The following is a 246,546-nucleotide window of genomic DNA, read 5'->3' as shown; positions in this document are numbered from 1 at the left end:
AGCTGACGGATATTGATCAGTTAACTAAAGGACAAACAGTAGCTTTAAACTAAGGGATACATGGAATAAACAGTTTGACAGAAGATCCCAAATCCCAAAGATAATGGATACTTGGTTTAAACAGCTCTCTTAAAGAAGCCCATCATTTAAATAATTAATTAAAATGTATGGATAGCAAAAGGGTAAATTTTGCTATGTACAGCTAAAACCAATACGAAAACTGCTTTAATTGTTTGCTTTGAGAACTAGACAATGTAAATCAGCTCAAAGTAATGGATTGATGTTAGAAATAAATAAATATAGGTTTATCTGACACAACTGTAGGGATACATCTGATAAAGGATATAGGGAATCACTGCCCTTTCCCATCCAGCTATGGACAGTCCCATCGTATATTCCATCAGAGGCCAAGGTGGACCGATCTGCACAGTCACACAGCGTCTCTGTTTGTCTCAGGTGGAGGACTGTTGGGACAAAGTCAAGGACTCATTCGTTGTGTGTTGACACGTGAGCAGGACCCTCTCCACTCCCCCACCCCATGTATCCACAGCCAGATCCCTCCAGGCCGTGCTGTCCTGCTTAATTCTCTTTTCATTGCACATTCCAGCAGGCTGATGTCATCCTGAGACCTCACCAAGTGGTTCATCGGGGTAGTGGAGCCCAGTGGGCGGTTGTTCAGCCACCGCAGAGGTGAGTGACTGCTGCCAAGTTTAAGCGGAGAGCTGAATAAGGCATTTGGAGAAGGAGTGGATAATGCAATCCGGCAAAGTGCACAGGGGAAAATAGGCCGAGGACAGTTAGTGTGATGATGGTTTGTCTGATGCTCGTAGGAGAGGCTCCCTGAAAGGTTCCAGTAAAACACTGCAGCTGGAGTGGGGTTGACAAGTAGGGTTTCATTCATTCGTCAATTAGTCTTGCAAACAAAACAAAAAAAACATATGTTTGGCATTTTCCCTTGATTATCAAGATGATTCTCTTCCAATCAACTCACAAATTAAAAGACAATCTCTAATTTAACTCATCAGTTTTAATTACACCAACGGCCACGTTTTACTTTCAGTTTTGCGATCTCGTTTGTAACTTTAGAAGTTGTTCGACCCCGACCGCAAAGCCGCAGAGCTCAGAGGGCATATTTCACTATTTGCACCTGCCTGAGCACTGTCATCACGGAGCGGTGGCCGCGAGATGTTGGAGTTTTCCAGCTGAAGTGCACACTCACACTCCCTTGGGTTGATGGAAACCAGACCTCCATGCTGTCACCGGGGGCGTGAATGGAAAAGAGGCTGATTCTTCAATTCAGGGCCCAGTCGTTGGCGACATTCAATCCCGACACAGTCATCACTCTGTGGCCCTTGATTATTGGCAAGTGTCCCTTGTGCAGGCTGTAAACCCATGCCTTATATGACCTGCACGCCACGTAACTGGACACCCTTCAAACAAAGCAGCAGTGAAAGAGTAGACAGTGATTATTTCAGCCCACATGTCCCCTCCCCTGCACCAGGGGATCGTGAATCAACTAGTCACGAGCACCGGGTCTGCGTGCACCTCTGAATAGGTGGCCCTGGTGCAAACAAAACACACAAATAAGGCACCAGTTGTACAGCTGGCACCTTGTTCCCTGGGTGTGACATACAACATAGCACCCCCCCCCCCCCCAGTTAGGCTGCAATACCAGAGGGAGATTGACAGACCCCTGAGTGTTCCTCCTGGTAAACCTGCCCTGCTTTTGAACTTGTTTGCTTGAAATTCCCCACCAGAGTGCAACAAGGGGCTGGGACTGCCGGCTCTCAGGCTCGCAACAGTGGCTCCTCTGTGTGCACCCCCCCCTCAATGAGGGCCCAGTGCTGCAGCAGCTGGAATCCTTTAGTGACAGCTGAAGGGCCAGAGGCTGGAGGGGTTGGGGGGGATCCAGGCAGCTGTCTCTCTCTACCTGCAAAGGAGAAAAACCCTCGAAAAACTCCATCTGAATTCCCTATGCAGCCCACAGACACCGACACCTGGGTGTGGCTGGCGTTGCATGAATCAATACAGGTTCCCAGTGTATTATTGGCAGCGGGACATGTGTGCATGTGGGAGGAGGGGGGGTGGGGAGAAGAGGAATGACAGCCACCGGGGTTCAGCCTCTGGAGAGCATGCCTGTTGGGGGGTGAAAATGGGTGAATCCTGGCCTCACACAGTGGTCTGCACCGAGGTGTTCTCGCCACTCGTGTAATGTAGGTTAATAGAGCAGGCTGCTGTAATCCTGCAGGAGGTGAGCAGCCGGAAACAGGAGACGTGACATTAACACACTGATGCATGCACTCACCTGAGCAGCCTCTGGAAACCACACTCTCACACACATATATATATTTATAAATATTTTGGTTTTAAATGCACGTTTCCTGACGACATTAAAGGTTTTTCTTCCCCCCCTCAGCCACCGCAGAGTGAGATCAATCATGTGCAATACAAGGACACACAGGACACTTACTTACTGCACAATGTGGATGTGTCCTCCACACACACACTCACACACACCGGGTGATAGTTGTTTCCTCCTCCTTCGAAATCCACAGGATCACAAGAAACAACAGGGCAAAGATACTCCCGGGACTTATCCCTAATCTCCTCAAACAAGTTGAATCACTTCCTCTGCAGGAGAACCCGAGCAGGAGCAGGAGAGAGAGAGAGAGAGAGGAGGCGATCCTTCAACACTCTTCTCCTCAAATGCCTTTTAACCTCTTTTTATATCCACGCGTTTGTGCGTCCGAGCTCCGGGAAGAAGTCACATCCACGTCCGGAGAGGAGAAGAGGAGGAATGAAGGATCCCGGAGGAGGTTTTCAGATGGTGCAGGAGAGGAGGAGGAGGAGGCTTTCTGCGGTCGCCATGGCGGACGACTGAGCGTGTGAGCCGTGCAGAGAGACGGGATTAGAGAGAGGCGAGCGGCGGATCCACTCCCGGTGCCTCCGCTCAGACAGTGAAGGAGGTGCAGCACCTCCACCTCCTGCTCAGCTGCACCGGGGAGACACGTGGAGCAGCAGCACCATCTAGCGGCGGCTGCAGGAACAGCTCTAGTCCCAATAATAATTCATAATAATAATGAGATTACCAATTATAATAACAAGTAAAAATGTGGAATATGCCCAAAATGGCCACTAAATGCAAAATAGCAGGCTTCTTGTAGCGTTTTTCAAATTGCACTTAAATACTTTTATGTTTGTCTGGTCACCTTTGTATCGATTTTTGTTAAGATCGGTCAATGTAAATACGTTCTGGAGGTCTCGGGGGCAACGTTGAGCCATTTTGCGACGTCCATTGAAAATTCCTCCAGAATACGTAAAATTTCACCGTTTTAAATTTTTTTGCAAATTTTGGTAAGATTTTGAGCATGTTAAAGCCCTCAATAAGCCTGAATAATAATATTAATAATAATAATCCTTACAATTCCAATAGGGCCTCACGTCTGTCAGTGCCTGTCACTGCTCAGGCCCTAATAACAATAAAAACTAATATTGTAGGTGTAATGACTCTTAATTTATATAACACGTACTGTATGTGGGCCTTGTTATTTACTGTAAATAGTCCCGATGTGTAACATTTCATGCAAATACAAGAGGACAAATCTGACTGAAGGTGTTCTGTATGCAGCAGTTTTATGTGACTTGAAGGTTAACTTGCCAAAATGAATGATGTAGGAGAGGATTAACCAAATTAGTGATGAAGTTTCACCATTTTATTTTGAGCTGTGATCAACATGTAATTTTCACACAATCTGCTGTCATGAAAAGCTGCTTTCAACATTCAATAACAGTCTTAAACGATTTATTTCCTGTCTGCTCCTCACATATTCAAATTGTAGACACAACCTTGTAAAAGGAGCAACGTCGACTTAAGATCTTCGAGCCAAATCCTTATGTCCTGCTCAAAATCTTTTCAGCTGGTTTAAAAGGCCGACTGCTGAGGGGACAATGATCTTAAAGGTGACAGAAATTGAAGCATGACCACACATTACAATAATAAAACTAGAAAAATGGATCCACGATCTCTGATTCACAATCCACCGTCATATGGTCCATGATCACATTATAGAATCATTAGTGTAATAAATGGTGCATCTGTCTCCCCACATGTGAACTACTTTGTTGTCAGTGATGAGCAAATCATTTCTCCTTCAAATGTCTTGTTTTATTTGATCAAACCATCCACAGCCCAGAGATATTCAGTTAATCATAGTTTAACATTTTTGAAACTGGTACCTTTACGTTTTTTGGCTCTTTTTCCAGAGTGTTTCGATCAATTGTTCAATCAGAAATGTTCTGTCAACCAAATTATTGACTACTGTTGTAGCTCTTAGATATTACCTATGAAATCAAATATATACTAAAACCAGGATTGCTAAACCCTGGAAAGTACCAACTATAAAATACAATTTCTAAAATATGACTGCAAAGCAGCACTGAGTGAACCCGAATTCATGCATTTTGAAGCGTTGCATGCGTTTTGCCTTTTGCCTGAAAAAAAAAAAAAAAAATTACAACAACTTCATTTTCACACTGATCAGTAGGTGGCGCTGGCACTGGTTTAATCTTCAACAATATGTTGTGTTTTATTAGAGATACAAATGTATTTGTGTAAAAGAAATTCTAAAAACAAATACTATCACGTTAAAAGGTGCCAAGTAAACATGGTGCTGTAAAAAAAAAGCATTTCCACTGATATGTTTTGGAGTTGAATAGAATGAAAACACTCAAGTAATGTACAAGTATTTCAAATCTTTACAGTTCTTAAGTGAATGTACTAAGCTATATTCCAGGGAGGCGAACAGATTTTGGGGGATGGGTCAGAGCTGGCCATCCCCCTGCAGGCACCAATCCTGGATTGATCAATTGATATTTGAACTGATTTAGTCAGAATTATGAAACCATACAGATGTACAGCTTATCTCCTCCTGTGGCTCAGTTGCTATTCCCTGGTTGTGCCGTTTCATGGCTGGTGCCCTGGGGCTCTGGCTGTGCCTGGCGCCTCCACATCGCCCACTCCTCCATGTAAGTAGCTGCATGAAGGGACAAGGATGAAAGACGAGCTGTGTGCTGGAAAGCTGGAGTTTTTCTTTTTTCCCCTTGTCTCTATTTCATGTCTTCTGCCTGCCCACCGTCTTTCTCACCGACAGGAAGAGAAGTCTCCTCCACCTTCGTGATGTGGGACTGGAGGAGCAGAACTCACACTCTGTGGCCTGGCAGCTTCGGAGGCCTGCGGGGGGGCGCTAACTTGGGACTGAGGCAAAGAGAGAAAGAGGAAACAAGCAAGAGACAATTCTATTTTTGATTAATTATGTAAGTATTTAAGGTGTTGTGCCACGTTCCTCAGTGACCCCTCACCCAGTTATTTAACAAAGTCAGTGTGAAGAGTCACCTTTCATTTACACTACATCTTTTAGATTTTTTACATTTATCTCTTTCATTCAATAATCAGAAAGTATTATGTGAAATGAAAGGTTGGACATATACAGTCTTGAGTGAAGTTCTTTTAAATTTAGGTGTCCAGGACGGATACTTGACAGTGTTTGGCAGCAGAGGTGAACTCATCCCTGGAAACATGCAGTAACTGACATGGGTGGGTGGATGTTCTATTTGATCAAACAGAGGGAGGGAAGCTGTTTCTCTACAAAGAGAACCACAAAGATTAAGGAAGGAAACGTCCTCCGCTCTGACATGAGCGCTGTGGAGCTCCTGCCGAGACCCCCTTCTCAACTAGAGGAGGAAACCAGCAGGGGGGAGACTCATCACATGCTCCATTAAAAAAAGACAGAAAGAAAAAGAGAACCGGAAAATATATACTGTTCTCATCCAAGGAAAGATGTATAGGTTTGTATAAGCTGGAATAGATATGGTTTCCTCCAGGGAAACACACAGTGGGGATTCCTTGTAATCAAACATGTACACGACTGTATATTTGGTTGTGCTTCTTCTTCAAAAACTACTGTATCTCTTATTTTGATGTATAAATAGCTCAGTCACATGTTTTTTCCCCTTGTTGTCAGCGTGTGAGTATTTTTTCTGATCCCATGTACAGGAATACACAAAATCCTTTCGCTGTGGTCTAGATCCATCTGATTAGTATTTCACTTCATAGCTTCAGATGAATTGGTAATAGACACAGATGGAAAGCTTGGGGCCTCGAGTATGTGAGAACAATTCCACCACAATTATCAAGATGTAAGTGCAACAAACAAATACCCATCAGAGACGTTTTTACACAAAACTGTGAATTACTCCCTCACAGCTTCTCTGCCTCCCTGAGGGCTGTTAGTAAAATGTGTTTTTCTCTCTTCAAGAAATTCAGGTTGGAGCACAGAACAAAGGCAACAAGGGAGTGGAGATTTTTAATTAAACTGTACAACTTTACAAAAGAAGAAGTTTGACCACTAAACATTTTACAATAAGCACAAGGGATGTAGGAGTCATCGATGAACACACAATAACATGAGCGGTCCTTGAAGGTTCAGTGTGTAAGATTTAGGTGAAAGGGTGAAAATTGGCATAAAAATGAATATAAAATAATCCTAGAGTTGTTTTCTCTAGTGTGTTTCATCTAAATTGTATGAATTGTTGTTTTCTTTACACCTGAATGGGCCCTTTATATTTAAATACTTTATATTAACATCAGGAGTGGGTCCTCTCTATGGAGGCCGCTATGTTTTTTACAGTAGCCCAAACTAAACACCTTTTGAGTTTTATGACAACTGAAGGTTACCACAGGTTCTTCTTCATGTTCTGAAAGGGAGAGTGAGGTGAGGGGTATTGAGCTGCAATATGCAACTTCACCACTAGATGTCACTAAATTCCACACATTGAACCTTTAAAATTGGACTTCAAGCAAAGATGAACTACATTATCACCTCTACAGAGAAGGTTATGTTTTGATTGATGTTTGTCTGTTTATTTACAGTCTGATTTTTAGCAGGATTTTAGCAGGAACACAAACACTAGCGAATTGATTTTCTTGAAACTTGATGGAGTGGTGGGGGACGGGCAAAGAAATAACCCACCTGATTTTGAGGCAGATCCAGATTAACAGACTGATTAACAATGAATGAATTCAAGGGGACTGTTGGACCTAGGCGAAGGTATGTCCTTTACTTCCATTCTAATTTGTATGGGCTGTTTCCTGTTCCCTTCATACCTTATGCATTCCCTTTGTAGCTTGTGATTTCTCTAAAACCTTGAGCAGAGATTTCAGTTTTATAACCTTAATGTGGGTACAACACATTTACAAGAACTAAAGGGTCAGTAAAAAAATACGACTATATTTTCGGCTTACTTAAAAAACAACAACACACACACTGAGTTACTCTGTTTCGGCTGCAAATTGGACTGTGAGATTGACAACTCATGTTGCCATCAGGTTGCCATGACACCCAGTTATTAGGCTTTCTGACGGTCGTCCTGTTTGTTCAATCTCCAGAGGGGGGTTGAGCGTGTGGGCTGATAACAGTTTGGATTTCTTCAGTGTTGGTGACTTCCAGGGAAGGTCTGCGTTCTGCCACGAGCACGTTGTCTGGTGTTGCCAACTCCTATAGGCAGACATATGAACATTCACAGTGACAATACCTTTAAACATGACGATATAATGTGTGAAAACATTCCCTCTTAATGCTAAACTTCTCCTCTTCACATTCCACTCTATCGATTTCCACATTATCTCTCTGCTGCAAAGGTACAAAGGCCTTTGTCCTCCACCTTTCAGCCTCCGTCTGGACCATTGAGACTTTAATGCTCCACTGATCAATGAGAGGATTTAAGTAATTTAAAGGCTCCTTTGTTTGGTTTGTGCACTGGAATCCCCTTCATCCCTGAACACCCTGGGACGCCAGGTTCCTCCAGTCCTCAGGACGAGGGCCTCGTGGTCTTTGTCTCCTGGAGTAAAAGTGCACAAGGTTTTTTGTCATGGGCTCCCTCATGGACACCCCCAGGCAGGGCCGGGTCTAGGCAGGGGCAAGAGGGGGCCTGGCCCCCTCAAATAAATGTTGTGCCCCCTCAAACTAAATCCCAATTTATAATAATAATAATATAATAAAGCACAATGCCCCCTCAAGATTTGTGGCTGCCCCCTCATACATGCCTGTCTAGACCCGGCCCTGCCCCCAGGCTGCAGTCTGTAGCACTGTGGGTGAGGGTGTTGTTGTGATTCATGCTGCTCCCACTTTCCTCTTGACATTTGACATATTGAAGTAGAGGATCTCGGCTGGAACCAACACGATGTGTTGTGTCACAGCTGCAACGTCTGCCGCTGAGTCGAGAACAGGTAACTGTGAGTCAGCCCCTATTTTATTCATATTCTGGCACTGTGGAACCCCCAGGGGTTGTTTTCAAGCTGACTTTATTTCTATTTTACAGCCTGTTCCCTGCTGAGGATTCAGAAACTCACGATGCTACCTAGCGTGGCACTCTTTGGAAGTTGTTCTTGATATGACTTTGCAAGGACTTCAGGAAAGAGGGGAAGTGAAGAACACATAAAAAAAAGGAGAAACAGCCCAGGAGATAAGGCTGCAGAGCTATGAGCTGATTCCTGCAAGGCATCTGGTAATCCATTCTCATTAAATCTCTCTCACTGGTCAACAAGGTGCCACATTTACCACAAACACATTATGCAGAAGACTGAGTGATGCCACAGGGATGCTGGCTCCTAATGAACCCCACTGAGACCCCTCACCATCGGGCTCTGTCTCATCAGGGTGGATAAAGCACCTCAGCGAGCAGGAGAGCATAAACACACCACCCACACACACACACACACACACACACACACACACACACACACACACACACACACACACACACACACACACACACACACACGCTCTTCACCAGTCGGCTCTCATCAGGTGGCTGGAGGTTGATGTTGACAGGCGCCTCAGAGGAGAAGCTGGCACACACATCTCCGGATCTATTAACTGACTTGTTTTTTACCCCCAATCAGGCCATTTCCACTCTGCATCAGCGATTCAAAACTATCTCTAAAACTAGTCCAAAGGCAAACCAGAGAAAAAGAAACTAAACATAGAGCCTCCAACTTTGTTCTTAGGTAATCTCTGAAAATAATTTTGTCTTTGAAACTAATTTCTGGTTCCTCACCCTCACTGACATGAGGGATTAACTCCAAATCCATTATATATTCACTTAATATGCTTTATGTTTCTCCCATTTCTGGATAGCACAGAGTTAGTGTGTTCTGTGTTTCATCAGATTCAGCAATCTGACTTTAAATTACAGGCTGAGAGTTAAAAGATTGGTAAAAAATAATTATTTCTTTAAAAAAAAGCTTGTAGGGTGAGGTTGATAAAAAATACACTTTTGCAAATGCAGTTTTCACGTCACTTAAAATGCATCAATAAATGATAAGCTTGAGTTGATTTAGAGTTATTTTATGAGTCTTTAAGCCCCTTCTTTATGTTTAATGTTTGTGACATCGCCTGCACTTTACCAGCACTTGATTGAATTATTGTGTTTATAACATTTAAAAATAGCTCAAAACCATTTACCAAATTCAAGTAAACAGCTCAAAGGATTTCTGTCTCTCCTCAAAAAATCTGTATCTACAACATCCATTATATAAACATTTAGACTATTGCGATAATTCGTGATATATTGATGAATTTGTTTCTATCCTGGTCTCAATAGTTTTCATTCATTATTGTATTCAGGTGCATCACCAAAACCTATCTATACAACATTCAGCCCTTTGAAACATAAGTTTAAAAGCCCGGTGCTAAGAAACAAGATACAAGGCTGCACTGGACCTAAATTAACAAACTCTCAAGGACAACATTTTGTTTTATGCCATTATGTCTTATGACATTGATAAGTAGCATATACATATTTGAGAGATGGTTTATAACACACTACAATGTAGTTGTAAACAGATGGGACAGTGCGCAGGAATGTAAATAATCACAGTATTATAACAACCCTAAACTGGAGTCATATGTATAAACATCTATTGAATGATAAAATAGTAAAATACAGTTGTATTAATATAAAATATGGATTCAAAGGAGAAATTATAACTGCTGATAATTTATTTATATATTACATATAAGTGTTTCTTTATAACTATTTGCAATTAAATGATGTGTTTTATAACATGTATTATGTCTTTGTTTAGTGCTTCTAAACAGGAGCCTCAAAGTCAAGTGTTTGCCATACCATATTCCTGCTCTATTATATTAATGGGTTTAAACAGTGAATACACAAAGCAACAGACAAACCTGTCCAATCGAACTGGACACAGTGCAGTTCATTTAAAAGTCCATTGATGAAGCGTTTGTTCATATTCATGTTACTGTGTAAAAGTTTTCCCATCCCCCTTTCCAAGCTGTTCCTGTGAGGTCCACAATCTATTTCCTGAGAGGATTTTTGTCTTTAAGTGTCTTTTCTAAAAAAGGAGAAAAGAACCAGGATGTTTGTTCATATTCTAGTGGACAGTAAATCTGGATTTTCATGGCCTCTCCCATGAGTTTTAGTCACTTTAAAGAGACCCACAGGAGCTGTGGTCTATTAGCTGAAAACAGAGGAGTTATCTTTAGCACAGATGATTAATCGTTTCCTGAGACATTTGTAACATCTGGGTGCAAAATCTGAAAAGCAAGAATAGAAACCCCTCTGGATTATCACTGTAATAAAAACCTAATAGAACAGACAACCATAGGAACTTCCTTTTTTATTTTACTCTTACTTTTTTTAATTGTTGTTGCTGTTGTCCTTTTCCCTCGGCAGATATATATTTTGTCCAAATGTAAATTTCTTTTCACTGAAAAAGCTACAAACAAATCTGGTAAAGCCTCTGTGACACAAAGGAAATGTCCACATAATCAGGGTGACGTGTAGAGAAAGAGCAGCGGAAAATAATCATATGGAGTCATAGAACACAGAGATGAACATGTCAATCCTTCACTTTAAGCCTGGCAGCCTTGGTTGAGTGTTGAACGCACTTTTATTGTTTAGGTGTCAAATGTAACAGTGTCACCATTCAGAGAGGGAATAAAGAGTAAATGGTCACATAAAAAAATATAAAATCAACAATGAAAATGGTCACACGGGAGAGTCAGGTTCCCGCGGCAACGTGGATGTACAGTTGAGACAATGTCCGGATCCAGACGTGTATGTGTTTGGTTTGCACATTTCCACAGCCTATGTTAATCTCAAACGATTAGAGTCCTTTTTTGTTTTTGTTTACTAGCCATGCATACAGTTGACAATTCCACGTGTTGAGTCAGTGTCTTCACAGGAGCTGGCACTTTCAATACAAAATATTTACACTACCATTTATTATTCTCAGGAATACGGCCTCCGTCGTCACTAGTTCTTACTATGGATTTGAACAACTTGAGCATCTCAGTTTAGACTGACAATGGAGGAAAAAATAAAAAGAAACATGTTACGTATGGCAAGTGTTGGCAGCTTCACTTTAAATGCTGTGAAAGGAGTTTGGAGAGTTCGTCCGTAGAGAGAATCAAACACTGACAAGATGACCTCTTTGTTGCAATCTGCTGTAAGAGACGTCCTAGAGTCCTAATATTAAATCTCAAAAGTGAGAAGAAAAAGGAAAGAATTTAATGTTTCAAGAAAGACACTGACCCATCTACCTTTTTCTCTCCATTCCTTTTTTTTTAAACGGCTGAGGAAGAAAAAATATATATAAGACAGTGGAGGTGCTTTCATTTCACCTCTTTGGTTCAGCCCTATGTTGAATAGAAACTTAAATTTTACATACTGCAAATTAAAAACACTCCTCCGTGTTTGAAAAACATCCCAGAAATCTGTTATGGGGTCTGTTTACAGTAGCTACTCATGGTAACAAAAAAAAAAATGCATGTTGGTGTTTTGTGCGAAACAGACGAAACCTTGGGAAAAAAACAAAAACCAAATCATTCTTATCACATTGTTTAAGTGTAGAGATCCTGACAGGAGATTCTTTGCTGATGAAAGGGTAAAAACCGACAACTAAAGAGAGTCAAATAAGGCGAGGGCATCTTCCTTTTTGTTGCTTGTCAATTTCTCTTGCAGCATTCCTCATTCAAAACATATTCATTACTCACATGTCGTCATTATTAATCATGTCACAGCAGTTTGTTTGCTCCGTAGAGTTAACATCCATTGCGTTCAACCATGGATTCAACTTCCGTTTAATTGGCATGTGCATGTCTGAGCGTGTGTGTCTCTCTGCTGCGTTGTCGCGGTAGCTTCCTCTAAGTAGACTTCTTTTCCCTGGCCCTTTTTTCCTCGAGGCCCCCGGGGCTATTGTATATTGCAAGAGGAGCAGCAGGGGTCATCCTTGTCCGGCTGGGCGGCAAAGTCCATCTGCCGAACAATCTCAGCGAACAGTTCGTCCACCATGGTTTTGCTCTTGGCCGACGTCTCCAGGAACGGGCAGCCCCACTCCTCGGCCAGCGCCTGGCCCTCGCTGGCCGAGACCTCCCTCTCGCTCTCCAGGTCCACCTTGTTCCCCACCAGGATGACGGGGACCTTCTCGTACCTGAGGGCAGAAACAGAAGCGTGAATACGACCGAACTAAAGCTGGTGCCGAGGAGCAGCGATGGAATCAATCAGCGCGTTTTTTCTTTTTGTGCCTTCACAGTTAAACAAGCAATTACTCTTTCAGAACTTGGCAACAATGACACTTGCTACACGCTTCAGAAGGTTTTAATTGCACTGCTGCACGAACATTTACTTGCATGAGGAAACCCTTCAGTTAATGATATTATTTTATTATCCGTAATTTTCACTTTGTATTAAAACCTACTGAAAAAGGACGACACTGCACATAACCTTGTTTCAGAATTTTCTTGACCTGCTTTCCTTTGTTTAGGTGAGCCGGGCATTTTGGGACAAGAAGGCAGGGAGGAAACTTAATTCTTAATTCCCATAAAATGTGTGTAGCACATTGTATATCCATCAAGTGCATGTCACCCTGGATAACAACAGTTTAACAACCTGATTTCGGACCTGAAACAGTTTGGTTACACTTCACTCTAACTCCCCTGTTAAGTGTTTATTAATTGTTAATATACGTGTTTAATGAAAGGTTAAACAAGTATATTATGGATCCACCCACAGGGAGCACAATGTGGGCTCCCTGTGGGTGGATCCATGGCTAAAACGGAAAGGAATGTTTCTATTTTGACTGGTCTCTGACTGTGGGAGGCAGTTGTCTAACCGTTAGACATTAATTCCCCTAATCTGAGCATCCATCCATCATCTACTGAGTACAGCTTATTCTCTGAGGATCGCAGAGGCGCTAGAGCCAATCCCAGCTGACATTGGGTGAGAGACGGGACCCTGGACAGGTCGCCAGCGTATTACAGGACCAACAAACAATTATGCTCAGTTTAGAATCACCAACTAACCCAAACTCAATCTAAATGTCTTTGGACTGCAGAAGGAAGCCCCCCCCCTCCCTCTTCTTTTTGCGAAAACTCAAAGTGTTGAGAATAAAAAAGTAAGCCGCCACAGAGAGACTTGGCAGTTAAATTGCTGTTCTAAGCAAAGGTTGACAATCACATCTCAGTGTCGTTTCCTCTGCTATTTCAAACCCTGAAATCAGCCCTGGCTGTTTCAAAAATCACACGCTCGGCAAAGTATTTCCAAAAAGCTCAGCTGGGTGCAAAATGTGGGCTGCCTGTGGGTGGATCAATGGCCAAAACGGAAATAAATGTTTCTATTTTGACTGGTCTCTGACTGTGGGAGGCAGCTTTCCACATAAAGAACCAGGATGGCACCTTCTTACTGCGAGGCACTTAGTGCTGAGCCTTCAAGCCACCCACCCTGCCTCATGTATACACCAGAGCTGTTTTTAGATATGCACTGAAGTCCTGAAATCTTCTGGAGGAGCAGTATGTGAGATCGTATATGTTCAAGTCAGTTTCCTCTGGACATTTCCCAGACCCTTTCCTGCCAGCCCCCTTAGTAAAACTGAGTGAGCTCACAGTGAGAATACAGCGGGACAATGTCGGATTCGAGACTGGAAGAATATTAAATATGTCAGTTATACACGTAGAAGACGCAGACAAAGATGTCAACTTGTACAAAGATTCAAGAGATTTTGGTGACAAAGTACCAACAAGTTGCAGGGACGACAAAAGACTCGGTCTGAGTGGTCTGAAGATTTTCCTGCTGTGCAGAACCTCCTGCTGAGTTCTTCATCAGTGAAAGGCAAATGCCCGGACCCAATTCTCCTGACATTTTCCTGAGTCTTCGTCTGAAAACAGCTTAAGTCTAAACTTTGACCTCGAAGACAACAGGAAATGAGTAGTATAATATAACTTTGAGCCCCTGGAGGGTCAGAGTGCAGGAAGTGACCATAATCTTTTGAGCTTTGAGCTCCGTGCTGTGGAGCTGGGTCACAACATATCACTGAGGAACTACAGCCACAGCGGACGGTCAGTTGATCTAAATAGACTTCTGCACTCAATTATTTTAGAGGAACAAATGTGATGTTGTTTCACTGATATAATCGCGACATCGGTTTTGATACCAGGGAACATGGTTAGCCTCGGAGGCCGTTTGTACATATCGGAGGAGATACAAAGATCAAACACATCGCAGAGATAACACATTGTGCGTCTTCACATCCTTTGGTGAACAACAGGTTATTTCTTTCATCCTTTTCTGAATGAGGCGAGCGAGGGAGCGTGTTCCATCTGCTGGAGCCATCGTTTGAGTCTAAATGTCTCTGACCAAGACACCGAGCCACGTTGTCACATCTAACCAGTTATTACCACCGAACACCCACCAACATAATCAGGGGTTTTAAAAACCTGTTCTTACTCTTTGCTATATATATATATACATGCTTCTAAATTATATATAGAAGGGGGAAAAAACATCATCCTCATCCTTGATCGCTATGGTAACAGGTATACATGGGGAAGAAGACGCAAGCGTCATACTTCTTCCAGGTCGGGCCGCCTGAGCCCTGCTTACAGGCCAGGGGCTGCAGGTTTCAGCATTAAATAAGCTTAAACTTGCCGAGAATAGGAAGCCAACTTTGATCTAGTCATGAATAAATTATACAGAGGGAACTTTAATCACAATCCCGTCCTGCTCCCAGGATTGGCTCACCAGCCGAGAAGGAGCAACCAGGGTTTAGGAGATGATCTCAGAGGTTCCTCTGTGTGTTGCCCTTGAGCTTCAAAGATAACTCGTATGAGAAACTACAGCAGCCAAGTCTCATTCACTGCATTCCTGGGGTCAATGAAAAACAGTAAGGACGTGATTTTCCCGACTATTTTTGGACCACTTCTAGCCGGTGGTGGGCAGCTCTCGCCCAGAACTTTATATTCCCTTTCCTGTGTCACTGAGAAAAGAACTTGAACATAGATGTAGGTAAGCAGATTGCAAGCCAGAACCTTCACTTTTATAGCTGTGCCCATTTAGAAGACGCCACAGGGGGCTCTGGGTTTAGGTGAGGTAATGGTACCATTTGGTTTCTGTCTTTCCTGCCCCACAAAGTGGTTGCAACTCAAATCTCCCACTTTAAATCTCTTGCTGAGGCCGGTGGTCACCTAACAAACTCATGTGTTATCTACCATCACCTGCTGTTTCATAGCAGATTTCACTTTCCTGCTCCAAATGTCTCTTCTTATAGAAAAAAAACAAACAGTTCAAGATGTTAAACCTGAACTCTGTGTATGGAGCTAGGGCTAAAAAATTAATCATCATAATTATCAGAAATTTAACAAGGGGCTGACCCAAATATGATTTTCTTTATTAATGAATCTTCCATCTTCTTCTCTATTATTAGTTTGGTCTGTAGAATTTGTAGAACCAATTCGTTTAGTACAAAGTTAGTCAAAAAATCCAAATACATTCAGTTTGCAAAGCTCCAAACAGCAATTTTTTGAAATTTTTAACTAGAAAAATCCTCCTAATGATTGACTAGTGATCAAAATACCTGAAGGTGATAATATTTTGCCTATTGACTAACCACAACATTTTCCACTAAGGAGATTATGCCCCCCCCTTGTCAATTTGTGTTTTGGATAGTTGGGTTTTTGTTTGTGAGCAAGATTACGCAGAAAAAAAGATTTTCACAAAACATTTAGATTATTTGCCTAGGGAATAATTCATAGATGTTAAAGCCAAATACATTCCATTTTTTAAGCTAGAACGTGAATTTGTTTAATCATTCCAATAATTAACCAATCATCAAAATACTTACTAATTGTCTCTCTAATAATCGATTAATTGACAAATTTTCTCATAGCAGGAGGAATTCCAGTAGTCAGTCCAGACACCCATGTGGTTAAGTCTGCCCTAGTTAAGTTAAGCTGCTCATTTAGGCGTCATCATAGCAGGAGCAGAGGCACAAAGACATCTGGTAGCAAAGGAGAGGATCTATATATAGTCATAATAACAGAGGAGGAGCGCGGCAGTCCCACAAGGTGTGAGATGGTGGCTGCCACAGATACCGAGGCTGCCCTGGCCTCGGTGATAGAGGGTGTCGGCCACACTGTGTCTGGACCCAACAGTGGCTGATGCAAGCGGGCCGGGCTCGTCCGTAACACAGAACACACACAGAGCAGGTTCTGCGGTTGTGGACACCAGCCGCAAAACGACAAAATGAATAACCGAGTCGGGTCGTGTTTGTGCCGTGACACAAACAGCTCAAGCAGCGTGTCACGCTTTAGCCCTCGGCTCGGCGCTGGAGCACTCTGAGTGCAAACACACATCTGAGCTCACCCAGATACGCCTTATCTATAATGCATGATGCATCAACTCACAGAGGTCTTGCTGACGGACGGCCGAGCCCAGCGGCCCTCGAGTCTCTGAATTTGACTCCAGCCATCGTCGTCAGGACAAGAGAGAGAGAGCGATGGGCCTTTTCCCAACGGCCCCCATTTTAAGGGAGGTCTTCAGTTCAGCCAGAGGAAAGAATTCAGCTGAGTCAGAGAACAGAGAAAAAACTCAGAAAGATCAGAAAGGGACTTCTGGGTAGTCTTTTATGAACATGCTACGACAACCACAGAAAGATGTCTGCTATTTAGAATTAAATTTTAAGTGTCTTTTAGATTCTCTGAAGGTTATAAGAACTAATTCCTTACTTCACGTTACCCTCAAACCGCGAGGCTATCCACAGAGACACCGGCCATGAAATGTCAAAATGGACGAGATAGATGAGAACTGAACCCGACACACTGTACAGTCATCCTTGGATCAAATGTATTACAGCAACAATACAGCCGGCTACCATCTCCCTGGGGGTAATTATGCCGTGTGAAACAAATTCCTCCCCTTACTGAAAAAAGTCCAAGGCTGAAAATCTGAAATTCAAAGTGCCCACTGCATCAAAAATGTGTTCAGATCCCTTTCCATAAGACGGGGGTGAGAAAGGAGCGGAACAAGCTTTGAACAGTTCACAGACTCATTCACACGTTCAATAGAGACATGTGGCCCGAGTGACTCGTTCCACATCCTCCACTGAAAATACAACTTTACACTGAGGATCTTATTCCAGTATTGACACGAGTCTTACCACCAGCCTAATATCAGAGAGACAAAGATTTCAATTTAAATGAGACCACCATTCAGTTTGTTGTCTACAGCATTTACACTAGGGATGCACCGATTCGATATTTGTATCGGTATCAGTACCGATATGGAAGAAATTTCTAGATCGGGTATTGGTGACAATGGGCCGATCCATATTGGCTGATCTATTCAGTGTAATTCTATGCTGTGCGCTGTGAGTGACGTCATACGCAAGCAACACGCCGTGCGGAGCCTACAGTGTATAAAAATGGATCGAGCGAAAGGATCGGCTATCTGGAGCTATTACACATTACCTCAGCCAACAAGCTCCACTGCTAGGTGCAACATCTGTAAAGTGAATGTTCCGAGGGGCAACCGCTGTCGGTTGTTGGAGACAAGGGATTTCTGCTGCTAATTAGCCACCTTGAGCCACGGTATGACATGGTAAGCCGAAAATATTTGTCCGATATGGCTCTACCTGAACTGCATGTTAAAGTGTCCAAACACATATTGGAGAGGATAAAAGACGTCAAAGCTCTGAGTTTCAAGACAGATATCTGGAGCTCTGACGTTTCCCCCGTGTCACTTTTGAGTTTAACAGCACACTGGCTGGATGAGAGTTTCGTGCCACACAGTGCAATGTTAAATGCAAAAAACTTCCGTGGGTCACACACCAGTGACGCGATTGCAGCTACCCTAAAAGAAATGCTTATATCGGTATCGGATCGGTATCGGCCGATACTAAACCTCAGATATCGGTATCGGAGGTGAAAAAGCGGATCAGTGCATCCCTAATTTACACCCCGTGAGCACTTTATTAGGAACACCACATTTCCACTGGGTAGCCCCCCCCCCCCCCTTTGCTGTCTAAACAGCCTCAGTTATTCCTGTCATGGATTCGCACAAGATGTTTGAGTCATTCTTTTGTCAGCTGCACATTCATACTGGGAATCTCCCATTCTACCACATCTCCCTTTTTCTTTTTTTAATGGACTCAGACCTGGTGACTGGGGAGGACACTAAAGTTCACTGAACTCTTGCTTTGTGGCTTTAACAAGCTGAAAGTAGCCACTTTGCACTTAAGGAATAGTTCAAATTTTTTTTATTTTCAAACTTGTCAAGAAAGCACTCGAGAGCACAAACGAGAAATTTAAATTGTCATTATTAAAACAAATGAGCAAAAGTTTCTGAAAACATCGGCAACTCGTGAATTGTGAGGCCGTAAGTTTGTAATTACCACTATAAGGGGGAGTTCATATGGACACTTCTCATAAACAGGCTAAAAACGGCTCAATTTGAAATCAGCACGAGAACACACCATCAAAATTCACACACTTCTCCAATGAGTAGACTCAGTACACAGTGAACTACAAGTAAATGTAGTATCTGAAGAGGGATTTGAGACAAAGCTTCAGCCAAACTTCTTGCTATAAGAAGCTGGAAGTTATGAAGCTAGAGACGCACAGGGCTAAATCCACACACTACATCAGTGGGAACACTGTGTACATGCTATAACACAGTGTAATAACTGAGGTATCTGATTTGAGTCGCAGCATCAACAGCAGTCACTGAACTTCAGCTCAGTTCTTCTGTTTTCACAATAGACAAAGAAGCCGATGAAAGAGGATCTGTTTGGGTGAATTGCTGCTCCTCCAGTTAGTGATCTTAATCTTTTCAGCCATTTGGCTCATGAAAAAGCCCTGAATGAAATCTCCGCAGTTTGGCACAACATTGACATTAGCACATAAGAGATGCCTACAAAATCAGCGCAAAATCAATTGTAAAATCTTGGTATTATTTCACCTCCTTCTTCGTCTCTAACCTCCCTGCTTGTATGGAAAAGGCTTCTGAATTCACCAATCCCAACGTATCCCTGTCGTACAGTTACCGGCAGCTGAACTGAGCGGTGACGAGGTCGCCGGCAGACAACAGGCAGGGCCAGGGTGTAACCATGTGCACCCCCGGCCTCTGTGCTGAAGCCTGTCTCTGCCACTCACAGCCGGCACTGATAGATGCTGACAGGAGTCGGAGTGAGAGTGACGCACCGCAGTGCCTCTGACCGGACACATGCCGATACGGATGTGATGGGTCACCAGTGTTTTTGACGCGAGGACAGACGATCAGGCAAGACAAGCAATAACAGTGGATGAAGGTAAACGGACACTCTGACTGCAGAGGGTTCACATGGAAAAATCCCATTTTAAAAATAAAGTGACTGAACTCAGTCATTTGTAGCTACCAGAGCTGCAGTTCAAACATATTAAAGGACAATTCCACCCCGTTTCAAGGGTCTTTACAAGTCTGTGATGTTCAGTGGTTACAAGTGATCGTGTGTGTGAGATTTTGTGGCTATTTTTACCTTTAGCAATAAATTAAATGATGGATTGTCATAGTAAAGGTCTGTCAAATGTATTGTCTCCTGTGTTGATCTCTGATTGTTATAGAAAGTAGAGAATAGATTTACAATACGTGGTCTGTAAATTGTCCTTTTGACCTAAAATCTTTCCCTCCGTGTCAGATTTGTTGTCCCATTTTCAGCCTCCTACTTCTTTGTCGTGTGAGGGAATTTTTCCTATTTCTAGTCAGTCCTTGTCTGCATTGTTGTCGCTGTGGGAGTTGAGTTTCCTACGTACAGCCTCTCAGTCCCCTGCTGTCAACAGAAGCTTTTAGTGACTGACAAATGACATGTATGTATGAAGAGGCTAAAACAAACAACAGAATACAGCAAACTACTTCCTTTCTTGAAACAAAAAGGATCAAAGACATGTTTTTGATGCCAGGCTGGTAGGTCCACTGATGTACGATGGAGGATTCTGGGGTATTTTACACATCAGCTCTTAGCAACACTTTGATTTGTCTCCTCTTTGAAAATGTAATACAGCAGCAGGAGACACAATGTTCAGTGTGAAATTACATAACAGCCTGGCTGCATCTGCTGTGTGAGCACACATGTCCACATGTACATATAAAAACATGTCAACTTTGACACACACTAACCCCAGGGGGGCGCTCTATATGAGGCAGTCCCTTGTCCCCTGACCCGAACCATCACATCCGACTCAATTCAACCCTACATCGTACGAAAACTAAATCTTTATCGTCAAAAAACTCTTCCCAGTTGGGGCTTCAATTTTCATCCCTACGGGTTTGTGTGTTTTCAGGTTGAAGGCCCCATTGGGACTTCAACACACACACACACACACACACACGCACACACAGACACACACAGTAGACTGGAAGTACCACTCCACATTCTCAACCCATACGGGGGAAACATGTTGACCTCATTCTTTCATCCGCAGATTTATAGGATTGTTTGTAAGGTGCATGTGGAAAAGAGAAAAACTGAAATTGTATTTTTAGACGACAGAAAGAGGCGAAAACAGCAAAACGTGTTACAACTTGATCACACTCCGTCTGCTGGGCTTCACCTGAAGTCGTTACCTGCGCCTGTAAACAGTGTGTGTGTGTGTGTAAACTGACTAGAATATGCTTTATCATCACATTGTTTTATTAGTCTCCGGAGCCCACTGGACTCCCTGAATTGACCGCAACACATCGACCGACACCTACCATGACTGACGAACCCACACAGTCACAGCTCAGTGCACGCTGCCTGCACATTATAAACAGGAACCAACCGATCGCCGATGATTATCCAACCACCATGACACTGTGTATTTAGGCTTTTATACAATCATGTCGGGTCATCAGGTGAAAATACAGTACATTGGCCCCGAGCTACAGGAACACCAATATCATGACGGCACAAGCCCTGTGATATTCGGCTAACCTCCTGTATCAATCAGCCGCTCGCTCCGGTGACCCCACATCGGGATCATCCGTGGAGCAGACATCAGACCATCTCACACTTTCAGTTGGGAAGCTTGTTAATTAAAAACATGGCCTCTCGTTCAGCAGAACCCAGGCTCATGGAAGTGAGCTGCCTCTCTCCCTGCCTCCAGCCTCTACAGTGCTTCTGAGCTGTGCCTCCTTGAAGCTCTAGCTGCAGTGAACCCCGGGTATCCCCCTGGTCGGGTGTTTCACTGAGGTTGCAGCATCCGGCTATAGGAAGACACTGACAGATCACAGGCTGTGTCCAGCACGCTGTGGATGGGGGACACACTGGTGCCGGCGGGTCAGCACTGCTGGTGTCTGTCCTGTCTAGACTGGGACATCTGAAAGTCTGTAGGAGACTTGAGGACGCTCTGGAGATCACGCATGACTTCTAATGATGCCGGGGCTGCAGATTTGCCTACCAACAACCACTGAGGCTGAGACCTGGCACACCAAAATAGAACAGGCGTGTGGTGTTGCCCTGAAGACACACAGCATCTCCATCCAAGCACAGTCCTCCCAGCAGGGCCCAGGCCCATCTCTCCACTACAGGGCCCGGAGAACCAGCTCCAGCATCCTACACACTACACTACACTACTTGGCCACAATAGGATTTCCCTGCTGTTTTTTTTTTAAACAAACCTTTTCACTCTTATGATCTGATCCCTCATCGGCTTTATGTCCTGGAAGCTCTGCTGGTTGACCAGGCTGTAGACCAGGATGAACCCCTGGCCGTTCTTGATGTAGAGGTCCCGCATGGAGGCGAACTGCTCGGTGCCGGCGGTGTCCAGGATCTCCAGCACCGACGGCGAGGAGTCCACCTCGATCTCCTTGCGGTAGAAATCCTCGATGGTGGGGTCGTACTTCTCGATGAACGTCCCGGTGACGAACTGCACGGTGAGGGCGGACTTCCCGACCCCGCCGCTGCCCAGGACCACCACCTTGTACTCGCGCATCGTGGGTTTGAAATCGAGTCGTGAAGGTGCCAAGAGTCGCCTTGCTGCTGGGCTACGGCAGAGCACAAAGACTCGGTGCCCCCAGCACGGTTCTCATGGTAGAATTTACCCCTCGCAGGCCGGACACTGACCGCTGTACGAGCGTCCGAGTCCCGCGATCGTCCCTGACGTGCACCGGGGGAGGCGGAGGAGAAGATCGGCCGAGGATGTGGACCGGCCCGGTTCTCATCTGCTTGGCCTCACTCCTCTCTGTGCATCAGGAGAGAAAATATATCACCAACTTGCTCCATCGAGGGGGAGAGAAAGGACGCTGGGGCTTCGACCTGACAATGAACCGCAGCCGCTGAGGCCTCCGCGGGAACAACAAGTCAAAGTGTCCGGACACCTGCTCGGAGCAACTCGCGGTTCTCTTTGTTTTCTCCGGTCACCATGGCGGGCATGTCTCCGTCTCTCCCCCGCTCTCCTGCGCGATCCCAGCCGCCATACTCTCGGGCGGAGACCCACGGCCGCTGCGTAACCAGCCGGTCCCCACTCGGCTCCCGTACTGAGGCTGGAGGAAAAAAGAAAACACCACCACCCTCCCTCCCTGGGCGGACGGATGTGCGAGCTGACCAATGGCAGCAGAGACGCTGACGTTCAGCGGCTGCGTTTCCGTTCATGTGTTAACATTCCCATCATTCGGTTGCCCCAGTGACATCCAGAGAGAGCTCGTCCAATCACAGCGGCGCCTCCAGGATGCACATCCAAGAAGAGGATAATGCGCCGGATGATGTTGCCATGGTAACGCAGCATTTTCTGTGTGTGTTGTTGCTGATGCTGCTTTTCAGATGAGTCCAAAAGATCTGTCTGGGGTATTATTTATTGATGACACAGACAGTACGTTGTGTGTTTGTCGTCTGGATAATGTTTAAAAATACCTTCACTTATAATTAGTCACACAGGACCTGAATGTGATTGCTTATCTAAATTTATGAAGCAATTTATAAAAGATAAATATGATCTGCCAGCGTTTTTCTTTGTTTTCTTCTCCTTATATTATTTCCCGAACTTTACAATAGCCAAGATCAAAAGAATATTTCTTATGACTTTTATGGGTTTCATTTTTCTCTACAAATAAGTGTTAAAGTTATACCAAGCTAAATAGAGTTTAGTTGTACAACGATTGACTCAGATTGAATTTTGTAGCCCCTATTTTATGATTTTTTTTCAAACAAAAAAAATCATAAAATATGCAAATCCTATTTTTGGGTTCTGAGAATGAGTCTGGCATTAAATGTATTCAAAATAAATACACAACACAAAAATCAAAGAACGTAACTGACAGCACTGAATGTACATGACATTTATTTATTTATTTGTTTGCAATATTAGATTTGACACAATTTTGAATTTACATGAACCAAACTATCCACATGAAATGCTTAATGCTTAATTATGCACAAATAAAATTATTTTCACAATAATTTTCAAAAGCATAAAAAAAGAGTGAAGGTTTATATTCAGGCCAGAATGTATTCAAATAGCACTGGCTTCATCAGAAATCTGTTAAATTTGAAAATAACCTTAAGGAAATGTAGTCTTATTAGCATCAAGCTTCAGGCTAGTGTTAACGTTTGTTTTTACAATCTTTCATTGTGGTCTTAAATAAAAAATAAAAAAAACACGTAGCGACAATTTCACAAATTGGTTTTAGTTACTCAACAATATTGAACTCACAATTACTGAACAAATGCAAACTTAGGAATAGGTTCTAAGATAAGGCAAAGTTCACAAAAAGCATGTCTTCTCAGTCGTCTGACTGTCAACAAAGTGCTTAAGACAAATGTTTCCGTCAGTCAGTCAGACCAAACATTCTTACTGTCCATTTAATTTAGACTAGGTGATCAAAATATCATAACATCCTCCATATGCAGGTGTATAGTGACATTCAAGCTTTTTGCCAAAACATGAAACAAACATTCAGAAATATGCCTTTTATATAATAAATTAGGGAAACTAATCTGTCTAATGACAACCTAAACTTTGAAAGTAATCATATATATATATATATATGTTTATAGAAAAAAAGTTTAAAACAATGTAGGTCAATCTGCGGTGGATTATTTTTTTAAGATGTTCACATACAGAGGAAACTATGTCAAACAAATAAATTCTGATTATTTCTTTATGCACTGGCTCACTTACAGTGTTTCACCATGGCTTAATAAAGTCAAACACCTGACAGTACAATCTAATGTGTTATTGTGAGAAGTGAACAAACAGAGAACAAGTTTGTCAAATGTGGTACGAACGATACACTCTTGTACATAAAAACTATTCCATTGCCTCGATCGTACACAGGTTTGTTTTCCCTCACAGGTGACAAGGCAGTGACAAGGATGAAACGTCTGAAGCTACTCTTTGCTCCAACATCTCATCCCTCAACAGAGACGACTTTTCAAAGGCTAAAACAACAGATCATGGCCCTTTGAGGAACCTGCGGCAGAGCTAACGTCACTTTAATAAATTACATTCATCGTAAAATAGAAGTGAATACATTTTAAATGTGTTCTTAGCTAAGGTTAAACTAGTAAAATACTGTATGCAAGTATACTCCATATATTCATATCCAATAATGTGTACATTTTCACAATGAAAATACATAATGAAAAGTGTCAACAAATGCAGTTTCTCTCGGTGGATTGTCTGAGTTAATCACACGTGTACACACACATTTAAACTTGAAAATACGTCGGATAGCATTAAAATAAAGGTTGATATTTTCACACACGGCAAAAGAGGAAACTAAAACTTATATAAAAGATGTTCAAGGGAACATACATATGTGAGTGAAAACTATTTTTAACATCAGTTTTGTTTTTCACTTAACCAGACATGACGCCACCTGTTCGCTCTGCGTTTTAAACAAAGACAGCCAATTGCATATTGTGGTTCCTCTCATACACAACTACGCGTCACCAAAATGTCTACTCACTTAAATTCTACTTTACTACATAAAGTATTTCACTGTGTGCATTTAACTAGTTCAACAGTAGTTTATCATCTTAAATGTGAAACAAAATAAAAGGTAAGCTAAATATTCATTCGTATACATTGTACATACAGTACATACACATTGAAGTGAATTTCACAAGAGTGAAAATGATTTGAAAGACTAAATCTAAACAGGTGCACACACAACATACTAATGCACTGACATGGCATCGCTAAATATTTCTTCCTAACTGTGAGTTACGTTGAGTAGATTTAATTGAGCAGTTTTTCCACACAAACCCTTTTTAAATATGCTTTGATGTCATTGCATGCAGAATTCATTAGGCACTTGTAAATTTCAAATAATACAGTACTGACAGCTGACTGTCGTATTAAGACTAACAGCTCACACACCATTCAACTCAAACGTTATAGGATCACAGGAGTCACACAGTACTCACACACCCCGTTACTGAGTTAACTATAATGGCTGTGGAGGCTCGTCTTCAAGCCAGGGGCTGGTTTCACAAAGAACTTTCAGACTGGGTTGTAGCATAAAGCCAATGAGTTCTATTTTGTGTCACGCACACACAAGGTCCCAGCCCACATGAGCTTAATGACACTGAAACCTTTGTCAGGACTAAGGGGGGGTTAAGGTTAGGGTTAGGGTTGAGGTTTTCTTGTAATGTTGTGGATAATAAGAAGGGTTTTGCTCATGGAAGTTTCTAAACCCGAGTGATAAGTTAACAGAGGTTCTGAGTCCGTTAAGGAGCCATAGTAGCTCATCTCTGCTGCACTGCATTGACATGTTATACTTTTATACGTGTCTTTGTACACTTAGTGTCACAGTCTTCACTGAACACTCCCGCTAAAATGTCCCGTAACTGAGAGTCTTTCACAAAACAAAAGATTTTCAAGTTGAACAGAACAATACAGGAACCTCATGAAAGATCTTAATTTGCCCAATTAGTCCCACTTCCTACAGCAAACAACTAAACAGCTTTGTACAACAAAGAATCAAAGATCAATCTGAAGTGTGAATATATTAAGTTATAAGTTTGACCTAGTTAAGACTTTGTGAGACCTGCCCCAGAAGAGAAAACCACCACCCGGGTACATCAAGGAGTCGACCATCACGTTGCCCAATAACCCACAAAGTTTTTTCTTTTTTTGGGGATAACAAAGGTGGGGGAAATTAACAGTTTGAAATACTGCTGCTTTACTTCCTACCAACAAATATTATGTACAGTATATGCAATGCAAAGGCACACCAGGAGGTGGAGCACTGATCCTGCTTTCTGGGGATAACAAGAGAAAAAACACAGACCGACTACCCCCACAGCCTGCTGTCCAATGAAATTTGAACATTTGAGTTTAAAGTTAAAATAAGTGCTTTTTATGAGTAAGCTTAGAATAATGAAATCTGGCACTAGATAAACAATCATTTATGTGAAAAAACTTAGGTTATATGAGACATTCAAATAAGAAATATATGCTGATAGAATTTAAACAAGCTCCAATATAGGTCCCAATTACACCCGGCATTAACATGTTCTGTGGACACACTGAGAACTGATCTCAGATTGGATGTGCAATGCTCAACTCGTACACTCTTAGTGTAACTTACACTTGTGAGTGAAATCAATTTTGGTCTGGTTTCGATTTGTTTCCTGTTTGACTTTGTCAAGAAAAGCAAATTTTTATTCATGAGGCTGTGATAAGAGAATTTGAGACCCGGTGGATTTCAGCTCATTAAGAGGCTGAACGCCCTCTGACCATGTCAGAATTGGTTTGGGAAATAGGGACCAGGATGTTCTGCACATTACTGAGGATGCATGTTAATTCAGGTGCAAAGGCATGCACATACAATAATCTTCTGTGACATTTATCTAGCAGAGTATAATCCTAGTAATCCTTACGTCATTTATTACCATAGATTAAATTTGAGTCTACAAGTTCTCCACCAGTGATGTTTATCAGCATGCAGCTTGTTGTGTGTGGTGTGTGGCGTTCACAGAGTATTTACAGATCGGCTGTTTGGAACCTTTAACAGCAGCAACATGGCACTGACTCCTGTTTCTGGTGGTTACTTGAGGATGATCTATTTCAAGGGAAGAAGACAAACATTAGCAGTTTCACAAAATAAACACAGACCTGGGCCAAATGGCTGCATGGTTACATGACAAGGATCATAAAGTTTTCATCATGATTTACTGTCAGAATGGATAGAAAAGAAAAGATTAGATGAAATTAAAACCTAAACACCTTAAACGTGTGGTATTTGTCCTAAACCCCTTAACTTTACTTTAAATTGAAACAATTTTTTACTTTGTTTCTTTTATGGCTGCATTATTAATTCAAAACAAAATATTTGTACCATTGTCACTATATAGTTTTTTTCTTCTTGAGTTACGCTAAGCTCCTCGACACAAATGTGTATTAATGGACCAACAATTGGTCAGACATACTTAAAACATTGAGTTTTGTACATGTTGTCATGAAACTACAGTTGAGGAAGCAAGGTGATCCTCTTTCTAAATAACCTCTTATTTACTATTTACTTAATATAATCACAGCAATGAAAAAGACACCAATATCCAACAAAGCAAAAAACATGCAGTAAAGAAGATGTGCAAAAAACAGTATTTGCAGATGAAAGACCTTTATATAAGAGCTGTTTGTCGTGAGGGGAGAGGGTGAGATGCAGCCTAGTAGTTCTACTGAAGGTCAACAGGTAAATGAAGCTTAATGATAGGCGATGCAAGCAGGGCAGCGCTATGGCGACGAAGCAACTCCCTTGATTCAAAGATGAAGCGCTTATTCAGAGCTCAAGGTTTTGTGAAAGAAAGCTTTAAAAAGGAGCAAACCTGATTGGCTGTTGCTGTTGCTGCGTAGGGGACACTTGTGGCGGGAGTAGTTGCTGCAGAGACAGTAGCAGGCGTAGCACTGTACATCATGGGGACTTTTTCAGGAAGGGAACCATGAAAGCAATGAAAAGGGAGGTGGAGCATTATGGTAACCATAGCAATGTTTTTCACTCTCTCTTGCCAAGCATATATAAAATGAAATTAGCAGCAAGCCATCATTGGGTTAGACCAGCAGATGGCATACGATCAAACAGAAAAAGCGAGACAGCAGGGGAGAACACAAAAGGAGGGCCGATAAAAGATACAATTAGGGAATCTGTCCATACTAAGACATCCCGAAAGAAAGCGTGTACTGCTATGCCACCAAACAGGATCGAAGTGGGTTTTATAAACATTTAGAAGGTTTAAATGATGAAAAACATTATAGAGTATGAAAAAATCATTAAATTGAATCTCGGATGCTGATCAAATTTCCTAATCCATAGTGAGTGGAAATTCTCCCCCAAAAAATCCACTGAAATGCTTAAATTTGCAAGCTGCTTTCAAAATTTTGAATAACTGGGATTCATTATACAAGCAAACATTTATTAGAAATATTTACAGAGAGAAAGTCCAATTTTTAAATGTGGGCTCATGAGAATTGAATCCTGATTTAATCTTTTTCTTTTCCTATAATATAACAAGAACATCTTTCACAAACAGTAACTTCGCTTGTTTCCCATTGACTGTGAGACATAGTTTATTGAAAAGAGGGACGGCACCTACCCATGCTGTTATGTGGACCCATGCAAAAGACAGACCCTGTGTGAGAATGAAATGGAGAGAGAAGATTTACTTTAGTGAGATAAACACATATCAATATGATAGAAACCTATGGAGAACCATACATGACTTAAGTATAAATAAATAAATACAGAAATAAATAAATAAATACAGAAATAAATAAATAAATACAGAAATAAAAAAGGATATAAATTAATTAATACAGAAATAAATAAATAAATACGTTAATAACAACAGAAATGTCTAAATAAATGTCTTAAATATATTTGCACATTTATTTATTCCCTGATTTATATTTTTCACGTTTTCAATCACCTTATGCTAATGAGAAAGGCGGGCCTAACCGCAGTCTAATGCAGGATTGGTCACAGGAGTATAATGATCCAGCCTTTCAATGCTGACTGGTGTCCAGTAGCTGTTTGCAGTGTTGAGCCAGTTCACACTTAAAATGAACTAGTTCAAGTTCAGAGGGTTAGTTCAGCTTATTTTTTATTGGGATGATTAAGGTGTCAGTCATCCTGACTGTGAGCGTCACGTCTCGTGTTCTACTGAGCACAAGGAGCGAGCAGAGAGGAGGAGGAAGCAGAAACTCCTGCTCGGTACAAACCACCTTCAGCTTCTGCTCTGCCCATGAAGCAGCTGATCTCTGAGCAGATGTGACCAGAGAAACTCGGTGTTTTCACTGTTTCCACTGTTTTACAAAGTCACTCAGCAGCTGCTTCGCGGTGACGAGCTCAAGTCTCAGTCACTTCTGTCTCTGTGCGAGTGTGTGGCACTGAGGGGGCGGAGCCACGGGGCCTGTATGTGCGTGTGTGTGTATAGCTCAGTTGACCAATCCTGCTCGAGACTGGGGTTAGGCCCGCCTTTCTCATTAGCATAAGGTGATTGAAAACGTGAAAAATATAAATCAGGGAATAAATAGATGTGCAAATATATTTAAGACATTTATTTAGACATTTCTGTTGTTATTAACGTATTTATTTATTTATTTCTGTATTAATTAATTTATTTCCTTTTTTATTTCTGTATTTATTTATTTATTTCTGTATTTATTTATTTATTTCTGTATTTATTTATTTATACTTAAGTCATGTATGGTCCTCCATAGAAACCAACATAGTCCACCTACAGTAAATACATCTTAGTTTAGTGAAGGACAATAATGTTTTCAGAAATTCGGATAAGTCAAACACACAGTATTTGCATCACAAACTCTACATTTAAGCTGAAACTACATTAAAAATTATGTCAACCTACTTCAAGAATAGTAGAATTTTTTTTCTAGAAATCTAATTGATTACTTCTTTTTATAGTATAAGAAATATTTCAGCAAGAGCCTTTTTACAGGAGACATTTGTAATTGTCATAGCAATATGGCTGAATTTACTTTTCAGGTTCCTGGTTTTGTGTGTGGTGATTCACTGTATGCGCCTGGATACACTAGGATTTAAACCCAATTTATGCAAAATCTAATTCTGCCAAAAGAGTTTGATGGGCGGAAATTAATCCTCAGGAACATTTGGTGATCTTTGACATGCAAATTTGTGTCATCGATCAATGGCAAGCTATCTTGACAGTGCTGACCTAAAGCGGGCTGAGGGTCCAAAATAGAGTAAGCCATCATATCTTATTGGCGGTGTTGCACCAGTGACATTTACCTTTTCCCCAGTGGAGAAATTATTTGGAGAAGATTGAAGTCAATGGTTAAACTTTGTGTTTGAAGTTATCGACATGTTTGCAATAATCTAATGAGCGACATATCAACTAACCGACTGCTTGTTCAGAGAGCTTTTATAACCCTCTTCAATCAAATTTTAGTAATGACATAGGTGTACAGTGGTGAACAAAGTGGAGGAGGAAAATTAAACAACCTGAGAGAGAAATATTAAAGAACTTCTCTCAGACTAGCTGGGCTAGCGTGTTAATAGTTGGCCCTTCAGCCACAGCAGTTCACCAGTACCTTACAAGTACTCGCAAAATCACCAAGCATCTGGTCTCAACTATTTCACATGGACAAGTGACTTTCTGGTGTGACTGCTGCATGAACTGTTAAAGCTTGCTGGGAGAGAGCCATTTCTAAATGTAAGTTACACCTCTTCTTTTTATGCTATGACAAGCCAAAATGTCTGTTGTGAAAAAGTTCTATAGCATTAGGCTGACGTTAATTTATTTTTGGATATGGCTTTGGTTTATTTATTTGATAGATAAAGTGCCGGTTGATCAACAGATGAAATACTGTAATATATACTGTACATTTAGCTTTATAAGCTAATTTTGATCTGTTGTCCCTTGCCAGTTTTTACAAGGCAACCTGAAGGGAAATACATAAAATGACCCGTCTTATAAAATTACAAATATCTATGGATAATGATGTGTTCCACCTCTTTATGAGCAGTGTCCCTCTGCAGCATGGATATAGATGTAAATCAAAATGGAAGGTTGTATGAATCCATGACCTGTGTAACAATTACCTGTGGGGTAAAATGCTGTTTGCTGCTGCATCTGCGCATTGGCCAGAGCCTGATGGTAGTGCAAAAAACTGGGGCTAAGGAGAGAGCTGACCCAGCCGCTCTTCTCTAGGGCTTGTCTCTTTGGTAGGGATTGTAGGACACTGTGGGGAAAGGCCTGAAAGGGGACAAGAGAAGACTTCAAACACTAAAACCTCCCACAATTCCAGTCTCTCTCTATTCAGCTACATTTAAAACACCCTTAATATTTAGTATTCACAAATACAACTACATGAATAAACAATAAAGGTGGCTGTTATTACAAGATGGAAAAAATAATAAGGCATAGTTGTAGAATACAGAATATGAATGGAATAATGTATTCACCAAGATTTAACAACTTAAGCACTTAAAGATACTGATGTTGACTGTCTACACAAAGACTACATGAAACTTGAAGAGGCCACAGTGACAAAAATTAAAAGTTTTTTACAGTACAATTAACAGCTACATGCAAAGCAAAAGGTGAAAATACCAGGTCTACAGTTGCCTCGAGGGGTCGCTTCATTGCTTTGGCAGTCGACTGAGTCTTTTAATAGCAGGCAGCGAGCACATGATGGCAGTGGGCCAATGGGATTCAAGCGTATTAACATACAGGTAACAGCAAGCAGAGGTGCATCATGGGGGACAGCATTGTGGATAGGTGAGAAGGGGAAAACAAAACAAAATAATCTGAATGTAGTATACCACATAAAACACAATATGCATGCACAGTAAACAAAATAACCAATTAAAGGAAACACTAACTTAAGATTTCTGAATTAGTAGTTGAGCAGAATTGGCAGCTATGGCAACCAACACTTACAATGATATGGTACAGTCCTGTACACTGTTTACATTGTATATTGATTAACTTGTTAAACCCTGATCAGGACTTAATATTATAATCAAAACACTACCATTACTATGATGCAATTAAAGCCTGACTGATTTATCGGTTGGATGTTGAAATCTAAAATCTAAATATAACAATAATGCTATATATTTTCTTAATTCAAGTTTTATATATTTTGTTGAATTTGGGTTTTCTTTCTTTTTGTATTTGATTAAACTGTGAGATATCAAGTCTCAATAAAAATATCTTTCATAAAAATCCATATCGGTCAGGCTCTAGATGCAATCAGGTAAACAATGCACACAATCATGATTTCAAAATGCACAAATTGTTTTTTAAACCTAATAGGAATAATGAAATACAATTGTATTTGTTGTTAAATGAAAAATAGCCTGGTTTTATGACAGTTAGTCACAAGGATCAATAATCTGACTGGCAGATGCTTCCTCTATGTCTATACAAAAAAAGGCCTGATAATAAAGTGAAATTTGACAAAACATATGTTTAGAAATTTATATTTACTGAAGTAAATTTAGTGTTGCAATGTAAACTGAACACTGAAACCCTCCAGTCGTCACAAAGCGTATTATACATACTGTATAGTACAGTATAGAAATGTTCATCAATACTTTTCTCTATTAACTACAATGAACTGCATTCAATGGGCCTGTTTAAAGACACAATCATTGAAATGTAAATCAAAATGACGACTCCACTACAAAAACTAAACAATGCAAGCCTGCTACTGGTTTCAATTTGATTGACTGGTCTTTTAATAAAGGGACAAAGCCCTTCATTAATCTGAATTTTAACTAATCCCATCCTTAATAATAATGTGTTATGATTAAATTTGTAGCTTTGTAAACACCGGATTAAAACAGCCATATGTTCTTAAATATTCAATGAGAGAGAGATGAAGTGAATGTTTTCCATTTATTACTAAAATATATAAATATACCCTAAAACTGATCTGGTCTTCAGATTTCTTCAGTATTAAATTAATTCAGTAGTAGATGTTCATCTAACTGCTGATAGCAAATTGAGTTAACATTTTGACAAAGAAAACACTTTATCACAGTAGGAAAGGCACAATACTAATGTTATCACTGTGGCAAGAGATAATGTCTGCTATGAAAAATGGTCATTGTATTTCTTTCAAATGAAAATACTTTTCAGAGGGATAATTTAGTGTCTTACCGCTGCTGCTGCAGCCTGGGCTGCGACGGCTGACTGACCGACTTGTTGTTGTTGACTGGACTTGATTTTGGCCTGCAAGTGTGCAGGCGGGTGAAAATACTTGCACTTCTCCCGGGAGCAGCGGCTCTTGATATAGTCCATGCAAACAGTGACAGTATTGTCAGTGGTGTCAATCATGGGACTGTCGCTGGGGTGAGCAAAGCGGCAATCTGTCTCCCCTCTCGCACAGTTCCCCCGCTGAAACTCGCGACAGACCTGAGAGGAGCAGTTATAAAGAGAGAGAGAGGAATTCAACTCTCAAGATTAGGCCAGATAAGGTTATTACCTGGATAAGTACTGATATCTTTAATTAGTAATTTCTTATGGTGCTTAATTTTACCTCTAGTTTGTCTGAACGCTGCAGCTTCTGTGAGGGAGAGGAAGAGGAGGAAGAAGAGGAACTGTGGACTGTCAAAGGTTGACTCCCGGGAAGAAGAACTGAGGTGTTTTGGAGGATGTCTGAGGGAACCAAGCTCATTCCATGGCTCATTCCATGGCTCATTCCATGGCTCATTCCATGGCTCATTCCATGGCTCATTGGTGTCATGTATGAACCATAACCAGTATTTGTGCCAAGTCCCTGTGTAACAGGAAAAGAAAACAGGCTTTCAGGGAAGATTTAATATATTACAATTGAGATGTGCATTGACCTTCGGGTTGTTAAGGCTTAAAAAGCCATGATCTTTGTGTTCTTATTGTTTTTTACATCTTGGGAACGAGCAATTTTTCTTCATATCCTGCAAGATGCCACAGATGTGATAAAAAACAAAAAGAAAAACTCCTCTACTACCAATGGGAGAATAGTCAATTGCCCTTTTTTAGGGGTTTTAACCATGTTCAAACATTTGCATATACCTGGCAAAATTGGTGCATTAGGACCTTACCATAGACTGCAGACTAGGTCCGGGCATCACAAGCTGCATCTGTTGGGCGAGTACAGCTGCTGCAGTCTTCTGCTGGATTAAATTGTTGCGCCCATTTATCTCTAACTGGGTTTTTAAGTGCGAAGGTGGATGAAGGTACTTGCAGTTTTCTCTTGAGCATCGGCCCTGGATTCAGAGCAAATACAAAAGCATAGGAAGACTCAAGACCGAGATGGACATAATGTTACAGTGACTCCTTGAAACAGAGGGGAAAAAAACCTGGCATCAACTTAACCCAAAAGGTCACAGAGTCATATTAAAAGTGTCTTGTTACATGGTTCAAAAGGATTTTTTTTATGTGACAAAATAACTGTTGGAAGCTTAAGGTTACTCCAGCACCAGGAACACAGCGAAGAGCTTCAAGGTGAAATTTCTCCTGCAGTATTAATCATCATGGTCTTTTTCTCCTGCACTCCACTCCCACTCAGATTCCTCGCACACATTTACAGTGTCAGTGGAGTCATCAATGTGCTTATCTACATGATGCAATAGCGCTAGAATAAAATCCTTCCGCACAACACTGAATGCCGCGGCTAAAAAAGCTGCATCAAGCATGCACACAACTTTGCTTACAGTGTGGCCTGTCCAAAAACACCTCCAGTGGATTACTTTTCAGCTTTTATACATGTTATTATCTTATAAATTTACTTTTAAATAAATTAAATCACATTTTCTACTTTTCATAAGCCTTATTGACAAAGCAAAGAGACATTTCAAAAAATGTTTTAACTATTTAATGGAAATCAAGAACCGGAATCTTTCATTAACAGAAGACCATTAAATCAATACTCTTTGGCTGCACTGACAGCTTTAAATCTTCTTGGTAAGTCTCTACAAGCTTTGCACACCTGGATTTGAGCAGTTTATCTCTCATTCTTTCTGGCAGATCGTCTCAAGCTCTGTCAGATTGGATGCGAAGAGTCTCTGAGCTGCCATAATCAGGTCCCTCCTCAGATGTTCTGTGGGGCTTAAGCCTTTGGCACTGTTGTTCAAGGACAGTCGGAGATTTGTCCCCAAGCCACTCCAGCTCTGTCTTGGCTGTAAGTGTCACGATTTTTTGGTGCTAAAATGTGAACTATTGCACAGATCTAAGGTTGTGTGCACTTTATAGCAGGTTTCCTACATGGACTTGTTACAGTTAGTCAATATTCATATGTTTGTTTATATTTAGCAGGATTAAACACAAACTAATAGGTGATTTTGTGTAAAATGGCAGAAAAAGGCAGATTCAGGAATTTGTTTTCACTTTAAAGATGCGATATGGAGATATGTGCTCTCCCAGCCCCTCTAGTTTCTATTTGGCTTCATTAATCTTGCCCTCAGTTTACCTGTTCCTGCCACCAAGAAGCCCCCCCCCCGCAGCATAATGCTACCACCACAATGTTTCACTGCAGGGATGGTATTAGCCCGCACATAAACAGTGCCAAATGTTTTCAGAAGGTGCTTTTGAGTTCTGCATGTCAAGTCATGGTGGTTCCAAACATCTACTAATTTGATTATTTGGGTCACTGAGCTCCTCAAAGCTGAAGGGATGGTTTTATACCCTCACCCTGACCTGTGTCATACCACAATTCTATTGCAGAGGTCTGCGGAGAGTTTCTGTGACTTCATTGCTTGATTTTTGGTGCTTTTCTAAACTGTCCAATGCAATTGATGTGCCATAGGAGGACTCAAGTTTAGTATACATCTTTAGGAGAATTATTATTGCATATGACCACATATTGGAGTGCCCCAGCAATATCTGCACAAATTGAAAAATATTTTGTTAATGGAAATTTAGAGTACAGGTAACGTGGGTTAAAGTATCTTTAGGGTGTTATTTTAGTGTGGTTATATACTATATGGTTGTATACTGTATATTGGCAGCAAATGTTTTGGTCTTTAAAGAGCATGACTGAGATGAGGACCAGTCACTTATCGATTTCCTGCTATCTTTATGATTACACTGTGGCTGTTAAGAGAGAAGTTAAGGACTGGCTAGATAAGACATCCCTGAGGTTTTCAGCTGGGAGAATCCATTGTTGGTTTGTTTGATATTTCAATAATCTGATGATTAAACCCAACTCTTTCCAACACTTTTTATACTTTAAAGTGATGATACTAACGTTATAAACCTAATGAGTGGTCAATTTCCTTCAGCCTACATATTCAAATCCTTTAAGTCATTCATTTCATTTGATCTCATTTGCATTTGTCCCAAGAGATTCATGTTAATTATCTTCATTCAATGTGGCTTTGACTGTTATCAATATCTAATTACTCTATATGAGAAAATACACTGTCGACAGAAACTTTTTCTAATGTACATACTGGCAATGGCGTCATATGTCACATGGTATGGAGACTGTGTTTTGTCAGTATTTAATATAGTTAGTTTTGTGAAGTGGAGCTAAAAGGGCAATGTGTCCAGAGTGTAACCCCTTTAAAAAAAAAAGCAGAGGAAACAGCTCCACTTAAAAAAAAAGAAGAGCTGTCAACAAACTTCACGTGTGCCTTCTCAGCTGATTTTTTCTTAAGTCATGAGATACTTGTTACAACAGCATGTGCACATAATTTGGTATAATAAAGTTAACTCTAAAGCTAATGTCATCAATGGAGAAGCCAAAACAGCGAAGTAAGAGGAAAACAACAATTGTTTAGAATGCACAATTTGGTCAGTGAGCTCAATTTGTCTTTTAATACAAAAAGAATAATGCTGAGTTAGAAGCTGACAGGATAAAAGTTGATTTGACAAAAACATCTTCGTAAAGAAGACCTGGGACACAACAGCTACTCATTAGGTTGCTGACCTACTTGTTCCACTCCCAGTGTGTGATTCTAGGTAGTTGTTTAATTGTTTAGTCAGTCAACATAAAATAATCCAAAACTATTTTGTTAATCAATTTATCATCAGTGACTTTAAGAGTTAAAATGGCTAGTCGTATGCAGATCTGCTGCTATTTTTGTTGTATGTGGCAAATCATTTAATAATTTAATTGTTTTGGTCCAATGGTTAAACAGAACAGACTATTTGATAATTGCCTTGGCCTTTATGAAACTGTGACACACAGTTTACACTGCTTTCTTGCATTTTATGGACTAAACAATACGATAATTAATCAAATACTGGACAAATTGATCAAAATAAACAATTAAATAGCAGTCAGCAAAGAATGATTCAGTCAAGTAGTTCAACAAAATTCAACATGATAACTGATCCAACACCCAATAAATTGAACCATCTTGAACAGTAGGAGATTAATTTATGACCAAAGCAATGCAGTGCATGGTACCACCATGGATTAAAATACGGTCGATGTCAGAAGTAAAAATGTCTGTAGTGAAACACTGTTTCCCTTTCTTTAACATGGAGAGTCAGAGTGTTAGCCTTTGGTAGAGGTTTGTGATCTCCAGGTCTAGTTCATTTCTTTAGGGACCTGCAGACAGGTGACAAACTAAAGGAAAAACCAGCATGAAGTGTCTTAGAAAGGTTTTGGACCATCACATGCTACCAGCTCGAGTGCACCCTGAAATAGATTCTCTGGATTCTGGATGCTAAATTAACTTGGGATCTGGTGACTGCACAAGATACAGCACGTATTTATATTTTCATACAGCAGTTGGTACTAACACTTTAGCCTTAAACTTATTGGTTATTCTCAATAATCTACTGAACAACATGCAAGATGAATAATAAATGTTGTTTTTTGATAACAGAATAGGGATGCTCTTCGTGTTGATACTTCCAGGCTCTTGACCACTGGGGCACAGACAAGCTGTGTTTTAACTGCCAACAGTGAGGAGACAAGACAATGACTCAGCATGACAACAATCCTGGGGGCAAAGCTGTATTGTGTTGTGATGTTGAATGTGTGAGAGTGGATTAAGTCAACCCTGGCCTCACACAGGACGACTGAGCAAACAGGCTAATAAACTGGCTGAAATCCAGCTGGAAGCCGGATCTACTTTTACCAGCTAGTTAAAAATGTGCCTGTCCGTGCGAACAGATCGCTTACTGGTTTCTTAAGTATCTCCATAAAACGTTGTGCTTGACACTGGACTAGAATTGGTCCTGAGCAATACATCTGAAGTGACATACTTCAGTTCCACCTTTCTTAAAACACTGGTTTGTGTGTGCTGTAAATTGTCTGGGTGAAGTGTCTGCCTTTTCCTTTTCTAAAGTTTCCTACGCCTTTATATATGGGCAACATTTTCATACATTCAGCAAAGGATCATTAAGCTGTCACAGATAATCACATGTTAAATATTTCTTACCTTCAGCGAGTCAAAGCAGGCAATAATTCGACCATTTTCAACTTGGCAGCTCTTCGGTGGGTGAGCAAATTTGCATTCGTCATCCCTACGAGAACAGTTTCCCCGCTGAAACTGCCGACACACCTCCAGGGTTAGCCATTTTGTGTCTCTTACTGAAGAGAGGTTCAACGCCATGTCCAAAGATTTTACTAGTGCATTCAATTTTTAAAGTCAATCTTGTTGTCGTGCGCCTCATGCACTGAAAGCTGTAGGTTGACCGTATGAACAAAGTCCTGTTTTAAGACAACCTGGTGAGTCCTCCATCAGCTGGAACAGAAAGATGAGATAGCCGACAAATCACCCATCAATGGGAAAAAATGGTAGTTGTGTTTTCTTTTTTTTTATGTCTACTTCAAGTGTATACTGCCCATAAATATCAGTCAAGTGAGTACAATTTAATGTAGACTTGTTCCTTTAGTCATTATCAGGTCATAATTCACAATTATGGCTCTATCTATTTTAGCTTAATATCAGGTGCTAAACCTGTGCAAAGTGGTGAAGTGCTTGCAGCTGAGAAATCCTGTGCTGGTGCTTGAGTCTGGTCTTAAGAACAGCATAGACACAGACCAATGTACACAGATCAACTTCAAGTTGGGGATATCTTCTCAAAGGCACTTTCTATTGGTGATCTGAAAGACAAAAAAAGATGTATATTACAAAGATTGTACCAAAATCAAAAGTATAATTTACGTATTATGAGTCTGCTGTTGGACTTTTCATTCTTTAACACAAGTGACTGTGGAATTAGTCAAGTTATACGTAGTCATTTCAGACTCTCAAGAGACAATCGCATAACCATTTAGAGAGCAACAGTAATACAGCTATAGTAGTTTGATTCAGCCTGTCCCTGGAAATTATAATTGCCTTTATAAAATCAGTAATTTACCAACTCACTGGACTTAAGTTGCAACAAATCATCTAACATCTCAGTAAAGACATTTTCTTTTCCTTGAAATCTCTTCTTCTTCGCTACTTTCAAAATAGCAGTTGTGCTGTACTGCCACTAGCAAGTGTCATACTGTTTTTTAAGAGGCAAAGAAGAAGGGATTTCTGGTGGTGTCGCGATAGCCAGAGCTAGCTAATGTCAGCCGATATTTCATGCTAATTAAAAGCCTAACGATAAATTTAACACTAGTTTGCATCAAAACAAAAAATATTCGTTTTTTTCCAAGCCTTGCCTCAATCAAAATGCCTGATACAACAAAGCAACTGTGCTGCTGGTTGGGGAGGTGTGGCTGGGGGGTGTCACGGTAATCAATAAAATCTATAAGAGGAAATTAACATTTCCACAGCTCAAATCCATAGAACAATTAGATGTGGGTTATGCCAACAACATTGGCTGATCAGTATTCACTAAAATAGACTGCCAGGCAAAACTATATTCAATCTTAATATTTTATTCTATTAATTATGTACTTCCTCTCACCACTATCATTTATCTAATACACTGCGACCCTCAGTTTGCAAACAGCAACAGACATGAACACTTGGTGGTGAAATGCTACGGTAACACACACACACACAAAAGGTTGTGTGAAGCACAGCCAAGCTTAAACACACAGTGTTGGGAGTTTACCACAGGACAGGATACTCAGACATGTATACTAAGTGGGAAAATACACAGGAAGTTGCTGAGCAGGCAGAAAAGGTAGTAAACCCATGAGCTGAATACACTTGTGTGTGTGTCTGTGTGTGAGTTGAAAAGTGTCCCAAATGAGAGCAATAAGCAAAGCCTACGAATGTACAAATAGTCAAATGGCACAGATTTAGAATAAACTCTGCTTTTGATGACCCAGATCGCCTACTGTAGCAGCCTCAGAGCCGTGCTGCATGCTATCCCGTGGCATTACTGCAGCAAATTCCTTTAGGCACTAGCAAGGAAACGGAGCAGGAAAACCTACCTCTCCCACGAAATGCAGCACTAAAGAAGTTCTGTTCCAAACCGAGGTTCTACGACAGAGCTACAACTTTAAGGAAGCTCGTTTGGGAAGACGTTGACAGCAAGAACAGCCTGTATCCTCCTATCTGTCCCGAGGATTCAGTTAGCAAAGATCTTCTCTTCACAACAGTGAAAAACAGTCTGTCCAACTGTGGCTGAAACATTTCCAGCCACCCCCCCTTCCTGCCTGGGCGCCGGCCTCCGGGAAGGGCCTCCCTGTCAGAAACTGGCCAATAGGAAACCAGAGGCTGTTGTGCTCAGTGAATGCTGGCTGCACTGCTTGGAGAAAGTCATGGCTGGTGTGAACAGAAAGGGATAGTGTGATGGAGAAATATGTTGTAGTGACATGTAATACAGTTTTCTAAATTCAGCTCAGACGATAGCATCCTGTTGCAGAACTTAGTTTATGTTGCTTGAGGTGGAAAAGATTAACTAGTATTTGAAATATAGTTCAGAGCAGTTTACTTCAATATACTAACAGATGCACATGCTGAAGACTTTAAAAGGAAGATAGGGGATGTGGAAAGGAAAATTTAAATATTGCATGTCTGGTAATAGATACAATATCCACAAAACATTATTGTTGTATTCTATATGTTTCTGAAAAACTACTAATTTAGCACTTTGATTATTTAGGAAAAAAATAAGATACTTTTTCTTTACTTGAGTATTTTTTTTCTCTTTACGACATTTATCTAGATACTTTACTTTAGCATTAAAACCAGATAAAGACTAAATATGAAGCTTGATTACAGATTCAACTACTCAACAGTACATACAAATACAGGAACATTTGTAAAAAATAAACTAATTTTGTTCTTTAATTATTTAGTACAAATCAGGTACTTTCACTTTACTTGAGTATTTTCTTTCAATACCAATTTATATGTATACTCAGATAAAAGTACCCAACAGTACATACAAATACAGAAAGAATGAATTCTTCTGACAGAAAATATGAACAAAATAAAAACAATAAATATAAATTGACAAATGCCTTGATGACATTTTTAAATAACTTTTCACAAACCAGATAATGAATCTAGAAGATAATCCATCCCTTGCATAACCATTAGTTGTAATTACACATAGACTAACAGGGTATAAATCCCCACCTGAATCCATTGCAACAGTAAAATGCTGCTTTAGTGGAAGAGTAGTAATACAATAATGACATTTAAATGTACAAGTCCCAGGAGACTTTTATTTGCTCGGGGTACTTTTACTTCTGACACAGTACTTTCACTTGTAATGGAGCATTTCCCCAGAGCAGCAGGAGATGTGCTAAGTAGCTGCATCATGGATACTTGCTGCACCGATGCTAATGAACTACGACAGTGTGTGTACCTGGCACTTTAGCTTGATGATAGCTGGTGCGGTCGCTCGGGTTTTCACTCCCTCGTTTCGCCTTCTCATCGCGGGGCTACCTCGGCTAGGCTAACCCACGACCACGCAGCTAGCTAGCGCGGCCGCACACACGCAGCTGTCACGGGTTAACACTTGACGGTATTAGGACGGTCAGGTTTGTTAGCTCGGGTTAGCTCGACTGTTAGCCGAGGAGTGCACCTGCTTACCTCATCATCCCGGAGGAGACGGCGACCACGCAGCAGCAGCAGCAGCAGCTCGGGCAGGGACGACACGGCGGCGGCACCCGTCTGGAGCTGGGGACAACGAGGTGTCCAGTGTCCCCGGGACAGACGGACTCAACCGCACTTTAGTTTCCACTCGTTCGCAGATTTAACGCTGGTTGTTTCCTGCGGACTTTATGTCTCTGCACAGATTTAAGCAACAAGCTTCTGACAGCTTACTGTACCTCCGTCAGTCGGATGCGACGAGGGGGTGGACCCGGGTCAACCGAGCCCCGTAAGACTGTCAATAATCAGAAACAGCACAATTATACTGACGTTTATTGATTAGATAAATTAAAATAAATAAATTAAATAAAGAGGAACCTTCCAGTTAATGAAAACGAGGTTTTATAATGGTATCTCCTAACTACCACCCCCCATCCAACAGAGGCAAAGTGGTACGATCCACACGAATGCCAGTAGGCTAAGAGGGCAAGGGTTTGCTTGTTACCAAGGGAACAGCAATAAAAGCATGTGAGATTTTCTGGATTATTTTAATGACAACATGCTTTCGCACACAAATGTAAACATCAGATGAGATAAATCAAATTGTTCAAATAGATTCGACACAGATAAATTCATTTTCAGCCCAGGCATTTGCAGTATAGATAAGAAAATATGCCACAATGGCATAAAAATGCAACAGTTGGAATGAGAAATAACGATCGTGCAAGAATTTGTGAGGGTAAAAATGTTTGATGGGTGTGATATAAGAATCAAATAGACTAACGATGGCCGAGTGTCATCGCTGCTCAAGGTCAAGTAAGAGGGATGCTGCTAACCCAGGTAACGTCAGGCAGAGGACGCAGAGGGAGGAGAGGGAGGAGAGGGAGGAGAGGGAGGAGGAATAAAGGGATATGTTTAATAATCTGAAATAAAGATGATAAATAACACAATATCAAAGCACCTTATATCCTCCTTCAGTTGCATGGCTAGCAGTTTTTTTTCTGGGCCTTTATTTGCCCTAATGGAGAATCTTTTCCCTGTGGCAACAGTATAATTCCATTTCTATGCTATTAACCTTGTATAATTTAATATATTTAGGGCCCTAGCACTGACAGGCACTGACAGACAGTGAAATTGTAAGGATTATTAAAATTCTAACTAAAATTGCAGAAAATTTGAAAGTGTTAAAAATGTATTGTTATTATTTTATTTTTTTAATGTACCTCCTGCGCACACAAATAAGTAAATAAATAATATATATATAATTTTCTTAATTAAATTAAATTAAAGTAATCCTGCGCAGACCGCTTCTACCTTCTGCGCAGGTATGTGCAGTTCGCTTCTGCGCAGGATGTGCGCAGTCCGCTTCTGCACCTTCTGCGCGGAAGCGGACTGCGCAGGATTCATTTATTTAATTTAATTTAATTTAAGATTGTAGTTATAGGTGGTTTAAGTCCTGCCAATTTTAGTGGTTCAGGTGCTTGCCAAGGAAGAGTTGGATATGAACCGACACCTGCTGGTTGGGGTGGGCCACTCTGCCCCCTAGGCCAATACTATATTAACATTAGGATTGGATTACCAGTTCATACCCATGAGAAACTAAGCACAGGAAGAAGATGGACACATTATTGTGTGTCTGTGCCATTCTATGCTGCTTTTGATACACATTTCAGAGAAAACCATTGTATTTTCTACTTTACTACATATATTTGACAGCTTTACTTAGAAGCTATTTAATTTGACATCTTGTTATATAATATTTTTGATAACAATAATATACATCCATGTATCAGTCTACTCTCTTTTATCTACTCTATTCTATTTTGAATATTTGTATCTACTACTACTCTATCTATTTCTACTGTCTTGTTTCACTTTGTGTATAAGCTTGTTTGTGTTTAAAAATGCTATATAAATACAATTACTACTGTCATATTATATGGTATTATAATTTTATATATTTTTGTGCAAAATTGGTACAGGGACATTATGTACATACATATAACACCAAACCACACATCAAAGCAGAGAAAAGGATTAGAAGCCTGTCAATTAATTCTGTTGTTGTGATGGTCATACTCCACCTAAATAGCAAACAAACTTCATTCAAAGATTTATTTGTGCTGAGGATGGTGGCAGCTGCTCTTTCTAGCTCCAGCAGAGGAAAGTGGAAGCTTCCATATACATTCAAAAACGTCAATGCTTTGAGTGCTTTGAAAGTTTATTCAGGAAATGTGCAGTATATTAGTCATTTAGTTGAGGAATCTAGTAAATAAACAACGCTGTGACTGTGTTGAGCAACTGGCGAATAATTAAAATTGTCAATGCAGTTTAAAAAAAATAAACAAACAACACAAACAACACACACACACACACACACACACAGTTTTGACTAATTGATTCAGTGCCTCTTTTAAGTTTCTCGTGGTTTCTTCCAACAACAGACGAGATTCATCTGACCTGTCAGACCGGAGACATGGCATCGAGGGCCACATGGAAAGGTCACCATTTGAATCCCTTTGAGGGAAATGTCACTGTCAGACCGATTCAGATATAAGAACAAAGAGAAGGCTTTCATTCCGTTGACCTTCATGCTGTTTGTTGTTCCCACAGTTTGTTATTTACTGTCCATTTAAGTGGCATCGCTCCCCCACTGAGCATCTTTAGTCAATGTCTGCGTTCTTTATATTACGATGCCACACACTATCATCTAAATCTTCAAAACCGTCTCTTGGACTAAACTGTGAATTTTATATCTGTAAGAAAAGCTTTCAATATTTACTGCTGGGCTTTTCCTTGTCACTTGTTTGGGGAAGTCATTTTAAGTTCAATTTAAAGTTTGTCACTCTATAAATGACAAATAATTATAAACTGAACTTTTCCTATTCATAATTATAAAACAAAAATGTTGAAACTTTTTGGAATTACTTGAATTCTAAAACTGTATCTCGTATTATATACAACACACAGCACCAATAGCACAATTCATTATTATCATGATTAATTATTAATTATTGCGAGCAACATCAAGTGGTGAACAATTACAAAAAATTTGAATGAGATCTGATTTTCTTATACCATCTCAAATATGTAACAGTTTGAATAAGAAACAGCTTAATCAGTTTAACCAGATTAAGCAGGTGAGACGAGAAAAGTAGCAACTCCATTTTACCTCCAGTAGATGTCAGTGTTCTCTAAATTATTCGTTCACAATTTCACAAAAGTCAACATGATGGAGTTGACTGCAACTTTTCTGATTCAAGCACTTTCACGTCCTCACCTCACTGCAGCCGTGCATTGTGGGTAAGTAGACGACCTGCATGAGAATCCATACACTTCATTATTGATTCCACAGTCCTGCTTTAATATTCTCTGATCTGACCTCTGCACTGTGGCAGAGGAGACGTTCGACCGAGCCAGATTCATCCAACGCAGTGAACTTTAGTAGAATCAAAAGCAAACCTACTGTTGCTTTTTTGCAGAACAGAATTGAACAAACATTATTGTGATCCAAAAATAAGTAGATATGATCTAGAGATTGTCTTTATACTTCTTTCATTTTTGGGGGTTATTTTATTGAAGACTAAAAAAAGCATCATTCTTATCCCTTCATATCTGAATAATGCAGACCTGAATCCCTGTTGAAGACGACGTTGGGACTAAATGTTTTAAATCACATTTTCCTTTTGCGTACCAGTGTTTGTTATCAGGCCCCAGATCTTGTGCTGACAATAGAAGCTCAGAAAGTGGAGCACTGTCTTCGAGCAATGCTGCTGTTTTATTTTCTTTAAATCAAGTCATTACACACATCCTGCGGTTAAACATCGCAGATAATAGTCTGAGTACCATCTGGAAATGATTTTCTGCAGCCGCTGACTGAAATGCTGAGCCAGCCATCCATACTGTACAACCTGGGGGGGGAACAGACGGCTCTGTGTGTCAGGAGATACCGAGCTGTAATGTTAACTGTGTCTCACAAAACACCAAATTGTCTTCATGATGAGCACTGAACCCCTTTGGTTTAATGGTGACAGGGTGTTAATGGTATTTTCTGGCACTATTGTGGCACTTATTTAATACCAAATCGATGATCTCATAACGATAACATTTAATTTGCTACATTTCATTGCTTTTCAGGGCGAAAGAACAATACGTGTGATATGAAAAGTTTTGCTAATCGACAGTGAACGTCTGATGTTACTTTCTCTCAAGAAATCGTTGGCGATTAGAGAGAATGTCTTGAATGTCATTACAAAGAAGCGTACCATGGTAATACTAGTGCGGGTAAAGATATCAGACATAGACTTTGTCTCAATAGGGAGGAAACAGTAATTGTGTTTTAGGAATCTGATCCTTTTTAAAACGTTATTTTTATCAGTATGTATTAGGTATCTTAGTAATCATGAGATGTAAGATGATGTGCATGTATTGATTTATTTGCAGATGATCCGTCATGTGACTGTCTGCACTGATCATGTGACTGCTTACGTGTCTACATTGATCATATCAGAGGCCACTAGGCTTCAAAGGTTTTTTAACCAACCACCTTCTTGAGTGCCTCAGATCCCTTCAACTTGTCCATAGTGAATTTGTGTTTATTGATTATAATCGTTTACATGAATTGAAATAAGTGAAAATTTCACAAGATTATCATTTGTATAAAAGCCCCATTTACCATCTAACCTTCCTAGCACGAGAAGAAGTTATAACATTCAGATGAATGTGCACCATAGTAGGCTATTTCTGACTGAACATACGTTGTGTTAATTACTTCTTGACCTTTTACAAGATGAAAAAGTAAAACAAAGTACTGTTATGGACCATTTATTTTCTTTTAATTGGCTGACAGATGAAACAGAAGGTTTATTGCACTGTGCAGGACTATTGATTAAATCTTTCCTTGTATAGATCGCACATGGTCTAGCATTTGGTGAAAGTCAGAATATTACATTTTTTAAATTAAATTAAAAAAAAAAAGTATAAAGTATATATAAAGTATAATAACAAAAAGCCAATTCATTTGCCTGAAAAAAATAAATAATAATCCTTACAATTTCAATAGGGCCTCACTGTCTGTCAGTGCCTGTCAGTGCTTGGGCCCTAATAAATTAAATTATTTATTGCCATGTCAACATAGACAAGAAGAAATTACACACACACTCAAAACACAATATATTATGACACCCACAAATCAGATCTGAGCTCTTAAAAAGAAAGAATAATTAGAATAACTATAAACCAAAATATTTTAAATAAATAAAACAAAGATAAATACAGCATTAATATTCTGACCAATTCAATCTATATACGCCTAGAAGATTTGGGGAAAAAAAATTATATGTTTATATACATATGTATATGTAAGGAGCAATAGAATATGCTGTATATAACCTTAGTGTAATATTTACCAGACGTACTGATAGACTGATGTCATCCCCATTGTTTTTCCCAATGAATGCTGGGATAGATTCCTTCCTCCACCTCCCAGATAAGCGGATAGAACAGATAGATCTATCTTGACTATCTGTCAACAGAATCTAGTCCAGCATGTGAGCATTTGCTTCTTTTTGTAATGGAACTGTCTATATACAGATAATAACTTGACTGAGAAAATAAAAGCAACACACATCAGGATGTCATGACCATTCAATGCTTTTATTTCTGATATCTTAAGCAGAATTCACTCTTTTTTTTATCAGGTCAAACAAGAAAAATGGCAGATTATATATTACAGGCCAAAAGGCCTTTATCATTTCATCACAAGACTTTTAACATGTACATAGAAATTCTTACACCAAGAAAGCTCTCTTCCACTTATTATCACTGAGGTGTTGGTAATACTGGTAGTTTCCATCAGGCAAAGCCATTCTATAGCAACAGTTAAAATCATAGGAATAAAGAAATGAATACAGATAAATCAGCTTCACAGAGAGACACGCTTTCATGGAGTGGCAGTAGATATTTATTAAAATGCTCCTTTGCCACAGTTTTACGGGAATGGCAGTATAAGTACGCGTGAGAATGCATGTTTGTTTTTATTCATTATACTATTTACACCACAATCGGAGAGTTTGTATTTCTCAATCTTCAAAATTTGTAGAAAGCCTTTTAGGTGAAGCAAATATTTTTGAAATCACAGAAATATAAAAGCCAGGATTTTGAAAGAATGCTCTCATTTTTTTTTTGGAACACTTTAAGTTTATTTTCTGTGCTCAGATATGCAAGAAGCAGAAAGGGATGACAGATAAAGCAAAGGTCGGAAATAGATCCTGACCTCTACAAATTAATTATTCACAAGCACCCTTAAAATGTGAGTTTCCCATATGCACATCGTTGTTGATGCAAAGGCAATGAATTAATGCAAAGTCAATGATTTTACTAAACACAATGATCCCACATGCAACATTTTATTCATCCCTTCATTTACACATCATTTACACTTGGTTAGTGCTCACGACACACACACACACACATACACACTACTGTATAACACTAGAAGAAGTGTTTCATTAGTAGCCATACAGCTCTTGTAATGCTCATGTGGTGCTCATGGCATCTGTCACAGAGGAGCTTATCACACAGTTTATTTAAAGAAATGTCCAAAAACAAGTGGCCTTTAGGAGATTACGATTTTTAAATAGAAATCGAATTAGCAGTACATTCAAAACACTGTATATCTCATTATAGAAGCATTCAGATTCTTTGGCTGAAAAAAAATAGCAATGTAACAACAGGCCGACATTTTACTGGTTATTAAATCAAAGTTTTTAGGAATAACATTAATGATGGCTCTGTTCTGCCCCCTTTTGACCAAGACACCAATACCAATTCAATTAAATTACATATATCTAATCACGTAGGTTACGTTCCATTTCGAATCCACTAAATTTACACTTTGGTAAGATTTAACCAGTGGTTCCTAAAAAGTTCAGGCTTGTTATTGATAAAAAAATGGTTTCATATTAGTTGATGGCAATACTTCCTTATCTCTACAGCGGTATTACAGAACATTTACCCATAACAGCATTAGCCTTTATATATTTTTGTCACGATTTGCTCCAATGCTGGACTTCATGTGACTGTCAGGCCTTGTTTTTGCAATTTCATTTTCTTTTCATTTTGCTGGACTTGTTATATCCTTGAGTTTGAGGGTTTGGATCTTTGGATTTAAAGTTCAGTTTGGAGTTGTCAGTTCCTGTTCTACTTTGAAGTTCCTTTCCCTATGTGTTGATCTGTTGGATTACTTCCTGTCCTGTCTGGTTTCCCTCCTGTGTGATTGTCTGCCCAGCCCTCATGTGTTCTACCTGTGTTTAATTATCTCCACCATCATTGAGCATTAAGTGTCTGCGAAGGTCCTAAGTTGTCTTTGTCGGTTTGTATATTTGTTTCTTGTTCAGCTCAGTGGCGCCGTGTAGTTGTTCCCTGGAGTTTCTTTACCTTTCAGTTTATTACACATTCCGGTTATTTGCCCTCTGAGTGTGGATGATTGTTCTTTGGGTTTCCACCTCCCTCCCACCCTGCTATGAAACACTAAAAGTAAGTACATTTAATGACATTTTTTCACTGCTATTATCTGACTCCATTACTACAAACCCCACAGTTGTTGTTCTGGTGCTTTTGCTTAACTAAAGGATCTGAGCACGTTGTGCTCTGATTAAACCACACCCACACTGTCCTGATAATGTGAAGGTTTTTTTAAGGTTAAATTCTTAATTAAGATTCTCAGGAATGTAGTTTAACCAAACTTAAAAGAAGATTGCTGTGTATTAAGCCAGAAACATTTGATACTTTAGAGAAATATTTAATAACTGGGGGACCTGAGCAGAAATTAAAGCTGTATTTTCCAATCATAAAGGTTCTCATTAAACACAACCTTTCAAACGTATTAATGATTAGATTTTTGGATGATACATCTAATTTAATGTTGCATGAATATCATGTGAACCTTACGACAAATCATTAGGGCCATATTGAAGAAACTTTTGGAGATAAAATCTTAATTTAACTAGAGAAAACCTAGAGTATGAGAATACCCTCATGTTTTAATGAGAAAAATCAGGATTTACAAGGATAAAATCTTCACTGAATAAGAAACTCAGTGCAAGGATAAAGTCATAATTTAATTAGAAAAATGTCATAATAATCATAATCTTCCCATTAAGTGGCACTTGTACTCTAGAAACTACTATTGTATAACTGTAGTGAAGTTTAAAATCCCAATTCCATTTGAAATCTATTGAATAGAGAATAATAAAATTGCATAAGCTTAATTTGATTGCAAAAGTTAAATATGATGCTTTCCAGGTAAAATCGCTAATGTACCTATTTGAGATAACAGTAAATCTGACTGCATCACAAACTGCACAACAATGTATTTAGTTCTGATTTCGCCTCCCAGACTGATTCAGTATTCAGAGCTGTAGCTGGCACCTACATGTGAAACACTTGATCGAGTGTCATCGATGTGATGAACACAACTCACCTTCGTTCCGCCCCATCTATCCACACTGAAGTGCACCAATACAGCTCAAACAATCAAACCTGCGCTCATTCAGCTCATTCACTGCATCGGTGCGTAAATCATCCGAACACGACAAAACACGAGTGAGTCCTGAAAATTTAAGAAAAACATGTCATCTGAGGTATTTGAAGAAACATGAGAAATGAACAGCAGCAGGAAAATGACTTCAGTGTTGACATCTAGTGAACATTTAATTTGATAAGCAGGGATTTTGACTGAGATAAGAGGCATCAAACGCATCACTGAGGCCTATTTAACCACATGAAAGCAGGGACCTCTCTCATCCTCGTGTGTTGCTCCGCTGATTGGATTTGAGGGACTGGAAAATGATCGGGCAGGAGAAATGACAGAGTGTTTTATTTCTCCATTGTCTGCTTTGAGGTTGGTCTTTGTAGGCTGGCACTCATGCTGGCATTAGAGCGCCCTGGCTGCCCACGGTGCGGCTGCAGTCAGCTCTACAAACATGTAAAAGCAGACAGTGTGACGGAGAGGGGCATGAGCACTGAATGCTGATCATCTCATTTACAGTCGGGCCACACACCAGCCATGCTGACACATTTCATCACCTGTACTATTTACTAACTTCTCCTCTGCAACCCCCCACTTCAGAAAGCATGTGTGCTCGTCTCATTGCACGGTACTTGTTTCCATTTCTGATATAAAAAACACACAAAGGTTCTTGCGAAGGTACTGGGAGAGACGTCTTTCTCAGCAGGATGTCCCCATTGTGGCAAGCTTTGTGTGCACACGGATGATGTCTTTGGGAGAATTGTTCCCCTGCCAAGCATTGCACTTTGAAAATAATACTGTATATGTTGCACTGCAACCAAAAATATTAACATCAGTATTGTAAAATTTGGTTTAAAAAGTGGGTACTGCATGCATCATGATGCTGGACTCACACGTGTGCGTTGGGAGGCGTCAACCACAATGCTGCTCATTGACTTTGAACGTGGTGACGTCATGAGTTGCCGAAAAATCTACTTTTCATGTAACAGCCAATCAGATTGTGTTTAAAACTTATATTCAAGCAGGACCCAATCAAATGACACAGTGCGGAGGAGGCAGCTGGTGCGTGTTCATCTGATTGTGGATATTATTTCTTCATGTACTTCGCTTTAGCATTGTGTTGATAGCTAGCATGGCACATTAGCACGGAAACCGGCTATGTTGTGTGTCCCAAGCATGAAACATGTGATTGCTGTCGTTATGGCGATTCCTGCCGGCACCAAACGTCGAACACACCCACCGCCAAGCGTAAACACAACGCACACTTGTGAGTCCAGCGTCAGAGAGGGTTTCATTGGCATTAAATTAAAAGCAAATATATTCTGTATATTGTGTTTATTCCCTTTGGTACTGTATATCTTTTGGAAATGATTATCCCCAATTAGAAGTATAACATGTGACATGCAACCATCAGTTCTACAACTACAACTTTCAAATGGAAAATGTTTTCTACCAGTTGCAACAAAGACAATGACTTCAGTGACATTATTTAATTTTGCACTTCATGTCAAAATTGAAAGCATTGCAGTCTATGGCAGGCTCTTTTGATTGTGTTTTTCCTTTCACCTCAGTTTACTGTCTTTTTTTTCCCGACAAATGATAAACAACAAAGGCAAAAATTAATGACAAAAAAATATATAAACGGCATTTAAAGATTTAAGACACCAAAAGGCAGTCCAAGGCAGAGCTGCTGTGAGACTCACAGACTTGGCAGTTTTCGTTAAGAAACAGCAGAGCGCTTGGATCACACTGAAGCTGAGAGACGGACAGATGCGGGAGACAGATTAATGGTGAGAAGGGAAGAGAGAGACATAGGATGTGCAAGAGAGCGTCAAAGGAAATGTTTGATGTAGTCTGTGAGGAATCTCCATCGGCCGCTCTCTCTCTTCTGCCCCTCTCTCTTTATGGGACCAAAGCTTCACCAGCGGGCCACTTGGCTTGTGTAGTCCTCAGTAGTGGTCGGAAAGTTCCCATCAGTCCCTTCCTCCAAACCTCCTCCTGCTCTCTCGCCTCTGTCTCCACCTCCTCTGTACTTGGGTTGCCACGGCCTGCCCTGCTCCCTTTGCTCCCTCAGCCAACGCCTCTCCTTGCGACGCCTCAAGCGCACCTCCTGGTGCTCTCTCTGGCGGGTGAACTGGAATCGCTGGAGGAACAGGTCCTTCGCGTACTCGTACAACTGCACGTCCAAGAAGTTGAGCTCCTCGATGTGTCTGCGCACAGACTCGCTCAGGTCCACGTTGGCGGCTCGCGTGCTGTTGATCTGCGTGAACGCGGAGATGAAACGCAGGCTGAACGTCCGCTCGAACATGTACTGCGTCTTGCGCTGAAACTCCGTCAGGCCGTAGAATGCCATGTTCTTCAGGTTGCTCATGGCGCTGCTCAACAGGATGTGGTTCCGCTGGCTCTCGTTCATGGAGGACAGGTTGTAGCAGCCCACCAGGCTCAGGTCAGCCAGCATGCGGACCTGCCGGTTATTGGCCAGGTTGGACGGGCAGTTCATGAAGTCGGTCAGGGTGACACCGGACCAGTCATCCCCGCTGTAGCAGGTGGGCAGCTCATCCTGGGTGGGGGAGCGTCCATCACACATATGGAGGGCGGTCTTCCATGTGGCGCCACGCTGAACATGCTTCCACTCGCTCAGGTAGCGGGAGACCGGGTCGCGCAGCATGGTGATGTAGTAGAAGTTCCTGCAGCCAAAACAAACAGTTAGAGAGCTGTGAGCACATCATCATCATCATCATCACCACAGAGGGCTGCCCCACAATATACTGACAGATGGTGACTTTTGTCTGTGCATGAAACTTCAAGGTTGAACGCTAACTGGCAAACTAAAGCTCCTCCTAATGATATTGTTATGGGGTTTTATATATTGCCCTTGCATCAGAGCAACTATTTGAAAAAATATTGGGCTACTACAGTTTCCATTCTGCAGATGTCCCACCTGCCATCGTTAAGAATAAATTGGAATTTAGCTACGATAATAACCATCGGACATAGTGAGAGTGAATAAAACTGACGCAACTGAATGTCACTGCTACAAAATAATGAGAAAATACTTTTTGTTCCTCGAATCTGCATCACCTTTAACTGGGTAATATACCCATCCTTTGTCAGCAGAGCATTTTTACATTGAAAAAAACACGGTAAAATGAGCACTATTATTTTTTAAAAACCTGTTTTTCCAGTGAATATGCCAACGGGAGCAGACTGAAACAATAATCCAGGCTGGGTATTTCACATCCATTCTAGGCCACCTATGCAAACCACAGATCACTAATTTTGATGGATAAAAAATTATAAATTTAGCCATTATATGTGTTTTTGAGTAACGTGAGCATTGTACTACAAAGCAGGATTTAAGGTTATTGAGGTGACTTCAGGTTTAGTTCAGGTTTGTCTGTGCGATGAAGCTGGTTCAATTCTTACTTGGGTAAATCACCATGGGAACTTTTGCTGAACCGCTATAACCTGATTTGGAGCAGATTACTTTGGGGGTTAAGTGACGTCAGATAATTAAATGATATCCTGGGTATGATGAACTTGCTACTGGTCTCGTACTGGCGGACATGTTGCTTATTTTTACCTAAATATGCGGCAAGGGCCAGAGAAACCTCAATACAACTGCAAATCGGACTGTTGCTACATGCTGTTAGACATTAACTGAACACTGAAGACAAATGTGGAAGCTTAACTTTGATAAATCAGTTTTCTGCAGAGGAGTCTGATAAAGCCTTTTGGCCTAGACATCCAGGAAAGCCAACAGTTCTGACAATAAAATGATATATAATACATATTTTTTACATCATATACCTGCATGGGTAGGAATAATGGATGATTGATGACATTTTGTTGGAGAGTGAAACTATCTGCCCTTGATGCCAAGGTTGAAGACCTTCAATGACATCTCCTCTGCTGAGACACATCTTCATATGTCAAAGCGCATTCTGATGGAAAACAAAGAACCAGACAGGTGTTGGCCAGGTAAACCTCTCCGAAGATGAAGTCCTGTGAGTGCCGTGTGAATATTTAATGGCACAAACCCCTCTCTGGAGGGCGGTCTGGGCAGATAGAGTGGAATGTGGCACTGAGCTTTCACACAGACGCCAAGGCTGCTCTCAATGCTGCTTCAGTTGATTCCACACAGAAAGCCTTGACTAGGACTCACCCAGAAGTGGAAAATAAAAAATACTCCTGTGTTTATACTTGCTTGTCCTTCAGAGTTGGAGCCATTGCGGATGATAGGCTAAAAGCTAATCTGAAATTGTGCAGTCAGTACAATATTTTGACCAAACCTTATTCAGGCTGTTGATAGCGGTAGATTTACTTTTTGGTCTGTTTTCTTTCTTCTTTTAACAATAACTTGATCAATCATCCAAATGTTCTCGATTATAAAAACTAGATTATATTATGGTATCATTAGATATAAAGGAGATAAGAGATAATTTTTAGACCTAAAAAGTTATTTAAACAACTACTTGATTAAGAGAAATACAATTATTTTGATCACTGATTAATCATTTTGGCCAGTTTCTAAGCAAAACCTATAAGATTCTCTGTCTCAAGCATTTTCAATATGAGGATTTACAGCTTTTGTCTATATCCGTATCCATGTCTGCACATCCATATGTTAGGGTTTTGGATTTGGATGCTAAATAACATATGTATCAATCAATCCTCAGCTGTTGGCTGACCGCAGTTAAGGCCTCCTCTATGTTGATGGATGGAACATGGACCAAAATAAAAAGTCAAAGTACATGTCAAATAAAGTTTTCTCAAAGACGGTGTCAGTCAGTTTAGGTTTTTCTTAGCAGAGCAATGTACATTATGTAGGGATGTTTAGTTTAGTTTAGTTATTTGATGGGTTAAATATGAGTTGAAATGTCATGATTGACAGCGGAGACTGACTTGCGATTGGTCAAGCGGTTATATAATAAGCATTGAACTTGAACCCCAAACTTGGTGTAGTGAGTACAATATGGCTACAGTATGTCTCCGAGCGCCCGCAGGAATCGTATGAGTCAAACATTTTCTTTGATATCCTTCAGACATGTTTTTTAATGAGCACACACACTATCAAACCATTCGGGTGAATTCATGTGCAGTAATAGAAACATTATTTGACATCATTTTGAACGCACCACAAGATTGCCAATAAAACGTCTTGAGAGTATCCGGGAAGTCCTAACTTTGCTGCTAGAATGCCTCCACCGTGACAACGTTACCCGAAATGAGTCACTCAAGAAGCCGTGTGATTAGAGCCCGGGTGACAGCAGCTGTATCCTAGCACTTGCTCCTGCAGTTGGCTGGCTGGCAGATACATCCTCATTAGACTGTCTCTGGGACATAAACACATGCAGCAAGTGATGTTTGAGAGCACTCGACAGCCCAAAGGTCAGTTGTGTGCACCATCAGTGTCACAATGCATCAGGATCAACGGGTGTGTGGAGCTGTCTCGAGGAGGCTTTCCCTGAGTGATGCAGATGGCGGTTGAAGAGGCAGGGGGCGAGCTTTCAGGCTTCTCTTACCTCTGGCCTCTGTTATCATCAATACCACCCCTCCCGTAATTTCACACTCACTATTAAAACCGCTGTGAGAAGTTTACACTGTGCCGCTGCTTTCCAGTAGATGTTTTAGCAAAGAGGAGGCAGCTTTGATGCGACATTTTAAAATCGTACTATTTTGTATGGCAAAGCTGTGACACAGCCGCATCGCTTCAACAGCCCCCTTCGGTGTGTTGAAGTCGAGAACCCAGCTAAACTCTTGGTAATCATGGATCAATAATGGATAGGAGGCGCATCGCAACTCATCCTGCCCCCAAATTCTCATCTCTGCAGTAGCAGTGCCAGCAGCCACTCTTCAGTGGAGCACAAACTAAATAGGGTTCATTAAATAGAGATGGAGGAGGAATTCAAAAGTACGTATAAAATGGAATGATGAGGAGAGCAGATGAAGGAGCCGCTGCAGACAGGAATACTAAAGATTAGTGTAATTTAAATATATGTGGTGAATGGATGTGGAAAGCGTTTGATAAATACATGCATGAAAGCTGTCTGTTCTGTCTCTGGTTCTACTCCTTTTTCAATTATTAGCTCAATGCTGGTAACGAATTATTAAAGAGTTACTTTGAGCATGAAGGAAACAAGATATACTCAGACATATCACAATACACACCTATTCTGCGCAGGTTATAGTGTTATAACACTGGAAAACAGCCAAAAAGGTACATTCAGCATTCACAGCAAAAAGCCCTGAATTCACAAGTGTGCTGTTGATTGACACTTTCCTCCAACAATGCAATGGATGTGTCAAAAGAAAACTGTTCACGTTCTGTCTCTTTGGCAGGTTTAACAGGCAGAAGCTTTCTTCCATCACCTTTGCATGTCCTACAAATTGCACATTTCCTGTTTGCAGTTTAGTAGGTCCATACACTGCGCTACCCTAAAGGAAAGTATAGGGCAGTATATGTATAAGTACTGTATACAATTGTTGCTACTACAATAAACATAGACTGGATGACAAGTCTCCATGTCCTCCATTATCCAGAAATGAAGCCTAAGAATCCGTGATACGAATGCCGCCATCTTTCAGTCTCGGTTCAGTAGCAATTGGGGGATGGAGCCTCGAGTCCCAACTGTCAATAATGACGTCTCACCCCATTTCTAAAACCATCACATAACTAATTAAAACTAAACTTACCACAAGAAGTGGTGTTTGGATAAATAATAACTAACACAAATAACAAACCATCTTTGAGCAAAATATATTTGATGTCTACTTTGACTTAGTTTGGCCCGTGCCCCATCCCCTAACATGGAGGAGGCGGCTTTTATGACGCATACTGCAGCCAGCCACCAGGCGCTTTGGCTTTACTTTTGGGGAGCTGTCATGTCCAGCCATGCAAACAGCTCTGTGAGGCACAGCTGTGGTGCTTGAAATCGGCATCCTAACATGCTAACACGAAGCCCGGGATTATCTGGCTAATTATCTGGTATAATGTTGACCAGGTTCACCATCTTAGTGTGTTAGCATGCAACAGATGTGCTTTGGCGACAAGTCCAGGGTGTATCCTGCGTATCGCCCAATATAAGCTCCCCCAGGACCCTCAAAGGATAAGCATCATAGCTGATGGATGATTGATATTCCGAAACACCCCCTCTGTACGAAATGTCATTGCGACCGAGCATTTCCATCCCTACAAAGCCACGTCAGTTGCCTAATAAAGCTCCATGTGACATTTGCTGTGATTTGATTGGAGAGCGAAGTACATAAATAAGCTCAAGTGAACAGTTGGCGCACCACATTTTTATATCAGTGCAACAGGCAACTGGCTTTTAATTGCCCATTATTAGCCTCACTGACATTCAGCCCACTGCCTCAAACTGATTACAGGCTGCTAAAATAAAGGGGACATCACGCGTTCAGCCTGAGCACACAGTGTTTGGGAGTGGATGAAGTGAATTGTCTCATTAGGACCTTCATGTGGGGGAGTGGGATGTTGCTGCAGGTGCTCGAGGGTGGGAAAGACAACAGGAAAGAGCAAAACAATACGTCTCTGTGAGCGGGGGGGGACGTAGAACGGAGCAAAGGCTGAAACACAAAGAGCCGTATACAAGTAAAGAGAACCTGTGTACGGCAGCGAGATTCACTGATGTTGTTGATGTAACGTGGTCGATTCTGGTTTTCTAGAGACTAAGCAACTTCATGAGACTATAAGTTAGCATCACATTTAACTTGCTCTTTGTTTCTTTCAAATACCATTTTCTGCTGGTGGTAGAACAGTTTGGATAATTTTACATTTTTTTCTGCCTGTGCACTACTGTGAGTTACTCAAATCGGTGAATCTTGTCCATCTCAAATATTTTCGGCAACAGGTCTGAAGTTTTAATATGGATGAGCTGTGCACAATATTGACAGTTTCCACAGGTTGGAGTGAATGAATCCGAATTGAACAGGTGGAAAAAAAGAATGCAGAGATGGTCTTCCTGCACAGCTCCTGCTTTCAGGGATTTAGTTTAGGTTGCCAGAGCTAATTTGAATATTTTACACAGTATTTTTTCACATTGCTCTGAATAAGTGACGAAGCCATAATGCTACAATACATACTACAAACACACACACACCCACACACCTAAATATTTATTTATATTCTGTACAATAAGCATTATTCTGCAGTATAACTCCTGATGTAAACCACACCACATCATTGACAGGATGTTTCCTTGAGCACTTTCCTGGTGACAGGCCAGGTTAGAGTAAACCTCCCCATCGAAAACAGGGCATTCCTGTAACTTTGCAGCTCACTTGACTCCTGCCCTTTTATCCACTCCGCTTCTCCTCCATGTCCTACAGACATTAGCGTTCCCAGCGGATCCATAACCTTTTCTTAAAGGTTGTCACATTAATCACGCCACTGATTTCACCCGTCAGTCTCCCTGTGTATCTCTGGTGTTTATCTCTCGCTATGCCGTGCATCTTCTCTCTTCGCTGCCCTCCACTTGAGGCACTGCATATAAAACAAGCATCCCTCTCCTCTCCTCTCCTCTCCTCTCCTCTCCTCTCCTCTCCTCTCCTCTCCTCTCCTCTCCTCTCCTCTCCTCTCTTCTCCTCTCCTCAAGCTTTGTTTTATCGTCCCTGTCATTCAGGTAAATCATGGTAATGATAAGAGTTGATGAGAGAGGAAGGCAACATGGTGATAGTTAGATACATTCAATCTCAGCAAATGACTTCAGTCTGCCAGTTCATCATTTTATTTTAGGATTTGAAATCAACCTGTGGAACGTACGAACTCTGGCAACCCGCTTCGGAGGAAATGAGATTTTAAGAAAAACCATGGTGACCAGGGAGCGCGTTATAAAACAGGTTTTCTGAGTGCACACAGACTTTTTATATAATGTTATAAACTCTGTTTTAGAGAAACTACATTCATATGCCAAGAAATATCATTCTTGGAAGAAAATTGAAGCCCAGATTAAAGTTTAAATAGAACATGATGACATTTTACATGATGAAAGTCGCAAAAATTCTCATCATTAACTTAATTGCAAAAACTGTCTATTGTTTTATACAAATATTACTTCCAATAATCAGTTTTGAACATTAAAAAAGACCACTAAGACGTCTCAACAGGTCACATCTGGTCGAGTTGTTCCACAGCCCATCTGATCACACTCGGTTGTCAGCAGTCAGCAGCGGCACTGAATGGGATTGTGGGTACGCCTGTGGCACTGCCTTCAGCTGAACAGCCTCAGCTCTCAGTGAGATGGCCCCAGCATTCCCCCTAAAACCAACAAACAGCAGTAGGGTTGCAACAAGAACACTTCCAACACACACAGGTATGCATGGATACACTGGCACTCTCTCAGTATGTGTGACAGTGCGGAGATGATGAAAAGCTTGGCTTCATGCAGAGGCTTTAAAAAAGTGTTTTTGTCCTTAATGCAGTTTGAAATTTGTTCGGCGGCAGGTGTGACTGCGTGATTTTGCAGCATGACTCATCTATAGAACCTTTGTGTTAGAAGTACACAACACAGAAGTAAAGGCTAACAACACGGCTGCACCTGCAGGGCTCTTTTCCTCTCTACCAGGAGTGGATGTGTACATGAGACACTCTCAATATTGGTGATGAATGCATGTTTTACTTGTTTTTCTGCTTCACAAATACGAGATGAATCAAACATGCGGTCTACGTTTTGAAATTCCCACATAAATGCGGTGAAAATCGGATGCATGGATTTTCCAAAAGGATTTACAGTCAACCCAGAATGAATTTGTTGAGAGTGGAGAGGGCGTCAAAACCCCAAAGTCAAATGGAAACCAATTACATGTCAGGAGATTTGTGCACACACCTGAAATCTGTGAAGCTGCAAATTATCCACAAAGCGTGTGACTCACAAAATCACGCCCAATTATAAATCTTTGTATATTTATTCGTAGTTGATAAAAAACAATACCTTGAATAAAAAAAAATAAAAAATACTAAAAAAATGTTGAAACTAATAATTTAGTAGCACTTAAATTGCACTTACTTATAGCCCTTTGTAGTTTTGCTTAATATTTGAAAAAATTGTACTTTCTTGATTCTTGTTGTTCTAGGTTTGTACCCTCGGGGTTGAATGCACTTATTGTAAGTCGCTTTGGATAAAATTGCAGCTAAATGAAATGTCATGTAATGTAATAATACTGAGACAAATATCTCTTAAGATATCCCAGTAAGTGTGCTCTTGAGTTTCGAATGGTAAAACATTATGGTATAGTTTTAGTAAATACACCCCCAATCATACTCAATTATCCTCTGACGCTGATATTTTGACATTTTTATGTAAAAATCCTCATATCCACGGTACTGTGTCTATTAATCTACAGGGAAAACAAGAACAGTGAGAACAGAGAGATCAGATTACAGCCGTCAAAAGAAGTCTGAATTTATCTTAGAAAGAAACAGAGATCGTAAGAAAAGAAAGGGACAAAAGATAGAACCCTTAAAGTGATGTGTCCTTCCAGAATCTGCTCTTCTTTATTGCATTTTATCAGCGTCTTCCCTCTGTAGTGTCAAGGACAAACAATGTCAGACTGAGTCGCTTATCTCTTTTGTTCAGTGTTAAAAAAGGATTTCACTTGGCAAAAAAAGAGACCTTTATTTTACCTGCAAATCCTAATATTCAGTGTTTTGTATAAGCAGGAGCGGTTCCCAGGAGTTTTTTGGGTCCCAGCAAAAGGGCCTTAAGGGGCCCTACATTAACACTTTACCAGAGGAAACACATGATACATGATCCACATTTTGGTCTTCAACCAAACCAAATTATCAAGCTTTTGGCAGAAAGGAGGTTTTCACAAAATTGTTGTTGCTGTTGACATTTTTTGGGGGGCTCCCTTCTCAGCTGAGGCCAGATGTAATTGTCTTATGTACCTATTCTGCTGTGGGACATCCTGACAATTGTCTAATTTAGGCTATTAACACAAAGCGTAAACTAATTGTTTGCCTGTAAATCTGGAAACTAGATTATACTCCTCCTCTTATTTAATGAAGACTTCACAGTGACCGGTGTCTCCTGGATTCCTAGAGCTCCCAATTCATCAGGTAATGAAAAAACTCTCACATCAGGAAGTTTATTATAGTAAATTTGGCAGAATGTAATTGAAAGCTAAAATAAACCTTTTGACAAACTAACCTTGGTTACTTAACAGTTACACATTGACAGAAGTGGCCCCGGCTCACTGGAATTACAGGAAGAGGAGAAAAGAAAACACTTAAGCAGACAAATATTTCTAATCTAGGTAGCAGATCATAATGACAGCCTGTTTAATGAGAAAATGTAGTATTAGGAGCTGTTGTTTTACACGAGTGTGAGACTGAAGGGCCTCGGAAAACTACCAAACAGATAATTTACTCTTAACTACATGTATCTGGTCAAGAGAAATAAAATGTAACCAGTATTATAGGGCTTTATATACACATCAAATTGTAAACGCTCAACATTGGCTCTTTAAATATGTTTGATTTTTAAATTAAGACACGTGCATTATTTCCTGAAGAAATAACAAAAATATTGAAAAATGCTCAATGTGGCAATTTTAAAGAAAGTGACAAATCTGGATGGGCTCATTAATCTGCATCGGTTCCCAGCTTAATGGGTTCTTCCCAGACTCCATCCCTTAACCAAAGTCTAGTGGAAATCGGTTTAGTTGGTTTTTCATCTGATAAAAATAAACCAATAGCTAGAACAAACCATTTTGCCATGTTATTGAAATTGGAAAAACAAACAAAACAGAATTAATCTGGTTTCAAAAAATGTCTTGGGTCATGCCTAAACCTTAACATACTATGCCACAGTATAAAGATTTAATCTCTTAAATGAGGGTGATTATCCATATTCATCACTTTTACTTTTGAAACTTGAAGTGCATTCTGCTGACAAATCACATTCTCATACTCATGTTCAGCGAAATGTCAAATACACGACTTTCACATCTGTGAAAAAGGAGCTCGGACAAGAGACTGAGTGACGCCACCGAGCATGAGCAGCAGCTGCCCGCGAACATCTGTCAGAGCGTCAACTGGGAAAAGGTCAAGAGTCATCAACTGGGAGTCGGAGTGAACGTTCAGAGAAACGTCAAGTGGGACATTTGCATGTTCTCAGTGATGGACAGGAGTTATGATCTCCTCCCACACAGGACCACCAAATTGTCATGTGACCCATTTTCGGCTGGTATAGATCACATGATGATAAGTGAGCCATCTCCATGACAACTGCACTATTCTGCGGACCTTGCTTTAACGTCATTAACACGATAAGGTGAGAACATTTTGTGCTGTTTTTTTCTAAGCTTCAGTGCTGCTGTAGCTGTCAAACCACAGAAAGAGGAAAGGGCGGAGAGGTGCTTCGCTCTTAGGAGAAAAAAGAAAAAGATATTAAAAACGTGATACCCTGCGCTGCTGCTGTCACAGACCTGGCTGTTTCTGAGGATGTTTTAGATATTACTTCCACCAAAGGAATCATCTCCTGCACAATACCAGGGTCTAGTCACTCTCCATCAAAAGGATACAGCGGGTTACGCTGTTGCGTGGGAGCCTGGCAGTTTGTGACATGCACTGTAATGAAACTGTTGTGGCTCTGGAATGAAATCTGCATTTTGTTCATCACTTCTCTGAAACCTTTCCCAGCTGAGAGTAGAGCCCCGCTCGCTCGCTCTCTCGCTCGCCACGTTTCTTCACGTGGTCGTCAGTGTGAATCCTGACGCAGCTGCCCGTGGCCCACGATGTGCCAAGGAACATTTAGCTGTCTGGTTTACATCCTCTGTAAAGCTTTCATTTGCACAAAAATCATAGCGTAAGAAGTCAATTTGGCTCTCTCATTAAAAAGACATAAACGCCTCTGAGCTTAATGGCATCTCACAGTAAATGAGTGAGCCTTTGGAGATACTGAAATGACATTTTTTAAGGATTGTCCCACGAATAGAAAAACGAGTAAAAGGGGCGTTTTACCTTTGGTTATCTGCACCTTTCTTTTTGAGAGCTTTCACACGAGGGATCAAGCAAAGCAGTGCAGTTTAGACTTTTCATGCACGTGTTCCGTTTCCACGGTGCAGAACGAGAATTTAAAAATGCATTTGAGAATGATTCATCTTGATTAGTACTATCTTTTACCACTTTAAAAATGTTACAGTTCGTGATGTGTGCTCAACCTTGTGAGGCAGAAAAAAAAACAGGCACATCGCTGCACTGTGAGCAAAGACGCTTAAAGAGAAATTACTTCTCTAGGTAATGACTTCCTCCGTCCCTGAGGTCTTTAATTTTGGCAGTCATGAATTGATAATAGCAGCAGTGAGGTGATGACAGAGACTGATGGGGACTCCATACTTTATCAGTCCATTTTATGAACTGTACCATTACGAATATTCCCGACTCAGGACAATAAAGATATTCGCAGTCTGCCGTTTGAAGTGAAGGACGCAAATGTGTTTCTGCAGCTTTGTTGCAGTTGTTCATACAGTTGTTAAACGGCTTTCGAGAGGGTTTATATGGAGGGCTGTCTCCCTCACCACTTCTCTGGTGAGGAGATGTCCTTGGTCTGTAAGAGCGCTTGTGCGTTATTCAGCATGCGAGGTCTCTGCGGTGCATCTGTACATCCCCGCGCTGTCCTGTTTTTTCTCTCAGACATGACGAGAATGAGAGCGGAGACATGCATTATTTGTAACCGATACCACTCCTTAATGGCGTCTGCGCCCCCTCCCCCCTGGCAGCCTATAATGGACCGTTTTTGAGGATCTCGGCGCCTTGTGTGGCTTTTTGATGGTGACGGAATGGGGACAGTGGGTGTCACCTGGGGAGGAAACAAGAAGAACGATGGGACCCTTCATTTACTTGTCATGAAACTGGCACTTGACATGGTGTGCATACAGAGGAGTGCTCGTTCGAACGACTGGCAGATAACAACAAGGGGGGGAATTGCCCTTCAAAGGCGAAACATGCCATTCTTTATTGTAAAATAAAGAAACAAAGGACAAATGTGACATTTCTAAAGGAGGAAATCATGGTTCATTCATCAAACAACTGTCGGCACTAATAACTATAACAGACCCTTTGTAATGGTTTGTAAGAAAAAATATTTTTAAGAATTGCAAATTTTTTGCCAGCATTCATAATTTATTTTTGCAGCCAAATACATTTTATTATTACCCCCTTTTCGTGGTTTCCTTTGTTTGGGGCTGTGTCTCTAATTCCTCATGCAAATGCATCTACAAAAGAAGACAATATCCTCTGTAGGCTCCAGGCTGCACACCTCACACTGCAACAACCCGACTGTGGCCTGCTGCCGAGAGGAAAACGTATCCAGCTGTGTGCAGTACGGAATCACAGTCGCAATTATTTTTGACAGACTTTTGAGTGACATTAACACAACGTGAGTTTGTTTGGCGGCGCTATAAACAGAGCTTCCTCTTCTTGTGATTGACAAAATAGCTTCTCTGTTGTATTAAACTTCATTTGCCGTTTCCGCCGGTGACGCTGGGTGTCACTGCGAGGACCGGGGACGGAACACCAGGCTCTAAAACTTTCATCACCTGCTTTTAACCAGCAGATTCCTACATCCGAGTCTCAAACAGTCGGTTTTCCGGCACGGCGGCTCAGAGTCGATGCAGGTGAAATCAGACATGAAATACACTGCAAGCTGGGCAATCACACGCCTCTCTGGCTGTAAGCTCTTTGTGATTCCCATGCACCCCGCAGTCTGACACAAAGGGGCCTGATTCACAGACACAAAACCAAACCTTGCACAGAGGGAAAATCTTTACCAGGGGCAAGACCTAAATTACAAGCTGTATACTCGGCTTTTAAGACGAATGAATAGACCTCTGGAGGGATCACCTGAGGCCACGACTAAGAGATTTAACCATCTTCTGTAAAACCTGAACGGCTGCGGATCTCCACTGAGATCTGTCATTTCAATTTAGCTACCAGGACGACACCCATGTGCTCATCAGGCTGCAGATAACACAGGTTGAAGTGGAATAAAGCACCACTGATACCGGTGTCATTATAGTAGTTCCTGATGACTTCTTGTAATGCGGAAATATAAACATTTACTGCCGTGTAAGGACCTCTAAGTGGGGAACTCTACATGGAAAATGACCTTAAGGGGCTTTCAGACAATTCCAGACACTTGAGTAAATATCTTCAGAAGAAAAAGAGGAGCCATACATGTATAAAGCACCAATGAAGATATCTGTGAAGATTCTCCGCCATCCATGGTATCCACGAGCTGGTGGGGGGTTTCAATGACTGTTCAACATAAGGACTCTCAAAAAGACCCAGAGAGGCTTACTACCTGAAAGCTCCCATTAGTGAGTTACAGCTGAAGAAGCCTTTTGGATGAGAGATGAAACATTTTCAAGAAAACACGTACTCTCACACAACTTCTGTAGACACCAAGGAAGACGTATACTTGGAAAGACAATGAGATTGAGGAGCTTTAGGGGATCAGGTCCGATGCCACTGTCAATGTGCGGCAAACAACCACAGTGGACTTCATGTTCTGTCCTCCTACACACTCTACCCAGTCAACAGCCCTCATATGAATGTGCCGAACATTTTCCTGTTGTTGTGAACACCCCTGACGCCCTCATATGAATAAAGGAAATGTCATAGAGTTCATGTCTGACAATGACAGTAAGAGACAACGAGTCATACATAAAAGACGACACAATAAGGCGACAAGATATGAGATAAAACATAGAGGTTGGACAGGACCTCTGACCGTCCCTTTACATTGGAAAGCTCACTGGCGCTAACTGCTTCACCGTTGTTTGAAACCAATTAGACGCTGTTATATGACGGCTCGGCTTCAATTAACATGATAGTGGAAATCCCTCTGTCTAATTATGCCCTGCTTTTAATCTTTCTCTCTCAAAGATCTCTGGAAGAGACAGCGGGGGAGGAGACGAGGCATGTACTCACATGGTCCCTGAATTAATAATACAGCCGGAGAAGACTGGCTGTCGACTGGCAGTGGGAACCACCACAGGACGTGTCACATCACATAATGCAGCACAGAGGAAACTGAGAGCTGCGCCTGCTGACATGAGAGAGTCTCATGTGAGATACTCACACAACTTCAGCATTTCATCCTCTCAGTGGTTCAACGTACACAGTTTAATGTCCCAAAATATAACACAGACTCAGCAGCAGTGATTAACCTCATCATGGAATTTCATTATCATCTCAGGACCATGCCCATCCTCATCACCGGGATGGTTTGAGTAATAAGGTGAATGCTGAGGCGGCAATCTCTGGGCGTTGAGGAGGGATGGGGAAATATTAATGATATCAGCAACTATCCACAGGCGCTGACATAAAAGTACTGTCTAGTGATACTCCTCTTTGGAAGCTTACTGTTGCTGTATCTCTACACACAGTTCAAGACAAGGATTAGGAGTGGAAATACCCTTCTGTTCTCCACTTTGAGCACAAAAGAAATATCGCAACGACTGTCAGATGTCTAAAGCTACAAGCTCACTGAAGATGAATCCTATCAGAGCACTTCTTCTCCAGCGCCACCATGAGGTTGGCATTTTTCAATTTAAGAGAAATGTTAATAGGTGAAACTTTAGGATCGATTAACATGAAATCCATGTGCACATTTTTTTTGATTTGTGGCCATAGAGCAACACTCAAATGTTATAGCTCTGGTTAATAATACATATTTACACATCTAGCAGACACAGAGCCACATTAGCATTCATTTTTGACCGCTCGATAAAAATCCAACATTGACTCCATTATAGCTCCTTTTCTCAGCTCTTGTTTAAAGACTCTACAGCTGTGAACTACTCAGTTATATTTATATTGCAGTCTCTACTTTGGTCCTTCTGTTGTTTGGTGCTAAGCAGGTTGAATGCAGTGGGTTTAACTAAGGTTTTTCATTGATGATAGCAGCAAACTCAAATCAAATGATTTCACAGTTTTAATTAAAAACACAAGTGCAGCTTCAAAGGAATAGTTTGACATTTTGGGATATTTACTCGTTAGCGTTCTTACCAGGAGTTAGATGAGAAGATGATATGAGCCTAGGGACTGTACACTGGGTGAAACAGCCTGGCTCAGTCCACAGCAAATGGAATCTGCCTGCTGGCAAATGTAAAGCTCACTATGAGTGACATGTCAGGGTCTCACAGCCTCCACCAATTGCCTGGAAACCTCCAGGAAGTCAACCTGCCCCTCCAAGAAATACTCCGAAGACAGGCGTCATTCTATATTTGCACGTATGTATTCTTTTTTGAGGTTGAGAGTCTTTAATCATAAGAGAATAAGAACATTACAAAGTGAATTAACTTTAAGTAACTCAAATACACTCATGCTTCTCTAAGTCAACTGTACTGTGTCCACTACTCAGAGTTAATAATCTTTAAATCCCATAAAGTGGAGAGGGACAGTCTCCAGATAATTCATACAATAACTTCCTGTCTGAAGTGCTTTTATGGTTCCGGCCCATCGAGCCAGACAAAGTAATGATGAATACATTTAATCAAAAACAGTGGAGCTGACGCTTATTTTAGGGCCGTATGATTTTACCGTAACTGACTGGGTGGTCCGCAGCACTTTGGCTTTATTTGAACTGCGTCAGCTGAGAGCTGAAATTAGCTCTGTGAGACGGAGACTGTAATATTTTCATGCTATTGTCAGAACTTACCATGACACTATATGGTCGACATAACTTGTTCTATTAATAGTTACTTCATTTAGCTTTTCCAGAGTGTGTAGTAGTTGTAATCATGATATGTAAGTTTAATTTAAATGGACCTACTCCTCTGCCAATTCAGCTGTCAGCCACATTGGATAAACAGACAGAGGAATTTATACTGAATTACCTTTACTTTAGCGTGTTTGTTACTTTATGCTGCTACTTTTGAACCAGAAATGTGGCTTTTCAGTGTTTGAACTAATTGTCGTCTAACCAGGTGGCAATTGACGATCTAAAGTAAACAAGTGCTTCATAAATATTATTGTTGCTGAGAGAGAGTCATGTAGATGTATGCAGATTATCGCTGTTTGGCACAGAGGGTCAAGCCAGAAGCCTTGGACTATAATCTCTGGCCTGCTGTTCGAGTGTGTGTGTTCATGCAAGATTGAGAAAAAAGCTAGGAGGCTAGAAAAGAAAAAAACGCAAATAGATCCAGCTAGAGAAGATAAAGTAAACATGTATTGTTTAATTTATGCACTTATATGTGGAGCTGAAACAGTCCGTTGGTCAGTCAGTTGGTTAATGGCCCTGATATTAAATTTATTTGAGAATGCATTAAGACATTATTACATTTTTCAAACTAAAATGCTTAAGATTCTTATAAATTGATTTCATTTAATGGGATCAGTAACCAATTGCACATGATGAATGGTAATGAGCTTTGCAATGACCATCCATAGACGGACCTTTATAATACACAAAACTGAAAAGAATTTATACATCAAAGCACAAAACACAAACAAATATTATATGGTCTCAGCTTCTTAAAGCTTCACCTTGTGTTTTCCTATGATAAAAACTGATATGTTAAATAATAATTTTCAAGCAACTTGAACACATCCCCTTCGGTGTCTCAGATGTTGTGATGAGCTTTTTGTTGTTACTGGGATTAGTAACGACTGAATTAATGTATTAACAACACAAGTTGTGTTTAAGAAATTAAATAAGGTTTTATTTAACTTAATAAGGTTTTATTTAATTAGTGTGTAGAGCTTATTCACTTTCCTCAAGATAAACTACTCAAAACACCTCTTCTCAATTATTAGACCATCCATCCATGGAGCCAATCCTAGCTGACACTGAGCAAGAGGTGGGCTGAACCCTGGACCGGTCGCCACATACGTTCAATTTAGAGACAATCAATAATCACACACATTTTTAACACAAAATTATTACAGAGGTGAATTCATACACAATTGTATAGGACACAATAACCCAAAAAATTAAAAGCTCAGTAACACAAACCCAAAACTGACAATAGTTTGAATTTGGCGCGGTGCCCAGCTGCCGTCTTTAATGAGTCTGGCCCTGTGTGAGCAGGATGTGCAAGATGAGACTCTGCTGTGCCAAGCAGCGACCAAACACTTGTATTTACAGATAGCAGACAGAAAAAATAATAAAAATCCCACTGGCTCCGACAGATCAGCAGGTTAATCAAACATCAGACAGTTTTGGGATCTGAGATTTCGACGAATAAATTATTCACAACAGTTACAGACTTTGGGAGACGGGCTGGGGATGGAGTTGGCGATGTTGTGCATGTGTCTGCCTGTGAGATGAAGATGTGAGATGTTTGTCGCTTCAGTGGGTAAAATAGTCTCAGTTTGGAATGTTATATCAGGAACAGTCTATTCTTAGAGAGCAATAAAAGAACAGTAGGAAAAAGTTTATGATAAAGTATTAAATATGATGAGAACACCCCCAGGACCACCAGATCATTGCAATATGCAAAGTAGTGAATAAAATGAAAGTGTAAGAAGATCCCAAGTGGAAACACCTGCCTGTTATCTAATGAAATATTCAACAGGTTGATTTCAGTGAGGTCCAAGAATAATAAAGTTTATTCTATGCACTTGGCCTCTGACTGGGAGTTAAATAACAACAGTACAATTGTGCATGAGGCAGGACTTTGCTTTGGTCGATGATCTGTTTAAGCGATGCTTGTAAAGGCAAAGCGCTCAACTTGTCTGGAAGACAACGTGTTTGTCAGAGGCACGGTTCTGCCACATTAGGCAATTATTCATACAGACTTTGATGTGCGGCATCACATTGACAGCCGGGCAGACGAAAAGACTCCTCTTTGCTCCACTTACTCCATCAGCCCCCAAAAAAGAGAAACCACAGAGCTTCAGTAGGCCACAGCTCTATATGAGTTCACAGCTCAGTCCTGTCAATCTTTCTGCAGACAACAGGCTGAAATCTTGTCCACTTACTGAGCTCTGATGCTTCACTTTCCTCATCACATGGGAAAAAGGCAAATATCCCCACTTTTTAAGTGTCTGTATGCATGTACCCAATGAAGTATACAGGTACATGCCTTACTAACTTCTCCTATAGCGCCACCATGAGGTTGACATTTTGGTTGATTGTCTCAATAACTGTTCAATGTATTTAATTCCATATCCCCCTCAGTATGAACTCTGACCACTTTGGAGATGCGCTGACTTCACTTCTACCAATCAGGTCAACATTTTAATTAACATAGTACTTATTTATGGATAAATACCAGAGGACGACTGAATAGATTTTTGGGGCTGATATCGATATAAGGGAGTCAAAAAGTTTCCAATACTGACAAATCGATTGGTATTTACAGAAATAAATATGGAGATGATTCCAAAGACCTCATTGTCAAACCCTAATGACCAAGAAATGTAATGGAGGCTTGATATTCAACAGTTTAACCCTAAACTTTATTATAGATAACTATAAATAAAGAAAAAACTAAAATACGACCAAAACACAAATTTTTCATAAAATATAAATATTTATGCTTATATTTCTGAATAGTTTATTGTGTAAAATAAAACTTTTCATATCAGCATAGACACAGATACCAATATGTCTGCGCAAAGCTCATATCAACCAATCAATAAATCGTCAGGTTTCACTGACATCAGCCTCGGCTGTACCTTGTGTTTAGTGCTTTTGTGAATGGCAGATCTTTGAATAACTAAATCAAGCTCAAAGCCTTTATTGTCGTATATACAGTCCTGTAAAATGAAATTCTTTCTTTGCATTCCACTATGAATACCGTGTTTTAATTAGAATACTGCGTTTTTACCATGAATACCGTGTTTTTACAACGAATACTGCGTTTTTACTACGAATACTGTGTTTTTGGTGAACATGGTATTCACGCCTACTTCCCATCAACATGTCAGTGTTGCTCTTGTGCACGCTGACATTGAGGCTGCAGAGTGAAAACTACATCAACATGAAAGTACCACGACTCTTGTAGTTTCAGTAATGTTAAAGTGGGCTTCTGCGTTTGTCTTTAAAACTATAGCAAAGGGAAGAATAGTTTGGCCTGGGGACATTTCTGCATCTTTAATGAGTCTTGTCCCCTGCAGTGTAGCTTGCTTCATTTATGGTGGGGAGAGTGTATTGTTAGAAATGAAAAGAACAGTTTCAGACAGTTAAAGCGGCTCTTAAATAAATAACAGCTCCAGCTCCCTGCTAACAGTAATCTGCGACTTTGTACCACGCCCTTCTCCACACTTTCATTCTGCTTCCTTTCTGTTTGCTGGCTTTGGTTTATAATTAATACTGCACGAATCAACACAGTCTCAATGATCTGTGTTACCAACTTGCTAATACTATTTTCAAACAGAGGCATAATTGAGGATTTTTTTTCCGTCGGGGGATTGGATGTGTGATGTGCATGCAAATGTGAATGAAAGTCGATCGAAAGCTCATGTTTTCCTCTTCAGGTATTAGAAGCACACAGGTTGATTTAGTAATGTTGGCTGTCAACTTAAGATGGGATTTTCATGATGAAATTAACTGTGACACCGGTGTCTTGTTTAGTAAATGGAATTCTATTGATTGTATGGAGAGCGTCATCAGGGCTTTAAATGGCTTTGTCTGTTTCTCACTCTCACAGCTTCTGCAAGACACGGCAATTGTGAGACGAAGCCTCTGAAATCAATATCTGCACTGGCACATTGTAGTGGCGTCATTAACACTCAAGATCTATACAAATACGAGCGCCCATCATGGAGACGAGAGTAAATGAAAGAGAATAGAGTAAATCTGTCATGTCGATGTTTCACTTATTCAGAAGACATCCCATAATCTTCAGCTGCAGCCACAGAATTCCTCTATTTCAGATTTGTGAAAAGAGCCGGACCGATAAGGAATTTTGAGGGTTTAAGAGTTTTTTTATCGACAAACAAACTCTGATGCTGAAAAGTCCCTGAAAGGCTGATTGGTCAATCTATTTGTAAATATAAACTTTCTTTTCAAGGAACAATAAAGATGTGAGGAAATAGTTTGACAGACAAACCCCAAATTAGTTCAATCCTATTTTCAAACCTAAAATTGGAAACATAACAAAAAAGAATAATTCAATTTTGAAAATTCAAAAGCAATGTCTTTTCCACAAAGAAGGCCTCTGCTAATGAAAATGCAGAGGCCTTCTCTGCTGTCGACAGTTTTAAAAGGAGACCTTTCTTTAGTGAGAAAATGAGCAATTCTGATTAAAATGAAAATCGACTGAGTGTAATTTTATAACGTTGTGAGCATCACAAACTAATTCTCTCTTGTGTTAAGGCGCAGGCAGTGAAGTCAAGGACAGATTTCTCAAACCTGGACAAATACAATGGGAAGTATCTGCGTGGCCAGACAGACACCAGGAGAGATAAGTGAGAAAATATGTTTTTGTCATTTGGGTGAACAGATGCTTTGAATGCAGATGAGATGCAGCCAGCATGTGTGTGTATGTATGAGACTGTTTCAGCCCATGCACTGTGTGGGGGTATACACACATAGAGGTACACAATCTGTAACCTTGGTAGGTAGCTTTTGACAGACTGCAGATTTTAATGGTCAGGAACCTGAATTAAAAATAGGCCGTGGGAAATAGTTTTGTCCAGATACAGACATTTCTTTGTGCGCCAAATTTACTTATGTTAGTAAAACAATTGCCACTATTGTTGGAATGTTTGTTGCTTAAACACATTTACCATTTGGTAACATTTAAAATGTCCTCAAAAAAATCCACCCCTGATGTAGCTTAAGAAATAACACGAGAAAAAAAAAAAAATTCACCTATCCAGTTTTTTGTTTTGTGTTACAAATGTTTTATTGTGTTGTTGAAGTTGGTCTTTGAATCAGGCTTTAAAACTCTAAACCCCTGTATCGGGGCTTTCTCCTCATCCTTGTGGTGAGTCTGCCGTCATGTCAACAAAGCAAAGCCAAGGTTACGACCCCTTGGTCTCCCTGTTTTTTTTAGTTTTTTTACAAGGCTGCCAGCTCAGGTCAGGATGAAGGGGACAAGGCTGCAGGAGTGGAAAAACCTATCAAACTGCTCCGTCTGTGAGACCTTCAACATCTTGACACAGTGGTCTTGGACCGAAAGCACTACTTTATATGTTATAGGGGAAGCGTTCACAAAAAAAAGCTTTAAGAGATGCTGGCTGCATTGAGAAATATAGATGTGTTTGATGACTTGACAGCAGATGCAATCTAAAGCTCTGTTAAACAGAAAAGCAGAACAGAGAAGAACAACTCCTGCATAAAAGAAAAATCTGTATCCAACACAGTAAATTGTGTTGCATCGCATCAAATTACTTTTAACTTTGAAAACTTTCACGCATTTCGTCCAAATATATCACAGCGGCTGTGGAAAAATAAGACAGAGGGAGCAGCCTTGGTACAAGATTTTCTATTACATCCCTGTATCAAAGTTAATGAGTTCAATAAGCCTTTGAGGACCTGTTTCCAGCCGTATTACTAATGTTACAAATATAGCCCTGCCATGCTGTCAGTTAACAAGAGATGTGAGCTATCTGTCACAGCACATTTCCCAAAGTTGAATTCAGAAAGCAGAAGATTGATACGTATACCCACTGTTTCAATAATGTAGGCTCATCATGGCCAGATGAGGACGGTTCTGTCATTATTGCGTTGCAGTGAGACTGATTAGCTTGGGCGAATGTCAGAATGCATATTTAATGTCTGTAGATAATATTTTCCATTCCAGCTTTTTACCTTAAGTCACATTCAAGGATATGCTCCCCTCTGCTCCCTATAATGGAATACATCATTAAATAAATAGCTGCATTATGGGTAGATTCTTTTACGCTCTTTGGAAACTATTACTCAGCTCATATACTCAACAGGGAATTGTTTACTGGGTGGTAGCTCTTAGAACTTGGCCACCATGAATCGCAAAGTATCCTTGTATATAGGTCACTTTAAACACTATACGTATCTACACACTACAAATATATACAATTTGTCCTGCCAAAGTTTTATAACTAAGGTAAATGTTTTCACACAACATAAAATGTGTGTTACCTAGTGTTTTGCACCACTGCTTCATTGTAGAGGAGTGTGCTGTGTTGCTTTCTCTCTCTCTCTCTCTCTCTCTCTCTCTCTCTCTCTCTCTCTCTCGCACACGCACACGCACACGCACACACACACACAGACACACAAACAATCCGACATAGAATGCACTGGGAACTATATCTCGCCCCTAGACTGTGGTTTTCGAAATATCCATAAAGTTTTTACCATCCTTGGCAGAGAGGCAGGATTCAGCATGAACCCAGTAGCAGGCAAACTTAACAACATAACAGCCCTGCTCTTTAAAAGTGTATTCTGTGTACGTTCTGTGCCCCCCATAAACGATCCCCTCCAAGAACTAAGCATACCAATCAATTATTTATACCCGCCCAAGTAATATCCCACCAAGTTTGGTAAAAATCTGTCATTAACTATTTGAGTTATTTTACGCGCACATAGCACACGCACACGCACACACACACACACACACAAACACACACACACACACACACACACAGTGGCAGTGGTGAAAACAATACCTTGTGCACCACAGTATTGTTGTACATCACACGTTGTTAAAGCCCTATGAGAAAAATGGTGATTTGTGAATATGGGTTATACAAATAAAATTTGATTGATTGATTGATTTAGCCTTGTCAGGAAGTATAGCTTTGCAAGACATTTTACACACCCTAAACACTAGGCCTTTTTTAAACTAAGTGATATGTAGAAAATGCTCTCGAGCTTTAACCAAATGAAAAGAAACAAATACCTCACCTCCTGTGTAAGCTCATCGAAGGTGTTAAAATATACAGAGGTAGCAAACATTTGACTCATGTGAAGTCACACGTGAAGAGACACACCTGTGCAACCTGCGATGTGCCGAAATGGAAGCAAGAAATACCGCTGTGATGTACATGTGTGACTGCAAGGTGGGAAAGCCTGCGAAGGCAACAATAACTAAACTTTGTTCAAGGAGATTTTTCTGTTTTCTCTGTCCTCATGTGTGTTGTTTGGTCTGTATATAAAAAGTCTGCAGTGTTCGGTCTGTGGTGAAGTGAGATCCTGTCTCTTACAGAAAACACTGTAACTAGCAGCTGGTCCTAACAAAGCAACGCAAAGCGAGAGCGGAGGACGAGACATTTTCATACAAGCACTGGAAGTGGTTGACATGTAGATATGACACTACAACTTAATTTGAAAGCTGTTGCCCTCCATCAATTTTTCCAACCTCATATTCACACCTGCCCACACTTCACAGCTGCATCTCCTCTCTCTCTCCGCTTATATTTTATGATACAGCGATGCCAGCCGTGTGTGTCCGTTCACATGTGACTTCATCCTGATTATAGAGTCTCCTGCATATTTTTGCACAGTGAACGAGCAGGAGCAGATTCCTCTTCATTAAGAACAAGAGCAAGAACAGCAGACGAAATCTTCAACTGTCGTACAGTAAATGTTTTCCAAATTAAGTGCAGAAAACCAGAAATCATTAAAAGTGGAGGGAGAGTTTCACTGCTTTGCAGTTTAAAGGACTGTTGCCATGAGAACATATTCAAATTCATTATTAATTTAAAAGCAGTTCTTAATCGAGCTTGACAGTTTAGTCTTGAAAAGTAGTTCCATAGCCACCAGACAACTTTTGTATTTTTGAACTATTGACAGCTCTCCCTTAAGAGAAGCCAAAGCGTGATTTGAGTATTAAAACGGGCAAAATTAAAATGTTTCTGCAGTATGGAATCAATGAGCAGTGAACTCTGGTCGACAGTCATATTTTCAGATGTTAACATGTTGATTTATTCAGTTTGACTTTTTACATGTTGACGTCATAAGAATGGAGGAGAATGAGTTTGTAATGATAGCTCTGGCTTATTGCCACATTCGTCTCTCTCTTCACCTCAGCCCGCCCCTGCCCTGACTATAGGCTCTTCAGCAAATTACTAATTGTGCCGCCGCCATCACTTTTAGGATGTGAGGCCCCAGCCAGCAGCAGGATGACAAGGTTTTCTTGTATAAGCGAACATCCAGCTAATCCATCTCCTCATACCTCATCTTCCGCTGAGACTACGTGCAGGTTCAAAGAGGCGAATGCTCGGTCCTATTAGAGCAATCCTCCAAGGACCCGATGCAAAATGAGACAAATTCAGATGGATCCCTATTTGATGTATGTGCTGCACACTGTATCTCAACACATCTTTCCTGGTGAAAGAAGTTGTCGCCGGATTCATTAAAATGCATGAATTTCTTCACATTAATCTTACACTATCTTGCTTGGTTTTTCTGTGTTCTGCCTCAAAAGCCATCTCAGCATGTGCTTTGAATATGTATATAGAGCAAAATGGGATCTGAGGAGGACTGTGGTGAAGGATGAAATGTCCTCGGCTACTGTAATGTATCACTTATTTCCTCCGTGCTGCAATGGAGACAGATCCAGTGCGGACTGGATGGAGCGTTCAGATAAAAATCAAAAAATGGAGCTCCATTTCACAACACCGTCCCCCCAGGCAATGTTCACGGAGAGCAACAGGAGGGGTTCGCGAAAGGTGCAGAGGCGAGCTGGTTGCTCTGTGAGTGCAGTGTCCTTGGGCTTCACTGGGTTAGTAGCCCTCCATCGCTAATTAACACACAGAGACCATGCTGCTTAGTTTGACACCTCACTCTGCACAATGCTGAGATCTCCACATGAACACTGACACATGAACACCACTATAATCAGAAAATGCTAGAAGAACAAAAAAAAAATATATACTTACAATATTAGTAGTATAGGACCATATTGAAGAAAAAACAACATTTCCAAATCTTGAACCTCATCAATCTCATTGTTTCTTAAGAAACTACGAAAACCCCTTAAATATCATGCAGATGTAACCAACCTCCAACTGTGTGGTTCTTTCTTCAGAACAGACTCAGCCAAAAGATTAGTATTTTGAAAGTATTTTATTGGTGAAAACTTTGCGAAAATATAGCTTAACAAGATTATCAATAGTCCTCATATTAACACTGGCGGACGACTGATCTTGTGATATTGCCCTGTAATATATATTTTTCGTTGTATTACTATGACTTTTCTTGTATTATTTCCTGGCATTATTATAACTTTTTCTTGTTAATTTACAACTTTATTCATGATATTACAACCTTAATCTTGTAAAATCATGACTTTATTCTCGCAGTGTTCTGACTTAATGTTCGTACAGCTACGACTGTTGTTGTAAAGTTATAGTGTTTTTTTTTTAGCTGATCTAACCACAGGAGAATCAGGAAGCAAACCCCCTTTCTCCACTGTCAATGTCGTGTACTTTGTATGCATGTTAACATTAACTAATAATTAGCATACAATATGTAATTAAATAAAACTGAGACTGATGGGAAGGCCACTTTAATTGTATAGATACATAATTTGTAGGAGACAGAGCATCAATTTCACTTTTTTGTGAAGTATTCTGTCTCTTTCACCAACATTTGCTCTATAAAGGGAAACAGTAACACTGTCGAAGTGTGAAACTACTTTTTGCTCTGGCATAGAGTCTAAAACCGCAGAGCCCAGTGGGATGAGTGGCACAGAAGGCTGGATATCTCTGATTCAGTCTCTCTCTGTATCAGCTGAACCCCACAGCTTTCCTAAAGCTCCACTTTGCCACGAATTAAGCCTTAATGCGACTCCTCTGTCTATTGATTTGTTAGCCATGCATTTCCTGTCCTGCTTTGATGTCATTGTGGTGTCAGTGTATGGAAGATCCCAGATAAAATTATGGAGGGTTTTAGCTTTTAAGCTTGTTATTTCAGGGGATTATTCGGCCACAGTTGAATTAACATTTTTTATTCATTTTTCTTTTTTGGCCACAAACTGGATTATTCGACTCTTTTCTGCAGAGGCGATATCGAATGGCCATCACTGATACGCTGCTGCCATGAACCCTCTCCACAGCGGAGGAGGCCAGTGCTGATTGGGTCTGGGGGGAGCGATGTGTAGAGGATTTTTGCAGCTTGGCCTACAAGCTCTGCAGCACAGAACAGAGAGAAACTGGGCCGTAGAGTCAGGGATCTGAGCGAAATAAAACACATTCACCAAATGTAGCACAAAGAGATCATTATGTATTACAGTGGAATAATTCACTGCTGCCGCGCCTTTGTTGTTATGTTATTATTATTTTACCCAAAGTGTCCCGCTGTTTTGGTTCAACCATAGTGAAATTGAAAAAGAAAAACATTCTTGCTTTCTGTTGACCCGCAGGAACCCTATCACAACTATGCTGGGAAAGAGCTGAACTTCTGCAGGCAAAGAACCCCCGCCTGTGTTGGGCAGACTGGATGTGGTCCACTGGTCCCTCCGCAGAGCCCAATGCACTCTGCATGGGAACAGAGCGAGCAACAGTGCAAAGCACCAAAACACAATACAAACAAATGGCAGATTAATGGCCAGGATAATCACAACCCAGAGATTTGTCCCTGTTTGTGATTGTATTTTCTGACTCAACAGTTTCTGCCCAGAATAGAACTGAAAGTCAGAATCGCAGACACAGCTGGGCTTCAGACTCTCGTCCCTGTCCTTATGTGATGCAGCAGATGCAACTAATGTAGCCGTTAAAGCACCACTGAGCTGCAAAAATGACATTCACCACCAATCTTATCAGGAGAAAGTTGCATTCTTTTCTGGCAACACAAAAGGGAGTATATGGACGTTAATAGAGTAAGAGAGGGGATCAGAAGAAAGGGGAAGGGTCCTGTCATTCTTCTCTTGACTGAGATAATCTTTTGTAGAAAATGGAAGTGTCTTTTTTCCCCCTCACCCTAAAATGTAATTTATTTCTTTGCAAGAGAGTTAATAATTACACCGGAAGAGTTTTGTGTCTGTGTTTGGGTTTTATTAACATTTATTAACAAACTATTAAAAACTATTCACTTCACAGATATCCAACAATGCCTGAGAAAAAATATTCAAAGATAAATTCAGCCATGCAAGTAATTAATTAAGTCATGCTCTTAAAGAAAGGTAGTGAAAACGAAAACAAGAACTTATGATCGTCAAAAATCTAATTACTTGAGGAAGAAATTAAATGCTGAAAGATTTATTTGAAATATACACATACAGATGTTCCATTAACATTTAAAGGTTTAATGATACATTATTTAAGAGACAATGACTAAATGTTTTCATTTTTCGGGCCACTGGGGATTAGTGGAAACAAGTCGTGAATTGATTATTGACATGCAGTAACAATATTGATTGCCAGTAACATGTTACCGGCAATCAACCTAAAGAGAGAGAGTCAATATTTAGTCTTTTTACGTTTTTTTGGTCTCTACCAACCCTTAGCTGATAAATGCTCCACTTTCCACCAGCTTGTATCTGTCTGGTGTCCGGACCAGAGCAGGTCTACACTTAGTTTTCCTTATTTTTCACTCCACACTGCTTCCTGCTGCTCCTGAAAGGCTACGAGAGGCACAAGACCAGAATTGAAAACAATGAGCTGACATTCTCAATAACTCTCTGTGTGATATTTTGACTGTTATTCAGATTACATTATTGTTATGGTGAAGGTTTTACTGTTTTGTATTCTTAAGTCAGGAGAAAAAAACCCCAGGGAGTTTGTATGCTTACAGTGCAACAGATGTAATTGTACTAAACCACAGCGCATATTTGATTACTGAGAGAACGAGGAGAGAACACTTTTTATGGCACCCCAATTATGTTTAATTCCATTTCTGACCTTTTATAAATGAACATAATTATTAGCAGTTTCCCCATTATAAGCACAAGGGTTCTTGGCACCATGTCACACCTTTATAACAGCTAATTATCTGCTTTAAATGCCAATTTATAAAACACAGCGTTTTTATATTTTGCTGCTGTTCAGAGGTTTTACCAGATGTGTTTTTATTAACATCATGAGTTATCGGGTTTGGGCCTGTAAAGGGAGGTGAGCAAGAAGCTGGATCAACAAACAGTATAATGGTGTTGGGTCTATATAGCTGGATATCAATAGACCTTTACTCCACTTTAAGGAGTCAATGAGCTGCCATGAATGTGTTATAGCCTTATAAAAAGCTCATTTCCCCTTCATTACAGCAACAGAAAGCACCATTACTGATATAACTCCTTATGGCCTCTGATGCTTAATGGGTTGAGTTATCAAAGTGAAGTACTTGGCAACGTGATATTCAATTATAATTTATGACTTGTGATAAGAGATGAATTATTACTCACATAGACTCAAAGACACACCTGAATGTACACGGCCATGATCTGAACCAAGGTTTATGTCTTTGTTACATTGTTTTTTCATTCGATCCAGTGAGTCTTGGTTCCACTTTGCTATTCAGGGAGCACACTGAACACTGTTTGTTTAACATTCAACTATACGCCTATAGGTGTCTAAAGTAGGTGTTAAAATACCATTAAATAAAGTTTCTTTTACGCTTTGGAACCTAATAAATAATCGATTTTCATTATAATTAAAATTCAATGGATGCTTCTTGTCTGCAGGTCTCCAATTAAATCCATTTTGTCTTAAAGAAGCGTTCAAATAAATGAATACAGTCATACAGCGTGACTGCTGAGTCATCCCCAGCAATCTCCTGAGATCTTTCCATGGAGGGTTTGATTCGGGCTGAAATCACTTTGAATTGGATATTGCTTTTGTGTAGCAGCAATTTTTTTCATTTCTTCATTCTCATCTATGCAAATTAGGTCTTTTTTCTCCACGAGATGAATGAATAAAAGTTTAATAATGAAAAAACACAAAAGGGAGAAAATGAAATGTAATGGAATCAGGGAAATGAAAAGCACTGATGAATAGGAAAATAATTTCCTTGGGGCAGTGAATAGACTTCCTGCCGTCACCTATAAAACAGACTTATACTTCGCAATGAGACAGTAAGATGTGATTTCTTATCACACAGGTAAACTGGTCGTAGGTGACGGCTTTATTCAGAGAAGTCACATGTGGAATTGATAAATGTGCTGTCAAGGCCTTAGAGGCAATCAAATAAAATGAACTATAAAAAACACTTCTCTTAACTCTTCTTCTGAAAATATATAATCCAGTTTCGAACATGGCACTATATGTCCATATGTAATGTAATAATAATGTAATTATATACAGTATATCTACATACATGTCAGTCATATTATTATCTCTGCACATATGATATATACATAGAAATATATATACTTATATATATATATATGTAAAAGGCAGGTTTTATTCATACGAGTGATACTAAATGCAAATGCAATCCAACTAAATTAACCACTAAAGAGAAATGCACATTGTTTCCTGCACCTTTTCTCCAGCACAAAATACCAACTGCCTCTGTCCTGTGAAAAAATCCAGAAACACACGAGGACCCACTTGCAATAAGACAAAAAAAAGGCAAAGGAATCCAGAAAACAGAGGCAGGACAAAAAGGTCAAAAAACATAGATTGGTAATAAACAACCGAGGGATAACACAAGGAAACGGCTGGAACTCTCACACTAACAAGTCGAACTGGCGATGAGGTCAAGGAAACACAAGATTAAAAACACAAGCCAACGAGACAGAGGTGAAACTAATAAGGGCGGAGCAGGTCATCAGCTAAGAAGGGAAACAGGAAACAGGAAATAACAAACTCAAGGTGCAAACAACAAAACAGAGACACAAATCCCCAAAAAAAACAAACGCAAGGAAAACAACAAGGCAAAAGTCCAGAAACAAAAAACAACAATTCAAACAAAAGATCCACAAAGACATCAGACCAAAAAAGTTTGTTAAGTCTCAAAGTTTCACCAAAAGCTGAACAGACCATTTAATGTGTGTCTCTGTGCCGTATTTATCAAAAAATAAAGACAAATGACAAAATATTTACTTGAAGATTTGATGTGCTAACAAAAACAAGTTTTTCAACTTAAGATGAAAGTGAACTCTTTCGATATTCATAAAGGAAAACTAAATTCTTTAGTTTATTTCAAAAAATACATATGGTTTTTTAAGAAATATAGTTCATATTTGCTTTTTTGGAGAGTGATTTAAATCCAGCACATTTTTTATTTTGATTGGAATACAAAGATATGTCAAGAGTAGAACATTTTACAGTGAAACAAAAATGTGTGGATGCCAAGTAGTGGACAATTCATGTATTGTAGCATCACTGATTAGAGACATAGACTGTATATAAAGAGAAGTAAACTTACTCAAACATACTGACGTTTATCTATATTTAAATTTACTTATCTATATTTAAATTTATAATTAAATAATTTACAATAAACTAATGAATCTTCAGTGAGCCATTACTAATACATCAGGACAATCTACAGGTCGCCAGCTATTATGGGACATTTGGATATAGGTTAAACAGAGTTCATTTTGTTGCATGAAAAAGTGTAACAGATCACACCTGGTCTCTAGACACCTGCTGTTTGGTTCCTCATGTCTGTGTTAGAGGTGAATTGACCTTCGCTTCTTTAACACTTTTAATTTTGTGCTTGTTCACACTTCAACCAATAAAAACTGCTGCTTTAACATCTCGTGTTGTTATCACTGCGGCGTCGTCTGATACCCACAACCATCACTTCCTAGCCTCGGACCTGAACGAGATCGTCATTATGTTCTCGCCCTGGCTGCGCGATGATTTGTTCTCCGGCTCGTGCGCCACACTGTGCGAAGGGATTCAGCAAAAATATGAAACTGTCGAAATGACCTTTTCCCAGGACTCACAGGGACGGCTCTAATTGGCACTTTTTAATGTTTTCAACAGAGGCAAACAACCAAAACAACTTCTCTCTGCCATGCTGGGCTGCCGTTTCACAAAAGATGAAAAAGGGAAATTCAGAAACGTCTGGTTTAAAATGAAATATAATATTGTACGAGGGTCTTTATCGATCCATGTAATGTCTCACAGATAAAAATCCTTACGCGGTTTATTTCCCTGCTTTGCCTCAAATGGTACAAGATCAATACCACAGGGGGGAAATAAACGGTGTGCTTCATGGATATAATGTGTATAGCTATAATCGATCTCATCATGCAACACTATAGGAAAGGTCATACCTCAAAAACAGGGAGGCTTCTCCGCAATCGTTCAATCAATACTGACATTTTATCCACAGAAATAGAGTTGGGAGACGTTTGGCTGCGGTGCGACACTGTAGTTAGCCGGGCGTTTAACCTTTAACTGGACACATGCGGAGACACGTACAGAAACCACAACCGTCCAAAGACGCCCACTCACAAATTCGAAGGACACATGATCACAAAGTCGGACTCTGACCTTCCCTCTGTTCATCCCAGAGACTAACTTGCTTCCTCCGCCCTTGGAATGCTTCCTGTCATATTTCCAGTGTGGCAACTCAATCGTGTGCCTCTCTGCGTTATCTCATGTTGGGTCATGTCGTGAGCATAATCTTGATTTTGGGTTCGGCGTCCTCAATTAGACAGCCGCTCTCAGCGCTGCGTTCCCTTCACATCGCACCAGATGGACACACAGATGGACACAGCGACGCTCTATTCCATCGGCTCAGTCGGCAGCCAGTGCGTCATAATTCGGTCTATCATATCTCTGGGTCCAAATCCCTGAATTAGATTTTCATTTGCCTCTAAATCACGGAGACAAACAATGAAAGGGAAAGAGGCAGAATGTGTTGGGTCACTCAGCAGATGTCTGACACCTCCGGCACGGCACCCGCCAGCAACAAATGGATTCCCGTTTTGTTTTGAGGGCAATGCTTCAGATGCTTGTTAGTGTAGTGGAGCTGTGGAGTATGTCAGGGGCTCTGACAAGGTCAGGTGAAACTCCGGCTCGTACTGTTTGGAGAGATGCTGGCGTCAGATCCCGCTCCTGCCTCCCACTCTGCTGTGCACAGTTGGCATCCGCCGAGAACGACTGGAGAGAGAGGAGTTTCTGACCATCATTATCAGACAAATATAGCAAGCGCTCAGTCTTGCATTGCGGGATTTGAGAGCTTCTCTCGCTTGGTGCTCAATAGCAGTAATAGCTATCAGCTTGGGGCATCTCTGAAGAGCAGAGCTATTCAACTTCCCCGATCACCTACAGAGCAAAAGGGCACGAGCGTGGCCCCCGGATCTTAACCTGATAACATCCATGATTTATCTTCTTCATGTCCTGCTGCTGTAACACAGTCTGGTGGGAGACAGCAGCCAGGCCCTGGGCGGAGAGGCCTCACAGCTCCTCGGGCTTTTGTTGCAGCCCGATCAACTCAGATTACAGGATGAGCCTCAAAATGGATCCCAGACATGTAACTTAAACTATTCCTGTCAAAAAGAGAGGATAACATGAAGGGTGATGATCGGGGGCAGTTACATGTAAATCTCATCCAATCTATAGTTAAATCTCAGAGAGAGAGAAAGAAAGAGAAATCACTAGCGTATCGCAGAGCTGACGTAAACCCTTTTGTCTGGAGTGGGAATGGATACTATCAACATTAACTCCCCGGTCAAATGACTCTGCAGTAGAATCTAATTTTAACGTCTGGAAACACCCAGGAGAACAGCGAGGTGAGAGCGCTTCTCGAGTTTTGGTGCATTTGTGACGTCGAGCATGAAGCACATGGGGTAATAACAGAGAGGCAAACTCCTCTAGTGGCAATGAGAAAGGAGTTAATCACCTATTTTAATGCGTTTACCCACATTTGAAAAAACCTGCGTGTACCCATGAACTTTGGTGTAAAAGAAGTTAGACAGAGACAGACATCATCACTCACATTCACAGCTACAGACAATTTAAAGTCTCCAGTGAACCGAACACCAATCTGCATGTTTTTGAGGACGCTGGAGAACCCAGCGAAAACTCACAGAAAGAGAACATGCAAACTCCTCACAGACATTATCAATATTATAAATATTAAAATATTTAGCTGACCATTAGAGTTTTATGCCGATCCGAGACGTAGAAGTGCTTCTAGACTGATGTGCAACAATGTCCTTGCCGCAGGGGTAGCTGAAATAAAAGCCTCATTCTGCACTCTTAACATAAGGACAATGCAAACTTTAAAATGTAGGAGGCATAATACAACCATTAGCTGATGCTGATGGGAAAATGTGGGGTGTCAGTAGGATTCATCCTGTGGGGATGAATGCTATCTGAACCAAATTTAAACAATCCATTGAGTTGAGATATTTCAATCCAAAATAAAGTGGTGGAACACTTTCTCTTTGACGTGTATTTCAGTTCTGCTTATACCCATCGGCCCGCAGTTTAACCTGCAATTTAACTTGATCTTATTCCTTGATATCTGCTTCTTCAGTGCTGCTTCACTTTTTTCTACTTACATCAATATCAGTTATAGTAATAACCAAATCCCTGCTGCATTCCCAGTTCAATAACGCCGCCACAGACGTAAGAAAAAGTACAACTTCATCCGTGAGCATATATTATCTACATGGCTGGTTCAATCAGAGTCCAGGTCAAAATGCACATCCCAAAAATATGTATTGCTCCACCTTCTCAATAGACATCAAATATTTCTCAATGAATTACTCCTGACTTGAAGAGGATCCTGCTGCAGCCTCGCTATTATCAGAAGGCAGAGCGTAACATCTGTGTCTGACAGATGAGTGGGACTCTGAGTGCTTAACTGGTTCGCAGACACAAAGTTTCATTGACAATCCGAGTACGACGGCTCGCTCAGCGAACAAGGCTTCGGCGGGGCTGACAGGCTGATCAAGGGCTGCGGGGAGAAGCGAAAAGACAGGCAGAGGCGGGGGGAGAACAAGACAAAAAGAGGGAGAGAGTGAGGGACAGAAAGAAAGAGGAGACTGACGTGTTTGTGTAATATCTTTGTTGCTCTCTGGCTTCTGATCCCGGCGCCGGCGCTCTGCAGATGATGAAACTTCGTCGGCGTCATCAACACAAGTTACTGCAGCAATCGGAGCAACAGGGGAACACTGACAAGTCTGGTTATATCCCTGTGAGGAAACACCTCCTCTCCATCACGCCAGCGTCTCAACGATGCCGCACGCGCCAAACTTCTGAAAACCTTCAGTTCTCGTGGAGCAGAAGCCGCTCGAAGTCTGCTGTGTGCCGAGTCGTAACGGTTCAAGAGGGCTGAACAAACAGCCGGGCTGAAAGATAGAACGCTGTGAAGGGCGCATGAAATAATCTTTGTGGCTGTTCTCGTGACGCTGCTCACACCAGAAGTGACTCAGAGGTTGAGCTCCTTTGAGAAACTATAAGTCAGGAGCTTTTTCCTCCACATTACTCCTTGTTTATGTCTCCTATAGAGAAATCTCTTTTCCGGAGTTGATTAACTTTGCCCTCCAACTGTAGAAAAGCTATGGAATACACTCACACTTCATCGACTCTGCACCTTTATGGCTCCCATTGGGACGTATGAAGTTGTGTTTTGCAGCTCAGCAGAAACTTTCCTACATTTTAGTGCCCGCTATATGCCTTCAATCCATAGGTAGAGGGGATGTGTCAGCGAAATACTGATACACTCAGATTATACTCGAGCAGCAGTCTTTTTAAAAAGATTATAAAGATTGGTGAAATTGCAATAAATCCACAACTATTTTGCTCATCACATTATTGTATTTTTCCAAGCAAAAACTGCAAACACTCTTCAATTCTGTTATCTCCTACATGAGAATGTACTGCTCTTGTTGTTTCCTATGAACAGAATATCTCTAGGTTTTGGACGGATACCCGTCAATAGTGAAATATGCCCATCACAATTTCTTTAATCCTAAAATGATGTTACCAAACAGCGTAATCTACCTAACCCAAAATGATATGAGATATTCAGTTAACTTTGATGAAAGTAAGATATGATAATACAAATAAGACAACAAACATTTGACAGGCTGGAACAACAGAATCTTTGACTTTTCATTTGCAAAAATTACAAATAAGCAATGGATCACCAAATATGTTTGGATTATTTTGGTGATTTGTAATTCTCTAGTACATTTTTTGACCAATCACACTATAAAAATCTCATAATAGGTTGAGAAACTATTGCACACAGCCTAATCCTGTGTGTGTCCACATATATTAAAATGAATCAGAGAGCTAAGAACCTGCTTCCATGCATGCCATCATCATCATAACATGCTATGGCCACCTTCTCGGTCTAATACTTTGGAGTTCTGTTATATTTCTTTGTCTGGTTTGTGTTTCCTGTGCCAGAGGCTCACCTGCAAAGCTGCAACACCTGCTACACTCCATCTGCCTCTCTCGATTGGAAGCCCTTTAGTTTGGATACCGATCTGCTCCGTCGATTTGAGCCTGGACGTGAAACTCCGACAATCGGAAAACTCTCTTGCCCTGCAACCTGCCCCTCCACTTACTTGTTCACGTTCAATTTGCTTCTGCAAGTTTTATAATCAATCCTCTAAAACTGAGTTTGTGTCTGACCTCGTGCTACGAGCGAAGCAAATTCTCTACCTCTCACAGAACGGTGAAATCTCACAGCTGGCACAAACGGCTGTGTTTCCATGTACTGTATAATTTCATTGTTAATTGTATAAAAGTGAGACTAAGTGAACTGATTTGCTGCATCACTGTTGGCTGACCACGAGGCACCCTACAGGCTATTCTAATCAGAGATATTTATATGCTTGAACCATCCGAATGAAGGAAAAAAAAACTCTGTAATATTGGTGCAACTGCCCTGAAAGCAGCTCATGAGCTCTGCCAACATACAGGAGCCACGCTGCAGGGACAATATGCCAGAATAAAGCAGCGCCAAATTGTTTGTCTAAACTGATTTCAGGGAGAAATTGGAGGTTAACAAAAAAAAAAGAAAAAGGCTGTTACTTTCTGACCTCGAGTCAAAAAAGGGAAAAAGGTCTCGCCAATTAAGTGGCCCTGGCAAATGAGGATTGGAGAACAATGTCTTTACAGTTTCTCCCCCGTTGGCGTATCGCAGGAAACACACTTCCAACCACATTGATCTAGCCTCACAGGGGAGACTTTACAGTACCTGCTTCCCAATTACTTGCATAGGCTTATTCCTCCGACACATTCTCTGGGAAAAAACACAGTGGATTGGCCGCTCGTCATGACAGAAAAGCTTAGTGGAGGTAAATTTGCGGGCAGGGTGGGAGCGCTGCCAGCCTCCGACGCCACGACTGCACCGCTCTGCACTCTGAGAGGCAGATTTACCGACTGCCGGCCTCTGTGTGTTTGTCCTGTCTCCAGTGGCTGACTGAGGACCTTGCCCGCTCAACAAAAACACTGTCAGAGATAGCTCAGCCAGGCATGAAATTGATTTTGTATTAACAAACAAGGGGATCTGTTTCTCCTATGCTGTTAATCAAATCATTTCGAGGAATGAGGGGAAGATGAGAGTAAAATCATTAACTTCCAACAGTAAATCAGGTTCACTGCCAACCTGTTGTCCCATTAACCCTGAAACCTGTTCAATAGCTAATTAAGGCAATTACTTCAGGCATGACACGCCAGTTAATCATGAGCGACTAGCCCATTTATAGTGGTGGCTTCATTACCATTGGCAGCGCTAACTTATGGCCCCCCTCATTCGCCACACACAGAGAAAATACTCAGGATAAACGTGACTGCTGGTCCCTCTGCCACCCATTCCCCATTTGCAGGGCTATTACTAAAATGGATGGAGGATTGAAAGTAGCGTGCTTGGCGAGTTGTGCGCTAAAGATTCAAAAAGCTCCGGCTGCCATCGATATCCATCTTTGATACTGAGCTTCAAGGTTTTTAAATGTCGATTTTTTTTTATGTTTGTGGATATTTTATGTTTTCCGTTGTCAGTAAGAAAGGAAAGGAATGGAGAGAATGATAATGTGAGCAACCAAGGTCTCTGCTTAGGCATGAACTGAGGACACCGAGGTTTATGACTGAAAGAAAATCTTTCTTTCTGAAATTAATAAATTAAAAACATTTTAAACATTTAAATATGTAGCTAAATATAAGTAAATATGTAGACTCGATACTGTAGATGTAGTTTAAACTAAAATCCAATAACTTAAAGTCAAATATTTGCTAATGGTGGTGTTAAAATTAGTAATTGCCTGCCACACACACACACACACACATACAGACAGACACACACACACACACAGGTTTGCGCATCGACATTTGCATCGACTTCCATTCATTGCCAAACCTAAACTTTATCCCCAACTTTAACCATGACCAATTCATGACAAACCCTAACTTTACATAAACCACAATTCACATCTTACTCCAAAGCTTAACCAGGAGCTGAGATTTTACATTTTGCCATTAGGATCCTGCTTCGGTCCCCATGAGGTCTGCTGGTTCTGACAAGCTAAGATTTTATACTGAAAAGGGTCGTAAATGAGTTCACACACACACACACACACACACACACAGATACACACACACTAATTTCATGCTCCTAGAACCCTAATGAGAATGTATATGTGATGCAAAAAAGGGGGCAGAGATAAGCTTTGGGGCGAACAGAGTTCTGTGTCTCCGGTGTTCCGGATCTGTCCGTGAACAAGACTTTACTTGTGTGATCAGTGCGCTCTGACACCTACTGTGTCAGCAGTTCCTTCCCATCTCGCTTGAGGGACTGACTCTGACAGACAGGGCCGCTGAGGGAGGCCCTTGTAGTGAACTGTCCTGAGTGGGAGTATTGATTTTCCTGTTTGTCTCCCCTGACTGGAGGCAAGGTGGAGGCTGGCTGAAATAACTCCCTCAGCTCGGTGGACCGTTCCTCTCAGCCCCCCTGAGCGCCCTGTAAAGACCAGCTGAACACTGGAAGTATCGCCGGTTTTCATAGGGTCATGCACCTTGTATATGTGCGAGGGTGTTTGCTGCATTCAAGCCAGTCAGAGGCTCTTCCTCCCCACCGCTGCACATCAGTGAGTGGTACTGCACGACACCCCTTGTGCTTGCTCCATTTCTATTTGCAGCCATGAATACAAATTTCTGAATGACCTACCGCTCTTGGAGAGACAGTGAGATTTTCCTTTCTTCTGTTCCATTGAGCTGAGGCCTCAAAATGTTGGCGGACATTAAAAAAAAACTATAGAAGAGAAAATCTAAGACAGCCAAAAGCTCACCTCAGCTGCACAGTGCTGGGATGTCTTTGACTTTCTACTTTCACAACACGACACGGCAGACACGTTTATTGCTGTGATTGTGAGTGTGGTGCGTTAATTAAAAACAGCAGTGGTTGAGCCCTCGCTTGGAGGTTGTTTGTCTTCCTAACGTGACAAAACATGGCCGCTCGACAAAGCTGGGGGGCATCTGTTTGCTGGAAGTCATCGAGCATCACTGCGAGGGTCCCACAGGACTGCGCCTTGTGCCTTCACTTTAAAACAATTACACCAGGAGTCGGACAAGTAGCCACGCTCGGTCACTGTAAATGTCAGACTGATACATCTTGTGCTATAAGACTCCCCCCTGAGGACAAACTTGTTGTCTCCGGTGCAGCTTTTTAACACAATAGCAACAGATTACACGCAAAGAGAGTTTGTGAGATGTCATGGTAACTCATAGCCTACAGAGATAATTGATTAACTATCTAATGCAGGGGTGTCCAAACTACGGCACACAGGCCAACTGCGGCCCGCCATCCAGCATCAATGTCTAAAAATATAATGTATAAATGTTTTGTTTTTTTGCATGCGTTCACCAATTTTTGTAACTATACGACAAAGCTACGCAAGCCTCACGCAGCCCGCAAGGCTGTGATTGGTCCGCTAACTACATCCTTTCCAGAGTCATATTTCCGGTTTCATGCCCCATAATACCGGCAGAAACCAAGGAAGATTTAGAAGAACGGATATGGACCAAATAGAAGAGCACTTGGCAAAAGAGATCTGAAAGTATGACCACTTGTATAACCCGTCACTGACTAAATACAAGGACACGCAGATGACCTGCAATACCTGGAAGGAGATTACATGTCATTTTTTATGTCGGCTGACATCGATTTGCAGGTCGACGAGTGTATGAAGCTGTGTAGAAAGATCAGGGACAAATTTGTCTTCCAGAAAAAGTAATAAACAGTCGACAAAGAAGGTGTCTCTAAGGTTGTCTTCGACAAAAAAACGTTACTTCACCTAGTGGTCTGGCGGTGAATTGCTTTGCTGACTTGCTAGCGACCTTGAGTGTCCTGAAAGGCGCCTTATAAATAAAATGTATTATTATTATTATTATTATTATAGCTGTCCCTCAGAACGCCACCACGCCCCCCCGCCCTGAGCGACGCGACTGTCAACAGTCCACTCCACGGCAGGGGGGCGTGGCGGCGTGAGTGGCCCAGTCCTTTGTATTTTTTTCTGTATGTGGCCCTCGGGACAAAAAGTTTGCACACCCCTGATCTAATGGGTCCATCCGAGAAGAGACAGACGCATCAATTACAAATTACACAAAGGTGCAATCAAGGATGAAACTGTAAGTCAATGTCAACCAAAACAAAAAAAATTGTTTAAATGTGTTTTTACTGTTACAGACGAATATAAAAATCTCATAAGCTGCAGGCCATTAAAAAAATGATCATCATAACCTTTTTTATTTATATTCTCTGGTCTTTTTTTAATCAATTTTTTATGTAAAGCACTTTAACTGCCTGTGTGTATGAGATATACAGTATAAATAAACTTGCTTTGCCTTACAACAATAATTATAGACAGAACATGTGTCCCAATGGAGGAGTTAACATCACCTCTGCAGTTGTAGCTTTTAAAGGGATAGTTCCGCGAAAAATGTGAAATTTCACTCATTATCTTCTCCCCACTGCGCCGATGGAGGGGTGGGTGAAGTGTTTGAGTCCTGAAAACACTTTAGGAGTCTCAGGGGTAAAAAGCGTTGCAGCCAAGGTGACCCTCTCTTCAGACATAATAAAACAACAGAAAAGAAAGCCTCCATACTGCTCATGTGGTGTCATCCGAGTGTCCGTGAGAACATGAACGCGCCTCCGAGGAGTATATGGAAATGGTGGAAATGACGCCGTTTCGAGTTGAGGGGGCGTGCTGAAACTTGGATGACACCACACGTGCAGTATGGAGGCATGTTACGTTTATTTTCTGTTGTTTCTTATGTCTGAAGGAGAGGACCCATTTACTTCAATTGTATTTGATTTGGCTGCAACCTCGTTTATCCCCGAGACTCCAAAAGTGATTTGTGGACTCAGACACTTCAGCCACCCCTCCATCGGCAAAGTGGTGAGTAGATAATAAGTGAAATTGAATTTTTCGGTTAACTATCCTCTTAAGGTTGAATAACAGAAGGTTGTTAAGACTCTCCACATTTTTTGTTTGGTTTGATTGTTTGGTCCAATACTGACATGAAAACTTTGTTGTAAAGTGAACTCCACAGGTTTTGCTGTATCATGGTTCTGTTGTCATGTCTTGCTATTCGAGGTTGTGTCATTTGTATTGCGGTTTCAGTCGTGGTTTCAGTCCTAGCTGTTGCAGTTCTTAACATCAAAGCACTTCCTCCGGGGACAACACCACCAGGGAGCCGTGACATTGGTCCAGGTTAAAAAAATAAAAATACTACTGAGGATATTCCAAGGACTTATCCGAAAGTCTCTTTAAACCACTGTTCTTTGCTTCTTACTTTTTCTCTGGAACATCCCCCTCTTACACAGAAAATGAATGTGGTGGCGCTCTGCACGGCTGCTTTTTCGTGGACCTGGATGGATTGCATGCAAGCAATGAGATTGGTTTCAGTGTTCCCCGTGGACTCAAGCCTTTGGTGTTTGGTGATAAATGCCTCCTGTGTGGTAATACAGTGTGATTAACGGACACAGCCCGAAGCCTGATCCCTCCTCTCCCTCCTCGCCGCACCTGAATCAATCATCTACATGGAAAGACCCCGGTCTTGTGCGGGAACAGCTGCTCGGAGCGCCGCTCTCCCCTCTCTCACTTTGGTCGAGCGGGGATGGCTGCAGGACTCACTCCGAGATGGAGTAGATACCAATAGATCAGGCACACGCAGCCGTTTTACGGTGGTGACTGTTTGCTCGTGCTTGTGTTGCATGCATTTTTAAAGACACATTCAATCCATAGTCCGATAATCACGAATAAAGATGTTTATGTTCAGCTGAATGTATTTTTTTTACCAGAACCCTGTTATAATCACATGATTTCCTTGCACCCAAGCCCTGGATAAGTCTTTTAAATCTCTTTTCATTCTGTGAGTCATGAAGAATTCCTATGAAAAACCAGAATAACACCTGTGATATTTAAAAAGAAAAGAATAAAAATTGTCGAAGCGAAACAGCTTGGAAAATTGCATATCTGCTTTACTCTGACCTTTATTTTTTTTTCCTGGCTTTAATCTAAACTAGTGCAGCCCCCAATATAAACCTGATTGTTTGGAATGTGCAGTTTGTTTGGTTTGTGGTGAAGGTTGCTTCTTTCTTTCTCAAACTGTAAAAGTGACCTGCAAGTAAAGACCGGCTGAGGGACTCGGTCCACAGAACCCTGAAGCTGCACCCCCGCTGCTGCACAAAGAGCTGTTCACCTGTTTATTCAAACTTCAGTGAAGCTGGTTCAGTACGCAGAACCCCCGACCTGGAGAATCGTTGCCTTTGTCGTAATCGACCACGTCACTTGCATCGATGAGTCACAGATGCTATAGAGCGCTGGTCACCTGTTTATTCAAAAATGATTTATCGAGAACCTATTGTGTGGTCAAATCGCACCTAATTCGACACAGCGGCTCCTTGGGTTGTTAACAATACGAATACTTCTGAAATTATTAGACAGATGTTTTGCAATATATGACATTTTAAAGCATACTTTGTAAATTGCAACAAAAAAATAATCGTACAACCCTTCATGCCACCTACTCTAAACGTCCACATAATGGATACATCCACATTCTTTTGATGCAGAGGTGACACACGGTGGGTTGAATCGAAGAGAGTTACTCCCCAAATGGCTCCTCTCTGAGCAGCCAGCGTGATCAAATTTGAGATTACAAGTGACATTAAAAAAAAGGCTGCAGCAGCAGTTTTACAAATAGCCATGAAACCACATCATTGGATGGGAGATTATGGCAGTGGCATAAGCAGTCAAATCAATCCCTGAGTATTTCTGTGCGAGTCGATAGGGGATCCAGGTTTGGCCCATTAGTCATGTTGGCACCCTGCATTGCATTCCCAGGCCTGATACAACCCTGCAACTTCTCCGCACAATGGTGCTGCTGAAGGCTCCAATATAATATAACACACTGACTTTTATAGGTGTGTGAAAACTGGAATCAATGCTAATTTATGTCATGTGGCATTAATATGTATGGGTTTGTTCTCCATCTTGAAATATTTAACAAAGGCGTAATCAGCTTCTTTATGGCACTGGGCAGGAACAAGCCATTTGCTGAAAATTCACGTGTATTGCTCAAAATGAGGCACTCAAAGACACTTAATACTGTTCCTCCCTCTGTACGTTATTATTATTCACAGACATGCCTGGCATCACAAGTGGAGCAAATGCCTCCAGTGTTAAGACAATTTCCCTTCACCACACTCGAAGAGAAAGTAAATAAATTCACAGCTCAGTTTCCAAACATGAGAACGGAGGCTCGTGCAGAATGATGAATGAAGCAAAGTTCACCCTCGGTTGCAGAATGAGGCCTGATGAGAAGTGAACTGATCCCCGGATTTGTGAGTGGGATTTACAGCTCTGTTCTGTAGCTGCTCATCCGGCTCCTCGAGAGGACCGCCTCACATTGAGGGACATCCTATCCCTATGATGAGGTTGATGTGCTGTATCACAACATGTGCTGTGACATAATGCTATTTGTTCCACACCAGCACTCTGCGGTGCCGCAAGATGTTCCTCGACTCTCCAGTGCCGTACTGTTGTTAGGCCGGATTTTCAATCCATACTTATTATACTGTGGCCTGGGATCCAATTTAAGCTGCAATATCGTTGGTGGGTGTGAACAGAAATTGATCAAAAAGGTGGAAATTCTGCTCCTTTGGGATATAAACTACTGATTAGTCACCATAACATACAACAAAAAAACACCATATATGAAGCTTCTATATAGAAAAAACTACTCTTTTAATCAGACAATTACAGCTAGTTGGGAATCTCAGCTTATAAAAACCTGTTTTAATATGTGACAAGTAGAGTGCTTACCTCAGCGAGGCCTAATAGACGCCATGAATTTAATCAAGCTGCACCAAACACACTCATGGATATCAGTTCTCTAAACATGACGGAATTTATTCATCTAGATCCATGAAATATTCTCAGAGAATTTTACGAAAATGCTGCAAAACGCCCTCTCTCCTAATGATAAAGAAAGTGGGGGAAAAAATTCTGGATCCACACCAACATTTGAATGGATTCCTGCCACATCCTTCCACCAAGTTTCATGAAATCTGTTAACAAACCAACCCACAAACAAATGGACAGGGGTAAAAACATAACCTAATTGATGAACGTGACTAAAAGGTGCTTTTGCTTTAAATGCTGGCTTTAGACTAAATTCTAAATTGAACATTAATGAAGACAAGTATCTGTCTTTAGCTATGTGCACTGCCGCTCAAATATCACTTAATCACTTTCCAAAAACAAACAAGGAACAAGCACCTATTTATAAATGCAGGAATTTAGGAGGCAATCTGGACTGCAATCTGTTCAGTGAGATTATTCCAATCTCTCTCGTGGCACGGCTGACTGATGCAGCGGCACAAGGAAGACGCAGGAGACATCAGCGGTAAAGATGTTATACAGTCAACATCTTTTATTGATTACTATTTTATTGCATATGTGCCAGAAGAGGTGGTTCGCCAGCACTATGTAAAGGTGACTCTACCTGTGCTCACACTTTGAATGTGCTAGGTGCTCAGTCAACCACTGAATCCAAATTGGGGGAGCAGTCAGTGCGAAGCAGGCTGCCTGAGCTAACCTCCCCACAGTATAACTTACCTGTCACCAGCTTGGCCCACATAAGGACAGATGACTTCTCCCCGGGTTGTTATAATAAATCAACTACAGAGGTGGTTATTCCTGGCACTGCCCCCTCGTCAGCTCTTACATGTATCAGTCAGGAAACAACACCGCTCTACTGGAGTTTTCTCGTGTCACTGTTCACTGGTACGTCAATGTGTCAAGTAAACCACATACACGTCCAGTCGCCCACACACAGGCAAGAAAAAATCCTCTGAATTAAAAAGGAAGCTCACCAGGTCTGCCTTCTTTATGTTATTGCAGAACATTTTTCTTTTCTCTTTTCTTTCTGCTTCTTTTCCGTGATTCTTGGAATTAATCCTACCAAAAATTCAAACCGAGCGCTAATTAAAAACCAAGGTTTCCCTCTTTACTTTGACTCTTGAGTCTAAAAGTGGTGACAGTGGAAGCACGACCGGTGGAAAATACTGAGTCTGAGGCCAAATATTTGTACAACACAGCATAAAGAAAGCACCAGCCAATTGTCTTCAAAGCAATTTTCTTGAACTTGCTGATCAGGCAGCTCCTGATCAACAAACACTTTAGAATTTATGGGAGACAAAATCTTCAAGTTTCTCACAGTTACTTTTTTATGGACTCATTGGACTGTTTAAAGCACAGAAGTAGAATGTTCTTTTCTCAATTAAAGAGAAAACAGAGCCAAAGTTAATTGCCCCTCTGATAACAGGAGCACAGCCACCAACAGGCCTCACGGGGACATTAAACACAGGATCTTTGAATTGCTGCACCAGCTGACTCATTCTCATCACACTGATGACTGCATTTAACTAGATCAGTATGAGGTGCTTTGCTTCTCTTCTTTTTTACTCCAGTCTAGGGGGTGATCACAGCCTGATCACAAGCTGAGCTGGGAAGTGGGAGTTAAGATCCATGACAGCACATCTGAGACCCGAGTGTTGGGATGTCACATGGTATTTATCACGTGTAATGATAAAGATCAAAATGAGAAAACAGCCGAGTCTTCACAGTGTCACTGGTTGAAGAGAGAAAACTGAGGCACAAAGAATGCTTATCCTTATACGACAATGCCAGTTCTTACAAGATCTAAAGGCTCATTTATGCTGCCTTTATGCATGAAAAGATGAAATAATGTAACGTCACTTTCTAACATAAATGAATCCGTTTCTTTGGCATGGTTTAAGAAGCATCCATAAACTAGAGGGTAGCGCACGGTTGAGAGTGTCTGCCATAAAGAGCATGGGAGCATTGGAGGAGGTTATGATAATGTATATCTTAAGAAAGAGGCAAAAGTGGACGCGTTGTAAACAATGATCCAACCACAGTCTCTCTTGAAAGGTCTTTCATTGTGGACATTTATTTCCCATGTCATATGGTCTTCTTGCTTAATCTATCAGCTACACTGCCCCCCAGAGTTTCAGGTGGTACTGCTCCATTTGGTCAGTTTCATCTGCTTCCGGAAGACGTCACAAGATGTGCACAGATACCGCCAAAAGGAACGTTTTGTCCGTATGAATGGACAAAATGAAAGTATAAAAGTGAGTATGGACAGAAAACTCTGTCCATCTCCGTAAACGTATCTCGAGTATAAAACGAGCCTCAAGTCTCCCCAAGTCAGCTTCCAGAAAACTGTGGATCACAAGGGTCGGAGCCAACCTCTTGACCAAATGTCACACTTTAATCACACTATAAAAGCTGAATCAGGCAATTGGAGAGTCATATTTGCCAGACCAGCAAGTATTTGACAGCGGCAGCAAAACTACAAGAATGCTCTGGCGAGCTGCACGGCTTTCATTAACTAGAGTGGTTTTTAGAGGAGGACACTAACTTTCATCCATACTACATCTCAAACAGTCCCGTGGCAAATGGACAAAGACAAATATTCATTATAGCTCATACACATGCAAAGCTTATTCCTCTTTCCCAAATGGTAATACTGCAATGGCCTATAAGGGCTTACAGTTATTCAATCAATGTGCCCTGAGCAGTAATGGGTGAAGACGACTCAGGGCTCCCTGTTTGTTGCATCATCCATCAAGCATAAGATTTCTGTGAAGAAGTGGGGCAGCAACGGAAGACATGGCAAAAAAAAGAAATCTTCCTGATTTAAATTTCTGAAAACTGGGTACACACTCACATAAAGTAATACACATCTTTACTCAGAGAAGAATTGTGAGAGAAAACAAGGATTACCCTGGAGATTCTAGTCAGGGGAGAAGATTATTCTGACTCATAGCTCTAAAAGTTTGTCTCATCATCTGAGCACAATCTCATCCAGTCTTCCTGCAGTATGAAACTATTAGTATTACTTATTTTTAAGTGCTCTGACAATGTTTATTGAAACCTGCACGCGTCAGGATTCATCTGGAGTTGCGCCTGATAATTGTAAATCCAATATTCGCTTTGTTCAAACATTCACTCTGTTTTTGGTCTCTACCACTTCTTCAATTAAATAATCTAGTCGTCCAGCTTCTGAATGCTCCACTGTCTGTACGGCTGCGCTGGGCAGGTCTTGGGTTTTTAGGCCTTTTTTGATTGTGTCTGGAAACAAGGTTAAGAAGCACAGAGTGAAATAAAACAAAAGTATTTCGTGCAGAGCAGAACTGAGGAGAGCTGCAAAGCTAGGTGATAAATCCATTTATTCATTACCACAAGCAGATCCGTTTCCATTATACTTGATCATCGCTTATTGTCAAAAATAATAATTAGAGCAGCTCTACCATACGTTTTTAACATAAATAAATGAATCTGCTCCATTTAACCCAGGCTTTATAGCCTTTCTTGTAAAGTTGACTTTAAATTTGAAACACGTAAGTAGTGTCTGTTTAAACAGCCAATGTGATGGAGGGAAGATGGTTGAAGCAAAGAGATACAGGAACTACTTTAGGAATTTCTTTTCCTTGTTCTTACCCCTGAGAGTCCATCTGTTTGAGATAGTATCAAACCTCTTATCAAATATTAATGTCTGAGCCCAAACCAACAGTCTGACAAGGTTAAGTTAAGCATGAGCTCTTCTTACCCTCCGCTGGAATATCTGCTTCAAATTATTCTCTCTCTGCAAGCAGGTTCTGTTCCTCTTGAAAAATGAAAAGTAGCACTCCACATTGTCTCTGCCATTGTCTAATTTGGACCACACTGACTTTCTTGACAGCTTAATTTTCTGTTTAACAATGGTGAACAAATGACTGGTATATGCTGTCGCTCTCTCTCTGGAGGTAACACTTACAGTAATTATCAAACCAACTGCGACTACCGCTCAGGCCTGCCAGCAATGACGACTTGAATTAATGACACACGAAAAGCAATATCTGCGCCCTGGAAGTTCAAGGCCTGCAAGGGCACTCTCAGCCTCCACACACAATAAACATCCCATCATTGTGGTGAGCACTTTGCCTCCCACATCTAAGAATATGACCAGAACTGTAAATCTGCTCAACTTTCCTCTCCCGGGTTCATCTGCGTCTGTGGGGGCTTCTATTACCCTGCTGCTTCACTCTGTCTCTTTGAGGTCTCTCAGTCTAACCCTCCGACTAAAAAAGAGAAGAAAAGTCCATAAAATGTAACGAGAGAATCTATCAATTTACTGATCTTAATGATTTTAATTAAATGTTCAAATATGTGCTTTGCTTTCCTGCCTTACACATCCAACCGATATTCTCAACCATAGACTGTGTGTGAAGACAGACGACGTGACGTGAAGCCAAATCATCTTGATCAACCCCTGGTGGCTGGCTGCTGTATAGGTCATAAACAACAACTTCTCCATGTTAGTAGATGGTACATGTGCCAAACTTAGTCAAACTCCATGTTAAATAAACATTTCTCAAAGATGGTGTCTGTCATTTTAGGTAGTTGTTTTTACATCGATGTAAATGCTCAGGTGTTAATTTTTTCGGGAATGTCTGGTCTTATGATTAACAGCTGAGATGGACTGCTGGATTGGTTGAGTACGTGTATCCAGGATATTTTCTACTGGAGGAAGGGGAGATGCACCATCCAACTTAATATACAGTCTATTTTCCCAATAGAGGTTGGATACTTTAAGTAAGCTATGAATGAATACTTTTTTAACCTTTATATCTTGAGGAACTCAGAGGAAAATGGAAATATTACACTGTAGAGCTGAATGACAACAAGGCAAACTCCGCCTGATGAGCAGCCCACCATGTAATAAAAGAACAGTCAGAAAATTGTTTTCTGAACTGATATTCCCAAGAGAAGAGATATATAAGTTGTATAAAGTTTAATATAAAAATAATATATTGACTGTGTAGTTACCAAAGAGTCTATTTGGGTGTCGGCAAAATGTAAAATACAACAGCTCTCAGCATTCAAGTTCATTTGGGTCAGCTTGGTAATGAGTCCCTCCCACAAGCTGGTTCAGGGAGAAGCGCAGCAGTGGTACATGTCGTGCACAGGTAGCAGACAGAGTGAGAGGAGCATGGTTTAGTGCTCAGAGCTGTAAGTATTAATGACCCCACAGTAGTTGCAGCTCTCTCTGCATCACTTGTTATGAATAAAATATGATGTGAAGTGTTTTTCAGCCAAGGATCAGGCCGTGTCATCAGTGCGACATGTAAATAATAACAATGTATTACTGCTCCTGCTGGACCGTTGGAGGAAAGATAGAGAATGTGAATAGGTTATTGTGGTGACTGGTGGCGAAAAAGGAAAAAAACCTAACCCTCATAGATTTGCAGTTCTACGAAATAAGTAGATGAGATACACATAGTTTCACGTACTTATAACGCTGCATAATTAAAGCAAAGAAACATGATTAATAAAGCATGATCTCAGCCAAGCAGATAATTCCTTTAAAGTAATGCTATCCATCATTCAAACTCTAAGCTGGAGTAACTATTAACAAGCTGCTTTGAGACATGCACTGAGCTCCGGATATTCTCCTGAAATTATCTTGAGAGGCCGTATATGATAATAAAAATGTCAGAGTCAGCTGCCAAGGAAATTGTATGCAGAATTTTTCCGGCCAGCTCCCCAGTAAAGACTTTGGTGAATGTTACAATACAGCAGGATATAGTCAGGTTTTTCTCACCCGCAGACGTACACAAACACGCACTGACACCAACTCAGCTGACGTCTCTGAGACGCTTCAGTTTAAACATCCATTGGTTTGAAATGACCGCCACAATATCAAAATGGCACCGTCCATCAGCCAAACTACCAATAAAAGCATTTTTTTTAAATCTGGAAAGGAATTGAGATAAGAACAAAACCAGAATCAATGCAATCCTTATAATAAAGAGTGATACTTAAATGTCCTATTTTCCAATCCTTCTCTCTTTTTATTCTGTTTCACACTGCAGACACCCTTGGTAACACCTTTCTCCCAGTCTACGGAACATAAACCTTAGAGGAGACTGTGATGCAAACATCCAGAATCACAGCGGACAACATCTTCCTCTGCCGTTGCTTAATAGGCACATCTCTCGTTCTCTGTCCTTAATCAAAGAGGGGCATTGAGTGTCCGTATTTTACTCGTGTTCTGGCTTGGGTCTCTTTGTACTTCTAAACAGAGCATTCATTATGCATAAGCAACAAGAAAGTTGCTAATGAAGATTTTTTTAATTGATAAATACTGCAACATCAGCATGTGCATGGAATTACCATGAGGCCACAGTTAAAAGGGAGGGAACTAAGATGAACTGAAAAGGGGGACAAAGGCAGACTGTCCAATGAGGGTCGACTCTCAAACGTATGTATATTGATGCAGCTGCAATGGATATTGTCCACATCCTCCGTGTGGATGTTTATGGTCTAAACAAATCATAAATTGATGCACCTGCCAAACAGGTAGGAAATGGATGAAGCAGGATAAAATAAGACAGACCGCTTTGCTTCTGAAAAGCAAACAACTATAAAAACAAATCAATTGTTAATTTGGTGTCTCTACATTTATGGAACTTTCTCTTGATTGTATTTTCAAACCAAACTCACATTATCAACGACACGTAGTGACAGCAATGTCTTTATGAATTGAAATGTAGGCAGGAGATAATTTACTTGTTTGTAATTACCAGCTCGACAATTAAAAGGTGTGCACTGTGAAAACACTGCTGCACAACACTGACTATATTAGTTACTGAAAAAAGACCTCCTCAATATCTTCAATTTCCATGTGAGCCCCTTTTAATCTTACTGGGGGTGATTGGGAGGATGTAGCTGTGTTTGTCTGATACTCATACTAATTTAAAAAAAAATTACAATACATTTATTATAATATAATTATACAGAATGGTTTGATAAGCATCGGATTGTGCATGAAAACACAGAGAGAGAATACTATGGCTTTGCATTCGAATGAGTCATTTACAATGTCTACTTACATTTGTACCTATTATTTGTTTTTGTGTATTTTTATAATTTCTATTAATGTTTTACAATAGTGTCTCTGTTGATTGCGTGCAGCAGGAACAGCGTGAACTGGCGTACAAATGTTTATACGAGCAGGAAAGAGAATCACAGCATAAGCTACCGAAAACAAGTTTATTACATTTCAATATGGTTATGGTCATTCAACAAATGGAGGATAAATATTGAGTATTAAACTGAGAAAATTAATTCCAGGATTTCTGTCTTTTTATGATGGACACAAAGAAATTGCACCGCACCTTTTTTTCTTTTCCTGATGATCTCACTAGTCCTCTACATAGTAAAGTAGGGGTTAGTAGTTAGGACGCGGTTTTCCTGTTACCTTACCTCCTACCTGCTTCAAGGTACCTGTTACTCGTCTGCTTATACACCTGTTCTTCTTCATTTATTTGTATTAGAGTAGCTTCAGTGCATCTGTGAACAACCTGTTTGACAGCGCTGGGCTCCTCCTTGGCTGAGCTCCTACCACCCTCTGGGATTTTTGTATGAATAGTGTTGTCATGCATGAATGTTTTTGTGTTTCAGTCCAATGACCTTGGCACTACGTGGAAGCTGCCTGTTCCCACTGTCTCTGATTCATGTGTCTCTTCCACCATTAATGACATGACTGCTGCAGAAATATCTTAAATTGTTTGTTTTTTCTAAATCATGATCAGATGGGCGCGTTTGACAGAACTGTGAGATAAATCAATTTATTATTATTGCCTATCATCTACAGGGGACATTTAAAATGAATGTGGCTGATATTAGCTCATGTACAATTCTGTGGACATTAAACTTAGATGATAATAAAGATATTTATACATGGAAGATTGGACAGCCTTGAGTCTTATACAGCTGATTTATTCAAGGTGTATATTGTAAGCTTCACTGGAGACTTCCGGCTGTATGTTTGATAATCACATTTCCTCACCTCAGACCTGCAGCTGTAACAATAAAAGTGTGGTGCTGTTGTTTTTCTTCTAATCTCAATGACATATTCTGACGGTACAAAGATGGAGCCGAGGGTAAAATATTGCAGAAACTGAATAAGGTTGCTCTCAATTCAATAGAAGACAACATCAAATGTTTCTCTGATATTGACCTGCAACCTTTAACTACACATGCAAATACTCTTCAGTAGACATGGTTTACTCAGTTCTTGCTTTATGCAGTGGTATATATTGGTAAATAATCCTTGTTTTGTGATCTGGTGTCATACTGAATAAAGTGCATTTGGAAACTATGCAGACTCCTTCACTCTTTTTTTATTCCAGCCTTGAAGCAAAATAGATAGATTTTTAAAACAGTGAAAAAAATCATTTTTATGGACACAATATTCAAATATTAACCCAATCATACAAGAGCGTGGTAAATTACACCGTTTAAAATTTGGGTTTGAAAACTGGCGGATGATATGATTAGTCATAATCAGTCTGTGCTTTGTAACTTGTTAACAGGAACATGAATGGAATATTCCATTACCAAATCATGTAACTACCATGACCAAAATAATGTCATATTCAAAATAAGAACAATGGTTGGATTATTGGTGTGTATGTTATAGTAGTATAGTTGGTATTCAGAACCTATGCTATGACAAGCACTGACTGGAGTCCACCTGTGTTAGGGTCAATTGATTGGGTATGATATAAAAAGTTCCACATGTCTGTCTCACATCTCACAGATGATCATGCATGTCAGGGAAAATTATAATGTTGAATGAACGGCTGCAGAGCTCAGAGACATGATCGCGTCAATGGAGTTATGAATGTGAATTGGTGAGGGATTCTTTTTCGGGCTGCAACAAAACAATATGAAAAAAGTGAATGGATCTGAAAACTTAGAAATGTAAGTACCAGAGTACCTCAAAACCGAGCACTTGGATAATGAACATGAATCAACCAGAAAGGATTTCAGCTCTCAACAATGCCGGCCTCTGAAATGATATGGTAGGAAGACAATCTGCTCAACAAGCCGGCTTCATTCAGCTGAACATGTCTGAAACCATGATTCACTCTCCCCACGCAGAGAGCAACTTCAGACGACATCACTTAGAAGTATGTTTCTCCAAAAAACACCCCTGAAGAAACCCAGCCTGTACCTGCTCCACTTCTGCCGCTCATTGTCTGACAGCGCACTCCAGAAGGAACCACACTGCAGGACACACACACTGATCCGGTCTGACGCGGCTGACCTTTCTGCGCGGCTGGTTCGCTGTGCTGCGCTCCCTGGCCCGGCTGAAAAGGCCATACAGTGCCACGCAGGCAGAGCCATCGCAGCCCGCCACGCCCCACCTCCACCTCCACCTCTCGGTGCCACCTCAGGAGCTGGCAAGGTGAAGGGCTGAGACTGCAGAAAAGACAGCCACTCAATCTGAGAGCCTTTCAACCAGATAACAAGGGCATGCCATCTGAATTTGGCATTGATGTATGATTGGTATTCCCCATTGCACCCTTAGGTGGCATAAAGATTTTTCTAGAAGTGGATTATTTTAGTTTTCATTACAAAGTATGTATTTTGCCGTGCAAAGGAGTTTTATTACTTTGGCCTTATATCATTTAGTATATTTTAATTAAGGCAAGCGCTTATACAGAAAATGATGATGAAGATGAAATTTGCATAATGCTTTTAGTCATCCCTCTTAGGAATGGTGCCGCGTGCAGTGGATGCTTAGCGAGGGGTCCAACGGGTGCGTCTGCCAACAGTCATGGTCGAGGCAGAATCATCTCAGAATAGATGCAGCGGGAGCCCACTAAAGAACAAGGGGCGAGGGGACGGTAAGTGCAGAATAGATGCTGCAGCTGTGAAATGAAGAGCTGTCACATCCAGTGAGCACTTTCCAGAGTAAAGGAAATACTTGGCACAGCAGAAATAAATCATGTGCTGTTGTACTTCAGTGTACGATTGTATTTTTCCAAACAGAGAAGGCAATTGTTCGATGTTCAAAAATGCAGCGTGTGCCTTGTGAGAGAAGCTTTGAGGATTCATAACCGACTGATAGATGTTTAACATTTGGATTCATGGACAGATGTGATGCTATTTAAAGTTAGCGACTCCAAAAACAATCACTGCATTGAAAAGTGCATACATCCACTCTGCTGAGTGAGGACATGCACGAACTGTATACAATGCATGCAATGAAATGTATTTCCATCTGAAATTACTGCGGAAAAACAGCTAATGCATTACACATGAAGTGGTTCTTTGCTTTTCCTCTCAGATAACTTCATCATCTTGCAATAAGTCAAACTCCTGAGATGATGCGGCATCAAATATCGAGTCTGAATGTGGTGCGATGGTAGAGACTAAAAAGTTTTCTGGCCATTTTCAATAGCTGCAATCAGAGCTTTGATCCAGCGACAATGAAATCACCACAGGGTTGTGGAACATTTGAACCGTGTAATTTCTTCCATGAAAGGTGAGTTCTGTAGACGGCTCTGAACTATTGGTAAATGACACAGTCAGGGGGAATAACAGCAGCAGCTGGGAAGGAACAAGTTCACTGTGTGTGAAGGGCTGATGTGAGCACAAAGGACAAACATGGGTGATTTATATGATGGTCGAGCAAAGGAAAAGGTTATCCGGAATGCTGTTTTGGTGTTTTCTAACACTGTGTGATGCACAGTGCAATGCAAATGTAAAGAACCCAATGCTGGGTGTTGTTTTACAGTATCTGTTTGTGGAAACTTACAGTAGTCACTGATATAGACTGCTGATAGAAAGTAACGGCTCTATTATTCCACACTTTATTACTTAACTACAATATAAATCTCTTCCGATGGAGATTGTGAGTGAGCACCCATTGCATCCTGGGCCATATTCCATCGCCGCTCACTTCAGGGCTCAAGATGGAAGTCTGGATTAGAGGTTAAGGATGCATTTTAACACCAGGTGTGAACAGGGTCAAAGTTACATGTGGAATGAATCAAGGGGCCCCCGTGGTTTTGGGGCCACAAATCATGAGTATTACAGATCTGTGACCCTGGGAGTACAGTGTGGGGACCACAGTGACTTTAGAGGAAATTACCATGACTTGCATTGATTTCCTGTAGACTTACTCAAACGTTAACTATAGTTACGGCAGCCTAACCTCAACCAAAACATAATTTTTGCCCGTATAATGTGACTGGGCCACTACTTGGACCACACACACACACACACACACACACACAAACAATTGTGTATCCATTACTTTGGAGGACATTATATTTACTTACATTGATTTCCTGGAGACTTACCTTAACCATAGTTACTACTTGTCTAAACCCTAACCTAACCCTACCAATATCCTTGCTCTTTGCTTTTGAGTAAACTTTGCTCACCCTTAAAACCCTAGCATTTAATGGTTTATGGGGACTCTTTTTTTAACCCAGAGGGAAGACAGGTCCCCACAATGTTGTTTAAACAGATTTACTCAACATGATTCATACCCAGACACCACACACACAGACACACAAACACACACACATACAGACATATCGACTCACCATGACTTTGAAGGACGTTATACTTACTTACAGTGATTTCCTGGACACTTACACTAACCTTAAGTCTTGTTAAAAACTCTTAACCTAACCTTAACTTAGGGTCAATGTGTCTTTGTTTAAATATTTAATAGTTTAAACAGATTTACTCCACATGAATCATACTCGGACACCTCACACAGACACACAAACACACACACATACAGACAGACCGACTCACCATGACTTTGAAGGCGATATATTTACTTACAGTGATTTCCTGGACACCTACTCTAACCTTACGTCTTGTCAAAAACTCTTAACCTAACCTTAACTTAGGGTAAATGTGTCTTTGTTTAAATATTTAATAGTTTAAACAGATTCACTCCACATGAATCATACTCGGACACCACACACAGACACACAAACACACACACATACAGAGATTCCGACTCACCATGACTTTGAAGGACGTTATATTTACTAACAGTGGTTTCCTGGACACCTACTCTAACCTTACGTCTTGTCAAAAACTCTTAACCTAACCTTAACTTAGGGTTAATGTGTCTTTGTTTAAATATTTTATAGTTTAAAAAGATTTACTCAACATGACTAATACCTGGACCACACACACACACACACACTCTCTCACACACACACACACACACACAGAGTTGTGTATCCATTACTTTGGAGGACGTTATATTTACTTACATTGATTTCCTGGAGACTAACCTTAACCATAGTTACTACTTGTCTAAACCCTAACCTAACCCTACCCACATCCTTGCTCTTTGCTTTTGAGTAAACTTAACTCACCCTTAAAACCCTAGCATTTAATGGTTTATGGGGACACTTTTTTTTTGTCCCAGAGGGAAGACAGGTCCCCATAATGTTGTTTAAACAGATTTACTCAACATGAATCATACCCTGACACCACACACACATACACACACACACACTCTGTACCTCTTGTTCCTCTGGGCCTCCTTCTTGTCCATGATGACGGGCACACAGTTGGTCAGCTCGGTCCAGTCTGCGTGCAGCCCGCAGCTCCAGCCTGTGGAGAACCGGGAGAAGAGCCAGGACTCGTCTCTGCCCGGCCGGTGACAGGTGCACTTCTTCTGGCCCGGCTTGCAGTCGCACGGCTGCTCCAGGCGAATATTCCTCACCAGGTGCCTCCCGAAAGTGGTGCCCCCGGTCTTCTGGATGTGCAGGAATGCGATCACGTCGTCCCCCTTTATGTTGAACTCCACGTGTCTGTCCAGGTCCCGCTCTGTGAAGTTGAATTTGGAGGGCAGCCTGGCGGGGCTGTCGTCCTCCAGGTCCTGGTCCCGGTAGAAATCATCTGTGTCCTGGTCCGGGCTGGAGAGCAGGCTCACCCCCTTCAGCTTCTCCCCGGGCTTGAAGTGGCACGAATTGCTGCCTGCGGGACATATGTACTGGTAACCAATCATAACAAACAGCACCGCCAGGATGGGAACCAACATGAGCTTACTGGATCTCTCATCCATTGTATCGAGGAGAGTGTCTTCATTCCATTACTGTGAATCAGAAGCGTGCATTTCTCCTCTGGATCAATACCCCTCCATGCCTCAGGGCACATTAAAGGTGCATTTTATTTAAGTGCATCATGTTCATGAAATATCCAGAGACACATAATCTGCGCATAAAAGCCACGGGTCCGCCTATTTGCTCTGCTCTTCTGCACTGCGCTGTAAATCTTGTCCAAAGTCCACATTCATGCCGCTGACAATATTTGTCTGTCCAACTTCTGCAGCCGGTGTGGACGCGCGTCCGTGCAGACGACTCCCATGCTCCGGTGTCAAGTTGAAAATTGATGCAATAAAGAGGAGTTTTTTTCTCACGAATAGTTTTTTGTTTTAGATCGCAGCGGCAGCAGGATTCGGACTCATTCCTGCAGAGACGTCGCACGGCTCGTCTGGTGACGGGCTGGATCCGGCAGCATCCTGCACATCAGCATCCTCTGGCCGCCGGGGCAGACTGAAGCAGCGACTGGGAGAGGATGCTGCATCCCATCCGACCGACCAGGCTGTGTGCGTTACATGCTCTCATCGTGCTGCTGGTGGTTGTGGGGGGGGGGGGGGGGGGGGGGGTGCGAAAAGCCCCCGCCACACACATCCCATATCCCGTCTAGCCCGTAATCTCGTTTAACACGCAGCAAAGCCAGCAAGTGACACTGAACTGAGACAACACAGAGATTTAAGCACTTATAAATACTAAATCCGGCTGCAACTTTTCTTTTTTTTTTTTCTCGTTGAGGCGCATTCGTTCGAGTGTGACCTCTGGTGATTAAAGAGAAAGCACTGCCCTCTGATTACAGCCGGCACGCCTGCCAGTTTTAAGAGTACAGACTTATTTAATACTCCAATAATGACCAGTTTCTGCTGAAAACGCAGTAGTGTTAGGAAAAGCAATTAAAAGTGAATCAGCCGCTACTTCTGCAGCATGAAGTCATAATAAAAGAATAATCTATCTATCTATCTATCTATCTATCTATCTATCTATCTATCTATCTATCTATCTATCTATCTATCTATCTATCTATCTATCTATCTATCTATCTATCTATCTATCTATCTATCTATCTATCTATCTATCTATCTATCTATCTTTTTTATCTATCTATCTCTCCGTCTATCCACCTACCTATTATCTATCCATCCAACAATCCAAATGTTTTTATTTAAATTTTGTGTAATTTAGTATCCTAATTAGTATTCCTCTTTCATTAAGTCTCCTAATCTTGGATTTAATTAAGCACTATGGCCAATGCTGCATGTGCTATGAGTTCATTAGTATTTAAAATGTCACCAGTGGCCAACTGCCAAAACATGAAATGGAGAAATGTAGCAGAACCTCGAACCTTTGAAATTATGCCAAAATTGGGATTAAATGGACAGCCCACCCATTTTATACAGGAGTGTTAGTTCCCTGGGGGAAGTACAACTCAAGCCACAGAAATGCCATCTGCAGATGGGAGGAACTATGCAGAAAAAGAACCTGAGAATGTCATCAAGGATTATTTCGGTATTGAAACTGTCTTATTTCTTTAACAGAAAAGCTTTAAAAGACAGTTGCTTGCAGTCACAAAGAAGTGAATATTTGCTTTGGTTGCCAGGTAGTCATAAAAAATAGGGTTGTTATCCTTACATCTTCTGCAATAGTTGATTTAGATAATGCTTTTCAAAATGTGTTTTGCAGAAATTCACCAACTTTAAGAAAGTCAAGCCAAATATCACAAATCTTAAAATTTACTATAAGGAACTTTTCTAAGTCTAAAGCACATGACTTCCTTTATACTTGACTGTCACGTTTGAATAAGGACAAAATTCCCCATCATGGTCTACGTCTTGACAAAAGCTCATAGTAAAACTCATGTTACCTTATCTGTGACTTCATGAAACCTGAGAATATGAAAAGAGTGGAGTAAAAATCGTGCAAACATTTTACAAGCTAGTGGAGTGAGTAACTCCATTCAATAATATTAATATTAAATCTTACATAATATTCAAAACAAGCCTACTGGAAGTCTTTAAGGTGAACTGTTTGAGATCAGAAAGATAAAATGATGAATGCAGAGGCTCAAACCAGTTCATTATAGATTCATGGATTCAAATCATGAATGATCAAAGACGGGTCTACGTATGAAATCTCAGCACAAATTCATCACATCAAAACGACCAATCTACACATTAAATCAGATTTTCGTCCTAATAACAAACTAAACAAATTAAATCAGAATGAAAAGGCACCTGATAAAATTGATGCTGAAAGCGTGTAAGATACCCTTTAAAACCACATTTCTATTGTTTGTTGAATAAAAAGAAGCCTTTCCTCCCTGTATATCATCCACAATAGAAGATCAGTCTGTTACTGAGGTTCATTCGAAACATCCATATTTTTAATGTACATGAGATATAAATGTTAGTCTGGAATTGTAATCCCTAACAATATAAGGTGGACCAGTGGAAAAAAAATAAAAAATCTAATCTGTTTTAGTGGCACAACAATTTTTTGAAGGGATTCTGAATTAATCAAAACAACCACAACCATTAGTAATGACACTGATTTATTTTTTTTATACCATGTGTTAGTTATAATAGATACATTTTATGTGTAGATTTAAATCGTTTAAATACTAATTGGCAGTTTGTTACAAAAGTTGAGAAACTAAACATTTCATTCTTTGAGACACAGTCACTACAGATTCTGTCTCTTTAGCCGTCTAACGCTGTGCCTGATTAAAATCCCACTGTAGCATCACGTTTTATTTAATTTGACACACGTTTATTCTAACTCTGAACGCAAAAATTGTGTTAAAAATTCTACATGAAAACAATTACACACAATGCGTTGTTTTTCACTGTGAGTTTCTTTCAGACTTTAGGAGCGGGCAGCCTCAGCCACCCTGATGCCCTGGCAGCTTGCTAGCTGCACCGGTTAGCCAGTTAGCTTTCCCAAAATACCTACTTGGAGCTTTGGCTTTGTATGTAAGCGCCTACCATCAGTTTGTGGTGAGTGATATATATTATTGGAAACTTTCTATGTGCTACTACTCACAATGTTATTCAACACAAGCGGTATGTGCTCGGGTTAAATCCCGCTAGCGTGTCGTAAGGTTTTCATTCAGGGATAAAGTTAACTTTGATCTGAACGCTACTCAACGTTAATCGCGTCCGTCTTGTCTTCTCGACGTGTTTTCCTCCCGCAGCTTCTTTAGCAACGTTGAATTTGTGAGGTTTCTAAATAGTTGCACGTTATTTTTCTTTACACACATGTTGACCTGTGCGACATTGTGCAGCAGTGTTGTGTCTTTCTGACAATAAGTCCCGGTTACTACGTGGCACTGGCTCTTAAAGGGCTCAGAGGAGCCGTGCTGACCCCCCCGGTGCGCTCCTTCTGCCCGCAGGTTCGTGACACGTCGCCCCCCCTGGACATCATGAGGACTGTGATCGTGCTGTCACTGCTGCTGCTGAACATACATCATGTCACCGGGGCACCCAAAGGAGTCACTGCCAGCCTGAGAGCCAAGTGGAGCATGACGCCTTTCCTCCTGGAGACAAGGTAACATCACCTGTTCAATGTAGCTCCGATGGAAACTTGAGATCTATGTAAGGGAATAGCCAGAGAAATAACGATATTGTTTCTGGAAAGAGGTGCTGCTGTTTCATTTAGAAGTTATTATCAGAATCTACTTATCCGTGTTTCTAGTATTATACAATTCAAGTCATCAACAAATGATATGCACAGGGTTTGGCCGGGTCTTAAAAAGTCTAAAATTCAGCAATCTGAATGTTTAAATTGACTGAGATATGTTTAAATCTATTTCACCTAGATTTATTGTGTCTTTGTGTATTTAATCTTGTCTGTTTCTATGTTGATGCAGCACTTTACAAACTTGTTTTTGAAAAGTGCAGTGTAAATACATTTGTATTATTAAATATTTTGTACTAGGTCTTCGATATATTCAGGTATTAATCATGTTAAAGTTCATTTAACATTTCTTCTGTTGTGCTTTGGAGCAAGTTCTCTTTTAACAAGAAATGTTTCTGTGCCGTGCACATTTTGTTATTGTTCTTTCTCAATGGAACAAATATAAGCATACAACAACAAATAAGATCAACATGGAACTGGTAATCTACCACCACCTTGGTCAGAATCTGTCTTGGTACAGTCAGTTTGACTGTGGGAAAGATGGATGCCTGTTGTCTCTGTCTGTAGTGTGTGAGATAATATGGACCTTTCAAGGGTTATTCTTGAGTAGGCTACTTAAGCATAACTTCAATTAAGGGGAAGTGTAGGTGATTCCGGGACTCTGATTTTCCTTCCAATTTGTTGTACTTGGCCCACGTCCGCAATTTCATTCATTATGGTCTTAAAAAAGTCCTAAATTATTCTTGATGGATCCTTCACAAACCCTGTTGAAAGGTCAGTGTGGTACTTCACATAGACACTATGGAGCCGACAACACTGGAGACAAGATGGGCAGAACCTTTGCTAGAGAATCTAAAATGATTATGTGATCGAGCAGTCAGTTAATTTCTTATGCTGACTAATACCATCATTTTCTCAATTGCAGCGAATTTATTGCAGAAGACGGGAATGACAAATTCTGGCAGTTTGTCGACACCGTGAAAGAACTCACCGTCTACAAGCAAGGAGGTATGTTTTTTGAAACCAAGACTTCAGGCGTATGCTTACAAATTATATATAATTTTGCACCACAAGAGGTGTTCTTCTAAAAAGCCTCACTATTACAAATGTTGATGTGCCTTGCAGAGTCTGTGCGCTCCTACTATAACTTGGTCATAAAGAAGGCTGGCCAGTTCCTCACTGATCTTCAGGTGAATCTTCTCAAGTTTGCTGTGGCTCTACGGTCTCACTCACCAGCTGTTCATGCTTCCCAGCAGGTATGTTATGATTAAAATCTTCTTACAAACAGCCTCAGAATACAGGAGAAGATCAATTCTCCATCTCTTGTTACGGATGATTATATTGTCTCAAGCCAGGTTGCTCCGCAGGCCTTACTTTAGGTTTTCTCTCGACCACTTTGGGGCACAGCCGTTAATGACGATAATTATAGTCGGACCGCTGTGTTGAGTACGCCGCATCAATAACTTATTTTCTCACAGCAATGCTTGGGTGTCTCTGTGGTTTCTTTCAGAATGTGTAAAGATAATTATCTATCATTTATTCAGTGACAGGCAGAGTCATCCATGGTTCCCTTTGGATTACTCTCAGATGCCTTCATTTACATGCTCATTATTCAAAACGAATGAATGTGACTTTCAGACTTTTTAGTTTAGCTTACTTCACGTTGTCATATGTAGCTAACAGGTTTCTCAAAATCCTTCATACTGCAGTTTTAGGTACCACAATTCTAGAATATGGATGGACCCTGTAGATATAGGAGAGGGCGACATCCTGCTCATACCAGGGAGAGAGTGGTCTTAAAAACACAGGATGGTTTGGAGGCAGGGAGAGGAGGACAGAGAATCAATGCTTATTTTCAATCCATAACCTCAGGGGCCCACAGTTTCCCACAGTGGACAAATATGAGACGTTAAAATCTGTGTTGTTAGGAAAAGCATGGTTGTGGAAGTTACTTACATTCTGGATTTTTGTAATACTTCCTGATTTACTGTAGATTAATATATTGTGCTGAGACATTTATCTTTAATGTATATTTTATATTACTGTTAAAGACATAATTTAAGAACAATAATACAAGTACATGCTTGGAAACCTGTAAAAATGAATGTAAGCTTTTTATTTGACATGAGATTGTTCTTAGTTTGTCCTTGACTAAATTTGACTTTATGTTTAGTAGCTTCATATAATTTATGTGCTTCCTGTCCACAACTTCTGAGTCTTTTGATTGTGTCGGTTTCAGCAGTGATAAGGAGAAACCTCATTTTTTTGACAGTGATGCACTGCGATGATGAATTTCCCTCATTTGAAAATGTGTTAAATATTTGAGTGAGTAATGGCCTTTTTGCGGGTTGAAATTAAGTTTTGTGCCACACAATGTAAATCGGTGTGATGATTGCTGGAGAGTACTGAGAATAAATCAATCAGGTTTCGGATTTAACTGATTAACTTTGGCCCATGTTAAAGAGTGGGATGGTGGCAGTGCTGGACTTTTGTAATTAAAGACTTGCCATGATGCATTTGTCTTTTATGCAAACTGAATCGCATCTCTGTGGTCACATGCATTTTGATGTGTGTAGCCGTTTATGAGAACAAAACCACCAGATCCTGGCAGCATAAGCATCATGTCTGTAGACAGTGAGTTAGAAAACATTTCTCTCCCTCCTGCCCTTAACAGATAGCCAATGATGAACCTCCACCTGAGGCTTGTCCTGCCTTTGTCTCCATCCATGGACAACTTAGCTGCAGCACCAAGGACATCAAGAAGCTCCTGAAGGCCGCTGCAGGCAGGTAACATATACAGTCTTGCTTTAGTAGACGTCCTAACATTTAGTTTGCATAATAAACTTGTTATAAATCTTATTTCACTGACAGTAATTAACCTGTGGTGATTTTTTTCCTTTCTAAATGTTTTCAGGCCAAAGCCATTTTTGTACAAGAGTGATCACACATATCCTGGACTCAATAAAACCGATGTGCCAGTTGTGATCCTCTATGCTGAGATTGGAACCAAGAAGTTCATGTCTTTTCATAATGCGCTCTCCGAGAAAGCCCGAGAGGGCACACTCATGTATGTGCTGCGGCATTTTGTAGCGGTGAGTAGCAATGATATTACAGCCAATTTGAAGTGATGTCCCAAAGATTACACTGACAGACGTTTCAGTGGATAAGTTATTTATTGATATGACCCGATGATTATTTTTATCCCTCTGAGAAGTAAAGCCTAATAAAAGTTATATTTAAATTTAGACCTCCATGATTTGATCTTTTTATAGATCAGGGTTTTGGAACCTCTGACCTCCAGGTCATGTATGACCCATCAGAAAGTGACCCTCTTTGACAGAGTTAGTCTGCCTGACAAGCAGCTTTTTATAAAACCACATTCCAACAGAGACAATGTTATGTCGGAAGGTTTCATGGTGAGAGAGCTTAATTGAAATTTGTAGGTTGAATTTATGTGTCAACATTTTAGACTCATTGTGATGCACATGGTTGTCAATGAAAACTGTCTGTTTTCATGAGTTCAGCTTGTTAGCAATGGGCGCGGCTGAAACAGTTGAACCCACCAATTTGTAACCTATAATTTTGGCCATGTAGTATATATAGATATTGACTGAAAACGTCTCTTCTTGGGTGGATCTCAGTTGATAATTGTTTGTAATCGACGTCTGGTACATGTAAATAAACCTCTGCTTTGTTTGCATTTAATCAATCACTGTGCTTCTCACTGCTGCAGGTTCCTAAACCTCAAAAGATGCTTTTATCAGGCTACAGTGTTGAGCTGGCTATCAAAAGCACAGAATACAAAGCTGTGGATGACACCAAAGTAAAAGGTCAGTAGTTGACTAATCGAATGTTGGCTGGACCTCACTGTGTCCAAAGAAATGAAACACACATCTTTTGCTTTATAGATCCAAAGACATCTTTAAACACAGAGGAGGAGGAAAACGATGTACAAGGATTTTTTTTTGGATCATTAAAGTAAGCAGCTTAACCATAACAGGCTTATTTCTGCAGTGCATCCTGTCCTGTGTGAGACTTTATTAAGAAATAATTAGCCTTATAATCGAAATGTAATCTCTTATTTAACCTCCTCTAAGGAAATCTCATCCAGAACTGCAGGAAGAACTCGTTGAGCTTCGCAAACATCTTCTGGAGAGCACCAATGACATGGCCCCCCTCAAAGTGTGGGAGATGCAAGGTATCAATTCTTTATTTCATATATTCAGTTATTGTAAGAAAAACTGTTCATCAATATACATGGTTATTATATGATTACCCTATTGTGGCATCTCATTTAATTTAGTTACCTTTGTTGCCTTGTGTAGATTCATGTTGTGTAAACAATATTTATATATGTGTATGCACATATATGCACATTTGATTTTGTCTCATGATCTCTACAGATCTAAGTTTCCAAGCAGCTGACAGAATCTTGTCTGTGCCAAAGCATGAGGCTTTGAAGCTCCTGCGAGACCTCAGTCAGAATTTTCCAAGCAAAGCTAGGTAAGTAAATCCATCTTTTTTTCTCTCGATCTGCCTGAGTGGCGCACACATTCTGTGCTGTTTCAAAAAATTTTTTTAGCCCTACTCTGTGTTTAAATGTGTGAACCATCCCCAGCAAATGCTATTATTTAATTGCACAGGAAATGTGCTTTTTTACTTCCACAATAAATACTTCTATTGCACAGATCTAATCAGCCGTTTTTGATGCCCGCTTATTTTGGCTCAGGCAGCTTGTAATAACACCAAAAAGCGCTGAGTAAGAGTTGTGTGTATACAGGGAATTGACTGCAAATGTACCATCTTGAAGCCCACAGGTTTTTGGAGATTAAAACTGGCATTTTACAGCCGGCTGGGGATATGGTAAAAGCTGATGGTGACTGGACATGTTTTACTGTTCCCACAGATCACTGACAAGAGTGGCCGTAAAGCAGGAAATGAGAAAAGAAATTGAGGAGAACCAAAAGGTAGGATATCATAAGCAGCATTCCCACATGAAAGTGCCGGAGGTTTTCTTTCTCTAACATCCCTTAACCACTGCATACGTTTTGTATTAGAGAATGTGTTTCTAATCTGAAATAAATCCACTAACAACGTCAAACGCAACATTTTATTCTGGCTTTTCTCTTATTCTCTGTGTTTTATGCTTCCTGCTGCAGTCTCCGTGCAAATTCTTTCTTGTAGAGAGATCAGACATAAAAGGGCCTTGGCATTCGATTAACACTTTGAGTTTGTTCTTTCAGCATCTCAGTGAGACCGTTGGTGTTCACCCGGGAGATGGGGAGCTCTTCATCAATGGACTGCACATTGATCTGGACGTCCACAACCCTTTCAGGTAGAAACCCAGCAGGAGGGGCCAGCCGTCTGCCTCCCAGCCCCCCCCCCCCAAAAAACCTTCATCAGCTCAGTAATCCCTTTACAGCAAGATCAGAGGTGGCTGCATTTCAAAGCCACTGCTGCACAGCTAATATTTGTTTAGGAAATAACCTGTGGTCTTAATTTTGCAGCATTTTGGACATCCTCAGAGGAGAGGCCAGGGTTTTGGAGGGGCTTCATAACCTCGGCATAAAGGGAGAACATCAGGGCAAGCTTTTGAAGTTACCTGTGAATGCTGTGGATGACAACTACGCCTTAGATATCAGACATCCAGCCATAATGGTGAGTTATGTCAAGAAGAATTATTCATCTGGCCTAGATCAATACTGAAGATGTTTTTTCTTCATTGTGTACTTGCACCAGGATGTGAATTAGTGGATTAACAGGCTATTGCCACTGTCTCGAGCCTACCAGAAACCCCTATTATTAACTTGGAAGTTAAGCAATCAAATTAAAAACTGGCAAGTTCATTTTAGCCCCTGTGGCCATTTTAAAATTCATGTAATTTCAACTTTCATCTCTCCCTCCAGAGACGATGTACTATCTATAATATGTAAAATATAAGTGTCTGAGAGAGAGAGAGAGACAATGAAGGAGAGAGAAGACAGTATATAATAGCTTTATAACAAGTGAAAATGTTAAATGTATACACATCAGCTTGCAATATATGTCCTTCCATAAAATTGTACAGTGATACAACATCATACTGATGTCTACTGAGCAGGCTGGTTACTCTAGTTAAAATATATTTTAGTTAATTCCATACGCCTTCTACTTTCTTCCATCCATCATTTATACTGCTTATCCTTTGATGCTGGAGAGGTGTACACCCTGAACAGGCCTCCAGCGTAATGCCTACACACAGAGAAATACCATTCAATCTCACATTTCACACCTTCAGTCAATCTAGATGTCTCCAATCAACCTAAGGCTCCAGTCAAGCTGGGTTTCGAACTGGAAACCTTCTTTCTCTGAGGCGACAGCGCTAACTACTGCACCTACAGCTTTTAAAGGCTTCCTCCTCCGCTGACCACAGTTTCATCATGAACCAAATATATTTGTATTCTTCTCAGTGTTTCCCATACATTGATTTATTTGTGGTAGTCCACCACAAAATCAACTTGTACCACCACATATGGATTTTCTTCTTTTTTTAACATTGCAAATGGCAAAAATGTCAATTCTTTGTAGAGCTGTTGACTAACATAGTTTTTCTTTACTTTCCAGTGGATAAATGACATAGAGAATGACCCAATGTACCGCAGCTGGCCAACAGGTATACAGGAACTGCTCAGAGCCACCTTTCCTGGCGTGATCCGGCAGATCCGACGCAATTTCTTCAACCTGGTGAGTTGACAGCAGGAGATATAGGAATTAAGGACGCTGCTCATTGTAGTGGACTTGTTATGTTGAATCAGCGGAGCCCTTTGAAACTCTTTGGATATGCCTGATTCTATTAGATACCTTTTGTCAGGTTTTGGTTCATTTACCATCATAACACCTCTTATACATAACATAAATGAGCATTCAGAATACATTTGGGATGCTTCAGATGGGTTTTGATTATCAAGGCTGTCTGAGACCGGGTGTACTGTTCTGTCGTCTCTCTGATTATACCTTTGTTGTTAGGTGCTGTTCCTGGATCCCGTACAAGAAGAAAGTGTCGAACTGGTGAAACTAGCCGAGCTTTTCTATAAGCATAAGATCCCCCTGAGGTCGGTGCTGTTATTTCTCACATCTCCACAGCTGTTTATGTGATCAACTCTCTGTATTTATATCTTTACCAGGTAGTGATTCTCATTCCACCTGCAAATTGAATACTTGTTTTTGTCCCCCTTTCTTACAGAATTGGATTTGTGTTTGTTGTCAACACCAAGGACGAGATTGATGGCTTCTCAGATGCAGGGGTTGGATTCTACCGACTGCTGAATTACATTGCAGACGAGTATGATTTATCCCAGGCTCTGATGTCCATGGTCTCGGTAAGTAAATCACATATATAAATCTGTTTTTTTTAGCGAGCACTTATTGAAGAATAACGAAAGCTGTTTTCTCATTTTAACTCTTGAGAATCAGGTCCAGATATCGACCGGAGTTGCCCTTTCAAACAGACAGGAGACTGTTTGTGTGGAATACTTGGTTGGTTATAGTGGGGGGGGGGGGGGGGGGGGGGTTGCGGCTGGGTAGAGCATATAGGGGGCAGGAATTGATGAGAAAGGCTGCTGCGTTGACCCTTCTTCTTTACTCTTGAATGCTTGAATTCTTCTGGTTACACTCCAGTGACGTGATGACGTGTAATCGACACAACATACATCTCCTTCACTCAATGTCCAGATAAGATTAGCATTGGAGAACATGTTTGAAAGCATGATGATGCTCACCCCACGTTCGCTCATATCTCCTTGTGCCTCAGAAGTCAGTTGTTAAATTGTACCCTGTGTCATCCTATTATTGGATTACATGAGTCAGTGGGATTTTTCTCCTGGGATCAGCTCTTGGAACAGAACTTATAAATGGTTAAATCTCATTCCACTCTCTGATCTCTTGCAGATGTACAACCAAGTAGATGTCGGGAAGTCGCTATCTGTCGATACTATCTCTTCCTACATGAAGAGAAAATTTCCTAGCGCCAATGCTGAGAGGATTCTAGGTTTAGAATCTGAGTATGATTACAAAAGAAACGTAAGTTATTTAAATTGTTTATTCTTTTGTCTTTGTTTTCATTGGAATTGATAATTAGGACTTAATGGTTGATTTCATGTTTTCTTTGCTTCAGGAAGGTGCCCTCTTCTACAAAAAGAGCGGCCTGGGTGCTCTACCTCTGGGTTTATTTAACGGAGTCCCTCTGAGCTCTGATGAGATGGACCCAGATGAGCTGGAGACTATCCTCCTGCAGCGCATAATGGACACGACCACCGCTTTCCAGAGAGCTGCCTTTATGGTACGACACACCTTTATGCTTAGGGAGGCACTCATCTTCTCCCTTCCAGAGTTTGTTTTTGTACAATGTAGAAACATTTATATAATACACATGCACGAGTCTGGGTAAACAAACTTAGGAACTCTAGCAGTTTGTTTGTTCTTATAGCATGCACACAAGAAATATTTCACATACTAGCCGGGGGTTCCTGTTCGGTGGATCAGAAAGTAGTTACCATTGACGCTCTTTGATAAATACAGAAGCATATGCAGTATATTTCATGGCTGTGTTCTGTGAAGTATCAAATGTAGATTTTGATGAAATTTTAATGATCTCTGGTTCATTGCAGCAGCCGAGTATAGGATATAGGCTCAGCTGATACTGTGTGTGGTAATGTGGTAAATAATTAAAAGCATAATAAGTAATTGATCAATAGCCAACTTTTCTTTCTGCTAGATTTGCAAGATAGCAGGACAGTAAGCACTTTAATATCCCTCCACATTATTGTTTTCATAGATACGTTTACAATGTTAACTGTTCTGATATAAGGCATTTACAAGATCCAATTCATCCCGGTGGATTGATGTCCTAAGCATTGTAACTCTATTCCTTTTTCTCCCTGGCCTACAGGGTCAGCTATCTGAGGGCTCAGATGTGGTGGACTATCTAATGGAGCAGGCCAATGTGGTTCCGAGGATGAACCCTCTCATTCTGAGCACCGACCGAAAGTACCTCGACTTCACTTCCACGCCAGGTGACCTGCAGTAGTCGTCGTACACCATCTAGTGCGGATTTAGTGTATGCCTTGCACGTTTTTAACTTCTCCTCTCTTGCTTTGTAGTTGTGGACGATTGGGAGGACACAACTATGTTTTCATTCCTGGAAGGCAGAGACCAAACAGCTGTGGTGGCTAAGAGAATGAAGTACTTTAGAAATAACGGTAAGCTATTTCCTGAAATTTCATGCCTTGCTTTTCCAATGAACACCATTACAGAGGAGTGCTCACCGTGTCATTTCCAGTTACACGTGACTTGCAACAGTATAAATAACTTGGTCAAGCATTTGCATCCTGTCCTCTAAAGTGGAACAGCTATTGTGCAATTGCTTGTTGGGCTGAATAAAAAACGGAAAATGAATCCTGCATTGCTTTACTGATCTATTAAAGTGTGAAATTGACCTTTGTTAAGGCAGACATGTTCTGCCTCCAACAAGATATTTACTGGGCCTGCTGTCTGGCGTTCAGCCAGCAGTCTAAATGGCCATAAGAGCTGCATTTTAAAGCTCAGACCCAGAGTGTAGGTGTCTCATTGAGGCTGAGGTGGCTGATTGCCATCCCTCCTCTGTGGACTAGCTGGCCAGCAGCTATTCTGACTGTTAAAAGGAAGGTATTATAACAATGACTGGTGGCATAGCTCTCCTGTAATATCCTCATCCCTTTTCTGCCAGATGTCGCATTCTCTTTTACCTCTTACACTCTAATTGAATATTCACTGTAACGTCTGCCCCACATTTTGCTTCCTACTTTCATCTGATTGTCAGTGTGTAACCAGGGTGAGGACTCTCCAAAATCTACATGAGAATTAAAGTTGACATTGGAGCTCAAAAATACATTTGCCCTCCACTCTTGTTTTGATTATATATTCAGTATTGAGTACACCTTAATATCTAGGAAGCTTCAACCATCTGCAGGGTAGCAGCTTTTTTAACCATAGTCCTCCAGTCACTGGTTATAATAGAATGCTTACATTGAGAGCAGTGTGATTTGTACTCTATGTAATTGATGTATTAAATAGTTTTTGCTCTTCTGTCTTAGATGAGGATGGGATGAGTGCTGTGACCATGTGGATAGCTGGAGATTTTGACACGGTCTCAGGAAGAAAGCTGTTACTCAATGCTCTGAAACATGTGGTGAGTATTGTCACCACTTCTCCCCATTCTGTCCTCTCATGACTTAGCTTGTGTAATCTTGTAATTATATAACAAGCCATTTAAATTTGGAAGGATTGGTAAAGTTACCCTGGAAAGGATATTTTTCTCCTCCTCTGTGCTTTCTCAGAAATCATCCATACAGATATCTTTCAAAGTGAATATTCTCTGTAAATACATATTACTTGGTTGTTACACAGAAAGCAAATATTTTCTGCTTGTGATGGAGGAAAACGTTTATTTTTTGGTATATCAAGTGAAATTCGAGAAACTATAACTGTAAAGCACTCAATACTCTTTCCTCTCTGCCTCAGTCAAACCTGCATTTTCTTGAAATATGAGAATATGTGATATATATGTGTGAATTATATCACTGCCGTTTGTGTGTGTGTGTGTGTGTGTGTGTGTGTGTGTGTGTGTGTGTGTGTGTGTGTGTGTGTGCAAGCAGAAGGCCAGCCGTGGAGTGAGAGTGGGGGTGATAGATAACCCCAGCGGAAAGCCCACTGAAGATAACACTGTGCTGTACAGGGCTATCTGGGCCTCCTTCCTCACCCAGAAGAATAAGGCTACAGTCGAGTTTGTGCAAAAGCTCCTGAAAGAGGAAAGCAGCCGGCTCCTCCAGCAGGGGAGCAAGATGAAGGACTTACTGATGCAGGTAAAGAAGGGATTAAGAAATGCTGTTCTGTATTTTTTCTTTTTTTGGTCACGTCAGATTCCAAACATTTCATTTGCATTTCTTTTATGTTTCAATAATAAATGGGACCCTTTTATATCTCTTGCCATCACCTGAAGGAACTGTAGAACTGAGAGTCAGGAACAGCTTGGCAATTATTTGCTGAAGATATTTTGACATGATATTTACATGAAGTAAATTTGTACAAGTGGGGAATTTCTCCTGTCTGCTGAAGTGTGTTTAGATTAGCAGTTAATATATAAATCTTGTGATGCCGTCAGTCGATACTTATTTATTAAAAAGTATTATCTGCTGAATGCATTTGAGCTGAAGTGGCAAAATGTATATTTCTTGCTTCCTTTTGACATGACAAGAATTTGTCAGAAGATCCATGCCCATCAAAGTAAACTAGGAAGCATAGAATCAATGCAAGAATGGTGTTTGTGAGATAATATATCAAAATATATCAATATATATCACAAAATATATCAAATCAGCAAGTGAGACACCATCACAAAAAATACACAATGCATATGTTGTGAAATTTACTGTCTCAGTGAAAGTAAATCATAATAAATAATCAAGATAAAAATATATCATTGAATTTAAATACTAGATTGAGTCTAAATTCAGTCAGTTAATTTAGCGGCCCACCACTGTCATCGTGTTGTTTTCGTTTCTACATTAGAAATGAAATGTTTTTTGGAAAGTTCATCCGATCCCACATATGTCTTGCCCTTGTAGTCTGCTTTGCTTCCGCCATCCGTCCAGTCTATACTGAACCAGCTCTGTGGGATTTAAGTCTGGAGCCTGTGCCGCTCCTCTATCATTTGAAGCCCCCGTCTGGTTCTTCTCTTCTAATGTTTTGGATCGTTATCTTGCTGTAGGATGAACCTCTGACCAACCAGTCTGTCTTCCGTTTGTTACTTTTTCTCACCTTAGGTTTTTCCTTGCCATTCTGATAGTTATATACAGTACTACTTCCTGCAGTGCAGTGTTGTCCTAATAATGCATCAGAGGGTGTAATAACACAGTTTGTTCCAACACTGCCTGAAGACACACAGAGGATTTGAAAGTAATTAACAAAAGTTGGGACAACTTCAGGACTTGTTTGCATTAACTTTTATTTAATTCCATTGTTGCAGGAAAGAAACAAGTTAACCAATTCAATAATTGTCTTATAAAAGTAACATGATTTTGTTTATTACCTTTGTACCATTTAAGGTCATTCACTGGACTCTGAACTGATTGCATTTTTATACAAAATAGGGGATAAAAAGGTGGCGTTCCAAAACTCTGAATCAGTAGTGTATGAAGTCCCTGACAAATAAAGTACTTCATCTTTTTTATGCATAATCTTATAAATTCAAAACTGCCATTAAACAGTCTGGCTGATTGATTTGCACTTCATGCGATAGACTAATACAAGTAGAGATACTAAAGAAATACCTGCATGAATATAAATAGTGTAGCTAAAGCTCCCAGAGCTGATAGATTTATATTGTCTCGTGGTATTGTGTCATATATTCCATACCCTGAAAGTTACACAGGTCTACAGTGGGAGAGTTAGTGCTTAGAAAGTAAGTTAATCATTTTTTGTCTGATTATTTTATTTTAGCTTGGTTTTCTTGATTGAAAGGTGTCTCTTTGAGAAAGGGATAATGAGCACAAAGGTAAAAAGTAGGAAAATGAAGGTTGTCTATAACCACCTGCAGAGATTTGTCTGCCCCTGCTTTCTTGATTTAAGTGCACAGTCGAGTAAAATGGTGATGGATGAGCCCAACTTCTCGTTCCCCTCATGCATGATGCTCCGCACTCTGTGGATACCAAGGCAAGCAGTCTACTCACTTAAGGTTCCACATGATCTGTCACAGCGACCAACACAAAGCAGGCTCCACACTGAATCTTTAAGTTAAAAGGCACTGGGGGAAATCTGGTCTCTAGGACCTGATGAATAGTTCCCGCAGACTATTTGTGATTTTGTGAGCGACGTGTGTTCAGCCAAGCCTGACTATCACTGTGCTGCTGTAAGCAGTATACAACCGCTCGTGTTCTCTGCGCTGCAGCGTCCAGAATCCACCCACGCAGCGTTGCACATAAGAAAACAAATTCACAGGCACTAATCAGCTGACGGGAGAGCTTGTTTCTCCCCTGTCAGGATAGGTCATATAGCACAGGTTACATATGGGACCATCCATAACAAACCGGCCTACAGGTATGCCAGCCTTAACAATGAGGAGACAACGGGTTGGAAATAGCAGTGGAACGAGTGAAAGGATGTGGCTGTGTGAGTTGAGACCCAGAGTCGAGGGATATGAGTTTATTATTGGCTGCCAGACAGACTTGCTGACTGGATTGTGCTGACATTATTGGTATTTCACCTGTTCTCCCGAGGAGTGAAATGTTAGAGAAACTAATAACTTGACTCCGCAAACCTCCAAACTCCCACCCCCTAATTTGTTATAGACAAAAATGACAGAGGCTTAATTAAGAGTTTGTTGTATTAATTACAAATTGATTAATCTCATTTTCACAAATGTGCATTTCTGACAGCTTGCTCCTCTGGTTGAAATATTTTATGCTTGAAAACTGCAGTGATTACACTGATGAAAGGCATCGATGATATTGTGAATAATTGCTTTTGCCTCATATATCATTCCTCATGCCAATATATCACTCAGATTTTGTTTTGGACAGACTGTAAAGGCAGAAAGGTCCTTGAGCTAGTCTACTGGATCATTCAGTACATCAGAATTTTTGGGGCGAATGTTTGTGCTAACAGAGCAATCAATGTATCTAACACCCTGAACAAACTTTTGTTTTTCTGCTATAGGGCATGGACGCAGATGCCTTCGAGAAAAAGTTCAACACACTGGAAGTGGATTTCATCCTCAGTCAGCAGCTGTTCTGTAGAGAGGTCATGAAACTGAGGCCTGGAGAGCGTGCAGTGATAAGCAACGGCAGGGTCAGTGGACTTCATCTGTGTTAGAAGAGACTAATTTGTATAGTAAGCGAGAAAAATAATCAGTCAAATGTTGTCGTTATTGTTTGCTACAGAGAAGCAGGATCCTTTAAGAGGCTGCACTGTGGAAGTTTTTCCCTCCAGTGACTTCAGAGCACTTGACCTTAGTACTGTCAAATCAGCTTGATGTCTATTTCTTAAAGGTCACAGGTGGCACCTACAGCACCACGCATGCGTGTTTGTATGAGCATCTCTGTATCTACTGACCGTAGGTGTGCACTGTCTCAGAATCAGCAGCAGCAACGATGCTGACAGTAATGGATGAATAGGCCAGCCTCTGAGATGGCAGTAACAATTAGTCTCATTTTACATTCCTCTGCTGCAGTGGCAGGGCGCTACTCCAAAAATAGAAAGGAGGCAAACACATCACTGAATACCATGACTTTAAGTGGATAAAACACTATGTTACGATCACATTATATTTAACACGCCCCCGGGTGAGTAGTAAATAATACATGCTGGGATATGAATAAGAAAAGTTTTGTTCTGACCGACTTATTGTCTCCATGTTAGATCCTTGGCCCGTTTGAAGAGCAGGAGGAATTCACTGTGGAAGATTTCCAATTGCTGGAGAAGATTACACTGAGTGGTTCTGCAGAGAAAGTCAAAGCCAAAGTTAAACAGATGCAGATGAAGCCAAAACAGTACGTTTGGGTTTAGTTTCAAACTCGTTATGTGACACAAAAAGTATTTTTTGACCTTTTTATGTCCTTATTATAATTTCTCTATTATTACATTTGCTTGAAATGATCTAAAAACAAGGGGTCCTCTTACTTAAAGTGGTTTTAGAAAGTATTCACACTATGTCACTGTTTCCACACTTCACTTCATTGTAAATTTAGTTTAATTTAATTGTAAATTGATCTAATTACCATTTTCCCCATCAGTCTACTCTGAATAATTCCTACAACAAAGTGAAGAATGCACCTTTAGAAGGTTTTGCATATTTGCTTATATTGAAAAAGTATATTCTCTCAATTATAAAAGTGTTTAGACTGTTTGCTGTGACACTTCAAATTATGATCTTTAATTTTCTTTGAGATGTGTCAAAGAGCACACATTGTTTAAAAAAGACAGAATAGTGTATATAAGGTCCCACACTGCATGTCAACAGAAAAACCAAGCCATAAAGTTCAGAGGAACTCTGTAGACCTCTGATGAAATTGTTGTGAGGCACAGGTCAGGGCGAGAGTGTAAAACCATCTCTGAAGTTTTGAGTGTTTCCAGTAGCTCAGTGACCTCAATAATTGTCAAATAAAAGAAGTTTTGAAGAATTAGTTGTGTGGCCAAACTGAGCAAAAGGGCAAGAGGGGCCTTGGTGAGGGAGGTGACATGAAAACCCAACAATCACTTTAACAGAGCTTCAGAAGTCCACTGCAAATATCAGAGAACCTGCCAAAGAAACAAAACTAGTTTGTTGAGACAGAAATGGAACTCTGGCATGTCTGGCGAAAACCACGTGGCTAAATGCATCTCTATGGAGAAGCATGGGGATGGTAGCATCATGTTATGGGGGGGCTTCTCTGCGATACATGGCAGAGTTGGGAGAAGGAATGAAGCCAAGTACTTCAAAGTACTGAGGGTTCCTTGAAGAAAAACCTGCACCAGAGAGCACTCAACGTCAGACTGACACGCCAGGTCACCTCTCAGTTCAGCAATAGCCCCAAGCAAACAACACTGGAGTGGCTTCAGGACAAGTCTCTGACTGTCCTTGAGTGACCCAACCAGGAGAGACCTAAGTATGGCAGCTCACAGATGCTCTCCATCCAATCTGACAGATGTTGAGATGATATGTCAGGAAGAATGAGATAACCCGCTCAAATTCAGGTGTTTCAAAACTTCTCGAGGGTTTACCCAAGAAGGCTTAGAGCTTTAAGTGCTGCCAAAGAGACTTCTAGCAAAGAGTGCTTATTAAAACGTGTGAATATTTCAATAAACAGCAGATTTCAGTTTTTGGATTTAAAAAAATGTCTTACGAATATCTTGTAACACATTTTTATTGAAGGTAGATATGGCAAAAACTTAAGTTTCATCTATTTAAAATTAAATCTTGCACACAAAATGTGGAAAAAGTGAGTGTGTGTGAATACTTTGCTGTGTAAAAAACAATCATTCTGAAATTTAGACATTATGATGTCCACTGTTTGAAGTTGGGCTTCACTGATTTATGAAGCTACCTTGTTAACAGCTTGACATCACAGTACATGAACTGTGTTTGACATCTCTGCTAACACGTACCATTAATAAATGATGGAGTGACCCTGCAACACCTCTTTTCCCTCAGCGCCAGCGACTTAGTCATGAAAGTTGATGCCCTCCTAAGTGCAGCCCCGAAAGGAGAGGTCAGGAGGGATGTTCACTTTATCAAAGACAGCCACAGGTGGGCAATGTTTTCTTTTCTCCTGTTTACTGTCCTGTTGGCTCTGCAGTTTCCTTCTCTTTTGTTATATTACATCTGAAAGTCGCCACACCATCATTTTAAGCAGCCCAGAAAGGCAAATCTTTTGATTTCCAGTTCTGCTGAATAAGTGTTGTTCAACCTTTTGTTGCTGAATTCACTTTGATGTGCTTTTTCCTCCTCCTCAGTATTCTCAGTCTCTCACCGCGGGAAAACGAGGTGTTCTACGATGTGGTGGCCATCGTTGACCCCCTCACTAGAGAGACACAGAAGATGTCCTCTCTGCTGATGGTAAGCCGCATTCTTCTGCCTTTCGCTTCTCCTCTTTTCTGCATCAATTCCTAACAAAGCAAGGATTCCCTAAAATAACTACAAGTGAGAACAGAGAAGCAAAAAGTTCAGATTTGTTTATCATCATCAAAAGCTTCATTCCTTTCTATGCACTTTATTTCCCTTTGTAGATGGTAGGGCTTTGTGTGCTAAAACAAGTCTGCTTATTTTTTATTTGACCTGATAAGGTTATTTTGAAGCTTATTTCCTTAGTGGCTTAGTTTCACCGAATCCCACTTGCTGTCTGCAGCTGTCTTGCTGGGGGCTTGCTGTGCTGGAGAATTCGACTTGGGGAGGATATAAAAATATGACTCACCATGTCTTTACAAAGCAGCCAGCGAGACTGCCACCTTCAGTAGCCGTTGTTTGCAGTGTACGCTTTTTCAGGAGTCTACTGCTGCATACAGTAGAAAGTATGATGCCGGCATATCAACATCATAGCTGGTCGTGAGGGAGGCAGCTCACTGTGTCTGTTATTATCATTATAACGTGTCATTATTTTTTTGACTGCTGTTATATCATAAAAGATGTAACGTTAGAATGTCTGTTTCAGTGTTTTGAAAACCCTGTTAAACTGAGTATAATAAGAATAATGTGCAGTGAAACTACAAGCTACCTTCCTTCCCTTTGAGTGTGTCCTGTGCTCGTTTCTCATCTATTGGTCTGTTTTCTGCTTTTCTCCTGATTTCTTTCCGGGTCTCGTCTTCTGTCACTCCTGCAGGTGCTCAGTCAAGTGGTCAATGTGAGACTGCAGGTGTTTATGAATTGCAGGGCCAAGTTGTCCGAGATGCCCCTCAAGAGGTAAGCTCGAGCTCCACCAGTAATTAAATGTTCCTGTTTGGCTTGTTTGTGTATCCTCTGTCCGCTGCAGACTTAGCATCTCTGCCTCGCTCCTTCCCTTTGTTAAATTATACTGCACAGATGCAATCTGCTTAATAACACCACCTTATTGCTTTGGGCCTCCCCTCGCATCTCTTGTAAATTGCTTACAGCTTGCACCTTTGCAGCTCAAGTCATGCAGTAAAAACAACCAAATAAAAAAATTTAAAAAACACCAACAACAAATAAAAGGTTAGAATTGTCCGTTACAAACACACCAATTCGCAAATGTTAGTCATTATGTAATTTGAGGTGTTTTCTCTTCTAATTTGTCCCACAACGGGTTGAGTCATGTGTAGTGCAAGTGAAGTGAAAAAGCTAAAATGTTATTGTCTCAACCTGAGATGGCAGGACATGTCCAGGAAGTTTATGCTCACCTTGAATGATCAATATACATCATAACCTTTACTAAACTCTGTAAGAGATCAGCTGGAAGTAAACCTCCCCCTACACATGACTCACATGCACCACCCACCCATCATTCTTCCCGTCCCCCTGAGTGATAATTGCATATAATTAACGCAGATGGCTATATTATATTTTCACATGAGACATAACTCAGCTGGAAGTCTGCAATCAAGCTGCTACTAGTAGCCAGTCCAGTATATCACAGTGCAGACACGTCTGTTATTTGCCTTTGTTAATCAAATGTCTTGTGTTGCTGGGCGATTTCCTGAAGCCCCTTACTCGTCTTCAGTCATCGACAACTTGAGAACCTGAGGATAATGCAGGAAATAGACAGAAATGCTAACACTTTGTCAGCTCTATGAAATTTCTGTTTGAGGAAATTAAAAGGCCCAAAAGTCTGCTTTAATTAAATCAAGCTGCTCAATTCCTCACACTCTTAGATATCAGTTCTTTAAATGTGCCTACTTCTTTTTTTCAAGATCCATGAATTATTCCCTTGGAAATGGAGAATCTCACTATGTAAAAAAAAGTGGAAAAAATATGCCCTGGAATATAATGGGCTCTTGACTGACCTATTCTGCATCCTTCCACTAAGATTTATAGCAATCCGTCCAGTTGTTTTTGTCTATTCTTGCTAACAAACAAACCTACAAATCAACCTACGAACAAACGGATACGGGTGAAAACATAACCTCAATGACGGAGTTCAACATTTTAACTAAAAACAAAGGCAATGGAGCTTTATTCAGTTTTTTGGCTTTCATCATTAAAATCCTGAGAATAATGATGTCTAGTTTAAAACGGCAGAGGAGTTTTGCATTGACAAAGTTTCCTCTGCGTCATGTCCCCTTTCAGAGTCGTATTTTAACCTTGGTAATCTTATAGCCCACCCTTAACGATACGGCTGTCAGCGGGTGCACATGAATCCTGTTCTGAGTCAGTGGGTTCATTTTGTTAACTCTTATACGTCTCATAGTGGAAGTGAGGCCGCAGGGCTGCTCATCTCCTGGCTCTCACTTTTCTTCTCGCGGTGAATTGTATTGCTCCACCTTAACTACACCCTTCCCCTCACCGCTTTCCTGTGTGATGGTAGCAGCTCCCCCACCCCACGGGTCATCAGACACTATTTAAGTGCCCTGCTCTGGCCCTCAGAAACACGTCTGCTGTGGAGGGAAGTTAGTTTTGAGAAATGTCCCTGTGAATAGAGAATGTATTATTTATATATATATTGACGCACATTTGAGGGTAAGACGGCAGTCTAAACAAAACTGATTAGCATTGGTAATGTTTATCATCTTCCATGTTATCTACACTCATTATGGCTCCTCCGTGTCAGAGGGCGCGCTGAGCAAAAGCGATTAGCATAAACATTAGCTCAAAGCTGGCCTCTGTGAAAACTCCAGGTAATAAAGTGGAAAGAGAACAATTCTGTTGCACATATCTCTGCTGCTGGCTGAGCAGGAACACTGGCAGTGATAGTATTAGATCCCTCACTTTGAAGAGATTGTATATACCCGACTGTCACAATAGAGCACATCTCTCCTGTCCTAGAAAGGAGAGTGTTGCACAACATGTCATCATTTTAGTGCTTGCTGAGGAGCACAGAGCATCTGTTTGATGGAATTGTTGTTTGTACCGGTGACAAAACGTCCTGCAATCATACCCACCATGTTCAGGCTCAATTTGCAGTTAATTGTAAAGCACCTAAACTATTGATCACTTCTTTTTGTGTATCTTTGCAGCTTTTACCGCTTTGTCTTGGAGTCCGATGTGGCTTTCTTGGCCAATGACACAGTGTCACCAGGACCCGTGGCCCGCTTCATGGAGCTCCCAGAATCTCCACTCCTCACCCTCAATATGATCACGCCAGAGAGCTGGATGGTGGAGGCAGTGCGCAGCCCCCATGACTTGGATAACATCCACCTGCAGGAGGTATCCCGCACCATAGTCGCTTCTAGCAAGCAATCTTCTCCATCTCACCCTCTTGGTAGGGTTGAGATATTTCCATGAATCACTGCCCCCCTGATTTGTCATCTCTTCTTTGCTCCAGGTTAATGGGATAGTGAGGGCGGAGTATGAACTTGAGCACCTTTTGCTGGAGGGCCACTGCTTTGACCTGTCAACTGGCCAGCCCCCCCGCGGACTCCAGTTTACCCTCGGCACGAATCGGGACCCGCTCATGCATGACACTATTGTCATGGCTAACCTGGTCAGCAGTCTTTCTCTTCATACAAGAGTTACCAAGAGAGTTGTCTTGCACTGTTGATATCATAGTAATCAATTGGCTTGTATTCTTAACATTGATACTTGAGACTCTCCCTTTTTTAAACCACAACAGGGTTATTTCCAGCTGAAAGCCAATCCCGGTGCTTGGATCCTAAGATTACGTAAAGGGAGATCAGAGGATATCTATGAGGTCCTCACGTGAGTATTAACCAGTAGATATAGACTGTTTTTTGGGCCACTGTAGTGTTTCTTATCTAGTCCTGGCCTTCCCTATAACTCCTAACCTTCCATAACCTTTCCTGCCCTGTCATGTCCTTCTTTGTTCTATTCCATCCCACCCCATCCTATCCTATACTATATCCTATCCTATATTCTATCCCATCCCATACCCTGCTGATATTGGGGTAAAAGTTAGATAATGATGCTAATTAGAAGACTTCATCAGTAGCTCAGCATCAAGGTTGTTCACAGCCACCTCTCTATTTCCTACTGGTATCTGTGAAAATCATCACTATGGTAACATGGAGAGCTGCTGACACTAGCAGCTCAAGGTTTTGATGAATGCAGGGAGTTCTGCTCAGCGCAGAGGGCAGAGAGACAGGTAGGAGGAAAGGGATGCTATTATAGAGAAGACAGAGTGTTGGGATGATTCAGCTGGTCACCTTCCATTCCATCCTCCTCAGACTGCAGAATACCAGCAGCAGCATGTGTTTTAGTTAGGATGCCGTATGTGTCAAAGGCTGCGTGTACTAGACTGAGTGAGTTGGTGTTGTTTAATTCCCCTGGATGAATAGAAACAGTGTTGTGCTCTGGTTGGTTTGATGCATTTTCTTAAAAGATGCAATATCCTTTTTTGTGTTTTGGCATTTTGCCTTTATTTGACAGTCAGTACAGAGTCAGACAGGAAACAATTAGAGAGAAAGGGGATATGATATGCAACAGTTTTATTGTGGTTACAATGTACTCTGACACGTTCTACTTGGCTCAAAACAAGTTGTATTCCTATTTTTCAAAGGAACTTTTCCCTATATATTCCCAATAATTTCTATGTGACATAACAGAGAACAAAAATCCCTCACATTCAATTTGCAATAATCCCAACCATGTACGCGAGTCTGCACAGGCAGCTGTACCGCACCATACTAGATGTCCCTACAATCACAGATATTGTCCTCTCTAGCTATCCATAAGATTTAGGACACATACAGCCCTCGGCTCCCCTGAAATCATATCAGACAACCAAGATTTATTCCCCAATCCTCCAGGTGAAGCTAAGAGGTGATGTCATTTTTCACCTTGGCAGTGTCATTATTCTTGTGGTTAGCGGCACTCTGCTCTGGTTAGGTGGCCGATCAGAGCCTAGTGGGAGTGTCTGTGCTCTCCGGTCCCCGAGCCTGCATTTTCCTCACGCACCCTGTGCCACTGCGCCTCGCCCTGACAGCGATGAATGAGATGGCTAGATCTCCTCTCCTCAGAGCAGGGATACAGATTGATCTCTGGCGCTTTCTAACACAAGCCCTACGGGCTGAGTTGCACTAGTGACAGCAGAGCGGACAAAGCACGAGCAACACTTGAGCAAAGGGGGATGCACTTATGGCCAAATGAGGAGGGGGCATTTATCATAGTGATAAGGTTACTTTTTTAGCCTTTAGTAAGCATTGTGGTCGTAATGGCTAGCAGTGCTTCATGGCCTATTGCTCATCCCTGGCTGAAGTTTGCTCTCTGGTGTTTTACCATCAGACCCCTGCAGATCCTGGCTGCCAAAACAAATTTGCAGCCGGACAAATCAGTCCTAAAACAATTACAGTGAAAGGCCAGTGTTATGCAGTCAATACCGTACAGACTTTCTCATTAAATCTACCACTATATACGGCATGCCTGGGAACTAGTGATGGATAAAATAATGGTAAGGTGATTTCTAATGTTGATGGAGGGTAATGAATATGGTCAGAGTGTGACCCTGGCAGCTTTCCCAGCTTCTGCTTTTATGTGTGTGCTCTCACTCTCCGTCAGTGGTCTGTCTATTAGCTGCTGTGGTCTCCCTCAGAGTGCAGACTGTACTGTGTATGCTGTGCTTTTTATTTTTTAGCTCCTCCTATAGCTAAAACATGTCAGCAAGACACAAAAATGTAATTCATTAAAATGTGGACTGAATGACCCTATTAGCATGTAAATCAAAGTCAAATTGATTAGTTGAGTTGTTCTTTGAATGATAATATATACATACATTATACAGATATACATTTAGTGGTTCATGTAAACTTACCTGCAAAAAACAACGTTGTCTTATTAAGATGGTAAATGTTCTGGCCCTTATTCTTCAAATCCACTGATACATTTTAGTTTTAAGACCAAGCTACAGTTACTGGCGTTTGTTTTCATTGAATCTCTGCCCTTGCCTCTTCCTCAACTGCCAAACAAACCTTTACCCTAAAGGAGGCTTTAAAGGAGCATTTCCTGTAAATCACCAGAGATATATTTTTTACAGTGTTTATATTTGCTGCAACGACAATTATTTTAAGAGGACGTTTGGGCATGCGCTCTATCGAGTGACATTAAAGTTTGTTTCCGTTATAAATAAAAAGTATTCATATCAGTAAATGTATTGATTGCAAAATGCGATCATTCTGGGGGTCTCAGTTAGACTTTAAGATCGGCCAAAATACTTATTGATAACCTATAAAATTGAATGTTGTTTGTGTGAAAGTACAGTCAACTGGACTTTTTTCTGGACTACAAAAATTAGGATCCTTATCGGAGCACAAATGCTTACAGATTTCATATATTACTGATTTCTAGTTCAGAACTGTGTGTCTAGGTTATGTATTGATATGGATGTATTATCTATGTATTACTAATGTGTAGATTGCTTAAAAGTATCATATAAATTAGGTTTGCAGGTATATTGAATTGCTGTTATTTTGGGAATGACGTAATTTTTTCATTTTGATACATTTTATCCCCCAGTCGGATAAGTTTCAGTCTCCAGGCGGGGCCTTCCCTGTCTTACTCTAACCAGCTGCTGATCCATGGCTGAGATTTCATAATAATTGATTTTAACTCAGCGATGGTAATCAATGTCTCGCTCTTTATCCACTTTTTCAGGCACGATGGAACCGACTCCCCTGCAGATGCTGGTGATGTTATTGTTATGCTGAACAGTTTCCACAGTAAGATTATCAAAGTCAGAGTGAGTGTGTTTCATATTTACGTTAAACGCTTCACAGCTCTGAACATTATTGAGCTTACAGTAAAATGTTTCAAACAGTTTTTATGACGTGCATGTCTTTCACAGGTCATAAATGAATTATTTCACACAGTCACACATAACATCAGAAAAAAATAGCCTCGCTTTGTGTCTCTTCTGTCGTTGTAGGTGCAGAAAAGGGCTGAGAAAATCCACGAAGATCTTCTTAGTGAAGCAAGTGAAAGCAAAGGCATATGGGACTCCATAGCAAGGTTTGTAATCTATTCTCACCAACAGCTCAAATTTGGTTGTTTTCAGTTGGTTTCAAATCTTCTCGCAGCACTCACAAGTGTTTGCTCATTGACTGGTGGGTTTGTTGACCTGCCTTCTGTTTGTCAATTATACATTGCGGTTCCAGGAGATCTTATTCCTCCCCTGGATCCCGACTGCGATATTATGCTGTAAGATCTAGTCTTGCAAAAAATATGTGCTTCTGTAGGTATGTGTGTGTGTGCGTTTGTGTGTGTTTTTCCCCCAACGCTTCCTAATTGTGTGATCCTGTCTCCTCACTTAATGCTTGCTGTATGAAGTGTTTGGAGCACTTTTGAGAAAAGGTAGGCAGTGTTGCTGCAACCCATTTAACACTTATTACTTCTTCATCATACTCATTAGCATGCAGTGTTTTTATGTATGCTTTCAACTGCTGTACTACTCTTGTATTTTGCAAGGAATCCAAATGACTTATTACTTTCAAACACAATATGGTAACATTGTAAAGCTATGTTTATATAAGATATTCACATTTTCATGTTTTCGTCATCATTTTTTTATTTGTTTATTCATCAATGTGGTCTTTTTAAAACATTACAGGATTTGTCTTAAACATGTTTGTATTCATGCAAAAGTGCATAATCTATAATGCACAGTTACATACAACCATACATCTACAGAGTTTTTTGATGCAATGTGAATTCCTATTCATCATCAACTTAGGTGTCCCTGATCAGATCTGAGTGTGGTTTGTCACCTGTCAGGTGGAGAAAGAGCCTTAAGAAGAGAAGAAGATCAAACATTATCATTAAATTAATCTTAACTCATCTTAATGCAGCGTAGAAGCTCTGGAACCACAATCTTGGGTAGGGGCTGGACTCTCTGTCTTTCTGGAGTTAAATATGCTGCGATGGGCCACATTGATGCAGGGATGCTTTTGAGCCGCTGGCTGAATCAACTGGTGTAGGCGTTATCCCAAGAGAAAAGGATGACCAGTTGTGTGAGGTCTGTGCCTCTGTGCTGAATAAGAATTCAGAGCACTTTGCCTTATTGGAGTCTTTATTTGAGACCCTGGTGAAGGCACAACATAGGAACTCCAACGTTCTGCAGACCTTTTTGCTCATATGGATAACCCCCAGACAGGGTTTGAATGGGAAGCACAGCCGATATATTTACCTGAAATTAGGGAAATCTTAGACCAAATGATTTACTCAGTAGTTTCATTGGCAGCTGTTGCCATATGTCTTGGACACTAAAATGAGTAGAGGACACCAGTAGTGCAGGAAGCCTTGGCATGACTGTCCTGAAACCTAACCCCAATCTGCACTTCTTTGGGAGGAAACTGGGGTACCCAGAGAAAATCTATGCAGAAAGAGAGAACGTGCAGAGTCCACAAAAAAGGGTTTGAACCAGGATTTGAACCGACAACCTTCTTGCTGTGGGGTACCAGTGCTACCCACTACAATTGGAAGGAATGTGCTCATGTAAATTAGGAGTATCTTGCTGTTGCAATGAGTCATCTGGTCCTTGGATAATTGAAGTAAAAGCTGGGTATGTATGATGAAATGAAGACCAAACTCAAAGTTCAATCACTGGCCTTTATGTTGAAAAAAGCTATTCAGGTGGTTGGGCTCCCGGATCTGGACACGTCCTGTAGAAGTATTCTTGTCCTCTCCGACTGGGAGCATACGCCAAGCCCCACCCAGAACAAGCTGAGAAGATTACAAATCCCTGCTGGTCTTGGCATCTGTTAATTAGGTGCCTGTGTTTGTCACTGGGGGAAGCAAAACTTGGGTTTCCCTCTGTAGCCTAATCCTGCCTCGACCAGGAGAAGATTAAAAGCAGAAAGTGGCCGGATAGATGGACCAATACATTTAAAGTTGAATGTAATTTTTAGATCATTTCCCATGGTATGCTTACATTTGAATAATGCAAGGTCTCAACAACATTAAGAGGTTACAAAAAAGAGAGCAAATAAGATTAATAAGCTTTAACACAATTGCTCCGTAAGTGCTAGAGATGAACAGATCTAAAATTAACTTGCATTTGACTGCATTTGGAGAGAGGAGAGTACTTTCATCTGGCAGGATTCCAGTATGTCTTCCTTCCAAAATGAGAGTTCATAAATCTTAAGATGTAGAAGCCACTCATCACATTAAGCAGAACATCTAACCATATATGCTACATTGAGCTTGTAGCTGCTATCCAGAATAAATAATAAAAATTAAACAAACCATTTTTTTTTCAGTAACAAAGGAGACAAAATGGTGAGACAATATTAAATAGTTTGACAGTTAAACCCTCACAAGAAATATGTTCCTCTAAAAGAACGGAATGTCAGTCCCAAAGAAATAAACATTGGAATAAAAGGTTTTCAAATGTGCTGAATATTTCAACAAAGACATTGCGCATAGACCTTGACCCTCAAAATATTCTTGTTTGAAAAGTTAAGACATTTTTCTTTCGTTCCGCACATTGCTTCCTTTTTTGAAACACTGAATGCTTTGAGAGCTTCGTCGTTGGGGGGGCGGGACTGAAGGCCACGCATTGATCTAACACCTCCAAAGAATTAGTGAGGTGGATCCATCCATCAGCAAGCATCAGTAAGTCTAAGTGACAGAGTTGTTACAAGTTCTCTCTCTGTTTAGAGGGAGCTTTAGTTCTATTGAGCCATAATGAGCCTGACTGAAAATAGATGCTTTCTTACATCTTGGCTTCTTACTCCTGCTTTGATTCTCCATTTCTTCCCTTTTGCGCTCTCTCTCTCTTTGTCTCTGTTTGAAGGAGAGTTGTCCTTTCTTGCTACGCTCAGCCTGGGGAACTCTTGATGGTTGAATGTCCTTTATGCTGCTTTTAGAAATCCGAAACATCAGGGCCACACAGAATGTTTGTGGTGAAAGAGTAACTCGGGGGGTGTGGTAGAAGCTTCCTCTTGCTAAGCAGTCGTCAGACCTTCAGTAGAGTGAGGTGGGGTCTTGGCCATTCATGTTCTTTAGTTTCCAAAACCTAATCTGGAGAATAGAAAGAGAAGCGCTCTATCATTTAATTCCAATGTTTTTAATGTTGGAGATTTGTGTAAAGAATCAAGTGGTTTTGTCTGACGCTTAATTATATGTGCTGGGCTTAAGCAAAAAGTGTTTGCAAACCATATAACTCAAAGGATAAACTGAACCGCAGCATTAGTTATTGTGATGAGGATGCTGCCCATGGTTGTGGTTATACGTCGTGGTTGAAATATTTTGCCATCACATTCCATTACTGCTTACTCTCAGTGGAGGGACGCTCATTTATGACCTGTTCTTACAATTTATTTTCGTACCACTTTACAAATTTAATTGGAAGCCACGACCAGACTTTGTTTTCTAATAGTGTTTTCACTCTTCCTTTGTTAGGGATTTTGAAGTTTTTACGGGACTCAATTTTTAGATCAATCATTACTTAGCACGAGAAATAGCTCCTCTCTTTATGACCATGGTGCGTCATGCTTGATGTCACTAATGCACCAATAACTATGGCACAGTCTCGCTAAATAAGGATGTTCACCCAAGTATCTAATTTCCACCACCCCTGATTAGAGTCAGAGCCCATTTAGACCCATGTTTACTCCAGAGTTGTTTGACCTGGGAGTGAATGCCGATGTATCCATTCCCATTGCAGACAAAAGCCAGATGTTAGTGTGGTTTTTGGAACCTTCAGTGTCACAGTTTCTGTTACACACATATATTTACTGCACATTGACAATCTGCCTTTTGGTCTAGTTTTGTCTGGTTAGTGCTGACATCTGTAGCCTTGTGGATCCGTCCAGAGGTCCAGGTTATTATTTTGGCATCAGCCAAGTGGGCTGTCATCTGACCCTCAAAAGCTGCTTTATCTGAGCTGGGCCCCACTGTGGTGCTGGAGGCCCTTTAAAAAGCTGACTTAGTTGTGGCAGAGAGGAGTTATTCGCAGACCCCCTGAAGCAAATTTGTTAAGTGCAGGTAGAAAAATTAATTAAATGTCTTCTAAATGATAATATGATGTTTGATAAGCACGAGAGTTTGTGTTAATGGTTGCGGCTTGCTCGCTACTCAGACCATTGCACGTGTGTGTGTGAGAGTTGGTTTTAGCGGACGTGTTGACAAAAACATTATGCTCCCTCACCTCCCTCTCACTCACTGGTGTCCTCCTGGAGCCTCGGGCCGTGGCAGTGCTTGTGATTGAATGTGGGAGAGAGACTCTTTCCTCATCAGCAGTCCGTTTTAGACAAGGACACACAGTTTGACTGCAGACACATCTACCCCGCAGCACTAGTCCTGATATCTGTCCGCTAAATGTGCCGCGCATCATGAACCACTGCTCTTTAATAGCGGTCGGGGGGGGGGGGGGGTAGCGGTGCGTTCACAAATGAGGGGATTGTCCTTTTATTCTGATACATTTTCTGACTTACTCTATAACTCAGTCTGAAAAGTAAAGGACTGACCTAATGGGCTCTATCTTTGTGCTGAAAGAGATGTTTTGCACCGTTTTTTTTCGAAGGCACAAATGAGTTATTTTGTTGCTTTGTGGTTTGGTAAATATTTAGCTTGGCAGACATCACGTTGGACTTTCATGCATCTGCCACGTACAGGATGGACTCTTCAAAATCCCACCACAGCACAACACTCCAGAAATTATGGGCAACAACTTTCAGCATTTTGTGTCAAAAATATGCTAACTTAAACTTAAAACTTGTAAGACATTGTCTGAAAATATGCTAATCACTTTAATCAATCGCTGCTAACACCACTACTTTATGCAGTGTAAATGAACTGTGTGAACAGGGAGTGTTACTTCTCTCTCTTCTCATCACTAAACTCCATCAGGACCATCCATTTTCACAAGTTCTTTAGCTTCAATCCCATCCCAACTCCATAAGGTCGCCGGGGGAACAGACATGTGTCTCTCTCTATCCGGAGTCTTTTAGAAGAAACATCCGCACCCACAGAATCGGCTGCCGTACATTTATTTTATAAAGCAGGATAATGTGTCTCTTCTCGGGTTCCGCACTACTTTTAAAGGGGAGTTATTGTTGGGCCTGGTTTTTACAGACCATTGAGCCAAGTACATATAACGCATTGTATGTATCTGTCTCCTGCACCAAAATGTAATGGATTCTGTCTTGGGTTAAGTCCCTCCTCTCCACAAAGTTGCATGTGAATCGGTTGAGTTGTGTTTGTGTAATCCTGCTATCAAACAAACAAATGCAAATGAAAACAGAACCTCCTTGGCTGAGGTTTTATATCCTCTTCACTGCTGCAAGGTTATAGGCATCCAATTAGGAATGCACCACAGAAATATATCACATTTTTTCCTGTTGCTTTTACTAAATCATTTAGATCCCATGACATTTGTCTCCAATTTAAAACTTAAAAGACAATATTTGTCTCCTATTCTTTACCTCATGCAGTGAGTTGTTTTAATGTCACAGCTGCCTTCACCGCGTCTGTTAGGATGTGGATTATTTCCGCTCCGAGTGTCGGCACATGAACTGAACCGCTGTCGGATCCATCCGAGTCCTAATCTCTTCCAGAGCGTCGTCATCGCCTATATCACGGCTCCATTTAAATAAAACACCTCCAGTTTGCTGCACAGTGATGCATGGTTTGTTTGAAAGTGTTTTTCTGCTGGGAGGTATAACTATTATTACTCCCCTGCTTTACGATGGCATGGTGGCGACTGGCTTAGTCCTGATTTACTGTCTCTGTGTGAAAAAACAGGCATCAATCACTACACAACAACCTCATGTATTATGGTGTCGTTTACAGCATCACAGGTGGCGGCTCCAAGAAGGATGATGGAGAGAAGAAGAAAGAGGATGTTCTAAACATATTTTCTGTTGCCTCGGGCCACCTGTACGAACGCTTTCTCAGGTCGGTCTTTTATTATTTCACACCAACACACACACACACACACACACACACACAAACACACTCTGAAGTAGTTATTTTCCAGGTCCGACACGGATTACATTCCTTTCAGCCCTGATCCTGAGACTCACCTCTCAATCTTTCTATCTCCATCTCAGAATAATGATGCTGTCCGTCCTTCGGCATACCAAAACACCTGTCAAGTTCTGGTTCCTCAAGAATTACCTCTCTCCGTCTTTCAAGGTACTGCCCTGACTTCATGATTTCTTTATTTGCATTATTTCCACTGCTTTTTTCAAAATAACGTGACCCGCAGTTCTTCAGACGTTCAATTCCTCTCAATGGAGAAAATACCAGTGGATGGCTCCTTCCTCTGTGATGGCATGTGCTTAATCTCAAGGTTTTCGCAAATGAAATTGCCTAAAGGAGTGCATTTTTTATTTTAATGGCATCTTTTGTGAATTCATCTTCATTTATCTAGCATTTTAAAAAGGCTTACATAATATATTATTCAACAGTTAATGAAATAGAGCTCATGATTTGTCTAACCAGCATTTCCTGTGTCAAAAAGAAGGTTGATGACTCAGAATACAGTCGTCTAACTGCATGTCCTCAGTAATCGGATAAAACCTTATCCTCAAAATTGTCTTTGTCATACTATAATTTTCTCAACAGCTAATTTGAGCCCAACTGATAAATTGCTTGGACTTTAATATTGGCCGATATGAGCCTTTTCACAGACATATCCGTAGTCATTTCTGCTGATATAAACCCCCATGATGACAATATTTACTTTACAGAATAAACTTTTTAGAAAGTATGTGCATTTATGATACATTTTACATAACATTTTTTTATCTGTAGTTCATGGTTAAACTGTAAAATATGAATTAGATTTCTTGGTCACAAGGGTTGGTTGGACCATAAATTGTAATGAAAACAAAATATTCCACTGTATGGTTCTCGGTTGCATGTAAATAAATCTATGTGTGGTTTAGTGGAATTGATTTAGTTAAGAAAACATGCTCTTGTACTTGATTGACTTTGACCTTTGGTGTTTTGTTCTCGGTGCGGTTAGGAGACCATCTCTTTCATGGCCGAGTCGTACGGCTTTCAGTATGAGTTAGTGCAGTACAAGTGGCCGCGGTGGCTCCACCAGCAGACTGAGAAGCAGCGCATCATCTGGGGACACAAGATCCTGTTCCTGGATGTTCTGTTCCCCTTGGCGGTAGACAAGATCATCTTTGTGGACGCCGACCAGGTGAGGATCCAATTGCACTGAGAGGAAAGAGAAAAGTGTGCGGCTGAAAGTGAGAGACTCCTTTGGAACTGTTTCGGAGCTGTGTGTGACATTTGGATGAGATTCCGAACACCCCTGCGGAGTCGTCAGTCGTTCTCAGTCCTCAGAGATGTTCTCTCTTTCTCTCTTTCCCTCTCACAGATCGTCCGGGCTGATCTGAAGGACCTGAGGGATTTAGACCTGGAGGGCGCTCCCTATGGTTACACACCGTTCTGTGAAAGCCGCAAAGAGATGGATGGCTATCGCTTCTGGAAAACCGGCTATTGGGCCTCGCATCTGGGACACAGGAAATACCACATCAGGTATATTTCAACAGCAAACTGTTGGAGATTAAAGCCGCAAATATACAACGCCGAAGCAAGAAATTATGACATTTCAAAAATGAAACAATAACACAATAATCACTCCCTGTAACATATGCAGCAGAATTAATCCATGCATTTTTAAATAGTAACATTCAGAACACTGTGTTTCTACAGACACGTTCTTCCCTGTAGGCTATTCAGCCAGTTTATTTAGTCGGGGACATTCGTGATTTGCTTTTGCACTTTGCAGAGCAGAATGAAAAGAGTCCTAAAACATATCTGTCACTATAACATTTATTTTCCTTTACATTAGCTTGGATTCAGTAATTCATCAGGAATCCTTCATTATTCTGCAAAAGTTTTCTTTAGTTCTTTTTAACTCAAAAATAAGATGAAAAGAACTGAATGATAATGTATTTTTATATGTAGAGGCTCAAGATGCTATTGCTGTTTTTGTTGTTCTTCATCTTTCAATTTAATTGTCAAATTTAGGGGAAAGCCAAAACTTTCATTAGGTTTCAAAACATTACTTTACTTAGGTAATTATTTTCATTTAAACAATCCACCAGAGATTGTCTCTATAAGAAATTAGCTTGATTGTTGAGAATTAAAATAATTTCCCCCAGATTTCTTTGCACAAGCTGAAATCAATAAATCCATATTGGATTTAAACTAATTTAAGTTTTCTTTAAAATAAAAAATAAGCATGATACAGATTAAATTAATCCTGATATTAAAAAAACGTAAAATAGTTCAGCTCCCTGCTGGATTTAAGGAGCTGTACTTCTGTCAGTGTGATGACTAATCAGGTGGCAGCTAGTAGCCGAACACAGCTGCCATGATGGTGTCTCTCTTTTCGGCCGATGAAGACTGAAATAGACGAGTCCAAAACTATAGTGATTTGATGGGATGTCAGCGTGCTGCTCACTCTGTGGTACGACCTCCGGGAAGCGGAGAGATGATCCATATCATGAGCCCAGGGAAACATAAGGTGGTGAATTTCCTCTGGCAATCTTACATCTAATAAGTGAGAAGTGAAAATGCAGAGTTCACACCTTCAGGTTATTAATATGCCAAGTTGGGTTCAATTATCCAAATGTGCCTGGGGTATTTATCTTGAGTCATTTTTATTAAGTCCCTCCTCCGGGCTTCTACCTTTAGGTAATGGTTTTGTCACACCTCTCTCTCTCTCTCTCTCTTTCTTTCTCTCCCTTTTCTCTCTCTCCTCTCCCATATTTCACCCAGTGCTCTGTATGTCGTCGATTTAAAGAAGTTTCGTAAGATTGCAGCCGGGGACCGATTACGAGGCCAGTACCAAGCCCTGAGCCAAGACCCTAACAGCCTGTCCAACCTGGACCAGGTACATATATCAGAGAACAACACAATTACTTTATATGATACAGAGTTTCTTCTTGTAGCACTACTACTACTATTACTGTAACTTTGTTGATGTTTCATATTTTGAATACACCTTTAATATTTTGTTTCTAGGACCTTCCTAACAACATGATCCACCAGGTGGCCATCAAGTCTCTTCCTCAGGAGTGGCTGTGGTGTGAGACGTGGTGCGATAACGCCTCCAAAGTCACAGCGAAGACGATAGACCTGGTGAGTCCCGGAGCAGTTAGCTCAGTCCACAGCCGTTTTAAGACATGAACTCTGGAAAACACCCGTTAAATTTGGGCAGGACATTTTCGGAAGTTCGTCCTTCTTATGTAGCAGGAGATTGTGCGGGTTAGACGTGTTCACAGCAACAGGAAAATGTCCAGAACGCTTAGGAGAGAGGTAGTCTGGGTAGAGCAAGCAGGAGGCGGGACATGATGGATAAATTCTGCTCCAGAAATCACGTTATTGTTCACAGCACATCGACACCAGAGTAGGTCCTTATCTCTAAAAGCTCTTTCCAAGATGACACCTTCATCTGTGTCTTCTGCATGAATGACTTTTCCTCTGGAGACACAGTGTGTGTCACCAATGTCATCAACAGGCTTGCTGTGATTTTCTTGAAATTTTCCTGCTGTTTTCTCACATTGACATTTTATTTTCGGGGCTGTAAGGACTTTTTTTTTTTTTTTTTTATCACGTAAAATGTTTGGAGTTGCTGACTGTGTCCTCACATACATCCCCAGTGGTGCAGGTCTAAAAGCAGCTTGCGTAATATGTGGAATTACACCAGAAAACTAACCAGAATTAGTGAATAATTCAGCATCAAATCGAATTATTCTGTTTTGATAGTGAAGTCCTTCCGTATTATTTATTCAGATCATTATTTTGCCTCTGTATACAGGCTGATAAGTGGAATAATATTGTTGCTATGTATTTTTACCAGAGCATATTTCCAGTCACTAATGTCCATGAGACACTCTGCATTTAGGAGACAACTGAGGAGCAATCCCGTAGCCTCCTAAACTAATTTAGAGAATTACAGTGCAGGCTCCATTCCACTGAATTAGGAAGCATTGTCTCATTGTGGTATAGGACACCGCTTGGGAACTCAGACAGTAGACATGGCCTAACATCCTTTTAACGGAATTGGAAATCAAATTAGGTTCAAATGCTGCCACAGACTGTGCTGCCAATGACCATCTGACTTGTGGGGAGAAAGTGGCTCTGGTGGCGTGAGTGATGCTTTGTCTGCTTCTCTGCCGCAGTGTAATAACCCCAAGACCAAGGAGCCCAAGCTGACGGCCGCGGCCCGGATTGTGCCTGAGTGGGTCGAGTATGACAACGAGATAAAAGGGCTGCTGAGACGAGTCGAGGAACAGGGAGACGCGGAGAAAGAAGAACACAGTCCCTCTGCCTCACAGCACAAAAAAGGTTGATAGAGAAAAAAGAATATTCCCTGTGCCTTCAATATGTGCTTATTTTTAGACGACTGAGAATTCAAACTGTAACACCTACCTATTCAACCTTGTGATCCAATTTCTTTTTCCCACCGTGCTCGCTTTCCTGATTTCCGTCATATGTTTCTTCCCCCTGCACAGACGACAACCTGCGCGATGAACTTTAGTGTCTGCCAGCGCCCTGCTGGAGAGGAGGGAGGCAGCACCTTCTGCACGCAGGCCCCCCCCGCTGAAGCCTGAAGACAGACCGGTCCATCTAAACATAGCCATGCAGGACAAGGATGCTGTAGAGATCTCAGAGATGCCATAACTGCTGCTGCTGCAGTCGATACGTCGTGATGTGAGTGTGAGCTGCCAGCTGTGAACTCCTGGTGCACCACCAGCACCAGGCAGGCCTCGGTTGGTACGATGTTACTGGAAAAATGAATTTTCAAATCAGTGTGCGTGAGGGAGAAATAGTTGGCGTTTGTGACACTGCTGATTTATGCAAAGAATCTTAAAAGGCACATCTCTCAGCCTATGTCCACATTGTTATGTTTTAGTTTTATTTTGTTGCTACGTTTACGCCCCCCCCACCCTGTCCATACCACTCCAGTTTATGAGTTCCTCAGGCTGAAGTTTGGAAACGCTGGGGCTGCGTTTTAGCCTGAACAGGCAGAAACTGGGATGTTTGAAAACGATGATGCAGTCATCCGCCTTTACTTCCTCATTCTTACAGTTCCATCTCATTGTTGGTCAAACTAATGAAATCTCATGTCTTACTTTTCATCATCGCTGTTCTTTCATTCATTGTAATTTCTATAACCAAGCAACCAACCACAGAGTAGACAATGTGATTAAACATTATGATGTTCAAATGTTTTCTGCTGTGTGAGTATGGACGGGTATTATATCGTGTGGAGCGATAAAATTAAAATTAAAGTGTACTGGTGTGGATGTAGCCTGAGAACTTAAATCAAATTTGTATGTTCTTTGTTCAAAGCTTTTTCAGAAAGGCATTATATTTACATTATTCTTCATTTGACTTTGCAAACTTTTTGACTGAAATGCCAAAACCAAAGTTGTTACTGACATTAGAACTGTTTTATTTTGAAATTTTACTTAAATGAAATGCAATGCGGTTCCATTAGAGCAGCAGTTAGCGCTATCAGCTTTACAGTTTTCCAAGTCCCGCCCCCATGAGTTGTGTTAACATGCATAATATTTATTTTGTTGTTGTGCAAAACACCAGGAATACTTGAGCAGAGCTTCTCCTTCATTTCAATATGGATCATCCACTGGTGAGAATGCACGTTACATCAGAATACTGTCCCACTGCTCAAAGCCATCATGTCCACACATTAGACACGTTGCTGGTAGAGAAGCCTGCACTGCCTTTTTACAAGCTCAGAAGTGATAAGTTCAGGGGGCGGGGCCTAGCAAACAGTCGCCTGTCTGTTTACCTTTGTTTCAGCAGATCAGGCTGAGCTGCTTTTGTTGCCAAGATGTGGAGGAAGAATCCTCAATTGCACTCTACAGGTCATGGTTTATGTGAAGAATACAGGATTTTAAATTATTTCACTGTTTATTTCTTATGTGCGTTCATCTTTCACATGTTAAGAAAGAACCTTTCAATATTTAAATTCCCTGGTGACCCAGTGTTTTGTCTCAGGAATAAGACGAGTGCTGCTGCTCGATGAAGCCAGGAGCAGTTTTTTTTCTTCTGTATCATAAATAAAAATGGGTGCAGGATGTCTGGGCACCCATCTGTTAATGCGCTGTGTCACAGAAATGTTTATACTATGTGATGGAAAAAATAAATAAACCTTTGATACAAAACTGTACCTACAAAAAGCGGTTTATGGATTTTCTTCACCTGTGGATGTGAAGGGATTCGTTCTTCACTCTGAACCACTTCATCGTGTGAAAATACACATGTGGAAGAAGCTGATAGGATATCTGCCGTCAGGGGGAAGTTTAGATGCAATGATGATGAGTGTCATTTCTCAAACTGTTGCTTCAGTCTGTCAATGTAGTAAATTAATCCACATTTTAACCTTGTTTTAATGTACATAAATAGCTCTTTATTTACACTTCAGAAAAACTCCATATAAAAATAGCACTGTACCTATGTACAAACTGAAAGGATGTGAATTGTACAGCGTACAATACATGGAGAGGATGGAGAATGATCAGTTGGTCTTGTCAGATAAAAGCTGCTTTGCACTCGGCAGTGATTTGTTAGCATAGCAACAGTCCTTCCCCAAACGGAATCTGAAGTTGTATTATTCAACAACGAAGATGTGTCTTAAATTAATGTTGATGAATTTAAGTGACGATTGGCTCCTCATTGGAATGCGCTGGCACGCCTCGTGTCAGCGATCTCCCTTTTAAATAGGGAGGAAAATACAAACAATCCCCTCAAGCAGTGCTGGACCGGAGCCTCCTCAGTTGAAGTTGAATTTAAAGTTAAAGGGTCCTGAACCGAAGGGATTGAAACCGGAGTGACCTCCATGGAAGTTCTGATGGTGACTCTGCTGGCTCTCTGGATCCATGGGGTCCTCTCCGTGGTCGAACTTGGTTCTCATCTCTGCAAAACACAAATTGACATGTTGGTGCAATGCTTTGAAAGAGACTAAAGTGGAAGCCTGTCAACAGTTTACATGGAGGAGTTGTGCACTTTGCTCATACAGGTTGAGTTCTTTTCACCTTATACTAAATTTGATGCATTTTGTCTGGAAAATGTATTTAATATATCAATTCTGTGCACTTTTCTAATCTAGTTTGGTCAGTTAAGTCTATAAATCGCACCAAACTAGAGAAGATTGTGTTGCAATAGTGGAATGCACTAATACAAATTCACTGAGGAAAGGCTTTGTCTACTGCAGACCCTAAAAATTGGTATATCAGTAATGTTTGCTGACATGAAAAATTTAATTTACAAAATAAACAATGCAAAAGAGATTTTTGTTTACATATTTGTAAAAGGTAGACAGGACTCCTCGTTACCTGGGTCAGTGAGAACCTCTTTGGCCTGAGCGATGTCTATGAACCTCTTCTCCGCCTTCTTCTTTTCCTCTGGATTTTGGAAGTTGTCCGGATGCCACTGTTGTGCCATTTTCCTATAGGCTTTGATGATCTCCTTTTTCTGGGCATTTCTGTGACCATGGGGGAGACGATGATCAGCACATTTAGCTGGAGATAAGATCAAGATTCTATTCCCTTGTTCTACACATGAGCCGACTCTAATAATACCAGTGTCAGGGTTAGCAAACTGGCTCCTATAAAAGAAACCATTACTTTTTATAACCACAAGCACTTCTGTTGCCGTACATTTGATTTCCATCTTGTCAGTAGAGCTTTTGAATGCAACAAAATGCTTAAAAAGGGACAAAACTAACATTCAAAAGCATTAGGGCTTAATTTGTGGTTATTCAGCGCTTAAAACTGACATCAAAACATAAATAGAATCCTGATGCAATCATATAAAAGCTCCTCACCTAGTAAAATGTGAGAATCTCCTTTTACCCTGAGTTTTTAAGACATTCCAGTGATCAGTGCTCACCTCTTCACACCCAGGATCTTATAATAATCCCTCCGCAGCGACTGCTTGAGGAGTCGCTGAGCTTTGTCCATGCCTTCTTTAATCTGACGGTCGTTCTCACTGTGTTTTGCGGCCGTCTCGTAGTCACGGATAGCTTCAAAAACAAAAAGCAAATAAGGCAGGTTAGGATCAGCATTGCATATTCATACAAAACAGCCAGTGGGGGTGAATTACAGTATCAACAGTATTCGACTGACACGACAGGCTCTAAAGGCCGGCGCATGCTTCTGCGTCGTCAGGGGCCCGCAGGCACGCAGCTGTAACGCAGGACTCGTTCTCATTCATGGTTCTCCAACCGTTGCGCGTGTTGCCATGCAATTCCCCGCCAGAACACTAGGCGCAGTAATGTTTTTTGTCGAAGTCGGCTCTTCTTCGTGTGTTGCACGAAGAAGAGCGATTTATTTACATCGCCACGGCGGCTCCTCAGAGCCTTTTTCTGGCGGAAAAATCCGCCGGTTAGTGACGGGTTATACTGGTGGACATAGTGTCGGATCTCTTCTGCCAAGTACTCTTCTATCTGGTCCATATTCGTTCTTCTAAATCTTCCGTGGTTTCCGGGCATGAACCGGAAATGCGACTCCGGAAATGATGTAGTCAGCAGACCAATCACAGCCCTCGCGGCCGGGTGACGCTTGCGGGGCTTTGCCGTCTAGTTAGAAAAATTGGCCGACGCACGTAAGGACGTAGGAAGGGCCGTGAGGGGCCCGGAAGGGCTCCTGCGTCTCCGGGCCCGTGAAAACGCAGAAGCATGCGCCGGCCTTAAGAAGTGAAAGTACTAGTCAAATACATTTTCTGCCTTTTTAGGTAGTTCTTGGTTTAAATTAGTTATTTAATGTTTTAAAAACGTCCTGATTGACAGGTGAGACTGACTCATGTTTGGTGGAGTGAGTATCGGCTCGATACCACAGCTCCTCACCACGATCACTACTGCACAGACCCTGGATCCAAATGCGACAATAGCACAAGATGGAGGCACCGGTGAAATTTGCTTCCAGTTTTATACAACAAGAGGAAGTGGAGACATGTTGTCCTTTTTTATTAACGATATTATTCTATTAAATCAGCCTCAGACAGTTATTTAAGTTCAGAAGGTTCATCATCTGAGTGGAGTCTCCCAAACAAAACATTAACCCCACAACATGCTCGTTGCCTTGCTCAAAGAAACTTTATCACTCGATGCTCGAGGACTTAAGGCCGGCGCATGCTTCTGCGTTTTCATGGGCCCGGAGACGCAGGAGCCCTTCCGGGCCCCTCACGGCCCTTCCTACGTCCTTACGTGCGTCGGCCAATTTTTCTAACTAGACGGCAAAGCCCCGCAAGCGTCACCCGGCCGCGAGGGCTGTGATTGGTCTGCTGACTACATCATTTCCGGAGTCGCATTTCCGGTTCATGCCCGGAAAACACGGAAGATTTAGAAGAACGAATATGGACCAGATAGAAGAGCACTTGGCAGAAGAGATCCGACACTATGTCCACCAGTATAACCCGTCACTAACCGACGGATTTTTCCGCCAGAAAAAGGCTCTGAGGAGCCGCCGTGGCGATGTAAATAAATCGCTCTTCTTCGTGCAACACACGAAGAAGAGCCGACTTCGACAAAAAACATTACTGCGCCTAGTGTTCTGGCGGGGAATTGCATGGCAACACGCGCAACGGTTGGAGAACCATGAATGAGAACGAGTCCTGCGTTACAGCTGCGTGCCTGCGGGCTCCTGACGACGCAGAAGCATGCGCCGGCCTTTAGTTTGGACCATGTCCCATCTGGAGGAGGCGGGTTTATGTCCTATACTGCAGCCAGTCACAAGGGAGATTCAAAATAATTTGGCTTCACTTTGTGCTGTCAAAAAAGCTTTGGCTAAAAGTATAACCCACATGAGCAAACATCTGAAAGTGACTGATCTTGTACTTTATCCAGAAACCCCCATCACATCCGGATAATGTTGCAGCAGCTCCAGGCCGTGTGTGTGAGTGAGTGAGTGAGTTCCTGTGTGTGTGTGTGTGTGTGTGTGTGCGCTCAGAGGCTTGTTTACCCTGTGAAACATACTGAGGTGAGTTTAAAACCCATGAGTTCTGACAGTTTAAAAGCCCACATGAGGTCGGCTGTTCCCACCTGCTGATGTGCTCGCGGTCAGACAGCGTCTCCTGCGGTTGCAGAACTGATGAGCTCTTGGTAAACGATGTTATTACTCCGGCTCTGACCTGCCTGCAGGGTCGCCGCTGTTAATTGTGGATTTAATTGGATTTACATGCGTGTGTGCGTTTGAGTGAGAGAGATAGTGAATGTTCTTTTCTCTTTTTGAATTTGACATGACTTGTCTTGTCCTCTGGGCGTAAAATAGAAGTTAAATTGACATTTGTGGAAGTGACACTATAGATGGCAAATATATGAACTGACAGGGCTTTAATCTGACTGATTTCTTTCCTCTATTAAACCACTTGGACGTTTATGATTGTACTTACAGAGGACACGCATCTAATTCTTACCACCCACCCACAGCCTGTACCACCCAGCGCTGTGTCACTACAGCCTCTGTCTGTCCACCTCCCTGAGAGTGTCAGGTGTGAGGAAGGTTGTCTATGATGTAAATGACGTACATTGTCAACAGATCCAATGTAGTTCTGAGTTCGATTCCGGTGTCAACCTACAGCCGACTGTTCTAAAAAATACACTCCTCCTGAATGTATCATCCTGCTCGGTTATGAGTCATTACTTTAGGTTTTATTTTAGTCTATGCAGCTCAAATCAATAGGAGTGTTGGAGACAGACGCACTGGAATCAGCTGTAAACGTCATAAAAATTGTTAAGATAGAAAATGAGAGTGCTGGCTCGGCTTTGGTTTTCAGTTCTGCACCTCAACACTGAATCACTGCCAATACTGATACCAATCCTGTACTTACTTATCGTATAATGCATACTGCACCACTATGTCGAACTTTCAGGGGATATTTGTAATTATGTGCATTGAACTTACAGCGTAATTAAAAAGAACACTTCCAAAATGTTTCTGGCAGACAAACACCGGTAGTGAGAATAAGATAGTTTCAAATTCTTATACAAAGAACAGCCGATGTAAAAATGATTCTATAGGAACCAGGGTTGGGATTTTGCACTGAAAATCTACACAAACCCACTGAAGGGAGACGAATGGTTTAGAATTGATTTCAAACTTAATTGTAAGATAAATGCAAGAGATTCTGACGATCTCGGAGCCAATCGGTTAACTTCTGACAACGAATTAGCCTCTGGGGGCAACGGCCAATATTTTGTCAGCAATTGGAACCCAAACTCTGTTCGGTGAACTTGTTTACATTCTGATGGGTCCACACCAATCGAACTTTTCTCCACACAAACAGCGATCCTTTTTGTTGGTCTATCGCGTATGAATACAGATAAATTAAAACGCTGGTAGCTGATGCATTTCGGTCAATGGGTTCTGACTCTGACCAGCGAACCCTGCTTAAATGTGATCGGCCTAGCTAGAAAACTGAAAGCCTCCTGTGGTCCCCCGCCTACAGATTCAGCATATTCACAAGGAGAAAATGTTCATAAAGAATAGCATGGTAGCGGCAGACCATCAGGTGACAGGTGACACGACGGCTGGGAGGTGATTTAACAACACGTCGAGGAAAGTGTGGCTTCGTGCTAATCCTGCCTCTGCCTCCACGGGCTTAATGAGGACGGTCAAAGCTGCAACTTCTGCATGATGTCAGCTCTTCATCTTCTCGACGACACTTACTTCTAACACACTGATGATGAGGATCTTTGAGTTTATTCGGGCTTTAGAATTAGTGCTCGTTGTGTTTATTGACATTTGGGCTTTGATTTGCTTTTTTCAAATTCACAGTCACAAGAGATTAACTTCAGAGCGACTGTGTTAAATGAGACAGAATTTAATGATCAGGTCAAAGAAGCTGATGAGCCATTACTTTACTTCACTGGGCATAGTGTTACAGGGACCCCTTGTGGTAAGCTATTGCCATGACATCCAATAGTTAGGCCTCTCAAGTGAAGTAGAGGTTATTACAACACACACTCAGTGATATGGATTGCATTAAATTAAAAGTGTGTATCTACTAAAGTGGTCAGAAATTTCAGAGCCACTCAAGCTGCTTTCAGACAATTGCTGAACTCCAGATAATCTCCTGAAATCTGATCGGGCTGTGAACACAAATGTCCGAGTCAGTTACTGAGGACATTCTCCTGAGTTTCTCCTGCCAGCCCCTTAGTAAAAACTGTGGATAGTGTCTGAATGAGCCTATGTGAGAGAACAGCAGGAGATTATCTAGAGTAAGCTTATGACATGTCTAGCATGCAACAGATGCAAAAAATATCTGATTTTGTTGTGAGCGCGTCTGAACAGCACTATCTCCTGCTGTGTTCTTTATTTGTGAAAGGCAAATGCCCGAGAATGTCTGGACCCCAAAAGTCTTTAAAGCCAGATCAAATTGTGTGAGGCGAGTTCATTTAATTTTGTTTGTTGAGTAAAGTTACAACAATCTGCACAACAGCTGCGTCACAGGTGAGTCCTTCTTTAACAAAAAAAACATGTCCAAGGACATTCACTGCTGAAATCAATGAATTCCCAGCGGAGAGTGTGAGACCGACTCCTCTAAACTGCCATCCATCTGACAGTCTTACCTTCCTCATACTGCTCGTCCTGGATAAACGCCTCAGCTCGGTCCTTCAGCACGTTTACATTCTCTGGGTCCGACTCGAGGACTTCACTACACACCGAGATAGCCTTGCTACCATGCTGGCCCTGGTCACAGCACGGAGAAAATGCGATGGTCAGATACAGAGTATCACGGGTGAGTTACTACATCACGTGGCAGCGGGGAGAGGTCTTACCTGTGCCAGCGCATGGCAGATGCGCCCCTTGGCAAGGAGAGAGAACTGGGGAACGTTGGGCTCAGTCTTCATCACCGTCTCATATTTACTCACAGCGTCGTCATATCTAAGAGAACAAGAGGCACACTGTCATTCTCTTGATTTAATCTCGGGAACATATCTTGGGTGTGTCAAGTATAATGTGACATCCATTCACATTCATATGTGTTTTCCATGCCTGTCTGTGAGAGCAGAAAAATGCCGGAGGATAAGGACACAGTCGTTCTACAGCTAACACAATCCATGGAATTCAGAGGGGATGTTATTTTGATTATTTACATACAACACAACTGCCTGAACACATACAGACATTCACCCACACACACCTCTGCTCTTGGATGAGCTCCTCTGCAGATCGGATCTGTTTGTTGAGCTTCTTGACCTGCTTGTAATGGCTGTAACACGGCTTGTGATCAGGATCCAGCTTCAGGCACTCGCGCACTTCACTGCAGATCAGAGGAGGAAGAGAAGTGAGAGTGGTTACAACAGGCGCATGTTTGATGTTACTGCATGTGCTTTAAACACGTACACACAACAGTCCAGCAGTAACAACAGTTTGGGTGAAGCTCAAGCTGATATGATTTTATTTTTGAAGCCACACTTTGCATTGTTTTTTCCTTCTGGCCCTCGTTCTGCTTTGGCTTCTAATCTTAGCTGTTGTTCTCCAGATGTTTTTTCATCTCACATTTTTGCTTCACATTACATATTAAAAAATCGATTTACAAAAACGGTTGAGATGTTATCTATTATTTGAGACAGCTTTATTATAAGGAGGGTCTCTCATAGTGACACTGTTTTACCCTGGTCCTGCAAAAATATTGTAGTCTGCAAGTTATTCTTACTTGAGGGACATCTCATGGTCTCCCAGGTTATAGTAGATGGTGCTGAGTTTGTAGAAAGCCTGGGTGTTGTCATTCTTTAACTTCGACACAGCTTTGAGGTCGCTGATGGCCTTCCCCATCTCTCCCATGTGGATAAAGCACTCGGCTCGCATCTCACGAGAAGTCACATCCCAAACGCAAGTCTGTCACAGGAGGACGGGAACTCTTACAAACTGCAGGACTCATTATAACGACTTCACCAATGCTTGCAGGAAGAAATCAGGCACTGCTGACGAGGTGAGTCGCTCACCTCGATGATTGTGTCGAGCTGGACAGAGGCTGTCATGTAATCCTGGCTGCTGTAGCTGCTGTGTGCCTGAGCCACCAGCCGCTGAATTTCATCCGACTTTGTCAGCTGACTCTGGGCTTCTCTCTCGTCCTTCTCGCTGGGGTGGGACTTCAGCTGGATGATTGCAAGGTAAGACATTATATCAGCTACTTTTAAACAAAATGAAGTGTGTGGAAAAAGAGATGGTATAACTATAGACTCTGTGTGCTTAAAATAATGTTGCCCTCTCCCTCCCCAATGGGTTCCAGTATGAGCTCTTATATATCTGAAAAGATCCCTGTGCCAATTACAGCAGTGCTTACCATACCTGACACCCATTACATTACAATCTTCCCCATCAGGGAAGTCATCATAATCACAAGAGCAATCTCAGCTAATGACACATCCTTTACGAGGAGACCCGACTTTCCCATGAGTGTTTCCTGCTGGCTCAGCTAAAGAAAGAGTTCAGAGCATAAATGTGAAGCATTACACCAGGCCGGGGGGGGGGGTGGACTGCTGAAGCAACAGGACAACATGCAGCTCAGGTCAGATTCTTTGACATTATAATAGCAGAGTATTGTCCATATAAATCTTTACAAGCTCAGATGCCATTAGGCCTCAACAAGGAATCAAAGTCCTTTCTATCTTGAAGCGGGAAGTATTAAAGCTGAATGCCATGTGTCAAACTTTCTAGGCTTTGCACCGTTACTGTTTAACCTCTGACTGTTTAACTTATTGTAGATATAAAAAGGGCATTTGTGTCTTGTGAGGTCCAACATGGTAAATCCAATGAAAAATGCATTAGCGAGTCTTAATCCTTAATAAGCACCTACAAATGGTCCCTGAAGGCCCCAATGAGAGACCACTCAATTTAATCTTGTAAGATGGCTTATGGATGCAGCATGTTTCATATTGTATTATGTGTATTTTGTGTATCACTTAACTCCCAACTCGACTTATGTTAAAGGTTGTGTAAGCAAATCTAATCCAATAATAAATTAATTGCAAATCAGTCGAAGGAGAGGGACCGTTCAACCTTTCCATCACTGAAAGACCATGTGTCTGCAGACAAGAGAGCGCCAGAAGGCAAGTAAATGGAAGGAATGTTTTCCGGTGATGCTGGGATGGCATCTCAGAGAAGTGTGGAGCGTGTAAAAACTTTAAAAAACCATATGGATCCCTGGATGGTCCAGTGTTGGAGCAGCTCACAAGATTTCTTCTTTCTATAAACAATAGACTCGGGCTGTTTTTAACTCCATAGTGTTTGGATGCTGTGTTTGTCTGCATGTCATTTGCTTGGCAAAGTTTAACATTATAAAGTTTGTTTTGCGAACAGCTTTCAGAAAGTATTCAAATCCGCACAGACGTAAGACGCTCTGGATTCCGTCATTGTGTTGTTGTCTTAGCAATGTGCATAGAATTACGTGGGAGATGGAGCACTTCTAAAGGAGCAGTGAAGACATGGGATATTTCTTCTGAATTGCTTCTTCCACTTCCTAAATCTAACTGTACATTTTGAATCATATTGATATCACACTAGTCTAGATTTGAGAAACACTGACATCTCCTGGTGAACTCTGTTTATTATGACCTCTTCTCAGTCACATTAAACTGGATGTTACTCACCACTTTCTTGAAGTCACTCTCTGCTTCGTCGAGTCTCCCCTGCTTCAGAAGGAGGTTTCCTCTCTGAAGTCGTGCCTGTTGGGAGAGGGATCGAGAGGGAGAGAGGGAGAGAGAGAGAGAGCAAGCACAGTCAGGACAGACTGAATGAATGATTGTGCAGCTCTCTTATGAAGAAGGATTTTAACAGTTTAAGTTTCATTATGAAGAGCTCAGGGTTGATATTGTGGTGGTGGCTACAAACAAATCAATGTAAAATCACTGAGAAGCATAAAGATACTTTCGATTCATTGTGAAACTTGCTCAGCTGCCTGCAGCGGTGTAGGTGATCCTTCATATGTGGAACAGGAGTTATTAGTGTTCAGACGGTGAAAAGAGTGAGGCCACATGCATCCCACACCCTCTTCAGATGTCGTCTGAGTGATCAGATCTTAGGACACATCGAGGACGCATTGAGAGTGCATTCAGACAGGTGTTAACACCAGGTCTGAACGGGGTCACAGGTTATATCTCTGGTGAGGGTGCAGTACGACACGTGAAAATAAGATTCAAGACAAATTGGTGAGCAGCAGAAATGTACCGATGTGAAGTCCGGTTTGAGCTCGATCACTCTGCTCAAATCCGGCAGCGCCGACTTGGACTTCCCCATGGCCAGAAACACCGTCGCTCTCCTGTAGAAGGCCAAGTAGTTCTTGGGATCTCCGTCTGACGACACACACAATGGAGACAAATGAGTGCAAAATAAACCCTTTGCACTGCAATTTCTAATGTAACCCAAAAAATTGTAAACACTGCTAACTCTGCATGTTGACGACACTTACCCACAGCAGCGTGGAAATGAGAGAGGGCATCGGCTAACTGTCCAGCAGCCAGCAGCTTCTTCCCCATCTCCATGTGATTGTCCACACTCCCATCCCGACCACAGGTCACCCCTGAAACACACACACACACACACACACACACACACACACACACACACACACACACACACACACACACACACACACACACACACACACACACACACACACACACAGTGAGCACATACTGCAACACTACAGTGACGTGTCCTCGTTTGACAGACAGCACTGACAGACCACTGACACGCGGGACACGACTTTGACATGTAGCTAGCTTGACGTTGTTAAAGTTAACAACTAGTTAGCTTGCACCTCAGGGTGGCTAGCGTTAGCATGGTGGCAGTTGTGGTAGTTTGGAAATCTCCCGTGGTCAAAAAAAAACTGAACACTGTAACCAACAATAAGCAGATAAAGGGCTTCTTCAAAAAAAGTGGTTAGCTAGCTTAGCGTTAGCCGACACTGTAGTGGAGATGTTGACATTAGCATTAAAGCTAAAAACAGGCAGTTTCGACTAGGCTAGCATTGTTGTACCGATAACTCAAGTTACAGTTAGTTAGTCTAGTAAAGTTGGGTTGAAGTTAACTCAGCCTCTTACCTTCGTATCTCATGTCAACCAGGACGAGAACATATGGGATGTAAGTCAGTATTTTGTGAGCTACATGCTCAATGGACACCATGGTGCAGTTCGTGTCCGACGAGTCCTCGTTCTCCCGATGTCCCACAGAAACGAGCCTGCGTGCGTTCAGCTGTGGTTTGTCTCGTTGAGTGTCCACAGTCCCATCACAGGAGAGTCCCGCAGCATGGTCTCTGTGTCTGTCTCTGTCCCACTCAGGACAGCAACCCACCCGATCGTGGGGCACACCGATTGGCTGGATGCGCCGGACAGCCCCGCCCACCTCCGCTGGTTCAACTGAGAGGAGCCACGGCAGCATAACGAGAGAGAGGGAGAGAGGGGGGGAGAGAGGGAGAGAGGGAAGGAGGGAGTAGGAGAGAGAGAGGGAAGGGGGGTGGTAGAGGGCCGGGGCTAGAGAGAGAGAGAGAGATAGAGAGAGAGAGGGAGGGAGGGATAAAGGGGGAAAGGGGGAGAGAGACAGAGAGAGAGAGAGAGAGAGAGAGAGAGAGAGAGAGAGAGAGGGAGGGGGGCAGAGAGAGAGAGGGGGGAGAGAGGGAGGAAGGGAGAGAGAAGGAGAGAGAGAGAGAGAGAGAGAGAGGGAAGGAGGGAGTAGGAGAGAGGGAGAGAGAGAGAGAAAGAGAGGGAGGGAGGGAGGGGGGAAGGGGAGAGAGACAGAGACACAGAGGGAGAGAGAGAGAGAGAGAGGGAGGGGGGGCAGAGAGAGAGAGGGGGGCAGAGAGGGGGAGAGAGAGAGAGAGAGAGAGAGAGAGAGAGAGAGAGAGAGAGAGGGAGATATTTAATATTAAATATTCACATGAAAGGAAATATATTTGACATGTAAGGTAATCAAATTTTAAAAAAGGACCTTTGATCTAATTAGATATGACAGCATTTAATACACATAAAACTTCATTTCAATCGTATAACCTATGGTGAAAAGTAATTGGCTAATATCTCTGCCCTGATTTTGAGTTTAACCCCTTGTTGTAAGGATTTGAACTTCTTTCCCAAACAAAGTTCACCGATCAACCCTCCGGTGAGTTGACACTTTTATGTGTCATTAATAGTTTTATCTTCATATATATATTACTTAGTAGTCTCATTTTGAATTGTGTACACTAGATATGTACGTGTCATAGGAGTAGTATAAGTGATAGAAGTACACACTATTTATTGGTCTGTAATGTATCTTTGATTGAAGCAGTAGTTTTCGTTTTAAAATGACTGAGCTTGATGCAGTGTCTTAATTCCCTCTTTTCTCTTCTCCTGACAGACTATGGAAATCAACAAGAGAATATTTCAGCCACAATGTCTCATTACAGGTGGATGAAAATCCAAAAAGGGGATCTAATCTCCTCCTCCACTACAAAGTACCTGGTGCAGAAGTATCTGGGCTTTGGCTCCTACGGCGTCGTCTTCCGATGCCGGGATGAGAGCACAAATGAGAAGGTGGCTTTAAAAGTTATCGAAAGCTCGGCCTGCACTCAGTGTGAGGAGGAAGAGGTGGTCACCCTTCAAACCCTGCAGGAGCACCACTCAGAGATGTTCAACATCGTCAGATTGATTGACTCCTTCACCTTCAAGGAAAATGTCTGCTTCGTATTTGAGCTCCTGGATATAAATCTGCACAAATTCATGAAGATCAACCCGGGTAGACATCTTGAGCTGAAGCAGATCCGGCCCATTCTGCAGCAGGTTGGTTTCTTACACTAACTGCTTTGTAGGGTGAAGGGCTAACTTTGAAATGTGTCTGTTACTGTTTTTGGCAAAATCCCTGTTCCAATTAAATGCCGTTTATTTGTTTTAGTTACAACTAATAAAAGTTGCTTGCACTTCAGACCTGTTAAGCAGCACCGGCTCACGGGCGGGCCGGTTCTGCCGATAAGCCTCAAAAATTGTTATTTACAGAACTGCCTCGTACCGCTAGATACTGATGCAACATATCATTAGAAAGCTAAGATTCCTCCGATTCGACTGATGTAAACCATTTCAAGATCCGATCACCACAGCCGCTACAATTAACGTCTCAGTCAAGACACTAACACAAAAAAAACAATCACAAAGTCGACGTCACTAACCTAAGAAGCATCATATTAATCCACAGATCGATAACATTCCAACAGAAACAGTCTTGGTACATTGCCAAAGGTCCAGACGATCCAATCCAGTCCAAAACACACTATTACATCAAAGAATAGCCACAGTCAGCTGTTGCGTAATCTCAGCGCAGCCAGCATCAAGATGTAAACAACATGAAAGATGTTTATTTGTATAAATTTTAAACCATATGACCGGTTTTGCCTCCTTTATATAAAAGTATGATTTTGAGTGTAAAAGTAGCCTTTTTAGCCTAGTTGGTTACCATAGTTCCAAATGGCCTTTGTGGAAAACGCCTAGACATGCCCTTAGGTAAAAATCTGTGAAATATTAATTTTCTGTGGTATTGTTATCAAATTTGAACCACGGCTAGTCAAGGCTTCATGCTCGGGTCCCAGTGTGTTTTCCAGCTCATAAGTCCCAGCTAGAGTCATCTGCAGGCATCTGTTTAACAAAAAATATTCAGGCGGAAATAAAAACCTTGTACTTCACTCTGTTCCAACTGCTATTACTCAATGTCAGTAGCACTTAGACTGATTCTGACTCTTGGGGGGGAAAGTTCAGAATGTTACCTTTCAAAGAAACCAAGATCATGCATGTACTCCAAATGGTTCAAGAACAGCTTTCAATTTACTTTCGGTACTCCTCAGACAGGCATTTTAGGCGAATCTCATCCGCTGCTTAAGAGGCTACGTTAAATAATGTCCCCAAAGACTAGAGATGCCTTCAGTTCTTCCAATCATCATATGTAGTACATTCACTAGTGCTCTGTATGTTGGTCTTTCTCCAAACTGTCTTGTTAACCAGTTCCTAAAGTCGACAGTGCGAGTTTGAAATATCTGACTGATACTCAGTTGTTTCAGTTTTTTTCTGCCCTCAATGAGTGTTTTTGTGGATTATTTTTTTCTGATTTCAGCTTGGTACATCCTTGGAATTCTTGAAGGGTGCAGGGATTATCCATGCAGATTTGAAGCCACAAAACATTATGATGGTGGATCACGTCAAAAAGCCACTGAAAGTAAAAGTCATCGACTTTGGCTCAGCCTGCAACAATCCTAAGGAGCAGATAGGTGTCATCCTCCAGAGTTTGTGGTACAGGTAAGTAGCTGAAAGCACATCTGTATGCCTGGGACAGCTGTGTTTGCTGTGATGAATTAAATTAAATTATATATTCGTGTTTACTTCTTCTAAGAGCTCCTGAGATCCTTAAGAAAGCTCCTTTCGACGAGGCCATCGACGTATGGTCTCTAGGCTGCATCTCTGCCGAGCTGTTTATGGGCCAGCCACTGTTCCCCGCCTGGAATGAGACTGACATGGTCATTATCACACGTTCTGCACTGAAAACGCTACAAACATGATTGTATTTGTATTTGTAAATCCAAATTTAAATCTAAGTTCACTGATTTCTGCTGTTGTATTAATGAGACTACAAACTAGAGACACTTCATCCAAATGTCTCAGTAATAGAAATGCACCTGATCGACATATGATGAGTTTGCATACTTGATGTTAACTAACTCTTACTACACAGAAAAGGCAAATTTATTTTGCAACTGGAAAGCCACTGCATGAGGGAGACGATAATCCATATTGGTTCTGGCCAAAATACTGGATGGAAACCAGATTTATGGTGAGAAATTAGTTATCCATCGCATTGATGAGTTTATAGCTCACTTATTATGGTGTCCTTCCTTCAGTCTGTGTTTCTTTCCCCTGTCCCATCCACTGCCTTGGGAGCAAACTATGTGACAATTCTTCATTTCAGTCAAATGTTTCAATTCTTGTTTGTAACATGTCTTTACCAAACCATGTTTTTTTCTCATCTTGTTAAAGATGATTCCTCGGCTCTGGGGAGATGATGACCAAGCTGAAGTATCCGACATGGAGTGCTTTGTCGACCTACTGGAACAGATGCTGATGATGAATCAATTTGAAAGGATTGTCCCCAGAAAAATTCTCCTCCATCCATTCATCACAATGAGCCACTTTAAGGGTCCATTCAAAAACAGCTCCTAGTAAGTGTGTGCCTAGATGGTCTGTGTACATCTGTGCTGATAGATATGGGAACAAACAATATGAGATATAAGGAGATTAAGGTGTTTGGCTCAGCAGTTTCATTTTTCTTCTAGTGTGAAATTGTGCCAGGATCTGATGGAAATCTGCCAGGATCGGAGCTCTCCCGAAGGAGGACAAGGAGACCAGTTGATCCCGCAAGACGAGAACTCCTCCGGCAGCACTGCAGATCACAGCCCCGGCGACTCCCAAGTCAAGATAAGAAGGAGCGAACGACTGGCAGCCACTCGAAAAGACACAGGTGGGCAAACCGGCCCGGTAAAGTCCCAGAGGAATAGAACGAGGGATGATCCCACTTCCGATGGCAGCCCCTCAACAAGTAAGAGAAACGTGAGCCTCAAAAAAGAGCAGACGGACCGTGTCAGAGACAAGGACAAGTCACAAGCCGCCCCGTCCAACTTAAGGAGGCAGTTTAAGTTGAAGGTTCATTCCCTCAGGAGGAGCAAGAGGAATAAAGAGAAGGTGCCAGTGTTGGACAAAACCTCCCGAGGGAAAGGGAAGAGAAGGAGGCCAGCATGAGAATGAAATCTCTCTCTCTCGTTCTCTCTCTCTCTCTCTCTCTCTCTCTCTCTCTCTCTCTCTCTCTCTCTCTCTCTCTCTCTCTCTCTCTCTCTCTCTCTCTCTCTCACCTCTCTCTGGTTTCTTGTCCTCGACCAAAGGTTTCATTAAGTATAATATTTATACTTATGTATAAAAAGTTAAATCAGTACCAAAATAAAAAATGCTAAACTTTTTTTAAAAGTCTATACAGACACAAAACAACCAACAAAGATTCTCTTCATGCTTTATTTCCACTGACTGAAAAATTATAACAAAAATATACATATGCTGTAAAATTTTACAAATCTTGAACCCCAGATGCTGAGGTTCAAATAGTGTTGGACTAGTGAATCTGAATTTCTAGGGACAACAAAGAACAAACACAACAGAATAAAGAAGTTCCTCTTGTGTCTTCCTAAGAAGACTAATAAATTAGGTTTATTTTAATATCAAATGCGGGTTAGGGTTAGACAATATGTTAGTGGTTAGATTTGAAAGATTTCCATAACTATTTGTTTTAAGTCACTGGATTCAGTCATTAAGCAGGATTTCCACTTATGCTATGAATATTCTCATGCTCACGTCAAACAAATCTTATTTATGAATCAGTATCAAAGTTTTGTTTTATTTTACATTTCAAAAATATCTTACTACATCTAACAATGTCTCGTGACAGCATTCTGTGTTCATGCATGGTATTGCAGAGTTTATTTCTACTCCTAAAATAAACACTGAACAATTTAACATAACAATGATGAAACTATATTATATTTGATAAATGTCATCATACTGAACCATTATTCTGAACATTTGCATAACGCATGTGAGAAAACAGATCTTCTTCAAATCACACATTTTATAATACAGTTGAAAAATCACCTGTGAATATTAAAATGTTTAGCACAATTAGTTCACATTATGAAGGCTATCATTAAAGCTCAAGTGTGGACTTACTAATGTTCATTTAAAAGTAAATCCACCCGTTGTTTTTACACGTATGCGTTGCTTGCTGTCGTCTTGGTGATGCTACTGCCCCCGGATGCATTACTCAATGTCGTCTTGGTGACACCGGAGACGCCAGAGAAACTGCTGACTCCGCTTTCACTGGTGTTCCTGGATTTCCTGCTGTCGCTCTTCTCTGTGCGGGCCAATGACGCCGGGGCCCTTTTCGTCGGGACGACTGCGTAGGCGTCAGGTAACTGGTATGGTGGGTAGCGTTCGGAGCTGTGGAGAGGAAACCCAAGAGATGTATGGTTATGTATGTTTGTTTTTCCTCTGGGTGGAACCACACATTGGATCTTGCTGGAACATTTTACCTTGATTGACATCCTTCCCTCCCGGCAAAGATACTGTAAATAAGGCCTCCAACAACAAGTAAGGTGGAGCCTCCCCAGCCGATAAAGACACCAACACCTATTTCAAACCTGGCATTAAATAAAATCAGAATTCATTACGGTGCAGTTTTTCCCCTCATAAATTATTGTGACGGATGTTGGGTTATTTTGTCGTTTTTATTTTCTATTTTACTTACTTCTGAGCTCTGTAATTTGGGTCTTGAAATTCTGAATTTATTTTGTTTCCATAATAAGAGAAAGCGACCATAGAACACATCCCTGAAACAACACACGTTTTATTAATGATTAATCGCACAGACTATAGATATATATTTTTTCAGATCACCCTCAGGGGTAACACTTTACCTCCGATGAAGTAGTTCATCCCCCCAGCAAAGGTTACTCTTGCATTAGCAATCTCCGATCCTCCAATCTTAGTGCACTTCATCCCCACTAAGACCAGGACTGATCCGAAGAAAGACAGAATGATGGAGATGATGATGAGAGCTCTGCACATGTGAATGTCCCCTGTCCAGAAGCAGCACACACAACGTTTAGTACACACACTACAAAATGCCCGTTAGAATGCTGCATTAAATGGATCATTGTTTCACTCACAGTTGAGTGCCAGCATGGATGGAATTCCCTTGCAGTCAGATACTCCAGTCGAATCAGATATACAATCCTTCCACAGGTTGGAGAAGTAGTTGGAAGTGGTCAGGACGATGCTGTCCACCTCAGACCACGTCCAGATTTCTGTTGGCATCGTTGAACACACCAGGATCCAGCCGGACACACAGACGACAAAGCAGCCGATCTCCATGTACATCACCACGGTCCTGTAACCCATTTTTGTATTGAAGTTTAACCAGAGAAAGGACAATTCACTGCCTCGACACCAGCTCCTGAGCACAAACTGTGGGACACGTGTCCGTCACCATCGCCCACACAGGGCAAACGAGGTGTGTGTACATCATCACATGTTTTGCCTTGGACTTCTTTCCAGTCTTTTTGTGAAGGTCACTTTGATGATGTGTTTGTTGTCGGTACCCAAGAGCCTGCCAGCATGGCTTCAGCTGTGTGCACCACCGATGCAAGTCACTTATATGAATGGTAAAAGATTTGAACATCCCACTTATCGAAGATATATGGGAGATGCTAGATCATTCCTGAATATTTAAATAAATACATATCAGATTTCTCCTGTGTTATTATGAAATCAAAGTTGGCTGTTTTTACATTTAAAGCTAAAGGGTATGCGGTGGCTTACTATGGATAACAAAAGATTCCACTTCTCTGGCATCAAAGGTTACTGCGGCAATTCTGTTGATGTATAAGCAGGTGGAGGCAATATCCCACATGCTAGATTTGTTTATTTAGATATTCTTTATTCCTATAAATACTGAGGGTCAAAAAGTTCTCTTTGTATGTTCTCAAAATGAAAGCCTGTTAATGAGAATGTTGGCCTTTGTTATAGCATCACACATCCTCCAAAATAAAAATACACTCATTATCCACTCACCACCATACACATCCATATAAGACTGGTGTGTTCTGGGCTGTTTTATTATTAATACATTCACATTATACTCCTGTTTGGGTACAGCTTCCCTGTCAACAAATATTTCGACTAGATAAAAAAATCTAAATATCAGGTCAGGTCTTCCCTCCCTCCCTCCACGACTCCTGCACAGGGGTGAGCAATAGAGATGTGGAAATTTCTTGATTCTGCAATTAATGTTATTTTTAGTGATGTCCCAACGCTGAATAATTATAACCATCACTGCTCCAGGATCAGGACAGACGCTCTTTAAAGGGCCTGTCTGTGTCAGAGTCTCTGTCCGAGTCTGTTTCCTCCTCGCTCCTCCTCTGGCCTGCGCTCACCTTCAACTTTACCAACAAACCCCATCACTCGTCACAAGTTATTATGAAAAATACAGGACTGACGTTTACCTTGTTTGTTTTATTCTCTAGAGTTTAGGAGAAATGTTTAAACCTGCTACACAACATGAGACGTAACGTAACACACATTAATATTCTGTTTGAATCGTTGTTTTTAGCCATAACAGATAAGAAAGTTAAGCTGGACATTATTTACTACACACCTTTTTAAACACAAAGACAAGATGCAGCAAGTGTTTTTTAACTTTACTTATTACAAAATGGCAGTTGATGGTCAAATTATTACAGACAAGAAATCTGTGTCCGACACAGTTTACAGATTTTTTACAGTTAAAGCTACAAGTAACATTACAATTGTTGCAATTTACAGATGATACAATAGAATCAATTTAAATGTATTCAAGACCGAAACCACCAATATTCATTTATCTTTCTGTGTATTACGGAAGTAGTGCATCTTCTAGGACCTGTCAGTGGCTTCAACTAAAAGTCTTTTACATCCACATTCCTCAAAAGTATAAGGCATATTCTTATCAAAGTGCTGAATCCAGCAGGTTTGCAGGTTTACATTGCTTGCCCGCCCTCTTGGGTTCGAGGAGATATGAAAACGTCAGGCTGCATCTTTGTAGATAGAGTTTTCCTGACTGTGACTGTGAAGAGAAAAATAGACAGATTTACAGTTTCTTCACAAATCAGACACCCACAGTGTACGACTCATCAAAATGATAAACACAGCAGGTTATTTGCAACAAGGGTCTTCTATAAAAATGTTAACATAGCAGGTTTTACTCACACAATCTTTTTGGTGAAGGAATTTGTGATTGAGAAACAAAGCATGCTGCCTCCAATGATACAGAGCACTGAGCCTCCGAAGCCAATATATAGAGCAGCTCCCAGTTCATACCTATACAGACAAAGGGCAAAGCAGCAAAGTCACTGAATTATTTTTGTTTTTAATGCATTATGGATATTCTGTATTGTCACAAATGTTCTTACTTTTGTCCAAAAAACTTTGGGTCAAAAAACTCTGATGTGATCTGATTTGCGTAAATGGAGAACGCTGACAGTGAGCAGAGGCCTGAGACCAACAAGAAGAAGTCAAAGTACAAAATGAATCAAATGAATATAAAATGCCATTACATACATAATATCACAGCCCACTTGTACTCACCACTTAGAATGAAATCAACACCAGCAACGCAGGTGATCCTCCCGTTCGTTCTTTCACTTCCTCCGATTTTGGTGCATTTCATTCCAAACAGGGCAAATGCAGAACCAAAGAAACCCAAACAGACGGCAGCAATCATCAGTGCTCTGCATGTGTGGATGTAACCTGCAAACATAAAACAGAGCTCAGTGCACGAGCAGTTCAAAATAGCTGTTTGTGTTTTGTGGTTTTGGCTCCTATCCCACATATCCACACGCAAATGTCAATGAGTTCAAGGGATTTTGACTGATTTACACATCAGGCAAAGAAATACAATTAATGTAAAATATTACCACATGATCCTTTGCTAAGAAACAAACACTGATGAAGTGCACACTTAAATAAAGTCAAGAAATAAGCACGGCAGGAAAACCAAACGTTCAACCAAGCATTCAATCAACATGAAAAAGAGCCGACCATCCAGTGCCAGCAAGGAGGGAAAGCCTTTGCAGTCGGAGACTCCTGTCAAATCGGTGACACAGGTCTTCCACAGATTGGACCAGTAGGTAGCAGTGGCTAAAACTACTCCATCTAGTGAGTAAACCTTCCAGTAGTCCGTCGGCAAGGTGGAGCACACCAGCACCCACCCAGAAATGTTTAATATGAAGGCCACGATCTCCACATAAAGGTTGCTCATGCTGCACAGAAGAGTTCTCCACACAACAGACGCTGGCTCCTATGTTGATCGTTGCACTCAAAATTGATCAATGGTTCCCTGGCCGGTAAAGTTTGTTAAAATTAGGCCCGGCACTGCACGAGCAATGAAAAGCCTATGATTTATAGGTACTGGGCAGTGGACTGTCATATGAACTTGGGAGGAGTTTCTTCCATCGATAACCTCAGCCAATGGTCTATTACTTAAAGTGTCTTCCAACCCCTCACACGGTTCACATCACTGTGAAACACACATAATAATAATAATAATACAACAACAGCAATAATAATAATAACACTGTTATATCATTGTTATAATTTTTTTATCATTGTTATGATAATATATCAAATAATAATACAGATTATTTTATAGCACCTTTCAATACCAGTTTCAAAGTAAAGAACAACATTAAAACGTAAAAAGTACAATATTAGTTCTAGTAATATGTAATTTTTCGAAAGATACTTCAATGCTTATATTAACGGTTAGTTAAGTTAAACCAGCAAATGATCAAGGTGTTATTAATTGGCATACTTGTGTATTGGCCAATGGTAGATTGTATTATTTGTATTATTTTAATATTTACTATTCTAAGAATGGAACCTGCACCTTTTAGACAGTCAATGACGTAGAGTGATTATGTGACAATCTCCCTTTCTCCCTGTCACCCTGCCCTGGTGTGTCTTGTTAATACACAACAGGAGAGCATTACTTTATTCATTATATTACAGAGCTTTGGTATTTTTGTTTTGTAACCATGAGAAACATCCCGCAGCAGATGTTACTGGTGCATTAGAAATCTCTGATCCCTCAACATCCCCACTTAGACCAGAACGGAACAATGGAAAGCCAGGCTGATAGAGATGATGATACGAGTTTGGCACAATTGTCCTGTGTCCAAAAATTTGACTTATTGCAACTATTGATGGGAAGGCACCGGCAGTCACATACTCAATTAACACGTGTCAGGCACTGTTGGCCTGAAAGAGCCTCCTCAGGTGCATGCATGTATGTACCCACAAACAGACAGATACACGCCCACACACACACACGTGCACACACAGGTAAAACAGGGTTTGTGTACATCATCACATGATATGCCGTGTTTGGTGAAGGTCCCTTTGATGAAGTCTTTGTTGTTGGTACTCAGGAGTCTGCCGGGAAGGATTCAGTTTTATGTAACCTTTTATTTTTTAATTACAAATGGAGTGTTCCAATGTAACAATGATGCTGATATCGTTTTTATTTAATACACAATGCAGAGTGATGAGGGTGCTGTCACTCATGAAATAACTTGGATTTTATCGAGAAACTGAGGGTCCACTGGAGCAATATTTTTACGCAATACACTACATTTTAATCAAAGAAATAATTGTGAAGGCTCATTGTTAGGTGCAAAGTTTATTTTTAATTACATATTAATGCAGAGCGATCCCAGTGATGTTCCCAGTTGTACATGCTGTTGATTAAATGACAACAAAGTTAATGAATGCAGCGTAAACACAGTTTATTTACCACAGAATGGCACCAGCTTTATGAAAACAAACATCACAAGTGAATAAAAACAACACAAACTTAAAAATGTACATATGCTGCTCTGAAGAGAAGGCTGAAGGAAATCAATCCACAATATGCTCATTGTCAATCAGAATTGCTGCTTTGTGCTTGTCTCTTGGATAAAAATATACACAACAAAATAGATTGGAGATATTAAACAAATGCATCTCTTTCTGAGATTTTGGTGGTCGGTGTTGTCTGAGAGAGCTGTGAGATCTTGGAGCTGTTGGACCGTCCTGAGCCAAGGTAAGATCCGTACTGCAATGAGGGTCTGTAGTATCCAGTGTACGTTTGTCCTCTGGAGCGAGGGACCATGTATGTGCCTCCTTGATAGGAATAAACCCCTTTACTGTAAAACATCGACAAATGTAGTTAGGCAGTATGATCTTTGCAGGTACAGAAAAAAGCATAAAGGTGAATGGTTTAGATACCTTTTAGGCCATATTGCTCTGCAGACTGTCACAGCATAAAAGATAGCACCCAACAGGATTAAGAAACATCCCGCTAATCCAAGAAATATGGGCGGTCCTAGGTCATACCTGGAGGGCACAACAAAGTCCTCTGAAGTTCAAAGTTAACACTTGGAAAAATATTGCTAAGTGTTGAAAATTACCGTAAGACTCCTGGTCCTATACTGGCAGCAAAGGTTGTTCTGGCAACCCTGTTGATGTATAGGCAGTAGGCAGCAATACTCGCTACACCTGTGTGCAGAGGTTTCGTGGAAATCAAGGAACAATGAGAGTTAAAAGTTTCCGTCATTCACAAAGACAAACTCACACACGCAATGATCTGTACTCACTTCCGACCACATGGAATACTGCACCGGCGAAAACCATTTTGTCCTTGGTTTTTTCAGCTCCACCGATAAAAGTGCACTCCATCCCAAGAAAGCAAAGCAATACAGCAAAGAATCCGAACGTTAACCCGAACATTAGCAATCCTCGAACTCCCTGGACGAAAGCTGAGGGAAACAGGAAGAGTTTGGTTTTGACAAAATGCAGAAATGATTCAGCAGAAAAGGTTAAATTTCCAAAGTTCGCTTTCTGTCAGACTGGATAGAGGCTGATGTTAGACTGAAATCAAATCTCTCCATCCCTCCAGCCATCCTTCCATCAATCCTTTCATGCGTCCATCCTTCTCAAATGTCTGAACGACCTGGATATTGGAAGCCCCTCAACCTACCGCTTAGGCTGTGTCTGGCCAACTGATGGAGGAAAATCATTGTATTTGCAATGTTGCTGTTTCAGTTACAATCCAAAGCCCATGACCGGAGGTAAAGTTTGATCAACCGCCTTTCAGCTTACAGTAGATCCTACTTTCTTCAATAGTCTGGCACAGCACCTGAATGTTCTGCACCTCTCTTCACCCGTGTGAGATCAGATGATACCACCACAAAGTCTTTATCGATCTTAGGCCTATAGGGTGTACTGGGACCAAATATATTTAACAACCTCCTTATGCTCATCATGGTGTGATGAGCATAAGTATCTGTTAAGGTTTGACTGGTGTAAACTAAACGCTGCTGAGGCCCAGTTTAAACCTGGTATGAACATCCCCCCTGAGTGATCCAATCACAATTCAACAGCTCCGGGGACACATTTATTCACTCAGCCCCTGTTGATCCTGATCCCTCCCTCTATCTCCGACACACAAAAATTTTGACCACGGAAACAGTTTGGTCACAGAAATTACATAAATGTGTGTCTACATATAGAGGAGGAAAGTGAGATTCGATAACAAGTCATCACAGGAGTCGTTCGTTCAGGGCACATTTCATTGGGTTGAGCAGAGGAACTTTGAGCTGTTGACTTCTTTGGTCGGATGTTAATACCAGGTCTGACCAGGGTCTAAGAGCACGTTTTTACCTAAAAACGTGTTACAAGGCCAAGTGATTGTAACTTGAGTTATTTTTCTGAAGTTATGAAGTATAATATTTCCATAGATGAATTTACATAGATTCTCTTAAAATTGCATGTTGGATTATCATTATTTAAATTTAAACCAATATCAAAGGTCTACTTTAACAATGTTGAGAAAATGTTAATGTTTTCTTTCCTATTGTGAATTTGTCAAAGAATTAAAAGATAACCACACGTATTACTCTACTATCAAGAAATTGAAAACTTGTCGTGAGGTATATCAAACACACAGAACACTTACGGGTGACGGTCCAGAGCACAGGGAAGTCTCTGCAGTTGGTGACGGCGGTGGAATCAGTGAAACAATCCTTCCACAGGTTGGACCAGTACCAGGCCACTCTGATGATGAAGGAGCCCCCTTGTCCTCCCAACTGTGTGATCCTCCAGTAGTCCATGGCCATAGTGCACAGCACAAACAACCATCCCAGGGACGAAACCAAGAAGCCAAGTATTTGGACCAGTCGTTTCTTCATGTCTGGAGTCGCTCAGTTACAGTCGGTAGCGTCCACTGAGCTGGGTAATTACGCTTTTTCACATAAGTGCAATGCAGAAAGTGCATTAAGGTTTAATCTCCTGCTCAGAGGTCAGCAGAGGCAAGAGGTAAGATGATGCTGGATTGAGGCGTGGAGGGTGTGACGGTCTGCTGTTAGTGTTTATGAGGGCGCTGCACCACTGTGTGAGATGTTTACTGTAAACTCCCTGGAGTGTGCCTCCTCCTTTGGATATCACTTTTCAGGTTTACATCCCTTTTAGACTGTGGTACGGAGCAACAACACATTTAATTTCCACTTATAGTAAAAATAGGCATATAGGCTTGCACCCTACTATATACATGTATGTTTGATAATTCTCATCTACCACCTTTACACATAAAGTAAAGAGACTCTGATGGAGCATCTCAGTATAAAGTGTAAACAATGACGAGCAGGTGAAACATCATCTGTTGACAAAACAAGTGACACACAAAGTCAACTCGGCTGCATTACTCATTTGAATCAGTTTTATTCCTATATCTTTGAGCCTGCTCATTATTCTCTACACGCTTCTGCACTCACAGAAACAATAACTTTACTTGATATAAAATCATACAAAAAACAATTTTGCATGCACAGGTCATTTACAGCTACAAGGTCCAACCACCAAAGGAAATGTCTTACAAAACTACCACAATACAAAAAGGATGCAGGCTTTACAAGTGCTTTGGATTCTTCGCCGTCTATTATAAGACACATCTTTATTTTTTACCTCTGCCAAGGAAGTTGTTTGTTGGTTTGATTTAATGTTACAAGGATTGCGTGAGAACTACTGAACAGATTTACTGTATACCTTTGTGTTTTGGGGCGGATCCAGACAATGGGGTGGATCCAGGGATAGCAAAATAGTAATTTTTAATTAATGTGGCACACAACTTAGTGCCATATTAATTAAAAATGAATTTAATGTACAGCAATATGTAGAACCGGTAAATACAGATATGCAGAAACGTTTTGGAAAATATCAATTCCCAGCAAAGTAAAATGTCATATACCTTTAAACTAATATACACCTGGAAGAAACACAAATGTGTTTAACTTAATTCCTGGTGAATCAAAGATGAATATCAGCAAATGTTGCTGATGGTAGACTAACCTTTAACTTTCGTTCATGTCTCAAAGACTACATATACAGATACATATACATATTAGACTCACCAGTGGCTTCAACTAATAGTGTTTCATATTCATATTCTTTAAACATATGCATTCTTATCAAAGTGCTGACTCCCAGGGGGGCTGCTGTAGTCTGGAGGCAGCCTCTGGTTTGCAGAGGTCGCTTGCCCTCTTGGATGAGACGAGACATGAGAGTGTGAGGGTGCACCTCTGTAGATATATTTCACCTGACTGTGGCTTTGGATAGAGAGAGAGAGAGAGAACACAGGTTCATCTCCATCAGACAGAATATATGACACAAAATACATTCACTCAGGAGGTTATTTATAACATAGATATCATACAAACCTTTTGGTGCAGGAATCTGCGATGGAGAAACAGAGAATGCTGCCTCCAATGATACAGAGGACTGAACCTGCCCAGCCGATAAAAAGAGCAGCTCCCAGTTCGTACCTAGCGACAAAGAGAGATGCAGTAATGTCACTGAGTTGGTTGAGTTACATTTAAACATTATGGATACACAGATTCATGATGGCTTACTTCTGTGCGATATACATTGGGTCGAAAAACTCTGATGTTATCCGATGTGCGTAAAGAGAACACGCCGACAACGAGCAGAGGCCTACAGACGAATATGAAGAAGTGAAATTAGATCGACAGAAAAATGCTATTACACAAATAATTCCACAGGTCTGCTGTACTTACCACTAAGAATGAAATCAACTCCAGCGAAGCAGGCGATCTTGGCTTTGACTTTGTCCGTTCCTCCGATTTTGGTGCACTTCATTCCAACGAGGGCAAATATGGAACCGAAGAAACCCAGACAGATGGCTGCGATCATCAGTCCCCTGCAGGCCTGGATGAAACCTGCACACACAAAACAGAGCTCAGTGTGCGTGCCGCACTCTCTGTGCGTGTGCTCTCTGGTGTCCCTTACTTTCGCCGACAACAAGGTCAATGAGTCATTGACCTTCTGTCAGATTTACACATTAAGCAAGAAACACAATTTGTCACGAGTGACCATAATTATCTTTAAGCACTCCTGCTGGTGTGCTGTCTGCCCTTGTATGAAATGTCCCATTCAGATGTGAAGCTGGGGTAAATATTACCTCGGCGGTTAACCTGCTGAAACCATTCAGCCGTGGAAGAAACTGCCTCAGGTTCCCAGTAAATCTCCTTCACAGCTTTCAGGCTCAGAGAGCTGAGGCTAAACATTGACGCATTTGGAGGTAAATGAGCCGTCCCTCTGGGACTTGAATTCAACTTTAGGATTTATAATTGGCTTGCAATAAGCTTTAACCTGAATTTTTCAAGAAAATTTTAGAGAACCAGGGATAGAACAGAAAAGCATGATAAACGAAAGATGACAACGGATCTTACCATGTGTTCTTCAGCTGGAAATAAACAGAAGCTTAGGTCAACACCATCGATCAAAGTCATTAAAAACTTGAAGAAATTAGCTGATTCACAGGCAGGAAAAATAAGCATTCAACAAACATGAAAAAGAGCTGACCATCCAGAGCCAGCAAGGAGGGAAAGTCTTTGCAGTTGGAGACTCCTGTTGAATCGGTGACACAAGCCTTCCACAGATTGGACCAGTAGGTAGCAGTGGTGATGACTGTTCCATCAAGTGAAGACACCTTCCAGTAGTCCGTCGGCAGGGTGGAGGAAACCAGCACCCAACCTGAGGTGCTGAATATAAAGCCCACGATCTCTTGAAGCATGCTGCTCATACCGCAAAGAGGAGTTTTTCTACACGCTAGTTGCTGGTGAATTTAGAATTGATCAGCGGTTCCCTGGCTGGTAAAGTTTGTTGAAAATGTGGCTTGGCTCCGCACAAGTGAGTTCAATGGGGAGGCTGTGATTGATGGTTAATGTGTTGCGAAAAGTTGAATTCTGCAGGGAGGAGTTTGGCCCGGAACATCAACAAGTAGCCAATAGCGTATAGCGACTTCCACCCCCTCAACCAGTACACGTGACACACAGAAAGATGATTGGGACTGAAGCCAGACGGAAAAGTATTGTTGTGGTGGCATCGTGTCCAGTACTATTATAATAATTTGAGAGATATGTGACAATAATACCATAATGGGAAAGTACTTCAGTAATTTTAGCTTTTGTAATATTTTTTAAACTGTCTATATCGTCTGCTAGTACAACAGGACAAAGGAAATCAACAAGGCATTCAAAATGCATACACAATGTATATTAGAGCTTCACACCTACCTATAATGATAGATAAATAATTAAACTATTTTATATTTCATTTTTCTATATATTTAATTATTTAATGCTACACTTATTTCTGCATAGTTGTGGACACAGTGAAAAAACAGTCAAGATTCTCAGCTGTATCTGATGGGGGCAGTCGTGTGATTACAGGAGCTACAGTGTGTACTGTGGAGGATTTAAACATTAACATATACATGCACTTAAATAGATGATTGTAGAGATGAATACACAACTCAATAATATACAATTCAATACAATGAACCTTACATTATATTTGTCTCCTAATTCATTGATACAGGTGTGTTTAAAAATTAAGAGGAGAACAACAATTACCCTGTCTGGTGAATTTCTAAAACTATTATCAGAGATTTTTGTGGTTATTGTAACTTTTCGTCGAGATTTATCCTCTATACCGCATAGATTCATACACAAAATATTTTAAATTTGCATTTCAATTACTTTAAAATGCAAAGAAAACAAAGTGTAAAAATTGAAACTGAATGGACAACGTAATGTCAAACTGATCAAATTGAACTGATAAACTGCCACATAAAAACGTAAATAAATACAATAACAATAGGAAAATCATGAACAAAAATGGCAAAATAAATATTTAGTGTAAATACTGCAATGACAAAACAAAACAAAACATTTTACAACACATTTCATTAAATATGGTAATCCGTCTTTGAGCTAATACAACTTTGTATCTTGCTGACCCGATACTGTTGTGTACTTCCTGTTTACTTGACCTCTGCTGAACCTTCTGTGACTAAGACACCCTCAGTTGGACATTTTCCGATAGAGATTACACATTTACACAAACTCAAAATGAGGGCAATCATCTGGAACATAGATTACATTAACAAATGCTTTGATTATTTCTTTTTTCAGTTTACTTGTACAGAGTTAGTTATCAGAATATATCTGGAACATTTACCCTTTTTTAGGACAAAGACAATTCAAGTCTGTTACTGACAATGCACTGTCAGACAGACTCCTATAATACAGATATTTATGGAAGAACAATAAGCTTCCTTTGCAAAACAGACATAAATCCGCCAATAATCTTGAAGAGTCATTATAAATGATGCATTAAATCCATATTCAAAGTGGTAATGTGTATTGTAGTGAAAGATGTTTAAAGGTCTTCAACATCAGATTATTATGTGAATTTACCCTTCAAATTTTGCATTTTGAAAGAATTGGCAACAGTTTAATAACTTTACACATCATCAATAAGCTTTTAGAAACAAGTTGATTTATGTCTTTTTGAAGTGAATAGTTTTCAGTGCCTTACACTGAAAACTATTCAAAAACTATTAGGAATATTTCATAAAGCATCTCCCCTGAATGTACACAGTGATACCATAACTGTATATGAATGTTCACACACTAGACACATAACATAATTTACTCATCAAGGTATTTAAGGATGAATGTTTTCTGGAAAGACTGAACAGATTTTGTGTGTGTGTGTGTGGCAGTCGAGACCCTCTGGACTTACCCTCCAGCGCCAAGATGGTGTGATGTGGTCTGCAATGCAGAGCTCCAATTGCATTTCCAGCACAGTTGTTCCACAGACCCTGAAGGATCCAGGTCGCCGTGATGACCGAGGACGCCCGGCTGGTGGCCCTCCATTCATTGGACACTGTGGCCCCAATGGTGGCCCCCAGCCCGGCAAGGCCGCTGAGAAAAGCCACGATCTGCAAACCTGCCATGTGGCGGGTTAAAATGTGTATAACGGTCTTTTAGTAGATTCAAGAAAAAAAGAGTGGAAAAAAAGAGTGGAAATAAAATCGCCCCAGGCAGGGAAATTACACAGTGGACATGTGTTTCACTGAGATGATTTACAGACAACATATCTTGTCTTCATCTCTAGTGGTGAGGGAGAGACACAGGTCTCTGAGAGTGATGAGGCAAAGAACACATGAGCTGGCAGTTAGTCATTACGTTTTGGCGAGAAGTGTTTGAAAGGCTTCCTTTGTGTGCCCGTGTTAAGTGTGAAAGAGAGACCCGGTATCACATTAACATCAAAAATAATAAAGGAGTAATGAGTAATCCTAAAAAAGAGAGGCAATGTGACAAAGTCCGGTTACTAGTTCATCTATTTTGTAAAATGACTAATGATTACCAGATCATACGTGAACATATATGATGTTTTTCATGTTCACTATTCTCATCCACTGGGATTTTCCATCAAAAAAAATAAACAGAGTCACTTATAATGCTACGATAATGAATCAGCCCACTGACCAACTGAGTTTAAAACATTCATGCTCTAAATCTTTCATGGCGTTAATGATGGGAGACACCATCATGTCCGCAATGAGCAGGGACACAGGAAGTCAGTCAGACCTGGGGTTCCTGAGACAAATGGTATTTATTGATGTCATATTAAACGCAGTGACACAGCTGTACAACATTTCTGTATTGACTTGAACAGTTAACAACATTTTATATCAGTTATTTGAACATTTTAAACTACAACAGACAGCAAACTTTAACGGCTTTAGGGCCATTAAAGAAAACCTCTTGGTTCCTACCTAATGTTATCTAAGTCATGTTCTATGTATCATTGTATCAGGGTATACACAAAAGTATTCAAAAACAAAATCTGAATGGCTTCATGTTCGGCCTGATGGTATCCTCATCTGAAAAGGTTTCTCACAGTTCCAGTCTGTCGCCTGTAGAGGGTGCTGCAGCCACCTCAGAACTGCTACTCCCAGGGTCCCTGGCCATTACTCTTACATGCTGAGTCAGGTATTCTTCAGATGAAACCTCTTCCCAAAGGTCGTCACAGATGACTTGGGTGATAATCAATGGAGTTGATTTATATGGGACAGTATCCAGACAGTCATATCCAATGATACATTCTGATCCTACCATCTGCAGCCTAAGCAGAAATCCAGATCATCCGGCCGGGCTACGTTTTATTCAGTCTTCATCTGTTCAGGTTTTGTGAGCCTGTGTCCACGGCAGACTCAGATTTTTGTTTTCGATACTGAAAGCTGCTGTAGCTTGTTCGCCCCAAGCTTCCATGTGTCATTCTTTCCTGCTCACCACAGTTGTAAAAACGTGGTTATCTGAGTTAGCCCTTCTGACTCGAACCGAGTCCGGCCATTCCTCTCCCGATGTTGAGTAACTTGACAGACTCACTGTCTTGTGTGAAAACCAATCATGGTCAAAGTCACTGAGATCCCATCTTCCCACCTAATCTCAGGGGCGTGGCGTTAAAGTTTGATTAGAAGCCATTAATACACGAGGTTCTGTAACGCGGACATACATGGACGTTGAATCCTTTGATGCTGAGCCGCAAGCAAACAACTCCACTCCTGCAGTGGAAAGTAGAAAAGTCTGTTTTCATGCCGCTTTTTAACGGCAGAAAAGTTGTCCTTTTTTTTGCCACTTTTTAACGGCAGAAAAGTTGTCCGTTGTCATGCTACTCTTTAACGGCAGAAAAGCTGTACATTTTCATGCCGCTTTTTAACGGCAGAAAAGTTGACCTTTTTCATGCCGCTTTTTAACGGCAGAAAAGTTGTCTGTTCTCATGTCGCTTTTTAACGGCAGAAATGTTGTCTGTTTTCATGCCTTTTTTTAACGGCAGAAAAGATGTTCGTTTTCATGCCGCTTTTAAACGGCAGAAAAGTTGTCCGTTTTCATTCCGCTTTTTAACGGCAGAAAAGTTGTCCGTTTTCATTCCGCTTTTTAACGGCAAAAAAGTTGTCCGTTTTCATGCCACTTTTTAACGGCAGAAAAGTTGTCGTTTTCATGCCGCTTTTTAACGGCAGAAAACTGGTCCGTTTGCATGCCGCTTTTTAACGGCAGAAAACTGGTCCATTTGCATGCCGCTTTTTAACGGCAGAAAAATTGTCCGTTTTCATGCCGCTTTTTAACGGCAGAAAACTTTTCCGTTTGCATGCCGCTTTTTAACGGCAGAAAAGTTGTCCGTTTTCATGCCGCTCTTTAACGGCAGAAAAGTTGTCCGTTTTCATGCCGATTTTTAACGGCAGAAAAGTTGTCTGTTCTCATGCCGCTTTTTAACGGCAGAAATGTTGTCCGTTTTCATGCAGCTTTTTAACGGCAGAAATGTTGCCAGTTTTCATGCCGCTTTTTAACGGCAGAAAAGTTGTCCCTTTTTTGCCGTTTTTTAATGGCAGAAAAGTTTTCTTTCTTTTGCCGCTTTTTAACGGCAGAAAAGTTGTCCGATTTCATGCCGCTTTTTAACGGCAGAAAAGTTGTCCGTTTTCATGCCGCCTTTTAACGGCAGAAAAGTTGTCCGTTTTCATGCCGCTTTTTAACGGCAGAAAAGATGTACGATTTCATGCCGCTTTTTAATGGCAGAAAAGTTGTCCGTTTTCATGCCGCTTTTTAACGGCAGAAAAGTTGTCCGTTTTCATGCCGCTTTTTAACGGCAGAAAAGTTGTCAGATTTCATGCCGCTTTTTAACGGCAGAAAAGTTGTCCGTTTTCATGCCGCTTTTTAACGGCAGAAAAGTTGTCCGTTTTCATGCCGCTTTTTAACGTCAGAAAAGCTGTACGTTTTAACAACCTTTTTAACGGCTTTTAAATGGCAGAAAACTCATAGGTTTTTATGCCGCTTTTTAAAAAATATTTTAGTTCATAATTTGAGAAAGATAAAATGAAAATAATGATTTGTGATAATCAAAAACAAGATATTTAATGAATACTTTGAATATTAAATGATGAAATAAATTGATTTCCAAAAATATCTCAAAGAAAACACCCAGAAGGGGTTTGCATAGCTTGTGTATCAAAGGGTTAATAAATGTGGCGACGCCGGCGAGCTAGTTCTGGCAGGCAACTCGAGCTGCACTGCGCCAATCATGTTACATACATCACGTGACATACCTCACTCTCCACAACCATCTATAGTACACACCCATCTTATCAGGTGGTCTATTTACCCAGAGAGCCATTTCCCATCAACCCCTCTTGCTTGCACTGCTGTTGCAGTATTTCCACCTGTTTCTTCAGCCCCTCCACCACCCCAGCATCCACCTGTAGGCTCCAATGGGGGGCTTACAAGTATTTGCTCATCACTCCCATTATTCCTGTGTAATCATATGGGGGAGTGATTAAGTTGGAGCCTAGACGCCAAACACTAAATCTGTTGTAATGCTGCAATAAATGTCCGAACGTGTGTTGTCTGACTGAACTGCAGAAATAAATACGTGAACAGGTTTCTAAAAAAGTGCTTGGCAAGTGTATAAGATGTAGACCACAGCAAGTACCAAACACATATATAACTGAAACAACACGAATCATGATTGAGTGAAGGAGGCCACACTTTACTGTTGGGCATAAATCCAGAAAAAAATCTAAAACTACTGAGGTATTTATAATTTTTTTCAGAATCAGGGGAAAGTTGGAAAAAATAATTAAATTTACCAAGTATATGAGTCTTCTTAACTTCTTAATCTACATGATCACCTTTTCATAACTAATATTATTTCACTCTCGTTCACTGAGTCTCACCTGAAACTGTCTGGAGCCACTTTGACAATCATGGATGTGTTATTAGAACATTCTGAGTATATTTATACCTATAGTAGCCTTATATATTATACCCTTTACTACTTTTTTCTTATAAAGTATGTATACCTCAGAATACATTTAATTAGACATGAGACATACATTCATTATTAAATATAATTGTTGTATATTACGTTTGAATATATGATAATTTTATATAAACATAATTGAATTTGGTTTCTAATTTATATTCCTGTTGTCAAAGTTAATATTTTTTTACCACACCTAACCACACCTGTGACCACGCCTTTCTAATTGTAAATAAGGAAGGGTAGAACTTGTGATAGCGCCTCCCTCTGGAGAGGAGGGTGTCTTATTGATCATCTGTTCCAGCAGCAGTGACACCTGCAGGTTTGTTTCTGAACCAACACTGGATCTCAGGCTCTTATCTCCTTCATGACCTCATGATAAGTTCAGTCCTGCACATGCTCAGCTTCTCAGTCTCCTCATCGGACATCTTCTGTGGATTTGTTTGGTTCACTAATGGAGGAAAAGCTGAACTGAAACATTCACAGATCCTGTATTGTTTGGGCCTCACTCAGCGTGAATTCAATATACCGAATGATTGGAAAGGGGACATGTGTATTTTACATAAAACACTATTGTTTGATATTTTATGTTTAACACTTTTTATTGGTTTTCTTTGGGTACTCAATACAATTATACAATCATAAACACAAATCTGATGGATATGCCCCTACCCACAATACTACCCACTCACCCCCGGCCAGCCTAACCCATGCAGCAGAAGTACATAGAATGTATATATATATATATATATATATATATATATATATATATATATATATATATATATATATATATATATATATATATATGTATATAGGGATATTAGATTATTACAATACAATACAATTACATACATTACTGCTGCAAGACAAAGCAGAGAAAAGAAAGAAAGAGGAAAATTAAATTAAAGAAAGAAGAAAAAAAAAAAATAATAATAAATAAATAAATGAGTAAATAAAATAAATCAGTAAATAGGTAAATAAAATGCCATCTAATCTTCTTCTTGTAGTGGGCTTTGTATGCTCTCATAGTACGACAAGAAGGGGGTCCAGGTTCTCTCAAAGCTCTGTATGGGAACTTTCAGAGTATATCTGATTTTCTCCAGTTTCAAGAAAAACATGGTGTCTCTATCCATCTACTGAATTTCAGAGGTGTTTGCTCCTTCCATAAGAGTAGTATCAGACGTCTGGCAAGCAGAGAGGTGAAAGCTATGACAACATGGGCCCTGCCTTTGTTGCGGTTGGAAATCAAAGGCAGGAGTCGTCGTTCTCAAGTTAAAATTAAGCAGGTTTATTCAGAGGTCACAGGTCAGGAAACTGCTGTGTCTAGCAAATGATCATGCCCGGGCCCAGGCATGGGCTTCCAGTCCTACGCAGTAAGCTGCACAGGAAAAAAGGCGCTTACACAAAGTCCGTACATAGCTTATATATTGATATACTGGGCGTGACAGAGGTTCTTGTACGCGCGGCAGTGCCTCGTCGGCTGGTTCACAAGGCAGTCCTGGCGTCGCGGGTTGATGATGCTGAAAACCGCCTGTATGATTAACACCTGTCAAGAGAGGGACCGTTGAGATAACACTAAAACTGTTTCCCTCAATTTGAATGATGTACATCTTCTCGACTCAGACACAAGGTCAGACACAGAGCAAAACCACAGAAAGTGCAACGAGCATAGCAACAAACTGGTAACCATGCACATGAGAGAGGACGTCCCAGAACCAACACAATGAAGCGATTTATGAAAAGAAGATATGAAAGCCTGCTCCGAGTCCAATCTGTCTGCTGTGGCAGACTCCCTTTTTGATAAGGAGTCAAAGGCAGGAGTTGAGAAGAAGAACCACATGTCGTACTGTGTGTGTGTGTGTGTGTGTATGAGGGAGGGAGGGCCGAGGTCCGCTCATTATACTTGTGTGTGTGCGTTTACAAAGTGTTGACTACGCTACAGAGTGTAGTTAATGCTTAAAGGACATGATGTGTAGGTGACCACACGTTAAAGTGTGTGTATGTCAATACCTTTAAGAGGACGAGTTTCATCAGTAAAACCAAAAATGGCACATAATGGGTTTGGAAGGATGACCGCACCAAACATTTTAGAATAGGCATGAAAGATGTCTCCCCAAAATTTTCTGAGGAGAGGACAAGACCAGAACATATGTATGTGATCAGCTGGTTGACTTTTACAGCGGGGGCAAGAGGGGTCAACATCAGGGAAGATCTTGGCAAGTTTAGCCCTGGTCCAGTGGACTCTCAGGATGATTTTAAGTTGAATAAGGCTGTGTCTAGCGCAGGGGCATGATGTGTGTACTAACTTTAGCGCAGCCTGCCACTGATCCTCTCTCATTACCTCCCCTAGGTCCTCTTCCCAAAGTGTTCTAGTTTCTTGAAGTGACTGGGGGGAGATGCTGCAGATTTGATTGTAAAGGACTGAAATTAAGCCTTTACGTTGTGGAGACAAATTAAGAAGATTGTCAGGTGCGGTTATCTGCTGGTAAATTTGGAAATTAAGCAATGTTTTTCTGCACAAAATGTCTTACTTGGAGATATCTAAAAAAATGTGATTTTGGCAGGTTGAACTTTTCAGAGAGTTGTGCGAATGATCCAAATCTGCTGTGAAGAAAGAGGCTACGTGTGGAAGTAATGCCTTTTGCCATCCAGATTTTAAAAGCTGAGTCCAAGGTAGAGGGTGGGAAATTATAATTATTGGCAACTGGGGTGTGAATTGACATTATAGACAGGTTGAAATGTCTTTTAAGCTGCGACCAAATTCTAACTGAGTTAAGAACAATTGGGTTGGGGAAGAATCCAGTATGTGGGGTCGGAGGGGACGGAGGGGCCGCCTGTGCTTTCAAGATGTATCCAGGCCTCGCTGCTGTCAGGTTGATAGTCCTCCATCCAGAACAATATTTTCTGGATATTACAGGCCCAGTAATAATGTATAAAATTGGGAAAAGCCAAGCCATAAAGCCCCTTGGGTCTCTCAAGTGATAGCCTTTTAATCCTGTGTGATTTACCATTCCAAATGAAAGACACTATGCAATGGTCCAAAGTTTTAAAAAACGTTTTCCTGGGGGGTCACGTGATGTACCGAGGAGGATAGACGTGCCGCTGTCGGGCTCCTCACTGGATTTAATTTAAACAAAATTTCTCTGTCTACCCGTTGCTAAACTTGCGCTGAAAGTATCACTAAACCTATAGAGGCGTTGGACATGTCGCTGGACAACTTTTTCACTATGCCCAAAAAGAGAGAAGCTCGGAAAAAGAACAACAAGTCGGCGGCTAACGAAGCGCTAGCTAACCCAGATGACGAATCAGAGCTAGAGCTAGCTACCGAAGAAGAGCCAGAATCCTGCACCGAGCCGGGAAAAGAGTTCTCCAGCCTCACTAACGACAGCGCAGTGGTTCAGCAGGTGACGCGTAATATTAAGGAGATGCTGGACACTACACTCGCTAATATCCTGAAACCAGTCACAGAGATGTCAGAAAAGCTAGACAAAATAGTTGACAGACTGGGGTCGGTGGAACAACGAGTGTCGGACTTGGAGGATAATGCAGCGGCTAACACGCCACGGCTTGAATCGATGGAATCGGCGCTGGGAAGAGCGATGGAGAGACTTGAGAATTATGAGAACCAGAGTCGACGACAAAACGTCAGAATTATTGGACTGAAAGAAGGCACTGAGGGTAAGAATCCATCCGTGTTTTTCGAGAAATGGATTCCGGAAGTCTTGAACATGGACTCGCAAGGGGAACGGATGAAAATTGAACGAGCTCATCGGGTGGGACCTCCAATGGGATCCACCGGCAGACAGGGCCCCCGCGCGGTCCTGGTGAGGCTTCACGACTACACGGACAGACAGAGGATCTTACACGCAGCAAGAAACAAGGGCAGAGTTTCCATGGATGGTCGGGTAGTGTCTTTTTACCAGGACTTTTCTGCGGAGATCGTTAAGCGGAGGCAACAATCTGCAGACGCGCGCAGAAGGCTCCGGGAAGCGGGGATCAAATACGCATTTGCGTATCCAGCTATAATTAAGGTTCTCCCTCCAAATGGAAAACCGATCTCCCTTCCCACAATGAAGGAAATCAACGACTACGTGAAGACACTCCCGACCTAGTGACTCTATCAATCCACCTGTAATCAGGGAAAGTACATCATCTGCCAAATAAGGACTTCTTATACAAATGAACAGAAAATGACTCGCACAATGGATAGTAAGTATTAGGTAAGATTAAGATAACTTCTGTTCATTTTAATTTAAACACACTTATACAAGGATATCTGTTTACTTGAGTTGATGTCTATTGCTATTATTTACATCGTTGACATGCTGGCATTATGGTTAGGACATAATCCAGATGGAGAGACCCGACATGCTCTCTTTTTTTTTTTTTCTCTCTCTCTCACTTTGATTCACTCGCCCCCTCAGCTGTACCAGTATAGCTAGAGTACAACAAGGTTTTTGTTTTTTGTTTTCTAGGCTCCATTTTAGCTATGTTAGGTAGGTATTACCCAAGCCTCGGTTTGTTTTTGCTTGGATTGTTCAGGTGTTTTTTGTTTATGGTCCAGGCAGGATTTCAGATTAAAAGCATATCCAAATTATGTTATAATGTAAATGAGACTATGCAGCATGATATAATATTATATTATTTTGAATATTAAGTTTTGTACCTGGAATATTAAGGGCTCAAATAATGTTGTCAAAAGGAAAGCTGTTCTGAACTATCTTAAAAAGGAAAATGTCCAGGTTGCATTCCTCCAAGAAACCCATTTGAATGAGGAGGAGCACAAAAAATATCTCAGGGAATGGGTCGGACAGGTGTATTTTACATCTTATTCTACAAATAAAAGGGGAGCAATTATATTAGTTCACAGATTGTTACCATTTACAGCTAAAGATAGCTACAAAGATACAGATGGAAGGATAGTTCTAGTAAAAGGAGAACTATATGGAGAATCAGTACTGTTAGGAAATGTTTATGCTCCTAATGTCTATCACAAGGACTTTTTTGCCTTCCTACTCAGTAAAATTGTTGAAATGGACTGTACACATATGATAATTGGAGGCGACTTTAACTGTTATCTTTCCCCCTCTTTAGACAAAGACCCCCCCCATAAAGATCAGTCAAAATCTGGCAGAGAATTACAAAATTTTCTTGAGATATTGAACTTGCTAGACGGTTGGAGATACATGAATCCTAATAACAAGAATTACACTTTTTATTCTCCACCTCATATGTCATTTTCGCGAATTGACTATATATTTATATCTGGACACCTAGCCCATTTGGTGGAAAAGTCTGACATTGGATCCATTGCCCTTTCAGACCATGCTTCTGTCACTTTGGAAATGCAACCTCTTAGGCCCACAGAGCGATCGTTCTCTTGGAAAATTAACTCATCACTGTTTCATGACGATAATTTTATTAAATTCTTGGAAACACAGACAGACCTCTATTTAGATGTAAACGACTGCAATGACTGTGATCCGGGACTGGTGTGGGAAGCTTATAAAGCTTATATGAGAGGCATGATTATATCATACTCTTGTAAGAAGAAAAAAGAGCGCACTCATTAACTAATTTACTAACAAAGAAGGCTGAGTCTGATATTCTGTTTGCTAGACAAAGAATGTTTGAATTTGGAAATAAGCCAAATAAGTTCTTAGCTCGTCTTGCAAGAAACTCTCCCCAAAAAGCTTTTATTTCTGCAATATCTGATGAGGATCAAATTCGCCAGACAAATAATACAAAGATTAATGAATGTTTTCAGAGGTTTTATAAAACACTATACACCTCAGAACTGGACAATGATACACTTGCCGATAGCAATTTCTTAGATGGTTTACAGATACCTCAGCTAACAGATGAACGAGCTAAACTACTAGAAGGACCTGTTACAATAACAGAAATTGATAATGCAATCTCCTCACTCCAGTCGTATAAAAGTCCAGGGGCTGATGGATTTTGTGTTCAGTTTTATAAAAAGATGAAAAGCAAAATTAACAAACTACTACAACGTGTGTTCAACAAATCTTTTGAAGAGGATGAACTTCCAAAATCTATGTACTTAGCTCATATTATAGTTATCCCCAAAAAAGGGAAAGATCCAGAACTATGTGCCTCTTATCGCCCCATTAGCCTACTTGGGGTGGATGTAAAAATACCCTCAAAAATAGTAGCTAATCGACTAGAAAGAGTGGTGACTGATATAGTTAATGCAGACCAAACAGGGTTTGTGAGAGGCCGTATTTCATCGAACAACACAAGACGTTTAATTAATATTATTCACCATCTTAATTTTCATCAAACTCCAAGTGCTATAGTTACGATGGATGCAGAAAAAGCATTTGATCGTATTGAACGAAAATACATGTTTGAGGTGTTGAAAAAATTTGGCTTTCAATCAGATTTTGTTCGATGGGTACGGCTTCTATATAAAATACCCACTGCCTCAGTTTTAACAAATGGTCTAATTTCTGGCCAGTTTCAACTTAACAGAGGTACAGCTCAAGGGTCACCACTATCACCTCTGTTGTTTTCTTTAGCTATAGAGCCATTGGCAATTGCTGTCCGGCAAACCTCCAGTATCAAAGGAACGGTGATAGGAACAACACAGTACAAAATTCTGCTGTACGCGGATGATATCCTCCTGACATTGACAGACCCACAAAATTCAATACCCGCGCTAATCACATGTGTGAAAGAGTTCGGTCGAATTTCTGGATACAAGATTAATTTTACAAAATCTGAAATCATGCCTATTGGTATTTCATATGAACATGAACCTGACTTTGTAAAACCTTTTCGCTGGGCACCAGATGGATTCACATATCTGGGGGTTAAAATAACACCAAAAATGTGTCAACTCTATACTAAAAATGTTAACCCCATGGTAAAACACATTAAAGACAAGATGCTGAGCTGGAAGAAGCTTCCTATATCCTTTCTTGGCAGAATCAATCTTATTAAGATGACAATTCTGCCCAAAATTATGTACCCTCTATCTATGCTCTTCATATCTTTGAAGAGAAACAACATTAAAGATATAAATAAAGCTATCTCTGACTTTATATGGGCTGGCAGGAAGCCTAAAATTAAATTAGATATTTTACAATTGCCAAAAGAACAAGGGGGATGGGGCCTCCCCAACATTACATACTATACAACTTCAATGCAAGCCAGAATTATCTCAATATGGTCGACTGCTAAACCGAAGCCGCCATGGTTTGATATTGAAGCAACTTTCTCCAAACCGTACTCTCCTGTCAACTTACTTGACAAACGCAGGAGTGAATTACCAATTATGGCGAAAGACAATTATCTAATTAATAATGTGTGTAGTACTTGGAATTCTTTACGGAAATTATTCGGGACTAAACATAAATTGAGTTGTTTAACAACACTGACTGATAACCCTGAATTAACCAGGGGAGGCACTGGACCTAACTTTCAGAACTGGTATGAAGCAGGAATTTACCATATTTATGACCTTTGGGATAGGGGAAAATTTAAAACATTTGAATCATTACAGGCTACATATAAATTACAAACAAAAGAATTTTACAAATACCTCCAGGTCAGACACTATGTGTATACTAAAATGTATACTCTCAGTCTTCCAGGTGACTTTAACTCACTAGAAAAGACTCTCTTAGATAGTCTTAAACAGGGTCATTTTGTCTCCAAATTTTACTCCAAATTGCAATATCTAAAAACAGACAGACTATCATCCCTACGGAAACTATGGGAGACCCTGACGAAAACAACGATAGACAGTGAAATATGGGAGGAAATCTTACTTTTACCATCAAAAATATCCATATGTAACAGATTCAGAGAAATGCAATATAATATCCTAAATCCTATCCAAAATGTCTATATATCTCCTTATATGCATAGTAAATACACAGCAGGGGCCTCTCCAAACTGCCTAAAATGTAAAACTATTTTAGGGACAAGATTTCACTGCCTCTGGGAATGTGAAAAGATTCAACGGTTTTGGCAAAATGTATGCGATGAGGTTGGTGAGATAATTAAACAGAAAATACAGCCTAATCCAATATTATGTTTATTGGGTTGTATCCCTGAATCACTAAGACCACATAAGAACACTGTACATTTTCTGCTTATGTTGGGCCGGAAGGCTGTTATGACCAAATGGGTAGGAGATGAACCTCCTTCAATATATCTATGGAAGTCTCTGATGTTAGATTATATTTCTCTGGAAAGACTAAGATTTCGTATCAACGATCAGAATGACCTTTTTACAGCTAAGTTTGATAAAGTGGTGAGGTACCTAGGAGCTCAGACTGCAACTGCCTGAAATGTAAGACCTAATTAGGACTTTTGAGATCATTGCTGTAGATGTATTTTGGATTTGCTATATATTTCATATAATCTGTATGTACTGTGCTGGACTGTTATAATTTCTGAAAATGTTCAATAAAAAGAATGTTCAAAAAAAAAAAAAAAAAACGTTTTCCTTATCAAAATGTGAATGTTTTGGTAGAGGTAAAGAAATTTTGGTAATACAATCATTTTAATTAGGTTAACTCGACCGACCAAGGAGAGCGGCAGGCTGGACCATCTCAACATATCTTGTTTACACTTTTCAAGGAGCACTCCGAAGTTCTTTATAAATAGCAGTGTGATTTCTATTCCAAGGTATTTGAATCCCTTCTTAACTACTTTGAGTGGGAAATGTGATGGGGAAATTTGAGAGGCAGCCTGATTGAGAGGGAACATTTCACTCTTCTGGAGATTAATTTTGTAGCCAGATATTTTCCTGAAATGATGTATTGACAATTGAGGGAACTGCAGTTATAGGGTTAGATGCAGTGTTGCCACAGTTACTTTGAAAAAGTAACTTAGTTACTTTACAGACTACTTGATTTTAAAAGTAGTTTAGTTACTTTACAGACTACTTGATTTTAAAAGTAACTAAGTTAGATTACTAGTTACTTTCTTAGTTACATTCCGCAGCTGCCGACAACACCCCCGCCGGCTCAACATAAAAATGACAACCGGTTTTGCCAACAGTCACTTTATTAGTGGATTTTTAACAGTAATGTACACAACAACAATGTACAATGTAACTTAAAAACTAATTCTTGAAAAAATACATGTTTTTATAAAAACAAAAGTCTTCCTTGAATTAACTTAACTTAAATACTTCTTTTTTTTATAAAACAATAAAAAATAAAATAAAGACAGTCTTTCTTGACTTCACTTGACATAAATACTTGTTTTTCTAAAATAAAATTAAGACAGTCTTTCTTGACCTGACATATTTAACTGTTAACACTGTATTGGCAAAACTTACTATTTATAAATTGGTTATAAATGTAACTGGAAGCCGAGTGCCTGGATGTCGTGGGCGATGTCCGAGATTTTGAGACGCCCATTGAAAATTCCTTCAGAATACGTACATTTTCACCACTTTCTAACTTTCTGCAAATTTTGATAAGAAGTTGAGCATGTTAAAGCCCTCATAATATAATAAATGACTGCTGTATGAAGTCCATTTTACAATCTCCCAATACTGATACTCAATTTACCCTGGGCTCCGGGCTGGCTCACCAATTATGTAACCGTTGGTTACACTAGAATGAGTGTTAATGTGGACCAGGATAGGAGATTCTAGGTAAGTAGGAGCCATGGACTTGAGAATCAATAATGAGAATAACACAACACAATTTCTTTAAATTAACTTATATTAAAAAAATATCAGCAGTTCAACTTTGATTGACAAAAGAATACAGCATAAATTTCCCCCAAAATAATAAACAGAAATAAATAAAAGTACAAGTACATCAAAGTAAAAATGTGGAATATGGCCAAAATGGCCACTAAATGCAAGATAGCAGGCTTCCTGTTGTGTTTTTCCAATTGCACCAAAATACTTTTTTGTTTGTCTGGTCATGATACACCTGTATATCGATTTTTGTGAAGACCGGTCAATGTGAACACGTTCCAGGGGTCTCGGGGGGCACCGTTGAGCCATTTTGCGACGCCCATTGAAAATTCCTTCAGAATACGTAAATTTTCACCACTTTCTAACTTTCTGCAAATTTTGGTAAGAAGTTGAGCATGTTAAAGCCCTCAAAAAGCCAATTCATTTGCCTGAATAATAACAATAATAATAATAAAATTTCTAGGGCTGCAAAGCAGCACTGAGTGGGCCCGAGCACATGCATTTTGAAGCGTTGCATGCTTTTTGCCTAGCGTTGCATGCGTTTTGCCTGAAAATAATAATAAAAACAGAAATTCCTTTAATATTTGACCGGCTCAGCATCAAAGGATTCATGGTCTCAGAACATGTCAATTTGACGTTGATCCGATGAAAACCCTGGTACAAGTACATCAAAGTAAAAATGTGGAATATGGCCAAAATGGCCACTAAATGCAAGATAGCAGGCTTCCTGTTGTGTTTTTCCAATTGCACCTAAACACTTTTTTGTTTGTCTGGTCATGATACACCTGTATATCGATTTTTGTGAAGACCGGTCAATGAGAACACGTTCCAGGGGTCTCGGGGGGCACCGTTGAGCCATTTGCGACTCCCATTGAAAATTCCTTCAGAATACGTAAATTTTCACCACTTTCTAACCTCCTGCAAATTTTGGTAAGAAGTTGAGCATGTTAAAGCCCTCAAAAAGCCAATTCATTTGCCTGAAGAAGAAGAAGAAGAAGAAGAAGAAGAAGAAGAAGAAGAAGAAGAAGAAGAAGAAGAAGAAGAAGAAGAAGAAGAAGAAGAAGACTTTTAAATAACTTTATTTAAGAGACATTGTCAAATAGCTCTTAAATACTCAAAACATGTCAATGTGAACACGTTCCAGGGGTCTCGGGGGGCACTGTTGAGCCATTTTGCGACGCCCATTGAAAATTCCTTCAGAATACGTAAATTTTCACCACTTTCTAACTTTCTGAAAATTTTGGTAAGAAGTTGAGCATGGTAAAGCCCTCAAAAAGCCAATTTATTTGCCTGAATAATAATAATAAATACAGATACAGATAATGCTGTACTCGCTCATCCCTATATGTAACATACTCTCGCATTTCATCTTCCAAAAGGGCCAGTCTTGGACCCTTTCCACTTGTTTGTAAACAAGGCGTTGGCATCAGCTGCTGTGGCTCCTGTGTTTCTGAATAATCGCTTTAATCAGCAGACGCCTCTTAAGAGAAACAAGTCTCACAAGTTTCTTCCAAGGAAACTGAAAATTAGGTAAACAATAATAACAATAGGGTCCTCCCTGACCTTTGATCAGTGCTCGGGCCCTAATAATAATCATTACAATTTCAATAGGGTCTCACCAGACACCTTTGATGTCTGTGCTCGGGCCCTAACTATTAAATTCTTTTCAACATGTTTTATGAACATTGTACCTGTTGTTCACAGCATTAGAGAAGCAAGGAGTGGTTTTACAAAACAAAACAAGAGTATAACACCACATGTAGGCTGATATCATGTCTAAATGTGTAACTTTGGACTAATCTTATGTTGTTATCGCATGTAATGAGTGAAACAGTGGAGTGGGGCGAGTGGTCCGCACCAGGTCTCAGTCAGCTGCAAGGCGCCGGCCGAGGTGCACCGCCGGGGGGGCGAACGGAGCGGGCGACGTAGCTGAGGTGATCCGCGAGAAGGGCCCGGCACGAGGCCAGAGTCGCCGCCGCCGACCGGTCCCCTCCGACGGCCCGCCTTCCGCACCGGCGACGGACACAACCCCTCGGTCCAAGAGAAAGGAAGCCCCGGCACCAGAGACGCCGTGAGGCGCGGCGGACGAGGACCCCCCCCCCCAAAATACGACGCAGCGGGCTGCACACCGAGCCTCCGGCTGCGCGGAGCCAATAAAACCTGTCTGATCAGTGGATATTATTTGTGGTAGTAATTTCTCCAGTCTAGCAGCCAGGATTTTAGACAAAATTTTATAATCGCCATTCAGTAAAGAGATAGGGCGATAAGAAGCGCACTGTAGCGGGTCTTTATCTTTTTTAGGGATAAGAGTAAATGCAGCTTGTCGTAGGGTTGGTGGAAGCTCTTCAGACGACAAGGATTCATTAAACACGGCTTGAAGCAGTGGAGATAATTCAGGTGCAAATTTTTTATAGAAGTCTGAGGTAAAGCCATCTGGCCCAGGTGTTTTATTGCATTTTAACGATTTAATAGCTTCTAGGATTTCTGTGTTTGAGATCTCTCCCCCAAGTGGAGAGTTGTGCTCTGGAGGGATAGAGGGAAATGTGAGTTCGTCGAAGAAGCTCTCAATTTTTGGGGAGTTTTCATCCTGTTCAGAACTCTATAGGTCACTGTAGTATTGTTTAAAAACCTTGTTAATCTCCGAATGGTTGGTCACAATCTCACCATTTTCACCATGAACCTTAGGTATGAGGCGAGAGGAGGTGGATTGGCGGGCTTGCTGGGCTAACAGTTTGCTAGCCTTATCACCAGATTCATAAATATTATAACGGGCCCTGGTGAGTAAATAAGAGGCTTTGTCTGTGGTCAGTGTATCATATTCTGTCTGCAAGCGCAGTCTTTCTTTATAAAGATTTGGAGAGGGGGATGAGGCGCGTTGTTTGTCAATATCTGTTAGGGCTTGGGAAATGGTCTCAAGTTTGGCCATTCTTGCTTTTTTTATTCTGGAGGCGCACTCAATTATCTGCCCTCTAAGGAACGCCTTAAGTGCCTCCCATATGGTTGAGTGTGTAACATCTGGGGTAATGTTGGTTTCTGTAACGAAATTAATCTGAGAGGTGATTTACAAACTCCTCATCAGCCAATAGCAGGAGGGTCTGAAGCAATTTGGTAAACTCAGCTGGAAGGATAGAGCGCCATGGTCTGAGACAGAAATGGTGTGATATTGGCAGGAGCCTGCACTCCCTACTAACCTGTTATCTATCAGAAAATAGTCAATGCGGGTGTAAGTATGATGGACACTCGAGAAGAAGGAGAAGCCTTTTTTATTGGGATAATTAAATCTCCAAATGTCTGAAAGACCAGATCGTGCACAGAAACCATTGATAACCTTGGCTGATTTGGTGAGAGCCTGTGGTCTAGCTGAGGATCTGTCTAGTGTGGGGTTGAGCACACAGTTAAAATCGCCTCCTATTATCAAGTTATAGTTGTTAAGAGCAGGTATGGCAGAGAAGAGTTTGGTAAAAAAGTTGTGGTCATCAAAATTTGGGGCATAAACATTGACAAGAATTACAGGAAGATGGAATAACTGCCCAATGACAATGACATATCTCCCGTTGGTGTCGGCTATCACCTCTTCTGCTTGAAATACGATATCTTTGTGTATAAGGATTGCAGTTCCTCTGGCTCTGACGTTAAACTGTGGGTGGTAAAGTTGTCCAACCCATCTCCTCTTAAGGTAACTGACCGCGTCAGTTTTTAAGTGAGTTTCCTGTATAAATGCAATATCTACCTTTAGTTGTTAGAGATAGGATATTATTTTCTGTCTTTTCACTGGGTTATTGAGTTCTTTTGCATTAAGTGAGACACACTGTATGGAACGACACTCTGTGAGTGTTAACTCTAGATGTAATTTTGTCTAGCACAGGAAATTAGGTTTGAGGTCGATTGAGAGCGGTGGGAAGCCATTGTGAAATGAGTTGATGGCGAGGGGTGGGGGGGGGGGGAATAAAAATACAAATAAAAATGAAAATGAAAAATAAAAATGAAAAAATAAAGATAGAGAGAAAAAAAAAAAGGCTGGGCTGAAAAACTTGCTTCAGCAAATAGCACAAAGAGCATGTGCTACCTATGCTTAAGCTCTACACTCTGTACTCTGTTATAACAGAAAATATGTTTTTCAATAAAAGGATATGTGCACAACGCAAAGTCATTAGGAATAACACCTTTAAAGAGTTGCTAGCTGGTTTAATTCTGTCGGCTATTTTTGTCTCTTGGACTTGTTGGTCTGCCGTTTGGCCTGCTTTTCTATTTGTCTTCCTCATCTTCTCTGTTGAGATAAGCGTTAGTGCCGATAGTTGGATGTAACTGGACGGATTTAAGGAGGAATTTGACCGAATGTCAACAGAGTACTTCCGGCTTGCGACCTACTCCGCCATGCCGCTCGAGCTCGACTATTCCCCATATTGTTTGATATTTTAAGATCTGGATTCTGGTTGATAAATGTAATATGTTAATGTCAAAATCAACTAAAATGTTATCTGTGGCATCCTTAAAGGTAATGAATGAATCAGTGTAGATCCAGGGAGATAAAATTAAATGATGATAATCTTGTGTTTATTCATTGAATAAAATGACATCCTGTCTCCCATGTGTTTATTCTGCCGGTGTGACTCAGATGTTGCCTGATTCAGACCGGCCACTAAATTGTGGTTTACATACGCTGATAAATGAAGGATTTATTGGTTCTATCGATTACAGTGAAAGATTTAAGAAGAGTCACTCTCTTCTTAGGTGTTTTGACTTTGAGTCTAAATCAGTAACTGTATAAAATCAAATAAGACCTCCAGCCTCTTTTACTTTTATTTTTGAAGATTTTATTAATATTATTACTACGTTACGGATACAGTTTCTGGATTTCCTTGCCCAACTATCCTCTCTCCGGTCTGATAAAGGAACAAGTCTTTTAATTTGAATTATAAAAGTATTTTCAGGGTGTGGACTTCCTTTTCATTTAAGCATCTTTCTACTTTCCCCACGGGTCCAAAGGTCTTTCTAGTTTGTGTGCAAATCCCAAACAAATCCACCAGTGTTTCCCTGAAAGTAGTAAAGCTAAATACGATTGGATGAAGACGGGATGGAGTCCATGGGGAGGGAAATGATGGACACTCGTGTCGGCCAATCCAGAGGCGGTGGGCGGGATTAACGCAGCGCCGCGCTCACTGCTGGAATAATCCCTGAGTCCTGAGAGGTGAAGTATTGACAGACGGCTGGAGTTTACAGACGCTGTTCTATCACTGTTTTCTTCTCTTGAGTCTTGAGTCGATCTCCCTCCTGCCACACAGCCTGCAGACTGACTCCTCAGGCTGTGTGTTTGAGCTCCTGGTGCGCATGGAACCTCCGCGGAAGGAGGCGAAGGATAATCCGTCGGCCTCAGCTAATCTTCTCTCCAAGATTTTCTTCTGGTAAGAAAAGGTGTCAGCCGTGTTTGACACGAGTTGAATGGAGAGAGCTCTCCTGTGTGACGGGCTGTGGAGAGGCTGTCCCCTGGGTGTGAAGTGGCAGGTAGCTGCGGAGCATCCGTCCATGCGTTAAAAACATCATGACCCACACTGGGGAGGAGAGAGCTCATGCTGCACTGGCATGGCTTGAATTAAGTCCAGCAGTTTTACAGCAGGAAAAACTGTGTGCACATCGGTCACAAAGAGCTGGAAGAAGAAGGGTCTTTCTTAAAGCATTTGTCTTTATTCATCACATGCACAATGAAACATGCATTATAATGTTGAGTGTTGTTTCTGTACAGGAAAACCAAAATTAGTGAATCCTTTCAAATACCTTTGTCTAACACATGGGTACAAAAAGGTTTTAAACCCCAAAAATCTCACTAAGTTAACTAAGCTGTGTCAATACATTTCATGGTATTTTAATGTGGCAGCTTGTTCAGGTGATTCCAAAGCCGCATTGTTGTCTCAGGGTGAAAGTTGATTTAAATTTTCTCTGGTCGAACAATGTTTAGAAAGTTTCTGATATTTTATTTATACTGTATATCCATTAATGTAATGAGGGTATATAATATGCAGAACTAAGTAAGCAGGAAAACAAAAGTGGCCCTCAGGATTTACATCTGAATTAGGGCTGGGGACACATGGCACAAGAATTCTGTTGATAAGAATTTTGATTGACAAACACTTTAAAACATTTGACAGCTTAACTAATTATGCCTCTTCACCGTGGTTGCAGATGAATAAGCATTTTATCATTATATGTCATATTGTCGATTGTTGTTGATTCAAATTTGATTGTGACAAGAATTGATATTGTTTTACTGCCCAGCCCTAATCTGAGTCATTCTGCAGTAAAAAATACTTCAATACATGTACTTACTACCCATGAATGTCTGTCATTTCAGTAATTATTTTCACTACTATATGTTTTTTATCTCCAGTTGGCTGAATCCCTTGCTCAGAATCGGCTACAAGAGGAAATTGGAGGAAGATGACATGTATAAAGTCCTACCCGAGGACGCGTCCCATAGACTTGGGGAGGAACTACAGTGGTATGACATTATATACTTTAGTTTTTTTTCTATTTGCATGTATTTCAGTGTCATCTAAATTTATTGATATGCATGTTTCCAACTTTCTTCTTTGACAGGATAGACACCACAGTAATCTGCATTTTACAGAAAGTCGACCTTTGATATCAAGCATCATAATCTAGTGTTCAAACACGGTCAGGAGCTATAATGCTCTTCCTCTCTATCCAACTCCCACAATGAGAATATGGGCTTTGTAAAACCCTGCACAAGCAGGTTTGCGGCCTGCAAGTACCAGCCAAGCCCTTAAGACCTGGTTACCATGACAGCAGCTCTCCCCCCACTTCACAGGTTTTCAGAAGGACATGCCAAAATACCGACTGACCTTTCTCAGTATCGACTTTCACGATGGAGGCTCTAGTTCAGTACATTTTATGCTCCCAGAAACTGAATCAACCATCTCCATAGTAACACCTTCTTTACTATTACCCACATAATAGTGCTAGGGCTGAATTCTTCTGTCAGAACTCGCCTGAACCCGAGACAAAGAATATTTTTTCGTTAAAGGTGGATCACAGTAACTTAAGGTCTCACATTGCTTTACCTTCAGTCGCACAGAATTAACCGACCCTGACTGGACCGGCATGTTTTTGTGTCAGAACCGAACCAGAGCCTGATGCAGTTAATATGAGCTCCACTGTGTAAACCTGTCCCTGACACATATGGTTATTGCTTGTTTTCATAGATTATTGACCTGTGCAATGTAAAAAAGAGCGATCAACGTGACCGACCCATACTCAAGTATAATTTCAAATGTTTTGTCCAAACCCGTCGAGGCCGGGTCGGGTAGCCACACTCTATTGTGGATGTCGACTTACAACACAGGACTCAGGTTTAGATGAGAGAGGCCTCTCATGACATCCAGCCCACATCAAGGTTTCTAGTCATAGAACGATAACGTAAAGTGCCTCTGAAAGATAATAGAAAGAGGAAAGCTCTGGCACTCTCACCCATATGTAAACCACTCAAATAATTTATGAATATTAAAATGACCACTTCTCCTTAAGGACACTATAGCCAGAATTGTAGCCAACCAGAGACTCTAGTGACTCCACCACTTCCTGACTCTCCTCAGCCTAGACCCTCCCTAAATAGCAGAGTGACCACGACCTTTGACATCGGAATTGCTGTTCTGTGTGGAGAGGAACCTACTTACTGTATATATAAATAGTACTTTCCGACCTGTCACATGAGAGGGGACTCTTCCCCCACACTGACCTTGACTCAGGAGAAGCCATATGCCACTTTAAATCTGTGTGTGAACACAACGTGAGTCCAGCAGGAGCCTTTCGAGTGCAAATTGCATCTTGGCTCGTAGCAGATACAGTTTTCTTACTGAAATGTAACCATTATTGAACACTGCAGCAATTTACAACTTGGTGTGTCTTCACTAAAATGTAGGAACACAGACCTTATGATGGATGATTGCATTTGCCAAAAATAAATATGTTGGCTACACTAATATACATCTTGTATTAATTAGATTAAATTAAAAAAAATAACTCATTAATGAATTAACCAAGTGAATGGAATTAACTTTTTTTTATTAAATGACATTATTTAAAATAACCAATTAATCTGATCAACTTCATCGATCAATCAAACTTTATTTGTATAGCTCATATTCAAAAATTACAGTGTCTCATAGGGCTTAACAAAGTGCGACTCCCTCTGTTCTAAACCCTCAACAAAGGACATTTAAACAAATTAATTACTTTAAGATTCTAAATAGAGTTTTGATAATATTCTCTTATTCTGTTGGTCACAGAAAAATTTAACTACATGAGTAAATACTTAATTACGTAGCAGCCTGTATGTGAACAACCACATATTCAATTTTGAAGTTGTACAAGAATTGCACCTATGCAGGTAACATCCTCACAAGCTGTATATTGACGATTATGCTACTTAAAATACGTACAAGCGATTCCTTACGAGAAGCTTTCAGTAGCATTGTTTTCTTGGGAATAACCTGCATTGTGTTAATTTGTCTAAGTTTGCTTCGTTAAAGAATAGTGACTAAATGTAACTGTGGCTTTTCCTGTCACTTCTTTTCAAAGGTACTGGAATCACGAAGTTCAACAGGCGGCGAAAGAAATGCGGCCGCCGAAACTTTCCAAAGTTCTTGTTCGGTGCTACTGGAAATCATATTCGCTAATCGGAATATTCATCTTCATAGAGGTACAGTGTTGTCACAAAGTGAAACCAAACATTGAGATGTGTTTTAATGCAGCACAATAATGTCTGGCTTGCCTCCCACTCTCTATCAGGAAGTGATCAAAGTGATTCAGCCGATGCTCCTCGGGAAGCTGATCGAATACTTTGAGAGGAATGAGCCAATCGACACAGCTGCAGTCCATGAGGCCTACATGTGTGCTGCAGGCATCTCACTGACAGCCATGGTCCTGGCTGTGCTTCATCATCTCTATTTCTACCATGTCCAGCGAGCAGGCATGAAGATCCGTGTGGCCATGTGTCACATGATCTATCGGAAGGTCCGTCACTGTGTATAAATAATTCCCGTTGTTTTTACAACTTGATATAACTCTTTTGTTCTGTACAGGCTCTGCATCTTAACAACAAGGCATTTGCCAAAACTACCACCGGACAAATTGTCAACCTTGTTTCCAATGACGTCAACAAATTTGATGAGGTGATTATCTGAAATTTTACATTTGACCTAATAGTTCAGTATTCCCGATCTTACTTTCACATTTACACATGATTTTTATTTTTTTTTATTTTACAGGTAACCTTGTACTTGCATTTTTTGTGGGTTGCCCCCCTACAAGCAGCTACTGTGGTATGGCTGTTGATGTATACGATCGGCCCATCATGCCTTGCGGGAATGGCCGTCTTCATCTTCCTGATGCCGGTACAAACCATGTTCGGACGTCTGTTCTCTCGACTAAGGTCTGTAGTCATGCCCCCGATTAATCAAAGATCTTCCTGCTTTCTAAAGTTGTATTCATTTAATTGGGTAAATTCAAATAAATGAACCACATTTAATTGACAATCTAATTTTATTGTTTTATTTAAAGAAAAATATTTAATTAAAATAAAAACCCAATTAAATTGAATTAATTCACTTTTTTCAATTGTTCCTGCTATCGTAAGTTGCTGTTGCACCGGCGCCATCACTGCTATTGTCCTCTGTTGCCGTTGCAGGGCTGAAACAGCAGTGTTAACAGACGAGAGAATACGCACGATGAATGAGGTCGTCACTGGGATCCGTGTGATAAAGATGTACGGGTGGGAGAAGCCTTTCGTTGCATTGGTGGATGAGATCAGAAGGTAATCAATGATATTTTCTGTCGTTTATTCAGGGAGTAGTTAATCTCTCTTATTAACAACATAACTTACACTACATTTTAATTTGATGTCACTGATACCTTTTGCTTTCATGTATATCACCATGTGTTTACACTGTTATGACCATATTGTCTTTACCCCCACCCTTCCTTTAATTTTTAACATTATAAATATATGTTGTCGAAAAATAAACAATACCAATATACATAAAAGAGCACTCTCTGATGGACGTGTCTTGTCATTGTACAGAATGGAAATCTCCAAGATCATGAAAAGCTCCTACCTGCGTGGCCTGAACATGGCGTCTTTCTTCGTCGCCAGCAAGATCATCATCTTCAACACCGTGTGCGTGTACGTGCTCACAGGGAACACGTTGTCCTCGAGCAGAGTGTTCATGGCTGTCTCGCTCTACGGGGCCGTCAGACTCACCATCACACTCTTCTTCCCCTTCGCCATAGAGAAGGTCTCGGAGTCTCTCATCAGCATCCGAAGGATTCAGGTAAATGCACCACGTCAGAATACATATTTACATGTGTTAATTATCATCTGTGAAAACTGAAGCTCAGAATGTGACTCTTCCTCAAAGACTTTTCTGCTTCTGGATGAAGTAGCTCCTCAACACCTTGGACTTCCTGGGGTAGAGAAGAAGGACTGTGTGGTGAAGATTCAGGATTTAATATGCTACTGGGATAAAGTAAGTCACAATGTGGAAAATGGGTCTCACTCTTTTATCTTAAATATGTATCACATGAAGTAATCCTTAGATGCCTCAATTGTCTAAGCTTAGAGGGTGTCACATGCTACACAGATTGTTAAATCCATGGGAAAACCAGACTTTACCGTATTGTAAAGTCAGGACATGGCCGTGTTTAAGTTCATTTGTTTTTCTTTTTACAGATGATAGAGAATCCAACTTTACAGAATGTGTCTTTCACTGTGAGGCCCGAGCAACTCTTGGCAGTAATTGGACCTGTCGGTGCTGGAAAGGTCAGGTCTGTTCCCTAGTCACAGGTTTATTCTCATGCACATACGTGATTTAAACCTGAGAAGGATTGTCTGAACAGTTCATATTGTAAAAGCAACTTCAATTACCATGAATGACATAAGCGTTCTCGGCTTAGATGCCTTATCAAATGCAAATGAGGCAAAGTTGACTGATACAAAGAGACATCCAATATTTTTTGTGAATTCAAATTACATAACACATTGTTTACCTGACGCTTTTATTCAAAGGGACTTACAAAAAGTGCATTGAAAAGTTTATTAACTGAGCAAGAAATTATACTAGTACTTATACTAATTATACTGGGAGACGATGCTTGGTGAGCAGTCATTAATTTTCTGTTATGTGTGTGTTTGATGGGAGAAGTTTCAGGAAAACCCAGTTGTCTAAAATCTGCAGTGCTTTAGTCTCCCCCTTCTGTCCGTGAGAGTAATAACATCATTTCATCATGACCCTACCTCATACTTCTATTATAGTCTATAATCTTTACTTGTTGAGTTTATTTGATCTTTTAGCATCAGAAACCCTTCTTGGACCTTTTCCTAGCTTTTATTCCATCATCGCCACCACCATGCTGCCATTTGCTGTCGCTTACTCCACCTCCGTCGCTATGGTTACTCCCCACTTCTCTACTACCAGTGCATCGACGCAGACATATCGCCACAGAAACCAAATTTAAAACATCTGTGTATTCCTGAATAAAAAGAGAATTACCGGGTGATGTCCGCTTCACCAGAGTTGTGTGAACCAGATCCTGTTTGGAGCAGCACTGTGTCACCTATTGACCCTGGGACCATTTGTTATGGCTGTTTACCTCCTCCACTGGACACTCTATTGTAACTGTGGTTGTTATGGCAACTGCCAGCAGATATTGGACAGCTGAAGGTGAGCATAGCTTTAGTCCAGGCCGGTCACGACTTCAAGCTCAGCCCCGATCCAGCACATCAGCTGACGGCAGCAGATCCTTGTGCCTGCTCACATCAGCTGACGGCTCAGCTGATCCCCTCCTATTTCATTACGTTGGTAAAGCTCACATTGCGCCCTGTATTTAAGCTGCTTTAGCTTCCTTCTCTTCGTGGAAGTGTGCTCGCCCTAACTTGGGATTTTCATGGAAGAGCAGGGGGATCCCAGAACTTAAATCCAATACATTGGTAGATATAAAATTGTTTCTGACTGAAGGGCAGTTTTTAGAAAGTGATATCGGCGTCGACCTGTCCTGAAACATTGCTTCAATAACGTCAAAGACACTAATGATGTGCGTTTGTGTGTTGGTACATGTCAGTCCTCACTTCTCAGTGCCATCCTGGGAGAACTGAGTCAGGAGAGCGGTGTGGTCAAAGTCAAAGGAGAGCTCAGCTACACTTCTCAGCAGCCCTGGATTTTACCCGGAACGATTCGAAGCAACATCCTTTTTGGAAAAGAGTTCAACCCCAAGAAGTATGATCGAGTTCTGAGAGCCTGCGCCCTCAAGAGAGTGAGAATCACTTTGAGTCATGTTCCCAAATAATCCCATTTCCCGTTGTACTTTCACGCTGTGCCGGCCAGTTATCTGCACAGTTTTAGCACGTGTAACCTGCAGTGACCTCGTGTGAATGTGACTAACTGGTAAAGTTGCACTTGGACCCTGCTCAGGACATAGACCTGTTGCCAGGTGGTGACCTGGCGATGGTCGGGGACAGAGGTGGCAACCTCAGCGGAGGACAGAAAGCAAGGATTAGTTTAGCCAGGTGTGTTGAATAACTTTACAGTAATTTTTGATCTGTGGTGTGACTAACAAAGCTAACCTTCATATATATATATATATGTGGGTGTGTGTGTGTGTGTTTGTTTGTGTTCCAGAGCAGTGTATCAGGATGCAGATATCTACCTGCTGGACGACCCACTCAGTGCTGTGGATGCTGAGGTGGGCCGGCACCTCTTTGAAGAGTAAGTCTGGTTCATCGAGTTTCCCCCATTGTTTTTCATCCACCGTTTGTCATATCTTCTCAAAATGACTTGCTTTACTCAGGTGCATCTGTGGACTTTTGAGGCAGAAGCCTCGCATCTTGGTGACGCACCAACTGCAGTATCTGAAGGCTGCAGATCACATAGTGGTCTTAAAGGAGGTATGTTCTTAATTGTGTTTGTATCAAGTAAAGTTTTCATGTCCAAGAGAATTGTTCACAATGACATTAGGGATAAAACGGTTACTAAGACACAGGTGCAATAAGCAATGTGCAGTTGTAGCAAAAAACGCAGTGTCAGAGCTACAGATTTATTTTAGTTGTATAAGCAGACAACTTCTGAAGTGTTCAATCATTTTCTGTCTTAAGCATTATCACGATTTTCTAAAATTACCACTTTTCCTCCTTCAATTTTGCACAATTTATATAGTACTTCACACATGTTATTTTTTGTTATTTCAAATGAATTCTTCAGCTTGTGTTTTGAGCATTTATTACAGTTTAAAAATACCATATAAATACTGATAACTGTACGCTTTAAATACTCAAAGCACAGCACACGTTAGTATTGTTTGATTCCACTTTACAGTCTCTGCCTCAAAGCATAATTTTTAGTAATTCGACACCCAAAGTCTGCCTCGTGAGAATCACACATTCTCTCTCGAAGACTCAAAGTTTTTTTAAAAGGTCGGTAGTTACCTGAGTTCTGCAGCTGCAGTCAGAATAGAAAATAATAACTATAGCAGATTTTACAGATCTGGTCAATCCACGTCCACATCACCCGATTATCAGTAAATAATAAAAGGAAAAACTCCACTATTTTACAGGGACGCTAAAATTCTGTGATGGATTATACCCTCGTACTTAATTAATATATATAAATTATCTATAAAGATTACATCAATTTGTAATTTTAATTACTAATAGAAGAGCCTCTATTAGGACATCAGATTATGAGATGAGTGTAAATCGATAGCATCAATCCTGGCAGCGATACATGTTCTTCAGATTGAATATCACGTCAGGTTCTCTTCTCTGTCGGTGTCAGGGCCAGATGGTTTCACAAGGGACCTACAGAGAGCTGCAGAGCTCTGGACTGGACTTCACCTCCCTGCTTAAGGAGGAGGAGGAGAACCAGGAGGAGGAGAGACAAGGAACAACTCCCATCCCGGGGACTGTCTCCCGCTTCTCCCATACACTGTCTAACTCCATGACCTCCATGTCATCCCTCTCCTCCTCTCGTCACTCCCTGATCGAAGGAGGAGAGCCACCTTCAGCGGTAGGTCAATTTAAAACCTGTGAGTAATTCATTTAATTGCGTAGTTTTGAGTTTGAGCAGCTCAAATCACATGTCATCTATATTTTTAAGCATCTCGTGGTGGAGGGAAAAAGGCCAGTTGTGCATCCGTTCGACCACTAGAGAGCAGAATATACACACATTTCCCTGTCGGTTGTATCGTGATGTTGTGCGGTGCTGAGTGATGGTTGACACGAGCGTCTCTCTGCAGGTCGTGCGACCGACAGAGGAGGAGGCGCGCTCAGAGGGAAACGTCGGCCTGCGTCTGTATGTGCAGTATTTCATAGCAGGTGCTAACATCCTGGTCCTCTTGGTGCTGGTTTTACTCAATGCCTTAGCACATGTGAGTTTTTCTTTATTTGATTTCGGTCTGTATTTGATGTATAACGAAAATAATTGCCAAGATAAGAAGTTTAATGTGATTTTATTTTTGTTTTTCTCTGCTGTGAATTTTTTTTGTCATTTTTGTGTAGATCACATTCGTGCTGCAGGACTGGTGGCTTGCTTGCTGGTGAGATTTTGTTTCTTGTACACCCTGTGCCAAAATAAATAAAAGAAATCGTGAAGAAAAAAAAAAGATGGATAACAGGTCCTGTGAGCTGAACTGACATATTTCCACAGACTGGAAGTGGTTGATATTTTGATTGAAGACAACTGAACAAAAACTGTTTTTCTTGGCATTATCTTGTCACTTGTTGAAACTGACCTTGTACTTTAGGATGGGAGAAATGTGTTTTGTCTCTTTTGCCTTCAAGTTGCAGCTTTATTTTGTTCCTTGTGTTTACTTGTCCTTGTGGATTTTTTGTTGTTGTTTCTTTTGTGTGGCCGACTCGCAGGGCCTCTGAACAGAAGCACATCAATGTGACGGAGCACATCAATGGCAGCTTCCCTCGGCAGCTGGACCTTGACCTGTACCTAGGTGTTTACGCAGGTGAAGCCCACGAAGCGCACATACCTTTTTATGTACTGTGAGGCTCTCAATTCGCCGCCATTCAATGAACAGACCCACAGTTCTTTGGCTGTGGCCCAAGGCCTTCAAGGCCCAGTGTATGTGTACATGGGCCTCAGCTGTACAGGGAGATAGCGGCGCCTTTCTTGTTTGCTGCTGTTGGATTGCTCCGTTTATCTTCCTGTGTGACTCCCACCCTTTTCCCTCGTTCAGCCTTTGTATCCACGGTGATGGATCAGCATTCAAGTCAAAAATCATGATTGAGAGACCCCCGAAGTGGAATTCATATGTTTTTGCTTAATAATGTCATCTTAAAAGCTAATATTATATGAACAGGCGCATGTGTGGCATTGTGGTGTGCTGATGCATTCTCTCCCTCTGCTTTCCTCAGGTTTAACAGCCTCTTCGGTTGTTTTCGGCTTCCTCCGCAGCTTGCTTTTCTTTAATGTCCTGGTGAGCTCGTCCCAAACCCTGCACAACAGCATGTTCACCGCCATCTTGCGGACCCCGGTGCACTTCTTCGACATCAATCCAATCGGTAAGCCGCTCTCCACCTCATCAGCTATTCATCTGAATAACTGATAACCGTTTTCCAGCATTTGTCAGGGTTGTATGAGCGATGAGAAGATTGTGACGTCTAGTTTGCACTTGTTGTGGAAGTTATTGTTTTGACGTCTCACCACTAGAGAGCAGACTGTTCCTTGATTTTGTGGCGTCGTGATCCACTTAACAAACATCCGTGTGCCTGCCCTTAAACTCTAGTGTTTGTCATTTCTATCAAGTTGTGTATCTAACAACAAGAAATGACCCATTAAAATGTAAAATTCACATAAAATGATAGATATTTTTTTATATTATGCACATTTAAAAATTGTATAAATATAATAAAATGTTGTTGATTTTAATTGAATTATCTAATATATAATGATATTTAATATTTTTATTTGGCTTAATGCTTATCTCTGGTTTTAGATCTAATTGTTAAGGAACTAGCATCATATAAGTTGCATTTGGGAAGTAAAGCATTGTTTGTCAAAAACAAAAACACTTGTAGCGTGACTTTATATTATCCATAATGTGTTCTAAAATGAGCAGAGGGAGTGTTATCGTCCTTATTAAGAGCCCATACAAATAAAGCAAACAGTCATGCAGAATAATTTTCTGTTTGCAGTAGATCTTGGACAATGTTGTGTTTGGATAAGAGAGCCGTGCAAATACAAACCTATTTGTCTTGTGCACTGTATCAGAAATCTTTGATTATTTCATTAGCTTTTCAGGCCGTAGCCGCCCGCTCAATGGAGTGGACAGATGGACACGATATTAAAAGTGAGCAAACACTTCAAATATTTCTGTCTTTACTCAGGGAGGACTGCTGTTTCTTTTTTCTTTTTTTTTCTGCAGGTGTGTTTTCACGTCACCTTCAATAACAAGCGATTATAACTGCGAGAATAATTCAAGTTATGTTTGAATCCTTTGTGAAGCCTTCTGCTCCTCTTGATTTAACACGATTTTCTTGGTATTAATTAAAAAACGCTCTTTTAATCAGGTGAAATCATGTCAACGCTGTCTGTCGTTCGTATCCACAGTCAACTGTCGAGTGGCCCACTTTGATAACTAAAATTTTTCTGCAGCATTGTTCACCTGTCAACAGATAATTACTCAGCCTAATCTTTTCATAGTGGAGGTGCATGTACGACACAATCAGCTCGGGTGGGAATTCTCAGCAGGTAGGGAACCTGAGTCTGTATAATGACTCATAATAAGCTGGTAACACAAGTCTAAATATGATTTGTGGGTGTTGAGGAGCTTGCGGTTTCCACTGGCATTAGCAGTGGGTGTAGCAACAAAGCTTTCCTTTGCGAAGCAGTGTTTGGTGCAAACACCACAGGTCTTAATCTTTGGGCTTTTGTTTTTACTGCCGCCGTTGTGTTGCCTATTTGACTACCTGGCAGCTTATCTGGGTGTGCCCCTGCCCGGTGATCTACACACAGGAGGAGAACAAACACTTTAAATAATGTAATAATCTGTTTAATAGTGCAGCAAAGGAGAGGCTTAACAGACACTGCTATCTGATTGCTGTTGTGCCGCTATCAGTAACTATTGTATGACCAGTCCAGTCATTACAGCTCGGCCTCTAGGCTGGCAAACAGCACGGTGTGTCTGACTGGATTTATAGACAAGTGCCCCACACACCGTTTCTTTTATCCTGTCAACTGTAGATTAAGAATGAACCTGACCTCTTCCTTTTAAGGACTTTCACTGAATTGTGTCCCTTTATTCTCTCGATCTGTATTTTTGGCTGATTCATTCACATTATCAAACCTCCAGACAGAGACAGCTGTTGTCAACTCTGCCGTTTTCTCTTCTTTCCTCATCGTATTTTTTTCTCCCTTCTGTCTAAAGTACTTTTATTCTCCCTTTTTTTTTAAATAACTGTCACCACCTTGTCACTGCTGCTTCCACGTCCACTCTTGTGTTGCCGTGAGTGCGAGTAATTCCTACTGTGTGCCGATGTGTTGTTAAGGATTTGACAAATGTTTACATGTGTCAGTGATGTGTGTGCTGCCGCTGAATGGGGCCCCAGTGTGTGTGTGTGCGTGTGTGTGTGTGTGATAGCTGTCCTCAGAGTTAAAGGTTACCATTTCAGGCCTCGCTGCACAAAGGTCTTATTTGTTATTCTGTGAATGTGGTTTGTAACAATAGAGTACAGCAGTGGTGAATTATGATTGACGGAGAGCCACTGTAGCTCCTCTGTATCAGCCGCTGAAAGCCTCTGTGCCGTTTGAATCGTGTTTCTGTGTTATCTTTTGTGCTGTGTGGAGATAGTTGATTTCCAAGTTGGGGCTTTTTGGTGATTAAAACCTTTATATGTTGCAACAATACTATTCGATAAGTTGTATGATAGCGGGAAGCCTGTCGATCCCAATGCGAGACTGAAATTGCCTCCATTATGTGGATTTGCCCAACTTAATATATTCGCGTTGCTCAATTTTGCTAATAAGTGCAGTCTTATTACAGCTGTTCATCCAAATTTGATCCAGTTAGAGCAGCACAGACAGCGGCGGATGTGTTGAGCTGATGTTGATCCCTGTAATTTAGTGTCATTGAGTGGGCTAATCCCCTCAGAGACTGCAGGCCAGGGCTTCAGCTCATCAGCACAGTGAAGGAGTGGAGTTTCAGACAACACACACACACACACACACACGCCTCTACCATCCCCTCTGTTCACGTCGGCATAGTGGGGCCGTCTCAGCGCCCGGTGTCACTCAGCTGCCGTCGACTCAGGGAACTTTAGATTTTCTGTCGCCGCTGATGTGAGATTCTAATTGTGTTTACAGAGGCAGTGTTTTTAATGTCTGTATTTCAGCTCCGGCTGGTTGTCGAGAGCAAAGTGGAGGGAGTAGTGCAGAGAGGATGATGATATCGAAGTGTGTAAATTGAATGTGGAGATGGAGCCGTGTGTGTGTGTGCAGTGTGGCTGATAGGGCTCCCCCTCGCTCGGCACTTCCACTATTTAATTGCATGAAAGGGAAGGAGAGGAGATTGCAGGAGCCTGGCGGTGGGAGCGGAGAGAATGGATTTAGAATGTATTAGTATTGGCAGCAAGGTGCCGGCGGTGGGAGGCTGCCCCGGGCTGCTGCGGGCCCTTCATGGAAGTGCAGGTGAGCTGTGCCACCTCCAGCCTTGGCAGCCCCCTCCCCTGTCTTCCTTCATTATCGTGCTCGCTTCACTGAAAGGCCCCTCCAACTGCACCGGGGCCCACACATGGAGCGGCTCTGAGTTGTCCCCTTATCTTGATGTTTACAGGGAACAGCGATTTGCCACACGCCCCGCTCAAGCCGGACCCCACTGTTCCACTTCTTTAGGTGTGATTGGGGGTCCTGCTCAACTAATATCTCCACCTGAAGGGGCCACCTTAGTTGGGAGGGCTTGATATTTTTCCAATCTGGAAAAAGTGGTGCAAATCACCCCTGGAGTCTTAAACCATGAGAAATTGTTTGATACTAATGCTGCTGATATCCTGAAACGTCTATACCCCTCTCTGCATAATAGGTGATATTGTTGACAACCACCCATAGTGATTGAAGCCATTGTCCCACACCGATCTTACCTCATAGGCATTGCCATGCAGTGAATGTCTTTGTGTAACTGCATCAGTGTAATGTATCCCCTCTATAGTCTGTGCAGGATGGAGAAAGGCCTTTACTTCATCCCCTCTGATACTCTCTGTTAACTGAGCCGCTTGTCAAACAGCTGATAGCTGAGTGATGTGCTCTGCTCCAACACCCTCCAACCATGGTATGATGTAACCCGCAGAAACCTAGCCTTTTCTCATTGGCATTGTTTGCCAAATATGCATGGATTTGGGTCATCTATGGCTTAGACAGTGAAATTACATACAAATATTATTGGATCTTGCACAAACACAGTTTGACAAGCACTCCTCCTATTCCCCAGACTAAAGAAGAGATATTCTTCTCTCGTACAGCAGCAGCTCTGCCCCCTTGCTTGAACCTTCCCCTCAGGATGTCTGTATGCTAAAGGGGCACTCACACTGTGAATAAGATTAGTCTGCCTCCGAGTGTACAACATGCTTATGCCACTTGACTTTGAATCAGCGCTGATTTGGAGCATTGCTAGGTTGTTGTGGGGAATAATGCTCTGGCTGGGTTTATGCAATGGATGTTATGGGGAGCCCGGCCTCGTCTGCATGCATGTTTTTAGGCGGGTGCAACATTTTGGATAAAGCTGTAAGCTGCTTACGGCCGTGGAGAGAGGTGATTAGAGGGCCCACCTCCGTAGGACCGAGCAGGAGGCTGGGAGGCAACTTTTAGGTCAGTGATGCTATGGCTGCACAACGCCTCGAGTGTGCAATACCGTCACGTTGTGCCAACGTGCCTCTCCGCCATCCCGCCCTGTTTCACGGCCTTTTCTGTGAGCCTGGATAAACTCGTTGACATGCTCGTTTGGTTTCACTTAATCGAGGCTGTACCCTAAATATGCTGCTTTATTTACACTATCCTCCGACAGATATTATTGTCTGCTTGGCGAAATGGCGCTGTGAGAAACAATTGGTTTATTTAGTAAATTATGGAACGTGACGCCATTTTGTAGGAAGTTGTCACAGAATAAACACCTAACACAAGCAGCTTCTTGTCTTTTAACTGAAGCTGTATCACTGCTGCCACGGCTCTGGTGCTTGTGTGACTCCGAGAGTCTGGAGGCTTCCTCCACGGACCGAGATAGAAAAATCCTTTCTTACTTCCCTCTCCCTTGCTCGTTGTCTTGTAAGTGGATTGGCTATCACTGACCCTGCAGTTAATAGTGTGTGAACCCAGCCAGGATGTAATCTTATGTGCTGTGGGATCCAAAATAGAGGGGGGGTGGGGCAAAGTTACTGAAGGAGTGACAATAGAGGGCCGCCACAGCACCTGCCGAGCCACCACCCAAAATAATGAACACCTGAGCAGATTGGAGGCAACTCAATTAACGTCACTGACACTGGCGGTCGGAAAATAAAGGCACGTACGCGGCTTCTGTTGCCCTTTTGTTCCGGCACAAAAGGTTCCCTTACGTATTCAGCCGAGCAGGGCAGTCTCTATGAAACGCTAGATAAATAATGATTCATTGTTTAATCTAGATTGGCCTGTGTTTTTCATCTGTTATCACTCTCTGTGTATAAGCACTGTTCTAATAAGTCGAAAGGAACTCCGGTAACACTTGCTCAATTGTAAATTAAAGCAGATAAAATTGTTTTTATAGGGTGTGGAGCAGCTAAAGAATATAAAGCTTCTTTATTTGATTTAGATTTATATCATATAATAAATACCTCATGTGTTCTCTCACACTGAACAATTATACTTCACCTTTTTCAGCAGATTTTCCTGCATCAATTCTGATAGAACACTTGGTATCCAATAGAAAATCTGCTGTGTAATATTTCCCTCTATCCTGCACAGATCCACTCTGATCTCATCTGATCTGCTCATTTGTGCCTGTGTTGTTTCCCAGGAAGAATCCTCAACAGGTTTTCAAAGGACATCGGTTACCTGGACTCTCTGCTCCCGTGGACGTTTGTGGACTTTATCCAGGTGAGTCTCACCTCGGCAGGTTTGGTCGCTGGCGCTGCGGCATGGGGAGGCCATTTCATGCCTGGCTAAACCTGCTTTGTGGTCTGGGCCCCCTAATCTGGAAACAATTACTGTAGGATTACCCGGCAGCGCGGCCCAGCGCCTGCACAGATTTAATAAAAGTGTGCACATAGGCTGAGGGCGTGGCTCCCTCAATGTGACACAACAGAAACGGCATCTTCTGAGAACACGTAGGGAGACTACGGAGCAAGTGATTGGGAAGAGAAAAGGAGCCATAGAGAAAATGAAGGCCACGGGATGATGGGTCAGATGTGGAGGAAAACAGTGGGGAGGAGGAGCAGCGGGCGGGGGGGTGACAAGGATGATGTGTTGAGTGTCAAAGAGAAAAAGTGTGATCAGCAGGCGTACAGCAGTGGAGCTCAGTGCGTGGTGGTGGTGGTGGAGGGGGAAGGGGACGGGTCAGGTGGATCACATCCAGAGTGGGACTTGCCTACTCCCAGCGCAATTCACCTCTAAGGTTCTACGGTCTTACAGGCCCGGTAGCCAAGGGCCACCCTGGTGCGTAACCAGGTTAGGTTACCGAATGCCACCCTGCCACTGTGACAGCCATCTCCCACGAAAGCCTGCGGAGATGAGCCAGCTCATGCACCTATAGCGCCACAAAGAAGGGAATGTTCGCTGCACAATTCGAGGTAGAGGAGCAGGCGTGGCTCCTTGGTTCGGGCCAAAGAATAGAACAAAGGCGCGCTGAAAAAGAATCCCCCCCTCACAATGCCTGAGTGATGTTTGTGGCAGATACCCATCTCACGCTAGACAAAAGCCATCTTAAATGCTGAAAGCACAAAAGATCATTCGAACAAAAGCTTTTTGTCTGCTATAGTTCCCCTCATTTTGATAATAAGGTGAATAATGGCTGGAGTAAAATAATAACTTTGTAGACGGCCCATAAGGTCCAACAAAACACAGTGAAAGTAGAATAGGTCATGACTGAAAACAGACTTGTGTTGCACATACTGTACTTCATACATGACGTACAATTCGACATTAATACATACTGGGTCTTTTATTTACTGATTACAAAGGTAATGATAAAGTCCATATATTAAGCAGTCAGTGTTAAAATAAGACTAAATGTTTCCTGTGGATGTTGTTTCTGGGTGTTTCGCTGCACTAGAGAGTGGGAGGTGATTGTGATGGTGGACAAAGGTGGCATCTTTTTGGACAAAACACTTTTGTTTGCGCTCTTTTCTTGCTCTTGTTTGCAGGTGTCTTTCACAGGGCAGCCTTTTAATGCTTTCAGGAAGGAAGATTTTCCCCCTTTTTATTCTATCCAAGTATCATAAAGGCAGAAAAGCCACTGATCCCGACTATTGTTGCTCACTCGCGGAGGGACATTTTCCTATAGTCATTGTTTAAATGGTTGTCAGTGGGGGAATAAAGTGAAACTTCATAAACAATTGCCCCTAACTGGTTTATCTCTCCCTATGGGGAGAGGCTGCTTCTGTGCGGGGATTTGCACCGGAGCTTCCTCCTTTATGGTGGAGTAAGCACTTCACAGCCTCTCAGCACTGCCCCCATACCCGCCTAACAAGGGGATTCCCTCAAGCTGGGTGAACCTGGTTAAACCCCAGAGCCTGATTTCTTCCACAGGTCTCATTTAGTAGTAATTTAGTATATTGGGAAAAAGGGGCTCTTTCTCTCTGCTCTTTATGGATGGGGGACAAAGACAGAAATGTCAATTAAAAACACCTCAGGCTTTCGGGACCGTCGGCTTTTGTGCGGACTTGACCTTTAAATCCCGGGTTGCCTCTATTTTCACAGAGGGCGTCGAGGAGGAGGGCAAGACAATGAGGGGTGAGCACGGGGGTCTGTCAGCGGAGGATTTTGTGTGAAGGCTCTTGACCAAGTCACACCACTAACTGTGGGGTCCCTGGCCACATTCGCAGGTCTTCTTAACCACCCATACAAATTCAGATTGTCAGGATGTTTATGCTTAGACTCCACCTGCTCTCACCCGTGTTAATGTCATTTAAACACACATAAACATTTGCTCGTCAATCATTACTGCAGTTAAACCCATAAAAACATCTGGAGGGGATACATATTTCCGTGTGTGGGTGTGCAGGTCTATGCAGACACCCACCCAGCACAGGAGCGCACACACACACACACTTAGCAATGATGGCTATTATCTAAGAACAGTGGCGGGTGGATTGTGTGAGTCTGTATATTGTAGCACATTGTGTGTCCGGCCTCTTCAGTGGCTTTGTGGGATATGAGAAGTGCTGACGTAACTGTGAGCGCTGTGGGATGGGATTTCACCGGCTTTCTCTGCTCCTTTACCGCGCTGGTGACAGAGGAGGTGAAGAATGCACTGGCTCCAGGCGTTACACAGGTTCACCTGAGAAACACAGGGGATGGTCCTCTGTGGAAATATATGGGCTGTGCCATGAATTCCCCTCTGACCATTGTTTCATGACAGTGCCATTGTTTCCTCCAACAAGGTGGAAAAACACAAGTGACACTCAAAGGTGAGAAGCCAAAAGACGGATTTATACGAATACTTATCGACACTTGTTCAGCGAATCAGTGCAAATTTAAACCAGAACACAAAAATGATGGTCCGTCCGTCCGTCCAGGTATATCTCATGTTGCAGGGACCTAAATCCGGGGGACAAAAAAATTGTCCCCTATAATGTAAATCGTCAAATTCTAAGGTTTGGCGAATAGTAACCCTGGTTTAAAGATTCAACATGTAAGATTTAGGTAAAAGGGGATCTTTTCGCAGAAATTGAAAATATAATAATCCTAGTGATGTTTTCACCAGTGTATAATCATCTAAATTGTACAAATTGTTGGTTTCTTCACTCTAGAATGGGCCCTTTTATATTTACACACTTTATATTTACATCAGGAGCAGGTCCTCTCTACGGAGGCCGCCATGTTTTTTACAGTAGCCCAGACTGGACAAACTAAACACCTTTTGAGTTTTTATGACAACTGGAGGCTACCACAAGTTCTCCTTCATTTTTGGAAAGGGAGGGTGAAGTGAGGGGTATTCAGCTGCAATGCGAAAATACACCTAGATGTCGCTAAATTCTACACACTGAACCTTTAAGTTAGAGTTGGTCTCCAGGAAATTGATGTAAGAAAATGTAATGTCCTCAGAAGTTATGGAGACACGTGTTTGTGTATGTCTGTGTGTGGTTGTCTTAACTGGCCACTCAGCAATACCAGTCATGGTCATTTGATGGCGAGCACTGGCCAGCAAAAGCTTCCTCTGTGTGGGTTTGTGTGTGTGGTCTTCCTTGATGCTGATGCGGTCCAGCACCTCAGCTGCCGCCCTGACTCAGACTACAGGCCGGGTCTGGGGTCGTTTTTAGGGAACTTACGTAACAAAGTCGCAATCTCATCTCCAATCTCTCCTCATGTCACTATGATGAGGATAATGAGTTCTGTGCTTTCTGAAAGTTACTTTTGTTTGTGTTGAATGGCTGTTTTTTGTGTATTTGAAAAGTTTTTGTTGTTATCACAAGGAAGAGAAAGGAGCAATGATTGAATGAATGAATTTGCCGGACACTAGTGATTTATAGTGAGGGAGGGAGAGTGTTTGTGAGAGCGAGACTGCATTTCAAAGCCTTTCTCTTATTTCCAAAATGGGGTTGGAAATCAGCAGCTTGACTGAGCCCAAATAAGTGACTTCTTTTACCTTTTCACTCCACACAAAGGCCTAATCCTAGGACTACTTGAGCCACCAATGTAGACAGCGACTGAGACCACCGCAGTATGTGTCAGACCCTCCTCACCGCACACAAAACACATTGACTGCAGCTTTATGAAGTGAAAATGGCCAAGAAAGGGGAAAATGTGAAGGAGGTGTCCACAGTCATTTCTCACAAAGAAAAGCCACAGCATCTTGGCATTTAATGCTAAAATAAAGCGGAGAATGGTTTGGGTCACTCCCATTGTTCCAGGGCCCGAGTGGAACGGCCCTGTTTTTGTTTCAATACCACTGACCCTTGCAACTTATTGTGTGGCTCTGTCACGGAAAGTGTGGAATAAGAGGAAAAAAAAAGAAAATTCCAGCAGTGACAGAGGACTTCTTTTGAGGAATTTCCTTTACCATACATTTTTTCCTCATTTCCTGTTATGTTTGCACGTCTTTCCCCGTGGCAAAATACTGCACAGTGACAGTAAATAAAGGGAGGATGAAAAAGAGGCTTGTTAAAAACAACACAAAAGCGTACTGCTTCCTCATGTCCAGAGGGATGTTTAATTAAAGGGAAGTGTTTATGTTCTGCTGCGGAACAACAGTCGCTATCATCGCCGAACACAAATATGGCAATTAACTTCAATTTTCTACGTTTATTTGGACATCAAAGAGAGGATAGGATCATTGAGAAAATAAAACAATTAGGGTCAGCAGAGATCTGAATGGTCTTTGGACACAGCAGCGCGCCCAGTTTGCTTGAGCGATTGAATCACATGCGTGCGGTAGCTTTCTTTTCTAGCTAAAGAGCAATTAGCGGTAATTCTTTATTTAAACTGTTTGTATACAGAACCTTTCATCCTTTTCTCCACTTTTATGTGCAGTGGGATGTGGCTGTGGGAGTTTTCGGTTCCTGTGTGGTTTCAGAGGAGATATGGATGTGGTCCGGGGCAGGGCGAAGAGTAAGCTTGTAGGACGGGTTTATCGGAGTCATCTTGTGTGTAGTGTGGGTGGGGGGCCACGGTGTTCCCGATGCTGACATGATAAGCGCCAAATGGATCACATCAAACGGGGGCCATGGCGACAGAGGCCCTTGGGAGCAGGAGGAGGCAAGACTCCTATCTAATGGTTCCTGCTCCTCCTCCGTCCCCTCAGACGACCCCGCCGTCAGATAAGCCGGCCTCGGCCCCGGACCTGCTCGGCCCCCACTGAAATGGGCCCAATTACAATTCAAATTAACCAACCAGCAAACATGAATGGGCAGTGTCACTGTGTCACCAACCAGCAGCGGCAGAGTGAAAGAAGAACAGCACGATAAGACATTTGTTCAGTTAATATTTGCTCCCCTCAAGGGAAGGCTGGATAACACGCTGTAATGGACCATGTGCCACCATCTCACTTTGCAGTCTGGTAGCCTTCCATCAAGACTAAGATTGAAACTTATGTACTGTGAAATTCTCGGGATCAGTTGTGCTCAGCAGCTCCCACTTACTGTTTGATTGTGGTGGCTCCTCTATGGCAATGGTTAGACTCGTAATACCCTCTTATCTGAACGGCAAATGGGATTGAGTGGCTTTTCATCGTAAAACTACGACTGAAAGTGATCAAGCTTAAATGTGTGCTTAAGTGGCAGATAGCATCTGTAATTAAGGTGCCAAATTAAATTTTCATCTCTCTGGGCTAGTGTGAGACCACTGAAGGTAACCTCACGATCCTAATCTCCACGTCTTATGCGATTCGTCTCTTAGGATGTGTCTAATTTCAGGGTGCGAGGCTTCAATTTTATCATGTGCCAATCGAACATGAAATGTGTAACACAGTTAAGCTTTCAGTTTCGAACGATTGCCCTCAAGCGTAGTACTTAATGAATTTATTTGGTTACTTTAATTTCAGCTATTGGTCAGAGCAAGGTAGTTTGTATATTTAGGCATGGCTGCAGACACAACTTGTCATTTTGTATCTGTGTTTGTTTGTCTCTTAGTTAGCACTTAGCAGCATTACCAAAACATAACTGGACAGATTACCACAGATTGGTGGAAGGATGCATTATGGGTCAGGGAAGAAGCTGATATATTTTGATCTGGATCAGGGGGCAGATCCAGGATATCTTTCCTCCACTTTCTTTAATATTGTGAGTGAATGTTTTTGGTCATTTTTGTGAATTTCTCAAGTAATAATGCAGATTTCTTTATGAGAAAAATCTGTAAATAGGTGAAATTTGGTGCAGATCTGGATCATGTTCTAGATTTTGTGAATCAAAATGAGTATTTTTAGGGGAATGATCATTACTCAGTTGGCGTACAGAAACAAATATTCATTTTGACTGTATCAGAGAATGGATATATTTGCCTGCGTTTATGTTTGCAGAAAAACCTTTGTACAATATGGTATATATCTGATCTCAATACATGTATGCGATATGAATATGTGATGAAGTGGCCTATCAACCTTGGCAGAGATGTCCCCTTTCTTGTTATTGTATTTAATTACCAGATATGGATATCAAGTTTAAATGTACTCTTCTACATGTAAAAGTCCTGCGTTCACAATGTTCCTTGAATCAAACAACCAAATGAAATAATGTTAGAAAAATGTAGAAATTGTGCAGAAATTGGTTTTAATATTGTGATTATTAAATCATCATTACATTAATCTTTAATGTTGCAGTTTAGTCTATAAGGAGTCATCATAACTTTTATCGTATATTTTGAAAATAGAAATCTTAATCCGCAAAGTCACCAGTCAGATAACTGTGCTGGAATAAAAAGTGTGTTTCCTTCTTAAATGTAATGAAGAAGAAGTACAACATTGTGTACCTCAAACTTATCTGTCATTACATTCTTTACTATCAATAGGCTTTGTGTAAAATCATTCAATCTTTAATATTAATGGCCATGACGATCCTTTATCGGATGCTTATTGTTCTAAACTCGGTGCATGTGTGGGTGCTTGGCTGTCGTCACACTCGCTGCCTCCAATCCTGTTTAGGCAGCTCTGGTATCCTGGTCTGTGTGTGTGTGTGTGTGTGTCACAGAGCCACTAAGACAGGTGATGAGTCACCGTGTTGTTGAGGGCTGTGCGGTTTCAGTGTGATGTATCAGACACCCACAGTGTGGTTCCCAGCGCTCTCTGCCAGTCACTGTGGCCATGCCCGTTGGCTGGCTGCTCTGCCAGGGAGGCTTACCGGGCCAGAAGTGTTGAAGGGAAAGCCCAGGGGAGCCGGGGCTATGAGCTGCAATGGCCAAGTGGTAAATTCTCACCTGTTACTAAGTGAGAATTAGGGCCGTGATCGTTTTCCTTTCACACTGTGAGTCACATAAGCTCAGTCCCACAACCTGCTGTTACCTTTCTCTCTGTCCATTTGGGTCTCGCACAAACAGAGCTGAAAGAGTTTCTCTTGTTCCCACACAGCAGCAGCGGAGCTTTCGATTCTGCTTTTTAATTAATATTGTGCTCACATCCTCTCCCTCCGTCCCAGGTTTTTCTCCAAGTCATCGGAGTGATCGTGGTAGCCGCAGTCGTCATCCCCTGGATCCTCATTCCTATCGTCCCTCTTCTCACCGTTTTCCTGTTTCTGAGATGCTACTTCCTGCGAACCTCCAGGGACATCAAGCGCCTCGAGTCTACCAGTAAATGTTTCTTTTCCGTGTGGGTTGGGGGGGGGCGTGGACATGTCCATTTGAGCCAAAAGACAAAAAGGGACCACAGGAATGCTAATAGACCATTGAAGAAAGTCGTGGTCATTAGCATAGAGGCCAAAGGTGGCGGCGGCCTATGGCTCGGCCACACGCAGTTTCCTCTAGAGACGGGAGTTCATGACATCACATACAATGGAGGGAAAAATGCCAAGTGTGTATGACTAGGCCAGTGCAGGCTTTAGTTTATCTTTTTAATTCTGGGCCGAGCGCTCAGATGCACTTTGATAGAAGTGTTGTACTTTATCACGATGGAACTGGTCTGCCAAAAAGCTCAGAGGAAACACTTAGGTTTGTATTTGTTTTTATTAAAATGAACAAATAGAAATTTAAGACCAGTTAAAAAGAACCTTAAAGCTAAAGTGCATGCACTGTTGATTACCAAATAAGCCATTTCAGGCAGAAAAACTCAAAACATTAGTCTTGAATAGTTTATTATGATTTCTTGCTCACTTAAATAGACAGCTGACTTTACAGTTGTATGTGATCAGATGGTTGACGCTGGTCTGTATCCGTGTCTTTCAGCTCGGAGTCCCGTCTTCTCCCACCTCTCCTCCTCTCTCCAGGGCCTGAGCACCATCCGAGCCTTCAAGGTTCAGCAGAGGTTTCAGCAATTGTTTGATGAATATCAAGATCTTCACTCAGGTGACAATAAATAAAAAAAATTAACATACACATGATACACTTTTTAATTTTATGTAATTAATATTATGTGTGTTATTTAAAACTCTGTTTGTTTACAGAGGCCTGGTTCTTGTTCCTGACTACTTCTCGTTGGTTAGCTGTGCGCCTCGATGGAATCTGCTCCATTTTTGTCACCATCACAGCTTTTGGCTGCATTTACCTCAGGGATGGTACTGTATGGTTTTTGTTGTTATTTGGGGGAAAACATATGACACTTTATTGACATGTGTTTCTGATATTGCAGGGTTGGAGCCAGGTGCAGTGGGCCTGACTCTGTCTTATGCTGTTACGCTCACCGGCATGTTTCAGTGGGGGGTCAGACAGAGCGCAGAGATCGAGAACATGGTGGGAATATCCACCTTCGAACACTTACCTCATATTGACCAAACCTATAATTTGTGAAAATCATTTCACGATTTCCTCTCTGAAATGTTTCAACAAATGTTAAATATATTTCAGTCTCACCAAGATGCACCACAGGAAGTCATTCCCTCCTGTCGTCATCAATTCCTCTCTGGGAATGTTAGACACTCTGAGTTATAATATGTTATCTGCTGTTATGTATAGACTGTCTTATTGTATATAGTGCATATTTTCTTGTTTTGTCTTCTGTTTATCTGTTGTAATTTAATGCACATATGTTTTCACAATCTCTTAATTTTATACTCTTACCTATATTGTGTATTTCTATTTATTGTTATGGTATCTACATATTTCTATTCCGATCCCCCTGGGGATGCAGTATTTGTTATTCTAGTTTTCCAGTAAATCGTTGTATTTTCTGTAGATGACGTCGGTGGAGAGAGTGGTTGAGTATGCAGAGCTGGAGAGTGAAGCACCATGGGAGACGGACAAACAGCTTCCACATGACTGGCCGAGGAGAGGCTCCATCACCTTCGACAGAGTCGCCTTCTCTTACAGTGCCACTGAGCCTTTGGTCCTGAAGAACCTGACTGTTGTCTTCACATCCAGAGAAAAGGTTCTTGTCTTTATTCCCACCTGTGCATGCTCACTGGTGTGCACAGCCCATGACCCGGGTTGATATGCAGCCAGTGTAGAAGGTGTGGTGCGATTCTTTTTTTTTTTTATGTGGCATTATTTTTCAAATCAATTATTAAAGGGACAGGATATTGTGCTGCTGAATCTTGAGGACTATACCATTTGTGATTCATGGAATACATATCATGTAATTAAGACTGTTCAAGTGGATCCATTTGTTCCCAATTTGCATTTTGAGCTACCTGATGGTGACAACAGTTTATTCACTCCTGAGGGAGAAGAGGCCAAGGTAGAGGGGCGAGGAAAGAGAGAGTGGAAGGCAGAGGGAGATGGTTGAGGATGATTGAAATTGTGTTTAATGCTGGGGGTGTATTTTGCATGGCTATGGTTGGCCAGGGCGGCTGATTTCACAATGGATGGGTTGATAAGTGTAGAGCCCCTGGCTCTGACAGCCCCTGGGAGGGATCTCTGCCGGATGCCATGGGGGTGAAAGGCTTTGTGCATCCTGACAGTTCCCCTGACACCCTCTCACAAGGAAAACTGCACCTACCACCTACAGTACAAGACGCATTCACTGTGTCCCTCACTCTACAGTCATATGCTTCACATAATCACATAAAGCCACTCGACTGTCCACAACATCTCAGCTGACCTTCTGTTGTTTGGAGAGAGATATCTCGCTAAAGGATTAATATTTATCTCCAGACTCAAGATCAACAGTCATCATGCTACACATGAACTTTGTGTTTTTTATGTTCATTGTTTGTCAGAAATAATAGGAAAAGGTAGCATATTTTCATCTTTGAATAAAGATCACCAATGAAAGTGAGACTCATCCACACTGACAACTGTTTAAAAGGTTCGTTCTTTTTTATGGCTGAGAGTGACCCTGTTCGCATTCACTGCCAATCGGAAAAATACAGCGGCATTGAGGTGAATAGACTATATCTATGCAAAGGCTCTGGGTTCACATCATTTATCCTGCGCACAGTCCGTGCTCAGTCCTTTTCCTGTGAAGATGAGATCAGAAATCACTAAAAGGGATAGTTCACCCAAAAATGAAGATTCACTCGTTATCTACTCACCACTATGCCGATGGATGGTTGGGTGAAGTGTATGAGTCCACAAAACATTTTGGGAGTTTCAGGGGTAAACAGCTATGCAGCTAAATCCAATACAATTGAAGTAAATGGTGATCACATCTTTAATCATAAAAAAATAAAAATGAAACCCCTCAAAGATTGTTTCTATCATTTTAGACAGATAAATGTCCAAGTGCACATTTTTCCGATAGGTTTGTTAGTTCTTTCACTCTTTATGAACAGGGGTGAAATATCATGAGTGACAGCAGGGACTGACGTGTGATTGGTCAAGTGGATGTATCGGTTGGATCTCGCTCTGTGCAGACTCTGGCTCCAAATGCAATTCTCGTATACACTCCTATAGCCTTTGCCCTTAGGTCCCACATGAGAGGGTGATGTGATGTGGGTTAGTAACTGTATTTTTACCACAGGTAGTCAACCTGTTAGACATTCCTCCTTTCGGGATTGGTTTTTCCAGAGTTGGCGTTGTGGCCAGGCCAGGACAGGTGGGACCTAACTCAAGCCTAGTTTATGGTGTGATTTAAAGGACCCCACGTTTTCTGCCCTTGGGCTTCAGGTTGTGGAGAGCAAGGTGCTTACTTGCAACTGAGGTCATTTTCTTCTAAAGCACTTTTCCTAACAAAGATGCTTTACAGTCAGAAAGCATTCAAGACTGAACACTGTACATATTCTGAATAGGGAAAGTCTACCACTTGTTGTCTAGCATAGGTCAGAGTGATGTTTGCTGGAGAGGGATAACCCTTTGTCTGTAATAACTGTTCAATAGCGCTTTTAGTGTGAGGATCTGTTTATAAGTAACATGTAAACTCTCTCAACTTTGCTCCCACCTGAGTGGGATGTCTATAGATCAGTCCTGAGAGGAGCAGCTTGAGTCATAGCTGTGCACTCACACAGCAGCTTATGTAGAACGAGACTAGTCACATTTCATTGTTGGTATTTCTCGTCTTGGCTTTGGGACAAGATTGTTTCTCACTAGAACTAGATGGAGACACCCAGTGGTTTGTCATTGTTGCCTTTTTGAAGAGGAAATGATTTGATCCCAGTCTATAAGTTTCATTTTGAATAACTAACTCAGAAACAAACCCAGTCCTAAACATCTTGATCCTTTCCACTCTAAAGGTCAGTGGGCAGAAGGGGACAAAGCTGTGTGCGAGAGGTGTGTTGCACCTTCTGTTTGTGTTGGCATGTTATGAGCACATTGGGTCTTTGTACTGCAAGCAATGTGGTTGGTAATCCACTGTCTAAACAAAGGTTTTCCCGTTGGCTGTGTCGTGGCATATAACAGGCCTATATCTTGGCACGCAGCAGTGTGTGGCATCAGCAGCTCTATTGAACAAGTGACAATTATCGAGACCTTTCCTATTCACTGGGTTCAACCAACAGAGTTTTGCTTATTGTCAGTACTCTGGACTGGTCATAGTTTCTAATACATGAAATTAAATATAAATTGTCATCTTTCAAGTAGCCTGACTTTCAAGTGTTCCCATTTAGCCACATGACACTGTCCCTTAGTGTCAGGACCATGAACTGTATATAAAGATGAATGGCTCGTCTCCACCTCGTCCCACTATCCAGACATGAAGACAGAATGTCCCATATATATATATATATATATATCTTGTGCCGATGACTTCATTAGAAGCCCAAATCTGCGCAGTAGCCAACAGGGGATGAAAGTCCTGTGTCAAACACTTGAACAAACATCAGTGTGATTAAAAACATCTTAAAGTGACAGAAACTATCATTAAAAAAACATATTTAACTGCTAGAATGGTGGATGCAGGGTTTATGGCCTATACTGCAGCCAGCCACCAGGGGGCAAACGAGACGCTTTGGCTTCACTTTTAGGGAACTGTTATGTCGTCTGTCTTTATATACAGGCTGTGATCATGCCTAAGATGGCAGCGTTCATTTACAAGATATGTTTGGCTTCATTTCTGGATAGTGGGAGGAAGCAGAGACAATGCAACCATCTTTATTGACAGTCTATGTTCATGACACTTAATAAGCACTAGTGTCATTAATAATCTGAAAGAGCTCAACAATAATATTTCCTCTTTATGTACCCTGATGTATTTTTTAAGAGATTTTAAAATAACTCATCTCCCCACTGCAGGTTGGCATCGTCGGACGCACTGGTGCCGGTAAAAGCTCCCTGATCTCTGCCTTGTTCCGGCTGGCAGAACCTGAGGGAAGAATAAGGATTGACGGCGTTCTGACTTCCACAATCGGTCTGCACACTCTGCGCCAGAAAATGTCCATAATACCACAGGTGACTCTTAAAATGCCACTGTCTCAGCTGATAGATATCCTCATTTATTCAGAAAGGAAGCTCTGCCATCACCCTTTTGTACCTTTTCTGAAACGACTGGACTTTTCCCTTGACATCTGTGAGCTTCTGTTATGTCTCACGCTTGAGAAATGTCGGCGATGTCAGATGAACACTGGTGACAGAAACCTTCATGCTCCGGCTCTCTTTTTATACGCCTGGCTTTTAAAAAGCTAAAACAAGTGAGGAGAATTACAGTCATCACTCAGGGGATTTCGGAAAGTGAGACAAACGGATGCCTTGAGACAGTTTAACTTTATTTCCGCTTGTTGAAACTGATACGGCATTAAGAAAATGCCAGCCTGCGGGTGAGTGTCAGCCGAGTGGAGGGAAGGGAGAAGACTCCCACGGCCTGTAATGTGAAGAGAGCAGTTCCCCCATCCCTGACAGAGGATTAGCCCTCTACCCCCCAAACATGGGAAAGCTGCTTAGACGAAGTCTCCCCCATCCTCACAGTCAGAGTCCCCTTGTACGCCGTCACTTAGTCCAAGTCTCAAACATTTCTAGGGTGACGCCAAGATGCCCCAAAAACGGTTTCATTAAGGCTGCGGCTGTGGATTTGATGGGTTTCTGGCATTGCTACTACTTAAGATAAACTTTAACTTCCTGGTCCAAACTAGTTCGAGATGGATGTGATGTGTGTTTGATGTGATTTTGTTTACTCCCACTGTGTCTCCTTGAGGGGGAGACTCGCACAAAGTGGCAGGTTACAAGTCAGAGCTTCAGCTGCGTGCCAATCTCTATCACAGACCGGATTTCCTTGACACAGTCTCACAGCATTCAGAAGAGTCAAGTTTCTCTGCACTGTGTTCTTAGTTTTTACAAACTTATATAGAGAGAAGTCTCTTGCATTCATTCACATTCACCTGAAAGCCTTTTATTCTTCTGCCAGACGTCAGAGATAAAGCGATATTCATTCAGCCTTTCACTCTGAGAAAAAAAAATCTCTATAAATTGCCGGTTGCTTTACTATTTCACGAGGAGTGTGATATGTATGCTATACATCGCCAGTGAGGAGTTCCATTATGTGCCACCCACAGATTTGATTATGATAAGCTTTTATTAACATATGGCATTAAAAAAGGATCCATTTCATTTTCTATTGAATCCTCAGGAATGACTTACTAAAAAATGAATTCTGCGGCAAACAGAGGGCTTAGAATTGCTGGAGCACATAATCGGTCTATGGAAAGCTGTGCTTGAAAGCAGTTTTTTTCCCCCGACCTAACATTGAATCCTCAATTAAAGTGTGTCACAAAACTAGTTTGAATTGGGACTTCAGCTGGCTTAATGACAAGGCGGTATTTCTGTGACAGAGGGAAAAGCTCATTGGAAGTAAGGAGGCGGAACATTTTCACAGACACAGGTAGAAGGGATGAAGTCCTGAAAGCTGAATGCACTTTTTCTAGGAGGAAACAGAGCAGCTAGTCCTGAGTCCTCTGACCTACATGAAGGTCTGTTGAGACATGATGTTTTTGTATTTGAGGTGTGTATTATAAATTCGTGTGCTCCACACTTCCGGTGAATTGCCGTCACAGACCTGGCTTTCAGCTGAGCTGTGCAAATGCTTTCAGAAATGCGCTGAACTCTCCGGACATTCTCTGGACATTCTCCAGATAGGCTGTATGTGAGCCTGCTGACTTTTTCCAGAGTTTCTTAGGCTACCTAGAAAAAACAAAAGACAATGTCTGAATGAGACGATGTGAGAACATAGAAGGAAGATCCCTCTAGGATTCGCCGCGAGCGGGTGAGTGTGTTTCTAACACGCGTCAGACAAAATTACCAATTCTGCGGACATTCTCCGAAGTTCATGTCTGAAACTCTCCCAACAAGCAGAGACAAAGGTGTCTGCTCAGCGTCCCTGATCGACAACCGGTGGCTTGGTGCGGTACAGATCATGAATCCTGCCTCCTCCATGTTAGCGGGTGGGACCAAACTGGACTTAAGTCAATTGGACAAAAGTCAAACTTTTCTCAAGGACGGTTTCTGACATTTTAGGAAGTTGTTATCCAACTGATGTTTGTTCATTTTCCCTGGCAAGTTTGGTATTTTTATTTGATGCTATAAAAAGATGGTTTATTGAGACATGATTTTTCTATTGGAGGTGTTTGTATTATAAATGTGTGTCTGTATTTGTAAAGCACTTTTCTAGTGTTTATGACTACTCAGTGTTTTACAGTACAGTTTTGCCAATCACCCATACAAACACACATTCATACAGTGCACCTATGCGGAGCACTTTCTCCATCACACATTACTCAGACACAGACGGCACATTTGTCAGGGGTTTCAGTGTCTTTCCCAAAGACACTTTGGCATGTTGACTGAGGGGAAGCGGGGCATCTAACCACCGACCTTCTGGTTAGTGGACGACCCGCTCCACCTCCTGAGTCAAGCCATAACACAAATGCAGTCTTCCACTGTAGCGCTGTCACAACCCTGGCTTCGAGTTGACCTGTACGAGAGCAGAGATGAAGGTGCGGATAGTGAGTCACACTCAGACTAGTAGCTCCGTAATCTTAATGCAGGACGCTGAACCTTTTAGAGCCATTGTACACTTTACTCTTTTACTGCTGGTCTAATCTCACAGGTGCCAGGTGAACATTTACTATCATGATTATGAGGTCAGATTCATATCTTGGGTAAGCTGGAATTATCACATTGCCTTGGCTGTGATGAGGATACAATAGAACCCTATCGCTTTTTGTTCAGGCAAAGCTGCTTGCTGCCTTGAGTCACCTCCATTGCTTTGATATACGCTGTCACACATCATAAAAGTTTTTATTCAAGTGGTCATTACAACCATTTAGCAGTTGTAAATGTTTCAAAGGTAGGTCCAGCTGTATTTGTTCGCAGATAAAACAATGTGAAAACGATTCCTCGTGAGAACCTTATCTGCCGCAGCTCTGTACAATAAGACAACACGCGAAGGTTTCTTTAGAATGATCTGCAGTAAATGCTCAGTAAATCAACATCGGAACAGGATTAACAAATAAAAATCCCGACATGATAATCACGTGTACCACAAACAAGAGTGGGCTGTTGGAACGGTGCCTGTCAACTCCTCTGCACTGTAATAAAGAGCTTTACGCGCTCGCTTAAAGATGGCTGTGTGGCTGAAACCTGATGCAGGTTTGTGGCTCACCGTAAATACATATCTGTAAAAGTCCAAGCTGTCTCGGAACTGAGGCTGGCCTTTCATGAGGTTAAATCGAATGGTGTGGTTACTAGAGATGAAATGGTGTGAAGATTTGGTGTCACGGTTGTAGTTACCACGATGTAAAGTATTATTGCGGTATTGTATTATTGTGGTATTATTAAACCAATACACAAACTGGTGCTGTACTTAAACTTGGTGAAATTACTTTAATTTGTCTACCATGTAAAAGCACAAAGTTTGTTTTGTTGCTGCAATGTTTTATATCCAGTTAAAGAAAATGTGGACTTGGGTCTGAAGATTGTGTCGATTGCGTAGCAGGCCTCTGAAATAGCTGACAGGGAGTGAATGACAACACTAGTTGAATCAATCATTTATATGAGCCACACATTTAAACAGTAATGAAGCTAATTCATTATCCTTTAATTTCCTGAAAACTAGAGAATCGGTGCAAAAAGCTGGATCAGCTTCACTGAAGATAAACCAGGCAGCAAAAACACAAAGATTTCTAACTTTTCTCTGCGCTATAGACTCTACAAAAAAATCTCTGCGCACAACGTCTACAACACAGATGATAAATAAGTGACAGTACATTTTAGAATTTGACTCGCTGATGAATATCTCTGATGTAGTCCAAGGAAACAGCTCATTCCAAACAGCCAGGTTTCAAATGGGCACGGCACTAGTATGTGAACAAATCCGATGTTAGGTGTTGATGACACATTGAATAACAACACAAAACAGGCAAAGTGAAGGTTGACGGCGACCCTTAAGTGCAGACGTCGACCCAGAATGTTTGAGAATCACGACAAATAGCCGGTTGTTAAGCACACACAATTTGGTGACAGTGGATTCTAACAGTTGCTTACTGTGGCCGGAGCCCTAGCAGCTCATGCCGTTACAGTGCCACTCAAATCACCACGATAATCACCGTAGTTAAAGATAAAGAAACAACTAACTGTCAGGAACCATTTCATCACCAGTGCTGACCCCTGTTGACTTATCTCAGCACACATTTTGAGATGATCATTTTCTAATACAGCCACTGTATGAAATGAGATGCCACGTTTTTCTGGCATATATTCAGACGAACCTCGCTCGGCTATTCACCGCCAACACCGGTGCACAAGCTTTTGGTTTTCCAAGTAAAAAGATCAACTTATTCAAGAAAAGTTGCGCCGAGCACTGAATAGATCTCCCGAGTGTAGCAAGCCCTTTGTGAGCATCTTCCCCTCACACATTGCCCAACGACGCTCTATGAAGCCTGTCTTAACCCTTTCATACATCTTCCCCCTTGTCATTATCTTAACTGGCTACGGCCATCTCTTTCGATATCCATTTATCCACAGGACCCAGTTCTCTTCACGGGGACCATGAGGAAGAATCTGGACCCTTTCAGGCAGCACACAGATGAGGACCTGTGGAATGCACTCCAAGAGGTACTCCAGCGTGGCTCTGAATGATTCCCCCTCGCCAGCCCAGGGGGGATCCCTCTGTCCCCCTGTACAATGCTGCCATTCAGCCTCCCTGCTCGCCACAAGTCATGGGGGGAAATCCCATTAGGGCCATGGGGCCCAGCTCAATGTGCGGCTTGTAACTGGGAACCATTGAAAGTGCTGGGGGAGATGTGTTTGGGCAGTCAGGCCAACCAGGATGAAGGCTCCCCCCACAGTGAAGGGCTTCAGCTCCTGGTCCTGCCTCTGAATGGGTTTGGTGGCCTGGATTAAAGCTAGAGGCTGGCCACAAGAGAGCACTGGCCAAGGTCATCAGTGGACCTGGCCCTGCATTGTGCCAGGCGGTTAATGGGTGTGTTTGGATGGCTCTTTAAAGACATCCCCACAGGAAGCCTTTATTCAGGAGTAATGAAGGGTTGGGGCTCTGCTCTCCTTCTCCACAGGTGCAGATGAAGGCTGTGGTAGAGGAGCTGCCCAATAAGCTGGAGACGCTGCTGATGGAGTCGGGCTCGAACTTCAGTGTGGGCCAAAGGCAGCTCGTGTGTTTGGCTCGGGCCATCCTCCGCAAAAACCGCATCCTCATCATTGATGAGGCCACAGCCAACGTGGACCCAAGGTCAGGGAACGCTGGAGAGTATTAGAGAAACATTTTACGTCGTTATAAGTCAAGTTGAGTTGTTGTGTTGCTTGTTTACTGTAAAGTGGTGCGGTTCATGACCCATGCTTTTATCTGGATTTAATAAAACAGCACCATTACCACTACTTCCCTGTAGAGTCATTCAAACAAACTAGTCGTAAAACTAGACTGAGCGTCTGCGTAAATAAATCGGTGAAATAAAACACTTCATGAAAGGTTGAAAACACACATTAAGTATAATGTACTTTGCTTGGTGTAAACTGAGTATATAAAATAATTATTTCCACTTAATGTTAATGCGTGATTGAATTATAAAAGCAGAACAATCACTTCTCAGAGCGCACATCTTACCAGTGCTCTTCAGTGAGTGACGGATGAACATCAATTAGTTAAATTCTGTTGTAACATGGACATTAAACAATAAAACCATTATTACGACTTCCGAAAAATGAAAATATGGTCATCAACATGGGAGATAATCGGACCTAGTTATAATACATATGTAGAACACGAGTCAAAACAAACCGAATCCGTCTTTGTAAATTTGTGGACCTGTCACATCCTTTATTTGTGTGCTTACTGCTGCACATACCTCAGCGCTGATGAGCCATTGTTCTGTGCAGAGTAAAATCCCTGCCCAAGGCTCTATAGGAAGAGAGTTTGTTCTTTTTGTTTAGTGCTGAGGTGTTGTGTTCCCTTCTCCCTTTTAGAACTGACAGCCTCATCCAGCAGACGATCCGGGACAAGTTTCAGGAGTGTACGGTGCTCACCATTGCTCATAGGCTCAACACCATCATCGACTGTGACAGAATACTGGTAAGTGAGGAAATTTCCACTGCACGACAGCCGGTGTTATAAAACGAGACCACTCACCTTTGGGTTTGTGGAAAGTTTTTACCAATGACAGAGGGCAAACAGGAACAACGTCCCCCTAGCTACTTCCTAATTGTTTGAGAAGACCTGCAATGAACTCCGGATAATCATTCTTCGGAGAATGAGGAGCTGTATGTGAAAACAGAAACGTTTGAGTCCGTTGCCGTCTGAATTTCTCCTGCCAGGCCCTCGGGGATAATGTCCAAGTGAGGCCCATGTGAGAATAAAACTGGATATTCTCTGGAACACCAAAAAACTGAAAGAAAAACCCACAAATTATCTCAATGTCAATTTAGAAAGATGATGAGATTAGACGCCGGTGTTGATGTGATGTGAGCAAAAGCTCTAACCTGGTCCCATCTCTCGCCTGAATGTTTTCCGGAGATTGCTCTGTTCCTGTGAACGTGTCTGAGCGGAGAATCTCCTGCTGCGTCGCTCGTATGTGAAAGGAAATCACATTCTCTGGGCATACATGTCTGTGAACGTCCTTGTAAAACCCTCTCATGTCAAACTGAGCTTCTATTTATTGAATTTGCCGAGTACTGTGAAGTAGCTTGCAAAAATATGTCCCTTGTATTCACTTACATTCAACACACCTGAGCTTCAGAGCTTATAAACACCTCTTTTTATCACCGTCGGAGGCTTTCTACTCCGCCCTTACAGGATTTTAATTCACTCGCCCGTTTTAGCAACAGCTGGGCTGATTTCCTCCCTCACAGCGTTTGCCCCTCGTTGAGCCCGCGCCAGTACCACTTGATCTTTGGCCCTTTCCTGCCGCTGCCTGCAGAGGTGCCAATTAGTGCCATTTGTGGCGGCATTTGTTAAGCGTCTGCGGCGGACAGGGGCACGACCTGGCGGCTTTCCCGTCACCGAGAGGGTTGCTGAGGAAAGTCAAATATCAACACAGCAGGGCATGTTTCACACCTCCACCCGTGTTGAACGCCCCCGGATTGACTCTGGGCGGACAAAACTGGGATGCGCCTTCTCCAAATTTGAAGCTGTGCCACATTCGGATGGTTTTCCAAGATGCAAACTTTTATCTCCTCCTATCCTGTTCCTCAACAGCTGCAGAAGTTAACACTGAACACTCCCTCAAACCGTGCGTTAATGATAACCAACCGCTCATTACCGCTGCTAAAGGGAGCCAGTTTGTTAAAATTTGTCTGTGATATAATTGCAGTCTTTTTCCAAACTGCTTGAACTGGCACTATTCTCTGTGTGGTTTGCACAGCGCGCGTTGACACTGAAATGATGGTTATTTCGACAGTGTCTTAAAGGTGTGATTGTTGGATTTGACTGAGGACCACCCCTGAGCCGCTGAAATGCCAGGATAAGTACACGGCTAAATCACGGCTGATCTTCAGTCTGTCGGAGTCAGCGCAGTCGACTTTCACGCTGCTCACAGGCGACGCTCATTGTCCGCGAGCAGAGAAAGGCACCGGTGTTTGCCATTGGATGAGTCACGTTAAAATGGATGGTTCAGGGGTGCACAGAGCTGCTGTTTCCCCCCATTCATCTTGCACCGTCTGCATGCATCACTCAGCAGAGAAACAGCTGAAATGTCAGTTTTCTCAGAAGTAAAGTATACAGGTGGTGTGCCTCACACAGGCACACAAACACACACACCAAACACACACACACCCAGCATTGTCCGTATGATTGCAGGTTCTGGACGCCGGCCGGATCCGGGAGTATGACGAGCCATATGTGCTGCTGCAGAACCAGGATGGGCTCTTTTACCAGATGGTCCAACAGACAGGCCGAGCTGAGGCCGCCTCCCTGCTGCACACAGCCAAACAGGTAACCACACCCACCTTTTGTCCCCGGGACGAGCTGCTGTGGCTAAATAAGAGCCCAGTGGAGGCACACTAATCCCAGACTCTCCCTCTAACCCCAGACTTCATTGCTCACCTCCAAAATAACACAGTACGGCGACAGAAGATGTGCATAACCCTGACAATGCAAAGACACTTGATTACCATTTTAATTTAAAGTGCCTACTCGGAGGAATGCGACGACATAACATTAATTTCAAGAGGGAGATTGTCCCCTTTGTAGATTCACATCCGTCGATGCTATCGCCAAAACTCTCTGTATAATCTTTCTTCCTCATAATGTAATTTCGAGATCATTTTGGAGATGATTCTAGAAAAGCAGCTTTCTTTGCGCAATATCTATTTTGAAATATTGGGTTTAACTTCATCGCGATTCGGGATAAACTTTCTATGGGGATTACTGTAATGGAGAATGTCCATATTTCTTCCCTGTGAAATTCATTTGTGATGTATTTCCCCTTCAGACACTGCACAGATAAGAGGCGGCTATTCATTGTTCAATTCCATTTTATGTGCATCTGTCTGGGACTACAGATACCATATTGCAACTTCAAACAGGTCTTTGTGAAATAAGAAAAAGTGGGCATCATTTCATTTTCTCTCTGTCCCTCGCACAAATTTATCAGCGGAACTGTATCTGCTCAGCCAGAGGAGTGAAATGAGTAAAATACTGATTTCAAAGACTCAGCACACTGTGGTATTATTTGGTATCGTCTTACCCTGCACACTGGCGGATTGGTAGTGACATTGTTCGAGCCCTTACGTTTCTCCTTTCTTTATTGTACGCTGCTCTCCTCGGATCAGATTACCGCCGCATCCATAACTGTCTAGCACCACTTATTAAATACTGAGATGGTCCACATGTTGTGTGTCAAGTTTCTATAGTTGTCAGTCAAGGTTTAAATACATTCAATAATCTGATATCAACCTCTGGCTCCTTTGTCCACGTTGAAAGAGAATCTCGGAGAAGACAGTATAGCTGTGGCCAACCTGTTTTCTTTCTTTTTTTTTTAACATGTTCCACCTCTTTTTTCCTCCAACTTTCCCTTATTGAAATCGTTGGTTTGTCTGAGCTGCTTTGTGTGAATAAATCAAGCATTTTGTCGACACTTATTCAAACACTGATATCTCTGAGGACCGTTTTTCCCCCAAATATGATCACGCAGCTCGGCTCAGAAGCCACTGTTGGGGAAAATTAACTGCAATAAAACAAATAGTTTTCGGTGATTATCTCTGATATTTTCTCCCCGGAATTTCACAGTTGTTTATGAGGCTAAATAAGCCACTTTTGCACGCCTCGACGAGTGACAAATCCCTTCGCCTGCCTCTGACTGGATCTGTCATAAAACACAGCGTAACAGATCGTAGCTTAAGATTGGACCGTGTGCTTGTATTCTGTGACACTTTCTTCCCCCTGATACACTTCCAGGTTTACGCGAACAAAAAGCGGCTGACAGATGTGTGCCGTGCCAAGGACATCTGTGTCATCTTCGAGACGTCTCTTTGACGGTTTGGAGAGGCGCTGTGGCCATCACTGACCAGAAATCCTTTACCAGACACACTCAAGTTCCTTTCACTGTGCAGTCACACATTCAGATGTGTTGAGACTTCCAGCAGACGTAGTGCAGTGTGTGCCGCGTTCGATTGTCATAGTGTGGAGCCGAGAAGAGGCGAGTATCCGAGGCAGGCTGTGCCTTTTATTGACAGCATATCACCGCATGGCTGTTTATCGATCACACTCTCCACAATGTTTATTTATGTGCGCTCTGGCCTCTTGGGTAACTTCACTCCTGCACTGGCGCAGACTAGAGTGCAGATGTCGGGTGTGTTTACCCTGGTGCAATGAATTATTAGTGGCTTAAATTATTCTTGCAAAGAACTAGGGTCTATTTTTTATCATTTGGGCAAAACAGCTTGACAAGACAAGGAGGAACTGAGCGGAGACAGCCGTGTTTTTAAGTCATTATCATTGTGCCTTAATCAGACTATTGATTCTCTGTAATTGCACTGTCTTCCTGCACTTTGACCACAGTGGTTTTCTGTCTACCTCAGGAAAGAGCAGTAAAGTAAAAATGTCTACAAGGAGACGTGGGGTCAGAAGTTTTAATCTGTGGCAGATTTTATTGTTTTGTTTCAGTGTAAAATCAACTTTCCCACGTAAGCTTTTAATAAATTAGCTGTGAAAATGTAGCACTTTCAACTTTGGCAATAATGTGAAGTTCAATATGGCTATTTATAGTTGTGTATTTAATTAATTACATATTTGTGTATGTTTTTTAAACGCAAATTGTTTTGCTAAAGGTTATTGCCCTTGCTCATGAATATGTGGTTACAGAAGATGAAAATTTAAATGACTTCTAATAAACTAGTATTTCCAATGTTTTTTGTGCTGTCTTCATTTTAATTTTACAACATTGTTGTCTCCTTTTTACGCTGAGTCACTGACCATTTCCTCCCGCTGTTGCTCACCCTGTGTTCGGTTGTCTGAATGGTGTGTGCTGGCCTCAGGTCGGTGATTACAACTGGACCACTCGACCGCGATGCTACAAATTGGTGAGTGGTTGAGAAAAACAACCCGATGATTATTGTGTTGAGTCAAGTGATTTATTTATATATTTTCTAATTTAGTTTGACGGTGGAGAGACTGTGCTGCTATTTACTCCATTATTCTAACAGGCTGGTGTCGCGCGACATGACTATTAAATTCTAATTACAATGTAATTTTTTTATTCATCGCCAGCTCAAACAGACAAGAGCTGTTTAATTTGCGCTCATACAGACAAGAGCAGAGCAGGTGATTACACACTCGGAGATGGCTGTCAGCGAAACACTTAGCCGGGTGTGAAAGGCAGCATTTAACCAGGCCTGGATTTGGGTTGTGAACTGCAGGACACCAGCTCCTTTAAAAGCTGAGTGATTTACACAATTCATTAAAGCCAGTGAATCTTCAGCCAGCGTCATATTAAATGGTTACTTACTCTCAAATAGCCCCTCGGGAGTTGAATTGTTGGCTTGCGAATAGATTAAAGTTTACATTGAAAAGAGAAATTGAATTCAAGGGGTAATCAATAGCATAATGGGCCAGTGAGAGGAGCCGGCTGCCTGAAATGAAATTACCATATTTTTAATCTTAATTTTCCACTCTGTTTATCTGACAGTGTGGATGTGCAATCCAAACAGATAATGAGAGAGTGGGATATTGACAGTGGGGTCCTCTGGAGTGCTTGTTTCAGTGATTAAACGCTGTGATCTGTGATTACTTTGTGTCGGGTGTCAGGCTGGCGGCCAGGGCCCATCGAGGCGCAGGCACAGAGCAGCTGGAGCATCATGGGTCTCCGAGGTGCTAATGCACCTGACACAGCATTGACAGCACACGGAACCCTATCAGGGACCGCACCGCACGGCAGCTGCCACAATAGGAATACTCGTGGCACTATCTACATCAGAGTCAGCATATATCCTCTCAGCTCTCCCCTCGATAACAGCCCACGCAAGAATGGGGACAACAAAGTTTACACAATAAGTATTATTAACCAGATACCTTCCTACGTTGCCCAATAATGCTGCCATTTTAAGACATATCTGAATAGGTGTGTAAATAGCAATGCAGCAGAGTGCTGATATGGCTTTAATAAATATTGTGTCTGAGAAAACCTGGCAGCCCACACAATGAAGTTTCATCCCAAAGAAATAAAACACAAAATAAAGAGTCAGCACAATGTGGCGGCGGTGAATGATATGATGAATTCAAGCTGTAACATCCACACTTTAAGAGAAAAGTGATACGTCGGTGCTGATTTGAGGACACGATACAAGCTGCATTCAGTTGTCTCGTCAGTTTAGAGAAGAACAATGCGAAAAGTATTCATAACGACTGAAAGTGGTGTAAATTGTTTAAGGTGGTTTTGTCACGGGCCAATAAATAAGTAGTCTCGGGGCCTTTTTTTATTTTGTATTTTTTCCGCTGGAGGAGACAAATGTTTTTTCACCAACTTTCTGTCGTGCCAGCGTTTCCTTTTGTGATGGATATACTGCTGTTTGACAAATGGAAACAAATTGCATGGTGCGGGCGTCTGAATGGCAGGGAGTTGGGGAGTGTCACACCCGGCGCTGAAAGACGATGAAGCGAGAGCCTCAGGTTTTTTTGTGGGGCGACTCAGACCTGACTGATCCCGGCATAAAGTACTTGTTGAAGAGAAGGAGAAAAGGAGAACGGGATTTCGACAGGCTGCAGTGAAATTAGGAGAATTGACTATGGCGGCTTTGTTCGCGGCTGGTGACACGGGGTGGGGGGGTAGACGGGTGGGGTGGGGAGACTGCAGCGATTCCCCAGAGACTTTCTACAAGGGAACTACAAACTGAATATCTGACAAGTTCCCAAGACCTGACACGACTGTGTGTAGAGCTGAGAAAAACAAACATGGATACATTCTTCACGACACATGTAGCGACAGTGGATGCAGTGTATTAGAAAATGGCTTTTTATCTCGTTAAAAATAGGCTCTCAATTTGGAATATGTTGTCGCTGTATTTTTCTTTTTTTCAAGCGACAACCTAGTTAGACCAAGTTCCTCCTGTGACTTTATGAAAGTGGAAAGTGTTGAAGCTCCAACTTCTCACTTGTTCGTCTTCGGCGCGGCATCACAACACAACCACAGACGGGCACAGAAAGTTGTTCCTCCCAGTGAGCAAGTTTTAATAAGCCGCGCTGTCTCATGGTGCCTCAGCAGTTTGGTGACCACCCCGGGCCTGGCAGACTAACACTGCTGCAAACAGTGATTATGGTCATGTAATGGATGATGCTTCATAAACTCTCCTGGTTGTGGTGTTTCCTTCTAACTCTCTTGAGTGTGATTTGTGTTTCAAATTCAGTGGGTGAGTAAGTCCGCTTTAACAGGATCTGTTGAAATGGAGAAAAAAAAAAAAAGGCCGTACTCTTTGGTCTCAAAGGGAGCTTGGGTTTTGGTAATTGTACCTGACCCCTTGCTACTTTGAACTAAACTGGCTAATGTGGCCCTTTTGAAAAGCCACCAAATAGGAAACCTCTTTGCATGCTTCAGCCTTAAATCCCGGGCATGCTCCGTCACCTTCCAAAAGTGCCGTTTGATTCTTCAACTGCGAGAAGAAGAAGCAAAGTGGAGGGCGAGACAATGGCACAGGGCTTATCTCATCAGTAAATAAGGCTTATTGCTTAAAGCTATAAAAGGCTATGCTTATTGGTGATGTCATGCCTTTGTGGAAGATTGATGAACCTTGTGGCAGGGGGCATAATGTGAGGGGGAATGTGTGTGTGTGTGGGTGTGGAAGAAGAGGCCTGGTGCACCAAACTCTAGAGTTCCTAGCTTTACCCCGCGGAGTTTGATATAATTTAAAATGTATGACATATACTTTAAGTTCTGCTGCACTCAAATTGCCGTCTTTGGTGGTAAACGAACCCAAATGTACTTCAAAGTTCCATCTGGCCAGGGGGCTTTTATCCTTGGCCATGAGAGCGGTTGATGTTCTGTGCATGTAAACGTGCAGCTTTGGGTAAAGGTGGGGACAGCTTGTGTCCCCCCATTATTGTCTGGTTGCATTTACGTGGGTCCAAGGGCCCACTGTGTCTTTTCGGGTTACTTTCTCATCATTTCTCCTAATGTAGAGACCCACAGGGTTGGTGGCAAGCGCACAATGCGGCTGTTGTATGGTTACTGTCAGCCCTCTCAAATAAGGCTTCCTGTTCATTAGACTTCTTTTCACCTCCGCACAATGCGCCGGCTTTGCAGCAATAGTGAGTCGACGCCCATCTCTTCAATGCCATGTGAATAGTTCTAAATAGTGTTTATGCAAGCCATTGTTGTCTTTTGTGTGTTCGGTCTTAATGCACAGTGATTTGCCTGCTTTTGTAGCCTGGGAGACATTATCTTGCTTATATGGCTTCAGATGCATGCCTGGCCTTTGAACCAGTAAACAGTCTAAAAGTTAACTCCCTATTGACAATGCTGGAGAGGCCTGATAAATTGGGATAGAACTGGCCCACTTCATTTCCCTACAATTACTCACATGGATTCTTCCTATCTTTTATAAACTTTGTCGTTCCATCAATTTATAATTTCTTTCCACGGGAAAAAAGGGTCGCTCACCTCTCACATTTCAACGCCTTTTTTAGAAAGTTTTGAAAAGAGAGTTAGAGTTTTCTATGAACACCATTCAATCTTTTAAATAAAAACCCAGTGAAGTTGACGCTGTTGCTTTCAAAGATTAGACAGACGTTATCTGTGGCACATCTGGTGAAGAATGTCTATTCAGGGCGGGAGATGTATTTAAACCCTGTGTCTTTATTCTCCAAACCATCAGTGTGAAAATGAAAGGGGAACACAGACAGACAGCCGGCTGGTTTAATCTGACATACGTCACAGTCACAGAATAAAAACTTTTATATCTCACAGATAATGTCACCCTGATGTGGCTCGTAATGGAAATTTTATGTCTCATGACAGTTAGTTACTTTCATATGGATTTTCTGTTGTTGCCATAGAGGTTATGTTTTAATCCTTTTCTGTTTGTTTGTTTGGTTTGTGTGTTTGTTTGTTACCAAGATTACACAAAAACAACTGGATGGATTGACACGGAAATTGGTGTGAGCATGTGGTACGGGTCAGGGAAGAACCCATTAAATTCTGGTGGGGATCCGGATTCTTTACCATTGTGAGATGTGGGTGTTTTTCAACATTTTCTTTGTTTTCTCAAGGAATAATTCATGGATTTAGATGGAAAATATCACACAATTAGGAGAACTGATATCCATGAGTGTGTGGAGTTTGGTGCAGCTGTTGGTATATTTCCGGTTTATGTTAATATTAAAATTAAGATGGATTCCTGTTCTGTTTTTCTGGCTTATAAGTGTCAACGTATCTACAAGAGAACTTTAAACAATGTTATTTATTAGGTTTGATTCAAACATGAGTGTTTACCTCTTTCTCTATAGGAGGAAATAATAGTTGGTGGCACCTAAAGTGTTTTTCCAAAACAAAATAACCCTGAAAAACGAGAGTAGGAACGAGAAGCATATTATAGCCTTCATCTGTTTGTGGCATTGTTCTAGAGAGAGTATACATCACCTCCAGAGAGTAACTGATAGGCCCGACCATTCACTGCTTGGATAGATGCACAAAAGCAGAAGATATCTGCGGCACATATTACATTATACTCATTTCAAAAGCATTCACAGTCGAGTATGCAGAGCAGAAAAAAAAGATGCTTTTAATGCCGGCCAATGATTACAGGTGAGAGATGTAACTGATAGTTGGCCCATTATTGTTCGTAGATTTGGTGTGCTTGACCCCCTAAAGCATTCTGCTGCCAAGGGAATTTCAAACAAGCCCGGGACTCGGAGGGAAAGGAATGTTATGATTGCTTTTCAGTGACACTGATACAACACTGTCACGACTCCAGATGACGGAGAAGACACTCTTCGCTGTGTCGGTGCCGCGTCTCACCACAGCAGCACTTAGCAGCAGGCATTTCATTAACCTGTCAGAGAGAGCCTATGGTGCTGCTTTGTCTCCCATCGCCACATCACCTTACACTCATGCATGTTTGACCTCCATTAGCCCACCAGGTGTGCTTCACATTTAATTTAATGAACTCCAGTCGCGAGGTAATTCCCGCGCCGCAACAATACTCCTCCGAGCAAGTTTTTTTTTTGTTTCTTTTCGCACCAAAGTGGAGATGTTGACTCCCGTTGCTCCTGGGTGGAAATTTTCATTAAAGGCATTCTTATCAAATAATGAAATGAAGAAATCTGTTGCTAGCCCACTGCTATTACCTCCCACAACTCAAAAGGTTTCCAGTGTAACGTCTTGCTTCCCATGCTATAGGTAATTAGGTAGCTTTGTCCTACATACTAATGCTACTTTCATGAGAATAATCTGAGACAATAAACCTGTCTCTTTTGTGTCCTTTTGCAAGCCCTCTTAATTAATACCAGCAAACACAAACCAAAGTTAATTGAAATTTGAACATCCCATCTTTACAGTTTACAATAACACAATCGCTATAGCTGGTATCATATCTCTATTTAGTATTGCATTGATCGCACTTGGGGATGCAGCGGAAATATAAAAGAAAAGAAATGTCTTAACTATGAGTAAACACAGGAGGCAATGTATGCAACCCCCCGGCATTGATTTAGAGCGACACATTAATATTCACACTCTTCCAGATAATCACAAGCGAGGTCGGACATGATTTGTTTTCATTGATTAAGTGACATTTCTGCAGCTTCTCCCGCCGTGGTTATTAATATAGTTTGCATTGATATTATTCCGGCATTAACAACAATTTCAACCAAGTGGAGGAGATTACAGGTCTGATGCAAAAGAGTAGCGTCTCGGCGGCAGGACGGCTTTAATCAGAGCCCCTTCTGATGCAAAATCTTTACAACTTTAATCAATCTTTATGGACGAGCTTTTCAGACTGTATATGCAAGTTTGAATAGCGCCGTTTTAAAGAGGCCTGTGCCCTCCTGTCAGATATCTGATGCGTTTTGCAAATTACAAATCCTTCAAGGAATATGAATTAGGCTTGCGCGACCTGAGTGCTCCTCTCCATTCACGGTGAGACACTCAAGATTTCACTTGGTTTTGCGTGAACTCTCTGTAGCAGCGAATGTAATGAGGCCAACAATCCCCATCCAGCGTGGGACTGTAGTGTACGGAACCCTCAACAAAGCGTGATCTGGCACGCTACTATTTCAGTAGGATTTTATTTTTTTCTTGTGAGCACACTTCTTTTGTCGTATTGGCCTGTGCACAGAAATAGCTAAACAAAATAAATAAATAGATAAACAGTGGGTTGCCTTTATAGTCTTTATGCATTGGTATGTCTGAGCCAAGGACATTTCTGAAGTTAACAGTATTTATGTTCCGGTGGTGTTGGTCACAGTCTGTCACACATTATTTGCATCTGCATGTCCGATTAACAAATATGACATATTCCTAAGATCAGGCTCCTAGCACTCTAACCACCCACCATGGCAATTAACTGTCTACTAAGCTAACAGGCGTAACACACATGCCTGACGCAAGCCACTCTCCGCACCAAACGTATCCCCGGTTTACCCTGTCGATCCACTGTGAACACATGTGCAGGCTAATTCGTTTCAAATGCTAATTAACTCAGCACTCTGGACGGAGGAGCTGTGCTCTAACTGGTATCAATACGGGGTTTATGCCGGAGTGTGACTGGCATCTGACATTCACTACACCGATTGAGAGAGCTGTCACCCACACAAGGGACTGGGGAGGAGAAGAACTCGCAGATGAATTCTCTGAGTCTTGAGGACTGTTAGCAGGGAACATCGTGAATATCTGGCTGATTTGTGCCCTGCGCAGGCTTATCGCTGCTAATGCAAATGGCAAAAAAGACAAGCTCACAGTAATGAAGAAAGAATACTGTTCGGTAAACAGTTCTGTATTCATATTGTGCTTTTCTACTCTTGATGACCACTCAAAGACCTTCAGTTTTGACATTCACACAGTGCATCTCCAGTATGTGCAACACATTCTCTATTCCAGATCACTCATTCGCTGCTGGCACAGTCATCAGGGGCAATTGAGGGTTTTAGCATCTTGCTCAGAGGAAACTTCATCACGCAGAACGGGATATCGAACCGCCAACCTTCTGGTTAGTGGACAACCTGCTCTCGCCACCTGAGCCACGGCCTTGTTATTGGGAGCCAAGTTAAAGCGGCTGGATTTACAAGAGGCCACTTACACCAGTACATGCTGTTTGTCACTGAACATGAAGAAAATTAAGTACAAACCGACATTATGTTTGTTCCACTTAAAGTTCCACTCCATTCCACATATGGTTGTTCAACACCATTGACATCACTGCATAATTAGATCCCAGATGTCATTTCACTACGGGTTCAATGCTTTTATCGAACGTAGCATCTGAATCTGAAGGTAGACAGGTTTTGTGGTAAACACAGATCGTTTTCATCGCCACCAAACTAAACTATCTGTTCTACTTATTTCTAAAAAAGCATTGACCGTTGGGGCATAGCCAATATGGAGGTTAATCCATTCTAGTGTCTATACTATGGGATGCTTATGGAAGCATATTCGCTTAGGGCAGCCATGCAAATTATTACTTACTGCCCTGTAAGCTGATAACACAAATTAGATACCCATTAAAGTTGAACAATGTATATAGAATGTGGAGAGATTGTAAGTGATACCTGAAGGGGCGCTTAAGTCGTATGGCACTAAAATATGCCTCATGCTTGCAAACTTCAAAAGTGGGGAGATGTTTATCCTTGGGATTGGAAGATGCATAATAGTAATCTCATATGCACAGAGGCAGCTGCCAGGTGGAGGATAGCACACTGCATGTTTATGAATAGAAAATCATTACAGGGACTGGGGAGCATGCCGCCATGAACCAGTGACACAGAACTTTTTTTATCGTCTACCAAACGCACACGACAGCTCTTAAAAGTTCATGTGATGAAAGGTATAGTGTGGCATTCTTCTTCTTTTAGCTGTGGTCATTTTGGGCTTTGTCTCTTTTAAACTTTGAAGTCCTGACCTTAACGCTGTCTGCACCTGGGAACAATCAAGCTGTCGATTTGTTCCTGTCACCTGAGGGACCTGGGGCCACATCCACACTACTGCATTTCTGTTGGCTACGGATACGCCTGGCCGCCACTTTGAACAGAGGCATATTCAAACTAAAACGGGGGGGGCAGTGGCGTTGTCAAAATCCAGGCTACTGTTTTTTTTTTGTCTGGACCGACAGAAACTGAGATGTTTGGAAACGATGACGCAGACTCTCACAGCCGCTTGCTGATTGGGTCTTTTCGGTCATGATGAAGCTTTTGTTTGATTTGTCAAGCTCCTGTCACATGACCCCCCTCTGGAGGAAAACAACCGGCCTTGACTAACAGTGTAGAACACAACATGGATAATTAATTACAAGGGTTGCTGACCCTGTTGTCTTTGCTAACAGCTGCTGCTCAGTTATATTTAGCATCTTACTATGATACAACCGCTTACATACGTAGTAGACAAGCTTTTATTTGAGCTAAAATTCCTGTGTGGAGCGGGACGCGTGTTAGTATGGATGGAAATTAAAACTGACGGGAGCCAAAGCACTGGTGTGGACAATGCAGTGAAAATGCAGTTTTCAAAGGAAAATGTAGTATTATGGATATAACCGGAGAAATTGACCAACATTCCATTTTTAACTCCAGCGGGTCTTTATCCTCTGCTCTTATCAGATGAGCCCCTTTAATTCAGTGCAAACACAAATGTTCAGCAGCTTTTAAGAGGTGGAAGCACCGTATTTTTTTTGTTGTTGTGAAGAGAGAGAGGAAGTGCTTCAGGCCTGTTTGGGAACCCGGGCTAATTCTACCTTTGACTTGCCCGTTTGTTGTCTTTGAGCCCCTTTCCCTTTCTGCTCCTCTGGCCGGCTGATAGTTAGGGATTCATCTTAAACCCCCCTCCCTTTGTCTGACGGACTGCGGAGTCAGCAGTTATTCTTCAACTGACAACTTTCAATGCTCTGGCGTTGAAAGAGATGAAGCTGAAACACAAAGGCAAATTAAGGGTACAAAAACACTCGCCATTGTCCCTTTGTCGAGGGTCACAAATCGTCAAGTAAAAGCAACACAGCGTGGTTGAAATGTATTCGCCTCTATCCCTCTCTCCCCCCTCCCTCCCCCTCCTCTCTTTATATTCATTAGATTCATTATAGGCCACAAAGGATTGCCAACAAAACAGCTTGTGATTTTAGTTGAATTCATCCCCCTCTGAGGCCTGCAGGGAAATTAAAGTAGGTGACTATCACTGGAGGGGGAGCGGGCTTGACACATCTGAAGCTTTCAGTGATGCTAATAGCCAAGCGTATCCAAAATACACAGGAGCTGACCTCAAACAGATTGTGGAGGTTTAAAATCATTAGTTTGCAAATTAAGCGAAAGTACATTGCTTCTATGGCGGAATCATCCCACTCTGAACCTTTGATTAGTGTTTGTCTACTCCCCTTTCTCTTCATAGTCCCCCGCCCACTTGCAATCCAGAAATTAATAAAGGGAGACATAGCGACACTTTGGAGAGAAGCGCTTGCATCTGCAGCACCTGTTAAACAAATGCACTTTAGGCAGGAGACAAATTGCAGGCAGGTTTTAAATTGGTGTAAAATCTTCATTTAGATGATGTCCCCGGGGCCTGCTTATTACTTGAGATTTATATAGCATTAGTTCTGCCTCGCAAATGTGGTGCACTATTCCACCTCAGTGAAATATGAAGAGGTTTGATAAAAAAGCTACAACAGATTCTCTCATTAAAAAAAACAACCTAAACCCTTTAAAAGATTCATTAATTTAACTTGTGGCACGCAGCTCTGACATGCACACAGATCTGTGCCCGTGCCCCTGAGCGCTGTGTGTTACACGGTGTGCAAGATGTTGTCGTGTCTCGTCTGCATGCGTCTCGGAGAAGAAGTGCGCTGACAAATTAGGCTACCTGCAACGCCGCGTACGTCTCATTGCATTGCCGATGTTCATTTTAAAGCATGAAATAACGCTCGGATGAGTTAAATGTGAGGAATTTTCTCGGAGGCTTTGCAGCTGTTGGGTTTTTTGGCCGAAATGGGATGTCGCTATCACATGTCACGTTTGTGAGTGACACACATCATCGTGAAAGATGGTAGGAAATGACCACAAAGCCATTTCATTTGTAGCAGTGCCCCCATTGAGTATGTCTGTTTCACTCACCAATCGGTTTTGTTCTCCGTCCCTTTCAATTTGTTTACATTTGGCCCCTACTGGAGAGGGACAGTCTATTGATTTATTGTCCCCGCTTCCTGAGAGTGGCGTTAAGAGTGCACAAGGCCCCCCCGTCTTCAGGCCCTGCTCTCACATTGTGTCGCCCGGTTGCTGGCTTCTGTTACAGAGACGGGCCGGGGAAAGGCCCTCCCAGAGCATCACAAGGACCTCACAAGGAAGGGAAAAAAGCCTCAGCCGCACAAGGCCTGGGAGACAGCACTGCAGCACAATGTGCTTCAGACTGAATAGCAGACGCTGTGGGACATTCGCCTCCCACAGAGTTTTCTTCGTGTTCTATTTTCCGCCAAAACTGTTCAGGTTTAGGTGATACATCCACCTAATAACAATATTATAATTCTAATAGATAAT

At 41.4% G+C, this 246,546-nt stretch overlaps 10 protein-coding genes and 1 pseudogene across 18 annotated transcripts; 3 read left to right on the top strand and 8 right to left on the bottom strand.

Moving 5' to 3' along the window:
* Positions 1-10,953: 10,953 nt before the first annotated feature.
* Positions 10,954-22,826, bottom strand: LOC133021500 (ras-related protein Rap-2a). Its single transcript, XM_061088365.1, has 2 exons — positions 21,988-22,826; positions 10,954-12,514 (listed from the first exon to the last, which is right to left on the bottom strand). The coding sequence occupies exons 1-2, from the start codon at positions 22,299-22,301 to the stop codon at positions 12,277-12,279; spliced, it is 552 nt and encodes a 183-aa protein (XP_060944348.1). The 5' UTR covers positions 22,302-22,826; the 3' UTR covers positions 10,954-12,276.
* A 1,151-nt stretch (positions 22,827-23,977) lies between these two features.
* LOC133021346 (muscleblind-like protein 2a) lies at positions 23,978-42,454 on the bottom strand. 6 transcript variants are annotated; one of them, XM_061088148.1, is made up of 10 exons: positions 40,620-40,813; positions 39,202-39,347; positions 38,680-38,985; positions 34,387-34,551; positions 33,843-34,082; positions 33,464-33,718; positions 31,907-31,960; positions 31,396-31,549; positions 28,907-28,942; positions 23,978-27,375 (listed from the first exon to the last, which is right to left on the bottom strand). In XM_061088148.1, exons 3-10 carry the CDS (start codon positions 38,851-38,853, stop codon positions 27,251-27,253), a joined length of 1,203 nt encoding a protein of 400 aa, XP_060944131.1. In that variant the 5' UTR covers positions 38,854-38,985; positions 39,202-39,347; positions 40,620-40,813; the 3' UTR covers positions 23,978-27,250. The 6 variants fall into 6 exon arrangements, with proteins under 6 accessions (XP_060944131.1, XP_060944132.1, XP_060944130.1 ...); XM_061088149.1 differs by having other exon boundaries at positions 39,286-39,347; XM_061088150.1 differs by adding an exon at positions 28,142-28,236 and having other exon boundaries at positions 27,293-27,375; positions 38,680-39,347.
* Positions 42,455-52,679: 10,225 nt separating this feature from the next.
* hs6st3b (heparan sulfate 6-O-sulfotransferase 3b) lies at positions 52,680-108,986 on the bottom strand. Its single transcript, XM_061089118.1, has 2 exons — positions 108,442-108,986; positions 52,680-53,448 (listed from the first exon to the last, which is right to left on the bottom strand). Exons 1-2 carry the CDS (start codon positions 108,984-108,986, stop codon positions 52,680-52,682), a joined length of 1,314 nt encoding a protein of 437 aa, XP_060945101.1.
* A 2,962-nt stretch (positions 108,987-111,948) lies between these two features.
* Positions 111,949-148,425, top strand: uggt2 (UDP-glucose glycoprotein glucosyltransferase 2). Its single transcript, XM_061087958.1, has 40 exons — positions 111,949-112,010; positions 112,406-112,560; positions 113,576-113,658; positions 113,776-113,906; positions 115,325-115,437; positions 115,565-115,742; positions 116,384-116,480; positions 116,559-116,628; positions 116,748-116,848; positions 117,054-117,153; positions 117,557-117,617; positions 117,894-117,985; positions 118,158-118,308; positions 119,254-119,373; positions 119,656-119,741; positions 119,873-120,008; positions 120,577-120,708; positions 120,803-120,967; positions 121,577-121,700; positions 121,788-121,886; positions 122,760-122,854; positions 123,321-123,527; positions 126,379-126,510; positions 127,081-127,211; positions 128,852-128,947; positions 129,154-129,256; positions 130,017-130,096; positions 132,325-132,514; positions 132,633-132,791; positions 132,921-133,006; positions 135,914-135,998; positions 136,185-136,267; positions 142,049-142,153; positions 142,309-142,393; positions 143,229-143,411; positions 143,592-143,752; positions 145,001-145,115; positions 145,247-145,363; positions 146,407-146,572; positions 146,740-148,425. The coding sequence occupies exons 2-40, from the start codon at positions 112,436-112,438 to the stop codon at positions 146,763-146,765; spliced, it is 4,569 nt and encodes a 1,522-aa protein (XP_060943941.1). The 5' UTR covers positions 111,949-112,010; positions 112,406-112,435; the 3' UTR covers positions 146,766-148,425.
* A 210-nt stretch (positions 148,426-148,635) lies between these two features.
* Positions 148,636-159,549, bottom strand: dnajc3a (DnaJ (Hsp40) homolog, subfamily C, member 3a). The gene is made up of 12 exons (XM_061087960.1): positions 159,300-159,549; positions 158,666-158,776; positions 158,425-158,549; positions 157,848-157,922; positions 156,201-156,353; positions 155,912-156,093; positions 155,396-155,515; positions 155,031-155,136; positions 154,821-154,941; positions 150,143-150,275; positions 149,587-149,735; positions 148,636-149,167 (listed from the first exon to the last, which is right to left on the bottom strand). The coding sequence occupies exons 1-12, from the start codon at positions 159,379-159,381 to the stop codon at positions 149,025-149,027; spliced, it is 1,500 nt and encodes a 499-aa protein (XP_060943943.1). The 5' UTR covers positions 159,382-159,549; the 3' UTR covers positions 148,636-149,024.
* A 568-nt stretch (positions 159,550-160,117) lies between these two features.
* On the top strand, positions 160,118-164,006 carry LOC133021242 (homeodomain-interacting protein kinase 1-like). Its single transcript, XM_061088026.1, has 7 exons — positions 160,118-160,154; positions 160,640-161,012; positions 162,331-162,512; positions 162,607-162,730; positions 162,946-163,044; positions 163,248-163,429; positions 163,544-164,006. The coding sequence occupies exons 1-7, from the start codon at positions 160,132-160,134 to the stop codon at positions 164,004-164,006; spliced, it is 1,446 nt and encodes a 481-aa protein (XP_060944009.1). The 5' UTR covers positions 160,118-160,131.
* A 1,010-nt stretch (positions 164,007-165,016) lies between these two features.
* On the bottom strand, positions 165,017-166,211 carry LOC133021701 (claudin-10-like). The gene is made up of 5 exons (XM_061088661.1): positions 165,980-166,211; positions 165,728-165,889; positions 165,559-165,640; positions 165,344-165,451; positions 165,017-165,251 (listed from the first exon to the last, which is right to left on the bottom strand). Exons 1-5 carry the CDS (start codon positions 166,209-166,211, stop codon positions 165,017-165,019), a joined length of 819 nt encoding a protein of 272 aa, XP_060944644.1.
* Positions 166,212-167,017: 806 nt separating this feature from the next.
* Positions 167,018-169,134, bottom strand: LOC133021241 (claudin-10-like; annotated as a pseudogene).
* Positions 169,135-170,835: 1,701 nt separating this feature from the next.
* Positions 170,836-173,074, bottom strand: cldn10l2 (claudin 10-like 2). The gene is made up of 5 exons (XM_061088662.1): positions 172,843-173,074; positions 171,482-171,643; positions 171,296-171,383; positions 171,114-171,221; positions 170,836-171,031 (listed from the first exon to the last, which is right to left on the bottom strand). The coding sequence occupies exons 1-5, from the start codon at positions 173,072-173,074 to the stop codon at positions 170,836-170,838; spliced, it is 786 nt and encodes a 261-aa protein (XP_060944645.1).
* A 1,256-nt stretch (positions 173,075-174,330) lies between these two features.
* On the bottom strand, positions 174,331-178,203 carry LOC133021703 (claudin-10-like). Of its 4 annotated transcripts, none has more exons than XM_061088666.1 (5): positions 177,990-178,203; positions 174,956-175,117; positions 174,791-174,872; positions 174,599-174,703; positions 174,331-174,487 (listed from the first exon to the last, which is right to left on the bottom strand). In XM_061088666.1, the coding sequence occupies exons 1-5, from the start codon at positions 178,201-178,203 to the stop codon at positions 174,331-174,333; spliced, it is 720 nt and encodes a 239-aa protein (XP_060944649.1). The 4 variants fall into 4 exon arrangements, with proteins under 4 accessions (XP_060944649.1, XP_060944647.1, XP_060944646.1 ...); XM_061088664.1 differs by lacking the exon at positions 177,990-178,203 and adding an exon at positions 175,764-175,983 and having other exon boundaries at positions 174,331-174,477; positions 174,595-174,703; XM_061088663.1 differs by lacking the exon at positions 177,990-178,203 and adding an exon at positions 175,764-175,983.
* An 18,879-nt stretch (positions 178,204-197,082) lies between these two features.
* On the top strand, positions 197,083-234,870 carry LOC133021734 (ATP-binding cassette sub-family C member 4-like). The gene is made up of 31 exons (XM_061088698.1): positions 197,083-197,162; positions 198,143-198,253; positions 200,353-200,473; positions 200,563-200,787; positions 200,856-200,945; positions 201,042-201,205; positions 201,461-201,586; positions 201,854-202,103; positions 202,191-202,298; positions 202,502-202,591; positions 203,890-204,081; positions 204,240-204,334; positions 204,447-204,533; positions 204,616-204,712; positions 205,599-205,829; positions 206,059-206,190; positions 206,321-206,358; positions 206,684-206,778; positions 207,188-207,334; positions 212,809-212,888; positions 220,076-220,226; positions 220,818-220,937; positions 221,036-221,146; positions 221,221-221,321; positions 221,764-221,955; positions 225,195-225,350; positions 229,914-230,003; positions 230,462-230,634; positions 231,366-231,471; positions 233,194-233,328; positions 234,793-234,870. Exons 1-31 carry the CDS (start codon positions 197,089-197,091, stop codon positions 234,868-234,870), a joined length of 3,966 nt encoding a protein of 1,321 aa, XP_060944681.1. The 5' UTR covers positions 197,083-197,088.
* Positions 234,871-246,546: the final 11,676 nt, after the last annotated feature.

The sequence above is a fragment of the Limanda limanda genome, chromosome 16 (assembly GCF_963576545.1).
Source record: "Limanda limanda chromosome 16, fLimLim1.1, whole genome shotgun sequence".
NCBI lineage: Eukaryota > Metazoa > Chordata > Actinopteri > Pleuronectiformes > Pleuronectidae > Limanda > Limanda limanda.
The sequence above is the reverse complement of the archived record's forward strand: the minus strand, read 5'-3'. Positions and strand labels throughout refer to the sequence as shown.

Coding starts and splice junctions, on each gene's coding strand:
- LOC133021500 (XM_061088365.1), bottom strand. CDS start 22,301: ATGCGCGAGTACAAGGTGGTGGTCCTGGGCAGCGGCGGGGTCGGGAAG. Junction 12,515..21,987: donor CAGATCATAAGAGTGAAAAG/GTTTGTTTAAAA, acceptor TTCTGCCCTCAG/GTACGAGAAGGTCCCCGTCA.
- LOC133021346 (XM_061088147.1), bottom strand. CDS start 38,853: ATGGCGTTGAACCTCTCTTCAGTAAGAGACACAAAATGGCTAACCCTG. Junction 34,552..38,679: donor CCTGCTTTGACTCGCTGAAG/GTAAGAAATATT, acceptor CTCTGAATCCAG/GGCCGATGCTCAAGAGAAAA. Junction 31,550..31,906: donor TCGAGGCAACTGTAGACCTG/GTATTTTCACCT, acceptor GTCCCCTTTCAG/GCCTTTCCCCACAGTGTCCT.
- hs6st3b (XM_061089118.1), bottom strand. CDS start 108,986: ATGGATGAGAGATCCAGTAAGCTCATGTTGGTTCCCATCCTGGCGGTG. Junction 53,449..108,441: donor GAGGCCCAGAGGAACAAGAG/GTACAGAGTGTG, acceptor TTTTGGCTGCAG/GAACTTCTACTACATCACCA.
- uggt2 (XM_061087958.1), top strand. CDS start 112,436: ATGAGGACTGTGATCGTGCTGTCACTGCTGCTGCTGAACATACATCAT. Junction 126,511..127,080: donor CAGTGATAAGCAACGGCAGG/GTCAGTGGACTT, acceptor TCTCCATGTTAG/ATCCTTGGCCCGTTTGAAGA. Junction 143,753..145,000: donor CACAGGAAATACCACATCAG/GTATATTTCAAC, acceptor TATTTCACCCAG/TGCTCTGTATGTCGTCGATT.
- dnajc3a (XM_061087960.1), bottom strand. CDS start 159,381: ATGGTGTCCATTGAGCATGTAGCTCACAAAATACTGACTTACATCCCA. Junction 157,923..158,424: donor TCAAACCGGACTTCACATCG/GTACATTTCTGC, acceptor CTCTCCCAACAG/GCACGACTTCAGAGAGGAAA. Junction 156,354..157,847: donor AGAGTGACTTCAAGAAAGTG/GTGAGTAACATC, acceptor GCAATCATCCAG/CTGAAGTCCCACCCCAGCGA.
- LOC133021242 (XM_061088026.1), top strand. CDS start 160,132: ATGAAAGGAAATATATTTGACAT. Junction 162,513..162,606: donor CTCCAGAGTTTGTGGTACAG/GTAAGTAGCTGA, acceptor ACTTCTTCTAAG/AGCTCCTGAGATCCTTAAGA. Junction 162,731..162,945: donor CCTGGAATGAGACTGACATG/GTCATTATCACA, acceptor CTTACTACACAG/AAAAGGCAAATTTATTTTGC.
- LOC133021701 (XM_061088661.1), bottom strand. CDS start 166,211: ATGGGTTACAGGACCGTGGTGATGTACATGGAGATCGGCTGCTTTGTC. Junction 165,890..165,979: donor ATCCATGCTGGCACTCAACT/GTGAGTGAAACA, acceptor GCTTCTGGACAG/GGGACATTCACATGTGCAGA. Junction 165,252..165,343: donor AGGGAAGGATGTCAATCAAG/GTAAAATGTTCC, acceptor TCCTCTCCACAG/CTCCGAACGCTACCCACCAT.
- cldn10l2 (XM_061088662.1), bottom strand. CDS start 173,074: ATGAAGAAACGACTGGTCCAAATACTTGGCTTCTTGGTTTCGTCCCTG. Junction 171,384..171,481: donor AGTATTCCATGTGGTCGGAA/GTGAGTACAGAT, acceptor CTCTGCACACAG/GTGTAGCGAGTATTGCTGCC. Junction 171,222..171,295: donor ATAGGACCAGGAGTCTTACG/GTAATTTTCAAC, acceptor TGTGCCCTCCAG/GTATGACCTAGGACCGCCCA.
- LOC133021703 (XM_061088663.1), bottom strand. CDS start 175,983: ATGAGCAGCATGCTTCAAGAGATCGTGGGCTTTATATTCAGCACCTCA. Junction 175,118..175,763: donor CTCCTTGCTGGCTCTGGATG/GTCAGCTCTTTT, acceptor TTGTGTGTGCAG/GTTTCATCCAGGCCTGCAGG. Junction 174,488..174,598: donor GCAGATTCCTGCACCAAAAG/GTTTGTATGATA, acceptor CTCTATCCAAAG/CCACAGTCAGGTGAAATATA.
- LOC133021734 (XM_061088698.1), top strand. CDS start 197,089: ATGGAACCTCCGCGGAAGGAGGCGAAGGATAATCCGTCGGCCTCAGCT. Junction 201,587..201,853: donor TTGGTGGATGAGATCAGAAG/GTAATCAATGAT, acceptor GTCATTGTACAG/AATGGAAATCTCCAAGATCA. Junction 206,779..207,187: donor GTACCTAGGTGTTTACGCAG/GTGAAGCCCACG, acceptor TGCTTTCCTCAG/GTTTAACAGCCTCTTCGGTT.